The 223,278-nt window shown below is 44.9% G+C and overlaps 2 protein-coding genes across 10 annotated transcripts in view; one reads left to right on the top strand and one right to left on the bottom strand.

The window, feature by feature from the left end:
• Positions 1-12,321, top strand: part of psme3ip1 (proteasome activator subunit 3 interacting protein 1) — a 92,998-nt gene extending 80,677 nt beyond the window's left edge. For all 8 annotated transcript variants that reach the window (XM_067997790.1, XM_067997789.1, XM_067997783.1 and 5 more), the window contains one exon: positions 11,654-12,321. In XM_067997790.1, the coding sequence (XP_067853891.1) occupies positions 11,654-11,877 (224 nt within the window). In that variant the 3' untranslated portion in view covers positions 11,878-12,321. The remainder of the gene's footprint in view (positions 1-11,653) is intronic.
• Positions 12,322-17,419: 5,098 nt separating this feature from the next.
• cpne2 (copine II) lies at positions 17,420-219,571 on the bottom strand. 2 transcript variants are annotated; one of them, XM_067997780.1, is made up of 16 exons: positions 219,209-219,571; positions 193,331-193,525; positions 190,494-190,673; positions 190,322-190,396; positions 189,628-189,699; positions 186,121-186,204; positions 172,275-172,364; positions 170,872-170,970; positions 150,003-150,089; positions 149,675-149,734; positions 112,945-113,078; positions 101,084-101,138; positions 79,205-79,256; positions 73,966-74,099; positions 27,758-27,994; positions 17,420-17,897 (listed from the first exon to the last, which is right to left on the bottom strand). In XM_067997780.1, the coding sequence occupies exons 2-16, from the start codon at positions 193,499-193,501 to the stop codon at positions 17,790-17,792; spliced, it is 1,638 nt and encodes a 545-aa protein (XP_067853881.1). In that variant the 5' UTR covers positions 193,502-193,525; positions 219,209-219,571; the 3' UTR covers positions 17,420-17,789. The 2 variants fall into 2 exon arrangements, with proteins under 2 accessions (XP_067853881.1, XP_067853882.1); XM_067997781.1 differs by lacking the exon at positions 219,209-219,571 and having other exon boundaries at positions 193,327-193,399.
• Between the last annotated feature and the right edge of the window lie 3,707 nt (positions 219,572-223,278).

The raw sequence follows: 223,278 nt of genomic DNA, 5'->3' as shown, positions 1-223,278 counted from the left end.
CACCTCCCCAACCCACCCCCACACCACCTCCACAACCACCACCACCCCACCACAACCACCCTCCCCACACCACACCACCACCCACCAACACCCCACCACCACCCACCCGACCCCACACCTCCACCACCCCACCCACCCTCCACCACCGCCCCCCACAACCACCTACTCCCACCCACCGCCACCTACCCCACCATCCACCTCCCCCCCATCTCCACCCCACCCCCACACCACCACCCCTCCCCCACTCCACCACCCCCCCCCTCACCCCACCCTCCTCCACACAACCTCCCCGCTCCACCACTCCTCCTCCTCCACCCCTCCCACACATCCTCCTCCTCACCCCCTCTCCTCCCCCTCATTCCTCCCTCCACCTCCCCTCCCCCTCTTCCTCCTCTCCTCCTCCTCCTCCTCCTCCTCCCCCCTCTCCTCCACCTCCTCCCTCCTCCTCCTCCTCCTCCTCATCCCCCTCTTCTCCTCCTCCACACCTCTCCTCTCCCCCCCTCTCTCCTCCACCTCCCCCCTCTTCTTCTCCTCCTCAACCCCCCTCTTCTTCTCCTCCTCCTCCCCCTCTCTCCTCCTCCCTCCCCTCCTCTCCCCTCCCTCCTCCTCCCTCCCCCTCACTCCTCCTCCTCCCCCTCCTCCTCCTCCTCCTCCTCCTCCCCCCTCTTCTCCTCCCTCCCCCCTCTTCCTCCTCCTCCTCCCCTCTTCCTCCTCCTCCCCCCTCTTCCTCCTCCTCCCCCCTCTTCCTCCTCCTCCCCCCCTCTTCCTCCTCCTCCCCCCCTCTTCCTCCTCCTCCCCCCCTCTTCCTCCTCCTCCTCCTCCCCTCTCCTCCTCCTCCTCCCCCCTCTTCCTCCTCCTCCCCCCCTCTTCCTCCTCCTCCCCCCCTCTTCCTCCTCCTCCCCCCCTCTTCCTCCTCCTCCCCCTCTTCCTCCTCCTCCCCCCTCTTCCTCCTCCTCCCCCCTCTTCCTCCTCCTCCCCCCTCTTCCTCCTCCTCCTCCTCCTCCACCCTCTCCTCCACCCTCCTCCTCCTCCTCCACCCTCCTCCTCCTCTCCACCCTCCTCCTCCCCTCCACCCTCCTCCTCCCCTTCCTCCTCCTCCACCCTCCTCCTCCCCCTTCCTCCTCCCCCTCCTCCCTCCTCCCCCTCCCTCCTCCAACTCTTCCTCCTCCCCCTCCTCCTCCTCTTCCTCCAACTCCTCATCCCCCCTCCTCTTCCTCCTCTCCAACTCCTCTTCCCCCTCTTCTTCCTCCTCCTCCCCCTCTTCCTCCTCCTCCTCATCCCCCCTCTTCTTCCTCTTCCTCCTCCCCTCCCCCTCTTCTTCCTCTTCCTCCTCCTCCTCCCCTCCCCCTCTTCCTCCTCCTCCTCATCCCCCCTCTTCTTCCTCCTCCTCCTCCTCATCCCCCCTCTTCTTCCTCCTCCTCCTCCTCATCCCTCTCCTCATCCCCCCTCTTCTTCTCCTCCTCCTCCTCCAACTCCTCATCCCCCCCTCTTCCTCCTCCTCCTCATCCCCCCCTCTTCTTCCTCCTCCTCATCCCCCCTCTTCTTCCTCCTCCTCCTCCTCCAACTCCTCATCCCCCCTCTTCTTCCTCCTCCTCCTCCTCCAACTCCTCATCCCCCTCTTCTTCCTCCTCCTCCCCCTCTTCCTCCTCCTCCTCATCCCCCCTCTTCTTCCTCCTCCTCCCCTCCCCACTTCCTCCTCCCCTCATCCCCCCCTCTTCTTCCTCCTCCTGCCCTCACCCACTTCCTCGTCCTCTCATCCCCCTCTTCTTTCTCCGCCTCCGCCTCTTCTTCCTCTCCTCCTCATCCCCCCTCTCTCCTCTTCCTCCTCCTCCTCATCCCCCCTCCCTCCTCCTCCTCATCCCTCCCTCTTCCTCCTCCTCCCTCCTCCTCCTTCTCCTCCTCCCTCCTCCTCCTCATCCCCCCTCCCTCTTTCCCCTCCTCATCCCCCCTCCCTCTTTCTCCTCCTCCCCTCCTCATCCCCCCTCCCTCTTCCTCCCCCTCCAACTCCTCATCTGCCCCTCTTCTTCCTCCTCCTCATCCCCCTCTTCCTCCTCCTCCTCATCCCCCCTCTTCCTCCTCCTCCTCATCCCCCCTCTTCCTCCTCATCCCCCCTCTTCCTCCTCATCCCCCCTCTTCCTCCTCATCCCCCCTCTTCTTCTTCATCCCCCCTCTTCTTCCTCATCCCCCCTCTTCCTCCTCATCCCCCCTCTTCCTCCTCATCCCCCCTCTTCCTCCTCCTCCTCATCCCCCCTCTTCCTCCTCCTCCTCATCCCCCCTCTTCCTCCTCCTCCTCATCCCCCCTCTTCCTCCTCCTCCTCATCCCCCCTCTTCCTCCTCCTCCTCATCCCCCTCTTCCTCCTCCTCCTCATCCCCCTCTTCCTCCTCCTCCTCATCCCCCCTCTTCCTCCTCCTCCTCATCCCCTCTTCCTCCTCCTCCTCATCCCCCCTCTTCCTCCTCCTCCTCATCCCCCTCTTCCTCCTCCTCCTCATCCCCCCTCTTCCTCCTCCTCCTCATCCCCCCTCTTCCTCCTCCTCCTCATCCCCCCTCTTCCTCCTCCTCCTCATCCCCCCTCTTCCTCCTCCTCCTCATCCCCCCCTCTTCCTCCTCCTCCTCATCCCCCCCTCTTCCTCCTCCTCCTCATCCCCCCTCTTCCTCCTCTCCTCATCCCCCCTCTTCCTCCTCCTCCTCATCCCCCCTCTTCCTCCTCCTCCTCATCCCCCCTCTTCCTCCTCCTCATCCCCCCTCTTCCTCCTCCTCCGCCTCCCCCTCTTCTCCTCCTCCCCCTCCTCTTCCTCCTCCTCCCCTCCCTCTTCCTCCTCCTCCTCCTCCTCCTCTTCCTCCTCCTCCCTCTTCCTCCTCCTCCTCCCTCTTCCTCATTCCTCCCTCCCCCTCCATCTCCTCATCCCCCCTCTTCCTCCTCTCTCATCCCCCCTCTTCTCCTCCTCATCCCCCTCTTCCTCCTCCTCCGCCTCCGCCTCCCCTCTTCCTCCTCCTCCCCCTCCTCTTCCTCCTCCTCCCCCTCCCTCTTCCTCCTCCTCCCCCTCCCTCTTCTCCTCCTCCTCCCCCTCCCTCTTCCTCCTCCTCCCCCTCCCTCTTCCTCCTCCTCCCCCTCCCTCTTCCTCCTCCTCCCCTCTCCTCTTCCTCCTCCTCCCCCTCCCTCTTCCTCCTCCTCCCCTCCCTCTTCTCCTCCTCCCCCTCCCTCTTCCTCCTCCTCCTCCTCCCTCTTCCTCCTCCTCCTCCCTCTTTCCTCCTCCTCCTCCTCCTCCCCCTCCCTCCTCCCCCTCCCTCCTCCTCCTCCTCCCCCTCCCTCCTCCTCCTCCTCCCCCTCCCTTGTCGTCGTCCTCCTCCTCCCTTCTCCTCCTCCTCCTCCTCCTCATCCCCCCTGTTCTTCCTCCTCCTCCTCCTCATCCCCCCTCTTCTTCCTCCTCCTCCTCCTCATCCCCCTCCTCATCCCCCCTCTTCTTCCTCCTCCTCCTCCTCCAACTCCTCATCCCCCCCTCTTCTTTCCTCCTCCTCATCCCCCCTCTTCTTCCTCCTCCTCCTCCCCCTCCCTCCTCCTCCCCCTCCCTCCTCCTCCCCCTCCCTCCTCCTCCCCCTCCCTCCTCCTCCTCCTCCCCCTCCCTCCTCCTCCCCCTCCCTCCTCCTCCCCCTCCCTCCTCCTCCTCCTCCTCCCCCTCCCTCCTCCTCCTCCCCTTCCTCCTCCTCCCCCTCCCTCCTCCTCCCCCTCCCTCCTCCTCCTCCTCCTCCTCCTCCCTCCCTCCTCCTCCCCCTCCCTCCTCCTCCTCCTCCTCCTCCCCCTCCCTCCTCCTCCCCCTCTTCCTCCTCCTCCCACCCTTCCTCCTCCTCCCCCTCTTCCTCCTCCTCCCCTCTCTTCCTCCTCCTCCCCTCTCTTCCTCCTCCTCCCCTCTCTTCCTCCTCCTCCCCTCTTCTTCCTCCTCCTCCCCTCTCTTCCTCCTCCTCCCCCCTCTTCCTCCTCCTCCCCCTCTTCCTCCTCCTCCCCCTCTTCCTCCTCCTCCCCCTCTTCCTCCTCCTCCCCCCCTCTTCCTCCTCCTCCCCCCCTCTTCCTCCTCCTCCCCCTCCACCCTCCTCCTCCACCCTCCTCCTCCACCCTCCTCCTCCTCCACCCTCCTCCTCCTCCACCCTCCTCCTCCTCCACCCTCCTCCCCCTCCTCCACCCTCCTCCCCCTCCTCCACCCTCCTCCCCCTCCTCCACCCTCCTCCCCCTCCTCCACCCTCCTCCCCCTCCTCCACCCTCCTCCCCCTCCTCCACCCTCCTCCTCCTCCTCCACCCTCCTCCTCCCCCTTCTCCTCCTCCTCCCCCTCCTCCCTCCTCCCCCTCCTCCCTCCTCCCCCTCCTCCCTCCTCCCCTCCCTCCTCCAACTCTTCCTCCTCCCTCCTCCTCCTCCTCTTCCTCCAACTCCTCATCCCCCCTCCTCTTCCTCCTCCTCCAACTCCTCTTCCCCTCTTCCTCCTCCTCCTCATCCCCCTCTTCTTCCTCCTCCTCCTCCCTCCCCCACTTCCTCCTCCCCTCCCCCACTTCCTCCTCCCCACCCCCACTTCCTCCTCCTCCTCCCCTCCCTCACTTCCTCCCCTCTTCCCCCTCTTCCTCTTCTCTTCCTCCTCCTCCTCCCCTCCCCCTCTTCCTCTCTTCCTCCTCCTCCTCCTCCTCATCCCCCTCTTCTTCCTCCTCCTCCTCATCCCCCCTCTTCTTCCTCCTCCTCCTCCTCATCCCCTCCTCATCCCCCCTCTTCTTCTCCTCCTCTCCTCCAACTCCTCATCCCCCCCTCTTCTTCCTCCTCCTCATCCCCCCCTCTTCTTCCTCCTCCTCATCCCCCTCTTCTTCCTCCTCCTCCTCCTCCAACTCCTCATCCCCCCTCTTCTTCCTCCTCTCCTCCTCCAACTCCTCATCCCCCTCTTCTTCCTCCTCTTCCCCTCTTCCTCCTCCTCTCATCCCCCGATCTTCTTCTCCTCCTCCCCTCCCCACTTCATCCTCCCCCTCATCCCCCCCTCTTCTTCCTCCTCCTGCCCTCACCCACTTCCTCGTCCTTCTCATCCCCCTCTTCTTTCTCCGCCTCCGCCTCTCTTCCTCCTCCTCTCTTCCCCCCTCCGTCCTCTTCCTCCTCTCTCTCATCCCCCCTCCCTCCTCCTCCTCATCCCTCCCTCTTCCTCTCCTCCTCTTCCTCCTCCTCCCTCCTCCTCCTTCTCCTCCTCCCTCCTCCTCCTTCATCTCCTCCCTCCTCCTCCTCATCCCCCTCCCTCTTTCCCCTCCTCATCCCCCCTCCCTCTTTCTCCTCCCTCCTCATCCCCCTCCCTCTTCCTCCCCTCCTCCCTCTTCCTCCCCTCCTCCCTCCCCCTCCAACTCCTCATCTGCCCTCTTCTTCCTCCTCCTCATCCCCCTCTTCCTCCTCCTCCTCATCCCCCCTCTTCCTCCTCCTCCTCATCCCCCTCTTCCTCCACCTCCTCATCCCCCTCTTCCTCCTCATCCCCCCTCTTCCTCCTCATCCCTCCCTCTTCCTCCTCATTCCCCCCTCTTCTCCTCATCCCCCCTCTTCTTCTTCATCCCCCTCTTCTTCTTCATCCCCCTCTTCCTCCTCATCCCCCCTCTTCCTCCTCCTCCTCCTCCCCTCTCCCCTCTTCCTCTTCCTCCTCCTCCTCCCCTCCCCTCTTCCTCCTCTTCCTCCTCCTCCTCCTCCTCATCCCCCTCTCTTCCTCCTCCTCCTCATCCCCCCTCTTCTTCCTCCTCCTCCTCCTCATCCCCCTCCTCATCCCCCCTCTTCTTCCTCCTCCTCCTCCTCCAACTCCTCATCCCCCCCTCTTCTTCCTCCTCCTCATCCCCCACTTTCTTCCTCCTCCTCATCCCCCCTCTTCTTCCTCCTCCTCCCTCCCCCACTTCATCCTCCCCCTCATCCCCCCCCTCTTCTTCCTCCTCCTGCCCTCACCCACTTCCTCGTCCTTCTCATCCCCCTCTTCTTTCTCCGCCTCCGCCTCTTCTTCCTCCTCCTCCTCTCATCCCCCCTCCCTCCTCTTCCTCCTCCTCCTCATCCCCCCTCCCTCCTCCTCCTCATCCCTCCCTCTTCCTCCTCCTCCCTCTTCCTCCTCCTCCCTCCTCCTCCTTCTCCTCCTCCCTCCTCCTCCTTCATCTCCTCCCTCCTCCTCCTCATCCCCCCTCCCTCTTTCCCCTCCTCATCCCCCTCCCTCTTTCTCCTCCTCCCTCCTCATCCCCCCTCCCTCTTCCTCCCCTCCTCCCTCTTCCTCCCCCCTCCTCCCTCCCCCTCCAACTCCTCATCTGCCCTCTTCTTCCTCCTCCTCATCCCCCCTCTTCCTCCTCCTCCTCATCCCCCTCTTCCTCCACCTCCTCATCCCCCCTCTTCCTCCTCATCCCCCCTCTTCCTCCTCATCCCCCCTCTTCCTCCTCATCCCCCCTCTTCCTCCTCACCCCCCCTCTTCCTCCTCATCCCCCCTCTTCCTCCTCATCCCCCCTCTTCCTCCTCCTCCTCATCCCCCCTCTTCCTCCTCCTCATCCCCCCTCTTCCTCCTCCTCCTCATCCCCCCTCTTCCTCCTCCTCCTCATCCCCCCTCTTCCTCCTCCTCCTCATCCCCCCTCTTCCTCCTCCTCCTCATCCCCCATCTTCCTCCTCCTCCTCATCCCCTCTTCCTCCTCCTCCTCATCCCCCTCTTCCTCCTCCTCCTCATCCCCCCTCTTCCTCCTCCTCCTCATCCCCCCTCTTCCTCCTCCTCCTCATCCCCCCCTCTTCCTCCTCCTCCTCATCCCCCCTCTTCCTCCTCCTCCTCATCCCCCCTCTTCCTCCTCCTCCTCATCCCCCCTCTTCCTCCTCCTCCTCATCCCCCCTCTTCCTCCTCCTCCTCATCCCCCCTCTTCCTCCTCCTCCTCATCCCCCCTCTTCCTCCTCCTCCTCATCCCCCCTCTTCCTCCTCCTCCTCATCCCCCCTCTTCCTCCTCCTCCTCATCCCCCCTCTTCCTCCTCCTCCTCATCCCCCCTCTTCCTCCTCCTCCTCATCCCCCCTCTTCCTCCTCCTCCTCATCCCCCCTCTTCCTCCTCCTCCTCATCCCCCCTCTTCCTCCTCCTCCTCATCCCCCCTCTTCCTCCTCCTCCTCATCCCCCCCTCTTCCTCCTCCTCCTCATCCCCCCTCTTCCTCCTCCTCCTCATCCCCCCTCTTCCTCCTCCTCCTCATCCCCCCTCTTCCTCCTCCTCCTCATCCCCCCTCTTCCTCCTCCTCCTCATCCCCCCTCTTCCTCCTCCTCCTCATCCCCCCTCTTCCTCCCCCTCTTCCTCCTCCTCCCTCCCCCTCCCTCTTCCTCCTCCTCCCCCTCCCTCTTCCTCCTCCTCCTCCTCCCTCTTCCTCCTCCTCCTCCTCCCTCTTCCTCCTCCTCCCTCTTCCCCCTCTTCCTCCTCATTCCTCCCTCCCCCTCCAACTCCTCATCCCCCCTCTTCCTCCTCCTCATCCCCCCTCTTCCTCCTCCTCATCCCCCCTCTTCCTTCTCCGCCTCCCCCTCTTCCTCCTCCTCCCCCTCCCTCTTCCTCCTCCTCCCCCCCCTCTTCCTCCTCCTCCGCCTCCCCCTCTTCCTCCCCCTCTTCTTCCTCCTCCTCCCTCTTCCTCCTCCTCCTCCTCCTCCTCCCTCTTCCTCCTCCTCCTCCCCCCTCTTCCTCCTCCTCCTCATCCCCCCTCTTCCTCCTCCTCATCCCCCCTCTTCCTTCTCCTCCGCCTCCCCCTCTTCCTCCTCCTCCCCCTCCCTCTTCCTCCTCCTCCCCCTCCCCCTCCCTCTTCCTCCTCCTCCCCCCTCCCTCTTCCTCCTCCTCCCCCTCCCTCTTCCTCCTCCTCCCCCCCTCCCTCCTCCTCCTCCTCCTCCTCCTCCTCCTCCTCCTCCTCCCCCCTCCTCCTCCTCCTCCTCCTCCCTCCTCCTCCTCCTCCCCCTCCTCCTCCTCCTCCCTCCCCCCTCCTCCTCCTCCTCCTCCCTCCTCCCTCCTCCTCCCTCCTCCCCCTCCCTCCTCCTCCTCCCTCCTCCCTCCTCCTCCTCCCTCCTCCCTCCTCCCCCTCCCTCCTCCTCCTCTTCCTCCTCCTCCGCCTCCCCCTCTTCCTCCTTCTCCTCCCCCTCCCTCTTCCTCCTCCTCCTCCTCCTCCTTCCTCCTCCTCATCCTCCCTTTTCTTCCTCCTCCTCCTCCTCCTCCTGATCCCCCCCTCTTCCTCCTCCTCCTCATCCCCCCTCTTCCTCCTCCTCCTCCTCCTCATCCCCCCTCTTCCTCCTCCTCCTCCTCCTCATCCCCCCTCTTCCTCCTCCTCCTCTTTCCCCCACTTCTCCTCCTCTTCCTCCCCCTCCTCCTCCTCCTCTTCCCCCTCCCTCTCCCTCCTCCTCCTCTTCCTCCCCCTCCCTCTCCCTCCTCCTCCTCTTCCTCCTCCTCCGCCTCCCCCTCTTCCTCCTTCTCCTCCCCCTCCCTCTTCCTCCTCCTCCTCCTCCTTCCTCCTCCTCATCCTCCCTCTTCTTCCTCCTCCTCCTCCTCCTCCTGATCCCCCCCCTCTTCCTCCTCCTCCTCATCCCCCCTCTTCCTCCTCCTCCTCCTCCTCCTCATCCCCCCTCTTCCTCCTCCTCCTCTTTCTCCCCCACTTCTCCTCCTCTTCCTCCCCCCTCCTCCTCCTCCTCTTCCCCCTCCCTCTCCCTCCTCCTCCTCTTCCTCCCCCTCCCTCTCCCTCCTCCTCCTCTTCCTCCCCCTCCCTCCTCCTCCGCTTCCTCCTCCCCCTCCATCTTCCTCCTCCCCCTCCATCTTCCTCCTCCCCCTCCCTCTTCCTCCTCCCCCTCCCTCCACCTTCTCCCCTCCCTCCTCCTTCTCCCCCTCCCTTCTCCCCTCCTCCTTCTCCCCCTCTCCCTCCTCCCCCTCTCCCTCCTCCCCCTTCCCCCCCCTCCCTCCTCTTCCTCCCCCCCTCCCTCCTCTTCCTCCCCCCCTCCCTCCTCTTCCTCCCCCCCTCCCTCCTCTTCCTCCCCCCCTCCCTCCTCTTCCTCCCCCCCTCCCTCCTCTTCCTCCCCCCCTCCCTCCTCTTCCTCCCCCCCTCCCTCCTCTTCCTCCCCCCCTCCCTCCTCTTCCTCCCCCCCTCCCTCCTCTTCCTCCCCCCTCCCTCCTCTTCCTCCCCCCCTCCCTCCTCTTCCTCCCCCCCTCCCTCCTCTTCCTCCCCCCCCTCCCTCCTCTTCCTCCCCCCCCTCCCTCCTCTAACTCCCCCCCCTCCCTCCTCTTCCTCCCCCCCTCCCTCCTCTTCCTCCCCCCCCTCCCTCCTCCTCCTCCTCCTCCCTCCTCCCCCCTCCCTCCTCCCTCCTCCTCCTCCCGCTCCTCCTCCTCTCGCTCCTCCTCCTCTCCCTCCTCCTCCTCCTCTCCCTCCTCCTCCTCCTCCTCTCCCTCCCTCCTCCTCCCCCTCCCTCCTCCTCCCCCTCCCTCCTCCTTCTCCCCCTCCCTCCTCCTCCTCCCCCTCCCTCCTCCTCACCCTCCTCCTCCCCTCCCCCTCCTCCCTCCTCCCCCTCCCTCCTCCTCCTCCTCCCTCCTCCTCCCCTCCCTCCTCCTCCTCCTCCCCCTCCCCTCCTCCTCCTCCTCCTCCCCCTCCCTCCTCCTCCTCCTCCTCCTCCTCCCCCTCCCTCCTCCTTCTCCTCCTCCTCCTCCTCCTCCCCCTCCCTCCTCCTTCTCCTCCTCCTCCTCCTCCCCTCCCTCCTCCTCCCCCCCTCCCCCCTCCTCCTCCCCCCCCCCTCCCCCCCCCCTCCTCTCCTCCTCCCCCCCCTCCCTCCTCCTCCTCCTCCTCCTCCTCCTCCTCCTCCTCCTCCTCCTCCCTCCTCCTCCTCCCTCCTCCCTCCTCCTCCTCCCTCCTCCCCCTCCCTCCTCCTCCTCTTTCTCCCCCACTTCTCCTCCTCTTCCTCCCCCCTCCTCCTCCTCCTCCTCCGCTTCCTCCTCCCCTCCCTCCTCCTTCTCCCCCTCCCTCCTCCTTCCTCCCCCTTCTCCCCCCTCCCTCCTCTTCCTCCCCCCCCCTCCCTCCTCTTCCTCCCCCCCCCTCCCTCCTCTTCCTCCCCCCCTCCCTCCTCTTCCTCCCCCCTCCCTCCTCTTCCTCCCCCCCTCCCTCCTCTTCCTCCCCCCTCCCTCCTCTTCCTCTTTCTCCCCCACTTCTCCTCCTCTTCCTCCCCCCTCCTCCTCCTCCTCTTCCCCCTCCCTCCTTCCTCCTCCTCCTCCTCTCCCTCCTCCTCCTCTTCCTCCCCCTCCCTCCTCCTCCGCTTCCTCCTCCCCCCTCCTCCTCCGCTTCCTCCTCCCCCTCCCTCTTCCTCCTCCCCCTCCCTCCTCCTTCTCCCCTCCCTCCTCCTTCTCCCCCTCTCCCTCCTCCCCCTCTCCCTCCTCCCCCTCTCCCTCCTCCCCCTTCTCCCCCTCCCTCCTCTTCCTCCCCCCCTCCCTCCTCTTCCTCCCCCCCTCCCTCCTCTTCCTCCCCCCCTCCCTCCTCTTCCTCCCCCCCTCCCTCCTCTTCCTCCCCCCCCTCCCTCCTCCTCCTCCTCCCCCCCTCCCTCTTCTCCCCCACTTCTCCTCCTCTTCCTCCCCCCTCCTCCTCCTCCTCTTCCCCCTCCCTCTTCCTCCTCCTCCTTCTCCTCTCCCTCCTCCTCCTCTTCCTCCCCCTCCCTCCTCCTCCGCTTCCTCCTCCCCCTCCTCTTCCTCCTTCTCCCCTCCCTCCTCCTTCTCCCCCTCCCTCCTCCTTCTCCCTCCTCCTTCTCTCCCCCTCTCCCTCCTCCCCCTCTCCCTCCTCCCCCTTCCCCCCCCTCCCTCCTCTTCCTCCCCCCCTCCCTCCTCTTCCTCCCCCCCTCCCTCCTCTTCCTCCCCCCCTCCCTCCTCTTCCTCCCCCCCCCTCCCTCCTCTTCCTCCCCCCCTCCCTCCTCCTCCTCCTCCTCCCCCCCCTCCCTCCTCCTCCTCCTCCCCCCCCTCCCTCCTCCTCCTCCTCCCCCCCTCCCTCCTCCTCCTCCTCCTCCTCCCCCCCTCCCTCCTCCTCCTCCTCCTCCTCCCCCCCCCCCCCCCCCCCTCACTTTTTTTCCTCCTCCTCTTCCCTCTGGTCCATAGGTATGGGGAGGCAAGCCACAAGTGGTACAGAGGAGTAGTATAACTAGTATCACAGACTCGAGCTAATGCACGTCAAAGCAGAGACATTCCACGTGGGTGGTAGAATGTTCATAAAGTTATTATCTTGTATCTCTTATGGGTAGCTCAAAGTGGAACAAACTAGTGCTGTGTGAAAGAGGTCAGTTTGGAGGATTATTATACCTTGTGTAAGTAACTCTCTTTGTATAACCTAAGCTTTTCATTAACTGTTATACCACAGGGTTTAATGTACAATATATTGGGATCTTAATTTCTTAGTCTATGTTTATTGCTTTTGCCACATGTCTGAATTTTACAGATTAATTAAAAAAAAAAACCTGACTGACCTCAAAATCCCACAGTTTCACAGAAGATGGAATTTTGAGAATGTGATTTCTGACTTCCAATACCATGTTAATTCCAGCAATATTTAAAGTTATCTGCATCATTGACTAATTCATGTATAAGCTGTTCTGTGTGGATGTTGGAAAATATTAAACCGTGGGTAGGCTATACTGCATTCTGACATTTAATTTGATTCTTCAGATGATGTCTCCTGCGATCAAGCACAGTCTGATTTCTCAACTGGCACAGCAATCCAGCATCCTTCAGCATCTGTGTGTGTTGGAATACTACCTGGCCTTGGGGCCTACTCGGGGAGCAGTGACTCGGATGCAGAGTCGAGCTCCGACAGTGACATCATCATCAGTACTGGAGGAAGAATCATCTCTTCAGTCTTTCGATCCCACCCTTTTCCTGAAAGTCCGTGAAGCTGAAATATTCGAGGGCAGCATTTTATATGTATAGTGGTGGTTTGTAATACAAAGGCTCCTGTATAAAATGGTAAGAGAGTTTGTTTGGACTGCTTAACCTCTGGCCGTCGTACGTGAATACAGAATTTCACATCTCCGGTTCAGAATCCGATTACATATTGCAGCAGGTCACCGCAGATGTAACCGTGACGAGGAGAGTGACTTGGGACTTGAATCCAAAGGCTAGATACGTTGTTGAATACTATCAACATTTTAAGTGTAAATAATTCTTTTTACACTTGCATGCATAAAATAAACAGCTGCTTGTAAGTTAAGACAATAGAATTGCAAACTGAACATTAGCTGTTAATACACAGCTGCAGATAAGCCAGGATACCTGTGTATCATTATTGATGGCTGTGGGCCATTTAAGAACTGAATAAATTCTCTGTTACTCCACAATGCTTCTACTTGGTATATTTTCTATCTTGTGTAGGTTCCCTTTGCTACTCAACCAACTGAATGCCCATTTTATTTTTAATGACTAAACATACAATCATTTTGCTGACACTACAGAAGCTACACGCCCCTCTTTTTTAGGTCCTCTAACAGCGCAGCATATCAACCATGATTGGGAATGGCCATGTAAGATACTCCCAGGCTTCTGCCATTTGGCCTGAGTGGAGTTGTGGGACAGGCGTTTTGATTTTTGTCCATCTCCCTTCCTGTGGGAATGCATCTGGTCTTCATTTGGCATCTACCTCTGCCATCACTACCATGTTTGTAGGGTTTTCCATATGGGAAACGTCAAGGTGAACCTGCATATAATGAACTCAGTGTTGCAAACCTCTAACAGTTTTGCATGTTTTCTTAAACTGGTAAACTATGGTTATTCAGAGAGGCTTTTACACTGAACAAGAAGAATAAAAATAAGCAAAAAAGAGTAACACTAATAAAGAATAAAAAACTTGCATTTATACATTTTTTTGGCGCCATTCAGTGCTTCACAGGCACTAGATTACTTTTGAAGTGTAGTCACTTTTTTTTCTAGGAAGATGCAGCAGTCAATTTGCACACAGCAAGTTCCCACAAAGAACAATGAGATAAATGAGGAGTTGATCTGTTTGTGATGTTGGTTGAGCGGTAAATACTGGCCAGGACACCAGGAGAAATCCCACGCTCCTCTTCAACAAGTGCCATGGGATCTTTTTTACGTTCATCGGAACAGGCAGATGGGGCCTTGGTTTAACTTCTCATTTGAAAGACAGCCCCTCTGACAGCCCCTCAGGATTGTACTGAAGAAGTGAGACTGCTACCCCTCGGCTAAGCTAGTACCCCAGTAATATTATGGACCTGCATTCAATAGTTTTGCCCGTGTGTAGCTGTTCTAAAGTTGCTTTCTGTGGCTTTATGATCCTGTCTTCAGACCTCCCTAATGTTGGGGGTAAAGTCTATACAAGCCAATACTCTGAAAATTACATTGCTGCCCTGTTCAGGTAGTCGGAGAACTTAGTTACCCACAAAGAGACAAAATGGTGGCCCAAGGCATGTAGTGCTGGTGGCCCACAGCCATTTACATGTGGTAGTTTGCTCCAGAAAGAACAAAACTACCTTTTTTGTTGTATAGGTTTGATTTCTATACCAGTGTGGCCAGAATGCTTGCTTTTACTGTATTACAGATAGTTTTTTTAAAATTCTGTTGCGCTGGACCTTCTGACGTGTTTTTTCCAATAATTTGGAGCTTAGGTGATGCAGAGATCATTCTCATCAGTGACTTTGGAGCTTTGTGCATTTAAGATGATGGTGAAATCAACTTTCAGTATTAAAAGGGTTAAATATATTAGATTTGTCTTGTGTGACTTTAATGCCACATTTTTTGCAAAAATATCAAACAAATGTCAATATTACTGTCAGCATAATTCCCATCCACTATTGGCCCCAACAGATGACAGTTTCATCTAAAAACATACAGCTGAACGTTTAAGTGGAAGACTATAGAAAGAAAGAAAAGGTTTTTAAGTAATAAAAACATAATAGTTATTAAAAACCTACGTGAAAGTGGCACTTCTGTACTGAATTTTACCGTACTTTAATTATTTGTGAGCATTCTATATTATGAATAAAACATGATGGGATTCATCACTCCTTTTTTACAAACTGTAAAGGAGACAATTCGCTCTTTTCAGCCTGGTTTGTACTGTGACGTGACATTAATTTGGATCAAGGTAGCCCAAACCTTATGTGCTTTTGCCGTATTGAGACTGTTACTTGCTGTATCAGAGTGTTGCTAACCTTGTGTGGTAGCACAGCCATGGCGCATGAGGACAGGCTCTGGTCTGCAATTCTTCATATTGGGACGATTTCCTCTACTGTTTGCAGTATTGTGTTTATAAAGAACAGAGGGTATCCGCCTCAGAGTTCTTAATCTGTTGTCTTGTCAAGGTAAGCTAGGGCTTGAGGAGAAAATTGGAGGGTGAGTCAACCTGGGCTGTTCCTGTACATAATCCTGGGAACTGATTATAGAGCAGCATCGCACAAGTTTTTCTTGCTGGCGGACTGTGGACACGATTTGCAATAGGCAATTTATATTGGCTTGACGTGAACCCCTTCACTCACTGCTGTCTTTGACTCAGTATCCAGAGGGAATTTTTAATGCCAACTTAAATTGGAGAACATGACTGCACCAGATATAAATTGTGATTATTTTTTTACATAGTGAATCAGCTGTAAACCCGCAACAAATGCAGATTTGCAGACTGTATAAATGGTACTTGCTGCTCATTTTAGCTTTAGGGAGTATCATTATTTTAAATAGTACTATGTGATGTTTTCATGAGTGCTATTGTTTTCCTATAATCCTCTTTCCTATCTTCTCTTAGACCTTTATCTACGCAGTATAACTTGATGGATTTATACTTTTTTTTTATTTGTTCATGGGATGTGGGCATCACTGGCAAGGCCAGCATTTATTGCCCATCCCTAATTGCCCTTGAGAAGGTGGTGGTGAGCTGCTTTCTTGAACCGTTGCAGTCTGTGTGGTGAAGGTTCTCCCACAGTGCTTGTAGGTAGGGAGTTCCAGGATTTTGACCCAGCGACAATGAAGGAACGGCAATATATTTCCAAGTCGGGATGGTGTGTGACATGGAAGGGAACGTGCAAGTGGTGGTATTCCCATGTGTCTGCTGCCCTTGCCCTTCTAGGTGGTAGAGGTCACGGGTTTGGGAGGTGCTGTCGAAGAAGCCTTGGCAAGTTGCTGCAGTGCATCCTGTGGATGGTACACACTGCAGCCGGAGTGCCAATCAAGCGGGCTGCTTTGTCCTGGATGGTGTCGAGCTTCTTGTGTTGTTGAAGCTGCAATCATCCAGGCAAGTGGAGAGTATCCCATCACACTTCCAACCTGTGCCGTGTAGATGGTGGAAAGGCTTTGGGGAGTCAGGAGTCACAGAATACCCAGCCTCTGACCTGCTCTTGTAGCCACAGTATTTATGTGGCTGGTCCAGTTAAGTTTCTGGTCAATGGTGACCCCCAGGATGTTGATGGTGGGGGATTCGGCGATGGTAATGCCGTTAAATGTCAAAGGGAGGTGGTTAGATTCTCTCTTGTTGGAGATGGTCATTGCCTGGCACTTGTCTGGCGCGAATGTTACTTGCCACTTATCAGCCCAAGTCTGGATGTTGTCCAGGTCTTGCTGCATGCGGGCTCGGACTGTTTCATTATCTGAAGGATTGCGAATGGAACTGAACACTGTGCAATCATCTGCGAACATCCCCATTTCTGACCTTATGATGGAGGGAAGGTCATTAATGAAGCAGCTGAGGATGGTTGGGCCTCGGACACTGCCTTGAGGAACTCCTGCAGCAATGCCCTGGGCCTAAGATAATTGGTCTCCAACAACCACTACCATCTTTGTGCTAGGTATGACTCCAGCCATTGGACAGTTTTCCCCCTGATTCCCATTCACTTCAATTTTACTAGGGCTCCTTGGTGCCACACTCTGTCAAATGCTGCCTTAATGTCAAGGGCAGTCACTCTCACCTCACCTCTGGAATTCACCTCTTTTGTCCATGTTTGGACCAAGGCTGTCATGAGGTCTGAAGCCGAGTGGTCCTGGCGCAATCCAAACTGAGCATCGGTGAGCAGGCTATTGGTGAGTAAGTGCCGCTTAATAGCACTGTCGACGACACCTTCCATCACTTTGCTGATGATTGAGAGTAGACTGATGGGGCGGTAATTGGCCGGATTGGATTTGTCCTGCTTTTTGTGGACAGGACATACCTGGGCAATTTTCCACATTGTGGGGTAGATGCCAGTATTGTAGCTGTACTGGAACAGTTTGGTTAGAGACGTGGCTAGTTCTGGAGCACAAGTCTTCAGCACTACAGCCAGGATGTTGTTGGGGCCCAAATGATGGAGGGAAGGTCATTGATGAAGGAGCTGAAGATGATTGGGCTTAGGACACGGCCTTGAGGAATTCCTGCAGCAATGTCTACCATGCTATACGGCTACTAACTTTTCTGAATATCATCAAATGCTAATTAATGCATAAAACATTTTCCATCTGGAATAATTCGGGCAATTGCATGACCCTTGCCCACATTTCCTGTTTGCTGACACTTAAGATTACTTTCAGCGAGCGCACTGTTGCGGCGACTGCAGCAGAAATTTAAATCCTTTCACTGTAAATTGAAAATCGCCCACTTTATCTTCTTTCAGTCCAGAGAGCCTTACTGTTGTTCATTTATTCTATGAAATTATATTCTCTCAAACCAATGTACTTAGTTTGATGTTAATTAATCTAGGTTTAGTTTTAAAAGGAAATAAAATATTATGAAAAATATTAGATTTGATTATCTATCTAAAATGCATTAGTAGACCAGAATTACACCCAGTTCAGTAATATGGTTCAGTCTTGGATCTGTAGAGTTAATGACATTCAAACTCCACGCCCTGACTGAACAAACTGGCTTAATTCTTGGCTGCCGCACTTGTGGAAGACCGATCCTGCCACAAGGAGAACCATAAGGAGAAGTAGCTGGCATAATGGATGCAGACATATAGAACCACACCAATGGGACAATTTCCCAACGGTCAATTTCATAACCTTTGATTCATTCGTGGGTCAGTTAGATGATGTCAGGAGGAGAATTGTAGGTCTTTTATTCTGAATGTTGACGTGGGCTGATTTACCTCGCTCATCTGTATATATCTTGTGACCCCTCTCCTATATATGCAGCTTTTGCTCCTGGTAGATAGGTTATTCTTAATCCTTATTGCAAAAGTATCTAAGCACAAATGTCAATATTGAATCTCATAGGAAAGCTATGAGATTCAATAAGTTAGCCATTAGGCCATTTCAACAGTAGTTTTAAAATTTCATTCTGAAAAACAAAAAGGGTGAAGGAGACGAGACATCTGGTATAAGTTCAACTTAATGTACTGAAACAGCTAGTAAAACTAAGCAAGTATTATTACAGGTAGTGTAAAATATCCAAACGTAACTGTTTGACAACAGTACAGTTTATTTTAATCATACAGACACAAAATGAGAGATAATTCATCACTTTCAGTTCTGTCCTTCCTGTAAGTCAATAACATTATTTTTAAACTGTTTTGTTTTAATAATTAGAAAAAAATCAGATACATAACACCCAATAATACAAAGATACATTCAATACTTTAACAGTGGCAACTTGGAAAAAAGTTGACCACTCTTACTTAGTGTTATTCATCATACTTTTACAAAGCACCAGATTCTCCTTACAAACAAATTAAGACTCGAGTCACTGGAATTTTTTTTTAAAACAATGAAAACAAAACATTACAAATGTGCCAAGTGCTGCAAAACATGCAAAGATTTATTCTGTAAACGTTTTCAGAGGGCATGGTGGGGAATTTGGTATCATGCAGGCTCAAAGGTCGAAGGTTTGGTGTTAGGCCGGATCAGAGTTGACAGGCGGAAGGTTTCTTTGCTTGAAATACTGAACAACTTGCTGGGGTAGTTCTGCCAGGACAGATTTGGCCAAAGTTTCTTTAGGAGCCTGAAGAACGGGGAAAAACGAAGAGCTTCAATGTTACTTCATAAAAGGCTCAGTAGCATAAATTGTGCTCAACCCAAGTAAAAGGGACTTGACCAGTAAAAGGACTTGCACTATTTCAGGCATTAGTGTTGGATGAATAGTTTTAAACATTATATATAAATTAACCACAAGGTTCCTGTTTGCCTCGCCATTAACACATCACCTAGGGTTTACTATAAAATAAATTGCAAATAGACACATAAGAACAGAAGGCCATTCATCCCCTCGAGCCTGTTCCACCATTCAATTAGATCTTGGCTGATCTGTATCTTAACTCCATTTACCCGTCATGGTTCTGTAGCCCTTAATACCCTTGCCTAACAAAAATCTACCAATCTCTATTTTAAAACTTTGAAAGTTTCAATTGACCTAGCCTCAACAGCTTTTTCAGGGAGAGAGTTCCAAATTTCCAAAATATACTGGACATACACAGCAAGTCAGTTACAATCTGAAAACAGAAACACAGGTTATAAAGTTTTGCATGCGTAGTCTTCATTGATAACCAGCACTTCCTGCTTTTAATGCAATCTTCCATCAGTTTAACATCAGTTGTGGGGAAGCTACTGAAATTTATCATCAGAGACATAGTGACTGAGCAATTGGGCAAGTGTGAGCTGATCAAAAAGAGTCAGCATAGATTTGTGAACAGTAAGTTATGTCTGACTAATCTAGTCTACGTATTTTGTCTGTATGGATTTCCAGAAGGCATGTGATAAGGTTCTGCACAAGAGATTATTAACAAAAATGAAAGTGCTTGGAATTAAAAGTAACCTTGTGACATGGGTCAGCAATTGGTTGGGAGAGTGGGGATAAAGGGAACGTTCTCTGATTGGCAGGATGTGACAGTGGTGTTCTCCAGGAATCTGTACTGAGGCCTCAGCTGATCACCAAATGTATTTATAAATGACTTGGATGAAGGAATAGAGAATAGAGAGTTGTATATCCAAGTTTGTGGATGACACTAAGTTAGGAGGCACAGTAAGTTGCGTGGATGGCAGCAAGAGGTTACAACGGGACACAGACAAACTAGGTGAGTGGGCAAAACTATAGCAAAACTCCCAAGCCCCAAACCCCTGCTCCCTTAGTCCCCGTTCACCCCAGCCCTGCACTTCACCCTGCTCCGTCTCTCTCCTCCCCATACTCCTGGCAACCAGCCTGTCCCATTTCCGGTCACCCATAAGCGAGGGCTGGCATTCTGCGGCAGCTCGGGTGGTGACCTCACAGAAATGGTGGGTGGGTCGCTGCTGCAGTGGGAAATTAAAATGTGAAGTTCTCCCTGGCTGCTAACTGCAGTGCCCAAGAGATTAATGCCCCATTCTGGGAGACTTCCGGGCAATCCAGGTGGGTTGGCAATCCTAGACGTGAGGGGCTGAATGGCCTACTCCTGTTTCTACGTTCTTTTGCGCTTGGTAACAATAATAATGTGATTTCACAATCTAGGTTCGTCATGGTCTAAAAACATGCCTCTCAGCCAGTGAAAGTGCATTTTACAGAAAAAAAGCTGCTTATCTCTCCAAAATAGATTGGGGGAAGGACGAGGATAAGCAGACGAAGAAAGGGAAGTAAAAAATGTTAAGGTTAAAAAAGGGTTTCGTTCAGGTTTTAAAAAAAGTGAAAATTACAATAAAATCAGACTAGGCAGAGGGAAAAATGAATGGCAAGGTGAGCACAGGTGAAGTGTTTCAATTTTTCGTTCGTGAATTATGTTTTTTTGTGTTTAATTGTTTTTCAGGATTAATATTACAGTGATACCAAAATTATTTGCCATGTTGGAGGGAATCCCAGGAGGATAATATAAACCGGTGCATAATCGAGAGTCCCATGTTATCCCTGACTCCCACTATCCTGCCGACTAGGTAGTTTTATTTCCGAATCAGTCTATCCTAGCTGGATATTTTTTTTAAACTGCTCTAATGAAAGAACCTCTGTGACCCAAGAAGTTTATGAAAAACTGCTATCACGTATAAACGTATCACCGTCATTTGATAGGACAAGGAGCCGGAATGCTACTTGGACTCTCCTTGAAGCCTACGCATATGTATAAATGCGTAGGCTTCAAGGAGATCTTGAAACATTTGCCTGAGGAAGGAGAAAATCTCCGAAAGCTTGTGAATTTAAAATAAAATTGCTGGACTATAACTTGGTGTTGTAAAATTGTTTACACTTGGACTATTGACACGGCACTACAGATTCAAATGAAATCTCTTTGTAATTGACTCCCGCTGATCCCCCGGGCTGACCTCAGTCTTCCTGCCAGCTCGACTCCCGCTGATCTCCCATCCCGGCCCAACCACTCGTGGTATTTCCTCCAATCTGACTCCTGCTGTTTCCCTGACTCGGCTCTGATATACACTGGTCTCTCGGCCCAGCACTAATACTCGTGGATGATCAAAAGTGCAGATAACGGGAGCACCAATGAACAAGGTCACACCGATACTTGCTGATACTTGAGTCGCTTCATTACTGTGATAATGTTTATTAGTATGTGAGCTGAAAACAAAGGCAAGCAGTCGACTCACGGAGACGGGAGTTCCGATCGAACCTCCTGGCAATCAAAGGGTTAACTGTCTATATTCAAAACATTATGTGAACTTTAAAATGATCAATCTTGTCCAGCGCTGGATTTGTAGGCAGTAGTGAGGCTGCAATATTTACCTTGGTGGTGGTGGATTTGCAGCCTAATATTGCTTCTGCTGCTGGTTAGTCAAGCTAATCCTCCCCCCGGGGTCATGTGGGTGTCTTGCTTATACAGCCGAGATTCTATTCAATGTAGCTGTAACAAGTGATTTTTATATTGAAGAATATACAGTGGAACATATTTTCATGCTGCAATTCTTTGCAAAGTCAGGATGTGGAATATGTCAGTTGAGATGTGCATGACATTTAAGGAGGTCACGGCCATCGCTATTGGTCTATGGAGGTGATATTTTCAAAAAAACATCAAACTAAAGCAGCCTGCAAATGTAATGGCTGAAGCATTGCCCCCTTTGTATGCCTGTGACTACAGGTTCAAATCCCAGCAGCAACTAGTAACGTAACCTAGCAACGCTGCATGTAATGAGTTTGAGGAGTTGTGGAGGAGCGGCTCATTTGGAGAGTGGCAATCACTCATCTCCTTTATGGACATATGTTACTCGCTGCTGATTGGGGACAGCAATTCCGTTGGTGTGGAAGAGTCCATTATCTTCCAAGTCATTATCTTCCGCAGGCAAAGCAGATTAGAATGTAGAGGTGGACAAAGTGATTTGTTTGTGAGAGATTTCTGGTGTAAAAATGCTGAGAATCGCACTGGGAAGAAAAAATCCCGCATCATTGAACATTTTTGCTGATGGCTTTTAATCACTGGCACCTGCTTTTTACTGTCTGTGCCAAGATTCAAAGACGGCAAACTACAGTGCTTGAAGTCAATGTGAGATTTTAAATGTAGGACAGGATTTAGCATATTTGGGGATGTATAAGGGTATGGAAAGTCCGTACAAAGAAAAGAGGCAGGCAGTTGGCTGCAGCAGAGTTGTTGAGGTGCTCAGTATTGACATCCGGAGGCTTTGTCTGAAACTTGGCTCATGGGTGGTGACACCTTGCCCCTTCCTGAAGCCTCCCGCCTGGCCATATTCTCCACCACCCTGCCCATGCCGCTGTAGCTTTTATCACCAAGTCACAGAATGGCCTCTCCCCTACTCCTCTGGCACCTTCTCCTCCTTCAAGGATCTCAGCTTGTTTCACCCCAGTTGCCTCTGCTTTAAATCCTCATTGTCTACCAGCCTGCCAAGTCACACTGCGAGTTTCTCCTCACGATATCCTCACTCCTTTCCTCTCTCAGCCTTTACACTCAGCAATTCCTCATCCTTGGTGATTTGAATCTTTTACACTAGGTTTTACACTAGAATTTCAAAACTGGCCCAATTGGAATTGCTTTTGCTACTGCGAAACTCTCAGGGCCTCAAAATGCATCACCGGCCCAGAGAGAACGACCAGTGAAATAAGTATACGCCTCAATATGAGTTGAGCACACACAATAGCTGAGGTAATTTGCCTTAATACAATTTTTAAAGAGTTACTTTTCCAAGTCTAACCCTCTGACCAGATTTGGGTCCCAGGTCATTTCTAGCTGAGTACTGCTGTGTGGTCTGAATTCTCATTCATGCACCTTGGGGTTGGCATCCAAGTACGTTCCAAACGCCATTTTATTTGATAGCTTTTGTTAAAATTGAGAAACTGAGATGAAGGACCAAGTCCCAAAGTGTAGGACACCATCAGGGTTTAAAGGAGAAGAGGTAGATCAAGAACTAGTGATTAGGTAATGACAAGCTTGGGTTTTAAAGGCGTAAGGATTATAGAAGAAAAGGAAGCCTAAAATGGCTGGCTTGTGCAAGGGGAGGGAGCAGGATAATAAAGCATCTCTTGCCAGGCAGGAGATGTTGAGACAATTATTTGCCATTCTGTGGGGGTTAGTAATTTATATTGAAACCCTTTCCATTTGCTAACCTTCCCGTTAATGAGTTCAGAGAGAGAGAGCGCTCTAAGTTTTGTCTTTCCTGCGCTGTACTGGGTACAGATGGAGATCCTTTCCCCAACACTAATATGCCTTTACATTGAGAAACAAAAAGAAAATCAGTTACCCATGGTGTCAGGTAGGAAGAATGTACAGTACAATGCTAGCCAAGAATCCATGCATGAGCTGAGAACTCAATTGCAGATTGTACTGGTGTCGGAAGATGGCACAATCTGTTCTGACTGGGAGCAGCTGTTCTCTTCTAGTTTTGAACAGGTTCGATGACGGTGTATGTGAATGCATGTGTATGCTCCAGGACCCTAGGTATTAATTGCACATTTCATTCCGTTGCAAAGGCTAATAAAAACTGGGAAGTGATGGGTGGGGGCACACTGGGCGGGTAAAGGCTTACTATGATATAATGATACTAGTTATTGTCCTTCTACCTCAGGAGACCTCTGTTCAAACTGAGCCACAGATGATCAGCTGTTACTTCTGCCTGGTAAAAGGTTATAAACACAGCGAGTCATCGAAGGCTGGGGTCTCAGCTTTGTGAACATTGCAGCAGACTGCTCCCCTGAGCACCATCTATAAAAATACCCACTAAAGCTGGCGGAAGTGCTAAATTCACAAAGGCCCTGGACCCATGAACAGATGGTAACTTGACGGTGCCAAACTCACTGTTCGTACAAAGCAGTAACGACTTCCTGTGTTTAAAGAGCAGCAGCCGTGTTTTCACAGTTGGCACTGCAGAGCGACCGTGGCACAAAACCAACAATGTGCACAGTTCATCAGATAATTCATTCAGATGTAATTTCCCTTACATTTTATCAAGCATTTCCCATCTTTCTACCCCCTCCTTCCACTCTTCACAGCTCCTGTCTTCCACAGGCACCAGCTGCTCACCTTGCCTAAGTGGCCATTCCTGATGTATGAGACCTGCTCAGCTGTTCGACCACAGGGAACATCGCAACCAAACCCAATGCCATTCCCATCCAATGTCAATAAACATGAGTTTTCCATGGAGAACCATCAGGAGTGCGTACCCCGGTTGACTTCCCCGCCCACCTCTCCTTAGATCTTAGGCATTAAAGCCAAATCTAGTGTCCCCATGAACTCCTTCTTGAGATCAGCTGACTTGGCACAGACCATAGCCTGAAGCAGAGATCCTCCAGATCTGTTTAGTTCAATTCTGCACTGGGTGATGCATTTACCAACCAAGCTACAGGAGCACCATACACCTACAACATGGAAACAGACTGGGGACTAAAGAATTTACAACCCACCCATAACCAGAATAGAATTTTAGTACAAAGGACATTGGTATGCACACAATTTCCATTAAGTGTATAAATGATTTCTACTATATATTTTTTACATATACATTCTATTTTAGATATAAATATTCTATATTTCCATTAAGTGCACAAATTATTTCTACTATATATATTTTTTATGTTATATATTCTTTATATTTTAGATATAAAGTATTCTATATTACAAAATAATTGATTAGCAAAATATTTTCCATTTGTAATAAATGGACAGTTCAGGGCTGCCTGAGAAGCCCTGAAGGATCAGTTTTGCTGCCCGCACTTGAACAGGCAAATAACAAATTAACAGATTATCGTTCACAGTAATGAGAATGGATAGCGATACGATACATCCGACAGCAAATTACGCCAGTTATTATACTCTTAACAGAATAGACTCTTGTAGAAATGAAGAGGAGGATTTGGACTTTAAACGTGACACATTAAGTAGAATAGACTAGAATGTGCTCTAAAGTGAGCTGCACTCACAAAAAGCACCCGTGAGGACAGCATTGACAGGAGTGGTGTAAAAATCACTCAAAAAGCAGTGCAGTTCTGAAGAGGCGAGGCACTTAGTCATTGGAAACAATTAAATCCGTACCATATGAGCTTGATATTCAGGAACATAGTGGATAATCAGCAGGAGTGGAAGCCCTGGCTGAATTCCCACCCGCCCCGCCCCGCCCTATCTAGCCCAGGGGCAATGCAACCCTGGGTGAGATAAGGGAACTGAGCACAGATCAGGGTTTGAACCCGGAGCCTTCCAGGTCTTTGTGGATTAGCAGCACGTAGTCTCTAAATTGGACATGTAAATAGGATTGCCGGCAAAGTCATGGATGGAGGAAGAAGCAATGCCAAATGCATTCTTATTTACTTCAGCATCGCAGTTCTGAAAAGGTTACCCCAGAACACAAAAAACTGCAAACTTTCAGGGGGAGACAGACATATGTTCTCAAACAGCGTTTACCGGTTGGAAAAAGGGGGCAGGGGGAGGAGCTATGGGTTAATGTTAGAAGAAAATAGTTTATTTAAGAGAAAGGCAGTTACAGGAAACCTTTATAACTTAATACAGCTGTGCTCTCCTACCAGAAACTGGCGCACAAGAGCAAGAGAAACCCATTGTGCTGTGAGATGGGTGAATTGTTACACTCCAACTTTCCAATGAAGTGCGCTACATTGTGTCCGATTTTCGTACGTGCCAGTTTTAACCCTTTCCGCGCCATGGACGAGTTATTTTGCCCAGGTGCAATTGGGCAGACAGACGTGTGGAGGGAGAATTAGTCCAGCTAGGATTTGACGCTAGAAATTCATGTCATTAATTGATGTGCACATTCTGCAGCATGAGAATGTCTGTCTTTACAGGTCTAAGCCTTGGAGCTCGTCTTACAGCCAAAATGGACAATGAGCCAGAGGAGGAAGAAACAGGTAAATCAAGTATTCTAAATTCTTCTTAAGAGGAAAGGAACAGAAAAGTTCGAATAAGCTATACTAGGTTTAAAAAAAGTTATAAAAAGAGTGAGAATGGGGAAGTGTGAGAGAGAGAGAACAATGGGAAGGCAGAGTGAGCTGAAATAAAACAGAAACAAAGGTATTAAGGGATATGGGGCTAAGGCGGGTATACGGAGTTAGGTTACAGATCAGCCATGATCTCGTTGAGTGACGGAACAGGCATGAGGGGCTAAATGGCCTACTCCTGTTCCTATGTTTAATTATGTTAAAAGTATTAAGTGTGTTTTATTTAGTTTCATGTTAATTTTACAGTGATAAAACTACTACAGGCATTTAAGAGTCTTTATTAATATAATAGTTGAGTTATTTCAGCAAAAACTTTTTTGTTTGGGGGAGAATGAAGCCGTCGTGCCCGGGAGCCTGGAATTTCCCTGGACCAGCCGGTAGTCTGAGGGTGATTAATGTACTGATCTGTATTATAGCTGTTTAAAGCAGCTTTGGGGGTGGGGTGGGGGGAGGAACGAGATTTAAAATAACTAAATGTAGATATGGAGTTTGCTGTATTACAAATAGTTTATTTGCAAAAATGTTGTTTTATATCTACAGCAATGGGCAGCTTTGAGATTGTTCCAATAGCTCAAAGTGCCATCAAAGGCCCCGACCGGGCCTTACTAGACATACAACAATTAAATTGACATTTACAATGGTGAGAATAGGGACTTGGACAACACACTACACAACTTTATAGGAAATGACTCATTATTATACAGTTAGTCACAAATGAATCTGGGCAGTGTCTTTAATGTAATAATGCAAGTATGATTGAATTTAGCTTTTATTTAATGTGTGCTGTCTCTATCATGCATAGGAAATTTATAACTAAACTAATTTGCCTTCTGTAAAGAGCTTTGCATTCTTAGAGGGGGGGCTTTACCCCCCCCCCCCCCCATGACGAACGGGAGAGGGGCAGGGGGGTTAAAATTTTAAAAATCTAAAACCTGACCCCAACCCACCTCCAATGCGCCCCGTTTCCGGTTTTAATGGAGGCGGGTTGAGGGGCAGGCGATTAACCTGCTCTCCAGAGGCGAGCCAGTTATTTAAATATGTTAATGAGGCTGCGTGACTCAAATTTTACCAGAGTTTTACTTTTAACGGCTGTGGGCTGGGTTTCCTAGGTCTTGGGATACCCAGCAACTGGAGGGAGGCAAGAACGGCCAGATCCAGCAGGTCAGTGCCTTTCCAGCACTGCTTGTGGGCCAGGAGGAGCAGGAGTGCTTCCCCCCCAGCCCACCAAGCAAACCCGCTGTGATCGGCCTCCCTCCCCGCGATCCACCGACCCCCCCCTACCACCCTGTGATCCACCAATCCTCCCCCGCCCCCCCATGATCGACCTTTCTCCCCCCGATCCACTAACCTCCCACTTGATCGGCCTCCCTCCCCATTATCTGGTGACCCCCCCCCCCCCCCCAATCTTCACTACACCCCGACCCACAAGCTCCCTCTCTTCCTCCCTCCAGAATCTCCCTCCGTCCCTCCATGATCTGCCCCCCGACCTCGATCTCCTCCCCGCCCCTGCAATCTCTCCCACCGTCCCTCCCCTCCGCCTCCCTGGCTGCGGGGCTCATATACCCGACAGCCAGCCTCACAATCTGGCCGGCTGCTGGCTGGGAAATGGAGACAAAAAATCCAAATGAGACCCTGCCATTAAATTCGGCAGGACCTCCGCGTTAGCCTCATTCCCGGGCTGCGACAACCCCCCCACTCACCTCTCTCCCTCACTTTGAGAAATGTCACAGTTGCTAGAATCAGATTTGAGAGCAGGTCCACACCCTTTACAATGCTGCTGTTTTAGTATTAGTGAGCTGTATGACCCGTACATGGGTGCAGTGTGACCCCTACACGGGCACATTGGCACTGCAATGTCCTACACTAACAGATTGCTGGGACAAAGGTTTTTATTTCATTTTAAGCCGATTTGAATCCAGAAAAAGGGGGCACAATCTTAAAATTAGAGCTAGGCCATTTAGGAGTGAAATCAAAAAGCAGTTTTTCCACACAGGATAGTGGAAATCTGGAAATAATTCCATTTAAAAGGATATGGATGCTTAGGTCAATTGAAATTTTCAAGATGAGATTGATAGTTTTTTTTTAGGTAAGGGTATCAAGGGATATGGAGTAAAGGCGGGTTGACATACAGATCAGCCATGATCTAATTGAATGGAAGAACAGACTTGAGGGGATGAATGGCCTACTCCTGTTCCTATGTTCTTAAGTGTTCTCTTCTACTTCATCCCTCTCACAGTAAACTCATGGACATCCTACTGTTTGTTGGTATATCCATTGGACTGAATGGGGCAGCTCTTGCCCTGAGGCGGTCTGAGTTTGTGGGGAGGTACCTAGCTTCTGCTTGGTACCTCCCCATAACTTTGCTGAGATGGAATTTCAGCAGTGTGGAGGATTGGATTTGAGACTCATCGCCCATTGGCGATACTTTCTCTTTTCTACAGTAGCTATAAGGCACGGTTTCTCTCAGACAGGGCAGTGTAGGACTAGACAGACAGACTTACATTTCGAAATTCCCGGAATGGCACAAATTGCACAATATCCCGTGTGGATTCTTCCCCAGTGTATGACCGCAGAACTCGATTGTCTCCATCAAGGAACTCCATAGCAGCAAAGTCAGCGTTGCCAACCCCTACAATGATGATCGACATGGGGAGCTTGGCCGCCTGCACAATAGCATGTCTGGTCTCGTCCATGTCGCTGATAACACCGTCCGTTATAATCAGGAGGATGAAGTATTGCTGTGAATAAAGAAAGAAAATAAGACTTCTTCTTGGCATTGACCAACAGAAAGCACAATGGCTAAATATAAAATTACGCTTGAGCGGAAATTCTCTGTCGATCAGATGCACCATAATATGAGGGCATCTACATAGGACCCTGGCATTGGGAAACAGGGTTCAAGCATGGAAGTGGACTCCAGTATTTTTGCGTTAACTAATCATATGAAATTAACTTTTTTGTGAAAGAAAAGATGAAGGAAAGACTTGCATTTATATAGCGCCTTTCACGGCCTCAGGACGGCCCCCAAATCACTTTACAGCCAATGAAGTACTTTTGAAGTGTAGTCACTGTTGTAACGTAAGAAACACAGCAGCCAATTTGCGTACAGAAAGGTCTCACAAACAGCAATGTGATAATGACCAGATAATCTGTTTTAGTGATGTTGGTTGAGGAATAAATATTGGCCAGGAAACTGCGGAGAATTCCCCTGCTCTTCTTTGAAATAGTGCTATGCCATCATTTACATCCACCTGAGAGGGCAGATGGGGTTTCGGTTTAACATCTCATCCTAAAGATAACATCTCCGACAGTGCAGCACTCCCTCAGTACAGCACTGGAGTGTCAGCCTGGATTACGTGCTGAAGTCTCTATAGTGGGACTTGAACTCACAACCTTCTGACTCAGAGGCAAGAGTATTATTAAATTAAAATAGCAAAGTTAGCTTACAGTTGTGCCAAATATCCAAATGTTGGTGAACAAAATTGCACCACCAATGCACAATTTCAAAAGCCTTTGCAAAACGAGTGAAAATCATTCACTGTTATCCATTAAGTAGGGAGATGGGGCTTTCTTATACCAGTCCACATTAGTAATACTTCATTAAATCTATGAAGGGGAAAATGTAATAATATGAAAGTATGAAATATAGACGAATGAGGATTAAGCGTGATATGTAACAAATCAGTAGCTTGGCACTTTTCCATATAAAATGTACATTCAACAAAGTCAAAGGTACTTCTGAAAATAATGTCTGATCAGTGCTCATTTTTTCCAGCAGGATAAGGATTATTACTCCACAAGTAACCTGTTTCTGTGTGTAAAAGTAAATACTGCTTCGTTCATCTCATTGTTGAGAAGCTATTATACTTTATATCACTTGGGTGGAAGTACAGACCACTGAATACATTTTTTTTAGTCAATGGTCTCTCATTTAGACATAATTTAGACATGGGGACTGGTATCAGTTTACCTGCTGGCCTTCCCCAGCTGTGTAATGATGTGTGGGACGGGCAGGGGAATTAAAAATAAAATCTGAAATCCACCAATATTATAAACTCATTTACACTTCTCCCTTGATGGCCTACGGGAAGGGTAGTATTAAGTCATAGAGATCGGAAAGACCCAGGTTAAATTCCCAGTCTGAGCTGAAGTAGCTGACACAAAAATAGGCAGCATTGTAAGTGTAGATGGAAGCATAAAATTACAGAGAGATATTAATAGATTAAGTGATTGGGCAAAACTGTGGCAAATGGATTTCAGTGTAGGCAAGTGTGAGGTCATCCACTTTGGACCTAAAAAGGATAGATCAGAGTTGTTTCTAAATGCAGAAAAGCTCGAAATAGTGGAGGTCCAAAGAGACTTAAGGGATAATGTACACAGGTCACTAAAATATCATGGACAGGTACAGAAAATAATCAAAAAGGCTAATGGAATGCTGGCCTTTATATCTAGATGACTAGAATACATAGGGGGTAGAAGTTATGCTACAGCTATACAAAGCCCTGGTTAGACCACATCAGGAATACTGTGTTCAGTTCTAGGCACCGCACCTTAGGAAGGATTTATTGGCCTTGGAGGGAGTGCAGCGTAGATTTACTAGAATGATACTTGGACTCCAAGGATTAAATTACGAGGAGAGATTACACAAACTAGGGTTGTATTCCCTGGAATTTAGAAGATTAAGGGTGATTTGATTGAAGTTTTCAAGATATTAAGGGGAATTGATAGGGTAGAAAGAGTGAAACTATTTCCGCTGGTTGGGGAGTCTAGGACTAGGGGACATAGCCTAAAAATTAGAGCCAGGACTTTCAGGCGTGAAGTGAGGAAACACTTCTACACGCAAAGGGTGGGAGAAGTTTGGAACTCTCTTCTGCAAACGGCAGTTGATGCTAGCTCAATTGTTAATTTTAAATCTGAGATTGATAGATTTTTGTTAACCAAAGATATTAAGGGATATGGGGCTAAGGTGGGTACATGGAGCTAGGTCACAGATCAGCCATGATCTCATTGAATGGTGGGACAGGCTTGAGGGGCTAAATGGTCTACTCCTGTTCCTATGATCAACTAGTGGGGCAGTAGTTGAGACACCACAATTGGACTTGGTGCCCCTGGCCTATGGAGATGAAAAACATCATTCGGGACTCCTGTTCCTGATTGCTAGCCAGTGACTCTTGCTGGAAAGTTTCAGTAAGTGAACGCCAGGTGAAGGCAGGCCAACTGTGATGCTTCTCATTGTTGAAATTGGTCACTTGGTGAGATACCAGAGGGCAGCAGGTGCCCACAGATCAGTACTCCAGCAAGAGCCAATGAACCAGGGCACATGAGAAAATGGATGTAGTAATTAATGAAGAGTATCAATAACAGAACAACTTGTATTTATATAGCACCTTTAACCTAGTAAAACGTCCCAAGGTGCTTCTCAGGAGTGATTATCAGACAAACTTTGACACTGAGCCACATAAGGAGATATTAAGATGGGTGGCTAAAAGTTTTGTCAAAGAAGTAGGTTTTAAGGAACATCTTAAAGAAGGAGAGAGAGGTAAAATAAGGCTTGCATTTATATAGTGCCTTTCATGACCTCAGGACGTTCCAAAGTGCTTCACAGCCAATGAAGCACTTCAGAAGTGTAGTCACTGTTGTAATGTAGGTACAGAGGCGGAGATGTTTAGGAAGGGAATTCCAAAGCTCAGAGCCTAGACAGCTATACCACGGCCGTCAATGATGGGGCGTTGAAATCGGGGATGCGCAAGAGTATCACACATACTTCAGTGCTTTAAATAGCATGCAGCTCTTTTGAGGCCTTACAATACAGCATGTCATTTTCATCTTAAGATCTATGCATTCATTATCCTGTACCATCTGTAACAGTGTTTTGTTGAGGTAGAATTGGAGATTTGTGCAAATCCACAAATCCAGATTTAACGCATTGTGTAAGTGTATGTCATTTTTTTCTTATAATCTGGCAAGCTGTAAAGTAATATTCCACAGATGAAAATTAGATTTCTATCCAATGTCTGCTATTATTTCTGTATTTCTATCACTATTCTGTGATGTGAAAGAAAAACTCGCAGGCACAGAGAGCCGACCAGTTTACCTCACAAACTTCCTTTTTAAACTGCATTACTATCGATGGCTTTAGTACCATCGAACCAAAAGATGTTTATATTGCAGGAGTAGACCATTCAGCCCATAAAGTCTGTCCTGCTCTTTGCTAGAGCAATCCAAAGGTAATTCCACTGCCCCACGCTCTTCCCATAGACTCTGTATAAACCCACTTCTCATTTGTTAGCTCATGTAATCGGATTAGAGGTATTTGTCGTTCACATTGATTAAAAATCCATTTGTAAAAATGTCTTGTGGTTCATTATTAGCTAAGACATCATACTTTATAGAGTTTTATATATAATAAAAAACAGGGACTGCAAGTGCTGCGATTCAACATTTCATGAACCGGGAGCAACCTAGCAATATACCGCTTGAACTGTATCATTAGACTGTGCCCATTACCAGTTCTTCTCAGTGGATGTGAACTCCCTGCAAAAAAATTAAATTAAAATCACGTACAAGGGACAATGTCTTGAATATACTCAATGACTGAGCATCCTCAGCCCTCTGGGGTAGAGAATTCCAAAGATTCGCAACTCTCTGAGTAAAGAAATATTTCCTCATCTTGGTCCTAAATGGCCGACCCCTTATCTTGAGACTATGACCCCTAGTTCTAGACTTTCCAGCCAGGGGAAACAGCCTCTCAGCATCTATCCTGTCAAGCCCTCTAAGAATGTTATACATTTCAATGAGATCACCTCTCATTCTTCTAAACTCCAGAGAATATAGGCCCATTCTACTCAACCTCGCCTCATAGGACAACCCTCTCATCCCAGGAATCAATCTAGTGAACCTTCATTGCACCACATCTAAGGCAAGTATATCCTTCCTTAGATAAGGAGACCAAAACTGTACACAGTACACAGTTACTTATTTGACTTCCCTTTTCTCATTTAGGTGTGGACTCCTTGCTAGGATACGGTACAGCTCCGGTTACAATCCGCTATTTGTTTAGGTGGCTATTATTCGTGTATGAACTTAGACAGTGATTATAAGTGTGCTATTCAACCACATGCAGCATCGCAGAGGAGCTCAGTCTTTTCCTCACCCAACTTCCTCATACACCAGCAGTGGTCAATGGATGGTGGACAGGGGCAGGGATCATGGCTGATTTTTCCTTCTGTAAACCAAGGATGCTGAGGCCAAATTAGTAGTCCCAACACCACCTGTGGGGATTCAACCTTGAACCTTCCTCGTCTGTATAGTTCAGCTAAATAATCTTGCTGAGCTACTATTTTTGACGGTACTTTTTTTGAAATGCACAATTCTTTTTCCACTGAGGCAGAGCAGCACCCAATGCATGTTGTCCTCACACAAAGGTGCGGAGGGATGAGTGACAAACTGAGGCCCGTAAGCAGAAGATTCCATCGTAAGAAGAGTAGAACAAGGGCTCCCTGCAACCTCACTACGTCAATGGAGCTTGTGAAGCAGTGAGGAGCAGGCAGCCGACCACCCCTCCATCCATCCCAATTGGAAATTGGGTCATAGGTTGCACAAGGCAGAAACCTAACGGATCTGGGATACAGCCCAATTCACGCTACCTCGTTGAGGGATCCGTCTGTGTTGTGCCCTCCCATTTCCCTCCCCCCCCCCCCCCCCCAACCCCCGCACACCCCAGAATTTCACTCTTGAAACCGGAGGGCACAGAGAGGGAACCTCATGATGGTAGATAAGATGGTAAACAATATAGAGAAGGTAAATCCAGGACATTACTTCAGGTTAAACTGTAACAGTAGGATAAGGTGGCACTGGCTCAAATTGTTGAAAGGCACTTTTAGGACTGATTCCAGAAAGTTCTTCAGGAAGAGTGATTACCACATGGGACAGGCTTCTGGTAGGATAGTGGAGGCAAAAGGAGTTATTTAACAATCAGTTGGATGCTTTAGTGAAGGAACTGTAGGTTCTTCCTGAATGGGCGATTTAATGGGCTGAATGGCCTTTCCTCATCCCTATCTAATCTAATGATCATGTGGTGCATTGAACATCCAGACTGACTACTGTGCAGGCATTTAAAAAAATGAAAAATAGAAAGGTTTAAAGAACACACAAAACAGTCTATTTGTAGAGAAACAGGACCAGGCAGTGAGTGAAGCTGTTCTTAGACATTACTGCATTTGACCACAGTGATGGCAAGGAACCAAAATCAATTAACATTTGAATATAGTCATTGATTCTCCCTGGTTTCTGTTTACACAGAGCTACCAAATGGAAAGTGCTGATTCTCATCAATGACTCTTTAGTCCAGAAGTGATCTGCTCTTACTGAAAATAATAGGTTCAGAAGTAAATGACTAAGACGAGCTATCGAAGGCAGGCATTATGTGCACGTGGAACATGTACAATATAAAGGAGCTGCAAAATAACACACCCAACCACTTTTTCACATTTCTTTCAGTGAATTTGATGAGGTTGCATTTACTAAACCATATATTGTAGAAGTACAGCAGTTAGGACGCAATAGCAGATGGTGCAAGAGTGTGTGTTTAACAACCCAATAATCTTATTTTGTGCCTAAAAGAACTCTCATATTAAATACCTGCTTCATATTGATCAATTCTGCTAACAAGGCAGTGTTATCTAGCTAGTTGCAAAGTTCTAAATTGTCACTTAAATCACCCTGTTGTCAGTTGTTCGACTGGTATCATTCATCCCTCTACTTTTAACAATAGCCAAGTTCCGCACCCATGAGGACGGCCTCAACCGGGATCTTGGGTTCATGTCACGCTACACGTTACCCCACCAGCGAACAAATGTTATCTGTTTTTAATATAATGGGTCATTTGCTGGCTCTCTCTGCCTTCCGGATGTTTCTGCCTCTCTCTGTGTTTTTTTTTCTCTGTTTTTTTTCCCTGTTTGTTTTTTTGTTGAATGTGTATTCGGAGGTTCTGCAGGTAACACCTCTCTGTCTGAACACGGTGATTGCCTTGGCAACGGGCAGTTGCAGGGGCAGTCTGTAAACACCATGTATTATTGTTCAATATGTATAAATGCGTAGGCTTCAAGGAGATCTTGAAACATTTGCCTGAGGAAGGAGAAAATCTCCGAAAGCTTGTGAATTTAAAATAAAATTGCTGGACTATAACTTGGTGTTGTAAAATTGTTTACAATTTAACAATAGCAGTACAGATACCTGGCCTGACTTCTGAACTCATTTCTCACAGCGAATAACTAGCAGTGAATCACTGGTTGTTAGGAGCCCGAAATGGGTATGTGTGCAGTTCGGCACAGACGACGTAGAGGTCACATGGAAAAAAACAGCCTTTGGATAATAGGGATATGATTGATTATATTGATTGATTGGAGCCTTGTTGGCCTGGTGGACATCGTAAAGGTTCACTACAATTCACTAAACATCAGGTGTATGAACCACAAGTCCTGTTAGCTTAATTGAGAATCTATGAAGATCCATATTTTTAATGAGGGTAGAATGAGATGCAGCTGAATGGAGAGATCGGATACAACAAGGGCAGAACAGATGCACATTTATTCATTCAGTATTTTGTCTTTATTCATTTGTAAGTATTTTACTAAACACACTCTAAAATAGGCACCGCATCCCCTCATTATTTTATGCAACTATTTTATTTTTAGAATGATAATGGACCCATCATTGTATGGCAATAGTTCTGACAGTCTCAAAATGGAACTCGTAGTAATAATAATAGCAATGGACGATTCTCCAATCTGTATTCTTTTGTTTGTTTGCAGGTTTATTTTTTTTAAATTCCTGCAGCAAGATAGTTTCACCAGGAACTGCAATAATTGGACCTTCCATTCCCCCCCCCCCCTACTCATGGCTGTTTCTCCTAGTCTGACCTACCCTCCAATTCAAATGTGTGCCTCCACATATATAAAAATAGCTCAATATAAAATCCTTACATTTTCAACTACAAAGGAATCTCTTCCCAGTACCATACCACTGCTCTTTGACTTGGGAGTGGCGATTAGAGGAGGGAGGTCATGTGATGAAACCACCAGGAATATGTCCAACCAGAGTGAGCGACCCGACCATGAGGTGCAAGATACCTGACACAAGTGAGACCTTACAAAATCTACCCTGTTGTTACAGAATAACACTGGTTTCAATGGGAATTAGGAATGAACAGTGGATTAACACATAGGCCAGCATTTTTCACTTTGGTGTAATGCCGATGGAATCTGGTACTGGGTGCAGCCTTCGTGTCCACTCGAGGCTTCTGCTCTTGACCCTGGTCAGCTTTCTGAGGTCAGGCCTTTTGGGGAACCTGCCTGGGAGCCAAGGGAAATTGGCTGTGTCAAGCCACAGACACCCTTCGCTACTGGCTCCAAACTAATTTTTTCCAGAAAACAATCTCCCCTAACCGTGTTAGTCTATTCCATCGATTGGCCTGCAAATATACTGCGCTGGCCCCTTTAAGTTTTAAAAGCACCCCTCCCCCTTCCTGCCCTCACAATCCTGGGTGCTGGGGCACAAATTATGGAAAATACATCAAATAATGTATTTCTGTCCTTTGTATGTTCTTTGAATACACCTGCCATACAGGGCAATTGTATGTACCCTTTCATATTTGGGGGATCCACTGAAAATGGCAAGAGGCAAGCGGGGATCCTGAAGAATTTCCCAGCTGTGTCTGATGGAGTTACGTCGAGGAGCCGACTTAACTACAATGGAAAATCCTCCCTACAGTCTTCGAGAATAGCTCAGACTGATGAGCTGAAAGTCTCCCTTCTCTCTGACTCATGTGAAATGTAAACAATTTTACAACACCAAGTTATAGTCCAGCAATTTTATTTTAAATTCACAAGCTTTCGGAGGCTACCTCCTTCCTCAGGTGAACGATGTGGAAGGAGGTAGCCTCCGAAAGCTTGTGAATTTAAAATAAAATTGCTGGACTATAAGTTGGTGTTGTAAAATTGTTTACAATTGTCAACCCCAGTCCATCACCGGCATCTCCACATCTTGTGAAATGAGTATTAATGTAGTTCCTAATGTCTCCACAGCCCCAAAATGCACATAATTCAGTTCTAATTGGTTAGAACGGTTCGTTCACAGAGGTCCATCTGTCTTTTAGGTCAACCTGACTCCGACTTGTAAATATGCAGGTTCGATTGCCTGCTCACGTTCCGTCACCCAGTTCACAACAATCTTGTCCATCTGCTCTTCAGGGAGGTGATGCTGAGTAAACGCTGGCCAGACTCAGTTCAGTTCGGATCGATGTGATTGGGATTGAATTTGAACTCTTGAGTAAACAAAGTAATTGACAGGTCCGAGGAGGAAATCAAAAAACCTTTCCACAGTCATTAATCACAATCAGTGTCATTATCCTGTGGGGACTCAGTGCAGGTAGAGTGTGTGTGCACAAGTCATTAACTGGCAAGTGGGCCTTTTTGTTTTAAGCTCTAAACATCATGTTCTCACAAGAGCACTGCAGCAGTGTTCGTGCCAGGCAATGGCTGTAATTAAATACTGGGCTCAAATCTAAGCATTCTGAACTCACCATTGAACTTAATCTTTTTACGACCGCACTTTTATATTTTATTCCCTCCCCAAATCGTGCACTGTTGCCCTACTGAAAGCACAGGTTGGGAAACGTGCCTCTGGCTAATGCTGCTGTTGAATCAGGTAGCAGGAAGACTAAAATGACCCAGGTCATTCGGCTCCAGTTTTCCAATAGGGAATTCAAGAGAAACTTCTTTACCTAAACAATGGTAAGAATATGGAACTTTCCACCACAAGGAGTAGATGAGGGAATTAGCATAGATGCATTTAAGGGGAAAAAGAAAGACTTGCATTTATATAATGCTTTTCACGACCTCAGGACGTCACAAAGCACTTTACAGCCAATGAAGTTAAAGCCAATGAAGGAAGCCAGATAAACACATGAGGGAGAAAGGAATAGAAGGATATGCTGATAGAATTAGCTGAAGAAGGGTGGCAGGAGGCTTGTGTGGAGCATAAACACCAGCATAGACCAGTTGGGCCAAATGGCCTGTTTCTGTGCTGGGAGTCTAGTGAATAAGGCAGATGAGTTGAGGGCACAGATAGACATGTGGAAGTACGATATCATAACTATTACTGAAACATGGCTTAAAGAGGGGCAGGAATGGCAGCTCAACGTTTCTGGTTACAGGGTTTTCAGACAAGATAGAGAGGGCGATAAAAATGAGGGGGGGTGGCAATATTGGTAAAGGAAACAATTACAGCTGTGAGGAGGGATGATATGTTCGAAGAATCATCAAATGAGACCATATGGGTTGTGCTAAATGACAAAAAAAGGGGCAATCACACTACTGGGAGTGTACTATAGACCCCCAAACAGTCAGAGGGAGATAGAAGAGCAAATATTTAGGCAAATTTCTGAGAAGTACAAAAACAATAGGGCAGTAACAGTAGGGAATTTCAACTACCCTAATATTAACTGGGATAGAATCAGTATAAAAGCTATAGAGGGTGCAAAATTCTTAAAATGCTTTCAGGAAAACTTTTTTAGCCAGTACGTAGCAAGCCCAACAAGAGAGGGGGCAGTTCTGGACTTAGTTTTAAGGAATGAAGCTGGGCAGGTGGAAGGAGTATCAGTGGGAGAGCATTTTGGTGGTAGTGATCATAATTCAGTTAGATTTAGCATTGTTATGGAAAAGGACAAAGGTAGAACAGGTGTTAAAGTTCTCAAATGGGGAAAGGCAAACTTTACTAAACTGAGAAGTGATTTACCAAAAGTGGACTGAAAACAGCTACTTGAGGTAAATCAGTGTCAGAGCAGTGGGAGGCATTCAAGGAGGAGATAGTGAGGGTTCAGAGCAATTATGTTCCCAAAAGAAAAAGGGTGGGACTGCCAAATCTAGAACCCCCTGGATGTCAAGGAGCATACAGGGTAAGATAAGGCAAAAAAGGAAAGCTTATGTCAGACACCAAGAACTCAGTACTACAGAAAGCCGAGAGGAGTATAAAAGCCTAGAGCAGGGGTGAAATTAAAAAGATTAGGAAAGCAAAGAGAGAGCATGAAAAAATACTAACAAGTAAAATCAAGGAAAACCCAAAGATGTTTTATAAATACATAGAGAGCAAGAGGATAACTAAGGAAAGAGTGAGGCCTATTAGAGACCAAAATGGTAACCTATGTGTGGAGGCGGAAGATGTGGGTATGGTTCTTAATGAATACTTTACGTCTGTCTTCACAAAAGAAGGGGACGATGCAGATATTGTAGTTAAGGAGGAGGAGTGTGAAATATTGGATGGGATAAACATAGTGAAGGAGGAAATATTTGGGGATTAGCATCTCTGAAAGTAGATAAGTCGCCAGGCCTGGATGAAATGTATCCCAGGCTGTTAAGAGAAGCAAGAGAGGAAATAGCGGAGGCTCTGACCATCATTTTCCAATCCTCTCTGGCTACAGGCGTGGTGCCGGAGGATTGGAGGACTGCTAACATTGTATCGTTGTTTAAAAAGGGAGAAAATGATAGATTGAGTAATTACACGCCAGCCAACCTTACCTCGGTGGTGGGCAAATTATTGGAAACAATTCTGACGGACAGCATAAATTGTCATTTAGAAAGGCAAGGATTAATCAAGGACAGTCAGCATGGATTTGTTAAGGGAAGGTCATGTTTGACTAACTTGATTGAATTTTTTGAGGAGGTAACAAGGAGGGTTGATGAGGGTAGCATGTTTGATGTAGTGTATGTGGATTTTAGCAAGGCTTTTGACATGGTCCTACAGGGTAGTCTGGTCAGAAAGGTAAGAGCCCATGGGATCCAAGGGAAAGTGGCTAGTTGGACCCAAAATTGGCTCAGTGGCAGGAAGCAAAGGGTAATGCTCGATGGATGTTTTTGTGACTGGAAGGCTGTTTCCAGTGGGGTTCCATAGGGTTCACTACCAGGTCCCTTGCTTTTTGTGGTATAAATGATTTGGACTTGAATGTGGGGGGTTTGATCAAGATCAGCCATGATCTTATCAAATGGCAGAGCAGGCTCGAGGGGCCAAATGGCCTACGCCTGCTCTTAATTCGTATAGAAACAGAGAAACATAGAAAATAGGAGCAAGAGTAGGCCATTCGGCCCTTCAGGCCTGCTCCGCCATTCAAAATGATCATGGCTGATCGTCTAACTCAGTACCCTGTTTCCGCTTTTTCCCCATATCCCTTGATCCCTTGATCGCTTTAGCATTAAGAAATAAATCTATCTCCTTCTTGAATACATCTAATGACTTGGCCTCCATTGCCTTCTGTGGTAGAGAATTCCACAGGTTCACCACCCTCTGAGTGAAGAAATTTCTCCTCATCTTGGTTCTAAATGGCATACCCCATATCCTGAGACTGTGACCCCTGGTTCTGGACTCCCCAGCCATCGGGAACATCCTCCCTGCATCTAGTCTGTCTAGTCCTGTTAGAATTTTATATGTTTCGATGAAATCACCCCTCATTCTTCTAAACTCTATTGAATATAGGCCTCGTCGACCCAATCTCTCCTCATACATCAGTCCTGCCATCCCAGGAATCAGTCTGGTAAACCTTCGTTGCACTTCCTCCATGGCAAGGACATCCTTCCTCAGATAAGGAGACCAAAACTGCACACAATACTCCAGATGTGGTCTCACCAAGGCCCTGTATAACTGCAGTAAGACATCTCTGCTCCTGTACTCAAATCCTCTTGCAATGAAGGCCAACATTCCATTCGCCTTCCTAACTGCTTGCTGCACCTGAATGCTCGCTTTCAGCGACTGGTGTACAAGGACACCCAGGTCTCATTGCACCTCCCCTTTTCCCAATCTATCACCATTCAGATAATAATCTGCCTTTCTGTTTTTACAACCAAAGTGGATAACCTCACATTTATCCACGTTATACTGCATCTGCCATATTCTTGCCCACTCACCCAATTTGTCCATCACATTGGAGCCTCTTTGCATCCTCCTCACAGCTCACATTCCACCCAGCTTTGTCGTCTGCAAATTTGGAAATGTTACATTTAGTTCCCTCATCCAAATCATTGATATATATTGTGACTAGCTGGGGCCCAAGCACTGATCCCTGCGGTACCCCACTAGTCACTGCCTGCCACCCGGAAAAAGACCCGTTTATTCCTACTCTCTGTTTCCTGTCTGTCAACCAATTTTCAATCCATGCCAGTATATTCCCCCCAATCCCATGTGCTTTAATTTTGCACACTAACCTCTTGTGTGGGACCTTATCAAAAGCCTTCTGAAAATCCAAATACACCACATCCACTGGTTCTCCCCCATCTATTCTACTAGTTACATCCTCAAAAAACTCCAGTAGATTTGTTAAGCATGATTTCCTTTTCATAAACCCATGCTGACTTTGTCCAATCCCGTTAATGCCCTCCAAATGTTCTGTTGTCACATCTTTTATAATAGACTCTAGCATTTTCCCCACTACTGATGTTAGGCTAATTGGCCTGTAATTCCCTGTATGTTTGTATGAAAGCTATAGATTGCAGGAAGATATCAATAGGCTGGTTAGGTGGGCAAAAAAGTGGCAAATGGAATTCAATCTGGAGAAGTGTGAAGTGATGCATTTGGGGAGGGCAAACTAGGCAAGGGAATACACAATAAATGGGAGGACACTGAGAGGTGTAGAGGAACAGAGGGACCTTGGAGTGCATGTCCACAGATCCCTGAAGGTAGCAGGACAGGTAGATAAGGTGGTTAAAAAGGCATATGGGATACTTTCCTTTATTAGCTGAGGCACAGAATTTCAGGGCAGGGAGGTTATGCTAGAACAGTATAAAAGACTAGTTCGGCCACAGCTTGAGTACTGCGTACAGTTCTGGTCACCACATTACAGGAAAGATGTGATTGCACTAGAGAGGGTACAGAGGAGATTTACGAGGATGTTGCCAGGACTGGAGAATTTTAGCTATGAGGCAAGGCTGGGGTTGTTTTAATTGGAACAGAGGAGGCTGAAGGGTGATTTAATTGATGCCTATAAAATTGTGAGGGGCCTAGATTAAGTGCGGATAGGAAGGACCTATTTCCCTTAGCAGATGCATCAGTGACCAGGGGACATAGATTTAAAGTAATTGGTAGAAGGATTAGAGGGGAGCTGAGGAGAAAGATTCTCACCCAGAGGGTGGTGGGGGTCTGGAACTCACTGCCTGAAAGGGTGGTAGAGGAAAAAATCCTCAGCACATTTAAAAAGTACTTGGATGAGCACTTGAAGTGCCGTAACCTACAAGGCTACGGACCAAGTGCTGGAAAGTGGGATTAAGCTGGATGGCTCTTTTTCGGCCAGCACGGACACGATGGGCCAAATGGCCTCTTTCTGTGCCATAACTTTCTATGATTCTAAATTCTATGTAATTTCCTTTCCTGCGGGGGAGTGCTAACCATTCATTTGGTAAATCCCTAATTGCACAAAGCAGTAGGGAATTGTGGAGATGAGCTTTCATTGTGCTAAATTAATGTCACGGAAGTGTCAGCCCAGCAGTAAACATTATACAATAACAACTTGCATTAATACAGCACCTTTAACGTAGTAAAACATCCCAAAATGCTTCACAGAAGTGTAATCAGACAAAAAATTGACACTGAGCTAAAGGAGACTTTAGGACAAGTGACCAAATGCTTGGTCAAAGAAGTAGGTTTTAAGGAGTGTCTTAAAGGAGGAGAGAGGTAGAGAGGTTTAGGGAGGTGATTCCAGAGCTTAGGGCCTAGATGGCTGAAGGCACAGCCACCAATGGTGGGGCGAAGGAAGTGGGTGATAAAAAGAGGCCAGAATTGGAGCAGCGCAGTGTTCTCCTCTTTATAATAGGTTGGCATAAACAAACAGTCAACTACAGCACCACTCTGAGTACATAGTGAAATAGAAATGTGATACATTATACCTTAAGAGAAAAGAATATTCTCATAATGTACATACTGGATAAAGGATTATTTGTTTTTCGTGGCAGCTTGTCACTAGTTCCATGCTTGATATCTTCAGATAAGAACAGAAATGAACTGAGACTGAGCTCCTTGACAAAAGGACATACGAACATACGAATTAAGAGCAGGAGTAGGCCATTCGGCCCCTCGAGCCTGCTCTGCCATTTGATAAGATCATGGCTGATCTGATTGTGACCTCAACCCTACTTTCCCGTCTACCTACTATAACCTTTGACTCCCTTGTTAATCAGGAATCTATCTAACGTAGCCTTAAAAATATTCAATGACCCTGCCTCCACCGCTCTCTGGAGAAGGGAGTTCCACAGACTCACGACCCTCTGAGAGAAAAACATTTTCCTCATCTCCATCTTAAATGGGAGACCCCTTATTTTTAAACTGTGTCCCCTAGTTCTAGTCTCTCCCACAAGGGGAAACATCCTCTCAGCATCTACCCCTTCTAGTCCCCTCAGGATCTTATATGTTTCAATAAGATCACCTCTCATTCTTCTAAACTCCAGTGTATACAGGCCCAACTTGTCCAACCTTTCCTAAGATAACCCTCTCATCCCAGGAATCAGTCGAGCGAAACTTCTCTGAACCGTCTCCAAAGCAATTATGTCCTTTCTTAAATAAGGAGACCAAAACTACACACAGTATTCTAGATGTGGTCTCACCAATGCCCTGTACAACTCTAGCAAAACATCTCTACTTTTATATTCCATTCCCCTTGCAATAAATGACAACATTCCATTTGCCTTCCTAATCACTTGCTGGAGAAAGCATCTGAAGGTCCCAGTTCATTCCAAACCCACGCTTGGAATCATCAGACCGGCCTGGTACACAGAACATCTCTCTCCCATGACACTGAGATTCTCTGTAAGTGTGGAAGCTCTGGAGGACACAAGCATGGGCACTGCTGCCACAGTAATGGCAGTCAATTAGAGACACAGAAGATCAAATCCACTCTCATCTAAAATCTGGGCCAGGCAGAACAGAGAGGCTTCCAGCTGGAGGCTGAGAGGGAGGAAAATTGGAGGGAACAATCACACCTGAGCAGATTCTGGCAGCTGCTTAAGATGGGCATTGGTGGCTGTCTGGGAGAAGGCTATCCACCAGCTCTGAAGGCTAGAAAGACCAGAACAGGGGCTAAAAATTACAAGAAAAGATATCTAGACTTTCAGAAGATGTAAACCACAGGCGCAGAGATTTGATTACAAACTTGAAATCACTCCCTTCTATTTATTATTATACGTTGGGACATTCTTTCACCCTTCCTTTCTTAAAGCCGTCTCCTTGCAGGTTACAGTTCCACTGACACCTGCTGCCTTCTAGTACTTCACCCAAGTGGTCATTCTTCATGTGTGAGTCTACAGTGAGTGTGGACAGCATCACAACTGAGCCCAACCCTGTCCCCACCCAACATACACAAGTGCACTTTCCAACATAGGATCACTGGATAGTAATCGGGGTCAGGAGCTCTGCCTGATTATTCCCCTCCCTAACCCGGGGGGCACACAGGCTATTTATAAGCAGTCACCCTATTGTCACGGTAGAGGGGATCTGCTAACTCAGCACTGAACAAGGAGTGAATGTGGGACCCTACTGATCTGTAGTGACTACAAGTGTTATGATGGAATATTTTAAGTTGCCATTAAGTTAGTTATGCTCATGTTATTTTCAGCCATGGTCCTGTCTGGGGCTGTGTGAGATGAGAAAACTGTGGACAAGTTTTACGCTGATAGCTGACAACATTTTCTTTTTGTGTTGCGAGTCTTGTACATTAATATACCTCTTTCGAGAAGGCAATAAGATGTTGTAACTCAAACTTGCCATCCAACAAACCTGGGGGGGAGGGGGTAGGAAGTGAATTCACTGCTGTGATTCCTTGAAATCTGAATTATAAATTTCAATTGGAGCTTCATAGGAAGGCCCGCAGCAAAGGCCCCACAAGGAAAGGAGAGAGAAACGTGACATTGTGCGTCCTTTTATTTATGTGGAGTAACAAAAAAAAATGAACGCATAGAAATTCTACTGCCCATGGAGCTCTGTGCGTGTCTGTTCTTAACTCTTTGCTGTCTGGAGGAGGCAGCCTTTTTACTCTGGGGAGGAAGTGGCTGAAGTAGCGTAATGTATCCACAAAGCCCTGTATCTCGGAATTTCAATGGGTCACTCTTGCACACTTTAATTAGACAGAGTGCGGCCCTAGAAGCAAGTTACCAGAAGGGGAGAAAAACAATATCACAACTCAACTCTTATTGCTGATACTGATAGAAAGAGGAATAGCAGGGGAAGGAATATAATTTTTTTTAGATTATTTCTTTTTGGGTATTAGTGTTTCATTTTTTGCTGAATTCTCCTGGCAGTAAAATACAGCCCATTGATGTTCAGGAGCAGCTGTAACAGGGAATTGTGATGTCACAAAAATAACTACATATGGGAGAGGCCATTCGGCCCACCCAATTCTTCCTTACATAGAAACCTTCGGTGTCCTCATCACCGTGTCTAACTGCCTCTTGAATGACTCCAGGGTTTCTGACTCCACTACCCTACCTTGAAGACCATTCTAGGTATTGATCACCATGTGTGAAGACATGCTCCCTAACATCAATCCTGAACTTGCCTTTTATCAGCTTGTACCTATGTTCCCATATCCTGCAGTTATGGTTTAACTCAAAATTCTCCAGATTAACCTTTTCCATTGCCACTTAGTATCTTATATACCTCTGTAACATCTCTCATCTGTGTCTCCTGTCAAGGCTGAAGATGCCAAGCTTTTCCTCATAACTCAGGTCTCTGTCGCGGGGCCAGGTCTCCTGCCCGTCTCTGCACCGCTTCCAAGGCTCCGATGTTTGCTGTGTGTTTTGGTGACCAGAACTAAATGCGGTGTTCAAGGTGCAGCCTGTCCAGAGCACTATAATGATTGTCTTAGGCTTAGAGTTCATCATTCTGCTTGTTGTATTGATCGCTGCTCTACAATCATCTGATAGCATAGCGATTAACAATGAAATCAATGACTAGACATGGCCAGTGTTGTCCCAGATCTCTTTCATCGCTCCCCTAGTTAGTTTGATACTATTTATTAAGTGTAACAGAATTGGATCTGTCTCAACTTTGGTCACTTACAAATTTTGTTTAGATCGTTCCATAGTTCTGTGGCTTTTTTCATCAGACTCGATTGCCCCACTATCTTCTCTGAGAATCTACCCCGACCTCATACTAATCAGTTATAATGCTAGTTCAGCATTCTGCTTGTTTTGTTGATTGCTGCCCTGCAACAACTGGACATGGTTGGTGTTGTCTACTATCATTCCCAGATCTCTTGCATTGTGCTGAATCTTTATAGTGCTCTGGACAGGCTGCACCTTGAACATTGCATTTAGTTATGGCTCCAAAACACAAGGCAAACTAGTTTCTGCTGCATCCTATCTTCCCAAAAACTCTTTATTCAGCTCCAAATGTTAGCTAGGATGCCCACTTAAGCACCTCTACCACTGAAGCACCTTTCCTGTGGGACTTTATCAAAAGTTTTACTACATCATAGGGTTTTCCAACATCTGCTTGGGATGTCACTGCCTCAAGTCAAGGAGCTTCGTTAGGTGGGACATCCCCTTGGCTGACACTTCATTGGTTAATTTTAAAAAGGTAACCCTCACATTTGTTCTCTGGCCAGTTCCATTAGTTTGCCAGTTATTGATGCAAGACTAATGGGTCTGTAGTTACTCGGGCTTAGCTTGTCACCTATCTTGAAAACAGGCACCATGTTGGCTTGCTTCCAATCCAGGGCAACCTCCGCTATATTCACTGAGTCCCTTATGATGACTGTCAGGACTTTATAGATTTGATCCCTAGTTTCACTTAGCACCATCAGATAGATACCATTCATCCCTGGGGACCTATTGGTTTTGAACCACCTATGAATGGTTGCATGTTAGCAGTGTCTTGTCAGGTGAAAATTTCCAGAAAATAATTATTTAGAATATTAACTCATTTTTTGTTCATGCTTAGCTTTAACCCAATTGAATCCTCAAAGGACCTTAATTGTCATTTGATAAACCTTTTGGTCGAATACTAGAGGAGGAGGCTCTGCAAACATCCCCATCCTCAATGATGGCGGAGTCCAGCACGTGAGTGCAAAAGACAAGGCTGAAGCGTTTGCAACCATCTTCAGCAAAAAGTGCAGAGTGGATGGTCCATCTCGGCCTCCTCCCGATATCCCCACCATCACAGAAGCCAGTCTTCAGCCAATTCGATTCACTCCATGTGATATCAAGAAACGGCTGTGTGCACTGGATACAGCAAAGGCTATGGGCCCCGACAACATCCCGGCTGTAGTGCTGAAGACTTGTGCTCCAGAACTAGCTGCGCCTCTAGCCAAGCTGTTCCAGTACAGCTACAACACTGGCATCTACCCGACAATGTGGAAAATTGCCCAGGTATGTCCTGTCCACAAAAAACAGGACAAATCCAATCCGGCCAATTACCGCCCCATCAGTCTACTCTCAATCATCAGCAAAGTGATGCAAGGTGTCGTCGACAGTGCTATTAAGTGGCACTTACTCACCAATAACCTGCTCACCGATGCTCAGTTTGGATTCCGCCAGGACCACTCGGCTCCAGACCTCATTACAGCCTTGGTCCAAACATGGACAAAAGAGCTGAATTCCAGAGGTGAAGTGAGAGTGACTGCCCTTGACATCAAGGCAGCATTTGACCGAGTGTGGCACCAAGGAGCCCTAGTAAAATTGAAGTCAATGGGAATCAGGGGGAAAACTCTCCAGTGGCTGGAATCATACCTAGCACAAAGGAAGATGGTAGTGGTTGTTGGAGGCCAATCATCTCAGTCCCAGGACGTTGCTGCAGGAGTTCCTCAGGGCAGAGTCCTAGGCCCAACCATCTTCAGCTGCTTCATCAATGACCTTCCCTCCATCATAAGGTCAGAAATGAGGATGTTCGCTGATGATTGCAGTGTTCAGTTCCATTTGCAACCCCTCAAATAATGAAACAGTCCGAGCCCGCATGCAACAAGACCTGGATAACATCCAGGCTTGGGCTCATAAGTGGCAAGTAACATTTGCACCAGACAAGTGCCAGGCAATGACCATCTCCAACAAGAGAGAGTCTAACCATCTCCCCTTGACATTCAACAGCATTACCATCGCCGAATCCCCCACCATCAACATCCTGGGGGTCACCATTGACCAGAAACTTAACTGGACCAGCCATATAAATACTGTGGCTATAAGAGCAGGTCAGAGGCTGAGTATTCTGTGGCGAGTGACTCACCTCCTGACTCCCCAAAGCCTTTCCACCATCTACAAGGCGCAAGTCAGGAGTGTGATGGAATACTCTCCACTTGCCTGGATGACTGCAGCTCCAACAACACTCAAGAAGCTCGACACTATCCAGGACAAAGCAGCCCGCTTGATTGGCACCCCATCCACCACCCTAAACATTCACACCCTTCACCACCGGCGCACAGTGGCTGCAATGCGTATCATCCACAGGATGCACTGCAGCAACTCGTCAAGGCTTCTTCGACAGCACCTCCCAAACCCGCGACCTCTACCACCTAGAAGGACAAGAGCAGCAGGCACATGGGAACAACACCACCTGCACATTCCCCTCCAAGTAACACACCATCCCGACTTGGAAATATATCGCCGTTCCTTCATGGTCGCTGGGTTAAAATCCTGGAACTCCCTTCCTAACAGCACTGTGGGAGAACCTTCACCAGGTGGACTGCAACGGTTCAAGAAGGCAGCTCACCACCACCTTCTCAAGGGCAATTAAGGATGGGCAATAAATGCCGGCCTCGCCAGCGACGCCCACATCCCATGAACGAATAAAAAAAAACTAGAAGAATATCTTACCGTCATGTTTGGTGACGCATGTTTCTATTTCCATCTTTGCTCCTCTAATCTTGTTTTTTTAAAACATTTTTTGGAGGTTTGTTATTACATGTCATTACTACAGGTTTACAGAGGAATAAGTTGTACTTGCTTACAAGGAGTTTGAATGTCCAGTATATGTTCATTTTAGCTTGTTGCTTGGATCACTTTGCTAGCCTCTCAAAATAAAGTCTGGATATCACAGAGGATCCTGCAGGATTATTCTCTGATGGCTTCCAATGTAGGATGTTCAAGCATTTTATTTTCATGGCTGTTTAGATGCTAAGGAGGGGAGTTACAGGGTCCATGTGAAGAATTTAAATTCGTGCTTCCATTCATTTGCATGTGATTCAAGTTGCTGATTGTGGTGCTCTGAACAAGGGCCTTTCCAAACCTCCAGCTCTCAAACTTGAAGCAGAACAAACCAGCGAGTAAGAAACATAAGCGCAAATAGGACTGGGCTCCGCTTGTCAGGGCTCGTAGGCCGCACACAGCCCTTGGACTGTTATTGGACATCGCTATAACATCCACAACCACATTTATATAGCGCCTTTAACGTAGTAAAATGTCCCAAGATGTTTCACGGGCATAATCGGACAAAAATTGACACCGAGCCAGAGGAGACATTAGGACAGATGACTAAAGAGGTAGGTTTTAAGGAGGAGAGACAGGTGGAGAGGTGAAGAGCCAAAGAGGTTTGGGGAGCGAATTCCAGAGCCTAGACGGCTGAAGGCACGGCCAACAATGGTGGAGTGAAGGAAGTGGGGGATGCACAAGAGGCCAGAGTTATAGGAACATAGAGTTCTCGGAGAGTTGTAGGGCTGGAGGAGGTTACAGAGATAGGGAGGGGTGAGGTCATGGAGAGATTAGAACACGAGGATGAGAATTTTAAAATCAAGGCGTTGGTGGACCAGGAGCCAATGTAGGTCAGCGAGCACAGGACAATGGGAACTTCTCAGACTGTACATCATGAAAAAACTTTTATTTGCATTGGTTTATCCTATTCATGGAGCAGTGGAGTTCTTATCATTGTAGTAATTACAATGTAAATTATTATTTCAACATCTGATTACTTTTAAATGTTAAACTAACAAAGCAGCAGTAGGCTTTGGACAGACAATGAGATTAACGAAATGAATCAATGGAGGATTTGGCATTGATCATTATCCACCAACTATCCCACAGCCAGTGCCCAGGTAAAGTTAAAACCTCTGGATTTTGTTGGACTGGTGGCTGGGAAGACTTGTTTTTCTTTAGGTCTTAGTGTCTGTTCCCGGCCTAACTGTGCCTTATAAAAATACGGCCGCATGATCTAGCCCCACCTCCTTGATGACACCATGATGCATTTACGTTGCGTGTGCCCGATTTGTCACAGCCGCTGTGTGCACATGGTCTCCCTGTGCCACCAATTAACAGGAAGTCCATCAGCATGATTTAAAAGTAAAATTGGTAGAGCGATGCCCTTGGGCTGCTGTCCCAAGTCTCGACCTGTAATATAAAAGTCCCTACCGTGTAGATTAGATCTTCAATAAAGATAGCCGAGATAGGTCAAGGGCACCAGAAGATACAAAGACAGGGAATGGTGGAAAACATGCGGCAGGTCAGTCAGTATCCTATAGAGAGAATGGACAAGTTAACGTTTGAGGTGTGGACCCTTGACCATGTCCTGACACAGGGTCCACACCTGAACTGTGAACTTGTCCGTTCTCTCCGCAGGTGCTGACTAACCTGCTGAGTGTTTGCAGCAGTTTCTGCTTTTGTTTCGGATTTCCAGCACTGGCAGTTTTTTTTTAATAGATACAGAAAAAGATACTATAGCTTTAAAAAACCAAGAGAAAGCAATATGCCACGAGTCAAAATGACAGGAAACTGTACTTCAAACTCAGCTCAAGGAAGAAGCCTTTCCTGTTCCTTCTAACACTGACCTGCTTGCTGCTGAAAGCACCTTCCTGCCGCAGTCAGGCGACAAACCCTTTGGGATATTTAAAGACTTTGAAAAGCATCGAGGCATTCCAATAAATCTTCCACTGATTAGCCTTTGTCTCAGCACACACTGAGTGGGGATTTACAGATCTGTAAACTTCAACTCAGATCAGTGATTTGGCGCTTTCTGTAAAGCCTCAAGAATTTCAAGAGTATAGAAGTTGCGGATAATTTTACATGAATTGTACAAAAACATGTTAAGGCAGAAACAGGAGAAATTATAATGGGGAATAAGGAAATGGCAGAGATGTTAAACAAATATTTTGCATCTGTTTTCACAGTAGAAGACACAAAAAACATACCGGCAATAGTGGGGAACCAAGGGTCTAATGAGAGCGAGGAACTTAAAGTAATTAAGATTAGTAAAGAAAAAGTACTGGAGAAATTAATGGGACTAAAAGCCAACAAATCCCTTGGACCTGATGGCCTACATCTTAGAGTTTTAAAAGAGGTGGCTGCAGAGATAGTGGATGCATTGGTTGTGATCTTCCAGAATTCTCTAGATTCTAGAACGGCCCCCTTGGATTGGAAGGTAGCTGTTCAAGAAAGGAGGGAAAGAGAAAACAGGGAATGGATAGGCCAGTTAGCCTGACATCAATAGTAGTGAAAATGCTAGAATCTATCATTAAGGATATAGTAACAGCGCACTTAAAAAATCATAATATGATTAGGCAAAGTTAACACGGTTTTATGAAAGGGAAATCATGTTTGACAAATCTTTTAGAGTTTTTTGAGGGTGTAGCTAGCAGGGTAGATAAGGGGAACCAGTGGATGTCGTCTGGATTTTCAAAAGGCATTCGATAAGGTGCCACACAAAAGGTTGTTACACAAGATTGGGGCTCATGGGATTGGGGGTAACATATTAACATGGATTGAGGATTGGTTAACAGACAGAAAACAGAGAATAGGAATAAATGGCTCATTTTCAGATTGGCAGGTTGTAACTATTGGGCTGCTGCAAGGATCAGTGCTTGGGCCTCAGCTGTTTACAATATATATCAATGACTTAGATGAAGGGACCGAGTGTAATGATCCTAGTTTGCTGTCGATGCAAAGCTAGGTGGGAAAGTAAGCTATGAGAAGGATGCAAAGAGGCTGCAAAGGGATATAGACAGGTTAAGTGAGTGGGCGAGAAGGTGGCAGATGGAGTATAAAGTGGGGAAATGTGAAATTATCCACTTTGATAGGAAGAGTAGAAAAGCAGAATATTTTTTAAAAGGTGGAAGACTAAAAAATGTTGGTATTCAGAGGGTTTTGGGTGTCCATGTACATGAATTATAGGAAGTCAACATGTAGGTACAAGAAGCAATTAGGAAGGCAAATAGTATGTTGGCCTCTATTGCAAGAGGGGTTGGAGTATAAAACTAAGGAGGTCTTGCTGCAATTGTATAGGTCTCTGCTGAGACCACACCTGGAGTACTGTGTATAGTTTTGGTCTCTTTACCTAAGGAAGGATATACTTGCCTTAGAGGGGGTGCAATGAAGGTTCACTAGGTTGATTCCTGGGATGAGAGGGTTGTCCTGTGAGGAGAGATTGAGTAAAATGGGCCTATATTTTCTGGAGTTTAGAAGAATGAGAAGTGATTGCATTGAAATGTATAAAATTCTTAGAGGGCTTGACAGGGTAGATGCTGAGAGGCTGTTTCCCTTGGCTGGAGAGTCCAGAACTAGGGGTCATAGTCTCAAGATAACAGGTCGGTCATTTAGGACTGAGATGAGGAAAAATTTCTTCACTCAGAGGGTTGTGAATCTTTGGAATTCTCTACCCCGGAGAGCTGTGGATGCTCAGTCATTGAGTATAATCAAGACTGAGATTGATAGATTTTTGGACTCTAAGGGAATCAAGGGATATGGGGATAAGGTTGAGTTGAGGTAGAAGATCAGCTATGATCCTATTTCTACTCCTATTTCTTATGTTCTTAATTAAAGTAATTAGTACAGTTCCATTGGGTACTGTCAGCCTTCCAGTCGCTCACCAGGGGAACAGATAGGGTGGATAGAGAGAAACTATTTCCGCTGGTTGGGGATTTTAGGAGTAGGGGGCACAGTCTAAAATTTAGAGCCAGACCTTAAAGGAGCGAGATTAGAAAACATTTCTACACACAAAGGGTTGTAGAAGTTTGGAACTCTCTTCCGCAAACGGCAATTGATACTAGCTCAATTGATAAATTTAAATCTGAGATAGATAGCTTTTTGGCAACCAAAGGTATTAAGGGATATGGGCCAAAGGCAGGTATATGGAGTTAGATCACAGATCAGCCATGATCTTATCAAATGGCAGAGCAGGCACGAGGGGCTGAATGGCCTACTCCTGTTCCTATGTTCCTATGTACCACAGTGGCCATTCTTCACATGTCAGGCAAGATAGTGAGTGTCAATGGGCTGAATAGAAATCCTTTAGGGCCCCTCAGTGGCTTAATGGATAGAGATATCTCCCAGTGTGATACTGAATCATAAGAGACCAGAAGGTCCAGGTTTGAATACTGGTTTGTGGTCTGTTTGCAGATCTGAGCCAGAGCAGTAGTTGGGGCATTCCCAAAGTCTTAGTGCCTCTAAGTAAGGGAGGGAGGGAAAATCAGCTTGGATTCCTCCTCTTTGGTGCTGTCCTTTGCTGGAAAGTTAGTCTGCGCATTTCGGCTGAGGACACAATCGTGTGGCTGTGAGGCCTTACATGGTAGAACAGCCCATTGACACTCACTATCTAGTCTGACATGTGAAGAATGGCCACGGCAGTGAGTTACTGGAGGGCTGACAGTACCCAGTGGAACTGTATCCCAGTAAGAGTCAATACTTTGAGAAGGGCAGGTGAGAAAAAGAGAGAAAATTGACCAAAAAAAGTCCTTTAGGATTAAGGCACTATTCAAACAATGTACCTTAACATCGATCTTAGAAGAACAGTTCCTGCTGCAGAAGAGTAAATGTCTCTCCATCCCATATCGGCTATCTTTATGGTTTCTCTGAGAATTTGCTGATTATGGCCACTTTGGTGCTATAGAACCTTATGAAATGGCTCATTACTGCCCAAATTCATTAGAGATAGATAGGTCTTTCATCCTGTTATTCTGAGGTGGTAAAAGGCTAGCATCAGGCCTCCATGCTACATAACCCTCTCAAGATGGGATGTACAGGTGACCCAGCTGCCAGTCTCTCCCTGGACCACTTTTCTGAGGTACTTTCTTCCCTTTTCTATGTTTCCACAACATTCACCCGAGTGCTGATGTGTAAAAAAGTGTGTGGCAATGGCCATGGGAGACCTTCTGATTTCCCGTCTCCTTGTGGAGAAGGTCTGGGCCTTTGGTTCTCCATCTGACAAAGCTGAGACCTCAACATAAAAGCAGAGGAAATATTCGAAACAGAATGCCATGGGACCTGAGAAACCAGTCCTTTTTTTAGAAACAGGTCAGCCCCATCCAATTCACCTTCTCACTATATCCTTCAATCCCTTCTTTCTGCAGAAACACATCTAATTACCTTCTGAACCAATTTACACTGCTCACTTCAATGGACTTTCCTGGGCGAAAACATTGTAGCCTGACTTCCCTTCTCACTTCTAAATACCTAATTTTTAACTTTCATCCTCTGACATTTGAACTCTCTGCAATCGGAACAAAGACTTTTGAAGACTTTAATTAGATCGCTCAAAGTTTCCTCTTCGGCAAAGAAAACACATTCAACATTGTTAACCTTTCTTTAAATTTGTGATACCTGAATGCTCCTTGTTGTAGACACCAGTCCTCTCTCCAGGGCAACAGTGTCCTTCTTATGATGGGGGCTGACCACCAGTGCACACACCAGACAACAGCAATAACAACTTGCATTTATATTACTCCTTTAATGAGGAGGAAAAGTATCCAAGGCAGTTCACAGAGGCATAAGGAAAAGAAAATAGACACTGAACCAAACAAGGAGTTAATAGGATTGGTGACCAAAAGCTCAATCGAAGAGGTGGGTTTTAAGGGGGGGTCTTAAAGGAAAAGAAGGAAATAGAGAGGCAGTGGGGGGGGGGGGGGGGGGCGGGGAGAGAGAGAGAAACAAAGAACGGACATTTATATAGCACCTTTCACGTCCTAAGGATATTCCAAAGTGATTTACAGCCAATGAAGTGCTTCCAAAGCATATTCACTGTAGTAATGTAGGGAAAAGTAGCATTCAATTTGTGCACAGCAAAGTCCTACAAACAGCAATGAGATAAATGACTAGATAACCTGTTATAGTGATGTTGGTTATGGAATAAATGTTGGCTAGAACACTGGGAGAACTCCTCTGCTCTTCTTTTAATTGTGCCATGGGATATTTTACATCCACCTGAGAGGGCAGATGGGGCCTCCTTTAATGTCTCATCTGAGAGACAGCACCTCCGACAGTGCATCACTCTCTAAGTACTACACCGGTGTCATCCAAGGTTATGTGCTCAAGTCTCTGGAGTGGGGCTTGAACCCCTGACTAGGAGGCAAGAGTGCTACCATTGAGGATATCTCGGGGAGGAACCTGGGTGGGGTGGTTGACAACAAGAATTTTAAAGGCGAGATGGGAGGGGTGGAACAGGGTGAGCTGCTCAGAGAAGGAAAAAGTGCCAGAGGAGTAGACAGAGGGAGCAAGGTGTCACCTGGTGATAATGACCACCCTGCCACCATGGCAGTTTGGGCGGGTCAGGTGTTGGAAAGTATAGCCAGGCAGGCTTTGGTAAAGAACAAGGTATCACCACCTCTGAACCAAGTTTCAGTCAAAGCCAAGATGTCAACACAATCGTCCACAGTAAGATTGTGAATGGCAATCTCATTCATTTTCCCTCTGGTGTCAGGTCAAGCCCCAACTCCAGATTCAGGCTGTACTTACACTGGAACTGGAGTGTTGGTGTAAAGCAAAACTATTTCACACCTACACTACAATTAGAGTGTCAATGCACTCTTAGAAATTCTATTTATGTTCTTTATTAAGGAATATGTATGTGTGCATTAGAAGTGAATTGAAACTCCCATATCACCCTGCCTGTTGCTGGGAGAATGTCAAAGTCTTATTAAGAAGGGAAATCATTGTTTATTCAGTTGCAAAACAAAAAAAAGGCAAACAGTCATGGTGAGAAAAATTGGGAAAAAAAAGATTTTCATAAATCATTCGACAGTGAGGAACCTGAGGGGTGTAAAGTACCTTAGTATAAAAGTACACTAGCTTTTGAACTAAGTAAAAACATAATGAGTATCAGAGAGTTTTAGGATATATGTCTGTACCCACGATCTCCCCATACCGAGATAGCCCTCCAGAATCTTCATTCACTCGTGCCATTCCCGACCTTATTGTGGATAATTGTGTTGACATCCAGATAGTATTACTCCCAAGACAGTGGCAGCTACCAGCTTCCTGATCTGTGTCTGATAACGCTCCTGTGAAGCATCGTGGACGTTTTACCACGTTATAGGTGCTATGCAAATGCAAGTTGTTGTTGTTGTATCAGTTGCCTGCTGCTCTTTGGTTGGAGTTCTACAGTTAGAAATGCACAGAGATGGGGTTTCTCATTAGCACTTGTAAAAGATGCCGATCACTCCTGGGGGTTCCTGCGGATCTATGTCCTTGCATTCACTCAGACAGCAAAAGCAAAATGGGTAACTGTGGACTGGGCATTTCCATGTTCCCTGTTAATAAATCAAGCTACAAAATGGAGACTAAGAACATGCTGATTGGAGTGAAAGTATAGCCACAGGTTTTCTGGTTATTTTATCTGTAATCTTTTCACCTCCTATTTTTATAAACCAATTTAAAATGACAGAATCAATTTTCCTGGTAAACAAATGTAGACGTCTCCTGTACAACACAGATGCACGCTAACCACAGACTGTCATTAACATTGGACTCTCAATGCCAGAGCACTATTGACACAATCTCCGATCTGACATTACTGTTAACACCCTTCCACTCCTGATGGGACAGACTCATTAGGCCATAGGCTGTCGGGTGCTAACAGCTCTCTGGTACCTTGGCCAAAAAGCCATTCTTTATTCCTGAAACTAGAACGTGAGAGTTGGGCAACTGTGAAGAAGGGGAGAGGATGGGGGGCTTCACAGCCGACTGCCATTCACATCAATGCACTTTCTGAAACCTCTCACTGTATAATGACCAGGAGAGGGATCGCTAGCTGATTCCCACCCCCAATCACGCCCAGCAACAGTGAGGTCAGTTGTATGCCTTCCTCTCCCCCCTCCCCCAGCTCTGACTGAGGTCAATGAACTCAGTGTAGATCAGGGGTTGAATTGGGGCCCTATGTGGTCATTTAATTTGTTTTCAATTTACCTTTCCTGCTAATTTTTCAACTTTTTGAAAAATTATACCCAGATAAAATATTTTATGCTGTATGATGGGTGCCATATTTTCAAGTGAAAAAGTGCTTCCTGATTTCACTCCTGAATGGCTTAGCTCTAATTTTAAGATTGTTCCCTCTTGTTCTGGATTCACCCACCAGAGGAAATAGTTTCTCTGTGTCTCCTCCATCAAATTCTTGTATAATTTTAAACACCTCAATTAGATCACCCCTCAACTTTCTTATCTCAAGGGAATACAACCCAAGTTTATGCAACCGGTCCTCAGAAATGATCCCTTTTAGCCCCTGTATCACTCTGGTAAATCTGCGCTGTGCCCCCTCCAAGGCCAATATTCCATTAGCCTTTTTGATTACTTTTTGTAACTGTGCACTAACTTTTAGTGATTTGTGTATCTGGATGCCCAAATCCTTTTGCTCCTCTGCAGCTTCTGGTCTGTCGCCATTAAGAAAATACTCGAATTTGTCTTTAATGGATCCAAAGTGAATTACCGTACATTTCCCCACATTGAACTCCATCTCCCACAGTTTTGCCCACTTACTTGATCTGTCTTGGTCCCTTTGTAACTTTCTGCTCCCATCTACATAACTTACTGTTCCTCCTAACTTAGTGTCATCTGTAAACTTGGATCTACAACTCTCTATTCATTCATCCAAGTCATTGATATATAGGGTGAAAAGCTGAGACCCCAGTACATATCCCTGGGGAACACCACTTGTCACATTCTGCAAATCAGAGTACATTCCCTTTATCCCTACTCTTTGACTCCTATCTCCCAACCAATTACCAAGCCATGTCACAAGGTTACCTCCAATTCCATGCGCTCTCATTTTTGCTGCAGGGCTGTGTTAGATTCAACCACTGATCAAAGGTTAACATTGCAAATGGATGTCATATAAAGGATCAAAACGAGTCAGACTGTCAATAAAGCTTGCTTCAGTATTGATACTCTGGCACTAGGAAATGTAATAACTGTCACATATTACATTTTGAAGCGATGCTGAATTCATCAAGGAGAAGATCAGCACTGCAGAAGCTTCTCTTCCACTTTAACTCAGTTACTTCTTGAACTTAAGATTTGGGAGTTGAAAAGGATTCCTAATATCAGCATCTCAGATCTAACTGCATTTCCCTCAGTTCAGTATTATATGAGATTTATTTAACATGTACAATTATCCATCATGAAGTGCGTCCCACATTCCATCTTTTGGAGCACCAGTCCTTGTTTGAGGAGCTGAGCTAGATCATAGACAGGAATTTCTCTCCCTTCCGAATCACTGTCAGACTTTGTTCCTTATTTCTCTCCTCTCCTCTCCTGAAGGCACTGACTCATGCTGGAATGAAGTTCCACAAGCACTGGCCACTCTTCAGTACCTCAATGTCCACGCCTGGACATTTTCTAGCAACATTCACTGGAAAGCAAATTAGGAATGAGAACCTCAGCTGACTTTTTCTCCCCTCCCTCAGCCAAAGGATTGCCATTTCTGGTTGGACGTATTCCTGCAGGGTTGATCACGTGACATTTGATCATGTGACCACTCTGTTGAAGATAACGGTTTAGTTAAATTCCTGTGAACTCAAAGCAGAGGCGATCAGCGTAAATATGCGCACAAACCGAGCCAGATAGGCCATGAAGGTCAAAAGTTTGATCCCCGCTCTGTGCTGAGTTAGCTCATCTCAGCCAAGGTGGCGATAGGGGCCCTACAATTAGCTTCAGCTCTCCTGGGGAAGGGAGGGGAAAAATCAGCCAGCATTCCCACTCCTGTTTCCCCGCTATGTCTTTAAATTGTTTACAATTGTCAACCCCAGTCCATCACCGGCATCTCCACATCTTAAAAACTGAGGCATAAGATAAGCTGCTATGCTCGTCACAAGTTTGTAACAAAATTTGATTAACCTTTGGCAGAGGTAAGACTACATCTTTCTCCTTTTTTTTCTCTCTCTCTCTCTCTGCTGCACCCCCAATCATCATTAGAGTGAACAGCAATACCCAGACCTAAGGTTTTCACAACATCAAAACTTCATCATCTTTCGACTTTAATCATTGACTTAATCTTCATTCCAGTACAACCTATGGGCAGAATGATTGACGATAGATTACTTTCTGTTTAGAAGTTGGTACCTACAAGATTTAATTCGGAAAACAATGCGACTGTATAATTTGTTTAAACATTGCGTTATTCCACAAGTTTTGAATCATGCAAAAAATAAACAAATTAGTTCATTCTAAAGAGAATATAATACAATGTGTATTCTATTGCACTGTGGAGAGGCTGTATTAACATCTGAAATATAGCAAGTTGCATTGTAACAGCTATCCCCCCACCCCACCCCCGTCACAGACAGAAGCAGCATAAAGCCAATGAAGAAGCCAAAGTGTCTCGGCAATTCTAAACCAGCAGCTGCGGCTGGACTCGATAGGTCTCTCGGCCCCCCCACTCTTCACCAACCCCACCCCCTTCACTCAATGGGGGTCATTTTGACTCTAGGCAACAGTGTAAAACGGGCAATATCGGATCAGCGGCCCATTATACGTCTCTTTCAATTTTCATTTCCATTGACTTCAATACATCGGGAGAGATGTATAATGGGCAGCTGATCCGACATCGCCAGTTTTACATTCTCGCCCAAAGTCAAAATTACCCCCGGTGTGTCTTCAGAGACTTAAAAACTCCAGTCTAGGCCTTGAGTGATAAACCAGCTTATCCCACTGACTGCATGCAGTCCTTCAGAAACCAAGAGAAGATTCCTATCCACCAGAGAAATTGGAAAGAGCAAGCCAGGCTGAGACAAAACTCCATAATACCTCATGGTAAAAAATCAGAAAACGCTCAAACAATACACTGAAATGGGGTTTATCTCTTCATTCAAACATAGCAGGAATGTAAACAAAATAACTAAAGTAACGCATATTAAAAGCGGGACAAATCCAATCCGGCCAATTACCGCCCCATCAGTTTACTCTCAATCATCAGCAAAGTGATGGAAGGTGTCGTCGACAGTGCTATCAAGTGGCACTTACTCACCAATAACCTGTTCAGCGATGCTCAGTTTGGGTTCCGCCAGGACCACTCGGCTCCAAACCTCATTACAGGTCCAAACATGGACAAAAGAGGTGAATTCCAGAGGTGAGGTGAGAGTGACTGCCCTTGACATCAAGGCAGCATTTGACCAAGTGTGGCACCAAGGAGCCCTAGTAAAATTGAAGTCAATGGGAATCAGGGGGAAAACTCTCCAATGGCTGTAGTCATACCTAGCACAAAGGAAGATGGTAGCAGTTGTTGGAGGCCAATCATCTCAGCCCCAGAACATTGCTGCAGGAGTTCCTCAGGGCAGTGTTCTTGGCCCATCCATCTTCAGCTGCTTCATCAATGACCTTCCCTCCATCATAAGATCAGAAATGGGGATGTTCGCTGATGATTGCACAGTGTTCGGTTCCATGCGCAACCCCTCAGATAATGAAGCAGTCCGTGCCCACATGCAGCAAGACCTGCACAACATCCAGGCTTGGGCTGATAAGTAGCAAGTAACATTCGCACCAGACAAGTGCCAGGCAATGACTATCTCCAACAATTGAGAGTCCAACCACCTCCCCTCGACATTCAACGGCATTACCATCGCCGAATCCCCCACCATCAACATCCTGGGAGTCACCATTGACCAGAAACTTAACTGGACCAGCCATATACGTACTGTGGCTACAGGAGCAGGTCAGAGACTGGGTATTCTGTGGCAAGTGACTCACCTCCTGACTCCCCAAAGCCTTTCCACCATCTACAAGGCACAAGTCATGAATGTGATGGAATACTCTCCACTTGCTCGGATGAGTGCAGCTCCAACAACACTAAAGAAACTCGACACCATCTAGGACAAAGCAGCCCGCTTGATTGGCACCCCATCCACCACCCTAAACATTCACTCCCTTCACCACCGGCGCACTGTGGCTGCAGCGTGTTCCATCCACAGGAAGCACTGCAGCAACTTGCCAAGGCTTCTTCGACAGCACCTCCCAAACCCCTGAGCTCTACCACCTAGAAGGACAAGGGCAGCAGGCACATGGGAACAACACCACATGTACGTTCCCCTCCAAGTCACACACCATCCCGACTTGGAAATATATCGCCGTTCCTTCATCGTCGCTGGGTCAAAATCCTGGAACTCCCTTCCTAACAGCACTGTGGGAGAACTTCACCACATGGTCTGCAGCGGTTCAAGAAGGTGGCTCACCACCACCTTCTCAAGGGCAATTAGGGATGGGCAATAAATGCTGGCCTTGCCAGTGACGCCCACATCCCATGAACGAATAAAGAAAAAATTCAGACACGAACGTTACCCAGTGTTTTAAAAAAAGATACACAATCCACTTCCAGTGTGTTAATCACTGGTCCAGTGGTCCGAGAAGATGCTGAGGTGCTGGAACACAGTGGCTGTTTCTTTAATCTTCCCTCCCCTCTTTAATTTTTGTTTTAAAAGTGAACTTTGCTGCACTCTTTCTCCCTCAGCGCCCGTTCTGAGCTCTCGGTTGCTGGGTATGGCTGAGACAGAAGACAGACAGGCTCCTCGAGCACCAGGGAGGCAGGTAGGATGGTCGGGCCACAAAACGCAGCTATGAGTTATGGAGGCGGGCAGGCACCAACCACCAATACAAAGTACTCGTCTCCCGGACCTCGATCCTCCGTTCTGGGAGACTCCCGGTCAATCCGCGAGAGTTGGCAACTCTACTTAGAAGAGTCATTGATACCAGTTGTCGTGCCTTTACTATTAGTTCAGCTGAAATATTCCTACATTGCAACAGTGACTATGTTTCAAAAGTACTTCATTGGCTGTAAAGTGCCTTAGGACATCCTGAAGTTTTGAAAGGCACTATATAAATGCAAGTTATTTCTTTCAGCAGAGTCATTGATGCCAATTCTTGTGCTTTCACTATCAATTGAGCTGAAAGCAGATCAGGATTCAAGGCTGGGACCTTCCTGATCTTTTTGGCTCAGCTCCAATGAGCCAGTCCGGGTTTACTTTGTTTATTTTTAAATGACTGGGATAAAAGTACCTGACTGAGCTTACCTAAAAAGAACAGTTTTAACACTATTAGCGAGAATATCCTCAGGGGTTGTCCTGATTGTTTCTGTGACTTAGGTGGAAGTTTGGCAGAAATCCAAAATGACGCTGCGTAAACAAGGCTTCCGCTGAAGTTACAGCAGCCGATCAGGAAATTCTCAGAGACTATATCCACAATTATAAATATAAATTACTGGACATGTGTCACATTATATTCAAATTAGCTTGGCTCAGTCGGTGGACTCGCACCTCTGAGTCAGAAGGTCATGGGGTGAAGCCCTACTCCAAAGACTGAAGTACATAATCCAGGCTGACACTTCACTGCAGTACTGAGGGAGTGCTGCACTGTGGGAAGGTGCTGCCTTTCAGATGAGACGTTATATTGAGGCCCTAACTGTCCTGTTCAGGCGGATGTAAAAAGATATTGAAAGACTTTGGGATATTCTGAAGACATGAAAGGTGCTTTATAAATGCAGGATCTTTCTTTTCTTTCTATTGGATAAACTTAGCAAAAGTTCCACTCAGAACATCGAATGGACTAAATAAGTGAGTTGCCATCCATTGTGAACTTTAAGCACTGTATAGCAACAGCTGGACTCAAATAAACCCATTAACTTAGCTGCCATTCCCCACTGCAAATTGAGAAATTCTGCTGCCTTCAACTTATTACAGCCTCATTGATGATGTGTATTTCCAAACCTTGAAGGAACAAAGTAGAGTTTCCAATTTTGGTTTTAATACCACAATCAACGGCAGTGGTGCTGAAAGCAAAAGTACTTGTGGCAGAAAACCTACTCTCATTAGTGAATGAAACCTTCCTGCTCCTTCCCCATCACTGTACAGGTAATGAAGCTGTTTTTGCCATCACTTACCTCGATGTAACTCCCCTGAAATTGGCGGAAGTTGTTGGAGCAAAATGCATGTTGCATATGGATGTACAATTTTGAAAAGAGGTAATTACTTTTTTTCTTGCACTTCAACAACTTCCCCAATTACTGTACGGACAAATGATTGTGAAGCCATTTCGCCATCTGCGTAGAAGAAGGTGGGGAGGTGGGGTGAGAAGGATGGTGGAGGGTGAGCAGGAGGCGAGCAGGAGGGTGGGGGCAAGCAGAAGGATTTCTGCCATTCCAGCTGGCAGCTGCCAATTTTTTTGTTGCACCTTCCACCCCAGCGCTGTTAAAGCACCCTGTGCTGTACAGGGGGTGAACTGGAAATGGACATCCAAATTAGCAGAGCTGCTTCTGCATTTTAAAAGGCTCAATCCTCTCCTTCCATAACCTTGGCAGTTTCAGTCTGCTCATTAATGAGGTTTAAATGAAGCACCACAGAAAATGATTCATTCGATGCTCCCATATGAAGTTACATTATTTGCCTGGTCAGAATCACTCATTAAAAAAGTTCAGACACTTAAATCAAATCCTTTTAATTGGCTTCCAATGCACTCTGTAAACCACAATAAACAATACTGTCCTCAACAACAAAGACAGCAAGGTAAATATGTTTTTTTCATAACTGGCCAAGAAAATTTAACATATTAAGAGCCTTTTGATCTTTGACTTGGTTGATTTGATTCAAGAAAAGATTTATTACATGTGGATTAATCCTCTCAATCAGCTGCACATCAAATGAGCAGCTGTATACAGGCACATTGCAAACAGAGTTGAACAAAATGCCTGCAGAATGTGAGTAAATTATATTTAGGCTTGTCTTATCTTCCTATTGTGCATTCAATTAAATTTTAGATCTGATACAAAAAAAGTCAACTACACAAAGATATTCTGCAGGAACAGCAGCTCGACACTGACCAGTGTTTTTATGGATTATTAATAGATGGATTGGTCCATGGCTGTTTATCTCCCCTCCTCTCCTGAAGATGCTGACTCTTATTGGGGTGTAACTCCAGGAACACTGACATCTCTCTGATGTGAACAGACTCTTCGACCAGGCTTTTGGTTGCCCCATATAATCTTTCCTTCTTTGGCCTGGCCTATGTTTTTCCTCACGCCTCAGTGAAGCGCCTAGGGACACTTTTCGATGTTAAGGATGCTATATAAATATGTTGCCTTCATACGTGAGCCCAGACATTGAGGGGTGCTGGATTATTTAAGTGTAGAGGTGGGGTGTCAACACAGCTGAATTCAATCCCATCCTCCTGTGATGTCTGCCATGTGTATGCAGACACATGTGCACACTTTCTAGTTAGGGTGACTGGACAGCCAGAACGTCACTTCAAACTAAACCTACACAGCAGGACAAGACAGCACAGGTTCAAACTAGTAAAAGGATACTCAGGATTAATGTTATCAAATTCTCTACACAAAGAAGGATCAATGTGTGAAATGGACTTCTGGGTAGGGTGGTAGAGGCAGAAACTCTGGAATCATGTAAGAAACAGTTGGATAATGTAATGGGGCGAGACTAATTGGGTGAATTACAATTTAATTCCATTTTGATTTTGAGATTATTACAGTGGAACATTGCCCGAATTGAATTTGCAGGGAACAATTTTTATTTCAGTGCTGCTCACATTCTGGCCTTCCAATCGTGACATCAGTGTCAGGTGACCCAATCCGGCAGCCATCGAATGGAACCCCACGTTCCAATATTTTTCACTGTTCTCACTTGGTCAGGACTAGTGGCTCATGTTCGGAATGGATTGACTTTTATTTTCTCAGGGAAAAAAAATTGAACTGCAGCTGAAGACAAGCTTTTAATCTTTTTTTTTCTGGACAGATTTCAAAATAATAACCATGGCTGTTTAACAGCTTAGACAACTGCAAAATGAGGAATATCGATATTTTCTTTCAAAATACAATTTTTCACCTTCCGCATTCAATTTCTTTAATGGGGAGGGGAGGCAAGTGCTGTTGCCCCCAGGAGTATTCCTCCACTTTAATAAGACCATAAGAGATAGGAACAGGAGTAGGCCATTCGGCCCCTCGAGCCTGCTCCGCCATTTAATGAGATCATGGCTGATCTGATTTTTACCTCAACTCCACTTTCCCGTCCTTTCCCCATATCCATATTATTTCATATATGAAACGATCATTAATCCTTCTCAAGATTATGTTTCAATTCATCAGAATTTAGTTTCTTACACAAACGGTTGTCAATGCAAGTTACAACCGCTGCCCAAGATCTGGCATCAACTGATCATTATCAGTCTCACACAGACAGGCTGGCATGGGGAATGGTAACACTGGGTGCCCAGAACAGGCATCGCTAACCTTGGTGAGTGCACAAAGTAATCCAAATAAAAATATGGGGCAAAAGTGTGAACTTTGCAGAGATGGTTTTGCCTTACAACCTTTCACTAAAAGGGAATCCTTGAGATAGCACTGGGAAGGTGTGCATCAGAATCTCAACACAGCAGGTTCTCATTTCATACTTTTTCCTAACCTGTTCCACTAAACTATCAGTTGTTTCCCAGACATCTCAGTTGCTAAAGGCAGTGTCCCAGTGTGGATCCGAGCCATAAAGACCAGAAGGGCCTCATGTTCGATTCCCAGCCTGTGCTGATTACTGATCCCTGATCCCAGCCAAGGTAGCAGTATGAGCACTACTACAACAACTTGCATTTATATAACGTCTTTAACATAGTAAAATGCCCCATGGTGCTTCACAGGAGTGTTATGAGACAAAATTCGCCATATAAAGAGATACTAGGAGCGGTGACCAGAAGCTTGGTCAAAGAGGTAGGTTTTAAGGAGCATCTTAAAGGAGGAGAGGGAGGTAGATAGGCGAAGAGGTTTAGGGAGGGAATTCCAGAACTTGGGGCCCAGGCAGCTGAAGCCACTGCCGCCAATGATGGAGCGATGAAAATCGGGGATGCGCAAGAGGCCAGAATTGGAGAAACGCAGTTCTTGGAGGGTTCTAGGGCTGGAGGAGGTTACAGAGATAGGGAGGGGTGAGGCCATGGAAGGATTTGAACACTAAGATGAGAATTTTTAATTTGCTACAACTGCGCCTGTCCCTGGGGTAAGGAATGGCAAAATCAGCTAAGATTCCAGTTCCCAATTGCTACCCAGTTGCCTGTGTTTGGACGTTGGGTGAGGACAGGAATGGGCTCACCTGTGAATCTCCTCATGGCCAAACAGCCTGACAATATATAGTACCTCGGCCCATACCTTGGGCAAGGTAGTGGAGGGCACTGTAATCTTGTATCAGTCAGTGCCTTCAGAAAGGCAGGAGAGAAAAATGGAAGGATAAAAGATACATTAATTACTGGAATTCTTAAACATGATATGAGTGAGTTAGCAATAAGACACCCTGCTACAGAGCCAGATATTGGAATTCCTGTAGGCAGCTCCATTAAACTGTGAACCAACCAGAAGTATCATGACAATCCTTGTCCACATGATGGAATCAGACAGTCTCACACACTTATTGTTTTCTTTCTTTTTTAGAGAGAGGGGAACATTTTGCTGAAATGACTTTCTAATTTTTATTTGTAGTATGTAGCCCTTCACTGTGACCTCCATGGACAGCAAATGATCTCTGATTAACCAACTAATGTTTAGCAGTCCTTCATTAAAACAGAGACCATCTAAAATTCCTGCTCCATGACATGCCTTTCACTGTAGCATGCTTCTTGATGGTTGTTCAAGACAGTAACACATGGCAGGTTTAAAGCACCATGTTACAGGAAGAGTTCTGGGGATGCCTGCTGAACTCAGGTGATCTTTATTAGATTTATTCAGGAATGGCTGAATTTCATGTCCATTATGGTACTTCAGATTTTCTCAGCAGAACGCAAGAGGATGGTTAGGAATTATTTTGTTTAAGTCAAACAACATGACACACTGATGTGGGGAAGCATGGCGTATTCATTAGAATCAGAGAATCATAGAAAGTTATGGCACAGAAGGAGGCCATTTGGCCCATCGTGTCTGTGCAGGCTGAAAAAGAGCTATCTCACTTTCCAGCACTTGGTCCGTAGCCATGTAGGTTATGGCACTTCAAGTGCTCATCCAAGTACTTTTTAAAATGAGATGAGGGTTTCTGCCTTTACCAGCCTTTCAGGCAGTGAGTTCCAGGCCCCCACCATCCTCTGGGTGAAAACATTTCTCCTCAGCTCTCCTCTAATCCTTCTACCAATTACTTTAAATCTATGCCCCCTGGTCACTGACCACTCTGCTAAGGGAAATAATCCTCCCTATCCACTCTATCTAGTCCCATCATAATTTTATATACCACAATTAAATCTCCCCTCAGCCTCCTTTGTTCCAAAGAAAGCAATGATGTGGAGATACCGGTGATGGACTGGAGTGGACAACTGTAAGGAGTCTTACAACACCAGGTTATAGTCCAACAGATTTACTTAAAATCACAAGCTTTCGGAGGCTTCCTCCTTCGTCAGGTCACGTCACCTGACGAAGGAGGAAGCCTCCGAAAGCTTGTGATTTTAAATAAATCTGTTGGACTATAACCTGGTGTTGTAAGACTCCTTACAGTTGTCCAAAGAAAGCAACACCAGCCTATCCAATCTTTCCTCATAGCTAAAATTCCCCAGTCCTGGCAACATCCTCGTAAATCTCCTCTGTACCCTCTCTTAGTGTAATCACATCTTTCCTGTAATGTGGTGACCAGAACTGTACGCAGTACTCAAGCTGTGGCCTAACCAATGTTTTATACAGATCGACAATAACTTCCTTGCTCTTATATTCTGTGCCTCGGCTAATAAAGGAAAGTATCCTGTATGCCTTTTTAACCACCTTATCGACCTGTCCTGCTACCTTCAGGGATCTGTGGACATGCACTCCAAGGTCCCTCACTTCCTCTACACCTCTTAGTAGCCTTCCAATTATTGCGTACTCCCTTGCATTGTTTGCCCTCCTCAAATGCATTACCTCACACTTCTCTGGATTGAATTTGATTTGCCACTTTTCTGCCCACATGACCAGTCCTGCAGCCTATAGCTTTCCTCCTCACTATCAACCACACAGCTAATTTTTGCATCATCTGCAAACTTCTTGATCAAGCCTCCCACATTCAAGTCAAAATCATTAATATCTACCACAAAAAGCAAGGGACCTAGTACTGAGCTTTGCGGGACCCCACTGGAAACAGCCTTCCAGTCGCAAAAACACCCGTCAACCATTACTTTTTGCTTCCTGCCACTGAGCCAATTTTGGATCCAACTTTCCACTGATCCAACTAGCCACTTTCCCTTGGATCACATGAGCTTTTACATTTTTTGACCAGTCTGTCATGTGGCACCTTGTCAAAAGTCCTGCTAAAATCCATGTAGACAAAAGCGTTACTCTCATTGACCATCCTTGTTACCTGCTCAAAAAATTCAATCAAGTTAGTCAGACACGACCTTTCCTTAAAAAATCCATGCTGACTTGATTAACCCATGCCTTTCTAAATGACGATTTATACTGTCCCTCAGAATCGATTCCAATAATTTGCCCACCGCCGAGGTTAGACTAACTGGCCTATAATTACTTGGTCTATCTCTTTCTCCCTTTTTAAACAACGGTACAATGTTAGCAGTCCTCCAATCCCCCGGCACCATGCCTGCGGCCAGGGGGGATTCGAAAACGATGGTGAGAGCCTCCGCTATTTCCTCCCTTGCTTCTCTTAACAGCCTAGGATACACTTCATCCGGGCCTGGTAATTTATCTACTTTCAAAGATGCTAATCCCCTTAATACTTCTTCTCTCACTATGTTTATCCCATCCAATATTTCACACTCCTCCTCCTTAACGTCAATCCCTGCATCATCCCTCTCCTTTGTGAAGACAGATGCAAAGTATTCATTAAGAACCATACCCACATCTTCCGCCTCCACACACTTTTTGGTCTCTAGTAGGCCCCACTCTTTCCTTAGTTCTCCTCTTGCACTTTATGTATTTATAAAACATTTCTGGGTTTTCCTTAATTTTACTTGCCAGTATTTTTTCATGCCCTCTCTTTGCTTTCCTAATTTCCTTTTTAATTTCACCCCGTGCACTTTCTATACTCTAGGCTTTCTGCAGTTTTGAGGTCTTGGTGTCTGTCATAAGCTTCCCTTTTTTGCCTTATCTTACCCTGTATGCTCCTTGTCATCCAGGGGGCTCTAGATTTGCCAGTCCCACCCTTTTTCTTTATGGGAACATGTTTACTCTGAACCCCTTGAATCTCCCCCTTGAATGCCTCCCACTGCTCTGACACTGATTTACCTTCAAGTAGCTGTTTCCAGTCCACTTTTGCTGAATCACTTCTCAGCTTAATAAAATTGGCCTTTCCCCAATTTAGAACTTTTACTCCTGTTCTATCTTTGTCCTTTTCCATAACTATGCTAAATCTAACTGAATTATGATCATTACCAGCAAAATGCTCTCCCACTGATACTCCTTTCACCTGCCCAGCTTCATTTCCTAAAACTAAATCCAGAACTGGCCCCCCCACTGCCTTGTTGGGTTTGCTACTTACTGGCTAAAAAAGTTCTCCTGAATGCAATTTAAGAATCCTGCGCCCTCTATACCTTTTGCACTGATTGTATCCCAGTTAATGAAATCCCCTACTATTACTGCCCTATTGTTTTTGCACTTCTCAGAAATTTGCTCTTCTATCTCCCTCTGACTGTTTGGGGGTCTATAGTACATTCCCAGCGGTGTTATTGCCTTTTTTTTGTTCTTTAGCTCAACTCATTGACCTTTGATGATCTTTCTAACACAGCTGTAATTGTTTTGTTAACAATAATGTCATCCCCCTCCTTTTTTATCCCCCTCTCTATCTCGTCTGAAAACGAGATACATTATTTTCTATTGTTACATGAAGACAAATTGTACTGATTGAATTCAGTGAATCCAATCATAACTGTTGCTCTGTATGTCCACCTTTTTGATATATACCTGGCCTAGTTTTAACAGGTTTTATCTCTGTCCACCATGAAAAGATTGGAGAGGCACAAAGGGGCATGTGCGAAAGACACATATATCCAGTTCAAATCACAAAGGGGTGCTATTGTTATGCTCCTGGGTTATGCTATTGTACAGTTAGATATTGGGCAGTGTGTGCAGATTCTGGCACATAAGGGGTGTGGGATCCACTTAAGGGAGCGAGTGAAGCCACTGAACCAGAGAATCAATTACAGCAAAATCAAATTTGTAACAAGCAGCCAAGATAGAAGTGGGAGGCACCATCTTTCTGCCGCCATCCTTTTGGTGTAAAATTTGCCCACAATATTTACGCTTGAAGTAACAACCATTAAACTAAAAAATGCTCCTGTAATCGAGTTCTGATGAAGAGTCCCATCCAAACCGTTAACCCGTATTTCTCTTCAAGGTGCTACCTGACCACTTTTAGCATTTCTTTGTGTTCACTTCAGATTTCCAGCAATCATGGTTCTTTTAATCTTCTTCCTGGTTATTTCACATTGTGGAGTTCCATAGCAACTCAATACCAGTTCTCCCAGTGATGCAATCAGCGCTTGCTGTTTATGCAAATGTTATTCCTTTCATCTTCTTCAAACGCAACACATAAAGATCGGAAAATTGCATCTTACATCAATAACAACTCCAATAAGGAGTTTACACTTTAAAATATTATATATATGAAAAATACACACACACAGATGCTGATGATGGGAATGTCAGAATGTGCCAGTGTATAAGATTAAGCAAAACCCCGTTTGAATGGCAATGACCTACATCAGAGGTATGTTGCACTACGGGACCTGCTGTACTGATATGGCAACCAGGCGAGGAATGGGTTAGCAATGAGTTCAAAGATTGCTGCCACTTAGTTTGAGTGAAGTTTAACCCCATGTTTCCTTTCTAGGGCAATTATATCTTTATCTAAGAACAAAAAAAACGCTGTGTCACTGCATTGTCTGTCAGCTTCCTGTCGCACTAATGGAGTATCAATCACACAAGCATAGTTACTGCTAAATGTGACTTTAGTGGTACAGCGTCACTTTAGAATGCATTAGGAAATCTGAAAAAAAATAGAAGCTTCATTCCTTCTGGATATTTTGAGGGGAAAAAAGACATATTTCAAACCTAAGGGATTGAAAATCTCGGCTATAAAAAGAGTCACAGGCACAAATATCTCTCACACCAAGCAGCAATAAGAAATACACATCTACGCATTAAAAAAATAACATTTCCTCTTTGGGTTGTTGTACTCACATTCTTAAGATGTGGGCATTGCTGGCAAGACCAATATCTATTGTCCATCCCTAGTTACCCTGAGAAGGTGGCCTCCTACTTGAACCACAGCATGTAGCGGTTTGGTACAACTGCACATTCATAGGAACATAGGAACAGGAGTAGGCCATTCAGCCCCTCGTGCCTGCTCCGCCATTTGATAAGATCATGGCTGATCTGTGATCTAACTCCATATACCTGCCTTTGGCCCATATCCCTTAATACCTTTGGTTGCCAAAAAGCTATCTATCTCACATTTAAATTTAGCAATTGAGCTAGTATCAATTGCCGTTTGCGGCAGAGAGTTCCAAACTTCGACAACCGTTTGTGTGTAGAAATGTTTTCTAATCTTGCTCCTGAAAGGTCTGGCTCTAATTTTTAGACTGTGCCCCCTACTCCTAAAATCCCCAACCAGCCGAAATAGTTTCTCTCTATCCTCCCTATCTGTTCCCCTTAATATCTTATAAACTTCGATCAGATCACCCCTTAACCTTCGAAACTCTAGAGAATACAACCCCAATTTGTGTAATTTCTCCTCGTAACTTAACCCTTGAAGTCCAGGTATCATTCTAGTAAACCTACGCTGCACTCCCTCCAAGGCCAATATGTCCTTCCGAAGGTGCGGTGCCCGGAACTGCTCACAATACTCCAGGTGCAGTCTAACCAGGGTTTTGTATAGCTGCAGCATAACTTCTGCCCCCTTGAACTCTAGTCCTCTAGATATAAAGGCCAGCATTCCATTAGGCTTATTGATTGTTTTCTGAACCTGTTCATGACACTTCAATGATCTATGTACCTGAACCCCTAAATCCCTTTGGACATTCACTGTTTTTAAGTCCAGAGGCGGCATGGGACTGGAATCAGATTATAGGCCAGACCAGGTAAGGACAGCGGGTGTTCTTCCCTAAAGGACATTAGTGAACCAGTTGGGTTTTTATGACAATCTGATAGCTTCATGGTCACTTTTACTGAAACCAGATTCTTGTTAACTGAATTCTCAAATTGCTCTTGTGGGATTTGAACTCACATTCTCTGGATCATTACTTCAGGCCTCTGGATTGCTAGTCCAGTAACAGTACCACTGCACTACCGTACCTCCTAAAAGGGTCGGAGCCATCAGAAAAGTAATTAATTAAGGGATTTTCACAAGGCTAGCACTTCAGCAGCCATCTTTCTTCTGTCACCTTTTGTTACACCACATTCAGATTCATGCTCAAATAGCACAAGAAACAAACTTTTTTAAAATTTAAATTCTTCCATTAAATAAAAACTATCATGCTCTCCAGTGGCACAGAGGCCAGTTTGGATTCACAAAAATTCTTTCCCATCTTGCTTCCGAGGTGTGTGGGGGGGAGGGGGGTGGCAGGGGGGGCCGTCTTTTGGATGAGATGTTAAACCGAGGACCTCTCAGGTGGATGTAAAAGATCCCATGGCACTATTTTGAAGAAGAGCAGGGCAGTTCTCCCCGGCGTCCTGGCCAATATTTAGCCCTCAACCAACATCAGTAAGAAAGCAGATTATGTAGTCAATTTCACATTGCTGTTTGTGGGAGCTTGCTGTGCGCAAATTGGTTGCCACGTTCCCTACATTACAACAGTGACTACACTTCAAAAGTACTTCATTGGCTGTAAAGTGCTTTGGGACGTCCTAAGGTCGTAAATATAAATGCAAGTCATTCTTTCATTTTGATTGTGTTTCTCCTCCCCAACCACTCCCGCACTGATTTCCCAATATATCTTTTCACAAATATTCAGCGGGCAGGGACTTTTTAAGAGGGGATGGAAGAGGAAGATCTCTCAATTTCAAACCCACTGATAGACCATTACAGTTTTAAAGCTGCAACTTTAAAATACCTCAGAGCCTCCAAATGGAACTAAAATCAGACAGGAACATTGGAATGTATAGGAGTGGAAAAAATAATGTTCATCCATCTGCCCAACCCAGTATTCAAAATATAATTATAAAGTATTTGCATCATCATCCATTTGACTAACAGCCCGTGTCTCCTGTACACGCCTAATAATGGAAAGGTTTCTGGTCATGAAGTAATTTTCCGCATGGTCTTTCAGTTTGAATTCCTATCCGGATACGAATCTGCTCGAATTAAGCTGCTAATGTACCAGACTGGGTCGTGCAGTTAACACCACTCCCACAAGGGCAGGGATTGCGAGCCTTTGTGTACTGGAGGCAGGTACCCCTGGGAGAACACAGTATACAGAGGCTGCAACACCTGCCCTATCATTAGCAGTGGCATGGAGAAGAGAGAGGGGGAAGAGGGTGGTCCAGTCCGTTAGCAGCCAGACATGGGAATTGCAGTACAGGGTGGGAGGGCGTCTTTCTTCACTGAATTTTATCAGGAGATGCTGCTATGCTGATCAGACCCCTAAAATGCTGACTGTAGGGATGAATGGATCATAGACCTTTCATCCAGTTGGCCCAGTTCTACTTCAGTTTGAATTAAAAATGAAAGAATATTGTTTCCTTTTCGAAGGGGAGTAATGTAGATGTCAGTGGGGAGTGGTTTCACTTCTTAATATCTGTAAGTCATATCGAGGCTTCAATGAATCCTGATTTGAGAGATGATATTTTAAAAAATTAATTCTTTCTCAAGTTTCCGAAGTTACTGACCACCTCACTCGGGTACCAGGAGCCACCAAAATCACCACGCCAATTTCTAAGTTTTGACTGAGTGTCAGCAGGCTATCCCACTATGGGGGACATCACAGTCGAGCCTGGTTATATACCTTTCCTGTATATACCTTTCCTGTAACAGGGCACATAGTCCAACTGTGGCCTAACTAAGGCTGTGTGCAGGTTCAACATCACCTCCTTGATTTTGTATCCTAAGCCTTTAGATGCAAAACACAAAAATATTTCTACTTGATTGTCTTAGGGGTGGTGGGAGGTGGTTTCTAGGCAAATTAATGAAATGACTTGAGGGACTTCTGCTCTCTTAACTGTCAATCGATAAACTGCTGTGTTAATTATTAGACCCCTGACAGGTCTAAGGAAATTCCCATTTTCCTGTGCATTTTCAGCCCACATGCAATAACACTGAAAATAACCCTCATATTACAGCAATAAAGCTGCTCAAAACATCTTGAATAATTATATTAATGTAAAGTTAACTGGAGACAACTAAACCCTGAACCACAATTATAACAACTTAAAATGTTATAACATGTGGGGGAGGGAGGGGAAAGCACTTTAGACTGGAAATAATTGTCCCTCCTTTCCCTTTAATGAGTCCCCATGATGCGTCCTCACGACACCCAGAGTAGAGATGGATTTGCATTAACTTTATGCTTAAAGACCACCGCTACGTTCAAGGGTTTCTGACAGACTGCCCCCTTTTGCTCACACTTACCGCTGCTGCTTGCTGTTGGATTGCTTGACCGGCAAAACGCGCCACGTGATTTATTATTGGCGAAAAGTTGGTGGGTCCATAAAATCGAATGTGGGGTAGACAGGCTGTGTATGCTTGGACGATACCTTCTACACCTACAGCAAGAGGAAACCATGAGATTAGAGTCCAATCCATATATTACACGCCTGGACTGAGTCAGCAACAGTAATTCAGTTCTGGGAATTCTACCAGAGTATTAACCCACACATGTGCGGTTTTAATACAAAATCCTTTATACACTTACCCAGTTTTAGTACACCCCCAGTTAAAGGTGGTGTTCGAGGGGCACAGTGATGTAGTGGTCATGTTGCTGGACTAGTAACCCAAAGGCCTGGACTAATGATCCAGAGAATGTGTACAAATCCCACCAGTGCAGTTTGAGAATTTGAATTCAGTTAACTGGAATCTGATATCAGTTAAAGTGGCCATGAAGCTGTTGGATTGTCGTAAAAACCCAAATGCATCACAGTCCTTTATGGGAGGAAACCTGTCGTTCTTACCCAGTCTGGTCCATGTGTGACTCCAGTCGCACACAAACGTTGGTGACTCTTAACTGCCCTCTGAAATTGTAAACAATTTTACAACACCAAGTTATAGTCCAGCAATTTTATTTTAAATTCACAAGCTTTCGGAGATTTTCTCCTTCCTGAAGGAGAAAATCTCCGAAAGCTTGTGAATTTAAAATAAAATTGCTGGACTATAACTTGGTGTTGTAAAATTGTTTACAATTGTCAACCCCAGTCCATCACCGGCATCTCCACATCATGACTGCCCTCTGAAATGGCCTAGCAAGCCACTCAGTTTTATCAAACCACTACCAGCGGTTCAAGACGATGGCCCACTGCCACTTTCTCAGGGCAACTAGGGACGGCCAATAAATGTCGGCCATGCGTTCATCCCCAGAATGAATTTTTCATAAACAACAACAATTTGCATTTATACAGTGCCTTTAATGTAATAAAATGTCAAGGAACTTCACAGAAGCAATTTTCAAACAAAATTTGACACTGAGCCTCATGAGATATTAGGACAGGTGGCCAAAAGCTTGGTCAAAAAGGTAAGTTTTAAGAAGTATCTTAAAGGAGAGGTTGAGAGGCAGAGAGGTTTAGGGAGGGAATTCCAGAGCTTAGGGCCTAGGCAGCTGAAGGCACGGCTGCCAAAGGTGAAGTGATTAAAATCAGGAATGCGCAACAGGCAAGAATTGGAGGAGTGCAGAAATCTCAGAGGGTTGTAGGGCTAGAGGAGGTTACAGAGATAGGGAGGGACGAGGCTAGTGAGGCATTTGAAAACAAGGACGAGAATTTTAAAATCGAGGCATTCCAGGATCGGGAGCCAATGTAGATCAGCGAGCTCAGGGGTCATGGGTGAACGGGACTTGGTGTGAGTTTGGATACGGGTGGCAGAGTTTTGGATGAGCTCAAGTTTATGGAGGGTGGAAGATGGGAAGCCAGCAAGGAGACCATTGGAATAGTCCAGTGTGGAGGTAACAAAGGCATGAATGAGAGTTTCAGCAGCAGATGAGCTGAGACAGTGGCGGAGGTGGACGATGTTACGAAGGTGGAAATAGACGGTCTTGGTGATGGAGCGGATATGTGGTCGGAAGCTCATCTCAGGGTCAAATAGGATGCCAAGGTTGTGAACGGTCTGGTTCAGCCTCAGACAGTGGCCAGGGAGAGGGATGGAGTCGGTGCAAGAGAACAGAGTTTGTGGCGGGGAGTGAAGACAATGGCTCAATATTTAGTTGGAGGAAATTTTTACTCATCGGACAAGCAGTGTGACAAATCAGAGACAGTGGAGGGGTCGAGGGAAGTGGTGGTGAGGTAGAGCTGAGTGTTGTCAGCGTACATGTGGAACCTGACGTGTTTTTGGATGATGTCGCTGAGGGGCAGCATGTAGATGAGAAATAGGAGGGGGCCAAAGATAGATCCTTGGGGGACTCCAGAGGTAATGGTGCAGGAGTGAGAAGAGAAGCCATTGCAAGGCGAGCACAGTCCCACCCAGCTGGACGATGGAGGAGAGGCATTGGAGGAGGATGGTATGGTCCACTGTGTCAAAGGCTGCAGACAAGTCGAGAAGGATGAGGAGGGATATTTTACCATGGTTACAGTCACATTTGTGACTTTGATAAGGGCCGTTTCAGTACTGTGGCAGGGACGGAAACCTGATTGGAGGGATTCAAACATGGAGTTGCGGGAAAGATGGGCACTGATTTGGGAGGCGAAAACACATTCAAGGACTTTGGAGAGAAAAGGGAAGATGGAGATGGGGTGGTAGTTTGCAAGGACAGAGGGGTCAAGGGTGGGTTTTTTGAGGAGGGGGTGATGTTGGCAGATTTGAAGGGAAGGGGGACAGTACCTGAGGAGAGGGAACCATTAACAATATCAGTTAACATAGGACCAGGAAGTGAAGTTGGGTGGTCAGCAGTTTGGTGGGAATAGGGTCGAGGGAACATGAGGTGGGTCGCATGGTCAAGGTGAGCTCGGAGAGGGCATGAGGGGAGATAGGAGAGAAACTAGAGAAAGATGCAAGTTCAGGGCTAGGGCAAGGGGTAATCTTAGGGGGAGTTTGGCTTGGTGGACTAGGGGAAGGGAGGGAAGCAGCAGAGGCAGCTGAATGGAAGGTCTCAAGCCAGAAATCCTGCTCTAACCAGGGATGTGTTGTATCTGATGTGTTTTGCAATAACAGTATTTAAAGGTACACAATCATTAAAAAATAATGTTTGGCAAATGTTTGCTTCCAGGGGGAGTAGAGGCACCGGGGACTTTCATCACAATGACGTCACGTGATGTAAGCACATCGTCGGTTCACGAGATTGCAAACCGAGAGGCCTTGTGGTCCTCGGGTAAAGAAGCCAGCTCTGTTTTGATTTGACAAAATCTCCCTCTCTGACAGCTCAAATCTAAGTCTCACAAACAGGTGCATTTTTTCTTGTAATTTAGATTTTTCAAAGAAATTGGACTCAGCCCAGTCTATGTTTGGACTGAGCTTAATTTGGTGGAAGCCAAATAGCCTCACGAGCTCAGATTTCAGGGTCTAAGAGGTGCTCATGCCAATGTACCAAATGGAGCCAAAATGCTTCTTACATTTTTTACAGTACTGTAGAGGCTGTTAAACGTGTGAGATTAATGTCCAACGAAAGCTGCAATAAGTCATTCAACATTTTGGGGATGGACTAAAAACGAGCCGTGAAATCTCTCACAGCGTAAACATGGAAGGAGTAGACACTTCTCACAGAATTATCTCCCATCCAGAGAAGGAAATACCACAGGGTCCTTGGTGATAGGAGCAATTGATGTAGCAGATGACTCTACAGAACCCAAAAGGTTATTTTCATTCAATTCCTCCTCCTCTTTGGGTGCTTTGTCTGTGCCGCACAATATTCCCCGACAGGGAAGTTGGGCAATGGACTCAAATGCCACTACAGCCAGATATAAGAACTTGTGCAAGAACAGCCCAGGGTTACTCACTTTCCTTCCCTTTTCCTTTCTATGTGGGACATTGGACATTCTGATGGCATTGATAAGATTGTGCAGGGATGAGCAATTGGCAAAACCATGACAGTTCAATGGAGCAGCAACTTCCTGGGTCACAGGGCCACCCCCAGACTTGTACAAAACCACCCTTCTTAATAAGTGCACCTTTGATGAGTATAACTCGAAATATTTTTAGACTAGGAATTAAAGTCCGAAAATGTAAATGTTGTCTTTTCTCCACGTTCAGAGTTGTGGTAAACAAAATACTCCTCGTTGAACATAGGAACATAGAAGCAGGGGTAGGCCATTTAGCCCCTCAAGCCTGTTGTGCCATTCAATGAGATCATGGCTGATCTGTGACCTAACTCCATATACCCGTCTTAGCCCCATATCCCTTAATACCTTTGGTTAACAACAATCTATCAATTTCAGATTTAAAATTAACAATTGAGCTAGCATCAACTGCCTTTTGCAGAAGAGAGTTCCAAACTTCTACCACCCTTTGCGTGTAGAAGTGTTTCCTAACTTCACTCCTGAAAGTCCTGGCTCTAATTTTTAGGCTATGTCCCCCAGTCCTAGACTCCCCAACCAGTGGAAATAGTTTCTCTCTATCTACCCTATCAGTTCCCTTAATATCTTGAAAACTCCGATCAAATCACTCCTTAATCTTCTAAATTCCAGGGAATTCAACCCTAGTTTGTGTAATCTCTCCTCGTAATTTAACCCTGGAGTCCAGGTACCATTCTTGTAAACCAAGCTGCACTCCCTCTGAGGCCAATATATCCTTCGTAAGATGTGGTGCCCAGAACTGAACACAGTACTCCAGGTGTACTGTGGATGACCTCACACTTGCCTACAATGAAATCCATTTGCCACAGTTTTGCCCATTTACTTGATCTATTAATATCGCTCTGTAGTTTTGAAAATTGGAAGGCGGAGATGGGAAGGGAGGGGAAGAAGAAATTGGAACACTTAAATGATGAAAGCTAAAGAAGCTCTTCCCCTTCCATTTTAAATTATTATTTTTTTAATTCCTTTTTTATAGGCCTCAGGCACGATACCTGTTCCCTAACTGAGAGGCCAGGTAGCCAATATGCTCCCAGGTTTCTGCTGATGTTACTCTACAGGTGAACACTAGGAGTTGTACTAGAGTGGCCAGGTATGACTCTCCTAGACTCTCCTAGGTGGGGGGGAAATTGTACATATTGGTATACCAATACACCATGCCACATGGACAACTCTAGAGAAAGGAGCAGCCATCTTAAAAATGTACTTCCAGTCAATACTGTGACCATTAATCATTTCCAGAAGCCTCGTTCAGGAGCACCACATTCATGATTTAAAACTAAGTGCAAAAGATTTCAGTAGCAGTAATTTTCTAAAATGGGAGCAGTTTGCCGGGATTATTAAATCATTAAATCATTATGTTTATATATAAATTGCTCCACTCCGCAGATGGAGAATCTCTCTGTAAATCAATGTCAGATGCTCCCAGACATCATTTCACAAGAGCAATAAACTCAGAGTAACATCAGCAGTAATTAGCACACTTGGGAGATTTAAGTAGGCTGTACCCTCGCACTGATCACTGCTCATTACCGGGAGCAGGAAGAATCCAAACACAATTAGCAGAAAAGTACACAAAGTGCAAGGAGATGCGAAGCTGTGTGAACCACAGCGAATGGAAGCGGATGGAGTTACAGGAACTTTCAGCAGGAGATACTAACCTGTGCAAAAGGGGTTTGTAGGATTGAAGTTAATGGCAAATTCATGGGACACCTGAGAATACAAAAGCAATGAAACACATCAGTCTATATTATATTTATGCTTTCCTGAAAGCTATTAGTAAACGCAACTGCAACTTATTTTGGTTCTTTCTGGGCTGTTGCTATTGTCCTGTTCACATCTCCACTTGTTACAAAGGCAGCTAGTTGCTCTCAGGTAATCATCAATGCAGCTCCATGACTAGTTCCTAATATGTGTGTGTGCGAGCCTGGCCCAGGGTCATTTGTCCTTCGAATTGACCCTCAGTCTCCCTCCTTGAGGGGGACCTTAGCATCTTCCCCAAAGTACGACCAAGATCAAAAAGACAAACATAAACCTGTATCCTACCCTCATCCTTTCATGGAACCTTCTAAGAACCATACCCGATTATTGAGAGAAAAGTTAATTTTTAGTGCGGTTGACTTAATGTGTTGAAATAGTGAAAATCACAATGGGAACGTTTGATGGAGCACAAAACTCCTCTGAATACGGCAAGGCATCAGGTTTGATGCGCATTTCCTGAGGTATTCTGGAATTAGGTTCAATTTGCAAGCATGCAGGATCACACAGCAGTTATCTCAACACCAAGTCCAGAATGGCAGTGGAATGCTATGCACCCATCATTGGTGCTGTTGAATATAACAAAGGAGGAAGGGCAGGATATCTGCAAAATTTTGTACTGGGCAGGGGCAAAAAAAACTGAAGGACATAAATCAACTGCAAGAAGTTCAAATCCCAGCATCGCATAGTGCATATTCTTAGAAGCACAGATGTAAGGAATGGCAACACACATGCACGCACACAGAAAAGAAGTGCCCAGAAACTGGCCAAAATTGTAGTTTCTCTAAAATCTGCTGAATGTTTGACTTTTGAAAATGTAACCAATTCTTCATTAAACTTCCAGGTATTAAATGCCCCACTGAAAATGGCCAGCCAGGTAGGTAGAGAACACACATATTATAATATATTGTATATATAGTTTCATCGTGGTTAAAACAACAGTCTTGACTTTCAGCAGGTGTATCCACTAATTGATTGGGGTGGTGGTACTGAGGGTATTTTTCTATTTCAGTACCGGTTAATGATGAGTGTTGATATACTGGCCTTCTCATGCCTCCAAATTTAAGATAATTTTTGCAAAGAAAGATTGATTTTCTATAGGTTCACTGGATCAATAAGAGTTCTAATGTATTAATCAAAGGCTGTGCCTGAGAGGAAGAAAGCATTGCTTCGACATTGGCACTGGTAGAAAGGGTGAACTAGCTGGTACCTCACCCTCCTTTTGACTGGCCAGTGCTTCAAGTGAGAAATTTGCATTTCTGTGGAGTGCTGGATTTGGATTTACTAACCTGTAAAATCACAGCTAACATCAGTTTCTATTAGGTCGTGCACTAATGTAATAAATTCCTATCAAATATAGGAAACTTTTAGCTTAGAATCGTAGAATAGAATCATAGAATCTTACAGCTCAGAAGGAGGCCATTCAGCCCGTTATGCCTGTGCCAGCTCTTTGAAAGAGCTGTCCAATTTAGTCCCACACCCCAGATTTTTCTCCATAGCCCTGCAAATTAGACATGTCCAATTGTCTTTTGAAAGTTCCTATGGAATCTGTTTCCACCACCCTTTCAGGTAGTGCATTCCAGGTCTTAACAACCCTCTGCGTGAAAAAAATTCTCCTCACTTCCCCTCTAGTTCTTTTGCTAATTATTTTAAATCTATGACCTCTGGTTACTGACCCACTTGCCACAGTTTCTCCCTATTTTCTGTATCAAAACCCCTCATTATTTTGAATATCTCTATTAAGTCTCCCATTAACCTTCTCTGTTCTAAGGAGAACAATGCAGCTTCTCCAAACTCTCCACATAACTGAAGTCCCTCATCCCTGGTATCATCCTGGTAAACCTCCTCTGTACCCTCTCCAAGGTCTTGACATCCTTCCTAAAGTATGGTGCCCAGAATTGTGCACAATACTCCAGCTGAGTCCTAACCAGTGATTTGTAAAGGTTTAGCATGACTTCCTTGTTTTTGTATTCAATGCCCCTACTTACAAAGCCAAGTATCCCATACGCTTTCTTAACCACGTTATCAACTTGCCCTGCCACCTTCAAATGTGTGACTATGCACCCCCAGGTCCCTCTGCTCTTGCACTCTCCTCAAAATAGTACCATTTAGATTATACTATCTCTCCACGTTGATCCTCCTAAAGTGCATCACTTCACACTTATCCGCATTAAATTGCATCTGCCATGTGTCTGCCCATTTCACCAGTCTGTCTGTGTCCTCCTGAAGCTTGCTTCACATTATAATCAATTGCTCCCCAGTGAGAACCCTTTTACCACATTGAAATTACAGGAAGAATCTTACATTGCACAATTCCTTGTCTACAGTCAAGTTTAATGAAAGATTAACACATGACTGGTTTCAAAACAATTGAATACAGACAGACAATGGCCCAGAAATTGCTCCGAGTGGCGAACCAACAGTCCTCGTCGCTCCATCGACTTACACTAACCCACTAACTTACCGTAGTCTTTACTGGGTGCTCTTCCTCTAATAGGAGGCAGAGAAGAGCCCAGTGTTAACTCCACAAAGCTAGGGCCCATGGGAGGGACGAGAGGATCACTCTCACCCCTCCACCAATCAGATTGCAGCATTTTTGACACGCTGCAAAGATTTTCTGCAGGTTGAATGTAAAATCCAGGAATTGAAAGATACAACAATAAAATCATTTGTTAAAACAGTTATTGACCTCAAAAAAGTGAAGATAAGAAATAATCGGATTAAATTAAAGTAAAAAGATAATGTTTATTTTTAAAAACAAATTAATGACCAAAAATGATTAAAATAAGGAGTAATGAAACTCCACATTTTAAAAGTTAATTTTGAATTGTTTGGCAGTCATTAAGACTTACCGCACTGTTAAAACGTAGTTTAGGCCTGGTGTTTTTAAGTTTACCTGTTTTGTGATGATATTAGTTACTTTCCAGCTGGGCAGAAGAGCAAGTTGGTGCTGGTCCATTGATTCCAGTCGGTGATATCCCTTTAATTCGAAATTGTCGGTGATATCCCTTTAATTCGAAATTGTCATATCGCCAGCGAATCAGGAGGAGCAAGTTCCGGATCTCACTGCACATATGCGAAGGCCAGAACTTGCCCCTCGATTTCGCCGCTAACAACGGTGAGCGCTGTTGAGCTCACTGTTCTTTTTTTAAGCAATTTCTGGACTATGTCTTGCCATAACTGGATAGCTTCTGAAACAAACCAATGCTTTGTTCAGAACGAGTGGACATTGTGCAGTCAGCACGGAAAACATTTTCATTTAACAGGGATACAACAAAGATAAAAGGAAAAAGCATGGGTCAAAGCGTAATTTGCATCAGGACTCATGAGTTCTGATGAAGAGTCCCACCAGAGACAACAGCTCATCGCTCCCTTTCAGATGTGAATCAACCTGCTGTGTGTTTTCCGCATATTTGATTTGCGAATACAATAGGTGTCGATTCAAAACCACAAACCCTTTTGTCTCACTGTGACATATCCTAAAAATGTATCAAATGAGAACTAATTGGGCCTCAACCTTCCAGTGTGCAGCGTGAGGCTTATTTTCATTATTCAGGACAGTGGTACTACACGTAGAAGGCAGGAATGCTTGGACTCAAGTAATGGAACAGCAAATAAAAACATGCATTTATACAGCACCTTTAATGTAGAAAATCGTCCCAAGGCGATTACGCAGAGGTGTAATAAAAAAAAGGAAGATAAGTCAAAGAAGGAGTTGTTAGGAGGGGCGACCAAAAGCTTGGTCAAAGAGATGGATTTTAAGGAGTGTCTTAAAGGAGGAGAGAGAGTTGAAGAGGTTTAGGGAGGGAAATCTAGGTGACTGAAGGCATGGCTGCCAATGGTGGGGTAAAGGAAGGGGCACAAGAAATCATAGAGTCATAGAGTTATACAGCACGGATAGAGGCCCTTCGGCCCATCGTGTCCGCGCCGGCCATCAGCCCTGTCTACTCTAATCCCATATTCCAGCATTTGGTCCGTTGCCTTGTATGCTATGGCATTTCAAGTGCTCATCCAAATGCTTCTTGAATGTTGTGAGGGTTCCTGCCTCCACAACCCTTTCAGGCAGTGAGTTCCAGACTCCAACCACCCTCTGGGTGAAAAGGTTCTTTCTCAAATCCCCTCTAAACCTCCCGCCTTTTACCTTGAATCTATGTCCCCTTGTTATAGAACCCTCAACGAAGGGAAAAAGCTCCTTAGTATCCATCCTATCTGTGCCCCTCATAATTTTGTACACCTCAATCTTGTCCCCCCTCAGCCTCCTCTGCTCCAAGGAAAACAAACCCAATCTTCCCAGTCTCTCTTCATAGCTGAAGCGCTCCAGCCCTGGTAACATCCTGGTGAATCTCCTCTGCACCCTCTCCAAAGCGATCACATCCTTCCTGTAATGTGGCGACCAGAACTGCACACAGTACTCCAGCTGTGGCCTAACCAGTGTTTTATACAGCTCCATCATAACCTCCTTGCTCTTATATTCTATGCCTCGGCTAATAAAGGCAAGTATCCCATATGCCTTCTTTACCACCTTATCTACCTGTTCCGTCGCCTTCAGGGATCTGTGAACTTGCACACCAAGATCCCTCTGACCCTCTGTCTTGCCTAGGGTCCTCCCATTCATTGTGTATTCCCTTGCCTTGTTAGTCCCTCCAAAGTGCATCACCTCGCACTTTTCCGGGTTAAATTCCATTTGCCACTGTTCCGCCCATCTGACCAACCCATCTATATCGTCCTGCAGACTGAGGCTATCCTCCTCGCTATTTACCACCCTACCAATCTTTGTATCATCAGCGAACTTACTGATCATTCCTTTTACATTCATATCCAAGTCGTTAATGTAGACCACAAACAGCAAGGGAACCAGCACCGATCCCTGTGGTACCCCACTGGCCACAGGCTTCCAGTCACAAAAACAACCTTCGACCATCACCCTCTGCCTTCTGCCACTAAGCCAGTTTTGTATCCAAAGTGCCAAGGCACCCTGGATTCCATGGGCTCGTACCTTCTTGACCAGTCTCCTGTGGGGGACTTTATCGAAGGCCTTAATGAAATCCATGTATACCACATCCACTGCGTTACCCTCATCCACACGCCTAGTCACCCCCTCAAAAAATTCAATCAAATTAGTCAGACATGATCTTCCCTTGACAAAGCCATGTTGACTATCCCTGATTAATCCTTGCTTCTCCAAGTGGAGACTAATTTTGTCCTTCAGAATTTTTTCCAATAATTTTCCTACCACTGATGTTAGGCTCACTGGCCTGTAGTTCCCCGGTTTTTCCCTACTCCCCTTCTTGAATAATGGTACTACATTAGCGGTTCTCCAGTCCTCTGGCACATCCCCTGTGGCCAGAGAGGTTCTGAATATATGTGTCAGAGCCCCCGCAATCTCCTCCTTTGCCTCACACAGTAGCCTGGGATACATTTCGTCCGGGCCTGGGGATTTATCCATTTTTAGGCCTGCTAAAACCGCCAATACCTCCTCCCGCTCGATGTTAATATGTTCGAGTATATCACAGTCCCCCTGCCGTATTTCTCTGTCTACATCGTCCTTCTCCATAGTGAAAACAGATGCAAAAAATTCATTTAGAACCCCTCCTACATCTGCCGGCTCCACACACAGATTGCCATTTTTGTCCCTAATGGGCCCTATTTTTTCCCTCGTCATCCTCTTACCCTTAATATACTTATAAAACATCTTAGGATTTTCCTTTATTTTGCTCGCCAGTGTTATTTCATGGCCCCTCCTTGATCTCCTAATTTCTTTTTTAAGTATCCCCCTGCACTTTTTGTACTCCTCTAGGGTTTCCTCCGTCTTTAGCCTTTTGTATCTGCCAAAAGCCCTCCTTTTTTTCCTAATCCATTCTCGTATATCCCCTGACATCCAAGGTTCCCTGGAGTTCTTGGAACCACCCTTGACCTTTACGGGAACATGTTGCCATTGTATGGTCTCAATCTCCCTTCTGAAAGACTCCCATTGCTCCGATGCGGATTTTCCTACAAGCAGCTGATTCCAGTCCATTTTGGCCAGATCCTGCCTTATCCTATTAAAATCGGCCTTCCCCCAATTTAGAACCTTTATTTCCGGCCCCTCCCTGTCCTTTTCCATGACCACCTTAAATCTCACCGAATTATGGTCACTGTCACCAAAGTGCTCACCTACTAGCACTTCTTCCACTTGGCCGGCCACATTCCCTAGAATTAGGTCCAGTACCGCCCCCTCTCTTGTAGGACTTTCTACATGCTGGCTCAAAAAGCTCTCCTGGATGCACGTTAAGAATTTTGTACCCTCTAAGCCTTTTACACTCTGAGTATCCCAGTTAATATTGGGGAAATTGAAATCCCCCACTATTATTACCCTATTATTTGCACAATTTTCTGAGATTTGCCTACATATCTGTTCCTCTATCTCCCCCAGTCAGAGGAACGAAGAGTTCTGGGGGGTGGGGGGTGTTGTGGGACTTAAGATTACAGAGCTAGGGAGGGCAAGGCCATGAAGAAATTTAAATATAAGGAGAGATACAGCTGGTGTGTCGTCAGGTACATTGAAAGCTGACCCCGTGTTTACAGACGATATCACCAAGGGGCAGCATGTATTTGAATAAGAGTAAGAACATAAGAACATAAGAAATAGGAGCAGGAGTAGGCCAATCGGCCCTTCGAGCCTGCTCCGCCATTTAATAAGATCATGGCTGATCTGATCCTAACCTCAAATCTAATTTCATGTCCACTTTCCTGCCCACTCCCCGTAACCCCTAATTCCCTTCACTTCTAGGAAACTGTCTATTTCTGCTTTGAATTTATTCAATGATTTAGCTTCCACAGCTTCCTGGGGCAGCAAATTCCACAGACCTACCACCTTCTGAGTGAAGAAGTTTCTCCTCATCTCAGTTTTGAAAGAGCAGCCCCTTATTCTAAGATTATGCCCCCTAGTTCTAGTTTCATCCAACCTTGGGAACATCCTTACCGCATCCACCCGATCAAGCCCCTTCACAATCTTATATGTTTCAATAAGATCGCATCTCATTCTTCTGAATTCCAATGAGTAGAGTCCCAATCTACTCAACCTCTCCTCATATGTCCACCCCCTCATCCCCGGGATTAACCGAGTGAACCTTCTTTGTACTGCCTCGAGAGCAAGTATGTCTTTTCTTAAGTATGGACACCAAAACTGTATGCAGTATTCCAGGTGCGGTCTCACCAATACCCTATATAACTGCAGCAATACCTCCCTGTTTTTATATTCTATCCCCCTAGCGATAAACGCCAACATTCCGTTGGCCTTCTTGATCAACTGCTGCACCTGCATACTAACTTTTTGATTTTCTTGCACTAGGACCCCCAGATCCCTTTGTACTGCAGTACTTTCCAGTCTCTTGCCATCAAGAAAATAACTTGCTCTCTGGTTTTTCCTGCCAAAGTGCATAACCTCACATTTTCCAATATTGTATTTCATCTGCCAAATCTCCGCCCACTCACCCAGCCTGTCTATATCCCCCTGCAGGTTTTTTTATGTCCTCCTCACTCTCTACTCTCTAGTAAGGGGAATACCGTATTATTGTGAGGTGGGATAAGAAGCAATTGTTGGAGAAGTTCTGGCTGTGATTAGATAGATAAGAGTATAATGAAGCTAAGGCATTCTCACTGAGCTGCACTACAGAGGAGAGGTGTTAGTGTGTCAAAGGCTGCAAGGGAGCAAAAAGTGGGTCTCATGGACAAGGTGAGCCCAGAGAGGAGAAACAAGAGAGAAGCTAGAGAGAGACTTTAGTTCAGGGCTAGGGCAGGAGGTCCCTGGGGGGAGGTTTGGCTCTGTGGGCAAATGGAAAAGGGGAAACAGCAGAGGCAGCTGAACAGATGATCTCAATCTTAGTGACAAAGAAGTCCATGAGCTTCTCGCATTTGTTGGAGGTGGGGGTGGAGGGGGCGATGGAAAGGGGCTTTAGGGAGACATTTGGTAATGGAGAAAAGAAGCCACAGTTATCTTTTCTCTCCAGGATGATCCTGGGGTAGTGGATGGTTTTGGCAGAGAAGCGTAAGGCCTGTTAGTGCTTGATGTAGGCAGCCAGATCTGGTGGATAACTAAACCAGTTGTGCGACAGCTACACTCAGGTCTACGGCCCCTGGACTTGAGGGAGTGATGGTTGGGGCTGTACCGGGGGGAATGACCAAGATTGGAGAGAGTAAAGGTTTTGCTGCAGACAAAGGCCTCAAAAGATGGAACGGGGGAGAGATTGAGCAGATCGAGGGCTGCAAAAGTATTGTGGTGAATGAAGGGCCAAAGGCTAGACAGTTGGGAGTTTGAAAGTGCGGTTGTAAGTGATAACACAAAACTTAGTTAGGTTATGAAGTAAAATCGCTCCTATCTATCAGTTTGTTCCGTTATCATCCTTTCCTGCATAATGATCCCGCTTACTGTCATGTGAATGTATCAAGGTATTATAATCCTGCATCACAAAGCACCCAGCAATGTTCCTTGATATTCTTTGCTAAGTTAATTTAAAAATCAATATATATCTCCTCTCATGTTTATTTTCAATAAGGAAAATTAATAAACTTTGTTAAAGAGCTCCCGAATGGCCAAATACAACACATACTAAGCCATGTGACCCAGAAGATCCCAGATTCAACCTCGGATCGGCTGAGTTAACCAATCTCTGACTGGGCAGCGTTTAGCACACTACAGTTTGCCTCAGGGTACCTTGAGAAATTGCTCCGTGCATAGAATGGACAGTGCACTCGGAATGCACCCGATCACATGGCTGCAAAGAAAGCCCCAAATTCGTGCAAATTCATTAATTAAAATAAGATGCACTGTTGATTGGGCTGTGGGGTTGGTGTCAATTTTGCCCATTCCTGATGCGATTTAAAGGCACCCTGCCACTCTTAAAGAGGAAGTCCACTTTGGCTGCAGGCAACTATCTGTGGACAATGGAGAAGCTGCAAGGGCCCCCCGGTTTTCAGATACTGCTTTGGAGGATTTGGTGGAGGTGGTTGGCTGGAGGAGGCGCATCTTCTATCCACCAGGATGCAGGAAGATTTCCAGGCAAACTCTGCATGAGTGGGCAGAAGTGGCATAATGCATTAGTGCGTGGAGTATCGCCTCCAAGACATGGCTGCAATTCAGGAAGAAGTTCAATGACCTCACGAGGATAGCTAAGGTAAGCCTCCCAACTCAAATTTATCATTACTCTCTGCTTAGCCTTGCACTACCTGTTGCCCCAGCACTCACTACCCTTCCCTCCCTCGATTAACATCACTCTCCTCCAAGTACTGCACCACATTTCACTCCGTCTCCTTCTGCTCCTACCACAGCACTCTGCACCAGCTACTCTCCTCACTATTATGCTCTTCACCTCCTCACCTCTGCCACCTTGAACACACCAACAATACTATTCTATCCTTACTTGCACCTCCTCAAAACATCTCACTGCTCTAACTCTGACATGCTCCTTTATTTTTTGCAGGTCAAGGTTGCACACAATAACAGGGAGCAGACAAATGTAAGGAATCTTACAACACCAGGTTATAGTCCAACAGTTTTATTTGAAAATCACAAGCTTTCGGAGGCTTTCTCCTTCGTCAGGTCACCTGACGAAGGAGATAATCTCCGAAAGCTTGTGATTTTCAAATAAAATTGTTGGACTATAACCTGGTGTTGTAAGATTCCTTACATTTTTCCACCCCAGTACATTACCGGCATCTCCACATCAGGGAGCAGACAGCCACAGGAGGCGGGCCACACTTCATCCATGTGCTGTCCCCACTTCAAGAGCAGGTCATGGACATTGTGGGCAGGGGTTATGTCAGGAGTGTGGCGTCTGGCGAGGCTGGAGGACAAGAACTGTGGGGTTTTTAACCATCTTCCCCTCTTTCCTTTCTCACTTAAGTCTCACCTCTCCACGCAGTATGACAGATTGCAGCTGCGTTCAGACGCCACTCATCTGTCTCTGTTCACCCATGCCACCAAATGCCAACTCTTTTCCCTTGACGAGGAGGCAAAGGTGCAACCGACTGACCCAAACTGACCCTGGATTGAAGTCTAATTTGATACTGGAACTTTAAAAGTTAAACCCAGTGGAAAAGTCAGTCAATCCAATAGTTTGAAGACTGCTCTCTGTGTTTCATTTCTTCTTGCTTTCAATTTTTCATAAAGATTAAAAATTGGAATTATCGGCATTTAATATCTACATTGCTATGATTTTCTTTGGCTGATTTTTCCCTCCTGGTGTTGTGCATTATTCTAATTGGTCTATTGTGCTTATTTTGTTGCATAAAAATCATTAAAGACAAATAAATCACTAAGGGAAAGATTATTTTTTGCTAAATTGACAGCATTGAAAAATTAAAAATTTTTGCTTCAGTGATGCTATGTTCAGCAGCCTCTTCTGAAATTTAATTTTTTTCTCCTTCTAAGTATACCGTTTGATGGCCATGTAATTACTCTGTTATCGTATAGTCATGTATAATTTTTGCTGTCTTAAGTTGTCCCAATTGGTGCACCATTCACAAAAAGCACAAAAGCCATCACTTTACAGCAGTGGCATTTACAACATGGTTCAGGGGTCATTTATAGGCCATCTTCTCTCCTGTGGACCAGGGCAAGCCAGCTACTCCAAGACAGTGTCAGCCTTGGCTCAGTGCTAGTACTCTTGCCTCTGAGTCAGAAGGTTGTGGGTTCAAGTCCCACTCCAGAGACTTGAGCACATAATCCAGGCTAACACTTCAGTACAATACTGAGGGAGTGCTGCACTGTAGGAGGTGCTGTCATTTGGATGCTGTCCTGGCCAATATATATCCCTCAACCAACATCACTGAACAGATTATCTGATCACTATTTAATTTCTGATTGTGAGACCTTGCTGTGTGCAAATTGATTGCCATGTTTCCCTACATTACAATCGTGACTTCAAAAAAGTACTTCATTGGCTGTAAAGCACTTTGTGACGTCATGAAAGGCACTATATAAATGCAAGTTCTTTCTTTATTTAAGAGTCTCTGGAATTTCCACAGCTAGGATTCAGTGTTTTCCTTCTCATTCTCCAGAATGGGAAAGTAATGGAATGCAACTGCGTGCAGTGACGCATCTGAAAGACCAGCTTTCAGTGTTGGGCACAGACCCACGATCCATGCTGAAATATGTGAGAACGCTCCTCGGTGCAGTACCAACGGAGTGATGCTTTGGCCTGTCATAGAATCTTACAGCACAGAAGGAGGCCATTCAGCCCATCGTGCCTGTGCTGGCTTGTTGAAAGAACTATCCAGTTACTCTCACTCTCCTCTTTCCCCATAGCCCTGCAATTTTTTCCTTTTCAGATATATATCTAATTCTCTTTTGAAAGTTACTATTGAATCTGCTTCCACCAACCTTTCAGGCAGTGCATTCCAAATCATAACAATTCACTATGTAAAAAAAACCTCCTTATCTCCCCTCTGTTTCTTTTGACAATTATCTTAAATCTGTATCCTTTGGTTACTGACCCTCCTGCGAGTGGAAACAGTTTCTCCCTATTTACTCTATCAAAACCCCTCATAATTTTGAACACCTCTATTAAATCTATCTTTAACTTTCTCTGCTCTAAGGAGAACAACCCCAGCTTCTCTCGTGTCTCCACATAACTGAAGTCCCTCCTACCTGGTACCATTCTAGTGAATCTCCTCTGCACCATCTCCAAGGACTTGACATCCTTCCTAAAGTGTGGTGCCTAGAATGGGACACAATACTCCAGCTGAGGCCTAACCAGTGATTTATAAAGGTTTACCATAATTTCCTTTCTTTTGTACTTTATGCCTCTATTTATAAAGCCAAGGATCCCATATGCCTTTTTAACAGCCTTCTCACCTTGTCCTGCCACCTTCAAGGATTTCTATACCTAAACGCCCAGGCCTCTCTGTTCCTGCACCTCCTTTAAAATTGTACTTAAATAAAAAGGATAGTGAGTTAATGTATGTAAATCAGGCACCAATCTATCAGCCAGTTGGTGCGGTACTGCTTTAAGTGCATTATTAAGCAAGACAGCTTCTTCCAGATTCCAGAAATAAACCCATAAGACAAGTTCTACAAAGCAGGAAGATACTAGGGTACTCTCCTAGATGAGCATTAATTTCTAACAGGAAGCTATTATTTTTGTGATAACACTGTTTGATAGCAGCCTGTTGTAATGAATGTTTCAATACATCAGTTTACTGACAGCATGGGGCTTTACTAAAGGAACGGGCTCAGAATGTGATACAAATCATGAATATATATGAAACGCATACAATCTTCAACAAGTCCAACTCCAGTTCCTATCTCTACAAATTGAGCGTAAATAAACTTCCATTGATAAGCACAGGATGTTCACAAAGGAACGTTTCACTGAGGTCAATAGACTCTCCAGTCACTTGCATGCCACAGATTTAGAGCCATGCCTACTCTTATTATTAGCCAACTTGCCTCCATCCTTCACGTCATTCAGAACTCTACAACCAGAAATCCCTGTGGACAATTTGATTGATTGAGTTTCCTGTTATCTATTAGAATTCCTGGTGCTGGTCCACAGGCTGTCAATCTAGAGATCATAAGCTCACTTATCCAATCACATATGGAAACATTTTATTTGCTTTTATTTTGTACATTATGAAGGACTTTAACATGTTTGCAGTCTTGTCATAACACTGATATAACTACAGTGGTGTAATCATACAGATTAATTATAATAAATTATTATGAATCTCCGCATTTAAAAAAAAAACAACTCTAAGGTCAGACGCCATACCTGCACAAAGTCTGGACACCCATCACTCCTGTCCTCTCCCAACTTGACTGGCTCCCTCTGCCCCAAAGATTTATTTCATGATACTTGTCCTCATTTTCAAATCCTTCCATGGCCTTGCATCACCCTATTTAGGAAGTCTTCTCCTGCCACATGTCCCTCTGGATTACCGCTTGTTCCCTGCTTCATCATCGGAGGCTGATTGATCAGATACCTCACAGCTGTCCTCTGGAACTCCCCGCACCTTCCTACCTCTCCCTTGTCTTCAAAAGGCCTTTTGCAGATCTCTCTCTCTGACTGTACATTCCATCTCTCCTGCCAAGCTCTCTCACCTCCTGACCGCTGCCCACCTCTCCCTCCCCTGTAAGGTGCTCCTAGATGTCCTTTTGTGTAAGGAGGGCTACACAAACCCAAGTTGCTGTTTGTTGCTGTTGTGTATGGAATGGTTAACATTTAATGAGATTACCTCAGCCACTTTGCAGCCAATGATATATTTTCAGATTAAATACTGGCTTTCCCATTTTTAATCCAGGGATATTCCAGTGTCATGGCAACAGATATAGCCACAAGAAACATCCATCAAACACCTATTGGATCTGAGACATTTCATTCAAACTCCATCTGTGTCCTATGGGGAACAGTTCAGTCAGATTGATGCACTCGGGACAGTACAACTGGTGTCCGGATTTATCATCTGCTGAAGTGCATCTGTAACCAATTAACACTGATGTTTTGAACAGTAAGCATTTGGTAGAAAAACACTCGCAATCTGTAACAAAACAATAGATGTATTATGTTTTGTACAAGCCACCGTCTGCAGAAATGTGGCTTTTGAAAATCAAGATAAATAAGGATAGAATGTACTTGAAAAGTGATGGCCCACCTCAGGTCCTTTACACTTAACCTTTTCATTCAGTAAATGTACATTTCAGAGCTTGCCATAGCAACGTGGCTCTTAAAATAACTGCAAATCAGACCAGGAGAAATCATCATTATGATCATTGCAAACCAAGTGCAGAATAAAGAACGAGGAAACACAGGCTGAATTAGCTGTCACTCAGATTTAATAATTCACCTCACCAAAATAAATCTGAATATCTGAAAGAATAAAAAGCAACTCGTCATTCATTGAGAGACCTTTCCAGCCTTAGAATTCCAGTGGAAATCTGGAACTCTCTCCCCCAAAAAGCTGTCAAAGCTTGGTCAATTGAAAATTTCAAAACTGAGATTGATAGATTTTTGTGAGGCAAGGGTATTAGGGGATATGGAACCAAGGCAGGTAGATGGAGTTAAGATACATAGTATCATAGTAGGTAGAGCACAGGAGGAGGCCATTGTGCCTGTGCCTGCTCTTTGAAAGAGCTATCCAATTAGTCCCATTCCCCTGCTCTTTCCCCATAGTCCTGTAAATTTTTCCTTTTCAAATATTTATCCAATTCCCTTTTGAAAGTTACTATTGAATCTGCTTCCACCATCCTTTCAGGCAGTGCATTCCAGATCATTACAACTTGCTACATAAAGAAATGTTTCCTCATGTCGCCTCTGGCTCTTTTGTCGATAATTTTAAATCTGTCCTCTGGTTACTGGCCCGTCTGCCACTGGAAACAGTTTTTCCTTGTTTACTCTGTCAAAACTGTTCATGATTTTGAACACCTCTATCAAATTTCCCCTTAACCTTCTCTGTTCTAAGGAGAACCACCCCAGCTTCTCCATTCTCTTCACATAACTGAAGTCCCTCATCCCTGGTACCATTCTAGTAAATCTCTTCTGAACCCTCTCTAAGGCCTTGACATCCTTCCTAAAGTGGGTACCCAGAATTGAACACAATATTCCAGCTGAGGCTTAACCAGTGATTTATAAAGGTTTAGCATAACTTCCTTGCTTTTGTACTCTATGCCTCTACTAATAAAGTCCAGGATCCCATATGCTTTTTTTAACAGCCTTCTCAACATGTCCTGCCACCTTCAAAGATTTGTGTACATATACCCCCAGGTGTCCCTGTTGAAGCACCCCCTTTAGAATTGTACCATTTAGTTTATATTGCCTCTCCTCATTCTTCCTACCAAAATGCATCACTTCACACTTCTTTGCATTAAATTTCATCTGCCTTGTGTCTGCCCATTTCACCATGACTACACATTTTCAGTGTAGTCCAGTACATGCGCCTAAAAGGCAAACACTCCACTTGTGTAGTTATGCAACCATGGTCAACATATGAGGTAAGATACAGCATAAAGCTAAAAGAGGCTTACGCAAATGCAAAGAAAAGTGGAAATCCAACAGACTGAGAGAGTTATAAAAAGCAACAAAGGAATACAAAGAGCTGCTTGAAAGGGAATACGACACAAACTTGCAAGGGATATTAAGCCTAACAGTAAATGTTTTTATAAATATATTACGAGAAAGAGAGTGGGTAAGGGAAATGTGGGACCTATTAAATACACAGGTGATACTATAATAGACAACAAGAAAATGGAAGACTTGTTAAATGAATATTACAGATTAACCATGATCCAATTAAATAGCGGAACAGGCTCGAGGGCCTGAATGGCCTACTCCTGTTCCTAGGTTCCTAGGTCAATCTATGGAACAGAATCCCTAGGGAGCTGGTGGAAGTTGTTCGTGTTGAAATCGTTCAATTGCAAATTAAATAGATTTCCTTCAGAAAATAAGATTTTGGGATACGGTATATGAATAATTTGAAACATGACCTGTGGTAAGTGTAGCAAGCTTGGGAGGAAAAGGTGACTTTGGACCTATGGTTCCCAACCCTCTGCACCACTGGGATTTTCCTTGCCTCATGTCTGGGTCTGTTGTAGACTAATTGATAGAGATTGATTGCTATGATTAGTCAACAACTCCATTATCATTGTATCATGCAACAACCAAGATGGTAGATGGACCTTGGTTTCTTTTGTCTAGCAATTCCTATGTTCCTATCACGTCTGTTTCCTTCTTCTTGCATTTACATGGCCTTCATGTTCTTCCCTCAGACCAAAAATTCCCAAAGAACTGAGCTGTGGACTACATGGTAACCAAGTCATAAATCAAAAATCAGGACGGACCCTGACCTGAGAACGAGCTGACTTGTTCCACTTTCCACCTTGGCTTACCAACAGTGCAGCTAGAAACTGAGATCACAACGTATCAAATAAAAAAATGAAAAAAATAAAACTATAAGTGCTGGAAATTTGAAACAAAAACACAAAATGACGGAAATGCACAGCAAGTCAGTCAGGACAGATTAATATTTCAGGCAGATCCTGTCTTTTTCTCTTTACAGATGCTGACTGACCCTATGTGTATTTCCAGCATTTTCTGTTTTTGTTTCATTGAAAAAAATAACTTGCATTCATATAGCCCCTTTCAGCTCCCTAGGACATCCCAAAGTGCTTCAGAGGCAAGGAAGCCCCTTTTTTGTTTTGAAGTGCAGTTGCTGTTGAAAGTCAGGCAAGTGCCAAATCCCACACAGCAAGGCCCCACAAGCAGCAATGAGATAAATGACCAGATACTCTGTTTTTAGTGATGTTGGTTGAGGGGGTAAATATTGGCCAGGACTCTGGGGAGAACTGCCCTGCTCTTCTTCGAAATAGTGCCATGAAGATATTCTACAGTGGGGGCTAGCTTCAGGATTGGGGGCTTGTGTATCCACACCACCAACTCCCCGTAGTTCCATTTACGACTGTGAGGAACCTAAGAGTAAAGGGCAGAAGTTAACAAACAACGCCTTGCTGAACCCTTCATAACAGAAGGCACCAGGATGAAAACATTTGAATCAATACGTTTCTTTTGCTATTTTATGTTTGGGAGAAAGGGGGATCGGGCCACAAGGACTAAATCTGATGCTTCCCAACCATAAATCATTCACAGACAACATTATCATTCTCAAGGCCAACTAATGAGAGGAATACATGAGACCTCCTGCTGCAGTTTAATTGATTCATCTTTTTTCCTAGGACATCTGTTGCAGTTGCAAAAGTGATGTTAATTTTCCCTAAAAACTAGCTCATTTACATCATGCACACAGACGATGCCCTATTAGATTTGTTTATTTATGTAGTTTAGCCAGAGGCAAATTAGCAGAAAACAGAATTCAACAATATTAAAATCAATTTAATTAAAATGTTTCCAGGACCTAATGGCCCCGGATTTAGTGTGGTCTGAAAACTCCAGGAGTTTGAATCCACCTGACCGGAGGCCTTCAAAACCCAGCCGTATCTCCCAGCTCAGCTCATTGACTTCACGCTTGTGTGAGCACCTGGCAGGATTACTGCTTCCAATTAGGCACTCACTCATTAACGGATAGGAGCTCGTGAACTGATGCAGGTCTTAAAAGCCTGCAGAAATTTAAAGGGGCACCTGTTTTTCTTAATGGTGGCTGCTGAGTCAGTGGCAGAAGCCAAAGAAAGTATCTGGGAGCAGTCGTGGCAGCAGCTTCAAGGAAGGTGGGGGGGGCTGTAGAAATCTACAGGTTCGTCGGCCCCAGGGGTTTTATAAAGTAAATTTGAGGAGAGTGGTCTGGGTGAACATGGAGTACAAGTGAGCAGGAGCAGGTGGGGGGGGGCGGCAGAAGATGAGCGAGAGACAGCTGGCCAGAGCATCAGATCGCAGCTGGTGAGGGCCAGGGTCCTGATTCCTGAGGTCATGCTTTTAAAAGAAAGGCACCTTCTGGGCATGAAAGATTGTTGGAATCACCGGGGAGTGTGCTGAACAGCTTATAACATGTCACGAGTTGGCTTGACTCAACTGGTAGCACTTTCGCCTCAGAAGGTTGTGAGTTCAAACCCTGACAGGGAGTTGAGCACATAATCTAGTCCGACACTTGAGTGCAGCACTGAGGGAGTGCTGCATTATTGGATGCGATATTAAACCGAGGCCCTGTCTGTCTGTTCGGCTGGATATATAAGATCCTCTGGGACTATTTGAGGAAGAACAAGGTGTCCTGGCCAACATTTATCCCTTAGCCAACATTGCTAAAAAATATGATTTGGTCGTTCATTGTTTGTGGTGCCTCGCTGTGCACAAATTGGCTGTCACGTTTAACACCAGTGCTGAGGTGCTGTATAAAAGCAGGTTCTTTCCTCTTTCTTTATTATATAGCGGATGTGAGGAGGAATCCAAGTGTTCTTCCCTTCCTCTAAGTAACACACATGTAGAGTGGTATTCCGAAGGGGGCACAGGGTTATGGTGGGAGTTCCAAACTGTAACCCAAAGACCCCCTTATTCCACACGGTGTAGCACAAATCCAGCAAAAACCGCTAACAAATACCAACAAAAGCTACCGTAGATTTGCAAATGGAAACCAAACTTCCATTTATTAGCACCTGCCTATTTCAATCAGGAGCTTCCTCTGCACGCTCGTTCACCTGCTGGAAATCCACATCTTGTCCGACTTTCCATCCCATCGTGGCCCAGGAACTGGCACATACAGGGTGTTAATGGTACAGAAAATTTGCCTCTATATTTCAGAAATGTTGCCTATTTATTGCACTCCCCACCTCATACTCCATACCATTAAACCTCATACACTAGGTATATGTTGAGGGGCAACATGTCTTTTCCCAAAGTGGGAGGTAAGAAGGGACATCGCATGTGTTGGAATGTACTATATAGCAAGAGCCTGGTATGGAATCAAACCAAATCAAACCACAACAGTGAAGCTCATATTGGCATTACCTTAACCATGTGATTTAACAGCAGGATCAAACCCCAGAATATCTTATTCTTTATCAGATATGCAGACTTTATGATTACCTTGCATTATTTAACACATGCTGTTTTGGTGCTATTGAGGGAGTTATGATGGACAGCGACAGTCATCCAGCTTCCACGATTTGACAAGTAGAGATATCAGAGATATCATTCAGTTTAATACACAGCTTTTATAAATGACACTCTTCTCATACACCATAGCACAACCTTCCCTCCTCCATTTCACAGTCTTTAGGAGTCATACAAGCAGATTCTAGAGGAAGTACTTTATACAGGTCTTTTTTTATGACAAAATCACAAGAAATGTGCTTTATCCAAACTCGAGATGTATAAGTGAGCCAAATTGGGTGGGGTGAAGAAAGAGTGTTCATTGTAGCTTTATCATACCCCAGTAATTGGATTTGAACAATGCTGCGTTCAAACAGAAGAGATTTCTATTGTATCATATAATATATTCAGAACTTCATATTCTTCATGTTCTGGTTGGATATTAGATTAATATTGGTAACATCAGTCTGTGTCCTCAGATATGATAAACTGTCACTATCAATTGTACAAACAATCGTGCAGTCTGTTCACTGCAGCATTTACTCAATCCAAAAAAGCAAAATGGTCACAATAAAAAAATCAAGGTCCACTTGTTAAGTTCAATTTACGATAGAGTGAGCAGGGTAATTCACTTCCAACTTTCGATTTTCACTTTGTGCACTGATGGAGGTGACAGATGACAGTGCTGGAGAACAGAGGCTTTCCATTCCTGTGCCGTGTGCCAGTATCAGGCACTGCCGGATCAGTCACAGCATGGGCCTGATAAATAGCAACGGTGCCTCTACTTCTCCCCGAGTACCTTAATGTCAGACGAGTACCCTCCTCTCCTGCTTCAATAGGACATTTCTATTTCCCACACCAGCATCCTTATGGCATGAGTGAAACTGCCAACGTGTCAAATTGTGGGCAATTTTGTGCCGTGGTCCACGCCCAGTGCAACTCAATTGAGATTGCCAAAAATTGCCAAATTTCATACTGGCCATCAGATAAGGGAGACTTTCACTCGGTGAGTTTGAGCAGAATGTGAACCAGAGTCCAAGAGGTGAAACCCAAGCTCACCTACAGCATCGTCTAGTCACTTCATCTCCCTTCAGTTATTAAGATCTCCAGTGTGCACATAACTAATTTGCCAAGCAAGTTTATACTCGATTAAATAGCCCTATAGTCTAGTTGTTAAAAAAAAATTTAATCATTGTAGTTCAGCCCATTTAATCCTTTAAGCCACAATTTGATTGAATTTAGAACATTTATTCCACCAATTAGGATCTTTGAGAAGAAAGTGTTAGTGTGACAATAACGACTGATCACACTCAGTGTGAAGAATGAAAGAAAGCTGTTCAGTCTAACAACTGAATTTAACGACTAAAGGAACAGCTTTAACAAAACATGGTAACTATCTGAATATTTAAATCTGTGTTCAAATACGTATTGATGTGACTCTCCCTCTCTGTGGGGAAGGGCTTGGTATCCCACTGGGTACCTCGTCTGCCATTCCCCCCCACTGGGTACCTCGTCTGCCATTCCCCCCCACTGGGTACCTCGTCTGCCATTCCCCCCCACTGGGTACCTCGTCTGCCATTCCCCCCCACTGGGTACCTCATCTGCCATCCCCCCCCCACTGGGTACCTCATCTGCCATTCCCCTCCACTGGGTACCTCGTCTGCCATTCCCCCCCACTGGGTACCTCGTCTGCCATCCCCCCCCCACTGGGTACCTCATCTGCCATTCCCCCCCACTGGGTACCTCGTCTGCCATTCCCCCCCCACTGGGTACCTCGTCTGCCATCCCCCCCCCACTGGGTACCTCATCTGCCATTCCCCCCCACTGGGTACCTCGTCTTCCATTCCCCCCCACTGGGTACCTCGTCTGCCATTCCCCCCCACTGGGTACCTCGTCTGCCATTCCCCCCCACTGGGTACCTTGTCTGCCATTCCCCTCCACTGGGTACCTCGTCTGCCATTCCCCCCCACTGGGTACCTCGTCTGCCATCCCCCCCCCACTGGGTACCTCATCTGCCATTCCCCCCCACTGGGTACCTCGTCTGCCATTCCCCCCCCACTGGGTACCTCGTCTGCCATCCCCCCCCCACTGGGTACCTCATCTGCCATTCCCCCCCACTGGGTACCTCGTCTTCCATTCCCCCCCACTGGGTACCTCGTCTGCCATTCCCCCCCACTGGGTACCTCGTCTGCCATTCCCCCCCACTGGGTACCTTGTCTGCCATTCCCCTCCACTAGGCACTTCATCTCCCATCCCCCCATTTGGTACCTCGTCTGCCATCCCCCCCACTTGGTACTTGGTCTGCCATCCCCCTCACTTGGTACCTCATCTGCCACCCCCCCCCCACCACTTGGTACTTTGTCTGCCATCCCCCCCACTTAGTACCTCGTCTGCCATCCCCCCACTTGGTACCTCGTCTGCCATCCCCCCCCCCCCCCCCACTTGGTACTCTGCCTCAGTGGCATCGCTGAGATTTGGAACTCACTGCATAGGAAGTCACAGCTGTAATCCCGTGCCCTACCGTACCATTGCTCCAATGTATTACATAACCACACCACCCAGGATTACACATTTAAATATTATATGCATGGATCAGTAGTATGAATGATTAGATGGTGCTTTGACATTAGAACTCTGTTAAAATCAGGTTGTTGTTTAACTCGAGTTAGCCATGTTTAAACTAAGAGTCTTTTGCTATCACGGTATCAGTCGTGGTGAACAGAAGGAAAACAAGCAGGGAACACATTCCCCTTCCCCAACAACTTGCTCAATATCTCTATTCACGACAATTGATTGGAGGTAGCAAGGGTCAGTAGTTAAGAAATTGAACCCAATCGTAGACCATGAAGAAAGGTAATGAAGTCTGTAATAGTTAGAGGAAATAGTTCCTTTTTAAACAGGATAGCAGGCAGCATGCAACACATTGTGACTCCCAACTCTCTCCGAGTGAGATTGCCAATGCAGTGTAAGATTGCAGGCCGCAACACTGAGGACTTGTGAATATCCAAGCTCGGTTCATGTAGGACTCTGACATCCAGCAGAGAAAGGAGACTTTCATCCCAACAGTCTGGATGGGATTTGAATCAGGCAAACACATAAGAGTTGGAAAGGCAACTTCCTAACTCATTGTACCACCCAGCCCCTCCACCAACGTCCATTTAAAATATGGGCTCTCAACAGACCCAGACAAACTCAGTTACAATCATTTATAAAGGGTGATTGCAATACCACAAATAATTGTAAATAACGGTTGATATCAAAATTTGAGAGCCTTACCTTCCAGTCAGGAGGCAATTGTGCACCAAAACCTAGGGCTGGAAACATCTTGTCGCTGTGGGGCGAGAGAAGGGAGGATGAAAGAGAGAAAAAGAATACATAATTGATCTCTTCATTCAATAAAATCAAGAGTGCTAATATTTCTTTTCACACCAATTATGTGAGAAGAACAGCTACACGTGGAATATTTCAAATGTCAGAACCATTAACAACTTTAAAGTGCAATAGGGCTGATGTACAAAATTCTGAAAAAGTCTCATACTCATGTCACACGATTGTTAATAGGGCAAAATAATTTGCAGAAAAATACAGTTCGTCTCCTTTATCTGTTACTGACGTTATAAACAACTAAAACAGTTCATGAAACTAAAGGCCAAATATCTTTATTGACTTACCGAGGGGGAAAACTATGTAGCAAACACACACGCATAGAATGCATCTGGTGCATGTCACATTTGGGTGTCACATTGTTCTATATGCAAATTTTGTGTCATTTTTTTTTAAAAAGCTCAACAAACAGAGAAAGGTGGCCCATCATTTCTAATCTGTACAGAAACTGCCCCAGGCACAAAAAATATCTTGAACCAGGAGTCAGATTGTCTGTAGCCCTTCATTTACATTAGCAATCCTCACACTTAAAAAGACCAGAAAGACAGCCAGTCAGATCTGTAACTGACCTAAGCGGTGAATTCAAGAATGCAGAGCATTAATACCTTGTAGCTTCAGAACCACATGACACGGGGAAAGAAGAGGAAGTCCCATAGGACCAGAGGCACCAATGCCAAAGGTGTGACCAGCAGCAAGAGGAGCTTAGAGTCCCCAACGGAAAACAGCGACCACTCCTCGACTGATGAACAAGGAAAGAGGAGGAAATGCCACCTTCATCAAAGGAAGTGGCAAAACGCGATGGTGACCAGCGACACCGACAATACGCTCCAGCTCCACGAAGTTGGGAGCAGCAACACCAGGAGCAGCGACGTGCCCAGTGCAACCCAACTCCGGGATTCCGGGATTAGCGACGCAGAGAGCGAGGTCTCCCAACTCCGGGCAACTGGGAGAAGTACGATGGCCACGGAGAGTGAACCACAAGCGAAGGCCGAGGAGCTGGTCCTGGCCAGATTTCACGAACGCAACACCCCATGAGACCCCGGCCTCGAACCCCGAGTGTGGACCCTCCCCCAATGGAGGACAAGCCTCCTTCCTCAGCCCAAAGACCGCCAGCAGTTCCTGCACACGACACAAACGCAGAATCTGGACCGAGGGTTTGAAATGGATGATAACGTAGAACCCGGACTGATGCAATTGTAAGACCTTAATGTTTGTCCCTTTGTATTTTTAAAATGGATTTAAAAATTGCATCCATAAACATGCGTAGTATCAAATCGACTACGTGATGTGCTGCGACGCTGAACTCCCTGTCCAGGGTCAAGAGGCACCTGCAGTTCTTGCAGGAGTGTGGGGTCCCGTACATTAGCAACTACCATCAGTGGACCCGGGGCAGTTGATCTGGTCGGGAGGCAATGATAGTCATTCCTTGGGTCTGGGGATTTTGCTGTGAGGAGGCCAATTCACCATCACTGAGGTTAAGGAGGTGGTGGGGGGCCGCCTGCTCGTGGCAGACGTTCTGTACAAGAATGCCCCACTCCGACTGATCAATGTGTACACCCCGACCCTCAGGTACCCTTCGTCGTCCAGTACTTCCCTGGAGCGGAGAAACTACACCATGTTCTCCGCAGCCTTCAACATGTCATCGATGACGACGAACACCTCGCTAAGGCCATCCCCACGCCTCCACTGCTCGCCTTTAAACAGCCACCCAACCTCAAACAGACCATCGTTCGCAGCAAGTTACCCAGTTTTCAGGAGAACAGCGTCCACGACACCACACAACCCTGCCACGGCAACCTCTGCAAGACATGCCAGATCATTGACACGGATACCACCATCACACGAGAGGACACCACCCACCAGGTACATGGTTCATACTCCTGTGACTCGGCCAACGTTGTTTACCTCATACGTTGCAGGAAAGGATGCCCCGGAGCATGGTACATTGGCGAGACCATGCAGACGCTGCGACAATGGATGAACGGACACCGCGCAACAATCGCCAAACAGGAGGGTTCCCTCCCAGTCGGGGAACACTTTAGCAGTCAAGGACATTCAGCCACCGATCTTCGGGTAAGCGTTCTCCAAAGCGGCCTTCGAGACACACGACAACGCAAAATCGTCGAGCAGAAGTTGATAGCCAAGTTCCGCACCCATGAGGACGGCCTCAACCGGGATCTTGGGTTCATGTCACGCTACACGTAACCCCACCAGCAAAAAGGGGGAAAAAATTTATATGTTTTTTAAAATTCTCTCTCTCTCTCTCTCTGCCATTTTGAGTTTCTTTCTGCCTGCCTGTGTAAAAGACACAATGTATATCGAGTGTACTGGGACGTGCTGTTCTCCGTGACTGGCCTGTTTGAATAACAACGACACCTTTTGATTGGTGTGATGCTGTCCCAACATCGTATAAGATATGCGATTTGAGAACCTTTTCATTCAATCATCTGACGAAGGAGATAATCTCCGAAAGCTTGTGATTTTAAAATAAATTTGTTGGACTATAAACTGGTGTTGTAAGATTCCTTACATTTGTCCACCCCAGTCCATCACCGGCATCTCCACATCATTATTCAATAAGGCCATCCTTATAGAAAGCGATCCAAGGAAGGTATTATGGGAAGGGGTGTGTTGAACAATGGGTTTGTTAAGTGGGTTTTCGATTTGGAAGCAATGTGTGGAAGCTAGAAGCCGTGCGCATTATGTCAAACGTCACTGTACATCAGAGATATAAACCATGTGCATTGTGCTCTACTTCCTTTTATTTAGATGTATAAAAGAGCATCATCAGCAAAGGAGGAAGATTAGAGTTCGGCGGTTAGGGAAAAGATATGACAATAGTGGACTTTTCAGTTGAAACATTTCATGTAGGAATGCAGAAAGTGTACATCTTTGTGCGTCATTGCTGATACCAGCTCCTGTCATATAGGCCTGGTATCAGCAATTTTAGATTGGGATGTTGGAATATAATACTCATAAGAACATAAGAAATAGGAGCAGGAGTAGGCCATCCGGCCCCTCGAGCCTGCTCCGCCATTCAATCAGATCATGGCTGATCTTCTACCTGAAAGCCATTTTCTTGCGCTATCCCCATATCCCTTGATGCCTTTAATATCTAGAAATCTATCGATCTCTGTTTTGAATGTACTCAATGACTGAGCCTCCACAGCCCTCTGGGGTAGAGAATTCCAAAGATTCACCACCCTCTGAGTGAAGAAATTTCTGTTCATCTCAGTCCTAAATGGCCTACCCTTTATTCTGAGACTGTGACCCCTGGTTCTAGATTCCCCAGTCAGGCGAAACACCCTGTCGTTTGTATGTTTCAATGAGATCGCCTCTCATTCTTCTAAACACTAGAGAATACAGACCTAGTCTACTCAATCTCTCCTCATACGACAATCCCGCCATCCCAGGAATCAGTCTGCTGAACCTTCGTTGCACTCCCTCCATAGCAAGTATATCCTTTCTTAGGTAAGGAGACCAAAATTGCACACAATACTCCAGGTGAGGTCTCACCAAGGCCCTAAATTCAGTTAGAGCTGTAGACCCTGAGAAAGTATGCAGTATCAGCTAGGGTGAGTTAGATAGTACTCTTATAGGCAACCTAACTTCTAGATAAAGTTTAAATAAGTTTGGGGTCATTGAGTTTGGAAAGAGACAAGACCTCAAGGCGCCCTGATTGAAGTCTTCTAAATAACGAAGGGGAATGACAAAATCGATTCAGGCAAATTCATTACCATGGCCAAGGGTTCAAATACCAGGGGACGTAATTAGGAAAATTAGGAGTAAGACGGGAAGTCAGGTGGAATTTTTTTTAATAAAAAGCCCAATGGCCTATATTTTTGAATCTATCTTATTTTAACATTGGCAGTAAAGCATTTAAAATAACCAGTTACCACTAGTGTTAATATAAGGCTGATCCAAAAATCTAGGCCAAAGGCTTGTGGAACAAGTTACCATGGAAGGTTCCTGACGCAATTTCTGAAGATAGAAAGGATTAGGGGATATGGTGATAAAGTGGATAGATGGGGTTGCAATCTATCAAAATGGCCTGGGCTTCTTGGACCAAACAGCCTTGTCCTATTCCTAAAGGTTCCTATGTTATGGTGTAGTCTGATCAGAAAAGGATCAGTAGTGGATTGTTTTTACAAATAAGTTAACCACAACCCTCTGAGGATTATATTTGCGTTTAGAATCCTATCTGATAGTTTAGTTAAATAAAACACTAACACAATTCTATTTGGTTGGTATCTGGCCTGACCTCTCAACCAACTTGGTTAAAAAACTAATGGCAAGGCAATTTACGGATTACAGATATGCACGACTGTCTTACGCAAATAACTGAAGGGTTCTTTTGTGATTGAAGGTTTCCATAATGCTAAATTCCCATGGCTTTACTGACGGGGGGCAAGAATTTTAATATATACGCCCAGAAATGACTATTGAAAATATTGGTGTTAACCCACTGAAACTCATTTAAAATAAACGTGTTAATGCCTGCGTCAGTATCAGTCAGAGGATTGTCATGAAAGCATTAATTGTTTGCCCGCTAACATCGCCAACTGTATTTTCTTGGTTATATTTACTATATTAAATATATTTCCTGCTATCCCACTACTTACTTACTTGTACTACGCATTCATTTTATAATAAGTGGGGAAAAAATGTTGAACCCCCAACTCCTTCCAATTTATATTCTATGAGCTTGGTGACATATTTATTAAGTAATTTTTGTTGGGGACCAAAGGAAAAATCAGTTGAAATTGTAACATGACTTCGCTATTGTGAAATTATTCATTCTTCTGATCATGTGGTTACTACCAGGGACCAATGAGCAACTACGGTTTGTTGGTCACATTGTTGTCAAGGACCAATTACAGCACTCAAAAAAAGTGAGCAGCAGTTACTATAGAAACAGTCACGTGGCTACCAGGGACCAATGAAACATGCCTAATTTTTAAGACTCTAAATAGGAAGAAAATATTGATTCCCCCTCCTCAGAATTTATATTTGCCAGGAATTTGCCCGGACTTTCTGCGGATGTCCGCTGAAGGTACAGTGACAGAGCAGGAGAGGTCCCAAGGAAATTCCCGGCGAATCTATTCGTGATCATGGTGATACATTTTTGGAGGGAAATTTTCTTTTGCGGCTGGAAAAAAATCAGTTGAAACTGCTCCATGACATCACTGCCATTGTGATGTCATTAATGGTTACTAGGGACTACTGACCACTGACATCATAACATATACAATTACCTAGAAATTGCACCATGGAAACAGGACTAACCAGTCCAAACTTGGTATTTATCCTCTGTATGAGCTGTAGTCCTAATCCCATGTTCTCACCCTGTTCCCATATCCCTTTATCCCCCTTTCCAACCTATTCTTACATATTGTCACAGTCTCTGCTTCAATTACTAACCCTAGTATATTCCACAGCATCACAATCCTCTGTGTGTAAAAAAAGCTAGTCCTGCTCTGTCCTAAATTTAATCTTACATCTATGTCCCCTCAATCACAGGAAACAGTTTGTTCCTATCGACCTTGTCTTATCCCTTTTGTAATTTTAAACGTATCTTATCAAATCACCCCATAATCTTCTCTGTTCCAAGAAAAATAGCCCCAATTTTTCAAGTCTTTCTTTATATTTTTATTATCTCATACCAGGCAGCTTCTTAGTAAATCTGCGCTTAACCTTCTCTATTCACATAACATCCCTCCTGTAGTGTGGCGCCCAAAACTACACACAGTATTTCAATTGCAGTCTTACTAAGTTTTTATATAGATTCACCATTACATCTTGACTATTATATTATATACCTCTTGCCATAAATTCCATGAGCTTTTTATGGCCTTATCCACTTTAAATGCAGATCTTAATGTTTTGTGAACCTGAACCACAAATCCTACTGCTCTTCCTACCCCATTTAGAGTATAAGATTTTTCAGACATATTTGGCCCCGATATTAACTGGGTGCCCAAATCAGCAGGGCCCCATTAACATATTGTAGGGCCACCTCCGGCCCGGCAACTGGCCAAATGGACAGTCTAGCCGGTGGGTGGGAGGGAACACCAGCGGCAGGAGGCCACAGCTGGGGACCCTTGGGGATAGTCCCTGACACTGGGAAGGGTGCATTGGTCCAGGCAGCAATCAGGAGGGCTGGGGGGAGGCGGGGATTGGGCGGGCTTGGGGAGGCCGGGGATATGTGTGGGTTTGGGGAGGCCGGAGATATGTGTGGGCTTGGGGAGGCCGGAGATATGTGTGGGCTTGGGGAGGCCGGGGATATGTGTGGGCTTGGGGAGGCCGGGGATATGTGTGGGTTTGGGGAGGCCGGAGATATGTGCGGGCTTGGGGAGGCCGGAGATATGTGCAGGCTTGGGGAGGCCGGAGATATGTGTGGGTTTGGGGAGGCCGGGGATATGTGTGGGTTTGGGGAGGCCGGAGATATGTGCGGGCTTGGGGAGGCCGGGGATATGTGTGGGCTTGGGGAGGCCGGAGATATGTGCGGGCTTGGGGAGGCTGGAGATATGTGTGGGTTTGGGGAGGCTGGGGATATGTGTGGGCTTGGGGAGGCCGGAGATATGTGCGGTTTTGGGGAGGCCGGAGATATGTGTGGGTTTGGGGAGGCCGGAGATATGTGCGGGTTTGGGGAGGCCGGAGATATGTGCGGGCTTGGGGAGGCCGGAGATATGTGTGGGTTTGGGGAGGCCGGAGATATGTGTGGGTTTGGGGAGGCCGGAGATATGTGTGGGTTTGGGGAGGCCGGAGATATGTGCGGGCTTGGGGAGGCCGGAGATATGTGTGGGTTTGGGGAGGCCGGAGATATGTGCGGGCTTGGGGAGGCCGGAGATATGTGTGGGTTTGGGGAAGCCGGAGATATGTGTGGGTTTGGGGAGGCCGGAGATATGTGCGAGCTTGGGGAGGCCGGGGATATGTGCGAGCTTGGGGAGGCCGGGGATATGTGTGGGTTTGGGGAGGCCGGAGATATGTGTGGGTTTGGGGAGGCCGGGGATATGTGCGAGCTTGGGGAGGCCGGGGATATGTGCGAGCTTGGGGAGGCCGGGGATATGTGCGGGCTTGGGGAGGCCGGGGATATGTGCGAGCTTGGGGAGGCCGGAGATATGTGTGGGCTTGGGTGAGGTCAGCGGCTTCCTTGAGAAGCCGGGGGGGAACTCCTGCTCCTCCTGTCCCACAAGGACTGATAAAAGAGCCACTTACCTTGGGAGCCGGCAGCTCCCACCTCGGATCAGCTGCCGGGAATCCCCCTCAGTTACTATTAAATTTAAGTCGCGGTGCCGATGCTGCCATTAATTAGGCCCACGCCTGCCTTTTGCGGCAGCCTCGTCCATGGCCGGATTCTTGCACTTTAAAACGTAAAGAGGCGGGAATGGGGTTGGGTCGGGGTCGGGTTGCTTGATCCTGATATTTTAATCCCCCCCGCCCCGTCCCTTTCCCACCGTCAGGGGGATTATAAATCGAGGCCATTGTTGTCATGGAACAATCACATCAATCAAAAAAAGAGTAGCTGGTACCACAAAAACAGTTGGTTATCGTGAACCAAAACAGAAACCTGTAGAATCCAGGTTCCCCAATTGGCACTGAGCCAGAATTCTGTTAATCATTACATTATATGCACACAGACGTATAATAGTCACTAAGACCTTCACATCCATAAGTAAACAACGAGCCAATCGAGAGTGATAGACAGGTTTAAAATTACAAAGGGATAACATAGGGTACGTAGAAACAGACTTTTTACTGTGATTGAGGGGACATATAGGCCCAATATTTAAAGCCTCCTTCCAATTAACATTTATACTTCTTATACATTTATCTCCTTTTCACTTCCTCTCTACCTTTTACCTACCCATTCTACAATCCCATTTCCTGCACCCTGTGAAAAATAAATTTTCTAGACTCTTCCATTTAACTCACTTCATCATCAGGCGAGTGATTTATAAATTTTCGTTGGCAAATTCTTCTGGTCGCTTTGTCATTGGGTCGGTAATTAAGTTGTCGAAGGTGCTCATGTGGGATCTTTATTTTCCCACTGATAACAGTGAGAGCACAGATTCACTTGTAATAGATATGTCAGTGAGAGTATCTCTGGAGATGTGTTGTAAATATTAGAGCAGAGACAGACAAAAGAAAACACATGCTTTAGAAAAATCACCCAAACTTCCTGGTCTCAATCGCTACCCACTGACTCCTGCCTCAAAGTATACATGTCAATGTAGGATGAGAACAGGATCAGGCCTACCTGTGACCTGTCCTATGAGCAAATAGTTAACTGGTACTTACTGTGCAGGATTACAGAATGGCCAAATCGGCAAGGTACTGGAGGGTAGTTGTTGCCCATGGAATTATAGACCCATATGAGTCAGTGCCTTTAAGTGAAGAGGGGAGGAAGGGGGGGGGGGGAAAGAGGAGAGGAAGGAACTGCTAAATTCAACTGTTCACGTGTACCTCCATATTGTCTTTGTTTTCCCTAGCCAATTTTCTCCAACTACTTCCCTTGCCCTCTTTGTTGGGTACAACTCCAGGGGTGCTGGTCATTCAAGCCTGTCATTCAGATGTGAGTTGGATGACAAGTGTGTGAAGACCATTCACCACAGCCATGTTTTACGGCCTACTCACTACATGTTCGCACATGGGTATATGAGCAATCAGGAGCACCTCTCCAATTCTCCCCTCCCTAACCGACATTGATGCCAACACCAATTGTGCCTCCCCTGACTCTGCCATTCCTAAAATCAGTAAATTCAGCATGAACTGGAGATCAAACCCGGGAGCTCTGTGGTTGCAGTGGCTCAGCTCACGCGTTCAGCCATCAGAAGGGAGACCCCTCAATTTTGTTTTCTCATCAGCAGTGTAATTGTGCAGAACATGATGCTCGCAGATGTTGGTCAGAGCAAGAATCTTTGTTGCAAGATACAAAGGAAATACAATTCGAAGGTTAACGTAGCACAGTCACACGTCAAAACCACTTAAACCACTGCTGATGCACACTGTCACAGAACACAGCATTGGAATCTGTCTTATAAAACACCTTTGCTAGCAGATACAATAAACCCCACCTAGAACGGATCTGTTAAGTCTATACCCTTTTTGAAGTTACATTTTCAAAAGCCACAAAATCTTAGCTATGCTTGTTATACTCCAGGTCTCAGCATTGCAAATGTTCATCTCCTGTCTGCAGCCTGAACACTGTAAGCCTCTATAATGAACCTTGATGTCTTGCTGTTGTAAATGTGGAACGGTAGTTTTAATTCCACACTACCTTTTATATAGACTTCTCTCAATTACCTAGTCTGATCAGTGTATTGATCAAACATGGTAGAAGCTCCATTATACATTTAACAGGAAACAACATTGGACGGTACACATTTCAATCTATAAACCTGCAGGGACCATTGGGTTTTAGCTTAAAGGATTACTCTAGAGAAAGCTCACAAAGCATTCTATTGGTGAGCTGTCCCCTGATATTTGGCAGCTTCTTAAAATAAAAAGTAAACATAAAATATCTCTAGATAACTTTCTTTTTTCAAAAACAATCCCTCCTTGCTGCTTTCACAATTTTTCCACGCTCAATTAAAGAGATGCACAGTATCCACAATGAATACAAGAGACATGGTTGAAGTGTTTGCAAGTGGCTTCAGCCAAAAGTGCTGAGCAGGTGATCCTACTTGGCCTCCTCCCAAGGTTCCTACCCTCATAGACAGCAATGCCCAGCCAATTCAGTTCACTTCGCGTGACAATGACAAGCAGCTGAGAGCACTGGACAGAGCAAAGGATGTGGGCCCTGACAACGTACTGGCTGTGGTGCTGAAGACCTGTGCAGCAGAACTAGCTGCTTCTGTAGCCAAAGCTGTTCCAGTGCAGCTACGACACTGGCATCAACCCAGCAATATGGAAGATTGCCCAGGTATGTCCTAGCCACAAAAACACAGGATAAATCTACTCAACCAATTACCAGCCTATCAGCCTCCTTCCAATCATCAGTAAAATGAGGGTAGGAGTCACCAACAACAACAACTTGCATTTATATAGCGCCTTTAACCTAATAAAACGACTCAAGGCACTTCACAGGAGCGTTATCAAACAAAATTTAACACCGAGCCACATAAGGAGATATTAGGACAGGTGACTAAAAGTTTGTTGAAGAGGTAGGTTTTAAGGAGCGTCTTAAAGGAGCAGAGAGAGGCGGAGAGGTTTATGGAGGGAATTCCGGAGCTCAGGGCCTAGACAGCTGAAGGCATGGCCGCCAATGTTGGAGCTATTAAAATCGGTGAGCCGCAAGAGGCAAGAATTGGAGGAGAGCAGAGATCTCGGAGGGTTGTAGGTCTGGAGGAGGTTACAGAGAGAGAGAGGCTATGGAGGGATTTGCTAACAAGGATAAGATTTTTTGCCGGACTGAGAGTTGGTGAGTAGGTGTTGCTTGATAGCACTGTTGCCGGACCGGGAGGTAATGTAGGTCAGCGAGCACCGCGGTGGGTGATGGGAGAACCGACCTTGGTGTGAGTTAGGATAAGGGCAGCAGAGTTCTGGATGAGCTCAAGATTACGGAGGGTGCAAAGTGGGAGGCTGGCCAGGAGAGTATTGGAATAGTCATTAGTCATAGCCACGTTTTGGCTAGGATTGACATCCTCCTGTGTGATTCGTGACAGTTCTTACATAAGAATCGACATATTTATCTCAGCTCATTTCATGTCCTGTCTTTTTGCAGCAAGTACTTACTAAATATAAAGTGGCTATGATGTCGATGGGTTCTGCCAGTATATTCCATTGATTCTTAATGAACGTTGGAAACACCACATGCTTTGGTTCATCAGTTCTTTCCCTACTTAGGAAGCCCAGGTTTCTTTTGCTTGGGGCAGACAGAGGAAGGGTTGCACAATTGATAGGTTTTTGTCAGGTAAGGGTATTAAGGGTTATGGAACGAAGGTGGGTAAATGGAGTTAAGATACAGATCACCCATGATCTAATTGAAATGCAGAACAGGCTCAAGGGCCTGAATGGCCTACTCCTGTTGTTCCTACAAGTTGGAAACCCTACAAGTAAACTGTGACTGTTTTTGTCCAAAGAGCAATAGCTGCTTTCTCCACATCGGTGAATGTAGAAATCACTACCATTCAACTGATAAATGTATAGCTTGCTAATAAACTCTGGGGGTAAAATCACTCCCGCCAATAACTGTACTGAGAAGCTGACGCGAATACAAGAAAGGGAATTCACTGTCATTTTCAGCAAAATTATTGACGGGAAGAATTTCACCTCCTTTGTGCTTTAATCTATAAACTTCAGATCAGAATAGCAATTTGCAAGACCCTTGTACCAGAAACCATGGAATTATTCATTGAACAACTCAATTGAACCAAAAAACACCCAATCGAAAACACTTTCAAGTGCATAATTCTGCTGAAGTAATTTGAGTTGAACATCAGTCATTAGGCGAAACTATGAGTGGATTGACTGTATTCCATGTATTAAGTATTGCAAACCACATAATTGAAGGACACTTTATGCTTGAATTATGCTTTTATACTCAAGTGTTAAGCTTGACTCTATATGGGAGTGAATGGGAAGTGCTCCAGTACTCTGCCTTGATAGGAGTTATTATTACAGCAGGAATGAGTTCTCTAGAACCGACTGCAGATTATGTGCCGATACTAAGTGTATGTTTTAAACTCTCCAACTTTCCGTGCCATTTCAAGTAACTTCTTCTGCTAATAGCAAACACATGGTAAACTCACAAGTCATAATCCTGGATGATCTGACCCACTGCCCAAATGGCAGCAAGGTACTCATTTGATTCCACGGGGTTGATGTAATGCAGAGAGCTGGCATCGCGAGGGCTTCCATTGGATGCTGTGAAGTCAATCCCGACCTGAGTATAAAACACAACATCATATAAACATCATCATTAGGAAAAAGTGAAGTCCAATTGAGCATGTTTCAAGTCGATTGGTTCCACCGAGGTGACCTGTATCAATTACAAGGGTGGTAAATGCTGGAGAATGGAAGCATTTCCTCATGGTGACATTCAATCTCACCACACCTCTCATATCAACTCAAAATATATACACTCGTGTACTGGTTAAGAAAGGTGTGTCTGGGCAGATATCTGTTTTTAAATTTCAAAATATACTTCATTTGATAGAATTTAAAGATACACACAGTTCAATGTAAATATCACAATTCCAAACCAGTACAATTCAAACCAAAACACTACAGATCGTACACAAAGCCATCTCATTATTACAATTCAAACATAGTATTTATGACTCATGGTGTACAATACAAGGTGGGGGGGCCTTACATGGTGGCCTTTCCCCATAGAGCCTTTGCGTAGGTCGCCCCTCGCCTCCGTGTGTCCCGCAGTACGTACTCCTGGACCTTGGAGTGTGCCAGTCGGCAATACTCGGTCATGGACAGCTCCTTCAGCTGGAAGACCAGCAGGTTTCAGGCTGACCATAGGGCCTCCTTCACTGAGTTGATGGTCTTCCAGCTGCAGGTGATATCTGTCTCGGTGTGCGTCCCAGGGAACAGCCCGTAGAGCACAGCGTCCTGTGTTACTGAACTGTTTGGGATGAACTGGGACAGATACCAACGCATCTCTCTCCACACCCTCTGTGCAAAGGGACAGCCCATCAGGAGGTAGACAACGGTCACCTCCCCGCCAGCCTCGAGGGCAGCTCGCAGTGGTGCTGAGTTTCCGTGTGTGTTGGAAGGACCGCACTGGGAAGGCCTTTCTCACCACCATCCAGGCTGCATCCTGGTGCATGTTGGTTAGTTCAGATGACGAGACGTTCTGCCAAATGGCATCGACCGTCTGGTCAGGGAAGAAACCGATCGAGTCCACCCTCTCCGTTCCTTGCAGGACTCTGAGAACGTTTCGTGTCAACCACTGTCTGATGGCCTTGTGGCCAGACCCAGCCTTCTCAGTGTGTTGATCAGGTAGAAACTCAGCATGTAGTGACACTTGGTATTTGTGTACTGGGGTTCTACACATATCCTGAGGCAGCCACACACAAAGGTGGCCCTCAGGATCAGAGTGGCATTGGGGGTGCTCTTTCCCCCTTTGTCTGGGGTCTTGTACATGGTGGCCCTGTGGACACGTTCTACCTTGGACCTCCAGACAAGTGGAAGATAGCTCGGGTGACTGTGACGGTGGAGTTGTGGGGAATGGGCCATGTAGAGCAACACCGTGAGGACATCACACTTTATCACCAGGTTCATGCTGGTTATGGAGAGGGATCACCACACCCACATACCAAGCTTCTGGCGATCCACTCCTCCCAGTTCTTTGTGCAGGCCAGGGGCCCCCCGAACCAGATCCCCAGCACTTTCAGGTAGTTAGATCTGACAGTGAAGGGAACAAAGGATCAGGTCTCCCACCTGCCAAAGAACATGGCCTTGCTCTTATTCAGTTCACTTTGGCCCCCGAGGCCAGCTCGAAAGGGTCTCAGGCACCCATCAGTGTGTGAACCGACTGCTGATCGGAGCAGAAGACGGTGATGTCATCCACGTTCAGGGAGGCCTTAACCTGAGAGCCTTCTCTGCCTGGGATCGTCACCACCCCCCCAACTCCCCGATACCTGCGTCCTTCTTGATGGATGCAGCAAATGGCTCGATACAACATACGAGCAAGAGAGAGGACAGTCCTGCCTGACTCTAGACCTGGTCGGAAAGCTCTCCGATTCTAACCCGTTGATTAGGACTGTGCTATGGATGTCCACGTAGGGCAATTGGATCCAATCGTGGATTCCCTCCCCAAACCCCATTTTGGAGAGCACGTCCATCATGTACGTGTGGGACATTCTGTCGAAGGCCTTCTCCTGGTCCAGGCTGATGAGGCAGGTGTTCACCCCCCTGTCCTGCATGTAGATGATCATATCCCTGAGCAGTGCGAGGCTATCAGAGATCTTCCTGCCGGGTACAGTACAGGTCTGATCCAGGTGGATCACCAGCTCCAGAACAGACTTGGTCCTGTTGGCGAAGACCTTAGACAGAATCTCGTAGTTGACATTTAGCAAGGAAATGGGTCGCCAATTTCTGATTTCTTCCCTCTCCCCCCTCCGCTTGTAGATGAGGGTGATGATGCCTTTCCTCATGGACTCTGACATGCTGCCTGCCAGTAGCATACCCCTGTACACTTCCAGTAGGTCTGGGGCTATCCAGTCCCACAGAGCCGAGTACAACTCAACCGGTAAGTCGTTGCTTCCGGGAGTTTTACTCTTCTCGAAGAATCGGACAGCCTTTGTCAGCTCGTCCAAGGTCAGTGGCTGATCCATCCTCTCCCACTCACTGTCCTCTAGGAACTCTAGGATACAGGACAGGAAGGCCGAGCTGTCTGTGGGTTTTGTGTCATACAGCCCGGCATAAAAGGATTTGCTGATCCTCAGTATGTCGGCCTGCGAAGACGTCACCAAGCTGTCTTCCTGTTTCATACACAGAATAATCACTACCCTAGGCCTCAAATAATGCAGGTTGACACCGTATCATAAAGTTATTCTGCCCTTTCTGCCTTGTGCTGGGGTGTGATTCCACTAGGTACCAGCCAACCTCTTCTACCTCTCTCAAATGCCTACTTCACATTTGTGGGTCTAAGTACTGAGTATCAGCAGGTTATTCACTCGTTGAGCCTGGTCTTGTTCTCATTGAATGTCCACATCCAAGCACTTTCCACGAATAATTATCAGGAACAGGAATTCTCCCCTCCTCCCCACGTCTCTCTAGTTCATGGTCACCGAGGCCAATCATAGTAACCCCGGCTAAGATCAGCTATTCAGCACAGAAGTCCCTGCAACGTCTCCAGCCTCTTTCGGATGTGACGTTAAACCAGGGCCCCATCTGCCCTCTCAGGTGGATGTAAAAGATCCCACAGCACTATTTTGAAGAAGAGCAGGGGAGTCCTGGCCAATTTTTTATCCTTCAAGCAACATCATTGAAACAGATTATCTGGTCATTATCTCAGTGCTGTTTGTGGGACCTTGTTGTGCGCAAACTGGCTGCTGCATTTCCTATATTACATCAATGACTACACTTCAAAAGTACTTAATTGGCTGTAAAGCGCTTTGGGATGTCCTGAGGTTATGAAAGGTGCGATATAAATGCAAGTCTTTCTTTCTCTTAATTGTTCTGGGTATGAACTCATCCAATGTTTCCTATCAATTAGACTTCTTAGCCTTAAAGGGGCACATACACCTACATTTTAGCAGCAAAATACCACATTGTGTTCAACATGCTATAAGGTTTCTGTCCTTACAAAACAGCACTTTCTAACATTCTGGAGAGTTACTTTATATAAAAATAGTACATCTGATGCACAGTTTCTGCCTGTCATGCTTCAAAAAACATCACCTAGTTTTTAATTATCAGGAACAGCCCCTGTATGAAACCCGTGTTTACTTAACAACAATTAGACTTTGTAACCTTAAAAGGGACACACACCTACACTTTTCTTCACACTATAATGGCCTAGAAATTGGATCACGCGGCACCCATTTTTCAGGTGGTGAAGGATCCAATATGGCGTGTAATGTGCATGTGCTCTTTCCGTGCTGGGTATGCACTGCACGCCATTTTGGTTAGGACACCAATAGTCATTCAGGGTCCCCGCCTGAAACAGGCATCAGGCCCACTGTCAAACACAAGCAGGAGCCTAATGCCTGTTTCAGGTCCCTTTCCGATATTGGTTCTCAGTTAAACAGCAGCCAAATCAACGGTCTTTAAAGGGATGGGTGGATGCCACCAAAAAGGTAAGTAAAAGGTACCTGAATGTGGAGCCACGAGAAGCAGGAATGCTCCACATTAGAACTTCGGTCTGCTATCGGTCATCGGGCGTACCCCAAAACCCTGGACTCAAGGTAGGTCTGATGCCCGAGTCACCGCCGGCCAATCTTTGTCTTCTTCATGACCAGTGTGTTGCCTCTTGGGACTCGACTGCCATCGCCAACACGCTGGTCGCATCCTGATGAGGCAAGAGAACCAATTTCGCATGGTCCTCTAGCTCATCAGTTTTGGCACGTACGGTTCATAGCTACCACATGAAATGCCTGCCATGGAAACATAGAAATGATACAGCACAGAAGAAGGAGGCCATTCAGCCCATCATGCTTGTGCCAGCTCTTTGAAAGAGCTATCCCAATTAGTCTCACTCCCCTGCTCTTTTCCCATAGCCCTGCAAATGTTTCCACTTCAAGTAATAACCAGTTTCCTTTTGAAAGTTACTATTGAATCTGCTTCCACCACCCATTCAGGCAGTGCAATCCAGATCATAACAACTCACTGCATACATTATTTTTTCTCATGTCGCCTCTGATTCTTTTGCCAATTACCTTAAGTCTGTGTCCTCTGGTTACTAACCCTTCTGCCACTGGAAACAGTTTCTCCTTGTTTACTCTTTCAAAACTCTTCATGATTTTGAACATCTCTATCAAATCTCCTCTTAACCTTCTCCACTCTAAGGAGAACAACCCCAGATTCTCTAATCTCTCCACGCAACTGAAGTCTTTCATCCCTGGCACCATTCTAGTAAATCTACTCTGCACCCTCTCCAAGACCTTGAGATCCTTCCTACAGTGTGGTGCCAAGAATGGGACACAATACTCCAGCTGGGGCCTATCCAATGTTTTATAAAGGTTCAGCATAACTTCCTTGCTTTTCTACTCTATGCCTTTATTTATAAAGCAAAGGATCCCGTATGCCTTTTTAACAGCCTTCTCAACTTGTCCTACCACCAAAGACTTGTGTACGTACACCGCCACACCTCTCTGTTCCTGCACCCCCTTTAAAATTGTACCATTTAGTTTATATTGCCTTTCCTCATTCTTCCTACCAAAATGAATCACTTCACACTTCTATGCATTAAATTTCATCTGTCATATGTCTGCCCATTTCACCAGTCTGTCTGTACCCTCCTGACATCTGTTACCATCCTCCTCACCGTTTACTACATTTCCGAGTTTCGTGTCATCTGCAAACTTTGAAATTATGCCCTGTATACCCATGTCCAAGTCATTAATAAATATCAAAAATATGCAGTTTTTATGTAATGTTACTAGCAAATGTCTAGGCCAGTATTCCTGACCTTATAAAATTGCATAATGTCTGACTTACTGTGGACAACACCACAGGCAACTTGCTAGTAACATTACAAAAAAAACAGCACGATGCATTTCCTGTTCACTTGATCAATCTTCAGGTGCCACACTTTCTAATTAACTCAAATTTCACATTTATAAAACAACAAACCAGAAAGTAAAATTTACTGGCAAAGGCAACCTTCAGAATACAAGAAATGGATAAAAAAAATTCTCAATAAAGATGCATACTCTAACTCAAAGTTTCCTGTGCCATATTGTAAATTCCTGGAAAATGTTTCTTAGGAGAGACCTATTCCTACTTCGTGAGCTTCAAACACAAGTTGGAGTACCTGGCTAAAGGTTGAGCTGTTGGGTTGGGCTTTACTGAGTATTTTTTCTGTAAACGGCTTGGTCCCTCCTGGTGGGCTATTGTCCATGTCAATCATGGGCAGCCCCTCCCCATCTCATTCTGATCCAGAATAAGGGTGAAGGTTCCTTCTGTTCAGAATCTAATAAACATTCACAGAGCACGCCAGGATTTCTTGTTTGCGAGACCCATACTTTGCAATCCAGAGCAAAAAGTCCAGAAGTACAAAAGCCTCAAAACATCATCAAATGTGAACTTTTGGATTTATGAGGTAAATTATTTGAATAGCTATATACAAGTGGTTGGTTGATTATGCTATTTATGTTTGTTAAAGATTTATTTACTGTTTCAGGGCAAACGCACAAAATCGCAAGATCTTTTTAGGGTGAAAAGTGCAAGTCTCTGCAGTCTTTCCTCATAACTTAAACTCCTGGCTCTTCTCTGCACTGCTTCCAGTGCTTGAATGTCTCCCTTGTGTCTTGGCGACCAGAAATGGACACAATACTCAAGCTGTGGTCTGAGCAGTGCACTGTACCATTTGGTCATAACTTCCTCGGACTTATATTCAACTGTTTCGGCTGTGTGGTTCAACATTCTATTGCCTTTGTTGATTGTTGCTCTGCATTGAGTCTAAGACGACACCTGGGTCTCTTTCCATTTCATCTTTAGCTATTTCGACACCATTCACTGAGTACACGTGTTGCTTATTTTTCCATCCTACGCACAGTACTTTATGCTTGTCTGTGTAAAATTTTATTCTGCTGTAGATCTGCCAAAAACTTACTTTGTACAACTCACTATGCATTTTCTGAGCCAATTCGTTCGATTCCACTGCCCCTCCCAGTTCGGTCCAGCAAATTTGACCATTTTCTATTGAATTTCTGAGTCCGGGTCATTCATGAATATGAAAAACAGTAGTGATTCCAACATCAAGCCTTGTGACCCTCCCATTCAGTACTGCCATTTGCTATGAGAGAACTCCTCTAATGAGTACTCATTGCTTTCTACCTTACAGGCAATTTCTCATCAATTCCCAAGTTTACCCTAAATTCCCACAGCTTTGAGTTTGACTAATAGCTGTTCGTGAGGGACTATTAAATACCTTTTGGAAGTTTAGATGCGTTTGACTTCCTCATAATGGTTGTCACTCCCCCAGTCCCCAGTCAATCTCCTTACCTTACCTCAAGAACGCTACTTTGGTTTGTTTTTCACTCCAACTATTTCTGTGTTAGCCATACCTATAATAATGTTTTCTAGTCAATTTTATGATTGACAGCAAGACTGGCCATTACCAGAGTGTGCCAGCATTTTAAAGTATAACAGGTTTCAAGGTGCATTCGTTATATTTTGAAATGTATTCTGAATGGATACTGCATCTTGTGTGAATACCTTAAACAACAGTTGTTCATAACTGTAGTATTTATTTATCAACCTACAGTGGATAAGGAAAAGGCTATTTAATTTATTTCCCAGGAACTAGATGCATTTACTTTACTGCCTCTGGGAGATCGTTTACAATCTTCTTTCTCAATTCACTGGCGATGTGCACCCCTCCCTCTTGCCACAGTGCAACCCCTGCCTACGGGAGATCTGCTAGTATGTATAAAAATCTTGAAATGCGTCTTGTCACATTCACGTGTCAGGGTCATGCATCACGTACTTGTTTCACAGTTAATAGAGAAAGAGCGTCAATCAAATTAATTTGCTGGCGGTTTCTGCTGACCGTGAGGAGCAGCTGGGATTTTACCAGCCGCCACTCTAAAGAAAAAACAATGACCTTCTAATTGACCTCAGCATCTTTCTCAGAGCAATTAGCCTGTAATTGACCTCGGGATGTGTTTGTACAACAATTAGATCTTATGGTTTTAAAGAGCCATGCCACTTACACACAGGCCCACCTCAGCAGCAGAATACAACACTGTGCGTTATGTGGTCCTTATAAATCACTGCATCCTCCAATTTATTGTGAAACAACACCACAGGAGATCCGATAATACTTTAAAACCCTACAGAAGAGAAACCTTCAGATGAATTCCAATGAGTTCCAATGAATCATAGTTCACTGAAATCAGTTTCTAAAAGGATTGCGGAGGTCTAGATTCCTTAAGGCTCAAAACATTTCTTTGCCAGCTGAACTGATCTCTTCGAATTGAACCATTGTAGGTGGCACAGCAGTACTGGCACAAATTGCTAAACGCTCCTGCCAGGCGATAGAAGACACATGGGTGGGGGAGGGGGGAATTTTAACCTAATCCGCCTGATTGAAATCAATGGAGAGCAATATCGGACAGGGTTTAAATCCAGCGATCCACCTGATCCCATGCGTTTCCCGCCAGGTGAGTTAGGTTAAAATTGTCCCCATTGATCCAATCCTCACTCCCGATCGGAGAGGTGGATTTGTAGAATAGAGGCTGTGACTTTTCCTTGACAGGGGAGGGGAGAGGAAGGAGGGGAAAATTGGAAGGGAAGCATCATCTGGGATGGGACCTTCTGACATACCCATATAATGCAGAGGGATCTGGAGGCCAATAATAACAAAGAAAAATACATTAAAAGTTTTCTTTTAAAAAGAGACTTTTAAAAAAAAAACTATTTGAACATTATAAAAACTGCTTCTGCAGTAATCAAAGGGGAGAACTTAGAATTATTTCCATCTTTCTTCATATCGAGTTTCTAACCAGCAGTGAAATTGCAGAACATTCCAGTAAAATCTACACTACATCTCGCCTTTCCCGGAAAAAGCAATTCAAATTTAGGACTTCAAGCAAATTTAACCGAGAACTAATCGGATTAGAGATTAGTTGGTTCTCAGTCTGTGTAGGATCTGGACTCAGGAACCTGCTTATGCCCCTTGCAGCTGTGACTGTCACAGAACAGCTGGAGTGGTAATGCTGAGGAGGGGAGAAAGAGAACCTCAGATAGGAGAAAGATTAGACGATGGTCGTAACGTAGAATCATAGAATTTACATCACAGATGAAGGCCATTCGGCCCATCAGTGCTCTGTTAGGTCCTCAACTGGAGCAATCTATTCAAATCCCATTCCTTTTATAGTCTTCCATTTTCAAAATACTTTTCAAATTTCCCTTTAAGTAACATTCTAATCTGCCTCAATAGCCACTTGTGGTAAAGCATTCCCTGCTGTATTAAGCCTCTGAGTGAAAACATTTCTTCTAACGTCCCCCTTCATTTTTCTAAAAATAATCCTGAGTAGCAATACAGCCCTACAAACCACCCAGAAACCTGCATTCCTCCACCTCTGGCCTCTTGCCCATTCCCCACTTCCTTCACCACACCATTGGTGGCCGCGCCTTCAGCCATCTAGGCCCTGAGCTCTGGAATTCCCTCCCTAAACCTTTCCGCCTCTCTCTCCTCCTTTTAAGATGCTCCTTAAAATCTATCTCTCTGATCAAGTCTTTGGTCACCTGTCCTAATATCTAGTTTTTTTGGCTTGGTGTCAGTTTTTGTCTGATTACGCTCCTGCGAAGCGCCTTGGGACATTTTACCATGTTAAAGGCACCATATAAATACAAGTTGTTGTTGTTGTTGCTAAAGAGGAAATCTGCACATGCAAATTTTCAGGTTCCTTTGTGTTGTGGAAATGGCTTTATTATTGCTTTTATTAGAAGTAACCCCGTATGAATATAAAAAAAGCCAAGATGATTCCTGAAGTATTATTGTGGTAATATACAGCAAACATCCGTTGTCAAGGCAATGAGTCTCGGATGAAAGAATCAAAGCTCAACTCGCTCTGGATTCAGTGAAACTAAAATAACAGAAGTTCTAAACACAACCTCTGTACAAACACACATGGAGGCCTAAGTATAAGGTGGTGGTTTTTGTAATAAAGAATAAAACTTACTGCAGGACAGCTGGGGCTACTTGTATTGACTCATTAGTTAACAAGACTGGCTTTGATTCAGAGATATGGATCTCCTACATCTCAGACTGAATATTTTTAGTGCCCAGTGGAGTCAAAATATAAATAATAGAGATAAGGGAAGCATTTCAGCTTTGAAGCTGTTTCAATCGAATTGGCCAAGACCAAACTGCTCTATCTCTGGTGTTAACCTTGCACTAATTAAATGGCCACCAAAAAACATTAGAGCCTGGGGTTTGTGTTCCCAAAAAAAAGTTGGCACCTTACATGCCCATGACGAGGGCACCCCTACCTCCCCATTCCCTAGAGACGGGATTTGCCCGCTGCCTATTTTGAAAAGGCTTACAGGCACAGGAAAAGCTTGTTGAGAAAGCTTGGCTTGGGATCTCAAAATCCAGTCACATAGCAGCTCTTAATAGGCCTGCAGCCTGCCACAGGAAGGGAGAGGCCAACCGTGGCATAAAAACTGCCTCATTGTTCATAATGGGTAAAGTGGAGGCAGGCGGGAGGCACTGCTTCTTTTGAGGTTGGAGGTTTTGCTGCAGGAGGTGCAGCAAAGAAGGGCGGCCTTATTTGGGGCAGAAGGCCACCCTCCAGTAAATGCACAAGGGCCCGCTAAATGTAGGAAAGTTGCCAACAAGAGTCACCCATCTCTCTTGTACCTGGCTGCAAATGAGGAAGAAATATGCTGAGATTAGGAGCAAGGCTAAAGTGAGTGTGCACACATTTGCACACATTTCTTGAGAGCCCCAACAAATATGGCCTAAACGTAAACAAGGAATTCCCATATCTACTGAAATGTACCATTTGAAGCATTGTGCACAACCACAACTATTCACACACACTTTCATTAAGCCTAAGCTGTGTGACACGTGTTTCTTGAAGGTGATAGCCAAGGAACATCAAGACCATAAGACAATAAGACAGAGATAGGAGCAGGAGTAGGCCATTCGGCCCCTCGAGCCTGCTCCGCCATTCAATGAGATCATGGCTGATCTGATTTTTACCTCAACTCCACTTTCCCGCCCTTTCCCCATACCCTTTAACTCCCTTGCTGATCAAAAATGTGTCTATTCAATGACTCAGCCTCCACAGCTTTTTGGGGTAAAGAATTCCAAAGATTCACGACCCTCTGGGAGAAGAAATTCCTCCTCATTTCTGCCTTAAATGGGCGACCCTTTTTTCTGAGACTATGCCCCCTAGTTTTAGATTCCCCCACGAGGGGTAACATCCTCTCAGCATCTACCCTATCGAGTCTCCTCAGAATCTTGTATGTTTCAATAAGGTCTCCTCTCATTCTTCTAAACTCTAATGAGTATAGACCCAACCTGTTCAATCTTTCCTCATAAGACAACCCTTCCATACCCGGAATCAACCTAGCGAACCTTCTCTGAACTGCCTCCAATGCAAGTATGTCCTTCCTTAAATACTGGTACCAGAACTGTATGCAGTACTCCAGGTGTGGTCTCATCAGCACTCTGTACAGTTGTAGCATGACTTCCCTGCTTTTATACTCCATCCCCCTGGAAATAAAGGCCAATATTCCGTTTGCCTTCCAGATTACCTGCTGCACCTGTATGTTGACTTTTTGTGTTTCATGTACGAGGACACCCAGATCCCTCTGTACCGCAGCATTTTATAGTATTTCTCCATTCAAATAATATTTTGCTTTTTTATTTTTCCTCCCAAAGTGGATGACTTCACATTTTCCCACATTATATTCCATCTGCCAAATTTTTGCCCACTCACTTAACCTGTCAATATCAAACAGATGTTGAGGCGTCCAGGCCAAGGCGCGCAGGTATCCAGGCCATGGTTCTTCTCTGCTGTGAAGGGTTTTCTCAGTGGGGTCAGCAGCCAGGATGCAGAGAATAGTCCTGTTCTTGTAAGAGCCATTTTGACCAAGTGTCATGAGCTCCAGTCTTCATAACTCATTTGTGTCCACAGAACTTGCAGATAAGTCTTTGACACTCAGGAGTAATCAGGGGTAACTCCCTGCAACAGGTGCGACATTCTTTTATTATGGGTGTTAGCGCTGGGAAAGTGGGATCCCCATGATTTTCAGGTCCTATACAGGGCCACTATTCAACAGCACGTCCACAGAACGAATGAATAAAATATTTTGTTCCATCTGCCTGTCCCCTGGATAAATGAATTTTCATGGGTTATTGCAAGTCTCAGCTAGTTCTGAGACTTGCAATAACCCATGCTGAAATTGGCCACAAACATCATTCAGTTACAAATCAAATTAGAATCAAAGCACTAAACTGGCTCCATTCAAGGACCGAGCCTCAGAATGTATTGGGCTAGAAATTGGAATGCATTGTGCCCATTTTAGCAGTGGGACGGCCTTTGCCCAATCTGCAGAGCCATTGGTCCCACTGCTAAATTCGTGGGGCCCATTTAAAACAAGCGTTAGGTCCCTTGACTACGTTAATGAGGGGCCTAATGCCTGTTGAAGTACCTCTTTACAAAATTAGTTATCGATAAGTGGGGCAGACGACGGGCCTGCTCCACTCAAGATTCTTCAGCGGCCCCCATCAAAAGGTAAGAGCTGATTTAATTTTTTTTAAAGAAACACCTTTCTGTGAAACCAGGAGGAGCAGGGGATGGACAGCACCTTCTTGCCTGCTCCAACTCCCGCCCCGCCCCCACTAGAACTTACCTGAGGACCACTGCTGGTGAGGCAGGTGGCCCCAAATTAATTTTTCTCATTGGTAGAGCTGCCTGTAGAGATGTGACAGGCATTGGCAGGGAGGGAATCCGCAACTGGATCCAACTGCTCTACACAAACATCAGTAGCGCCGTTTCAATCAACGGGTGGGAATCAGAAAGCTTCCCGATCAAATCTGGAGTCAGGCAGGGCTGTCCTCTCTCCTCCGTCTTGTTCGTGTGCTGCATCGAACCCTTTGCCGAGTCCATCAGGAGGGATGTGGGCATAGGAGGGGTGACGATCCCAGGCAGCAGAGGCACTCAGGTCAAGGCCTCCCTGTACATGGACGACGTCGCCGTTTTTTGCTCGGATCAGCTGTCGGTCCGCAGATTGATGAGCATCAGCGACCAGTTCGAACTGGCCTCAGGGGCCAGGGTAAATCGCCAAGAGCAAGGCCATGTTCTTTGGGAACTGGACCGACCGATCCTTTGTCCCCTTCACCGTCAGGTCGGATTACCTGAAGGTGCTAGGGATCTGGTTCAGGGGGGCAGGGGCATGCACCAAGAACTGGAAGGAGCATATTTCCAAGGTGAGGCAGAAACTGGGACTGTGGGATCGACGATCCCTCTTGATTGTGGGCAAGAACCTGGTTATCAGGTGCGAGGTGCTCTCGGTGTTGCTGTACTTGGCACAGGTCTGGCCCATACCTCGCTCCTGCGCCGTGACAGTCACCCGAGCCATCTTCCGCTTTATCTGGAGATCAAAAATAGACTGTGTCCACAGGGACACGATGTACAAATCATTGGAGAAAGGGGGGAAAGGCGTGCCCAATGTGGCCCTCATCCTGATGGCCACTTTCGTGTGCGGCTGCATCAAGCTTTGCGTGGACCCTTGGTACGAAAACACAAAATGTCACTACGTGCTGAGGTTCTACCTGTCCCCAGTGTTGCAAAGGATGGGCCTGGCCACGCTGTCACGGAACACTCCGTCCAGTTGGATCGTTCTGCCCCACCTATCCCTCGTCGAAAAGTTTATGCAAAAAAACACTTTCGACCACAAGGCGATCAGCAAGTGGTCCGCACGTAATGTCCTCGAGACCCTGTGGGAAAAGGAGACGATGGATCCCGTCAGTTGGTTCCCCGAGCAGACTGTCAATGTCATTTGGCAGAACGCCTCATCGCCAGAACTTTCAAACAAGCACCAAGACCATAGCTTGGCTGGTGGTGAGAAGGGCCCTTCCCGTCAGATCCTTCATGTACTCCTGGAGTCTCAGCGCCACCGCGCGCTGTCCCCGAGGAGGCTGCGGTGCAGACAAAACCGTCACCCATCTCCTTCTGGAATGTGCCTTTGCAAAGAAGGTCTGGAGAGAGATGCAGTGGTATCTGTCCAGGTTTGTCCCGAGCAGTTCCGTAACACAGGAGTCTGTGCTCTACGGGCTGTTCCCGGGGACGCACACCGAGACAGGCATCAACTGCTGCTGGAAGACCATTAACTCGGTGAAAGACGCCCTTTGGTCTGCCCGAAACCTGCTGGTCTTCCAGTGCACGGAGCTGTCCTTGACCGAGTGTTGCAGACTGGCACATTCCAAGGTCCAGGACTACGTGCTCAGGGACGCACTGAAGCTAGGTGCGGCCGCCGCAAAGGCTCTGTGGGGAAAGGCAACCATTTAGATCCTTCCCGTGTGCGGTGGCACTGAGACTGCGGGAGTGCATGAAGGATCTGACAGGAAGGGCCCTTCTCACCACCAGCCAAGCTATGGTCTTGGTGCTTGTTTGAAAGTTCTGGCGATGAGGCGTTCTGCCAAATGACATTGACAGTCTGCTCGGGGAACCAACCGACAGGATCCATCGTCTCCTTTTCCCACAGGGTCTCGAGGACATTACGTGCGGACCACTTGCTGATCGCCTTGTGGTCGAAAGTGTTTTTTTGCATAAGCTTTTCGACGAGGGACAGGTGGGGCGGAACGGTCCAACTGGATGGAGTGTTCCGTGGCAGCGTGGCCAGGCCCATCCTTCGCAACACCGGGGACAGGTAGAACCTCAGCACGTAGTGACATTTTGTGTTTTCGTACCAAGGGTCCACGCAAAGCTTGATGCAGCCGCACACGAAAGTGGCCATCAGGATGAGGGCCACATTGGGCACGCCTTTCCCCCCTTTCTCCAATGATTTGTACATCGTGTCCCTGTGGACACGGTCTATTTTTGTATACTGAGGGGCTGCAATAAGGCAGAATGTAAAATTTCAAATTGCTGTAATGTACCTGTAATGAATCTGCAATGTACCTGTAATCAATAATCTGTATTGAGTATAATGTAATGAGACACCCCAGAGTGTCATGAACTATAATGTGTTCATTGACCTGTACTTGATGTAACCTGCAAATTGTATAATCTGTATTGTGTACGTTTGGAATGTGATATGACAGCTGTATTGTATGTTTTTGCTCCAAATTTTATGAATAAAGTATATTTTTTGAAAAAAAATTAAAAATTGGCAGCTTGTGTAGATGAGGCCCGAGGCCCGAGGCCCAATTTCAGGCCAGCCTCAGGCCTCTCTGTTCAGACTCGTTCAGCGTCAAATCCAGGCCCAAAAACGGACCCAGACTAACTTCCACCCCATTGAGTTTCAACACTTAATTTTGTGCCTCAGGTCTTGCCCAAGTATTGCCCCAGCTGTAATCCCAATTCCTTATTAAACTGGATAATAATGGATTTTTAATGCACGGAGCAGCTTTCAACATTTTAGTGGTTTTAATTCAAAAGAAAAACAACTTTCTTAATAGACCGGAGTGATTGTGTTGGAAGGTTTATCAGTTCCTCAAACAGTCGGGAACACAAATTTTACCTGCTGCAGTTTGTCCTCCCCCCTGCCGCCTCACCCCGATGTCTCCCTCCCCCCCACCATCCCAAAATCTTTGTGCAATTGTCTTAGTAGCTCTCTTAATTTCTTTTGTTACACCTGCTGCTAAACTGGGGTATTCATCTGGCAAATCCCTCCCATTCATCAGAGCAACCTGTTAACCACCGAACACTGAATGCTGCTGTATGAATGTATATAAGGCACTACACGTTCACACAAACGTGCCACTCAATAAACTAATTATCTTTTGCCAGTAGTGGACACTTCACTCAAAAATGGAGAGAGTGTTAAAATTCACCTTATAATTAAAAGCTGTTTAAATTGACTTTAAATATAGATAGAGAGAGCGAGAGCAAGAGAGTGAGGGGAGGAATGATAATACAGTCTTCCTAGGCATGGTGCCCTGTTCTAGTTAATACCATTTAATTATCAGTAACCTTCACCCTTCGATGACTGCGCAGCAGGTTGGAAATGCTGTTCAAAAGCTGAACGTGCATACTATAATCACAGCGTGCTGCCCTGAACGGCAGTTAGGGTCTGAGTGCAGGCCGCTAGCTTTAAGGCCAAGCGCACAGAGATCCCTTCCCTGATCTGCCCAAGTTCCCACACTGACATATCTGAGCCAATACCAGGCACAATATCATGGAATTATACAGCACAGAAGGAGGCCATTCGGCCCATCGTGCCTATGCTGGCTCTTTGAAAGAGCTATCCAATTAGTCCCATTCTCCGCAGCCCTGCAAATTTTTCCACTTCAAGTATTTATCCAATTCCCTTTTGAAAGTTACTATTGAATCTGCTTCCACCACCCTTTCAGGCAGTGCATTCCAGATCATAACAACTCGCTGTGTAAAAAAAAATTCTCATTTCCCCTCTGGTTCTTTTGCCAATTACCTTAAATCTGAGTCCTCTGGTTACCAACCCTCCTGCCAGTGGAAACAGTTCCTCTTTATTTAATCTATCAGATCCCCATATAATTTTGAACACGTCTATTAAATCTCCGCTTAACCTTCTCTGCTCTAAGGAGAACAATTCCAGCTTTTACAGTCTTCTCACATAACTGAAGTTCCACATCACTGGGATATCCTCTGTTTGATCCCTTCAATTCAACACATTACTCCTGTGTGAAATCCCTCCGCTCTTCCCTCTTTCTTTTTATGCTGGGCTCTTCGGGCAATGTGTCTCCTATGTTCGAGCAGAAGGTCTACTTGCTGCCAGGCCTCCGACTCATGCTGCTCTTTAGCTGGGAAAAGGCAGTGATCCGTTGACGATGCTCCCTCAGCTCTTCCCTGCCCGTTGTGGAGAGCTACCTTAGCCTCCTGATCAGTTCTTCCCGACGGCAGGCATTGGCAACGCAACGGAACTGGAGGAGGGCGAGTCAACTCCCTGAACAATGGGCCACCGTGTGCCAGTCATTCCGATCTTGGAAATGGAAGAATGTTCATTTCAGTTGCCAAATCTTCCCCACATTTATGAAGGGAAGCACTTGCACATTTATGAGGGCCTCAGAATCTTCCGTTTCCCGCACTTTATGCTTTGAAACGTCAGATCAATGGTTGCACAGAGACAGAATTTGGAGCTGAATTCCTTGATCAGTGGCAGCGTGAACAAAGGAATGCCACCCACACCACTCTGTCTCCATTTATATCCTCAGTGCAGGCCTGAATGTCTGGGGCTGCTATCCTCCAGTGTGCAGCAAATCCAACTTGATCCAGACCAATCGATTCTCTATCTTTCTCTTCCTTTTCTTTCCTCTCCTTGTTAATCTCAGGGTTGCTATTTGCCTTCACCTGCTGCCACTATCGCAGGGCACAAAGCAAAAAAAGAACCCCAGGAAGCGAAGACTTTCCACCATAATAAAGGCGAGACTCCTGCTGATTGCAGGACAGTAGGTTACATTTTACCTGTGTCTATCTCAGTACACCAACAGCTGCACTTATCCAGGCGCATGGAGTGATGAGTATTCCATTATACCCCTGATTTGAGCCTTGTACGTGGTGAAGCTTTGACGGATTAGGAAATGAGCCACTCGTCATGGAGTACTCAGCCTCTGTCCTGGTTAATGGTGACTGGCAGGACGTTGGTGGTGTGGGACTTGATGATGGTGGTGTTGCTGAAAGCCAGGGTGAGATGGCTGGGTATTCTCTTGTTCGAGATGGCCATTACCTGGAACTTATGTGATACAAATGTCACCTGCCACTTGCCAGCCTAAGCCTGGGTGTTATTCAGGCCCTGCCTGTAGGCTGGCATGGGCTGCTTCATTATCGGAAGAATTGTGAATGAGCACTGTGTAATTGTCAGCGAACAGCCCCACTCCTGACCTTATACGGAGAGAAAGTCATTGATGAAACAGTCGAAGATGGTTGGACCAAGAATGTTTCCCTGAGGAACTCCTGCAGCAATGTCCTGGGGCTGTGATTAATGCCTCTGACAACCACAACCATCAGATAGAACGGACAGGACAAAAATTAGGGACACTTGTTTTTGACTGCAGGTACCACCTCAAGCCTGTCTTGAGGAGCCCCAGTTTGTATCTCTTTGTGTAGCATAAACCACCTCAAACTGATAACGCTTACAAGGAATCTGAATCTTGTATTACACCAACTGTTAGGCCTTTGAGGTATATTTTTGCTCTCAGTGCTCTGATATCTTCGGCGCAGACACAAAATGGGTAAATGTATATCAGTGCACAGATGGCGAAGTGACTGGGAGGAGGTGCTCTCACACTGGTAAAGCAGGGGCACCAGCTGTCGTACAAAAGCAGCTGGTACAACCCACCCAAAAAAAAAGTTTTAACAAAACCACAGGAGGCTCCATACAATTTAATGATCAGAAAGAGCAGATTATCTCAGCTCTTCTCACTCATTAAGAACCACTGTAGACCATGTGGTGAAGGTTCTCCAACAGCGCTGTTAGGTAGGGAGTTCCAGGATTTTGACCCAGCGATGATGAAAAAATGGCGATATGAGTCCAAGTCAGGATGGTGTGCGACTTGGAGGGGAACTTGGGTTACCCAATAATCACAGTCCAAACCTCTACAACACCAGTAAATTTTGGCTTCATAGTTTATTTTGGCTGTCTCTCCTCCATTAGTGGACTTGGACAAACTGGGGCCTCTGAGAGGTCGAGTGAAGGTCGTCAGCATGAGCCAATCCTGTCTCCACCAGTTGTCTGCATGCATTTTTCAAAAGAGGTCACAAGATGGTGATCAGGAGCAGGAACCTAGGCTGAATTTTTAACCTTTCTTAGCCCAGGGATGCTGTGACCAATTTTAGTGCTTCTACTGCCAGCTTAACTGTGATCAACCAACTCAGCACAGAGATCAAACCTGGGATCTTCCTGGTCTTTATGGCTCAATACAACATTCATTTCTCGGGGGAATTGAAAGTTTGTATTTAAGAAAAAGACAACACAGCCTCTTTAAGCATGGTGGGCTAGAAAAGCAATAGTGGGTAGAAAATTAAGAAGCTCGGAGAGTCCTTCTGCATTCAAGTAGTATAATGCTCGATGTAGGTAATTACTTTGAAGGTGACAATGCTTATTTTTGATACAAGCACTACTACACTTAGGAGTAGGGAGAGAAAAAAAGGAACAACCTAACTTTGCTACCAGTTGTGATGTGGTGGCGCATTGACCTTGCATTTATTCCTGGAAGAGACGAACACTGCAAGCAAAAAGAAAAATGTCAACTCAAAAATACTGTATTCATTTGAACGCCTCCAGCCTGCTAAGAGGCTTTCATGCAACTGAAATTCAAGGTTGGCATTTGCAGGAACGGGAGAGGAAGCATTTAACTGGATCACACACCCTAAAAGGAAGCCTCCTCAACATAGAGGTGAATAAATAATAAACAGAAAGCGTCAGAAGTAAATTTGTTTCAGAGTGACAAAGAGCAGAGTGTTCCATTGATTCGCTCCTAATACTTTCACTGTACAAAGGCCAGCATTTATCAGCACATTAAGTATAGAATCAGCCATTTCACACCATCACCATAGAAACCATCTTATCTTCCTGAATCTCTTTACCCAAATGTGTATGAATACAGACAATGGATGGACTGTATTGCTTAGTGCCAAATATATCCTTGTTATCAAACAGGGCATTTGACCACACACACATTTTTTAAAAATAACACAAAAGATGCAGCAAATACAGATAAACATGACTGCCTCTATTAGTGACCTATTTCTACCTTACATGTTACCTTCTCATTGCCACCCTCAGTCTTTGCTTCTCTTAGTTATTTTTTCCTTATCTCACTTTTGTTTCTGTAGCTCATTATTTTCTCTTTGCCGTTCTTTTTGCCCCTTGCTTCTTGTACTTGCCTCCATTTTCCCTTAATCTTTGTTTCCCTCCCGTCACCCCCTGAGATGCACACAGCAACAAAATAGTACATTTTTGTTTAACACTCGGACTGTTTGCAAGGCTGTAACACAACTCTGGGTGAGAGAACGTCAGCTTGGGTTTTGCTCTTGCAGTTTGCCATGTTATTTAGCCCTCGACATGTTGCTGTTTTGTAACGCACAAGAGAAAGAAAAGACTTGGGAGTAAAATATTTGACTGCACACCTACATAATGCTGCATGGGTTCAAGTAAAAATCTCTGCTCTGCCCCCAGTTTCCTCTGATGGTTCTGAGTCTATTTTCGGAGAGGTAAGAATGATCAGAGCTGTGTTAAACCCTGTTGAACAATGTATTTGAGCTTTCAGCCCACATTCCATCATGTTTTACTCAGCTACCTTTTTGCTAATATCAGTGGTTATGAATTTCAACCCCAGCTTTTAAGGCATAAATCTAGAATCTATATCAAAATACTTAAACATAAAACATACAAGATATAACGGCCTCTGCTGGCTCCTTCCAACTTCTTGTGATCAGGATGATACATCGTAGAGAGGATGTTTCTCTGCAACAACCAAGGCCCAGGCATCAGGCTGATTGAAGCAGAAGTCCGACTGCTTTTCATCCCTCCCTTCCCTGCGTGCTGCTCTCCACATCGTCAAGGAGGCTGATGCAGCAGCCTGGCAGATTTGTCCTGTACAGACCTCCCTTCTCCTCCAACCCCTAGCCTCAACCATCAACTCCAGACATTACGATGGCCCATGGCCAAAGACTTAAGAATGATTTCAGTAATTAGGGAATTATATAATGAACAGAGACTCAAATGAATGAACTTATTTTTGACGGTGACAAGTAGATGAAGGGGATGCATAGTACAGGTCTGAAGAATAATGAAAGGTGTGGATAGGAAGGAGGTAGGCAAGATATTTAACTTGGACACTGAGCACGGAACCCGATAGGACAATTGCAAGACTGTTACATCTTGAAAAAGTCTTGAGATTAGAAGAATTCCTCCGCCTCCTTACAGGATAGAGATATATAGAACTGACAACCGGGAAAAGTTATTAATTCTGGTCGATAGACACCTTTAAAAGGAATTGGACCAATACATATCAAAAATGGGGATTAATGGTTATCGAAATTTTAATAAGTCTGCAGAAATGACATGGGGGACTGGGAAGAGAGTATAGAGATATGGGAAGAGGAATCCATGATGGAGGTAGTCATGCATGGATTGTGGAAGAGGTGGACTTGATGGACCAGGTAGATAGTCCAAGGTTCCATTCCGCAAAGTGTTGCTTGTCAGTCTGTTCTACAATTGCTGATTGCACCACGCCAAGTATTCATACTTACAGCTCTTCCCTGGAATTTCATGCATGCTCATACCTCAGCAGGGACACATTCAAGCTGCACTTAGAACTGAAAGCCAAAACAACCTCCTGTATTTCTCAAGTGCAGAGGCATGGTGAAATTGGGCAGTTGTGTCATACCCCTGTTGCTTTTCAAAAAGACAGGAGATGAAAGCACTGCCCAAGCTGACTAATGCATCAGTCACTTGTTTGACACATGCCTGGTGAGCACATTAACTGATACGGATGTGCTGGCTTGAAATGAGTTGGAGACAGAAAAGTTGAAGATGGTGATGGGTGTCCTTGACTGGCACAGGCAGGGTGGTGCCAATTTGCGGGTTGGTTTCAGATGTCCTCGCAACAGATGGCAAAGTTCTGCAACTGTCTGATGTAGAGTCTGTGGAAGAAGTTGCCCTCAGTCATTAGCAGGTAGGTGTGCCAAGCCCTGCAGATATGGTTGGTGGGACAATGATGGGTGCAGCCAATGTAGCGCAGGAGTCTGCTGGCCTCCTTGGCTTGCCTTCTTTCATCTTGTTCCACTTCAACAATGAAATAGAATACTTGGGAATGCATCCAAAACAACCTCATCATTAACTTTACCTTAACCTGCCGCAAACCGTGGGATTCTACAACTTGCACATAAATGTCATGTGGCCTCCTGTAGGAGTTGGTCTTGGAAGAATTCTTTATCATGCACCATCTTTTCAGTTCTGTGGAAGAGCAGTAAACGCTTTGCTGACACTCTTCAGCCAGAAGTGCCGAGTAGATGATCCATCTCGGCCTCCTCCCGATATCCCCATCATCACAGAAGCCAGTCTTCAGCCAATTCGATTCACTCCACGTGATATCAAGAAATGGCTGAATGCACTGGATACAGCAAAGGCTATGGGCCCCGAAAACATCCTGGCTGTAGTGCAGAAGACTTGTGCTCCAGAACTAGCTGCGCCTCTAGCCAAGCTGTTCCAGTACAGCTATAACACTGGCATCTACCCCACAATGTGGAAAATTGCCCAGGTATGTCCTGTCCACAAAAAGCAGGACAAATCCAATCCGGTCAATTACCGCCCCATCAGTCTACTCTCAATCATCAGCACAGTGATGGAAGGTGTCGTCGACAGTGCTATCAAGCGGCACTTACTCACCAATAACCTGCTCACCGATGCTCAGTTTGGGTTCCGCCAGGACCACTCGGCTCCAGACCTCATTACAGCCTTGGTCCAAACATGGACAAAAGAGCTGAATTCCAGAGGTGAGGTGAGAGTGACTGCCCTTGACATCAAGGCAGCATTTGACTGAGTGTGGCACCAAGGAGCCCTAGTAAAATTGGAGTCAATGGGAATCAGGGGGAAAACTCTCCAGTGGCTGGAGTCATACCTAGCACAAAGGAAGATGGTAGTGGTTGTTGGAGGCCAATCATCTCAGTCCCAGGACATTGCTGCAGGAGTTCCTCAGGGCAGTGTCCTAGGCCCAACCATCTTCAGCTGCTTCATCAATGACCTTCTCTCCATCATAAGGTCAGAAATGGGGATGTTCGCTGATGATTGAACAGTGTTCAGTTCCATTTGCAACCTCTCAAATAATGAAGCAGTCCGAGCCCGCATGCAGCAAGACCTGGACAACATCCAGTCTTGGGCTCTTAAGTGGCAAGTAACGTTCACGCCAGATAAGTGCCAGGCAATGACCATCTCCAACAAGAGAGAGTCTAACCATCTCCCCTTGACATTCAACTGCATTACCATCGCCGAATCCCCCACCATCAACATCCTGGGGGTCACCATTGACCAGAAACTTAACTGGACCAGCCATATAAATACTGTGGCTACAAGAGCAGGTCAGAGGCTGGGTATTCTGCGGCGAGTGACTCACCTCCTGACTCCCCAAAGCCTTTCCACCATCTACAGGGCACAAGTCAGGAGTGTGATGGAATACTCTCCACTTGCCTGGATGAGTGCAGCTCCAACAACACTCAAGAAGCTCGACACCATCCAGGACAAAGCAGCCCGCTTGATTGGTACGCCATCCACCTCCCTAAACAGTCACTCCCTTCACCACCGATGCACAGTGGCTGCAGCGTGTACCATCCACAGGATGCACTGCAGCAACTCGCCAAGGATTCTTCGACAGCACCCCCCAAATCTGCGACCTCTACCCCCTAGAAGAACAAGAGCAGCAGGTACATGGGAACACCACCACCTGCACGTTCCCCTCCAAGTCACACACCATCCCGACTTGGAAATATATCGCTGTTCCTTCATCGTCGCTGGGTCAAAATCCTGGAACTCCCTTCCTAACAGCACTGTGGGAGAATCCTCACCACATGGACTGCAGCGGTTCAAGAAGGCGGCTCACCACCAACTTCTCAAGGGCAATTAGGGATGGGCAATAAATGCCGGCCTCGCCAGCGACGCCCACATCCCATGAACGAATAAAAAAAAACTCTGCCTTCCTTGATTAACGAGTATTAATGGATTGTTTTTCCTTCAGAATGTTTAAAAACAAACTTACTGTGTTGAGTAAATATAAATCGTACATGCTTCCAAAAATAACATATTGAACATATTGAAAAAAGTCAAGAATAAAAACGACACAATAGTAAAATGGTACTGTAAGCACTGCAACAAAAAACAAATACAAAGCCTGTTCCCTCTAAAACTTGTATCATGCAGGGAGCTTCCCTTGCTCCACTGAAAATGGGCCGTGAAGGCAAAAAGTGCAATTCTCATGCAAGCACAGTGAACCTCTGCCAAGTGTTCATTTAAATATTTTTGCCTACATTCTGGTGCCTTGATGAAGCCATGGTACAAACCGTGCGTTCTGACTCTAGTGCACAAAATGTGACCCACTGAAACAAATCACAGGCAGAAGGAATCTGGCACAAAATATGCCTTCAGAGCGCTCGGCCAATTCTCTGACGCTCCACTTCTGCCCTGCACCTGCACAGTTGAACAGAGGATTTCTACCGAGGCCTCGTCTGCCTTCGCAGGTGGACGTTAAAGATCCCATGGCATTATTTCGAAAGAGATGGGGAGTTCTCCCTGATGGCAAATATTTATCCCACAAACAATATCACTCAAACAGATTATCTGGTCATTATCACATTGCTGTTTGTGGGAGCTTGCTGTGTGCAAATTGGTTGCCGTGTTTCCTATATTATAACAGTGACGACACTTCAAAAAGTACTTCATTGGCTGTAAAGCGCTTTGGGACATCCTGAGGTCACGAAAGGCACTATATAAATCCAAGTCTTTCTTTTTTCTCTTCATATCTATGGCAGAAGTCACAGTGGAAAGGGGAAAGCAAATCATTCAAACAGTGTTCTATATCAAAATAACCAAAAATAAATGATACAACAGTCCAGAAAACTTCAGGCATGCAGTAATGTTTGCTCATTATAAAATACATTGCCTTTAACAGATTAAAGGAAGACAAATTAAATGATGCAAAGTCTTAGAAAGCAGACTGTACAATTTATGCCTCTGAGTGAATTAGTGCTGTTTGCATGGATCACAGCACTAATTTGAATCAAATTGATCTAAATGAAATTGTTCCAGTTCTCATTTCTTCATTGTTAAATGCACGAGCTATGCCAGGGGGAAAAAACAGGCCTCAGGCAACAGAATAACAATATTATTAGGCTGCTGCAGCAGTCGGAATCTTACAAACTGTGATACACAATGGAGAGCAGCTTGATAGTTTTATTATATGAGTGAGAAAGACTCGACTCCATCAGTCCTGAGCAACAGAGTTATAGGCAGATGAAGCAGAATACTCCATTGTTCCCTGTTGGGTTTGATGTCTGTACAACACACATACACAAAAAAAAAATCATCGATTCAGGTATTTCATCATAACAGACATTGGGGGAAGAAATTCAACTTATGCCTGCCCATTTTGCGCCTGTGAAATGGGTGTTAAGCCTCCACATTTCGCATTGTGATCTGTTGCGCTTGATCTGTACAGGAAGTGTGCTGGATGCCATATTGGTTCAGTCTTGGGATCCTTAAACGTGCAAATCGGAGTCCTACATCGGTTGTAGGACCCCGACTGCCAAATTCAGGTACAAATGGGCGGAGTTCGAGCCGTGTATCAGGTCTTGAGCGGCCTAGCCAGTGATCCTTATAGGGACCACTGGAGGCCGCTTTGAAAAAGGTCCAAAGAAATTTAAAGTTTTTATTTTTGTGGGCCTAGGAGAAGTCAGAGTGCCTCTCCTGGGCTCACAAAAATACTCTGGCCCGCCTCTGGCACGTTTGAGCCCCAAAATCAGATCTCTGACCCCCAGGCCCAATCAGCCGGCCGATTTCCCACCCTCCCCGACCGGCGAGCTGCAGAGTGGTGGTGACTTGGCATCTGCAGCTCGGCAACGGCATTTAAATGAAGCCCGAAACCAAAATTGGCTCGGGCCTCAGGCCGGTGCGTGCTGCAGTTGGTTGCCAACTTTGCGCCCATTTTGGCTCAAGTCAAATTTCTATTCCATTGTTGCAGGCACAGTGGGGGCTTTTAATACACATTGTCAAACAAATTTCACATTTATGGGGGGTGATTTTCAACGTAAATCCAGTGTAATGGTTTATGTACCCGTTACAGAAATCATTTCATTTTCTTTTCCATTGAACGGTGGTTTTATGTTGAATATAACCCCCATGATTTTCTTCTATAAGATGAGGATTACTTTAAACAAAAAGTTCTCTCCTGAAGCATTTCTTTTCCGATTAAGGACCTAATACCTTTGAGAACGACCAATCAACAGGAGGGTCGAAGGTTGATTTGGACGTCAGGGGCTCATTTCTTGAGATGCTGCGCTCTATGACGTTTTGACGTGTGCACTCCCCTGAATATTGAACTTGCTATTGTTCAGTTACAACGCACTGAGGAAGCTGTGGGGGCGAGTTTATTCCACTCTTGCGGTGGAGTTGAAGCACATCCACTGGGCTGCTGCTTTCAGCTCGTTGCCCTCCAGAAACCTCCAGCAATATTGTAATTTGGCTCTCTGGCAGTGTAATAGGAGCTTTAGACAGAATGTTTCCTCTTGATGGTGATATGGAAAAGTCAAATTTCATTGAAGAGCTCAGGAGTGAGCAGCACCGGAGGCTCTTGTTTATTATGGAATAGTACATAATGCTGTACATTAATTCCTCAGTCCAAGTCCATCACCAAATCTCTACATTTCAGGACCATATGTGACTTACAGGTCTTGATTAATTGGGGATGCCAATTTTGTAATGAGCCAAATTTGCAGATCTAAATTAGCTAATTATCATAATCCAATATTATCCCAATGGTAAAACAATTATAATCTGATGTTCAGAAAGATGGGGTGTGCAGTTTGACTTGAATGGAAAGATCCATCTTTCTAATAAACCTATTCCACCTATGTAAATTTAGCCTAACTTACTATCCTTTTATGATTACTCTTCAAACTTGGCTAGATATGACTTGTAATTGTCAGTTTGGGTTGCCATAGCACGGCACCACGGCTGGGAACAAATCTCCCTTTCACACTCTTAGCCAAAGTTGCTGTGTGTCCAAGAAAAGGAGTTCACCCTCAAGTATATGGATATGACTAAATGTGACAAGTATGGAGCAGTTCTGTGTTGTTTTGGTCTGGTAGCTGTCCCTTTAAATCAGGCAGACTACACGTGATTTTAAAAAGCCACATGCCGTAACCTATGGTGCAAAGTTTGTTGTTATAGTTGTCCTGGTAACAAGCTTGAGACGTAGTCTAACGTGATTTTCAAATTTATACAGGCTTTGTGATCAGTTTAGTTATAGCAGTCTGCTATTTTTTTTGAATGAGGCCGGCAGTTATGAATTTCTAATGAGCCTTGGCAGCAGGTCGGAAGCTATAAAAAGCAGCCAACTGCTAGCTGCAAAATTCTAGCTGAATTGAACAAACTAAGATCTTCATAAAGAGGCAGCTAGATTTCAGATCGCTTCTAAAGCTTGTAAGGGGACATGTATAGAAATACATGTTACATTTGGATTCATGTCAGTTTATTATTTTCCCCTTCGAGGAAATAGATGATAGACTATATATATGTTGTTATATACAGTAGTTACAAGGTCACTGTTTATGTAATAAATTTGCTCAAATGAATTTGGACAGTGCCAAGTAGTTCACAGCACAACATCTGTTTTCAGGTCTTTGTGCTAATTGAGTCAAAGCTAGATCAAGGTCTGATGTGATGTTTTACCATTTATCGAATGCTGGAGATAGATCTGTAGAAGCATCAGAATCATTCCTGACAGGCCAGGGTTTCCGATTGTTATGCTGGGTGTGTTTTTGAATGTTTTACCTAGATAGCAAGGCTAGTGAAGACACTTTCAAATGTTCAGGGAGTTGGGAGAGTGATTGGAGATATGACAGCTGAAAAATCGAGAGTTAAGAAGAGGTAGAAAAGACCCAAAAAATGTTATCAATTCATAGTTCCAGCTGACAGGGTCTATTTAACTTACAAATGCATATTTCATGATTCATTTTATACAGTTACTAGTTATCATGATTTGTGTTGTACAGTTACTAGTTAGGATTTGTTTTGTACCGTTACTAGTTATCATGATTTGTGTTGTACAGTTACTAGTTAGGATTTGTTTTGTACAGTTACTAGTTATCATGATTTGTGTTGTACAGTTACTAGTTAGGATTTGTTTTGTACCGTTACTAGTTATCATGATTTGTGTTGTACAGTTACTAGTTAGGATTTGTTTTGTACAGTTACTAGTTATCATGATTTGTGTTGTACAGTAACTAGTTAGGGTTTATTTTGTAGTTATTAGTTATGATTTGTGTTGTACAGTTACCAGTTAGGGTTTGTTTTGTACAGTTACTAGTTATCATGATTTGTGTTGTAAATTACTGGTTAGGGTTTGTTTTGTACAGTTACCAGTTATCATGATTTGTGTTGTAAATTACTGGTTAGGGTTTGTTTTGTACAGTTACCAGTTATCATGATTTGTGTTGTACAGTTACTAGTTAGGGTTTGTTTTGTACAGTCATGATTTGTGTTCTACAGTTACTGACTAGGGTTTGTTTTGTACAGTTACTAGTTATCATGGATAAATGTGAGGAGGTTTAGATGCTAGTTCTCCCCCTTATTCTATCCTTTTCTGTAGGCTCAGCGAGGTTTTTGACTTGGACTTGTGCAAGGTCCCTTGGGTGCAACATCTATCAGTCATATTTTACATTACATCTACACTCATCTAAAATGTGAGAGTAAAGGTAAAGGCAAGAGAGTGTGTGTGTTGGAAGAGGGAGATAAGTACTGTGAATGTTAAAGCCCACTTATTCACTGTACCTTAAGATGAAGATTGATATTGCGGTATGGAACATTTGTCCAGTTTGTACTCAACTGACAGCACTAATGATCCCCAGGTCAGATGTGATTCAGAACATCTCTTATACTTCCTAATGATGAGTCTCAACCCTCACTCCCCAATAATTCCCTCCACTACACTGGTGTGACGTTCCCAGCCTTACTGCCTTCGAGTCTGTGCCAATTAGCACCAAGACTGCGCACCGATGTTGGCACTGTCCAAACTCATTTCACCCTTAATGGGCAACAGGATGAGGAAACGAACATCCTTTCCCACATTATAACAGTGACTACATTTCAAAAGTACTTCATTGGCTGTAAAGCGCTTTGGGACATCCTGAGGTCATGAAAGGCGCTATATAAATGCAAGTCCTTTCTATCCTTTTAGGCTCCATTCCTTCTCCGGTCTGGAGAAGGGAAATGTCTACTTTTTCTGTCAGGGTCGGCTCTTTCCCAAGATGCAGCCGAGATGTTTTGCTCCGATGGGGAGAAGCTCGGCATTTGCCACAGAGCAATGACACGCCGTTCAACAGATGAGAAATCAGAAATGTTCCAGTCTCCAGCAAAGTCTGTCATGAATCATCTTAATGAGGCCAGAAACCTCCACAGTTGGTTTACAGACCAGAGCAGGAAAGATATATTTTATCATTTGACTTCAGTCCAAGTTCCAATTTAGATCAGCCTCTAATTCAGATTGCAGATGAATTAGCAGGTTCCACAGAAACTGGAATTCAATGCTATGTCCAATAAATGATTGAACATATAACTCAGCGACTGTCAGCAAATGTACCAAATGATTCACATTTCAGGGGTCAGTCCTGAATTTACCACTTACTGGCAGCATTATTAAATATCTGCACTTCACAGGCTGCCGTCATTTGATTGCTCTGTTATTTGATTTTATGGGCCCGATTTTACCAGGGGTGCGGGTTCCCGGCGGGTAGGCCAGTGGGCGCGTTTTCAACGCGCCCGGTGAAATTAGTGGGTTGCCCGCGCGATCGTAGCAGGCAACACACTAATTGGATCCACTTACCTGCACCTCCGGGTTCCCCGATGCTGATCTGCGTGTCGGGCGGGCTGCGCATGCGCAGTAAGATCTGTCAGCTGGAGGAGCTCTATTTAAAGGGGCAGTCCTCCACTGACAGATGCTGCCACAAACAGAAAAAATTACAGCATGGAGCAGCCCAGGGGGATGGCTGCTCCCAGTTTAATGATGCCTCACCCCAGCTATCATTAGATGGGGTGAGGAGGAGGGGGAGGACAGAGATCTTCCCCCCGGCGGCCGGGAGGAAGCGGCCTGCCTCTGCCACCAGGAAGGCCTGGCTCGAGGTGGCAGAGGGGGTCAGCTGCGCCACCAACATATCGCCCACCTGCACACAGTGCAGGAGGCGCTCCAATGACCTCAGTAGGTCAGCCAAAGTGAGAACACGTAGTCTTTCGCCTACACTCCGTCTGCCACAACACTGCCCCCACCCCACATCTCCTTCAGCACTGCCAACACTACTCTGTCACATCACCCCTCATACCCACTCAAACCTCATCCTCATCTTACCTGCACCTACTCACCTCGCGAGTACTCACCCCGCCACTACCACGCAACCCAATCCTCATACAATCTCATGGCTCTAGCCCATAATCACCCTCTCGTGCATCTCTCTCACGGCCAGCCTCACTCAACCTGCCACCACCTGTGCTGCAGCCACAGGGCATGCATCACATATGTGCAGTAGGCAGCGTAAGGCAAACGTGTCGTGAGCATGAAGGGGTTGCACAAGGGTGTTTGAGGGTTTGTCATGGTTCTTACTTCTATTGAATTAAAGAACAACTCACATCACACATTATATTGGCTCCACTACTGCCATGTCTTCGCGAATCCTGTCCGGTTTGTGCAATAATGCCCGCTCCTGGGTATCAGTATGAGGACCCACCACTGATGCCACCCAGTGTGTCACTGCAGAGTGGGTGTCGGTGTATTTGCAGGGCTCTTCTGCGCAGACGACTGAGAGACACCGGGGATGTCCCCGGTTGCAGCCTGGAAGGCTGTGGAGGTGCCCTCACGGGCACCGAAACCCAGGGGGCGTCGGCCCAAAACATCTACCAGGTCAGCGCACGAACAGGAGCAACCTGCCACCACCTCTGCTGGAGCCACAGGGGTAGCACCACGTATGGGTACCAGGAAACGAAAACCCAAAGTTCCGTGAGCACGCAGGGATTGCACCAGGGTGTTTGTCTATTTGTTATCTTTTTATTTCCAGTCTTTGAATGGCAACACAAAATAAACTAACTTTTTCTCACCAATGCTGCCACCTCTTGTCCATAATTCTGCGGCTTGTGCAATATGTCCCTTCCGTGCGCCTCATCATGACGATGACCACCCCGTCCCACCCATTGGGCATAATACAGTGGGTGCAGGTGTACAGGCACCACTCTTCTGTGGAGGGAGCCTGTATGGACCCTCGTCTGTGCACGTTATGACATGTGAACGCCTCACACAGTGTGATGTTAGGAGAACCGTTGGCATATGAGTGCCTCCCTGGCCTGACGAGCACGCAGGTGAGCCGGTGTTCGGGCCATGGGTCGTTCCTCCTCCTCTCGCTCGTACTCCTCCTCCTCCCCCTCCTCCTCCTCATTGTCGTCCTCAATGTGGGTGGCGGGTGTGCATGGGGCCTCCTCCAGCGGCACCCCTCTCTGTAGTGCCATGTTATGCAGGGCACAGCAGACAACTATAATTCGTCCCACTCGGAGTGGCATGTATTGGAGCGCTCCCCCGGAACAATCAAGGCACCTGAAGCCCTATAGCCTGCTCAATTGTAGACCTGGTAGCAATGTGGCTGTCATTATATCGATGCTGCGGCTTGGTAATGGGGTTCCTCAGAGGTGTCATAAGCCACGTGTGGAGGGGATACCCCTTGTCACCGAGGATCCAGCTGTTGCCGGTGTTGGGTGCGTGGAAGAGGGGCGGGACGGTGGACTCCCTGAGGACGAAGGCATTGTGGCAGCTGCCAGGGTATCTGGCGCACACGTGTAGGAATCTCTGGCGGTGGTCACAAATGAACTGGGCGTTCATGGAGTGATACCCCTTCCTGTTGATGAACAGCCCTGGCTCATGTGGAGGTGCCCGTATTGCGATGTGGGTGCAATCGATTACACCCTGCACCCGTGGGAAGCCAGCCACATCATGGAATCCAACCGCCCTCTCCGTCTGGCTGCGCTCATCCATGGCGAAGTTGATGTAGGTCGAGGCCCTGCGGAACAACCCATCGGTGACCTGCCTTATGCACTTGTGTGCAGACGACTGAGAGACCCCGGTGATGTCCCCCGTGGCACCCTGGAAGGATCCGGAGGCGAAGAAGTTGAGGGCAGTGGTGACTTTGACGGCGACGGGTAAGAAGATGTTGCTTGGTCCATCCGGGAGCAGCTCGTCATTAAGGAGGCTGCAGATGTCGGCGACTACCTGGCGAGTGACTCTGAGCCTACGTATGCACTGCTGCTCAGGGAGGTCCATGAAGCTGAGCCTCGGTCTGTAGACCCTGTGCGGAAGGTAGTGCCTCCTGCGACGCATCTCTCTCTGCGGTTGCCCTCCATCCTGCTGTGCAGGTGGATGTGCCGCAGCACCGTGTTGTGGGGATGCATGTCTCTGAGGCGGACGGCGTGGACTGCGAGGCTGGTCATGCTGTTCGTCCTCCGAGGATGTCAACGCAGCACCCATCTGGCAGGTGTAGGTCTGCGGGGTTGTGCACGCTAGAAAAGTGTGTCCTCGCACAGGGGTTGCACTTCCACGCCGGTGAATCTTCTTGCTTGGAGGAGGGTGGTGGAGGGCAGGCGTTGCCCAATGTTACGGAGTGTCCTCCTGCGTTGGTGAAGGCTCTCCCCCCCCACCTGTGGAATGCACCTTGGCAGCTGCCACGGGCTGCTGGCTGCAACACGTCCGTTGGGAGTGAGAGTGTTTCCCCCAGTATGGGAAACAGTCTCATTTCACCGTAAAATCCCACACTTGTTAAAAAAACAGCTCAATCAGGTCATTTAATGACCTGAAATAGCTAGATAAATACACTCAAGTGGAACCCCGCTGGCTTTAATTGCCTGCGGGATTCCCACCAGCGGGGGCTGCGCACACACCCCCGCACGTCAGCGCGGAACCCAGAAGTGGGCGGGATCGAGGCGCGATCCGGTCCCGCTCCTCGATTTCGGGATTTTAGAGGCCCCCCCGCCGAGAACGCACCCGAGACCGGGTGCTAAAATCGGGCCCTATGTCTCAGAAAGAGCTCTCCCTGCCCCATCTAGTTTTCTCTCCCTCCACCACAAGTTAGAAACTGTTTCTACTGACGGGAGGGTCAGTAACCAAAGGACACAGATTTAAGATAATTATCAAAAGAACCAGAGGGGAGGTGATGAGAATTTGTTTTTACGCAAAGAGTTGTTATGATCTGGAATGCACTGCCTGAAAGGGTGGAAGCAGATTCAATAGTAACTTTACAAGTATATAGGGATATATATACTTTCCAAATATATTGGATATTTACTTGAAAAGGACAAATTGGCAGGGCTATGGGGAACGAGCAGGGGACAAGTGAGACTAATTGGATGGCTCTTTCAAAGAGCCGGCACAAGCTATGTGCTGTATGATTCTAAGCCCTGGCCAAAACTTCAGTCCAGCCCTCAAAAAACTCCATGTTCCTTTAATTCTGGCCTCTTGTGCATTCTCGACTTCCTTCGACTCACCATTGGTGGCTGTGCCTTCAGCTGTATAGGCTGTAATCTCTGGAATTCCCTCCCTAAACCACTCTCTCTCCATCTTTAAGATGCTCCTTAAAACCTACCTCTTTGACCATGCTTTTTGTCACCTGTCTTAATGTCTCCTTCTTTGGCTCGGTGTTAAATTTGTTGCTTGATTACGCTCCTGTGAAGCGCCTTGGGATGTTTTACTACATTAAAGGCGCTACATAAATGCAAGTTGCTGTTGCTGAAGGCTTCCCATGAGTGTGAATAGAGGTCAAGAATGGATTCAGACTAGTTAGTCTGTCCTAGCTGAGAACCTGGCCTTGTAGCTCCTGGCCCACCCTTCCATATCATGATTCTTTGGGTAAGTTCGTGCTAATTGGATGCAATTTCTAATTTCCACCAACTGTCTTGTGTCGTGCAACCAGCAGACAGCGGAGATTGGAGGCAGGGGCTGGAAGCAGCATTATACTTGTTCCATTGTTATTGAAAGATACATGGCAACAGTGAGCTGGTGGGCTGCTCAGTGACCATGGTAAAGCAAGAGAAGCTGACCTGCTAATTAATGGATGCCATGATCTCTGATGAGGTAGCAATTTGTAAACGTGGATACACGTTAAAAGGAAAGGCAGGTCACCACTTTGAAACAGGCTAAGCAACAACCTCAATGTGATAACTAGCTGTCACAATATTTGTGCATTTCCCAGACAACACCACAACTCTTAGAATTGCTGACTTTACTATATTATTAGAACGATGGATCAGACCATCTGTCAACAAGCAAACTTCCAGTAAATTTCCCCTAGATCCACGGGTGAGCTCTCAGACTGATTAGGAGAAGTGGAGGTAAAACCATATATATTTCATTCGGGCCTGGCGATTTATCTACTTTCAAAGATGCTTCCTCTCTCACTATATTTATCCCGTCCAATATTTCACACTCCTCCTCCTTAACTACAATGTCTGCATCGTTCGCCTCTTTGTGAAGACAGGCGCAAAGTATTCATTAAGAACCATACCCACATCTTCCGCCTCCACACAGAGGTTACCTTATTGGTCTCTAATAGGCCCCTCTCTTTCCTTAGTTCTCCTCTTGCTTTTTATGTATTTATAAAATATCTTTGGGTTTTCCTTGATTTTAATTGCCAATATTTTTTCATGCCCTCTCTTTGCTTTCCTAATTTCCTTTTTAATTTCACCCCTGCATGTTCTATACTCCTCTAGGCTTTCTGCAGTATTGAGCTCTTGATGTCTGACATAAGCTTCCCTTTCTGCCTTATCCTTTATTCTCCTTAACATCCAGGGGGCTCTAGATTTGGGAGTCCCACCCTTTTTCTTTGAGGGAACATATTTGCTCTGAACCCTCACTATCTCCCCCTTGAATGCCTCCCACTGCTCTGACACTGATTTACCTTCAAGTAGCTGTTTCCAGTCCACTTTTGCTAAATCACATCTCAGCTTAGTAAAATTGGCCTTTCCCCAATTGAGAACTTTCACTCCTGTTCTACCTTTGTCCTTTTCCATAATTACACTAAAACTAACTGAATTATGATCACTACCAGCAAATGCTCTCCCACTGATACTCCTTCCACCTGCCCAGCTTCATTCCCTAAAACTAAGTCCAGAACTGCCCCCTCTCTTGTTGGGCTTGCTACGTACTGGCTAAAAAAATGCATTTTAAGAATTCTGCGCCCTCTATACCTTTATCCCAGTTAATACTAGGGTGGTTGAAATCCCCTACTATTACTGCCCTATTGATTTTGTACTTCTCAGAAATTTGCCTACATATTTGCTCTTCTATCTCCCACTGACTATTTGGGGGTCTATGGTACACTCCCAGCAGTGTGATTGCCTCTTTTTTGCTCTTCAGTTCAACTTATATGGCCTCATTTGATGATTCTTCTAAGATATCATCCCTCCTCAAGGCTGTAATAGTTTCTTTAACCAATGTTGCCACCCCCCCTTTTTTAATTCCATCCCTATCTCGTCTGAAAACCCTCTAACCAGGAGTGTTGAGCTGCCATTTCTGACCCTCTTTAAGCCATATTTCAATAAAGAAGAGGATGCTGCCAATGTCACAGTAAAGGAGGAGGTAGTAGAGAAATTGGATAGGATAAAAATTGATAAAAAGGAGATACTAAAAATGTTGGCTGTGCTCAAAGTAGAAAAGTCACCTGGTCCAGATGGGATGCATCCTAGGTTGCTGAGGGAAGTAAGGGTGGAAATTGTGGAGTCTCTGGCCACAAACTTCCAATCCTCCTTAGATATGGGAATGGTGCCAGAGGACTAGATGATTGCAAATGTTACACTCCTGTTCAAAAAAAGGGGAGAGGGATAAACCCAACAATTACAGGCCAGTTAGCCTAACGTCGGTGGTGGGGAAACTTTTAGAGACATTAATCCGGTACAAAATTAATTGGCACTTGGGAAAATATGGGTTAATAAATGAAAGCCAGCATGGATTTATTAAAGGCAAATTGTGTTTGACTAACTTGATTGAGTTCTTTCATGAAGGAGAGGGTTGATAAGAGTAGTGCAATTGATGTTGTGTATATGGACTTTCAAAAGGCATTTGTTAGCAAAATTGAAGCCCATGGAATAAAAGGAACAGTTGCAGTGTGGATACGGAATTAGCTACGGGACAGAAAGCAGATAGTAGTGGTGCATAGTTGTTTTTCAGACCGGAGGAAAATGTGCAGTGGTGTCCCCCGGGGGTCGGTGTTGGGACCACTGCTCTTTTTGATATATATTAACGACCTGGACTTGGGTATAGAGGGCATAATTTCAAAGTTTACAGATGAAATGAAACTTGGAAATGTAATAAAGAGTGAAGAGGATAGTAACAGACTTCAGGAGGACATAGACAGACTGGTGAAATGGACAGATACATGGCAGATGAAATTTAACGTCGAGAAGTGTGAAGTGATTCATTTTGGTATGAAGAATGACATTCAACGGCATTACCATCGCCAAATCCCCCACCATCAACATCCTGGGGGGTCACCATTGACCAGAAACTTAACTGGACCAGTCATATAAATACTGTGGCTACAAGAGCAGGTCAGAGGCTGGGTATTCTGCAGCGAGTGACTCACTTCCTGAATCCCCAAAGCCTTTCCACCATCTACAAGGCACAAGTCAGGAGTGTGATGGAATACTCTCCACTTGCCTGGATGAGTGCAACTCCAACAACACTCAAGAAGCTCAACACCATCCAGGACAAAGCAGCCCGCTTGATTGGCACCCCATCCACCACCCTAAACATTCACTCCCTTCACCACCGGCGCACAGTGGCTGCAGGCACGTGGGAACAACACCACCTGCACATTCGCTTCCAAGTCACACACCGTCCCGACTTGGAAATATATCGCCGTTCCTTCATCGTCGCTGGGTCAAAATCCTGGAACTCCCTTCCTAACAGCACTGTGGGAGAACCTTCACCACACGGACTGCAACGGTTCAAGAAGGTGGCTCACCACCACCTTCTCAAGGGCAATTAGGGATGGGCAATAAATGCCGGCCTTGCCAGCGATTCCCACATCCCATGAACGAATAAAAAAAAAATCCAAGTTAGCAGATTGTCTGTGCGCCCTAGAGACTTGGGGTCATTATTTTCTCAGCAGCTGTAATGATGGCCAAAGTCTCAAGTGGGTCTCAGCTAGTCAATAATGAAGACACAGCCTCATGGACCCCTGATTTTCTCAGCAGCCATAGGAATGGTCAAGGTGTCAGGTGGCCAATCAGCATTGAACGTACAACTTTATAGTTCATAGTCTGTAACAAGTCACCGCTTTCCGGTTCATTGAGGAGCATCGTCAGGACCTGACTGAGGTCTACATACACACATTTGCCTGTAATTGTCTATCTGTTGACAAAAATTCACAAGGGAATGTCAAGGAAGATTGTGAAACTTCTACTTACTGTGAACATCAGCTGGCAACCACCGAGGATATAATCCAGGAAGGAGTAATCTCTGGTTACCTGAAATAAATTAAGCCAGAACTGTAAGCATTTGTTTGGCCCTGTTTACATATTTTAAAATAATTTACCAGCTGTAGACATAATGAGTTAATTTACACATTATTATAATCACAGGTCATGCTATTCCAGGCAATCTTCACATATCATTTACATAATTAGTGTGCTAAAAGCTGTTCAAATCTTATTAAAATAGACGGTTAGTTGCTAACTCTCTCATGCAATTAGATTTTGAACAAAAGGTTGCATTTTAATGGCAGAAAACCTTTACCTTGCAGGATTTAACAACAATGATTCCAGAATTCTTGTAGTTCTTTTTCTTCTTTTGTTTCTTGGAATTAATACATTCAAATTCTACCTGTGAGGAGGAATTACATAGAATTACATATAGAATGTCCAGCACAGAAACAGGCCATTTGGCCCAACATCTCCATGCCGGTGTTTGTGCTCCACATGAGCCTCCTCCTCCCACCCTTCATCTAACCCTATCAGCATATTCCTTTCTCCCTCATGTGTTTATCTAGCTTCCCTTAAATGCATCTAAGCTAGTCGCCTCAACCGTTCCTTGTGGTAGCAAGTTCCACATTCTAACCACTTTCTGGGTAAAGAAGTTTCTCCTGAATTCCCTATTGGATTTATCAGTGACTATCTTATATTTATGGCCCCTAGTTCTTGTCTCCCCCACAAGTGGAAACATCTTCTCTACGTCTACCCTATCAATCCCTTTCATAATCTTAAAGACCTCTATCAGTTCACCCCTCGGTCTTCTCCATTGTAGAGAAAAAAGCCCCAGCCTGTTCATTCTTTCCTGATAGGCATAACCTTTCAGTTCTGGTATCATCCTTGTAAATCTTTTTTGCATCTTCTCCAATGCCTCTAAATCCTTTTTATAATATGGAGATCTGAACTGTTCACATTACTCCAAGTGTGTTCTAACCAAGGAACTAAACTAGGTTAACATAACTTCTCTGCTTTTCAATTCTATCCCTTTAGAAATGAACCTCAGTGCTTTGTTTGCTTTTTTTATGGCCTTATTAACCTGCGTCGCTACTTTTAGTGATTTGTGCATCTGTGCCCCCAGGTCCTGCTGCTCCTCTACCCTATTTAGACTCTTGTTATCTAAGTAGTATGTGGCCCCCTAATTCTTCCGACCAAATGTACCACCTCACACTTATCTATATTGAAATTAATTTGCCAACTACATGCCCATTTTGCAAGTTTATTAATGTCTTCTTATATTTTGTTGCATTCCTCCTCGGTGTTAACCATACCTCCCAATTTGGTGTTGTTGGCAAAGTTTGAAATTGTACTTCTGATTCCTCTAAATCCTTTAAGAATATAAGAAATAGGAGCAGGAGTAGACCATATGGCCCCTCAAGCCTGTTCCGCAATTCAATCAGATCATAGCTGACCTTTGACCTCAACTCCACTTTCCCAATATTCCCCCTATCCCTTTTTTCCCCTTGAGTCCAAAAATCTATCCATCTCAGTCTTGAATGTACTCAACGGCTAACCATCCGCAGCCCTCTGGGATAGAGAATTCCAAATATTCACGGCTCTCTGAGTGAAGGAATTCCTCCTTATCTCAGTCCTAAATGTCCGACCCCTTATCCTGAGACTATAGCCCCTAGTTCTAGACTCTCCAGCCAGGGGAAACATCCTCTCAACATCTACCACATCAAGCCCTCTTAGAATATATATTTCAATGAGTTCACCTCTCATTCTTCTAAACTCCAGAGCATCTAGGCCCATTCTACTCAATCTTTCCTCATAGGACAACCCTCTCATCTGGGAATCAATCTAGTGATCCTTTGTTGCACTGCCTCTTAGGCAAATATGTCCTTCCCTAGGTAAGGAGACCAAAACTGCACACAGTACTCCAGGTGAGGTCTCACCAAAGCCCTTTACAATTGCAGCAAGACTTCCTTACTCTTGTACTCCAACCCCCTAGCGATAAAGGCCAACATACCATTTGCCTTCCTAATTGCTTGCTGTACCTGCATGTTAACTTTCTGTGTTTCGTGTACAAGGACACCCAAATCCCTCTGAACACCAACATTTAATAGTTTCTCATCATTTAAAAAATATTCCGTTTTTCTATTTTTCCTACCAAAGTGAATAACCTCACATTTCCCCACATTATACTCCATCTGCCACCTTCTTGCCCACTCACTTAACCTGTTGATATCCCTTTGCAGACTCTTTGTGTCCTCCTCACAGCTTACTTTCCCACCTAGCTTTGTATCATCAGCAAACTTGGACACATTACACTCGGTCCCTTCATCTAAGTCATTAATACAGATTGTAAATAGCTGAGGCCCAAGCATCAATCCCTGCGGCAATCCACTAGTTACAATCTGCCAACCTGAAAATGACCCATTTATTCCTAATCTCTGTTTTCTGTCCATTAACCAATCCTCAATCTATGCTAATATATCACCCCCAACCCCATGAGCCCTAGTCTTACGTAACAACCTCTTGTGTGACACCTTATCGAATGCCTTTTGAAAATCCAAATACACTATACCCACTGGTTCCCCCTTATCTACCCTGCTAGTTACACCCTCAAAAAACTCTAATAGATTCGTCAAACCCAATTTCCCTTTCTGGGAATATGTAAATAGTGAACAAAAGTGGTTCCCCCACCTTTCCTTGTGGAACACCACTTCCCACCTTTTGTCAGTCTGAGTAACTGCCTTTAACCCCTACTCTCTGTTTTCTGTTTTGTAGCCAGCTTGCTATCCATTCTGCTACTTATCCCGACTCCACATGCTCTGACCTTAGTTCTGAGACTATTATGCGGTACATCATCGAAGGCCTTTTGAAAATCCAAATAAATTACATCTACTGTTTTACCCTTGTTTATGCTTTCTGTTAGTTCTTCAAAGAATTCAATAAAGTGGGTCAAGCATGACTTTTCCTTTTGAAATCCGTGCTGACTATTCTTTATTATATTTTCAGTTTCTAGATGTTTTTCTATTACATCTTTGAGCAAGGATTCCATTATCTTTCCTACCACTGACGTTACGCTAACTGGTCTATAGTTCCCTGCACTTGTTCTATCTCCCTTTTTAAATATAGGAATCACATTAGCTGTCTGCCAGTCCTCTGGCACTATTCCCTTTTCTAGTGAATTTTTATATATATGTAATAATGCCTCTGCTATCTCCTCCCTAACTTCTTTTAATATGCGCGGATGCAATCGGACCAGGGGTTTTATCCTCTCTAAGTTTGATTAGTTTATCAATTATCTCCCCCATTTCTATTTTAAATGTATTTATATCTTTTTTGATCTCTTCTTCTAATGTCCTGCTCATTAGTCTCCCTAGTAAATACCGAGGCAAAGTAATTATTTAATATTTCTGTCACTTCGCTGTCATTACCTGTGAATTTATTGTGCGTATCCCTTAGTGGCCCTATCCCTATCCTGATTTTTCTTTTGTTATTTATATTTCTGTAGAACTTTATATTCCTTGATAATTTAATTTCGTAATTTCTCTTTGCCGAATTGTTTTTTGTGACCTCTTTCCTAACCTTTTCGTATTCCCTTTTGTCATGGCAGTAGAGTCTCTTTAGAAAGATTTGAAGGAGTGAGGCCGTTACTTTTGAAAAGCACCTTTTGGCGTCATCTGTTTTCCATACTGGAAATAATGTATTTATTTCGACAAGAACAGGCCACAAGAGGAATTAGGTGGCACATTTAGTTACAACACTTTTATCACTGGAGTCCAGAGGTTCCCCCCCCCTTCCCATTATACAACATGCATCTCCTGTCAGCTGACAGGAAGCAGCACACAGATGGTAGTCATGGAGATATTTGTGACCCACAATATCTCATCCTGTCAGAGGAGAAAGCAGGAGAGGGATTAAAAACAGATGTTGAAATGACAGGAACATGGCAGCAGAAACATGGCTGCAGTGAGCTGGTAGCAGCTTTACCCTTATTTGTCTGTTTGAGAGTAAAGAACTAATGATAAATTCATTTTTAAAAAACATTGGTTAGTCCACAGTCACAGCAGTGTGTAGTGTGAGCGCCCTATTAAAGAAAGGACATTAAAGTCACGGAGAGCGGACAATGCATAATAGGGTTGCCAACCCTCCAGGATTGGCCTGGAGTCTCCAGGAATTGAAGATTAATTTCTAGGACACCGCTGAGAGCAACCCAGGAGAAAAATCATAGGGGCAAAAAAATAAATTATATGCTTTTTCATTTTCTTTGAGCACTTCTGTTAATTAGTTATAAAAATATTGGCGATAGGAAAAAAGGCTGTTTGATTGACAGTCAAGAATCATCCAATTGGGTAACGAAGAGTCAGTTGGTTTCCCAATTGGCGTGGGAAGGCAGTGCATCGTGAGGATGGACATGTTGGGTGACCAATGGTGGGAGTATGGGGGTGGGACATTTGGAAGCAGGAGGCTATGTGATGAAACCTCCAGGAATACATTCAACCAGAGTCAGCAGCCCTAGTGCATAATGATGCCAGGGTTGAGAAACTACAGTTACGGGGACAGACTTGAGCTACTGTCAGTATACCCATTGGGGCAAAGAAAGCTAAGAAGGGATTTAAGAGAAGTTCTTTAAATTATTAAGGATTTTGATAGAGTGAATTGAGAAAAACTATTTCCTCTGGTTGGGGAGTCAGTAACAAGGAGTCATCAATTTAAATTTGCCAGTGAGAAAGTGAGGAGAGAGGTTCTTTACTCAGAAGGCTGTTGGAGCGTGGAATGTTTGCTACAGGGAATAGTTGAGCCAATTGTATCTTTTAAAGGGAATGTTGGATTAATATATGAAGCAGAAGAAGATACACGGTTTTGGATTGCTCCAGCGCAGAACCGGCATGGACACGATGGGCCGAATGGCCTCCTCCCATACTGTAAATGTCTATAGCTCTGTGATGGTTTGAGACCAAAGAAGTAGCTTCAATTCTGCGCATGTGTATTGTGTTATCAGACTCAGCGATATGTAACTTCCGTAACAAGCAGCCTGGCAGTATTTTAATACTGTAAACAAAATATGATTTCACTGCCCATAGTGCGGACTTTTTTAAAATTCGTTCATGGGATGTGGGCGTCGCTGGCGAGGCCGGCATTTATTGCCCATCCCTAATTACCCTTGAGAAGGTGGTGGTGAGCCGCCTTCTTGAACCGCTGCAGTCCGTGTGGTGAAGGTTCTCCCACAGTGCTGTTAGGAAGGGAGTTCCAGGATTTTCACCCAGCGACGATGAAGGAACGGCGATATATTTCCAAGTCGGGATGGTGTGTGACTTGGAGGGGAACGTGCAGGTGGTGTTGTTCCCATGTGCCTGCTGCTCTTGTCTTTCTAGGTGGTAGAGGTCACGGGTTTGGGAGGTGCTGTCGAAGAAGCCTTGACGAGTTTCTGCAGTGCATCATGTAGATGGTACACACTGCAGCCACAGTGTGCCGGTGGTGAAGGGAGTGAATGTTTAGGGTGGTGGATGGGGTGCCAATCAAGCGGGCTGCTTTATCTTGGATGGTGTCGAGCTTCTTGAGTGTTGTTGGAGCTGCACTCATCCATGCAATTGGAGAGTATTCCATCACGCTCCTGACTTGTGCCTTGTAGATGGTGGAAAGGTTTTGGGGAGTCAGGAGGTGAGTCACTTGCTTCAGAATACCCAGCCTCCGACCTGTTCTTGTAGCCACAGTATTTATGTGGCTGGTCCAGTTCAGTTTCTGGTCAATGGTGACCCTCAGGATGTTGATTGTGGGGGATTCGGCGATGGTAATGCCGTTGAATGTCAAGGGAAGGTGGTTAGACTCTGTCTTGTTGGAGATGGTCATTGCCTGGCACTTATCTGGCGCGAATGTTACTTGCCACTTATGAGCCCAAGCCTGGATGTTGTGCAGGTCTTACTGCATGCGGGCTCGGACTGCTTCATTATTTGAGGGGTTACGAATGGAACTGAACACTGTGCAATCATCAGCGAACATCCCCATTTCTGACCTTATGATGGAGGGAAGGTCATTGATGAAGCAGCTGAAGATGGTTGGGCCTAGGACACTGCCCTGAGGAACTCCTGCAGCAATGTCCTGGGGCTGAGATGATTGGCCTCCAACAACCACTACCATCTTCCTTTGTGCTAGGTATGACTCCAGCCACTGGAGAGTTTTCCCCCTGATTCCCATTGACTTCAATTTCACTAGGGCTCCTTGGTGCCACACTCGGTCAAATGCTGCCATGATGTCAAGGGCAGTCACTCTCACCTCACCTCTGGAATTCAGCTCTTTTGTCCATGTTTGGACCAAGGCTGTAATGAGGTCTGGAGCCGAGTGATCCTGGCGGAACCCAAACTGAGCATCGGTTAGTAGGTTATTGGTGAGTAAGTGATGATTGAGAATAGACTGATGGGGCGGTAATTGGCTGGATTGGATTTGTCCTGCTTTTTGTGGACAGGACATACCTGGGCAATTTTCCACATTGTCGGGTAGATGCCAGTGTTGTAGCTGTACTGGAACAGCTTGGCTAAAGGCGCAGCTAGTTCTGGAGCACACGTCTTCAGCACTACAGCTGGGATGTTGTTGGGGCCCATAGCCTTTGCTGTTTCCAGTGCACTCAGCCGTTTCTTGATATCACGTGGAGTGAATCGAATTGGCTGAAGACTGGCTTCTGTGATGGTGGGGATATCGGGAGGAGGCCGAGATGGATCATCCACTCGGCACTTCTGGCTGAAGATGGTTGCAAACGCTTCAGCCTTGTCTTGTGCTCTCACGTGCTGGACTCCACCATCATTGAGGATGGGGATGTTTGCAGAGCCTCCTCCTCCCGTTAGTTGTTTAATTGTCCACCACCATTCACGACTGGATGTGGCAGGACTGCAGAGCTTTGATCTGATCCGTTGGTGGTGGAATCGCTTAGCTCTGTCTGTAGCATGTTGCTTCTGCTGTTTAGCATGCCTGTAGTCCTGAGTTGTAGCTTCACCAGGTTGGCACCTCATTTTTAGGTACGCCTGGTGCTGCTCCTGGCATGCTCTTCTACACTCCTTATTGAACCAGGGTTGATCCCCTGGCTTGTTGAGGAGTAGAGTGAGGAATATGCCAGGCCATGAGGTTACAGATTGTGCTGGAATACAATTCTGCTGCTGCTGCTGGCCCACAGCACCTCATGGATGCCCAGTTTTGAGCTGCTAGATCTGTTCTGAATCTATCCCATTTAGCACAGTGGTCGTGCCACACAACACGTTGGATGGTGTCCTCAGTGCGAAGACGGGACTTCGTCTCCACGAGGACTGTGCAGTGGTCATTCCTACCAATACTGTCATGGACAGATGCATTTGCGACAGGTAGATTGGTGAGGACGAGGTCAAATAAATTTTTCCCTCGTGTTGGTTCGCTCACCACCTGCCGCAGGCCCACTCTGGCAGCTATGTCCTTCAGGACTTGGCCAGCTCGGTCAGTAGTGGTGCTACCGAGCCACTCTTGGTGAGGGACATTGAAGTCCCCCACCCAGAGTACATTCTGTGCCCTTGCTACCCTCAGTGCTTCCTCCAAGTGGTGCTCAACATGGAGGAGGACTGATTCATCAGCTGAGGGAGGGTGGTAGGTGGTAATCAGCAGGTGTCCTTGCCCATGTTTGACCTGATGCCATGAGATTTCATGGGGTCCAGAGTCAATGTTGAGGACTCCCAGGGCCACTCCCTCCTGACTGTATATCAATGTACCGCCACCTCTGGTTGGTCTGTCCTGCCAGTGGGACAGGACATACTCAGGGATGGTGATGGAAGAGTCTGGGACGTTGGCTGAAAGGTATGATTCTGAGAGTATGGCTATGTCAGGCTGTTGCTTGACTAGTCTGTGGGACAGCTCTCCCAATTTTGGCACAAGTCCCCAGATGTTAGTGAGGAGGACTTTGCAGGGTCGACTGGGCTTGGTTTGCCGTTGTCGTGTCCGGTGCCTTGTGGTCCGATGCCAGGTGGTCCGTTCGGTTTTATTCTTATTATGACTTTTCGTAGCGAGATTTTATAACTGAGTGGCTTGCTGGGCCATTTCAGAGGGCAATTAAGAATCAACCACATTGCTGTGGGTCTGGAGTCACATATAGGCCAGATCAGGTAAGGACGGCAGGTTTCCTTCCCTGAAGGACATTAGTGAACCAGATGGGTTTTTACGACAATCCGGTAGTTTCATGGCCACCATTACTGATACTAGTATTTTAATTCCAGATTTTTATTTTATTAATTGAATTTAATTAATTGAATTTAAATTTGCCAGCTGCCGTGGCGGGATTTGAACTCATGACTCTGGATTTTAGTCCAGGCCTCTGGATTACTAGTCCAGTTACATAACCACTATGGACAACCAAATGCAGATTAGAGAACTATCTTGCTAAACATTTCCATTCTGTTTACATGTGTTACCCTGCCCTCCCTGTGGCTCACCACTTTAACTCCCCCTTGCCATCCCCACATCGATCTCTCCATCTTTGGTCTACTACACTTATGGTCCAACCAAGCTCAGTGCAGGCTTCAAAACAATATCTCCTGTGCACGCTACAGTGACTATTAACTTTAATAACCTTAGCTTTCTCTCCCATGCTATCAGAGGCCGGTGTCGCTGGGAATCGAACAGGCAGGGGTGGATGGGTCATTGGCATCTGGTGGTAGTGGGTGGGAGATGGGTTGGCTTTGCAGATGTGGACCCTTCATTGGAAAACTGTCTTTTCTCTTTTCAGGAGTTGGTGTTCCAGGTCAGTGTTTCCAACATTTTCTGTTTGTATTTCATTGCCCTACGTAGGTTTTCATTCTTTTAATTACCTCATTTGCGTGATCTCCAACTGTTTTCACTTCTATTCAGCTTTTCAAACAAAAACCTGCTAGGGCATTCTGCCCATTAGCTCTCTTCATCCTCTTCCATGTTAATGGTATCCATGTGATTTATATCGATTAGTGTTAATTGTATTCAGGTGGTGCGTATCAAATGGATGCACTGTCTTTTCTCTTTTCAGGAGTTGGTGTTCCAGGTCGGTGTTTCCAACATTTGTATCCATTCATAAGAGAGCTGATCTGGGGTGTGATTGGGTTGTAATGTGGAGCTCTGTGAATAAAGACTTGGAAGCAACTGAAGACCAGGCTCTAGTATTCTATCCTTCTCCACCTGGCTATCCAATTTATAACATTCCATTTGTTCAGTTAAAGGTCTCACTTACCTTTTAGTTATGATGAAAGACCTACACCCGAAGCATGCAAAATGAAGCCTGCAGAATCAGGCAGAACAATGACTATTATTGAGATTACTTCCAGCATGGTTGGCTCAGTAGCACTCTCTCTTCTGAGTCAGTAGGATGTGGGTTCAAGTCCCACTCCAAGAGCTTGAGCATAAGTTCTAGGCACACATTCCAGTGCAGTACTGAGGGAGTGTTGCACTGTCAGAGGCGCCGTCTTTTGGATGAGACGTTAAACTGTGGCCCCATCTGCCTTCTCAGGTGAACATAAAAGATCCCAGGGCACTATTTTGAGAAAGAGCAGGGGTGTTCTCCTCGGTGTCTTGGCCAATTTTTATCCCTCTGCCAACACCAACAAAATCAGATTATCTGGTTCATTATCACATTGCAGTTTGTGGGACCTTGCTGTGCGCAAATTGGCTGCTGCGTTTCTTATATTACAACAGTGACTGTACTTCTAAAGTACTTCATTGGCTGTAAAGCACTTTGGGATGTCCAGAGATCGTGAAAAGGTGCTATATAAATGCAAGTCCTTCTTTCTTTTTAATCTGCTTTGTGGTGCCTCAATAAACTGTTTGTGTTTTCTCCAGCCTCATCCAATAGACCATCCAAACTTGAAAATGAAAGAGGGGTGAGAAAACCAGACTGTGAGCCCCAGGAAAGCTGTGTGATGGGTGGGGAAATCCATCACATTCCAGTGCTGAAGAAAGTTTCGATATTTTAATATCTATATTTTGAAGATGTGACAGTCACAGGCTGAAGTATACGTGTGCACTTCACACTTGCTCATGAGGCAAGACGTCATTCTTTTGTTTCTTTACTTGTCCCATTACCACCCCCTTTTGCCGTGCATCATCATCCCTTTTGTCATTTAATCACTCCTGCCCTCCACCCTATCACAGACCTTCCCTTTTGTTCTTTCCTCCCCCTCCCCTCCCCCCTCCTTTTCTCTTGGCTCTGTACTTGCTTAAAAACTATTAAATCTTGTACATCTTCCAGTTCTGATGAAAAGTCATTAACCTGAAACATTATCTCTTGTTTCTCTCTCCACAGACCAGTTAAGTGTTTTCCAGCATTTTCTGTTTTTACATCATTCTTTGTATGCTGATTGAAGAAACCATTTAATAGGCTGGCTGATTTGCCTTGAAATCAAGCAATGCAGAGGTGAAGGGTTTGGCGACTCATGCAAATGATGTTTGTTTTCAGCATCATTTTAAGTTCATAAGAAAAGCCTGGGAAAAGGAGTTGGAGTGATCAATAGGGGGATGATGACAGATGTGTGGAGACAAGTGCACAAATGGATGATTAAAATTAATCCAATTAAAGATAGTCCACTGGGTGTACAGACATTGGTGGGTCTTATGGGTGAAGGTAGATGCTGGAAGTGCAGAAACCTGGAATCGGACAACTGCCTTGGGCTATGTTGCCCAATTTTAAAGGCTTTATAAAAGGGAGATGGAGGCTGACTTCTGGGTGGTATTTAATCCATCTGTAGTGCTCCCAGGGATGTGGCCTGAAGGAACAGATTTTGTCAACAGTGCAAAACATATAATTGAGTTGCTGATCCAGTTGGATCGTGCTGCAAGTCTGGGAGAGTTAAACGCTGCCAAGTACTCTTCCCAGACGCTGCCAAGTAGCTAACAATGAGTGATTGTATCTATGAATGCAGCACACCTGGAAAGAATGGCTTTCCAATAAACACTCGGAGAGAATGAATATCTATAACATGGACAGTAATCCAGGACATCTTGGGGAGAAGCGTAGATTAATGAATACAAATCTAGAGGTTCAGAAATAGTGAAAATATGCCTTATTACTCAATAAGAGCGTTTGTGTCATGTGGGGGGGGAGGAATAGGGAAGTTTATGTAGATTGAGTGGAAATGTTTTGTCGAATTATATTTTATTATTAGTAACCATTAAAATAGCCACATGGATACAGACTTTTAAAAAAAATTCGTTCATGGGATGTGGGCCTTGCTGGCAAGGCCAGCATTTATTGCCCATCCCTAATTGCCTTTGAGAAGGTGGTGGTGAGCCGCCTTCTTGAACCACTGCAGTCCGTGTGGTGACGGTTCTCCCACAGTGCTGTTAGGAAGGGGAGTTCCAGAATTTTGACCCAGCGATGATGAAGGAACGGCGATATATTACCAAGTCAGGATGGTGTGTGACTTGGAGGGAAACGTGCAGGTGGTGTTGTTCCCATGTGCCTGCTGCCCTTGTCCTTCTAGGTGGTAGAGGTCACAGGTTTGAGAGATGCTGTCGAAGAAGCCTTGGCGAGTTGCTGCAGTGCATCCTGTGGATGGTACACACTGCAGTAAGGGTGTGCCGGTGGTGAAGGGAGTGAATGTTTAGGGTGGTGGATGGGGTGCCAATCAAGCGGGCTGCTTTGTCCTGGATGGTGTCGAGCTTCTTGAGTGTTGTTGGAGCTGCACCTATCCAGGCAAGTGGAGAGTATTCCATCACACTCTTGACTTGTGCCTTGTAGATGGTGGAAAGGCTTTGGGGAATCAGGAGGTGAGTCACTCGCCGCAGAATACCCAGCCTCTGAGCTGTGGCTGGTCCAGTTAAGTCAATGGTGACCCCCAGGATGTTGATGGTGGGGGACTTCAATGTCCATCACCAAGAGTGGCTCGGTAGCACCACTACCGACCAAGCTGGCCGTGTTCTGAAGGACGTGGCTGCCAAACGGGGGCCTGCGGCAGGTGGTGAGCGAACCGATATGAGGGAAAAACCTACTTGACCTCGTCCTCACCAATTTACCTGTCGCAGATGCATCTGTCCATGACAGTATTGGTAGGAGTGACCACCGCACAGTCCTCGTGGAGACGAAGTCCCGTCTTCACACTGAAGACACCATCCAATGTGTTGTGTGGCACTATCACCGTGCTAAATGGGATAGATTCAGAACAGATCTAGCAGCTCAAAACTGGGCATCCGTGAGGCGCTGTGGGCCATCATGTAACACGTACAGATGAAAATTTACAGACAGGAAAAGACTAGCGGGTCCATTAAGCCTGACCCACACCCATGATGGCTGGAGCATCGTGCCTAGACGCTTGCCCCCCTCCCCTCCCCCCCCAGCCATGTAATCATCTGGGAGGGGAAAAATAAAGAGAAAATAAGGGGAAAATGCTCTGGAAAATTCCTCTCCGACCGCCTCAGGCGATTTGAAACCAGTCCAGGAGATCAAACGATTACATGAGTAGGTATATAATCATCTGCAGTAAAGAACAAAACCACAATCTTTAACTTGAGACATGGAGAAGGTTAAAGGCTTTACTAAAGAAAGTACATTGAGATTAATTTTGTGACAGACCCGAGTCACTGCCAAAGAAAAGCAATAGCATCACCTTATCCAAACCTCAGCTCTACTGAGCATTCATCCTTTGAAAAGTACAGAGCAATAACTCACTCATGTGTAATTATTACTTCTGCACACATGCAGACACCTCCTGCAAATGGAACGTACTGAAGTATCAACTTTTCCAGCCGCACAAGTCTATTTTAAGATTTGAACAGAAACCGTTGAGACAGGGCGGTCTTCTTTCTGTTTCTCACAACTGGGAGACGTTTCATTTAAATGGTTTCACAGGGATACTAGTGAAGAAAGTTTTTTCCAAAAAGAACAGAAATCTATCCCATTCCCATCTGGAATCCTTAAGAATAGTGCGGTGGACATTTTTAAAGATCCCACAGACTGCACTCAACACGAGAGGTTTTAGAAGGCAGTTGTTTTATTTCCACATTAATTCAACAGCTTGTATTTATATTCGGCCTTTAATGTAAAAATGTCGCAAAGTGCTTCACAAACGGGAACAGACATGGAAAGAGATGCCGAGCCATTGCGGGAGAGATGAAGAGGGGTGGCCAAAAGTTTAGTTTGGAGGAGGTTTTTAAAGGAGAGAGAAGTGGACAGGAGGAGGGGTTTAGGCATGGAGTTTCAGAGAGTGGGACTGAGATGGCTGCAAGCTTTTGCCACCAGGGGTGAGGTGAAGAGAGGGGTCAAATACTAAATGCCAGAATCGAAGGTCTGAAGAGTGTGGAGACAGGACATAAGCTGGAAGAAGTAGTTTTAACTGTGTTTAGGTGTTTAGGTCTTGCTTGTGATTTTTGGAGAAAGGAACTCATTACTAAGTTGCCGGTAAACATTCCAGATCAATATTTATATTCTAAAGCTGCCTTCAAGAAGCTCAGTTTCCTCATTCGTGCCAAACTCAGATTTCGCTCGAAACAACTCTTATTGACAGGGGCGTAGGCAGCAAATTTAGAAAGACAAATTGGAATATTTTCTTAATAGGGAAAGACTAGGAACTGTGGAGGAGCAACAGGATTTGAGTGTCCAAGTACACAAATCACTAAAAGCTAACACACAGGTACAAAAAGTAATCAAAAAGGCTAATGGAACGTTGACCTTTAACTCAAGGGGGCTGGAAAACAAAAGTGATGCTTCAGTTGTATAGAGTCTTGGTCAGACCCCATCCTGAGTACTGCATTCATTTCTAGGCACCGCACCTCAGGAAGGATATATTGGGCTTGGAAGGGATACAGCGCAGATTCACCAGAATGATACCGGGGCTAAAAGGGTTAAATTATGAGGACGGTTTGCATAAACTTGGTTTGTATTCCCTCGAGTTTAGATGGTTGAGGGTGATTTAATTGAGGTGTTTAAAATGATAAAGGGTTTAATAGGGTAGATACAGAGTAACTATTTCCTCTGGTGGGGGAATCCAGAACAAAAGGGCCCAATCTTACAATTAGAGCTAAGCCATTCAGGAGTGATGTCAGGAAGCACTTTTTCACACAAGGGATAGTGGAAATCTGGAATTCTCTCCCCAAAAGGCTGTGGATGCTGGGAGTCAATTGAAATCTTCAAGATTTTGATCGATAAATTTTCGTCAGGTAAGGGTATCAAGGGATATGGGGCAAAAGCGGGTTAATGGAGTTGAGGTACAGATTAGATTGAATGCGGAACAGGCTCAAGGGGCTGAATGGCCTACTCCTGGTCCTGTGTTCCTAGTCCTGGCTGCAGCTCATGCCTGATGCTGCTTCTTTAAACAGGTCCATGCTGTACGTGGGGGAACTTTTCATCTATCATGACATCTCACTTGCAGGTCGGAGTACAGAACCCGCTCCCAAAGCACAGTAGAATCTTTGCAAAGAATGATTTGCCACCCATGCACCTGTTTGGTAACACTTGGCTATGACCCTGCTTCACACTCTGTAAAGACCAAGTCATCTTAGAGCAGACTATCGCTCCCATATCTAGGAAGGCTGTTCTTGCACTTCTGTTGTAGGATATGGGTGAAAGCTTGTTCAATTGGCGATCCTTCTCATTTCTAGGCTCCCAGATCTTTCTCTATTTTACTGACATCATTGTGGTCAATGCTTCTCTGAATTTCCTCTGTTGTTCCTTCTAAACTCTTGAAGCCCCAATTTTAACCCAACCCGCCCGCCGGAAACATGGCGGATTCTGGTCTGACGTTTGTTTTATACCCACCCGATTTTATGCCTTGTTCCAGCTCATGCTTTTTCTCGCAAAGTGTGTTCCTGAACTCAGTTAGATTGTCAGGACAAAGGACAATCAAGCAGAGAGACAAAGAGGCTGAGAAAGAAAGCAAAATTCCTCTCGATAATCTCAGCAAAAAGATAAGCATGAATACAAAATGGAAGAGGTTAGATTTTCAACTTGCTACCCGGGCATGAAACTGATGTTGCACATAGTCTGCGTGTTATATATTGTGTACACCCAATTTTCAATTCCATTGGGCGGCAAGTTGAAAATCTACCCAGGAAATCCTGTTTTATACTCCCACTGACTTTTTCTTCAAATTAAATTATCAGGTGAAATTTCACCCTAAAGAATGAGAGTACAATGGAAGTTATAATCACTGTACATGAAAACTATCTACACTGTCCATTTCTTTCCTATATTCACTCAGAGAATTTCTTTTATTCACAATGAGTGTGTGAGTGTTTGACCATCAGCTCTCGTATCACCATTATGTTCACTGTAAATCGAATTATCGGTATATGCTTGCCAATTTTACATCTGCCATTTGTTGCAAAAATAAAGCCCTTGCAAATATTTGCCCAGTAATAATCTTACCAGCATGCACATCTTAGACTTTCAAACCCGTGAAATCACCCTTAAACTCCCCCTCTCAAAATGTGGCCTACGTAAAATTCCTAATTTAGAGTCTGCTTCACTTATATCACGTTGCGTCCACAAACTCTGACTCACCCTCCACACACTGGTAAAAATAAAAGGGCAAAAATGACTGTTGCCACTAATAGCAGACAAAAGCTTAACACACATTGGTGTGATGTACTGCTGTCGCTATCTTAACGGGCACACAAACCCAATAGATTAAACATTCGGCTGCTATTTTTAAAAAGTCGTTCTAAGGATGGGGACAATGCTGGCAAGGTCAGTATATATTGCCCATCCCTCGTTGCCCTGAGAAGGTGGTGGTGGGCCACCTTCTTGAACCTCTAAAAGTGGTTTGGTACAACTGACTGGCTTGCTAGGCCGCTTCAGAGGGAAGTTAAGAGTCAACCATGTTGGTGTGGGACTGGAGTCACATATAGGCCAAACTGGGTAAGGACAGCAGGTTTCCTTCCCTAAAGGACATTAGTGAACTAGTTGGGTTTTTATGACAATCTGACGGCTTCATGGTCACTTTTACTGATAACAGTTTTTTATTTTATTTTAACCTGAATTCAAATTCCATGGTGGAGATTTGAACTCTCTTTCTTTGGATTATTAGTCCAGGCCTTCAGATTACTAGTCCAGTAATATAACCATTACACCACCGTATCCGCATTATTGTCAACAAGAATTTTAGCTGAAAAATAAAACTAATCGGAAATGAATATTTTGAATAAAGCAGACTGCTGTGCATAATAATTCAACCTTAGAGTTCTGCTTGAACTACACATGTAGCAATAGAGTTAGTTGGGGTGAAATTCAACTGGGACGGTAGTGCAAAATAGGCGATAACACAGCACCAGCCTGTTTTACACTGAAGTTGATTGCACTGAATTTTGTTCTAGTATCTTGTAACTTGCTTAGCCGTGGCTGAGAGGTAGCACTCTCGTCTCTTGAGTCAGAGGTTTGTGGGTTCAAGTCTCGCTCCAGAGACTTGAGCACAAATTCTAGGTTGACACTCCAGTGCAGTACTGAGGGAGTGCTGCACTGTCGGAGGTGCTGACTTTCAGCTGAGATGTTAAACAGAGGCCCTGCCTGCCCTCTCAGGTGGACGTAAAAGATCCCATGGCACTATTTTGAGGAAGCAGAGGAGTTCTCCTTGATGTCTTGACCAACATTTATCCAACAACCAACATCGCTAAAATAGATGATCTGGTCATTACCACATTGTTGTTTGTGGGATCTTGCTGTGCACAAATTGGCTGCCATGTTTCCCTTCATTACAGCAGTGACGACACTTCAAAAGTACATTGGCTGTAAAGCGCTTTGGGGCGTCCTGAGGTCATGAAAGGCGCTATATAAATGCAACCCTTTTTTTTAAACCTATACAATGTATTTAATACACAGATTTTCATGCACATTGACACAGACTAGGAGAAAACTAGCTGTTGTATAAGTAAATATGCTACACTGACAACTGAAGCAGCAGCAATGTCGAAAGGAACACTGAATATTATACTGGAAGAAGCCAGTGCTTGCATGACGAACAGTCACACCGATCAAAATCTAGAAACTGCTGTGCCACATTCAGGGACTTTATTTTTAACACGTATTTGTGGGCTCTTTGTGATCTGACATATCGTGGCTGAGGCTCTCAATTCACAAAATACTTAATAACTCAATAATTCGGTAGGTGAATGAATGGGCATTCGAAAAGAGCTTTTCTCTAAGAGAACTAGATTTTACCATGGTAACTGCTTCTGCTTACGTCAGCCTCATTTTGCATTAAGGTCACGGAATAAATTCTTTTCTACATGAAAGAACAATTTTTTTTTTGTCCCGATGAGCACGTGACCAACATTAGAACATCTTTACATTCTTTGCCAACGTAAGTATGTTTGGATGTCTATAGTACACTATGATTTCCCCCCTCAATTTTATTCTTTATTAACTCCTACCTTGTGGTGTAGTGGCAGTTTTACAGTGGGGATACTGTACATTTATGTGGTGATTTTTGACACTTGATGCATTTTCCAGTATGTTGGAGTAGGCTTTCTAAATACATGGGAGACATTCTTCTGCTTTGCGCAATGCTTCATATAGGAGAATATACCTCACTGCGCTGAACTGCAAACTGTAATGGTGAATCATGTACATTGTGGCAATTTATTATAATTGCCAGTTTCTTGCTGTACCACTGTACTTTTTTGAGCCTAGAAATTACTGTTTGCAATATGTGTCTGCACGTCTTCTGTCTGCTATTTTAACGCAAGTGTAATTTCATTTATTTTAAACTGGTAAATATCTCAGTTAAAATACAGATAGAGGATTTTCATATGAACATATTAAACATTTGTCTGTTAATATTGCCAGTGGTAATTTCTAGACTTTGGTAACTGCCATAAAACCTTTTCATCTTCATCGGGAGGTGCCTCGGTCCAGTGGAACTTGTCATCTCGTACTCGAGTCAGGGGTCTTAGCCTCCAAAAGTAAAAAGCAGGTACACTCAGTATACCCCGGCATAGTCCCCACTACAGGCCTGCTCCTGCACAGACGGCACAGAGCCATGCTGGGCTTTGGTTCACAGGCATTGGCAGCCCTCCGCTACTTCACACGAGTGGCTGCCTTTCAACAGCACGTCTCAACCTCAAGTGTGGACAGACCATTCAAACAAGAGTGCTTTACAGCTAATCCCAATCCTATCACTCCCTTTGCCCATTTACGTGTTGTTCCCTCTCCAGCTAGGAGCCACTCCATGATGATCAGGAGCAGGAACCCTAACTGATATTTTCCCCCCTCTCATTAGCTCAGAGGTGCTGAAACTAATTGCAAACCACCGATCAAATTATGATCAGCTAACTCAGTCCCTAGGACCATCCTGATCTCTGTGACACCTGCTCGAGTATTTAGTCACTTAGGCATCAAGAGACCCCCACCATCACAGTGTTGGGGGGGAGGGGAGAAAAGAAAGGGCTAATAACAGTTTTTTGCCTGGCTTTTTAATTTACATGGCTCGAGTTTAACAATCACCAGCCTGTAATTCTGATTATATTTTGAGCAAATAGCTCAGGTTGTGCAAGAGACAAGGTGAATTGTACAGCATTCCCATGCTGCAGAAACACCCATACCAGTAATTTTCACCAGCTTTCTAACTACAGTACTGTACAGGATGAATGTGGCATTCCTGAAAATCCAGGCGTGCACAGGCCTTGCCCTCCGAACTCTACACAAAACATTCCATTGGCATGAATAAACGTGAGTGTCGAGTTACGCCAATAAGATCGGGCGAGGAGCCGTTCAGGTATGGGAGGCCACTTTGTGATGAGACATAAATGACAAGAATACATCATAACCTATTTCCCTGTCATTGACACCATAGTAACACTGGGCATCGGGAATGTCATGCGCTCCTGGCACCCAGAGCTGCTGTTGGGGATTTTAATTTTAAAGGGCTGCTTTACCCAGTGCAATCTATTGTCAGGAAGGCAGGAAAATTGGAAGAAATAAAGAATATATATGTATTTAAAATTACATACATAGAATTACATAGAATTTACAGCACAGAGACTCGCCATTTGGCCCAACAGGTCTATGCCGGTGTTTATGCTCCACCTTACCCTATCAACATATCCTTCTATTTCTTTCTCCCTCATGTACTTAAATCTTCAGCCTGCACTCCTGGTTACACGATGCTGCAGCAGACCATTTCCCCGCTCCCCTCTCGCCTGAGGTGGACACCCATTGGCAGCAGAAATGAAACCGGAGCCCGTAAAATTTAAATCAGCCAGGGTCAGAAGTGCGGCCTTGCCTCAGGCAGAAGCCTTGCTGAAGTTCCATCACCGTGGCAACCGACAGGAAATTCTGCTCCATAATTTCTGGGTGTTATTGTGAAAATTGCTACCTAAAAGAAAATTTTTAAAAGAAAAGCCAGTCGCAATATCACCCCAGGCCTAGTAAGACCTGTGGATTCAGTGACCAGCTTTCCTGCTCCTCCCACTCCATAAGTTATAGGCCATTTCCAGGGTTGCTGATGCGGTTTAAACACTGATCAGATTTCAAGTAGTGGCAAGACTGAAATCCGCCATATGTTTAAAGGTAACTGTTAAGACCATCAAAAGACCTGCTCCTGAGTGTGGAAAGCCAAGCCGGCAAAGGCTCAGGCCTTAACTAGCTTAGCTCGCAGATGAAAAGGCAGAAAAAAGAAGGGCCAAATGGAGAAGGGAGAAAGCGAGTCACAAAGGAAACATGGAAATGAGGAAAAAAGTAGAAAACCAAAACAAAAGTGGAATAGAATTAGCAGATCTGCAGGAGAGAGAGAAAAGAAATGAGCAGATAAACCAGCTACTCATCGTTAAATGCAGTACAGCAAATGGGTCTCATTTGGGATTTGAGAGCTCAATTTTTTTAATCTTATTGAAAAATTCACAAACGCATTGGTGAATATTTGTTTGCATTATTTAGCACCATAGGGAAAGCTTGCTCTGTGTGTGTGTGTGTGTGTGTGTGTGTGAGAGTGATGTAGAGAAACCATAACTGAGTTCTTTATAACAAGGTTTTCAATCATGTTGCACGTGGCACACAGAGGAAATCTTAGCCCAGTGTGACATTGCAAATGCAGAAGAAAAGTAGAAGAAAATAAAAAGTCAATCACAAAGACTGCGGTGACAGAACCATTGGAATTAGGACGAATAGACTAGATCACGTCACAATGCTTGGCACTCTGGGCGCTCTGTTACTACAACTCAGACAAACTAATGACCTCTTAGTCCATATCGGAGTCTGTAGAATTTCTAATCAAGGTCTTTCGTACAGACAAATCCCCACCCGGATGAGCTTCGCTTAATCAAGTACAGTCCGAGTTTGAAAGTGTTCACGTCACTAATATGAATTGTGAGCTTTCCCAACTGGACAATTGACTATAACACAAAACATACTATTTTGTCCTTGTACAAGACCTCGATCAGGCCTCATTTGGAATACTGTGCCCAGTTTTGGTAGCCTTACATGGTGGGTAATATTGAGACTTTGGAAAGGGTGCAGAGGAGGTCCACTAGATTCATTCCCAGCTTAAAGCATCTTAGTTATCAAGACAGGCTAAAAAAGCTGGGACTCTATACTTTAGAGAACCGTAGACTTAGGGGTGATCTGATCGAGGTTTATAAGATGATGACGGGAATAGATTCTGTTTGAGTTGACAATTTGTTCCAATTAAGTAGTTAAGGGAGGAGCAGGGATCACAATTTTAAGTTGTATAAGGCCAGATTCTAGGTTAGATGTCAGGAGGTGGTTCTTCTCCCAGAGAATAGTGAAACTGTGGAGCAGGCTGCCGGCTTGTGCGGTGTACACTGATTCGCTGAATTCCTTCAAGCGAGAACTGGACCTGTTTTTGGCTGCGGTGGAGATCACCTTACAAAAGGTAAGTAATGTAATGCATAGAATTATCAGGGCCAGAGTGATCTCCTGGACTAGTTTCGATCGCCAAAGGGGTCGGAGAGGAATTTCCCAGATTTCTTTTCCCCCCTGGGTTTTTCGCCTCTCCCAGGAGATCACATGGTTTTGGATGGGGTGGGGAGTCTATATATTGTGATACACAAGATATCACAATTGTGTGGGACAGGCTTGATGGACCAGAGAGTCTTTTCCTGACGTTCATTGTTCGTATGTACTTATGTAACCTACTTAACTTGTAGTACAAAGAGCAGAGCTACAGGACAGCGCTGCAGGGTCTTGTCTCCATAACAGGAAAATTGAAAGACAGGCCAATATATTATTGAACTGATAATCAGAAGAAGAGGTCATAGCCAACCCTTCATACCTCTGCTGAGTTGTTTGCTGCACACATCTTGGTCACAGTGGTCTGGCTCTCTCCGATAAAGTCATGTCCACCATCGTTATCATAATCATAACACAGAATCTGGTACAAAAGAAGCACACACCTCATTAACACCTGAACTGCTGCCAAATTTAGGTCAAAAAATTAACAAGCATTGATTTGGTTTCTGGCCTTTGTAGGCGATGTGCAGAAGAGTGCCAAAACGTGTTTCACAAACCACTTTTCAGTGTCTGTTACTTAATTCTTATTATTTCTTTCTTTCCTTTATAGAATCATAGAGCACAGGAGGAGGCCATTCAGTCCATTGTGCCTGTGCCGGCTCTTTGAAACAGCTATCCAATTAGTCCCACTCCCCTGCTCCTTCCTCATAGCACTGCAAATTTTTCCCCTTCAAGTATTTATCCAATTTCCTTTTGAAAGTTACCATTCAATCTGCTTCCACCACCCTTTCAGGCAGTGCATTCCAGATCATAACAACTCGCTGCATAAAAAATGTCTCCTCTTCTCCCCTCTGGTTCTTTTGCCAATTATCTTAAATCTGTGTCCTCTGGTTACCGACTGGCCCCTGTCAGTGGAAACAGTTTCTCCTTATTTACTCAATCAATACACTTCATATGGCCATCATCAGATGCCATTATTTCACAGGGGCATGAGAGACTTATCTGATTCTGAGGTTTGTGCTCAGCCTCCTCTGTAACCAGCTCCTTGGGAGTGTGTAGCAGCAGTCCTGCCCAGACCTGCACATATGCCACCTATCAGTAAAACCTGGCGGGGAAGAAGAAGAGGCCATCTAAACTACGTCAAAAACTTTCCTTAGTGGGCTCAGAGAAGCAGGAGTGCTTTACCAGGCCCCACAATGAGAGTCTGGGCCTCTGCTTCCCCCTGGTTTCCCTCCCTTCATGGGAGTGTTCCTTCACCAGCCTGCAACAGACTGCTCTGAAACCTCCAGCACTCTGGACATTGGGTCAATTGGTGAATACTTTCTTTTTATAATCAAAGTTTAAAATGAGTATAATTGCTTGGGCCATGCTTAGCTGATCTGTAGAGATTAATGGACGCTGAGACATACTTGGTTGATGTCAAGGGCAGCTACTTTTACCCGCCGGGAAAGGACTGCACATTGGTGGATGAGACACAAGGAATGATCAACATAATTCAGCACATTCTGAACAGAATGGACCATCTCAAGCAGCGGTGAAACATCTAAAAGTAGCATTGATTGGTAAGTTATACATCTAATCAAAACAGTGCTGTATATATCCTTTTTTAACCCAGATGCCTTTACCTTGTGTGACACTGCAGCGCCCACTAGTAAATGCATTAAATTTTAATTTGAGCTTATGGGTACCTATTAGGGAAGAGTAATAATTAAAGATCCAAATTACCTTTATGGTTTTTTCCACATCTCCGTTACACAGGGACACTAGTGGTATGCTGAAAGGTTTCCAGACAGGATCAAGAGTATTCTTTATAACCTGCAAAGCAAATGAGAAAATCGTCAGCAGCAGCACCACAGGCAGTCTCCCTCCAGAATCACTTAGACCTGTATTCTGAGGTTCCTGTTTAGTCGCAGTGCAGCAGTGCCCAGTGTCTGACGAGATACCATTGGGAAGTAAAATAAAATCCTATTAAAAAGTATCTTCTGAGCTACCTCGATGGCTCACTGAATTTAGCCTTGGCATAGCTGAGCCTTTGGACCAGAAATGCCCAAAGCTTGAGCAATGGTCTGTGCTGAGTTAGTTGATATCAGCTGGGGCGATGGTCTGGACAACACTGGTTTAAAAGATGGGAAAAATCAACCCAGGCTCCAGTTTCAGATTGCTGTCCAGCAACCCCTCCTGGAATTGCATATAGCAGGCAAACATTGTCTCATAAAATTGGGTGTGGCCCTGCATAGAATCATAAAATGTTACAGCACAGAAGGAGGCCATTCAGCCCATCGTGCCTGTCCCAGCTCTTTGAAAGAGCTATCCAATTAGACCCACTCCCCTGCTCTTTCTCTGTAGCCCTGCAATTTTTTCCCCTTCAAGTATTTATCCAATTCCCTTTTGAAAGTTACTATTGAATCTGGTTCCACCACCCTTTCAGGCAGTGCATTCCAGATTATAATAACTCTTAACTTCTTAAAAATTTCTCCTCACCTCGCCTCTGGTTCTTTTGCCAATTACCTTAAATCTGTACCCTCTAGTTACCAACCCTTCTGCCACTGGAAATAGTTTCTCCTTATTTACTCTATCAAAACCCTTCATGATTTAGAACACCTCGATCAAATCTCCTCTTAACCTTCTCTGCTTTAAGGAGAACAACCCCAGTTTCTCCAGTCTCTCCGCATTACTGAAGTCCCGCATCCCTGGTACCATTATAGTAAATTTCCTCTACATCCTCGCTAAGGCCTTGACATCCTTCCTAAAGTGTGGTGCCCAGAATTGGACACAATAATCCAGCTGGGGCCTAACCAGTGATTTATAAAGGTTTAGCATGATGTTCTTGCTTTTGTACTCTATGCCTCTGTTTATAAAGCCAAGGATCCCGTATGCTTTTTTAACAGCCTTCTCAACAGTCGAAGAGCCAGCCACCGCTAACCTTCGAGGCTCACTCCAAAATAATTCGCCATGAATAAGGGCCAATTGGGTGATATACTGCAGGGTGTCTGACACCTGTAAAACCAGCATCTTCAGGAGAGGAGGTGTAAGGAGAAAATTGGAGAAGGAATTCAAATTTTGTAGTATAACCAGCAACAAAATTGTACTGATCAAAGAGCAACAGGGGATTGAAGTGGCGCAGTAGAATGAACACTGTTCCTCTGTCTCGAAGGTTTGGGTTAGATGTCACTCTAGAACATGACATCAAGTATAAATCAATTTTGGGGCAGTTTCATCCCAGCTCCCAGCACACAAAGTACTACCGTATACCAATTTGGCAGTCCCGCAGTCCCAATGGGAAAGGCAAAGCAGGCCAAAGGTGTTGGGGATGGAAGGGTCACATTGATGCAGAAAGGAGACAGAATTTTAAAGGCACGTTGTTGTGGGGAGCTTTGTGTTGCACCACGTCCAAAAACAAGGGGTAGAGATCTGGCTCGGGCGGCAGCATTGAACGGGCGATAGCGTTTCGACCGCCTGATCTACACCCCGCCCTTATACACCTCCGCCAGTTCTACTCCCCACCCGATGTTCAGTGCTATTGAAGTCGATGGAACTGTACACCGGGTGGGGAATATAATGGATGGGGAGTGTAACGAGCAGGGAGTGTATCCCTTAATCTTGATGAAGTATTGAGATAAAAGTAAATTTTCCAGCTAAAATTTATCTAACATGAATTAAAACGAGTCAGAAATGAAATCTCCGATAACTATTGAAAGTGAAATTCTCTTTAAAAAGGTCCCTCCCTGCTGTCAAGCTTTCCTTGACTTGAAGTATGGGTCAGTCTGGACCAAGTACTTCTGCACAGCTGCTGCCCTCTTGTTCAGGAAGACTAATTAGCCCTATTTTCTTTCCCAATGTGGAATATTCCATTTAAATGCAACATCCCCAGTGAGGACACGGAGGAGTCCAAGCTTTCAAAGAGTCCAACACTCAGGTCCAAGCTCGCAGTTATACTGTTGGCCATCTGGGTTTGTTTATCAGGGACCAATTCCTTGTAGGAGAGCATCTACCATAATTCAGTACAAACAGGCAATCTCACTCAGAGAGGGCCTATGGTGTGGGAAATTAAAACATCCACAACTGGTGCAGTGCGGTTGCTTTTGTGAGGTCGGGGTAGGGGGAGGCAGGTCGCAGAGGGAGCTTTGCTCTGCATCTAACTCGTGCTACCCGAAGTCTGGGAGTGTTTGACGCCAACACAGAGCGCCAAAAGTGGAAACAACTTTCCATTTATCATCACCACCTTTCAAAGCTCAGATGATCAGTCCCTCCAAACATTAACATAAAATTAGTGACAGTAATATTAATTTTAACAATAGTCATAAAATCTAGTTGATCAGCCTTATCCTTCAAAGCAAGACATTTCCCGGGGAGAGGGAGGGAAGACATGTGTGGCGAAAGAGAAAACATTTTCTCCTTATTGATCTTTTCCCTCAAATATGATTTTATATATTTACTTCAAATGATAGGGCAAAGCAATGTGTGTAAAAATAAATTTGCAGTAAAACTCAAAGTGTCTCACTTGACCTTTATAGCAGAGCTGGGAGACAATGAAATGATTCATATGCAATAAAATCTCTCCACGCAAGCTGTGATTTTAAAAGACATTTTATATCGTATGTGTCTGACGTGACACATATTCTAACCAGGTACTCTTGTATTTGTCACATTTTAAATATACAACCATTCATTATTGCCTCCTCAACATGGGTTATTTGGCAGCAGCACACGATGCTTGTTTTTGCCACAGATAATAGGACTTCGTGTGTGTGTGTTTGCCGTGGATGAGCCACCAAATGACTAGTGTAATGCCTCATTCAGTAAAAGCTGGAGAACTCGTTTGAAGGTGCATATGGCTCAGTGAGCAAAGTGCACTGTCAGGAACGTCCCAGCTTAATCTTTGGTCTGTGCTGGATTAGATTATCTCAGTCAAGCTTTCATGGTGGGGGCATTGCAATTAGCCTCCGTGTCCTACACGAGGGAGGGGGTTTTTAAAAAGGAAAATCAGCAAGAGGCGGAATTTTCTTCCATTTCCTAATCGTGACACAAAGCAAATACCCAGTGTAAAAGAGTGGGGAAACTCAGGCGCAAATTTGATACACTACGTTTGAATGGATTGTGCTCGAATGCTCATTATAATCGTTCCGGCTAAAGAACCATACAAGCAAATTTCCTGCAATTACGCTGGTTCAAAACACCCAGAATTTTATATGCAGCAAAATAGAGTCTTTTTTTGGTGTTTTATTGCGATTTTGAAGCAATTTTTGAAAAATTTATCCTCACTGAGACTTGCTCTGTATTTCCTGTTCCTTTGAATGTAGTTTTTTTATGGTACCAGTATAAGTCACATTAAAAATTGAAAAGCTTTCTCGATTGCATGTTCTTAAACATGCTATACCTAATGTGCATGAATGATAGTTATGTGGCTTGAAACTTTAATTTTCATACTTAAAGGAATATATGGTGTGAGTTTGGCACTTTCCTCGGGCCCTGATTGTGTATGCTGATTTTTACATTCCGACATATGCTAATGAGATTGGCAGGAAATTTGGGCGTAAATAAACATCGGCAAAATGGCCAGACGAATGAGCGTAATTTCGGGCATAACTGCCCGATTACGCCCCCACAGGAAATCCATCCCCTCATTCCTGATCGTTATCTCATGACCCCTTCGGGAAAGTGTGCACAGATGAGTTCAGATCGGGTTCAGTGGTGACAAACCCCCAAAATAGGTTGCCTATTCACTGTCTGAACTCACAGAGGGGTAAACGGTTGCTGGTGCCAATAGAACTGTATCCCTACCAGAGGTACCACCTTCAGGAGAGGAAGGTAGAAGATCAAGGGAGGGGAGGAGTTTTACACCTTGCAGTTTTTTTTCAGCCAGATAGAAACTTTAAGCTTTAAATGTTCATGTTATAAATAAAAGACGCCCCATGTACAATCGCTATTAAAAGTGAAAATTAAATCAATACTTTTTTGTTTAAAACTGAATTCTCAAAAGTATTCATGTAGCCATTGTACATTGTGATTGCACAGTACTTGCAGGAGGAGAATATCAATACATCCAGATTCCTTTCACTGCGTGTGCTGGGAGCAATGTGGGTCAAGGGATTGAGGCAACTTGCTTGGCTTTTGTTTCTGGGGATTAGTTAGACATGTGATGAGGGACGACTCTGCCTGCTAGCGATCATGTCAATGGGTGGGGAGGTGGAGCAGTTTTTGTTCAGCGAGCTTCCAATGGCTCAGTATTTCTCCAAATCCAGGTGGTGGCCAAACATCCCTTGTTCTGACTGGAGTATGTCACACATGTGCTTCAGCCATGGAGGGGGAATGCACCTTCACATAACTGGTAGTGAGAGCTGTGCTAGCCTGAACGTTACAGGGAAGTGCTCACTCTGCAGTGGGTAGGCCCAGCAAACAGTGAGACTGCAAGACCAGTCATGGTCCTTGTGATCTCCTAGCTGAATGCAGGAAGGAGCCTGCCAAGAACGTATGTAGGAGGGTGTCCCCTGGCCACAGCCCTTCCAGCGGTCACATGGTATGGCGGGCTGAAATTTATGGAGTTCGAGAGGGATATGGTATCTGCGATGTCTGATGTTAAGCTGCCTTTTGTTCATTTTATTGCAGGTGGTGATGTTGTCTGAGAAGCAGGTCATTGCTTAATTGATATTTTCATAGCCCTCCTCCTCCTCCCACCCACAATGTTCCTATGGATCGGCCAAGCAGAAACTTCCTCCTGCAGGACTGAGCCTGGTTCAGATAGATCTTCTACCTTGAAACAACACTGCACTGCTATGCAGAGGCCCAATCGACCTCTCCCGATATGCAGCAGATAAGGTTCTATGCCAGTCAAAACTCCCAACTCTTTGGCTGGGATTCCTGTCTTCTTACTTCAGAAGATATGGGAAATCACTCGCACATCCACTGAAAGCTTCAGACAGATTTAGGCATTGCAGGTTATGTTCTACTCATCAAATGCAATCTCTGACTCTCCGACACCTTCGCTCACATTGCCCAAATTGTTGCTTCAGCCCCTAATTGGCTCTTGGAATTTTAATCTAATTACTTTTGTGGGTTAGTGAGAAATGAGAGATTTCTGTACTTCCATCAGTAGGTTAAATAAATTAGAGAGCATCCATGGATTGTACACAGTACATTGGAAAGAATGCAGTCAATGGCCCACCTGTCTTTCTATTGACACTTTGTGACATAAACCCCAATGTACAAACTCGACTACATTACATAAACCATTTATGGTTCCTGTGCTAGCAACAGTTTGCCAATCATTCCAAAGGTTACAGTGCCTGGGGGATTGTATTGCAGTTGCCAATGCTGGTGTCTTCATGAATCAATCGGCTACCGTTAATTAAAACAAAGACAAATGAGGAAAAAAAATCCCTTTCCAGTGGAGCGCGACAGCAGCATTTTGCACCAAACTTTAAGAAAGAAGCTTATTCTTTTGAAATAAGACAACAGTCTGTATGTTTCCCTGATTCTGCTCGAATGTCCAATGTTGCAAATTTACAGCCATTTCTGCAGATGGTCCACAATCTCCACGATGCGTGTTATTTTTAATGAGTTAGTGGGCCTCTTTTAATGAGTAGCCTTTACTTGCTGTTCTTTTAGTCAGCGGGGTGCCACTGAATAAATATTAATTTGACTATTTAAATTGATTTCCCAGTGTGATTTCGCATCTGCAAACCCAGAACTCTGGAAGAAATGACTGTGTACAGCACAACACAAATGCTGAAGCCATTTCCTTTCCAGCATGAAAATGGAAAGGAACTTAAAAAAAATAATCTCTCTCGCTCTCTCTTATGCACACAGTAGGATGTTTGACATATTAGGGTCAGGTTATATAAAGTTTCAATGGGGATGGTAGGAAGTGCAGCAAAAGGAGTAGGGGATATAGGAGAGAGAAGGGAGAAAAACAGGAAGGTAATAAGGCAGAGATCAGAAGAAAGGAGCATGATTGCCAAACAGAAGCAGGTTTGAGTTATATGTATATAAATACATTAAATATTCTAAATAAAATTGGTCAGCTACAGGTACAAATTATTTTGGGAGGTGCAGGATATAAAAGCATTGAGAGGGCAGGTCTGGGTCGTAAACATTATTAGTTATAAAATATTCGGGAAGAATTGAGTAGGAAAAAAAAGTATCGGTATTATTCAAAGATTCCATTATAACACTAGAATCCAAGGATGGTGCAGGGAATGCTGCAAAAGCAGAATCTGTTTGGTTAGATTTAAGGAATAAGAAAGGGACTGTTCCTCCAATTGGAGTTTATTGCAGACTGCTGATAAGTGGAAATGAGATATGTAGACAAATATTAGGGCCAAACTAATGGTTGAACTTTAATTATCCAAAAGATAGACTGGGGTAAAAGTAGTGTAAGTGACAAAAAAGGGGGAAGGGTTTGTAAATGTGTCCAGAACTGCTTTCTAGATCAGTACATTTTTAATCCAGGAACAAAACTCAGAAAAGGCTGGAAATATTCAGCAGGTTAGGCAGCATGTGGGGGCCTACTTTACATGCAACTGTTGCAGTTTAATGATGTCATTGGTGGCTTCTTCAAATTGCAGAATGAGCATTAATGGCATGAAGCATTATTATATTAACATGTTGTACAATGATTGAGAAAAATAAATGTTGCCATAAAAGACTTGTAAGAGCTATTTGTATAATGAAGAGATTTTCCAAGTTGGTTGAAATCAAATGGACCACAGTACAAATAATAAAATTGATCTTTTATAAACAACCTATTGACATCCTAATCGAAGCATTCATTCAATTGGCAAACTATTGATATAATTAGATAGAAATGAACTGTAACAGCAACAAAGATCAGTCCAACATTCAAGTGCTGAATTAATGCAATTCCTTCTTTAACTTGGCTATTGAGATATGCTGACTAATAACATTTAATTATAATTAAAGTTACAATGTTCAAGTCAGACTCTTACCCAACACAAATCTATCACTATCCCAGTCTTGAAAGCTGCAATTGACCTAGCATCCATAGCCTTTTGGCGAAGAGTATTCCAGATTTTGGTGTGATAAAGTGCTTCCTGGCTTCCCTCCTGAATGGGCTAGCTCTAATTTTAAGATTATGTCCCCCTCTCCTTTGTTTCCCCACCAGAGGAAATAGATCCTTTGTACTCTATCCTACCAAATCCTTTAACATTTTAAATATCGCGATCAGATTAATTTTCCATATTCATGGATGAACGAGGTGTGAGAAGAAAGACAGATGGTCTCTGCATTCACAGGATCCAGTGGGTGAATGAGAAAGTGAGTAAGAGGAGAAAAGACATTGATGTGAGACAAAAAAAATATTAAAAGAGAGATGAGAGAGAGAAAAGAGTGCTAGAGATAGAGAGAAAGAGATATAGATAAAGAGAACACATTAAATGCAAGGGAAATGCTTTACAAACACACTTTAGGCAAACCATTAATGATCAATGTTGGCCAGGACACCCGTGAGAACTCCCCTGCTCTTTTTCAAAATAGTGCAATGGGATCTTTTATGACCACTTGAGGGGGCAGACAGGGTCTCTTTTTTATTATTTATTCGTTCATGGGATGTGGGCATCGCTGGCAAGGCCAGCATTTATTGCCCATCCCTAATTGCCCTGGAGAAGGTGGTGGTGAGCCGCCACCTTGAACCGCTGCAGTTCATGTGGTGAAGGTTCTCCCACAGTGCTGTTAGGAAGGGAGTTCCAGGATTTTGACCCAGCGACGATAAAGGAACGGCGATATATTTCCAAGTCGAGATGGTGTGTGACTTGGAGGGGTACATGCAGGTGGTGGTGTTCCCATGTGCCTGCTGCCCTTGTCCTTCTAGGTGGTAGAAGTCGCTGGTTTGTGTGGTACTGTCGAAGAAGCCTTGGCGAGTTGCTGCAGTGCATCCTGTGGATGGTACACATTGCAGTCACGGTGCGCCGGTGGTGAAGGGAGTGAATGTTTAGGATGGTGGATGGGGTGCCAATCAAGCGGGCTGCTTTGTCCTGGATGGTGTTGAGCTTCTTGAGTGTTGTTGGAACTGCACTCATCCAGGCAAGTGGGGAGTATTCCATCACACTCCTGACTTGTGCCTTGTAGATGGTGGAAAGGCTTTGGGGAATCAGGAGGTGAGTCACTCGCCACAGAATACCCAGCCTCTGACCTGCTCTTGTAGCCACAGTATTTACGTGGCTGGTCCAGTTAAGTTTCTGGTCAAAGGTGGCCCCCAGGATGTTGATGGTGGGGGATTCGGCGATGGTAATGCCGTTGAATGTCAAGGGGAGGTGGTTAGACTCTCTCTTGTTGGAGATGGTCATTGCCTGGGACTTGTCTGGCACGAATGTTACTTGCCATTTATCTGGATGTTGTCCAGGTCTTGCTGCATGTGGGCACAGACTGCTTCATTATTTGAGGGGTTGCGAATGGAACTGAACACTGTGCAATCATCAGTCAACATCCCCATTTCTGACCTTATGATGGAGGAGAAGTCATTGATGAAGCAGCTGAAGATGGTTGGGCCTCGGACACTGCCTTGAGGAACTCCTGCAGCAATGTCCTGGGGCTGAGATGATTGGCCTCCAACAACCACTACCATCTTCCTTTGTGCTAGGTATGACTCCAGCCACTGGAGAGTTTTCCCTGATTCCCATTTACTTCAATTTTACTAGGGCTCCTTGGTGCCTCACTTGGTCAAATGCTGCCTTGATGTCACGGGCAGTCACTCTCACCTCACCTCTGGAATTCAGCTCATTTGTCCATGTTTGGACCAAGTCTGTAATGAGGTCTGGAGCCGAGTGGTCCTGGCGGAACCCAAACTGAGCATCGGTGAGCAGGTGCCGCTTGATAGCACTGTCGTCGACACCTTTCATCGCTTTGCTGATGGAAGGTGCTCATTTAACATCTCATCCAAAAGACGGCACCTCCAACAGTGCAGCACTCCCTCAGTAAAAAGAGGATTGTAAGAGACTTCAGGAGGACAAGCAGGTTAGTAGATTGGACAAATAGAAATTTGATGCAGAAAAATGTGAAGAAATACATTTTGGTAGGATGAATATGGCAGGAACATATGCTTTGGGGTTCAGATAAACAAATCTTTTAAAAAAGTGAGAGGGCAAATTATAAAGCAGTTTAAAAAGATCTTAGGTTTTATAAACAGGGGCATAGAATGCAAAAACAAAGGAGACGTTAAACCTACACAAATCATTGGTTAGGCTACAGTTGGTATAGCAAAGAGGGGGCCAGAAGAGATTTATTAAGGTGATACCAGGGATGGGAGTCTAGAGAAACTGGAAGTCTTTTCACAAGAACAGAGAAAGTTAAGAGGAGAGCTGATAGTAGGTGTCCGAAGTTATGAAGGGTTTTCAAAAGTTAATTAGGGAAAAACTGTTCCCGCTGGTCAGTGAGTCGTTAACTAGAGGGTGATTTTCAAATAGTCACCAAAAGAACGGAGAGAGGCTGGAAGAAATTTACTCAGCAGGTCGTTAGGACATGGAATGCCAACCAGAAAAAGCATTGGAGGCAAAAAATAGTTGGATAAATAGTTGAGAAAGAAAAAAGGAAAGACAGTGCAATTAGATAGTACCTTTCCCAATCTCGGGACATCCCATTGTACTTCACAACCAACAAACTACTTTTGAAGTCCAGTCGCCATTGTTATCATAGAATCATAGAAAATTTACGGCACAGAAGGAGGCCATTTGGCCCATCGTGTCCGCGCCGGCTGAGAAACGAGCCATCCAGCCTAATCCCACTTTCCCGCCTATGGTCCATAGCCCTGCAGGTCACGGCTCTTCAGGTGCATATCCAGGTTTTTTTTTAAAAAATGAGTTGAGGGTTTCTGCCTTTACCACCCTCTCAGGCAGTGAGTTCCAGACCCCCACCACCCTCTGGGTGAAAAAATTTCTCCTCATTTCCGCTTTAATCCTTCTACCAATCACTTTAAATCTTTACCCCCTGGTTATTGACCCCTCCGCTAAGGGAAATAGGTCCTTCCTATCCACGCTATCTAGGCTCCTCATAATTTTGTACACCTCAATCAAATCACCCCTCAGCCTCCTCTGTTCCAAGGATAACAACCCCAGCCTATCCAATCTGTCATCATAACTAAAATTCTCTAGTCCTGGTAACATCCTTGTAAATCTCCTCTGCACCCTCTCTAGTGGAATTACATCCTTCCTGTAACGTGGTGACCACAGCTGTGCGCAGTACTCAAGCTGTGGCCTAACTAGTGTTTTATACAGTTCCAGCATAACATCCCTGCTTTTATATTCTATGCCTCGGCTAGTAAAGGAAAGCATTCCATATGCCTCCTTAACCACCTTATCGACCTGTCCTGCTACATTCAGGGATCTCTGGACATGCAACGCAAGGTCCCTCACTTCCTCTACACCTCTCAGTATCCTTCCATTTATTGTGTACTCCTTGCCTTGTTTGCTCTCCCCAAATGGGTAAGATGGGTATAGAGGGATATGGGCCAAGTGCAGGCAATTGGGACTAGCTTAGTGGTATAAACTGGGCGACATGGACATGTTGGGCCGAAGGGCCTGTTTCCATGTTGTAACTTCTATGATTCTATGAAATGCATTACCTCACACTTCTACAGATTGAATTCCATTTGCCACCTTTCTGTCCATCTGACCAGTCCATTGATATCTTCCTGCAGTCTACAGATTTCCTCCTCACTATCAACCACATGGCCTAGCTTTGTGTGACCCGCAAATTTCTTAATCATGCCCCCTAGTCCAAATCGTTAATGTATACCACACAACACAAAGGACCTAGTACCGAGCCCTGTAGCACCCCACTGGAAACAGCCTTCCAGTCGCAAAAACACCCATCGACCATTACCCTTTGCTTCCTGCCACTGAGCCAATTTTGGATCCAATTTGCCACATTCCCTTGGATTTTTGACCAATCTGCCATGTGGGACTTTGTCAAAAGCCTTGCTAAAATCCATGTAGACTACATCAATTGCACTACCCTCATCGATCCTCCTTGTCACCTCCTCGAAAAATTCAATCGAGTTAGTCAGACACGACCTCCCCATAACAAATCCGTGCTGACTGTCCTTGATTAGTCCGTGCATTTCTAAGTGACAGTTTATCCTGTCCCTCAGAATTGATTCCAATAATTTACCCACCACTGCAGTTAGGCTGACTGGCTAGTAATTACTCGGTCTATCCTTCGCTCCCTTTTTAAACAACGGTACACATTAGCAGTCCTCCAATCCTCCAGCACTACGCCTCTATCCAGTGAAGTTTGGAAAATGATTGTTAAAGCCTCCGTTATTTCTTCCCTGGCTTCTTGTAGACAAATGCAGCAGTGGAGACCGGATCAATTGAAAATTTCAAAACTGAGATTGATAGGTTTTTAAATTAGGTTAGGGTATTAAGGGATATGGAACCAAAGCGGGTAAATGGAGTTGAGATACAGATCAGCCATGACCTGATTGAATGGCGGAACGGGCTCAAGGGTCTGAATGGTCCACTCCTGTTCCTATGTCCAGATTTGCACACAGCAAGGTTCCACAAACACCAAATAAGATGAATGCACAGTAAATCCATTTTTGATAGTCTGGGGGTAATTTTGACTTTGGGTGAAAGTGTAAACCGGTCAATATTAGATTAGCCGCCCGTTATACATCTCTCCTGATTTTCATTTCCGTTGACTTCAATCAGGAGAGATATATAATGTGCAGCTGATCCGATATTGTCCATTTTGCACTATCACCCAAAGTCAAAATTACCCCCTTGTGTTGCTGGATGAATGTTAGTCAAGACTCTGGGAGAACTCTTCTTTTGAATCATGCCATGAGAAATTTTACAACCATCTGGTCAGGTAGACGTGGCCTCAGTTTAATGTCTCATCCGCAAGACAGCAGCTCCAACAGTGCAGCACTCCCTCAGTTCTGCACGGATGAGTCAGCCTAATTTACGTGCTCATGTCCTGGAGTGGGGCTTGAACCCACAACCTCCTAACAGTGATGTGGAAGTGCTACAAACTGACATAAAGGTATGAGGAACGGCACTAAACGTTTGCTGTTTCAGGGATCTGGCACAGGTACGATGGGCTGAATGGCTTTCTATCTGCTGTAAACTTTAATGCATGAAATATTGCACAGTCTCGTGAGCTACTGCATGCCACGGTGGTTGCATTAGACATATTTTTCGAGCTGCACAGAACAGGGAGGTTCCAGGTTCAAGCTCCAGTTCCAGTTCCGGGATTCATTAGCTAACTTCAGCTCTTGGAGATACCATTACTGACCCCAAGCTACGGAAGAAATTCAGCTAGGGTTCCCCTTACCCAACGAATGCCAGCTGTGAAGCCCTTCACAGTTGAAAAAGATACCGACAGTCACTGTCTTGGCTCACACATGAAGAGTGGGCTACGTGACAAGGCACTAGACAGCTACCAATGCCATAGGACCAAACCAGCCAGGGCTCAGTCTACAGGAGGGGAAGGGAGAAAATAGAAAAACTAATGTGCCACCATAAATCAGAGCAGAATGAAGAGAAGACATTTATGCCAGGACAGGACATAGCTCTCTACAGGGGTTTGGAAAACAGAGAAGGAATTGGCATCAGAATGGCTAATTATGGAGCAATAAATTTAACAGAACATTTCAAGCAAAGGTACAAATCTTTGAGAATGAAGAAAATCCTTGAAACCCAGAATGTAGACAAATCCATACAGAAATGAAGCTAATATAACATTTCACTGTTAATTCCTGCACAAGCTGCAGTCTCTCTCTGCGGAAATCTACTTGACTATTTCAGCAATTGTCAAATTAACCATCTAGTGATTGTTGGACAGTCAGGCTAATTGAGGAGTAGGCCCATAGGTTAAGTACATGAAAGGATAATTACACGTGAATATAGGATTTTATGTTCATGAGAGGGGTTGGCTGGATAACTCAAAGTGATGAAAGATACAATGGGTTAGACTCAAGCCTCACCACTGGACTGTAAATAGAATCGTACACAGCCAGGAGGCATTGATCACTCAGTTTATCACGTTCAGTGTGTTTCCTTAGTTTCTAGATTTCTGTACGACGTAACTGGCTGCGGCATTGACAATGGTCAGCAAAACATAGACGAAAGTTATGGACTCAGGGTAACAGAAGGTGGATGCTGGGGAGCACCACATAATCCACGGATGCAAGTTTTCTCCTTTCCATTTTGACATCTATTTAAGTTTATGACAGTCAGAATCCTTTCACCCACAAGATAAGTAATGAGTAGAAACAGCAGCAATAAACAGCTGCTGGTGGTGAACTGGCTAAGACTTCCAAGTGATTCAAATCAGGCTTTAATAGAGCAGAGGAGCTGACTTGTATACTTGGTGGTTCTTTGCTTCCCCTCATCCATCTCCCCCACCCCCGTCCATCCTCCTGCTGCCCAACTTGTCAACCTGATGGGTTGCAGTCATTTGATACCATTAAACGGAAACACTGTCGGTCTAGATACTGAGGGAGGATTAAACTCAGTCCAAACACACTGAATCCATCTTCCCAGCGAACAGAGTATTCACCCTGTATCATCACAAGAAAGGAGACAATTCCATCCAGTGAGACATCAAAGAAAACTACCTCTGTTCGGTGTACCAGCATCCATTTCCCATCTTCCTCCTGTTTATAGAATTCTAAATACGGGTCAGATTTCCCAAAGAGATCCTATGGAAAAAAAAAGATTTAAATGAAAAAAAAAAGTCCTATTCAAATGTTTTTATTGCTAGTGATGTTAACATTTTATACCTTAAAACAAATTCTTTGTTAGTTATTTTTGTGAACAGAATCAAAGGGTAACACTTCAGTTCGAAAAAGATTTTCAGCTAGCTTGAAACCCAAGAAAGAAACCACTCTATAAAGCTGTGTCAATGCAGAGGGAGAAACCCTGGCAATGCAAGAATGATTCCTAGACTACATGTACACACTACCATTTGAATAGCAGACGAACGCTCGCTGATGTTCCCGACTCCCTGTGCTATGTGCGTGAACATCTTGGAAAATGATTTGTTCCACAGACATAATCAACAAGTTCCATATTTAACATGAATAAGGATGAATGGACCTTTTGACACTGTGCTGTATTAACCAGTCGGTTATATCCAACCAGCTGGTGAGTGGGGCACATTAGGACAAACTCAGCGAGGCTGCACTCCTGGTGTGCAGCCTTACGAGACGAGATGGTGAGTCGGAGAAGCAGAGCTATGTAGTGTTATGGTCCTGTTGGCATTCTTGTCCTGGGGCCTCACTAGACAGGAATGCATCTTGCTGTACATGCCCTATTGGGTAACGCTGTCTGAACCACACCAGCGTGGTGTACTGGCTGCACAGTTTGGTGCCCTGGATGGTCTCCTGAAAACCTTACTCTTTTCCCCCCTCCCCGCCCAATTGGTGTTCAGATTGAGATTGGATCCAATTCTCATCAGAGTGCTGAATAAACTACTCTTTTCACACCTTGTGCAGATATAAAATATGGGTATATTCTGTTTAAAAGGAAAACAAAGGAGCCATGGAATCTTGGGGGGTGGTGGAAAGAGGAGGAGGAGGAAGAGAAATGGCATAATTTCCTGATATTCCCCGCAGCCATTATCCTCCATTATATGGTCCAACATAATGAAGGAACTGGTGCAGAATGGAGAGTAGTCAGTTTGTACATCAAATAATGCAGGGAGATAAAGGAGTCCAAATGGACAACCTAAAAACCAGGAACTGGATAGTTCAATCGGCCTTTTCTCAATACTGCTTTCTTATATAAAAAAATAAGCAGGCTCAAGATTAAGATTATTGATCACCTATTGACACACTCACAGGTACAGTCGGACAAGGGGGACGAAGGAGCCCTATGCTCGTGGAATGGACCAGCAAAGTGATACCAAGATGTCAACTAGCCCTTAGCATAGGGGTAAGATTCACCATTGGATGATTCCCAAGTGATTTTCTTTTGGGGGGAGGGGGTGGTGGGGGTCAACAATTTGCTGCTTAAATAATCCACAAATTGCCTCCTGTCACTTGAGAATACTGTCGGCCTGATTTTCAGTTGCCTTTAATACACCATAAGAAAAGAAAGCAGGGAGCACACTCACCACTTGGTGAACTATACTGATTACTGTAATCCAAAACCCTGTAATTATACAGTTCAACCTGTACACACTCGAAAAAGGACCTCACAAAGGCACAAATGAAGGAAGAAAAAAAGCCAATAAATTAAAAATATTTCCAGTCACTATTTTTACCCTAGTGCAATATACAAAATTACTGTGGTGCAATTAGATTAAGAATCAGTAGTAAGCATATTGAACAGCAAACTGGTTTTATGGTACACAAAGTAGTCAGGAGATTACAGTAATGGGTGTGCTTTCTGATGGTATAATTGATACCATTTGTCAAGTGTTATATTCTCCTTAGGGGACCTACAGGCCATCCAATACTCAGGTAGTGACTGTAACTATACTGTCAGTCAGTATGCAGCACATGGTATCCCTCTACCCTGCCCGTCAGTGTGCGCTCACCATATCTAAGGCACAGCACCAAACCACGGCTTCACCTCGCTGCAAAAAAATGGTACAGGGAAGCCACTAGTCAGAGTTTCTGATCCAAACAGCATTCTTTACACGTGAGTCTAGAGTGGATATTAGTGGGCTATTGACCACAGGGCCGAAGGGAATGGGGGAATTACAGCTTAAAGCAACTCGGTGCTCACAATCACTCCTTTAAAAAAAGGTCCTTGGATAGTAGCCACGAGTGACAATCGTGCCTGATTTTTTTCCCCTCTTCCTAGACTGGGGATACTGAAGCCAGTTGTCGTAACCCTACTATTACCCGTTGAGGTAACTCAGCACAAACTACTACGTATTGATCCTGGAACCTCCTTGGGCATATAGGCTCAGGACCACGCATGCCCCAAGACTTGGGACAACTTATTTATTTAAAATGCAGATATATAAATAGAACAAATTATGTTCTCTTAGGGCCCTATTTCCTCCTATCTTTCCTGAAAATGAGTCATTTCCAGTCAGTATAATGCCTCTTCTGATATTGCCTTCAAAAAATTCAACTCCTTATTCACACACATCTATAAAACCTGTTAAGTCAGCAATATCAGGGATTACTTATTTATTTTTGTATAAGTTTGGAGACCTGTTGGTGCAGTGGGTTAGTACACCATCCTTCTCCTGTCCAAGGCACCAAGAACTCCCCTGCTCTTCTTCAAATATGGCCATGCGATTGTTTACGTTCACCTGAGAGGGCAGATGGGGCCCTGGTTTAGCATCTCATCCAACAGTACAGCACTCCCTCAGTACTGCACTGAAGTGTCAGCCTGGATTATGTGCTTAAATCTCTAGAGTGGGGCTTGAACCCACGACCTTCAAACTCAAAGGCGAGAGTGTTACCAACTGAGCCAAGCCTGATACTGGGAACAGGTTTGTGTTTGAACTGAAGCTTTAGTCTTTTCAGATGATATGGCCCCTTCATGAAATATTGTAATGCAGTCCTCACCAGTCCTTTCTCCTCTATGCAGGTTATAATTATTATAGATATTCCAGGCCCTGGATGGAAATCTCGGCCAGCAGGATCACCCACACTCCATAATTGGTAGAAGCAGCATTTACAAATGGGATAATTTAGGGGATATTTATCCTCCAGAGATTGAACGCCTCATGAGAAATTAGGAGCATCCTCAGCCAAGCCTAGCGAGGCAGTCTTGGGATTGAAACCCACAACCAACCTCTTGGCTACAGGAGTCATCTGGGTGCTGCCAGTTCTCAGCTGGACTATGTGGGCATCACCCTAACATTCCATCCTTCTTCTGGAACACACTGCATACCAACCGCTCTACGGAGCAGAAGAAGTACCAGAAACCATGGGGGCAGCCCATGGAATTCCCAACCACATCAAGGAGAGTACCAAAAAGTTTTTTCAAGAACAGGGGAGGGTCTTTAGACAACAAAATGGTAAACAACAAAGTGTTACGATTGAATCTTTGCTGGAGTGTCACATAAAAGTTATAGTGGAATCTTTTGACCTAGTCAGAAATGTAATGGAAAGATTTCAGTCCTTTGTACACTTGCCATATCATAAACTGAGACTTACCTTTTTGTCCAGCTTTCTTCCAGCCATGCTGAGGGTAATTACTCTATTATCTGAGATTTCTTGGGCACTTATCTGCAAGGACAGGAGGAGGCGATATATTAACATTACATTTTTAAAAGTTTATTCAGCTGGTTGCCTACCAACACGTCTGGACAGCACGTGGGTGACTTTATAACACCTTAGAATTCATACCAAAACACTTGTGGAGGAGCTAGAATGAAGTGCCAGTGTCCAATTCAAGGGTTCACACCCTCACATTTGTACTGGAGTTTAGATTGAACTGCTTAACTAGGGCAAAAAAAATGAATTATTTAACTGTTCTTCTATATTTTTCACCTCCACATATTCTCCCCAAATCATACACCATTCCCCTGGCAGGGAGCATGGGCTGCTGACTAGAATTAATACATTTATACTTTGGGCATCAAGTGATGGCATCAAGCACACCCAGATCAGGTATACAAGAGTGAATCTTCCTCTGGTGTCCCCGACTATATTTCTTCACCCTGCTCCCACCAGCCCCCCCTCCCACCCCCACCAGGTTAGAAGCTCAATACAATAGATCTGGTGATACCGATCACAGCAGACAATCCGCTTGGCCTGTCCCCTTCACCAAGTTGGCATGTTTTGTACATCTTGGTTCAACAGTTTATTTTGCTTTAGTAATGACGAGCTGTATTAAATTTGACTGTACCATTATCGTTCCTTTTCCAGCAGGTTTCCCATTGGTCAGGACAAGTGGCCGTGTCATCTTCTTGCTCGAAACGATCTGTATCATGAATCAAAAGTTTACTTTTAACGGGTCAGTAACTGAGGACTGGTGTCGTTTTGGAATAATTCGAGATTGTACCAAAAGTCAGACCTACCACTCCTAATGTGCATGAAAATTCTCCAAGGAAGTCATGTTCATAAAGCTGTTTACTGGATTTGTCTTGGTCAAACAAGGCAAATTTCAGTTTCTGTACTTTTTCAAAATGATAGTCTATCACAAATTTCTTGGCAAATACTGGGTTTAGGTTGTTCATGGCTGTTTCTGTTCTACCAATCTGTCGGAGAAGAGCAAATACAATAGGAAGTGTTTCATTTTAGGTAATATCGTATGACGGACATTGTTTCCTGATATAATATACACTGGTGAAAATATAACAGGAAATCATGTTTGATGACATACCAAGCTTAACTTGCGTTCCAAATGATAAATAGAGATGAGGGAGGCTATTTGGTCCATCCACCTCATCCTTCCATAAAGACATCACAACATCAAGCTGTCTCTTGAATAAATCCATGATTTTTGCCTTTACTATTTTTCTACATTAAAGTGTTAAGTAAATTTTAAGTTGTTGATTTTGGATAGTAAACTCAGACAGCTATTCTATAATAATTAATATATCTATTTACAATTAAAAAGAGCACAAAACATTCTGCAAAATACCGAGTACAGCGGCAAAATTACAATTTTGCATCTTTATGGAACTGTTTTCTCTCCCTCTGCAGGACACATGTTCAAAGAAAGTTAATTACCTTTTGTAGGAACTACTTCTGAAGAAACAAAATGGTCTTTCGAAAAACAAATTCAATAGTTAGGGGATCCAATATAAATTTCCCATCTGAATCAAATACCAGAAATTCAAAACCTCTGTAATTTTTCAGTGTTCTAATTTTAAGTATTCAATTTGTTTGAAGTCAGATTCCAGACAACTTAATGCTGGTGTAAATCTTAAATACCAGACATATTACATAACATTTATTACATTACAGACCATTACTTAAATCTTTTATAATATAGAAAAAGCCTCGTGTATAGCATGCAATGTCACATACTTCTTATAACACTTTTGTGTAAAACTTCCTGTAATGCTGTTCTGAAACAATTCTAAGCTGCACATAATCGTAGTCAAATTTATTCAAAGTGGTGAGAAAATGGAACTCACTACCACATGGAGTGGTTGAGGCAAATAACACAGATGCATTTAAGGGGAAGCTAGATAAGTACATGAGGGAGAAAGGAATAGAACAGTATATTGATAGGGTTAGATAAAGTAAGGTGGGAGGAGGCTCATGTGGAGCATAAACACCAGCATAGACCTGTTGGGCTGAATGACCTGTTTCTGTGCTGATCATTCAATGTAACGTATGGGAATTTCTTTTACTTACATCTGCTTGGTTCACTCCTCCAGTGTGACTGACTCCCACCTGCAGCTCCCAGACCCGAATCACCATTAGCTGCAACAGACCAAGTTCCAATCTCGATTCTCCTTCCTCACCAGTCCCACCGTGGTCCAACTGCACCTCAGCCTCTCTTTCATGGCCATGTATTATGTGGCCCCTACTGCTCTCCTATATGCCACCATTTCTAAATGAATTACCGTGGCCCTCAGCTGCTTTCTGCTCCCCTGTTGTCTTTTTACACCTGTATGCTTTCAGCTGCAACAGCTGTTTTTTTCTCCCCGCCTCCTTTGGAACGGCTTTCCAATTAGACTACTTCCTTCTCCTTCCCCATATTGCCTGACCTGTGGCTGATTCTTGTATGCTTTCAGCCCACTTTCTCTTTTAAAATTAGGTACTGCAGCCCACAGCCCCTTCCGCTCCCTCCATTCTCCTCCCACGGTCACTCTTCAGCCCCTTCTACAATAACAACTTGCATTTATATAGCGCCTTTAATGTAGTAAAACATCCCAAGGTGCTTCACGGGAGCAGTATCAAAAAAAATTTGACTCCGAGCCACATAAGGAGATATTAGTACAGGTAACCAAAAGCTTAGTTAAAGAGGTAGGTTTTAAGGAGAGTCTTAAAAGGAAGAGAGAGAGGTAGAGAGGTTTAGGGAGGGAATTCCAGAGCTTAGGGCCTAGGCAGCTGAAGGCACGGCCGCCAATGGTGGAGCGATTAAAATCGGGCACGCGCAAGAGGCAAGAATTGGAAGAGCGTAGAGATTTTGGAGGGTTGTAGGGCTGGAGAAGTTTATAGAGATAGGGAAGAGCAAGGCCATGGATGGATTTGAAAACAAGGATAAGAATATTAAAAATCGAGGCGTTGCTGGACTGGGGACTGGGAGCCAATGTAAGTCAGCGAGCACAGGGGTGATGGGTGAACGGGACTTGTTGCAAGTTAGGATACGAGCAGCAGAGTTTTGGATGAGCTCAGGTTTATGGAGGGTGGAAGATGGGAGGCCGGGCAGGAGAGCTTTGGAATAATTAAGTCTAGAGATAACAAAAGGTATGGATGAGGGTTTCAGCAGCAGATGAGCTGAGGCAGGGGCGGAGACAGGCAATGTTACGGAGGTGGAAGTGGGTGGTCTTGGTGATAGAGGGGATATGGGGTCGGAAGCTCAGGGTCAAATATTCCTCTCCATTCTCCTCCCACGGTCACTCTCCAGCCCCTTCTACTCCTCTCCATTCTCCTCCCACGGTCACTCTCCAGACCCTTCTACTCCTCTCCATTCTGCTCCCACGGTCACTCTCCAGCCCCTTCTACTCCTCTCCATTCTGCTCCCACGGTCACTCTCCAGACCCTTCTACTCCTCTCCATTCTGCTCCCACGGTCACTCTCCAGCCCCTTCTACTCCTCTCCATTCTCCACAATGTTTTCTAACTGAACACATCCGAAAAGGTGAAGAAAACGTTAATTAAAAAACATTTTTACTGTTTGATTGAAACAGTCTGAAACTAAGTGTGTTACCCAAATAATGAAGTGATTGCTCACCTACCTCTGACCACTTTCCATTGATATCCTTAAACACTACACAGAATGGGTCAGATTTAGATGTGACATCCCTGTCTAAGAGGTTCTGGCCGGACACAGATAACTCCACTTTACAGACACAGTACTGGTCAGAGGCAACAGGGGCTGCAGGAGCTGGGGAGAGAGTGTACGCCATGTAGCCGATTCACCACAAACCAATCTGGGGGTTTAAGAAAGAAAAAAATTACAGCAAGTAAGTTATCTTGCAATGTTCAACAGTGACCACATATCGATATCAAAACACAAAATGTAATTTTTCATCTGTGGATACCTAGATACCAAGAACCTAAAGTAGAATGCAAACTTTTAACATCATCTTAAATTAACAGAGTTTGATGCTAACATATCCCGTACAATAAAACAGTTTCTCCAAATCTCATCATAACTGTTTATAGCATATTTTATACATGTGTGCAACTAAATGCAAATGCACAATGAGGCTACTGAGGTGGCCACATTTTTACCTGTGAGAGAAACATGTCTTTTACACATTCAACCAACAAACAACCTCATATCTTCAATCACTCCATCTGGAGTCCTTCTACATCTATTCAACATTCTTGGTCTCACCATCTCTTATGTTCTGCTCTCTAATGGAACTCCCACTTCTCCTTCAGTTGCTAAAGTTGCCTCCAAGAAACTGTTTTCCCCTTTCCTGTCAGATTCTTCTTGTCCACTCAAAAACTCAACTCCCTATAAAGCCCAGTGTATCCAAGATTTCAATACGTGCTCATTTAGATTTGGGGATGTTCTTCTATCACCCCGCTCTCTCCTGCGCATATACAAATAAACCGTTTCGGTAGGCGATCCTTCTCTCATCTCTAGCCGCCAGCACCTCCTTTACATTGCAATTTTCCTCATAAATGTTTTATTTTTATTAATGAAATTATCACTGCTCCTCTGAACTTTCCTTTCTCGTTCCTTCCGAGCCCCAAATACATCATCCTACACACACTTCCTCTATTCAGCATCCTCACTATGTTGAAATCATGACTTATTGCACTGCCATCCATTTAACTAATTCTTGCTCAGGACCTCCTAACTGCAGAACTCCTTATTCCTGTTGATCTTTTCCTCTTACAATTTACATGCTTGTAAAAACCCAAATGGGTTTCTACTGATGATTACTTAGTTATTGACTTTGTTCTCTCTCCAAACTTTTTCAACCATGGCGGTGTTGTGCATAATATGGGCCTTGGCCTACCTTCTTAAATGCAGCAATGTTTATTATGGAAACATGGCTATTTTGAAGTGCGTTCAGGACTGTTTTCTCAGTCACTATGCTGCTACTCCAAGGAAGGAAGGAAGGAAGGAAGTGCTAGTTGACCAAGTTCTGGGTCATGAAGCAGAGCAAGTAGGCAACCCAAATGTAGGGGAACATTTGGGAAACGTGGCCCACAATACAGCTAGATTCAGCAAAGGAAATGGATAAATATTTGAAGGGAAAAAATTTGCAGGGCTACGGGAAAAGAGCTGGGGAATGGGACTAAATGGATTGCCCTTACAAAAGGCCGGCACACGCTCGAGGGGCCAAATGGCCTCCTTCCCCGCTGTAACAATTCTATCTGAAAAAGGAAAAAGTAAGTCAATGACAATGGTACTTAACTGAAAAATTATAGCATGATAAAAAGGGATGGCAGATTGAATGGAAGAAAAAATAGGAAGTAGAACTGTAGATCAGCAATGGGCAATATTTAAACAAGAGATGGAAAGGATACAAGTCAAGTACATTCCAGTAAGGGAAAAGGAAGTGGGAAGGGTCCATGAATGAATAGGATGACTAGCTCAAATTTGAAACTTTTTTGAAAAAAATGCATTTAGTGCTTACATGGTAGATTAAATGAAAGTCAGAATAAAGAAATCAGAAAAGCTGCAAAAAGGGAGATTGGGAAGGCTAATTGGGGATATGAGAGAAAATTTGCAAAACACAAGAGGATAGTCAAAGCAGAGATAGGTCTCTAAGAAATAAAGGAACAAGCGTCGAGATTAAGAGTATGGCAGAGAAACTTTGTCTCAGTTTTAACAGAGAAGGGAGTTATTGGGATTGTAGAACCACAGTAGAATTGTTAGTGGAGATTATTCTTTAAGAGAAATGACACTAAAGAAGTTATTCAAACTTAAATACCCTTAAAAACTCCATGCCCTTGCAACCGATTCCATCCTTCTCCCTGGCTACTTTCTCAGCCTGAACCAGTCTGTTCGCAACCATGCAGTCCTTTTCAGCCTCGAGTTGATCTATCGACCCCATATACCCTCTGTTCCGAAGGAGCAGAGGGAGATGGAGAGGCAATGGGGTTTAGATAGGAAATTCCAGATCATGGGGCCTAGGCAGCTGAAGACACGGTCACCAATAGTGGGGAAAAGGGAATGCACAAGATGTCAGAGGAACAGGGAATTTGGGTGGGGGAGGATGAGGTTACAGAGACAAGGAAGGACAAAGCCATGAAGGGATTTAAACACAACAACAACAACTTGCATTTATATAGTGCCTTTAACGTAGTAAAATGTCCCAAGGCGCTTCACAGGAGCATTATCAAACAAAATTTAACATGGAGCCACGTAAGGAGGTATTAGAACAGATAACCAAAAGCTTGGTCAAAGAGGTAGGTTTTAAAGAGCAGGTCTTAAAGGAGGAGAAAGAGGTAGAAAGGTGGAGGGGTTTAGGGAGGGAATTCCAGAGCTTAGGGCCTAGGCAGCTGAAGGCACGGCTGCTATTGGGAAGCAATTAAAATTGGGCAAGCACAAGAGATCTCGGAGGGTTGTAGGGCTGGAGAAGGTTACAGAGATAGGGAGGGGCATGGCCGTGGAGGGATTTGAAAACAAGGATGAGAATTTTAAAAATCGAGGCTTTCCTGCACTGGGAGCCAACATAGGTCAGCGAGTACAGGGTTAATGGGTGAATGGGACTTGGTGCGAGTTAGGATATGGGCAGCAGAGTTTTGGATGAACTCAAGTTTATGGAGGGTGGAAGATGTGAGGCCAACCACGAGACCATTGGAATAGTCCAGTCTGGAGGTAACAAAGGCAGGGATGAGAGTTTCAGCAGCAGATTGAGCTGAGGCAGGGTTGGAGAGGGGCAAGGAAACACAAGGTTAATAATTTTAAATTAGAGGCATTGGGTACCAATATAGATCATGAGGAGAGGGGTTATGGGTGAGCAGGACTTTGTGGGGGATAGGATATGGGCGGCAGAGTTTTTGATGAGCTGAAGTTCAGAGGGTGGAGGATTGGAGACTGTTGAAATAGTCAAGTTTGGAGATTCTTGGAAATTACTAGTGTCTATAAATATAGGATGAAATTACTGAGCACTTGAAGAAATTAGTTAATTAGGGTCAGTCAGCATGAATTTCTAATGGACTGATCAAACTTACAAAATTCTTTGAAGAAACAGAGGATAATGGGAATGCGAAGGATATGGTTCATATACATTAAAAAAACAATTTGATAGGTACCACATAATAGATTTATGGTAAAGATAATGGCATATGGAATTAAAGAAAACATGGATGGAAATAATTGGAGGACAGAACGTAAAAGCTGGAGTAACGATATGTAGTTGTCCCACATGCGTATGTTGGGGCCAGTCTTAATCACTGTATACATCAATGATCTGGACTTAGGAAATAAGGGAACAAAAATTGCTAGTGACACCAAATTAGGTGTATGGCAACTGCGATAAGGATGATGATGGACTGCAGGAGAACACGGAGACAGATAGATGACACATGAAGGTCAATGTAGAGAAACGTGAAGTAGTACATTTTGGAAGTATGAAGCAATTTATTTTGGAAGCAAGGATAAGGGAGGGAAATACACCTTAAGTGCCACCCCATTCATTATAGGAAGGATATAAACGCAAAGGAAAGTGTGTAATGCAGATTGACTAAGATGTTACCAGGGTTGAAGGGTTACAGTTATGAAGAGAGTCACGAAAAGTTAGGCTTTTTACCCTGGAGCCGAGAAGGTTAAAAAGGTGACCCGATACTCTAACAGAGATGGAATTCTTCCATCGGTTGGCGAGATGGTAATAAGACAGCACAAAATTAAGAACCAAAAGGCGAGGTTAGAAACATTAAAAAGAGCCATTAGAATATGAAATTCTTTCCCACAAACCATTGCCGAGCAGAATCAGTGAGTATTTTTAAAGGGGAATTAGTTGTGTGATAAAGAGGAATGTTAAAGGATACAGGGAGCGAGCAGAGAGTGGGATTAGAGTAGATGGTTCACGTGGAGAAAAACACTGATGCAGACTTGATGGGCCTAACGAGCTGTTTCTGTGTTGTAACTTTTTACGGTTCTATGAAACCAATATGAGCTTCTGAATAGTTTATTTGTGTCCCTCACCTCCATTTTAATATCTATGCACCCTCAAATAGGTATCCCATGTGCCACCTATGCAGTATAGCCAAATAGATTATCAGTTCCTAGGCCTCTGCCAATGCCTTTCTTGAGTTGGCAACTGGAAAGTAGGCAGCGAGGGTTGATTTACCCTTGAATTTCTACTCCTTGTCTGTATCTTCTGGGCACCGAGTGTATTTGTTTAATTCCTCGATGTGCTACTTCACACTAGTGAAAATATTCCCAAAAAGTTCTTCAACAATTTTTATTACATAGAATGTACAGCACAGAAACAGGCCATTCGGCCAGATTGGTCCATATTGGTGTTTATGCTCCATATGAGCCTCTTCATCTAACCTTATCAGCATAACCTTCCATTCCTATTCCTAATATTAACTGGGATGCAAACAATGTGAAGGGCATAGAGGGCATAAAATTCTTAAATTGCATTCAGGAGAACTTTTTTAGCCAGTACGTAGCAAGCCCAACAAGAAAGGGGGTAGTTCTGGATTTAGTTTTAGGAAATGAAGCTAGGCAGGGGAAGGAGTAGCAGTGGGAGAGCATTTTGGTGGTAGTGATCATAATTCAGTTAGTTTTAGCATTGTTATGGGAAAGGACAAAGATAGAACAGGAGTTAAAGTTCTCAGTTGGGGAAAGGCCAATTTTACTAAGCTGAGAAGTGATTTAGCAAAATTGGACTGGAAACAGCGACTTGAAGTTAAATCAATGTCTGAGCAGTGGGAGGCATTCAAGGGGGAGATTCAAGGGGTTCAGAGTAAACATGTTCCCACAACGAAAAAGGGTGGGACTGCCAATTCTAGAGCCCCCTAGATGTCAAGGAGCATACAGGGTAAGATAAGGCAAAAAAGGAAAGCTTATGTCAGACACCGAGAACTAAATACTGCAGAAAGTCTAGGAGTATAGAAGTGCAAGGGTGAAATTAAAAAGGAAATTAGGAAAGCAAAGCGAGGGCATGGAAAAATATTGGCAAGGAAAACCCAATGATGTTTTATAAATACATTAAGAGCAAGAGGATAACTAAGGAAAGAGTAGGGACTATTAGAGACCAAAAAGGTAACCTATGTGTGGAGGCAGAAGATGTTGGTATGGTTCCTAATGAATATTTTACGTCTGTCTTCACGAGAGGGATGATGCAGACATTGTTGTTAAGGAGGAAGAATGTGAAATATTGGATGGGATAAACATAGTGAGAGAGGAAGTATTAAGGGGATCAGCATCTTTGAAAGTAGATAAATCACCAGGGCCGGATGAAATGTATCCCAGGCTGTTAAAAGAAGCAAGGGTGGAAATAGTAGAGGCTCTGAGCATCATTTTCCAATCCTCACTGGATACAGGCATGATGCTGGAGGATTGGAGGACTGCTAACGTTGTACTGTTGTTTAAAAAAAGGGAGTGAGGGATAGACCGAGTAATTATAGGCCAGTCAGTCTAACATCGGTGGTGGGCAAATTATTGGAATCAATTCTGAGCGACAGGATGAACCTTAGAAAGGCATGGGAGTAATCAAGGACAGTCAGCATGGATTTGTTACGGGAAGGTCGTGTATGAGTAACTTGATTTAATTTTTTGAGGCGGTAACAAGGAGGGTAGATGAGGGTAGTGCATTTGATGTAGTCTACATGGATTTTAGCAAGGCTTTTGACAAGATCCCACATGGCAGACTGGTCAAAGAAGTACAAGCCCATGGGATCCAAGGGAAAGTGGCAAGTTGTATCCAAAATTGGCTCAGTGGCAGGAAGCAAAGTGTAATGGTCGACGGGTGTTTTTGTGACCGGAAGGATGTTTCCAATGGGATTCTTCAGGGCTCAGTACTAGGTCCCTTGCTTTTTCTGGTATATATTAATGATTTGGACTTAAATGTAGGGGGCATGATTAAGAAGTTTGCAGACAACACAAAAATTGGCCACGTGGCTGATAGCGAGGAGGAAAGCTGTGGACTGCAGGAAGATATCTATGGACTGGTCAGGTGGGCAGAAAATTGGCAAATTGAATTTGATCCAGAGAAATGTGAGGTAATGCATTTGGGGAGGGCAAACAAGGCAAGGAAATACACAATAAATGAGAGGATACTGAGAGGTGTAGAGAAACAGAGGGATCTTGGAGTGCACGTCCACAGATCTCTGAAGATAGCAGGACAGGTAGATAAGTTGGTTAAGAAGGCATATGGAATACTTTCCTTTATCAGCCAAGGCATAGAATATAAGAGCAGGGAGGTTATGCTGCAACTGTATAAAACACGAGTTAGGCCATAGCTTGAGTACTGCAAACAGTTGTGGTGACCACATTACAGGAAAGATGTGATTGCACTAGAGAGGGTACAGAGAAGATTTATGAGGATGTTGCCAGGACTGGAGAATTTAAGCTATGAGAAAAGACTGGAGAGGCTGGGGTTGTTCTCCTTGGAATAGAGGAGGCTGAGGAGTGATTTAATTGAGGTGTACAAAATTATGAGGGGCCTAGATAGAGTGGATAGGGAGGACCTATTTCCTTTAGCAAAGTGGTCAAATAACCAGGGGGCATAGATTTAAAGTGATTGGTAGAAGGATTAGAGGGGAGCTGAGGAAACATTTTTTCACCCAGAGGGTGGTGGGGGGTCTGGAACTCACTGCCCGAAAGGGTGGTCGAGGCAGAAACCCTCAGCTCATTTAAAAAGTAACTGGATGTATGGACGAAGTGCTGGAAAGAGGGATTAGGCTGGTGGCTTATTTTCAGCCAGCACGGACACGATGGGCCGACTGGCCTCTTTGTGTGTCATAAATTTTCTGTGATTCCTTTCTCCTTCATGTACTTATCTAGCTTCCACTTAAATAAATCTATGCTACTCGCCATAACTACTCCTTGTGGTCACAAGTTCCACATTCTAACCAGTCTCTGGGTAAAGAAGTTCCTCCTGAATTCCCGAGACTGATGAACGGCCCAGCCAAATTGGAATAGTTCCATGCTTGAATGTTTTTTTTAAAAAAAAGAGCTTTATATTTAAGTCCTTTAAAGTATTTTCTTCCCATACGAGGTGAGAACACAAGAAAGCATGAACTGAGAATGATCCTGCTTCTTCCACAGATAATGTACAATCTTCCCGGTCATGAACTCTACCCCATCCATTTAATCCATTGAGGGAAAGTTCTGCCTGAAAATACTCATGATCCCCATAGGTAATGAAGCAAAATGGCCGAATAGTCAACCCTGGCCTGCTGCAATCCAGATGACATTCCGCCATCCCCACCACAGAGTCACATGAACCAACGTATCCTGTGCAGCTGCGGAGCATCCAATCCTGTTCCCACACAAATATTTATCTAACCTTTTTTTGGAAACTCAGCCACAATAACTTTAGCCATCCCAGCTGAGTCAATGAACAGGAAGTCTAATATTCAACGTGAGGAAAAACTTTTATCTGACTGGAGGCTTAACTCATCTCCTCCAGCTCTGTGCTGGCAATCTAAGTGAAGTAATAAATAAATAATAATAATAAAGCTAAACAAGGTTGGTGAGCTGCAGGCGCAAATAGCCACATGGGAATATAATGTTGTGGCAATAACGGAGACCTGGCTCAAAAAAGGGCAGGATTGGGTACTAAATATTCCTGGATACATGGCTTTCAGGAAAGATAGGGAAGGAAAGAAAGGAGGGGGAGGGGGTGGCAGTATTGATTAAGGAGAATATTGCAGTGCTGGAGAGAGAGGATGTCCTTGAGGGGTCAAGGACAGAATCTATTTGGTTAGAGTTAAGAAATAATAGAGGTGCCATTACACTACTGGGGGTAGTCTATAGGTCACCAACTAGTGGGAAGGTTATAGAGGAGCAAATTTGCAGGGAAATTACAGAGAGGTGCAAGAACTATGGAGTAGTAATAATGGGGGACATCAACTATCCTAATATAGACAGGGAAAGTAATAGTGTAAAGGGCAAAGAAGGAGAGGAATTTCTGAAGTGTGTTCAGGAGAACTTTCTTGATCAGTATGTTTTCAACCCAACCAGGAAGGAGGCATTGCTGGATCTGGTTCTGGGGAATGAAGTGGGTCAAATGGAGCAAGTGTCAGTGGGGGAACATTTAGGGAACAGTGATCATAGTATCATAAGGTTTAGGTTAGTTATGAAAAAGGACGAGAAGCAATCTAGAGTAAAAATACTTAATTGGAGGAGAGCCAATTTCAGTGGGTTGAGAACAGACCTGGCCCAGGTAAACTGGAATCAAAAATTGGCAGGCAAAACTGTAATTGAACAATGGGCAGCCTTTAAAGAGGAGATGATTCGGGTACAGTCTAGGTACATTCCTACGAGGGGGAAAGGTAAGGCAACTAAAGCCAGAGCTCCCTGGATGACGAAAGAGAGGAAGATGAAGCAGAAAAAGGGGGCACATGACAGATGTTAGGTTGATAATACAAGTGAGAACCAGGCTGAATATAGAAAGTAGAGGAGAAGTGAAAAAGGAACTAAGAGAGGCAAAGTGAGAGTATGAGGATAGACTGGTGGCTAACATAAAAGGGAATCCAAAAGTCTTCTATGGGCCCATAAGTAGTGAATGGGTAGTAAGAGGAGGGGTGGGGCCGATTACGGGACCAAAAAGGAGACCTACGCTTGGAGGCAGAAGTATGGCTGAGGTACTAAATGAATACTTTGCATCTGTCTTTACCAAGGAAGAAGATGCTGCCAAAGTCACAGTAAAAGAGAAGGTAGTTGAGATACTAGATGGGCTAAAAATTGATAAAGGAGGTAATAGAAAGGCTGGCTGTTCTTAAAATAGATAAGTCACCCAGACTGGATGGTATATATCCTAGGTTGCTGAGGGAAGGGTGGAAATTAATAGTCACTTGGACAAGTGTGGATTAATAAAGGAAAGCCAGTACCAATGTTAAAGGCAAATCGTATTTAGCTAACTTGATTGAGTTTTTTGATGAGGGTAATGCAGTTGATGTTGTGTATATGGACTTTCAAAAGGCGTTTGATAAAGTGCCACATCATAGGCTTCTCAGCAAAATTGAAGCCCATGGAATAAAAGAGGAAGTGGCAGCATGGACACGAAATTAGCTAAGTGACAGGAAACAGAGAGTAGTGGTGAACGGTTGTTTTTCGGACTGGAGGAAGGTATACAGTGGTGTTCCCCAGGGGTCAGTACTAGGACCACTGCTTTTTTTGATATATATTAATGACATGGACTTGGCTGTACAGGGCACAATTTCAAAATTTGCAGACGACACAAAATTTGGAAGTGTAATAAAGAGTGAGGACGACAGTGATAGACTTCAAGGAGGACATAGACAGGCTGGTGAAATGGGCGGACACATGGCAGATGAAATTTAACGCAGAGAAGTGCGAAGTGATACATTTTGGCAGGAAGAACGAGGAGAGGCAATATAAACTAAATAGTACAATTCTAAAGGGGGTGCAGGAACAGAGAGACCTGGGGGTATATGTGCACAAATCTTTGTAGGTGGCAGGACAGGTTGAGAAAGCAGCTACATTACAACAGTGACTACACTTCAAAAATACTTCATTGGCTGTAAAGCACTTTGGGACGTCCTGAGGTCGTGAAAAGCACCATATAAATGCAAGTCTTTCTTTCTTACAAAAACAAGGAAGTTTAGTTGAACATTTATAAAACACTGGTTCAGCCACAACTGGAGTATTGTGTCCAATTCTGGGCACCACACTTTAGGAAGGTTGTAAAGGCCTTAGAGAGGGTGCAGAAAAGATTTACTAGAATGGTTCCAGAGATGAGGGGCTTCAATTATGTGGATAGACTGGAGAAGTTGGGGTGGTTCTCCTTAGAGCAGAGAAGGTTAAGAGGAGATTTGATAGAAGTGTTCAAAATCATGAAGGGTTTAGATAAAGTAAATAAAGAGAAACTGTTTCTACTGGCAGAAGGGTCGAGAACCAGAGGACACAGATTTAAGGTGATTGGCAAAAGAACCAAAGGCAGACAAGAGGATAAACTTTTTTTTTAAAAACGCAGCAAGTAGTTATGATCTGGAATGCACTGCCTAAAGGGTGGTGGAAGCAGATTCAATTGTGGCTTTCAAAAAGGAATTGGATAAATACTTGAAGGGATAAAATTTACAGGGCTACGGGGAAAGAGCGGGGGAATGGGACTAACTGGATTGCTCTTGCAAAGAGCTGGCACGGGTTCAATGGGCCGAATGACCTCCTTCTGTGCTGTAACCATTCTATGATAATTACTTCTACGACGTTTGTGGCTGTCAGCATTCTAAAGACTTGTATCATGGGCCCGATTTTACCAGGGGTGCGGGTTCCCCGCTGCTGGTCTGCGCGTCGGGCGGGCTGCGCATGCGCAGTAAGATCTGTCAGCTGGAAGCGCTCTATTTAAAGGGGCAGTCATCCACTGACAGATGCTGCAAGAAATAGCAAAGATGACTGCATGGAGCAGCCCAGGGGGACGGCTGCTCCCAGTTTAATGATCCCTCACCCCAGGTATCAACACATGGGGTGAGGAGGAGGGGGAGGACAGAGATCTTCCACCTGGCGGGCGGGAGGAAGCGGCCCGCCTCTGCCACCAGGAAGGCCTGGCTCGAGGTGGCAGAGGGGGTCACCCGCACCACCAACATATCGCCCACCTGCACACAGTGCAGGAGGCGGTCCAATGACCTCAGTAGGTCAGCCACAGTGAGTACACGTAGTCTTTCCCCCTACACTCCGTCTGCTACGTCACTGCCCCCACCCCACATCTCCTTCGGCACTGCCAACACTACTCTGTCACATCACCCCTCATACCCACTCAAACCCCATCCTCATCTTACCTGCACCTACTCACCTCGCCAGTACTCATCCCGCCACTACCACGCAACCCAATCCTCATACAATCTCATGGCTCTATCCCATACTCACCCTCTCGTGCATCTCTCTCACGGTCAGCCTCACTCAACCTGCCACCACCTGTGCTGCAGCCACAGGGCATGCATCACATATGTGCAGTAGGCAGCATAAGGCAAACGTGTCGTGAGCATGAAGGGGATGCACAAGGGTGTTTGAGGGTTTGTCATGGTTGTTACTTCTATTGAATTTCAGAACAACTCACATCACACATTATATTGGCACCACTACTGCCATGTCTTCGCCAATCCTGTCCGGTTTGTGCAATAAAGCCCACTCCTGGGTATCACTATGAGGACCCACCACTGATGCCACCCATTGTGTCACTACAGAGTGGGTGTAGGTGTATTTGCAGGGCTCTTCTGCGCAGACGACAGAGACATCGGCGATGTCCCCGGTGGTACCCTGGAAGGATGCGGAGAAGTTCGGGAGGGCAGTGGTGACTTTGACACTGACAGGTAGGAAGATGGTGCTCGGGCCAGCCAGGAGCAGCTCGGCATGAAAGAGGCTGCAGATGTCCACGGCTACATGTCGAGTGACTCTGAGCCTCCGTGTGCACTGCTGCTCAGAGAGGTCCAGGAGGCTGTGCCTCGGTCTGTGGACCCTGTGGCGAGGGTAGTGCCCTCTGCGACGCATCTCTCTCTGCGGTAGCCCTCCCTCCTGCTGTACAGGTGGATGTGTCACAGCACTCTGTTGTGGAGCTCCACGTGTCAGAGGTGGATGGCGTGGATGGCGAGGCTGGCGAGGCTGGTGATGCTGTTTGCCCTCTGAGGAGGTCATGACTGCAGCTACGGCGGCCCCCATCCGCAAGATGTACATCTGAGGGGGTCCGCAAGGTAGGTACATGTCTCCGGACCCCGGGGTAAGTGTGCAGGTTGGTGACTTTGACCGTCAGGAGGAGGGTGGTGGAGGCCAAACTTTGTCCCAAGTGACAGAGTGGCCTCCTGCAATGAGTGAGGGTCTCCCCCACCCAACCTGTCAAATGGACCTTTGCAGCTGCCACAGGCTGACAGCTGCAACACGTCCATTCGATCTGGGAGTGTTTCCCCCAGTGTGTGAAACAGTCCCATGTTGATCCAAAATCCCACATAGTCCCTTAATCAGGTCAGTTAATGACCTGAAATGGCAAAGTAAATAGCGTCAAGTGGCATCCCGCTGGCTTTAATTGCCTGCGGGATTCCCACCAGAGGGGGCTGCGCGCGCACGCCCGCGCATCAGCGGGGAACCCGGAAGTGGGCGGGATTGAGGCGCGATCCGGTCCCGCTCTTCCATTTCGTAATTTTCGAGGCCCCCCCGCCGAGAACGTACCCGAGAGCGGATGCTAAAATCGGGCCCCATGTCTCCCTTCAATTTTCTTCAATGAGAACTTTTATCTTTGAAAAATTCTCCTCATAAAAAGAGCCCCAAATCCCAGAATCATCTCGTTATTCTTCCCTGAACCCTTCAGGAGAGTTCCACCAACAATCTGTCCTGCTGCCTTTTTCCTTGTTTTATGGTGTGTTCAATGCAACAATGTCCTTTTTAAGATAGGGTGGACAATATTATAATGTTAAAAAGGGACCAGTGAGGAGGTTATTTGGCCATTCCTACATTTGAGAAATGAGGAGGAAAAAATTGCAATTGAACAGCAATATTTAAAAATGTAGGTATTTTAAAAAAATACCTCAGGCCCTGCTATTACAGTTAACATCAGTGGGATACATCAGTGAAACACAAGACAGGCCTGTTGTGAGCAAGCTCAGAAGATAACGAGCTATGACTGTAATGTTATGAACTCAAAAGGTCTGGATAAACTTCACTGAAGAATCTTTCACACTCACTACTGTATATAATTACTCCATGTGTCAGTCTGGTCGGATAGGCTCAGGCAAAGCCTGGGTCTGTACATGCAAAAGTACCTCTTACAAAGCGTAAATGCAAGATGATTTGATGGAAATTATTATAAAAATATTTAACTACAGGGCAAGATAAAGTAAACAGGATTGGGCGGATTGCAAGCCAACCAGCTGCACACAGCATGTCCCAACTTATACACGAGCACTGCGCTGTGAGGTTGTATCTAACACGTCACTGCCTCATCCACTCAGCTTGATAAAGAAGAAGGAACCCAGTAATTAAACAGAACAACAATGATCACTTACATTTGATCACTTTTGGCTGGGGGTGAGGGGGAATTAAAAACAGACTGGCCTATGCATGTTTGCCTGTACATCTGTGTGGAATGTTTTGTTATATATTTGCTGGAGAGGCTCCTTTATTTGTTTTTAAACTTCTATTTTCCTGTTATTCATTGTCTTTTCTCTCTTAACTTATTTTGTATTTCTCCTTTCTTGCACTTGGAGTAGTTTTAATCTTTTGTATTTACTGTTTTATTGAACTTTTTGTACTCTCAACCCCCCGTCCCCCTCTTTTATCCTCTAATGCCATCATTTTGGTTCTTGTTTTCACACATGCAGGAGCCCTAAAGATATTTTTAGGGCTCCTGGCCCAACACTAACAGGAGAGCATGTTGACGTGCAGAAAGGTGTACATAGCAAAGAACAAACAGAATAGGTGGCAGACTGGGATAATTCAAGAATTGTAAACAATTTTACAACACCAAGTTATAGTCCAACAATTTTTATTTGAAATCTACAAGCTTTCGGAGGCTTCCTCCTTCCTCAGGTAAATGAAATCTACAAGCTTTCGGAGGCTTCCTCCTTCCTCATTTACCTGAGGAAGGAGGAAGCCTCCGAAAGCTTGTAGATTTCAAATAAAAATTGTTGGACTATAACTTGGTGTTGTAAAATTGTTTACAATTGTCAACCCCAGTCCATCACCGGCATCTCCACATCATAATTCAAGAAGACACACAAACACACCAAATGGTGGATTTACTGTGGGAAGTTTTAAATGTTAGTTTTGGGGGGGAATTGTTTGTGCTACTTTAAAGTGAGGGATATCAGAATACAATTGACCATGTATAGCCATGAAGAAAAAAAAAACACAGCATGAAGCTCTACACCCTGCTCTATCTATACACCTTAACACAAAACTCAAAACAGCATCCTTCATTAATTGGTGTCCAAGCGTTTAGTTTTCATAGACACCTAACATGGAGCCTTAAGAGGCCACATTAAAAAAGTTTAAATCCAAGTTCTGTTAATTTACATCTATCTTGAGTTGTTGACACTATCTAGGGGTTCTGATTTAGGATTTATCCACCAATGAGGCAACAGAGCTATAAACTGCTCCTTCCAAATTGCCAGCCTCACAAAATTCAAACAGGATAAACCTGCGACAAGAAATAGAAGTGCAATATAACAAAGTTCTCAGGGTTTGGGGCGTTCCTTTGGACACCCCTGCTCTACTAATCTAGGGTACCATTCCCACTTCTGCATTCCTTGCTACATTGGATCAGGATTGCCAATATTAGGAGCAAACTCATTAGCAGACAAGAGTTAATAAGGGGCGACTCTGTCATATAATAGCCTCTATCTGTAGGTTGGTGTAAACTTCAGTGAAGAAACCTCCAGACCCACCATCCTAAATGATTACCACATATCTCAATCTGTTCAGTCTGACTCAGTCAACCTCCTGTGTTGTCTCAAAAGTTAAGCTGCATTGATAGAAATTATTGTAAAATCACACCTAAAGTGCTAAATAAACAGTGCTCAACAAAGTTTTGTGCTATACACTTATGGCTACAATGAAGTTCTGCTAAGGTGGTCTCTCTCTTATTCCAATTAGGAGTGTCACAGCCATTAGAGTGACCTGAAGTTACCTATGGCTCTAGCACTGATTGAGCATGTCAATGCACTATGTGCTGTGGCAGCAAACCAGAAAGGTCCAAGTTTGATTCCTGGTGTGTGATCTCAGTTTGGCAGTAGTGGGGGTACTCAGGGTCCCCATCTTAGAGAGGGAGACATTTTCTTAAAACAAAAAGTCAGTCAGGGTCAGTGCCTGAGGGAGTATTGCTCGGACTGTATGCATTAGGCCAGCATCAGGCATGGCCGCCATTCTCCATACAATGGAATTATTCACTATCCAGCCCACTTGGGCAAAAGTGTGCAGATGCCCATAGAACAGTAACCCAACAAATGAGGAATAAGGGCAGAAAAATTAGAGGGAAGAAGGGAATCACAAATTGAGTTTGTTTGTTAGAAAAGGCCAATATTTCAGAGTCTACCCAGTGCAAGTAGAGACAAAAAGGAAATGGTTTTCACAATGCTCATCATGAAGAGATAAGAAAAGTTCAAATGTTTAAAAAGACAGATGAGGGAAATCAAATGTAGCAACCTTCTGGTGGGGAGTTAAATGCATATTTCTCACAGCAAAGCTTCTGTTAAATATGTGTCCTTTAAAAATAGTTCACTTCCTTTCCTTCCTCTAAGTGAGAGCAAATGGTGGGTTGTAGCAGACCTGCTAGTCCTCAATTGCACCTTCTACCCATATTGGAATGATAATTAGCCACTAACTCAGGCAGCCTAAAAAAAAGTGAGAAGACTATTCTAAGATGAGAACTAAAATAACTAGGAAATACAGCACAGAATTGACGAGAAAATGGAGTAATATAATGAAAGGACTGAGTTGCTGAGGGTTTAGTTCCCTTGAAAACTGATGAATTGGAGGCTTGCAATTACGAAAGGAGCTCTTTACTGTTACGGTCCCAGAGAAATTACCCCTCTGTTCAGATAAATACACACAGCTACTTTGCCAAAAAAAAATTATCCTTGGACTAGGATTAATATACATTTAGGGAGAATATATATTGGAATCTATGTTGGACTCGGATTTATTTATCAGCACTGTTTATTTAAAACAACCTGTATTTACTTTGTACAATACACAGAACTGTATTTAAAATTATCTCCATGAATTTTCAAACACATTGTGGTGTTAAGAATGAGTGACTATCAGAACTCACAGTCATTCTTCCATACAAGTACCCAAACAAAACTGGATTTGATTTCATAAAAGCTACTTAGGTATGATGTGCTGACTGATTCGTTTCTTCGATGCTCCAGAACATTAAGCCACGTTTACAACCTGCAGCTGAACTGGTTCCAAGAACAGCTCTTAAACCAGCAAAACAATTAATAAAGGGTGATGCTTTTACACCACTTGCAAATAATGCAGCTGCAAACTGTGGATAAAAGAGTGGATTAAACCCCAGGGCTTAATTTATTGCTTGTTTATTTGTGAATAGTGTTTAATTGGTCCATTTAAAAATCCATGTCATATCCCAACAGCTTCTATGAAATTAAATCCCATTGTGTTTGGCTGCTCAGATGTTCACAGTGCAGAATATTCACATTCATTCATTCCTCACAACAGGGCACATTTGAAAATTAAGTGCATGGAGACTATCTACATAACAACTTCAAATGCAACTCATTGGATGGCAAGTACTTAAGGATGTTCCAAGATGTGTAATGAGGTGCTTTGCAAATGTGAGTTATTTCTGTCAAACAGCATTCCACAATACACATACAGCCAATTTTCATTAAACAGCTGTATCCATGCATATGAGGAAAAATCAGCGTAGTTGTCATGAGCTTTGGCCATTCCATTTACCCTCCCCATAGTGGGTACATAATTTCAACCAGAGCATCAGGAGGACACACCAAGTTACAGCAAGATTTTCTCCACAAGGTCATATTAAGAGGCTGTTAGTCTGGATTATTTTCTTTCACTTCAATTTTCCGGAACAAAATAAACCCATTAGGCCCAACTGGACCATCCATATTTAACAAAGCTACCAACTCTCTTGCACTCGGCAGGAATCTGTGCTTTGGAATTTCAGTCATATAGTTTTAATAGAGGGCTTTCACTGCCACAATGAATGCTGGGATAGCTCCACCTCCATAGGGTGCTCTCATTTTCCAAATGAGAAACAGCAAAAGAAAACTGCATTAACAGCACTGGCGCCCATAGCCAGCTGGGCTGTGAAGAAAGCAAAGGCACAAACAAAAGGGCAAGGAATAAAGGAGCGAACGCGAACACGATTAAGACCAATTATTCCCATGTTTCTGTTGCACTGAAGGCTGCAGTATTGCTTCTATTTTCATAGCAATGCAAGAGAGGGCCTACTTGTATTACTATGATGTTGGGGAAAACAGGGCTCCACACATAACATTTAAAAACATGCAAGAACACTGCTAACCGGCCTTCCACTCCCAAAGTGATTTTTAATGTTTGAAACTAGGAAGAAGATGGTCAGTCCCCTTAAATCTCTAAAATGTGATAGAGGCGCAGCAGGCTGCCAGAGGCTGTTTAAACTTTAAAACCTTACTTTTATTGGAGGGGCTTTGCAATGTTTGCTTTAATACTACAACCAATATCCACCCTTCCCAGTGCAAGACTAGCTGATTGGCTGAAAGTGCTTCCTCGTGTAGTTCCCAGATGTGACTTAAGACGGTCTAATGATAATGGAAGAAAAATCAATGACACAAAACAGTTACAGCAGTAGTATTGGGCTGCAAACTCAGATTTGAGACAGAAACTTGCAGTGTTAGTATTGTAGTAGTCTAAATATACACCAGGCATTGTTCTATGACTATATATGCAGTAATTTTCAATGAATCTCGACACTCACCTGACGAAGGAGAAAGCCTCCGAAAGCTTGTGATTTTCAAATAAAACTGTTGGACTATAAACTGGTGTTGTAAGATTCCTTACATTTGTACACCCCAATCCATCACCGGCATCTCCACATCATAAATATACACACAATGTATAATATGCATACATACATACGAACAATATAGAAATACTAACACTAAGGTTTATCAGGGCTATTACTGCTGATAGCAGCAAGGCTTTAGCCCAACTACATCTGCCTCAGTCATTCAGTCTTCTTCACGACACAATTAACACTTTTTGCAGACAGTGGAAGACAGCTCTCACTACGATACTGCCAGGCTGCCTATATCACACCATTTCCACCCCCGTCTGTATTTATAATCCTACACAATTAAACATGTTTAGAGAGCAACAACCCCCCTCCCCTCCCAATCAGGGAAATTTCTCAGGTCGACATTAACAAGGTCTGTTACCTTGTTCAGCTTTTAGTGAAATGCTTCTGGAAGACCTGACTAGCATACATTGACAGTTTTACAAGGAGGAATATTTCACTCGATCTTAAATTTGGAGCCCTTTGTATGAAGTTAATTACTCCTACAATCCCCAGGATGAAGTGTAGAATTATATCATGTTACCCTCCACAGGGCTCATTCAATTTGTTCAGTCCCCCACCCCCGCGCCTGCCCCCCTTGATTTTCTCACATTATCTCCTGAGGGCATGTACTCCTCCTGAGGGCATGGTTCCCACATGTACTGGACATCCTCTGGTAACTTGCCCAAGTGGCCATTTTTCTTTTGCGCCCCTAAAATCCTGGAACTCCCTACCTAACAGCACTGTGGGAGTACCTTCCCCACACAGACTACAGTAGTTCAAGAAGGCGACTCACCTTCTCAAGGGCAATTAGGGATGGGCAATAAATGCTGGCCTTGCCAGCAACACCCACATCCCAGGAATGAATAAAAAGTGAGTGGATGTCAGGCTATTTAACCATGGAGGTCAGCACAGCCGAGCCTGTTATCATCGTATGCGCCCAATTTCCTCGTTTGTGCATTTTCCATTCGAACATACGAGAATGACAGACAGGAGAAGACACACAGGTCCATTCAGCCTGTCCCACACAACTTCAATGCCTTGCGCATTACAATATATGCACTCCCCACCTCACCTGAAAGCCAAGCAGTGGGATTCCTATGAGGAGTGGGAACCCTGGCTGGTTTTTGACCCATTTAGCACAGAAGCCTAATCATAGTGACCCTACTGCCAGCCCAACTTACTTGGTGTGGAGATGCCGGTGATGGACTGGGGTTGACAAATGTAAGGAATCTTACAACACCAGGTTGTGGTCCAACAGTTTTATTTGAAAATCACAAGCTTTCGGAGGCTTTCTCCTTCGTCAGGTGAAGTGTGGGATTCCTTGAATGTTACCGCATTTATAGTCAGAGAACAATACCTGGTGATTACAGATAATCTTTCCAACTGCCCGTTGTCAAGGCAATCAAAGTGTTCAGACAGAGAGATGTTACATACAGGACCACCGAATATACAAACGGCCAGAACAAAAGACAGAGAGAGAGGGAAACACCCGAAAGGAAGAGAAAGAGAGAGAATGACCCGTTGTATTAAAAACAGATGACTTTTTTTCACTGGTGGGGTTACGTGTAGTGTGACATGCTACATACGCTACACGTAACCCCACCAGCGAAAAAAAGTTATCTGTTTTTAATACAACGGGTCATTCTCTCTCTTTCTCTTCCTTTCGGATGTTTCTCTCTCTCTCTCTCTCTCTCTCTGGATTTTGTTCTGGTTGTTTGTATATTCGGTGGTCCTGTATGTAACATCTCTCTGTCTGAACACTTTGATTGCCTTGACAATGGGCAGTTGGAAAGATTATCTGTAATCACCAGGTATTGTTCTCTGACTATAAATGCGGTAACATTCAAGGAATCCCACACTTCACCTGACGAAGGAGAAAGCCTCCGAAAGCTTGTGATTTTCAAATAAAACCGTTGGACTATAACCTGGTGTTGTAAGAATCCTTACATTTGTCAACTTACTTGGCACAGATTAGGAGATTCAACTGGGACCTTTCTGACCTGCATGGCTGAGTCCCACACTAGGCAGAGCACTTCCCAACTGAGCCATCATGGGGTGGGTGGAGAGAGAAAAGAAAGAGATTATTTTAATAGCGCACACAGTAGTAACCCCTCACACTGAATTTGTAAAGGCAGGTTTACTGATGTGGGACCTGCTGCTTGATGTGGGCCACCTCCTTGGGTGCTCAGTCGTTGAGTATATTCAAGGCTAAGATAGACAGATTTTTGGACTCTAGGGGAATTAAGGGATATGGGGATTGGGCAGGAAAGTGGAGTTGAGGTCGAAGATCAGCCATGATCTGATTAAATGGCGGAGCAGGGTCGAGGGGCCGTATGGCCTACTCCTGCTCCTATTTCTTACTGTCTTATGATGTGGAGATGCCGGTGATGGACTGGGGTTGACAAATGTAAAGAATCTTACAACACCAGGTTATAGTCCAACGGCATCTCCACATCAGGTTATAGTCCAACAATTTTATTTGAAAATCACAAGCTTTCGGAGATTATCTCCTTCGTCAGGTGAGTGTGGGATTCGAAACGCTCAAGGAATCCCACACTCACCTGACGAAGGAGATAATCTCCGAAAGCTTGTGATTTTCAAATAAAATTGTTGGACTATAACCTGGTGTTGTAAGATTATTGTCTTATGTTCTCCTTGACTGCCAGTACCTGCAGATGGCTTTCACTCAGACAACACTCCATCGCATGTGTGAGCTCCTCAGTCGCATCTCCTGAGAAAAGCTCCAGTCTCTTGCTTCCCTCCACCAGATCAACGTGGCTTTATTCAGTTACAATCTTGGAGTACGGTCAATCTCTGCAGCAAGTTGCCAGTACGTGTGGCGAGCATGGGAGTCGCTGCGAGCAATCAAAAGAAAGCTGAGCAGGTTCCTGCGAGCAGAAGATGTCTTGAGTTACAGGAGCTGGGTCTGCTGGCAAGGACTAGTGAGATCAGTCACCGTGGTCTCCTGGAGCTCGTCCGATTGCTTTCAGGAGAGAGAGAGAGGAATATCGCCTCTCTTTGTTTCCCAAATTGACACGAAGTCTTTCTTTCCCTGAGTTCTGAGGAAGGGGTCTATAACCGAAAAGGTCAATTTTTGTTCTCTCCACGAATGCTGACTGACCTGCTGAGAGTTTGTTTTCTGTTTTTGTTTCAGATTTCCAGCACCTACAGTACGTTGCTTAGGGCATTTTCTTGCCTCTCCCAAGAGATTGCGTGACTGCAGGGGGCAGGGGTTAATGGTTAATGGTGTAAGCTGCACCAGGTCTGGATGGCACAGGCTTGATTTCTCTTTTTCATATCTACTTACATTTTGATTTGAAAAAAATAAAACAGCCCAGTGCTGCAACCGAATTAATACACTGTCCTCATATTCTCAGATGCTGAATTATAACCTTACCCTGCAGTGCACATCAATTTACAGAGCACACGCTCCCTTGATCAACATGCACTTGAGCAATTCTACTGTGTTGATTAAATCATTTGTTTGGGAAAAAGCACAAAAAAAATCAATTCCCATATAAAAATTTACATTTATACAAAGTGCAACTGCACGTTTCTGCAAAATTAGCTTAGGCTGTCATTTTATCAGGGAAAAACAGAGTCAGTTACAGGTGCCAATTTTATTAGAACGTTACCCAGTGATTCTACGCTCAATGTAAATGTAAAAATTCTGGTGTCGAGATGCCAGCTACTAGTTATGCTGCAGCTGGCACAACACGAGACCATGGCTAAACCATTCTTTTCTGCTGTCACACACACGTTTGGAATGCAAAAGATCATTATGGACCGAGATTTGGATTGCTGCCACTACACATAAGCAGTACAAAAAAAAGAGTATCATAAAATGACAATGGTGATAACACCCAATTGCTACATTTGTTGAAGTTTCCCTACAGAGCTCCAGTTTTCAGCAGGATACGGCAGACAAACAGGATCAGAATGCTCGAACTGTACTGCAAAAATCTTCAAAGGGAAACTGGACTCAGTATAAACAAAAGATTGCTAATGCTGGAACTCAAACAAAAACAGAAAGTGCTTGAATCACACAGCAGGTTAGGCAGCATCTGTGGAGAGAGCAGACAAGTTAACCCTTCAGGCGTGGGCCTTTCGTCAGAATGGACTTTAAAAAGAGTGACCATCTTCCTTTTTAAAATATCCACATCCATAAAATTATATCAATGTTGGAAGTGAGATGTGGGATTCACCCATATCCTTAAAATGATATTAGACTGGTGGTCTGATATAATTTCAGATGTATCAGAAACACACACACTAGGCTGACACTCCAGTGCAGAACTGAGGGAGCGATGCCCTGTCAGAGATGCCGTCCTTCAGATGAGATGTTAAACTGAGGCCCCAACTGCCCTCTCAGGTGGATGTAAAAGATCCAACAACATTATTCCAATAAAGAGCAGGGGCATTCTCCTGGCCAACATTTATCCTTCAACCTAAAACAATTGGGCATTTATCTCATTGCTGTTTGTGGGGTCTTGCTGTGCCTGATTTAGCTGCTGCATTTCCTACATTACAATTGTGACTACACTTCAAAACATAATTCATTGGCTGTAAAGTGCTTTGGGACATCCTGAGGTCACGAACGGTGCTTTACAAATGCAAGTTCTTTCTTATCTGAATATAATTGGCTCCCCTGCCCTATGCATCAAGTTGTCCCTCTTAAACAAAAATAAAGAAATCAATAAACAGAATAATGAAATGGACCAGATTGAAGTATTTTGCAAAAGAAATGCTGAATTTTCCAAAGGATGCATACATGTCTAAGGAGGGTCCCAGAGGGTGTACGGTGTCCAAACAGCCAAATCCTTAAGTGCTCAAATATCACAGTCTGACATGTGGGGCCCACGGAACAGCTTTTGCAGGGGGCCCCCCCAAAACTATTGAGTCGGTCCAGTTTCTGCTGTGTTTTTACCTACCAGGCGTTTAAAGAATGTGATATTTACACTAGCTCGACGTTAGCTGGTAGGTTATCTAGAAACAGAATAGCAGTGCTAAGGTTCAGGATGTGGACTTCAAAACAATGGACAGCTAAGAAAATAAACTTTTACTGTTATACACTTAGGGACCATCCATCATTTTCAGAGTACAGGATTGTTCACCGACTATTAAAAGGCATGCAGTAAATTATATAAGTGCATAGATAAGTGCCCTCGCCCAAAGTACTTTTTGGAAATTATGGAGGTTCTCTCAACAAATATGGTTACCACAGGAATAAATAGTGAGTAATCCTATCTTCCAAAGCACAATATGTAGAAAGATTTACAGGTTAGTGTCGTGACTTTTTAGTAGAAAAAAAATCATAAATAAAGTGGGTGGAGCTGACTTTTAAGATTTAGAGACAAATGTTCCCTTTATTTAACCAATGTAAGGAATCTTACAACACCAGGTTATAGTCCAACAGTTTTATTTGAAAATCACAAGCTTTCGGAGCTTACCTCCTTCGTCAGGTGAGTGAGTGATGCTTCACTCACAGCTTTCCTCCATCGTCAGGTGAGTGATGCTTCACTCACTCACCTGACGATGGAGGAAAGCTCCGAAAGCTTGCGATTTTCAAATAAAACTGTTGGACTATAACCTGGTGTTGTGAGATTCCTTACATTTGTCCACCCCAGTCCATCACCGGCATCTCCACATCATTATTTAACCAAAGCGCTTCTAGAAGTGATCTTGCTGTATTCTGGCACTGCCAGTGTTACGGACCCTTTATAATTACATATTGCAGGGCAGATCACACAGCGCAGTACTACAAGGTAAGGGGCACAAAGCAGCAGAGCCTCATAGTAGGCACCACACTATTGTTTCCCCTGATGTGCAGTGGTTAAAGCTACCTAGCTAAAAGGAAAAGATGCAAAACCAGTGATCTGTGTGCGATTACAGTGCTGACCTCATCAATCATGCAGAATCCAAATCTCCAACACAGAGTTGAGCAACTGAGCAAAATAAAAGCCCACACAGCTCATCTCCACTTTGAAGGTTTAAATATTTTCAGAACCCATGGCACAAATAATACTCAATTAGGTCAATTAGCTCCAACCAAAAAAATCTGCACCTTTTTTGCATTTATGGAAAGGCAAGATGGGTTTAATGGTTTGCACCATTCCCTAATAGTTTGGTTCCAGCGCGAGTGCTTTGGGTTTAGGATGTATGGGCTTTGAATGTTCTCTGCATACAAAATTTAAGGGAGAAAACAATTCCAGTAACGAGAGCGGGATGTGATCTCAATGAAATATCAAAGCTTTTAAATAAACTGTTACCATTCCTGCTACAAGTTATATTTTAAAATGTAAATGACCACACATTCTTTCCAGTAATCAGAAGGAATAGGTAATGAGGAAAACAAGGAACCAAATAAAATGTAAGGTCTGGGACATTACATTAAAAAAGTATGAATTGCATTTATATAGCATCTTTCACAACTTCAGGATGTCCCAAAGCGCTTTACAGCTAATGAAGTATTTTTAAAGTCGGTGTTGTAATGTTGGGATCAGGGCAGCCAATTTGCACACAGCAAGGTCCCACAAACAGCAATGTGATATTGATGGGATAACCTTTTTTAGTGAATGTTGGTTGAGGGATAAATATTGGCCAGGGCACTGGGCGAACTCTCCTGCTCTTCTTCAAATAGCGTCATGGGCAGATAGGGCCTCAGTTTCACCAGCAGCACAGCACTGGTGTCAGCTTAGATCACATGCTCAACTCTCCAGAGTGGGGCAGGATCCCAGGACCTTCTGAATCAGAGACAAGAGTGTTACCACTGAGCCAAGCTCAACACCATATGGAAAATAAACTTTCAAACTACACCGAAATGAGGCGGTTATTTCGGAAATTGAATTTCTTATATTTAAAAAGATCCTGGGGAGATATTTGCCTATTGGGATGGCACCGTTGTATATTTACTGGTTTATAATCAAACAATCGAATGCCCACTAGTCCATAATCAAATGTAATCGCTACACATCACTTTAAAATGGTAAAACAAACACGCGGAGACCGGGTCACATGGGCCTGGGAGTGAAGTATTTCCCTATCATAATTTGCTCCCAATGGAAACCAACTTGGGGGCCACGGATCCCTTCTGCCTTGTATCGAAACCTCGGGTTCACAGTTTAAACTGAGCAAGTGCACGTTTTTTGTTTTGCTTTCGATTACATGATCTTTGCTAATATGAAGGGATCATAACCCTGCAAGTGAGTCTCTATCTAAAAGGAAGGGTGCGTGCCTCAAGTAGGTGATACCGTTCACAGCAGCCTCACACTTTTAACAATCTGTTTCCAAAGTAACGTGAAGCTGAGCTACCAGAAATCTCCCGGACTTCGCCCGGTGAAATACTGACCATCCTAACCCCAACTCGGAGTTAAACTCAACAAACATCGAAGGAATGATCGTTATTAACTCTACTATAACACCCTACCCCGTGTCAGATTGTACACCCCTCTCGGTGGTATTTTCTATTCGTATGTAATGATTGAGTCAAGTTCGATTCTAAATCACATGTGCAATTAGCATATTAGGGAGTCAATCTGTGCGACTCCTTCCCTTTAAAAGGCACTGTACAGGTGTATTTCGGCGATATTATTAACTCGTCCATCATAGCTTTCAAAATCAAGGCGGTTTTCACCGGGTGAACTCGCCAGTCAATGAAATTAGCATCACACACGACAGGGAAAGTCCGGTGGAATAGATTTAGAAATTGTATCTACTGAAGAAAACAAAACTAAGTGGATCCTCACAAGTTAGAATTGCGTTGTGCAAGTACCGAAACACAGTTCTGGACATGTTGCAGATTGGTCTTTTACAAGCGACTTTCATTATATTAACCAGCGTAAAAAAAAATGCAAAACTAATGCCCTAACTAAACTGTCACCAAGAACATAAGTGGTACACGGGCGAGCGAAACATGGAAGGAAATCAGCAATACCGCTTCACATTTTAATATTTAACATTCGCTTGATCAAACACCACATGTGCTGTCTCCGCACCTACCTCCCGCAGCTCTGGTTAGTTCGCGCTCTCTATATACGTTAAATCCTAGCGGTCAGGAAGTTGTACGGTTCCCATACGGCAACAAAAGTTAGAGTAGAAGTTGAATTTGTCACGCACAAAAAAAAAAGCAGCCCGTCTGATGGCGGCTGAAATCCACAAACAAAACCAGGCGCCGAACTTGAAATTGACCAAGGCGCCTCCGACTCGTCAGTTTCAGCTCCCTCAGTGCGCCGGGTACGAAGCGGCTGAGATGTCACCGTCTCAGCCCAACGTCAATTAGCATTTCCTCCGCTCACTGCTCAGTCACATCGCCAGCAAACTTCCGACCATTTATTTCCAACGACAACTGTGTGTAAAAAACACACACACACATTTCTGAGACTCCGCCTTGTTATTTTTGAGTGGAAGGCGTGCTCGTTTCTAACGGTACCGGAGGAGCAATCCTGCTCTCCTGTGGTAACTGAACGGCAATTGCTGCTGAGAGAGAGAGAGAGAAAGTTGGTCTTTTCAGATGCTGCCTATTCATCAGTCATATGCATCAATGTAAAGACATTGCGCTCTGTCAATGACGGTGTTACAGTTGCAGGTGGCGATTTAAAGTCATCTCAATAAACACAGCCACTACAATAGAACATTTTAATGTGGCGTTCGCGCCGACGTCCCCCGATGTTTTGACAATTTAATTCTACTTCTACTAATTTAGCCCCTAAAACAACTCTGCCGTTTACAATGGGGCTAAAACAATAGGACGCTTCCTCGTCTTGTGTATTGAACACGTGTCTGTGTATATGGAGCTGGAAGGTTTAGGGGGAAGGTTAGCAGCGAGACTTATAATCAAGATTGCAAACTAATTCAGTGAATGCATTTTTATGCATCTAAACAGGTTAATTTTAACCTCTATCCAATGCCTGTCACTCCCGACGATTGACAGGTTCAGCTCTATTATTGCAGCGTGCGTCTGCATTTATCACGCCGTACTAACATTGTATTGACAAAATGCAGCCAGGCTGACCAATATGGTTAAAAAAGCGATTGTTTCCCGAACAAATAATGAGGTTTGTGACTCCGGAGCACGCGAGTGACAATATTTGTGAGGGTTGTTTTGGGGATTTCTCGTCACTGCAACAAGGCAGAACTTGGGAAAGACTCGCACCCCGCCGTTACACTCGTACCCACACCATCATTCCTGCAGTTACGCCACAAACTATACGGAATAACCACTATGGGGAAATGATGACGTTCACCTGAGGAAGGAGGAAGCCTCCGAAAGCTTGTGAATTTAAAATAAAATTGCTGGACTATAACTTGGTGTTGTAAAATTGTTTACACTATGGGGAAATGCAGCCAATGTCTGGCATGCAATATCTGCCCACAACGCCACTTTCTGGAACCTTTTTCTTGAGCGAACTGGGACTGGATGGAGCGAATTAAATTAAACAAAAATGGTCTTTCCAGCCTATAAGTATATACTGTACGTATATATATCTTTAACGTCCCTTTCACATTCTCTGAAAGAGACATGAAAAAGTGGCAAACCCTTTCCATTTATTTACAAACACACAATATAATAAAAAAACAATTAGAAAGGCAAAGAGGAATTACGAAACGAAAATATCAAAGAATATAAAAAGAAATTCTATAGACACATAAATAACATAAATAACAAAGATGGGTATAGGGCCACTAAGGAATACACAAGACAAATTCACAGGTAATGATAGTAAAATAGTAAAAATATTGAATAGTTACTTTGCCTCAGTTTTTACAGGGGAGACTAACAAGGAGGACATGACATTAGAAGAAATCAAAAAGGATAAAGACATTTAAGATAGAAAGGAAGGAGATAATTGATAAACTAGTCAAACAGAGAGGATAAGACCCCGGGTCCAGATGGATTGCAGCCTTATTGAAGGCCTTTTGAAATTCCATGGTCCAAAGAGTTCTGCGACCAGTGGGCACTGGAGGGACTGGAGTGCATAGTCAACATTAGCAACAACATTATTATTTAATTTGATAAATTTCCTTTATCTTTCATATGATTTGGGTGTTTATTAGTTCTGCCCCTCTAAAAAGGGGGCACTTTTGTTAGATTTCTTTAATATGGGTTGATAACACTGGGGCAACCCAACGTCTCCTCAAGGGTTTAATTAAAAGAGGCACATTACAAAAAGGATATAGAGGCACTGGAGAAAGTGCAAAAAAGATTTACAAGGATGATACCAGAACTGAAAGGGTATAACTATCAGGAAAGACTGAACAGGCTGGGACTCTTTTCTCTAGAAAAGAGAAGATGGAGAGATGACCTGATAGAGGTCTTTCAAATTATGAAGTGATTCAATAGGGTTGATGTAGAGAAGGTGTTTCCACTTGTGGGGAAGTCCAAAACTAGGGGTCATAAATATAAGATAGTCACTAATAAATCCAATAAGGAATCCAGGAGAAACTCCTTTACTCAGAGAGTGGCGAGAATGTGGAACTCGCTACTACATGGTGTGTTTGAGAATAGCATTGATGAATTTAAGGAGAAGCTAAATAAGTACATGAGGGAGAAAGGAATAGAAGGATGTGTTGATAGGGTGAGAATAACTAAGTTGGGTGGAGACTCGTGTGGAGCATAAACACCAGCATAGATCTGTTGGGCTGAATGGCCTGTTTCTGTGCTGTAAATCCTATGTAATTCTATGATCTAAACCTGGTTGGTGCATTATTGTTTCCCTGGCTTGTGACATGTGACTCACATGACATACCGTCCTTCTCTTTCCCCAAACAAAAAAGAAAGTTTGCACAATGCTTTAATATATACAAATTAAAGGCAATTGTTCCTTCATGAAGGCACAATTGCCTTTAATTTGTGTATATATTCCAAAGATTGTCTCTTCCCGTTCTTTCTTGGGCTGGGAGCCCTTGACCTTGATGGAGGTTTCTGCTAATTTAGTATGTCTACTGCTAATTCCGATAGTTAAACTGAGTCTAACCAGCATGCGAACCAACGTTGAAGGAACAATTGATTGTTGTTCCACTCTATTTGAACAAACAATATACTGTGTAATACAATAATATGGGGAGGGAGAGGAAGGTGAGGTATATTCCCCAACCAGATCTTTAACATGGCATGAGATTAGTAGCCGCTGCCATTAATTCATCATTGTTCCTGTTCCCCATACCCTAGTTCCTCCCAGGGAAATAATATAGTAAACAAGTTGCATTTCTGTTGCACGCCTCACTTACAGCAAGGCGTCTCAGAACATGTTACAAGGGGGTGGATGCGGAGCACAAGGGAGGATGGGGGGGGGGGAGGAAGAGAGAGGGGGGAAGGGAAGAGAGGGGTGGGTGGGAAGAGAGTTGGTAAATTGAAAGAATGATCGATAACAAGGCTCTTGTGTAATGAAAAGCAAGTTAGATCAGAACGTTTTCAGTTGAACAATCAGTTCTGAAATGTGTAACATTTGCATGTCTAATCATTGTTGTTATGGTTTATCCTGTTGTTGCTTTGGCCTATGTGGGCAGTAAAGTGTGTGTGAATGTGATGTGAAACCTTTGAGTGAACGTTACCAAACAATGAATCCCACAAAAGTAGCATTCAATCACACGCTATCAAAAAGTCTCTCGAACTATGTCTTTAAACACCCCATGTGTTCCCCCCCCCACCACCAAAGAGTTATTTGTCTTCTGTGGAACATTTTCCCCATGTACAAATCATAACCAACTGATAGGAGAAAAAATAACTTTCCTTTAGTGCTTTTCGTCGCTGCTTCTTCCAAAGACATGCCTGAATTCCAATGGAACAAAGCACGTCCCACTCCCAATATATATTAGCTTATTGTAAACAATTTTACAACACCAAGTTATAGTCCAGCAATTTTATTTTAAATTCACAAGCTTTCGGAGACTTCCTCCTTCCTCAGACATGACTGACAATATGAGCGGACTAATATATTGGTGGGATAGCCCTCTGTTTGCGAATTCAATGAAAACATCAATCCATTTGAAATAAACAGGTTGTTAAAATAACACACGGGAAGCTATACCTTATTTTTTAAGGTATTTAAGATTATGAAAGAGTTTGATAG

Source organism: Heptranchias perlo, chromosome 16, assembly GCF_035084215.1.
Source record: "Heptranchias perlo isolate sHepPer1 chromosome 16, sHepPer1.hap1, whole genome shotgun sequence".
Lineage (NCBI taxonomy): Eukaryota > Metazoa > Chordata > Chondrichthyes > Hexanchiformes > Hexanchidae > Heptranchias > Heptranchias perlo.
Note: the sequence above shows the minus strand (reverse complement) of the source record. Positions and strands in the feature narration are given on the sequence as shown.

Coding starts and splice junctions, on each gene's coding strand:
- cpne2 (XM_067997780.1), bottom strand. CDS start 193,501: ATGGCGTACACTCTCTCCCCAGCTCCTGCAGCCCCTGTTGCCTCTGAC. Junction 186,205..189,627: donor GAAGAAAGCTGGACAAAAAG/GTAAGTCTCAGT, acceptor TTTTTTCCATAG/GATCTCTTTGGGAAATCTGA. Junction 172,365..186,120: donor TGCTGGTACACCGAACAGAG/GTAGTTTTCTTT, acceptor TTTGCTTTGCAG/GTTATAAAGAATACTCTTGA.